Source organism: Antedon bifida, chromosome 2, assembly GCF_963402885.1.
Source record: "Antedon bifida chromosome 2, ecAntBifi1.1, whole genome shotgun sequence".
Lineage (NCBI taxonomy): Eukaryota > Metazoa > Echinodermata > Crinoidea > Comatulida > Antedonidae > Antedon > Antedon bifida.
In genome coordinates, this window is record NC_136227.1 from 32,721,136 (window position 1) to 32,965,001 (window position 243,866).

At 32.5% G+C, this 243,866-nt stretch overlaps 6 protein-coding genes across 6 annotated transcripts; 4 read left to right on the top strand and 2 right to left on the bottom strand.

The window, feature by feature from the left end:
* The first annotated feature begins 1,090 nt into the window (after window positions 1-1,090).
* Window positions 1,091-157,910, top strand: LOC144835629 (lymphoid-specific helicase-like). Its single transcript, XM_078690709.1, has 11 exons — window positions 1,091-1,134; window positions 1,437-1,539; window positions 1,749-1,907; window positions 2,206-2,351; window positions 2,724-2,955; window positions 3,230-3,344; window positions 85,718-85,722; window positions 156,097-156,213; window positions 156,498-156,657; window positions 156,839-157,123; window positions 157,834-157,910. Exons 1-11 carry the CDS (start codon window positions 1,091-1,093, stop codon window positions 157,908-157,910), a joined length of 1,443 nt encoding a protein of 480 aa, XP_078546835.1.
* LOC144834582 (uncharacterized) lies at window positions 131,504-133,862 on the bottom strand. Its single transcript, XM_078689434.1, has 5 exons — window positions 133,840-133,862; window positions 133,295-133,346; window positions 132,465-132,718; window positions 131,977-132,090; window positions 131,504-131,726 (listed from the first exon to the last, which is right to left on the bottom strand). The coding sequence occupies exons 1-5, from the start codon at window positions 133,860-133,862 to the stop codon at window positions 131,591-131,593; spliced, it is 579 nt and encodes a 192-aa protein (XP_078545560.1). The 3' UTR covers window positions 131,504-131,590.
* Window positions 145,349-147,763, bottom strand: LOC144834588 (uncharacterized). Its single transcript, XM_078689441.1, has 4 exons — window positions 147,681-147,763; window positions 146,358-146,390; window positions 145,681-146,181; window positions 145,349-145,416 (listed from the first exon to the last, which is right to left on the bottom strand). The coding sequence occupies exons 2-4, from the start codon at window positions 146,365-146,367 to the stop codon at window positions 145,349-145,351; spliced, it is 579 nt and encodes a 192-aa protein (XP_078545567.1). The 5' UTR covers window positions 146,368-146,390; window positions 147,681-147,763.
* Window positions 157,911-171,334: 13,424 nt separating the features above from the next.
* LOC144835631 (lymphoid-specific helicase-like) lies at window positions 171,335-172,559 on the top strand. The gene is made up of 4 exons (XM_078690710.1): window positions 171,335-171,370; window positions 171,621-171,737; window positions 172,032-172,191; window positions 172,381-172,559. The coding sequence occupies exons 1-4, from the start codon at window positions 171,335-171,337 to the stop codon at window positions 172,557-172,559; spliced, it is 492 nt and encodes a 163-aa protein (XP_078546836.1).
* A 17,719-nt stretch (window positions 172,560-190,278) lies between these two features.
* On the top strand, window positions 190,279-203,272 carry LOC144834710 (myb-binding protein 1A-like protein). The gene is made up of 32 exons (XM_078689606.1): window positions 190,279-190,298; window positions 192,311-192,394; window positions 192,614-192,685; window positions 192,775-192,885; window positions 193,572-193,694; window positions 193,974-194,066; window positions 194,550-194,661; window positions 195,005-195,183; window positions 195,466-195,545; window positions 196,030-196,093; window positions 196,217-196,290; window positions 196,398-196,449; window positions 196,560-196,788; window positions 196,920-197,068; window positions 197,194-197,355; window positions 197,474-197,537; window positions 197,694-197,836; window positions 198,031-198,091; window positions 198,287-198,324; window positions 198,584-198,793; window positions 199,001-199,210; window positions 199,413-199,529; window positions 199,682-199,757; window positions 199,936-200,072; window positions 200,368-200,438; window positions 200,643-200,694; window positions 201,022-201,090; window positions 201,194-201,244; window positions 201,354-201,407; window positions 201,531-201,638; window positions 201,734-201,852; window positions 201,989-203,272. The coding sequence occupies exons 3-32, from the start codon at window positions 192,629-192,631 to the stop codon at window positions 202,056-202,058; spliced, it is 3,135 nt and encodes a 1,044-aa protein (XP_078545732.1). The 5' UTR covers window positions 190,279-190,298; window positions 192,311-192,394; window positions 192,614-192,628; the 3' UTR covers window positions 202,059-203,272.
* Window positions 203,273-206,482: 3,210 nt separating this feature from the next.
* On the top strand, window positions 206,483-235,007 carry LOC144835632 (myb-binding protein 1A-like protein). The gene is made up of 32 exons (XM_078690711.1): window positions 206,483-206,566; window positions 225,077-225,160; window positions 225,531-225,602; window positions 225,690-225,800; window positions 226,139-226,261; window positions 226,538-226,630; window positions 227,251-227,362; window positions 227,710-227,888; window positions 228,163-228,242; window positions 228,749-228,812; window positions 228,935-229,008; window positions 229,116-229,167; window positions 229,277-229,505; window positions 229,637-229,785; window positions 229,911-230,072; window positions 230,191-230,254; window positions 230,411-230,553; window positions 230,755-230,815; window positions 231,012-231,049; window positions 231,259-231,447; window positions 231,887-232,096; window positions 232,311-232,427; window positions 232,584-232,659; window positions 232,803-232,939; window positions 233,235-233,305; window positions 233,510-233,561; window positions 233,889-233,957; window positions 234,070-234,120; window positions 234,230-234,283; window positions 234,410-234,517; window positions 234,613-234,731; window positions 234,868-235,007. The coding sequence occupies exons 1-32, from the start codon at window positions 206,483-206,485 to the stop codon at window positions 234,935-234,937; spliced, it is 3,297 nt and encodes a 1,098-aa protein (XP_078546837.1). The 3' UTR covers window positions 234,938-235,007.
* Window positions 235,008-243,866: the final 8,859 nt, after the last annotated feature.

The window sequence follows — 243,866 nt, forward strand, 5'->3', positions numbered from 1 at the left end:
GTCGTCTAGATGGCTGTTGACAGGTAAGCACTCATGGATACAGAGTAAAGAAACAACTATGTTTTTGCCAATTTGTAAATGTAAATTATAGTGAATGTACAATTAAGAATGGCCAGTTGATATAGACATTTCACATCCTGATTAGGCAACTAGGCCTACTGCTGTATTATTATGTTTTTTTTTTTTTTTTTAAGAATGAGTGCAAGAATGTTCTTACTGATAGACAACATGTAAGTATTCAAGAATACGACAGATTAAAGGTAAAGAGAAAACTTAATTCAGTTGGCAAATGTGTTAATTTTTACACGTCCAAGTAATAATAATTATCTTTAATAGAATATATCAGTTGGACTTGTAACAGGCCACAGACCATGTTTTGTTTTTTGTTTTTTTTTCATAATTAAATAGCAGCCACGAATCATGTTAATTTGTTTTTCAATGATTAAAAATTAGTGGAAGAAAGTTGCGTTATTATCTTTGTCAGATTAGTAATTTCAGCAATGATCCTGATTATTTCATCTTTCTGATTTCAACAAGAGCTGGTGAGTTAGGCATCAACTTGACAACAGCTGACACAGTCATTATATATGACAGTGATTGGGTAGGCATCAACTTGACAACAGCTGACACAGTCATTATATATGACAGTGATTGGGTAAGTTAAATAAATAATTACTACATTTTATTACAGCATGATCAATAATCTGCCATACGATTTACACACAGAGTGTCATATGTAAAGAAGTATTTGTGCTGAGTGAAGTTGAGCCTAACCTAAATTGATTCTACCCAGCTTATATTTCACATACCAACTTAAGTCTGTTCATAACCTAGTCTTACCTACCACTTTCACTGTTTGGAACACACCACCATGTTTATAGAAATATCCCAACATGTTTGTAATGAATTTATAGCAGTGCAACTTTGCCTCCAACTTTATACAAGCTATTAAAATAATAAGGTGGTAAGATAAATTGTTTGATTTGTATTCAACTATGTTTATTTTAGAGAACTGAAGACGTTTCAATCTGCCAACAGACTTCTACTTACTGGTACCCCACTTCAAAACAACCTGTCTGAGTTGTGGTCTATGCTGAACTTCTTGCTACCAGAAGTGTTTGATGATCTACAAACGTAAGTATTAATTGTTATCAATTTGGATCCGGTCCAGCTCCAGTTGAGGTTCGCAACAGATTGTGCGTCGTACAGCATTAGTGACTTTTTGTTTTCATGACGTGTCATGCAGCTACACGCATATCGAGGAAAAAGAACATGGCACATGGTGCGTCGTGAAAACAAAACAAAATGCGACATGATTTTTGTTTTCCGGAGCAGGTGTGAAAGGCAAACATGTCAATCACTGCCCACCAAACAATTTCCCTCTGTATAAGAACAAAACTGATGTGTATGTAAATTTTCTTTATTTTATTTTTCAGGTTTGAATCCTGGTTTGATTTTAATTCATTTTCAAGTCACGAAGATGAAGAAGCCATTGTAGCTAAGGAGAGACAACAACATGTTATATCCATGATGCACCAGGTACTGCCAACAAATCAGTTAACAGTTTCTTAGATCAAAAACGAAGGGAACGGTAATTGCTCCATCTATCAGACCGAACGTTAAATCGACCAATTATAGTCCCGATGAGAATGGAACAGATTATACTGGCCTTAAATGCATGCACAGATTAATGTTGATATTTTCTGTTTGTAATTTTATTCTGTATTAAAACTGTTTGTATCTTATAGATCTTGACGCCATTTTTATTACGACGCTTAAAGACAGATGTTGACCTGACAATACTTCCAAAGAAAGAGATCATTGTAAATGCACCAATGATGAGTATTCAACAAGAATTCTACGCATCAACTCTAGACAGGTCAATTATTGATAAGGTCAAACCCAAGGTAAGAACAGTGCATCACTTGCCATGGCTCTGTTATAATCAACCTAGCTGCCTACAAGCCAGAGTGTTAGTTAACATGAAATTAGAAACACATGCTAAAATAAATGAGGCGAGATTCTGCAGCTGAGAAATTGCAGTAAGAATTAGCCAATGATTGGTTGATAACTAAAAGTTAAAAAATCAAGTGCCACACTTTCTATAGTTTGTTTAGGTGCCTTATGTTATTAAGTTCCAAAATATTGAAGTGTATATAAAAAGAATGTTGTTGTCACTCATCTTGGCGTCCTTTTGTTCCACAGAAAAAAGAAGAGGTAACATTGACCCCAAAAGGTCGACCCAAGAGAGGATGCTCTAAAACGGTCGACTGCTCCATTGTATTTAATGAAACTGAGGAATCTGATGATGTTGAAGATTGGTACAAAAAGATTAGAGACACATTTGCCAAGTGAGTTTACAATAGTTGTAGTAGAGAAGTCTAGGCGTGAGTACCATAAAGTTAAGATTGAATGGGAAAAATATTTCGTTGTATTCAGGTGGCATGGGGTGGGTGCTGTGTTGAAATTATTCTTTGTAGTATGGTGTTGGTTAGTGCTATATCTATAATGTCCTGTAGTCGGAACAGATGCTTAGCACCTGGTGAGAGGGTGTCCCTGTCCACTTCCACCACTACAACATCCATGAGTACATTACTTTATACCCCTTTTATTATTTATTTCAGAGAACCAACTGCACCTGGTGAGAGGGTGTCCCTGTCCACCTCCACCACTACAACATCCATGAGTACATTACTTTATGCCCCTTTTATTATTTATTTCAGAGAACCAACTGCACCTGGTGTGACGCCATCAAATACAGAATCAGTAGTTAATATTAAGCTTCAAAACATTGTAATGCAACTAAGAAAATGCTGTAACCATCCTTACCTACTGGAATATCCACTTGACCCGGTCACGCAACAGTTCAAAGTTGACGAGGATCTTGTCAAGTCATGCGGAAAGCTTTTAGTGTTGGAGAGGATGTTACCTGAACTAAAGAAGCGTGGACACAAGGTATCAATCTTAAATATTCATGTTAGTTTAAAAGAATGCAATAAGTTAATGAAATTGGCAATTGGTACCAGCTTATTTTATAAAAACATCTGAATTATATGTCTGTTTGTCTGTAGGTCCTGATCTTATCCCAGATGACCTCAATGTCTGATATGTTTGTCTGTAGGTCCTCATCTTTTCCCAGATGACCTCAATGTCTGATATGTTTGTCTGTTTGTCTGTAGGTCCTGATCTTATCCCAGATGACCTCAATGTCTGATATGTTTGTCTGTAGGTCCTCATCTTTTCCCAGATGACCTCAATGCTTGACATACTTGAAGATTACTGCCACTTAAGAAACCACAACTACTGTCGTCTAGATGGCAGCATGGCTTTTGCTGAGAGACAGGGTAAGCACCTGCATGGTGAAGATGAAGAAATTTAGAATTATTTGGAAGAACTTGTAAATATAAATGATACTGAATTAAGTTGATACACACATTCTGATTTTAGCAACTACTGCTGTATTATGTTAATTAGTATTATGTGTTAGTATTTGTGTTATTATCTTTCTCAGACTAGTAATTTTAGCAATGATCCTGATTATTTCATCTTTCTGCTTTCATCAACTTGACAACAGCTGACACAGTCATTATATATGACAGTGATTGGGTAAGTTAAATAAATAATTACTACATTTTATTACAGCGTGATCAATAATCTGACATACGATTTACACACAGAGTGCAATATACTTTTTTGCTGCGCACTTTTTGCACTCAAGTGCATGATAGTGAAAAAATAAAGAGCGCACACGTGACTCATTTCAGCGCGTCTGATTGGCTACATCCTTGAACCCATGTTATAACAATTAGTCACAAGCTTGTGGTGTAATGTTTGTTTTAGTGTAGTGACTTTCAATACATTGTAAAGTAGCATTTATAGTTATATTATAGAATCCACAGTCAGATCTACAAGCCCAAGATAAGATAGATGCCACAGAATTGGTCAAGAAAAGCCAGTGATTGTGTACAGGTTAGTGACCATTAACACCATTGACCAGAAGATAGTGGAGAGAGCAGCTGCAAAGAGGAAGCTGGAGAAGATGGTCATTCATCAAGGTCAGTTTTGTCTTTCACACCTCCCTAAAAACCCTCCTGAACAATAAACGCCCGGGGCATTTATTCAAATGAATACGTTAAATTAATCATATTGTTTTATAGACTTCTACAGTAGTATGCAAACTTCTAGGCATTGATTGTTCTCATTCATTTCAAAAATTCATTATCTTGTTTTTTTTAGGTAAATTCAAAGGCAGTAAAACTATGGTGAGAGACTCAAAAGCTGTGATGGATCCCATGGAACCACTAAAAGTGTTACGCTCCACTGATCACTCTGGCATTATCAAAAACTGTGAAGAACAAGTCATCAGCGACGCAGATCTTGATCTCCTATTGGATCGCAGCGACCTTGTTGGAATTGAAACCAGTAAAGGAAAATGAAGTGTTTAAGGTTCTGGAATCCTGCGATGAGAATGTCATGGAGTTAAAGATCTCAGTACTGGGTTCACATACTGTATACCCAATATTGCACAAATTGAAATCTGGGATTGTTAATGGTATTTATGATATTTATTTCTATGCAAGTAGTTACTGTTGTTTTCTGCACAGCACAGTGTTCAGGTTTAAACTATTGTTAACACCAAGTGTTATTACAAGTCAGCACAGTGTTCAGGTTTAAACTATTGTTAACACCAAGTGTTATTACAAGTCAGCACAGTGTTCAGGTTTAAACTATTATTAACACCAAGTGTTATTACAAGTCAGCACAGTGTTCAGGTTTAAACTATTGTTAACACCAAGTGTTATTACAAGTCAGCACAGTGTTCAGGTTTAAACTATCGTTAACACCAAGTGTTATTACAAGTCAGCACAGTGTTCAGGTTTAAACTATTGTTAACACCAAGTGTTCACAGTGTTCAGGTTTAAACTATTTTTAACACCAAGTGTTATTACTCTTACAACATAAAGAAAATCAAAGACTATACACAAATATATTTTATGTAGAACTTTTAATATAATACAAATAGTGATAACAAAAATGGTAATCCATAACTTATCAACTTTAAATTTATTTTATACAGGATTATATTTCACTATTTCTACATCCTAACATAAAAAATAAGTCTACATTAAAAAATATATTTAAAAACACACCAATGAAACTAATCATTGATATCAAACTATATTATATAATGTCTTCATTGTTTGATTTTTGACATTTTTAGTTTTACAAATTCTACTACAACTTTGTTCTGTTGTTGTTACTGTGCCAAAGACATCTCATAATGTGTTTATTTGTTAATTTAATTTCTAATTACGTTTTCATTTAATAAAACTGCTTTTGATAACTAATTACGTTTCATCATTATGTTCATGTTATGTTTTGTAGTTTCAAGTTGTACCACTTTACTTTTAGTATTGGATGGTTAAAACCATCCAACCTAATTATAAAAAGTGAAATTACATTTATGATTTAATATTATTTTATCACATAATATTATCACATAATTACTTTAAAACACGCACAACCAATTCTATACAATATATCATGTAAAAAAACATTGCATTATTATAAAAGAATCATTTTCATTAAACATGACAGCACAGCTTATAAAGATTATAATGAATAAGAAACAAACATTCTTGTTTATCTGCATGCTACAGCTGTTAATAATTATTACTTCCGTTGCTAGTGTGCCGCGTGCGGAAATACGCGCGCGCGCTCCGTCGATGAAGGTAAGTATGTCAAAATAAAATGTTTAAAAACATTTTATGTTTTAGATTATCATATTGATTTAATCTACTATACGATTTATATATAAAAGGTCGTTTTTATATTGTATACAAATTTAATGTTAGAAATGCAAATATTTGCGATATCAAAAATTGACACCTGCTTGCTGCGAGATTTAAAAATGTGTTTGTTATATAGTAGAAGTAACATACGTTATCAGTGAAAACTAGGATGAAAAAATGCAATATTTCTTATTGCACACATTTCAGACACGTGACGAATGTCGTCAGCTGATAGATTGCAATGCCACATGTAAAGCCCCACCAGCTTAGGACACATAATGAGAAATGAAGAAAATGTATTAACATCAATGTTGTGAAGTTTACCAGAGATACCGAGATCACGTAATGCTAATTGAACTTGTTTGAGAGAACATTCTGATACAAAGTCATTAAATACATCACGTGATAGATTCCCAATCCCAATACCGCCACATTTATCGTCAATGCCTAAAATGTGTGCAATAACTCTTCCCTTTCGCTCCAATGCCATCTTATGACAAAAGTTATGGACACTATACTCATCATATTGCATACAATACAATTGCATAATTAGACGTATGAAATGCCCGTCACATTGTACACCTGGACTAATGTAATCAATAAACATTCTTATGGAGGTAGATATATCATCCAAATGATTATTAATTTCTAAATCTTTGCTTGTCATGTAATTAATTAATTCATTTACCACATCATCTTTATGTTCTTTTTTAACAATGTTTAAATATCTCAACAGATAGCGATATGTTGACAAACTATTTGTAACCCAGTGCTTGAGGAAACCGCCAGCTTTATCACCAAGGAAACCAATTGCAAACTCTCTCGCTCTGTATAAATGCCAACTCTCTCGTATCACCTTCCACTCATTATCATCCAATGGTGTAAGTAATGTTCGTACATCTGAGCACTCATTCTCAATACCTTTACTTTCACATAATTTGCACAAGTAAAATCCTACCAATGACTCTACTATCAATTTGTGAGGAGGCATATAAATGTTATCAAAATTCGATTTTAAAATCGGTGCTTCTTCGTAAACAAATCCAAGTTTCACGGAAATATCAACCAAATCTTTATTCGTATGTTTAGCATTCAAATCTTTCATGTTTATTGAGAGTTGATTTACTTTCAAGCTATCATACATACATTTTCCTAGCAATATTATAGCATTTACGTATTTTGCTGGTGTGTCTTCAAATTTAGAAAGCTTTGCGAATTGTTTTTGTTTGTTGAACTGATTTAAAATATTACGAAATATTTCTTTAAAAAGTTCAGCTTTATCTGTAGGAAGGATTTGACTGTCTTGCCATAGCAAACAGATTGAAAAAAGCAGCATGGGATTTTTGCACATTGAATATACGTCTTCATGTTTACGTGTTCGCGAAGACCCATCGTCTTTGAAAATATCTAATTCCTTTCTAAGGGAATTTCCCAATTGTGGTTTTCCAAAAAACTCAAAATGTTTGTCAATATACTTTCCTATGCTCTGTTTATTAAATCCCTTAACCCTTACATGTACGTTACTCTCTCTTACGAATTCATCTATGTTTTCAGATCGTGAAGTAAGTATCACGGTACTTTCTTCTAGGTTGTTCTTGTTGAACAGACTAATTGCGCTTCGATTATTAAATCTCAATTCGTCTAACCCATCTAGTAGCAGTACAACTTTGTCGTCATGTTTGTTTATGAATTTCTTAATTAACCGTGGATCATCTGGGAGATCTGTTTTTAAATTAAAATCTTCCATATCCAGTTGCTTTACAATGAGATCGGAAATGTTATCATCTTTGTCTAAATCCCGTACACTTAAAAGAAATACAATTTTACCTTCAAACGGTTTAATTGATTGAGTAGCCGTAGCCCGGGCCGTAGCCCAGTTGTATGATAAATGCCTTAATAAGGTAGTTTTACCTATCCCACCCTCTCCATCAATAAGAGCTCTACATCCAGGTTTGGAGCTGATAACATCTACCACTTCTTTTAATGTTGTTGGTTTGCAGCCTTCATTCTTGTCACCTTCTTTCAGTAGTTCCAAATCAGTAAACATCTGTGAAATGTCAACATTGTATCTATCACGCATTGTTGCTGGTGTAAATCTACTGGCCTGTCTACACAATTTCTCTTGTCTTTGAAGCAGATATTCTTCAATCTTGTCTAGATGCGAAGAAAAATGACAAAAACAATATTTAGTAAAATAAATTTATTTTATTTAATAATGGCATTGTAATTTCTAGTACTGTAATACAATAAGTAGTGCTGTGGCCGCGCCGAAGTAGTAAACCAAATAAATAATATAGAGGGCGACAAACATAATTTATTATCAATCAGAAAGAAAACTCTGTTAAACGACTGGTGGTCGCCAGCAAATCGTAACAACCGATAAATGTAGAGCAATCCACCGCTTAAACCTCCAGCTGTCCATAGCAACTACATTAGCTATGAGGCAATTTTGTTACTCCAATAACTACAGTAGATGGTGTTTTGTTTTTGTTTTTTTATTTACTACATAAGATGTTGATGTTTCAATATTAGTAGCTAGCTGGAGGTTTTTAAAGCTGATTTTTCCGACGACATTAGCGTTGTAACACGATAGGTAGGTGAAATAAAAAATGTGTTGTACAGTAGTATAACAAATTAAAGATTTGTCAGGCATCTCAAAGTGATAGTTTTGACATTTCATTTAATAGGGAAGTTAAGTTAAAATTTTAAATAAATTTGCTTTATTCAGAAATACGCGTGTACGAATTAATTTAATTTAAAACCTTGCCATTTATCCTAAATTAAAATTAACTGGTTTGCAATATTAAATTTAATTGATTTTGCGCATTTTATTCTTTGTTATTTCGTGAACAGAGTTAAATGATACACGACCCAGGGTATGACATGTTTTTTTTAAAATACCATATGCATGTATCTTATTAAGTTTAAAGGCTATTTGTTACGTAAGATGTTTATGATTTATTTACATTTATTTATGATTATCCACAATGTCATGCAAAATGGTATATATACAATTGTGCATTTAAAGTCTTTTATTTCAAATTAATTATGATTAAATGAGCAAAATTAAAGTAAGACGATGTGATTTGATTATTCATTCAATTTTTAATTTAAAGCTAGGTATTTCTGTGTAAAGGTATAATGTGTGTAATATGAGTCTTTATACTTATTATGATGTTAACAACATTTCATTTTTAAAATGAGAAGCTTCCTATAATTGTTTATCGTTGTTCAAAATGATTTTGTTTAAATATTATTCTGAAAGCAATTCTAACCTGTTTCTGATTTAACCTCTTTTCGAATTCCTTGTTCATTATGCCTACTACTGGTCGCCACTTGCCCTGTTTTAATAATCACATAATAAAAAAAAATGAAATAATTATACCTGTACTACCAAAAAAATTGAGAGAAAAATTATACGGTACATTATTAGTAACTCACCTGTTTCTGATTTAACCTCTTTTCGAATTCCTTGTTCATTGTGCCTACTACTGGTCGCCACTTGCCCTGTTTTAATAATCACATAATAAAAAAAAAATTAAATAATTATACCTGTTCTACCAAAAAAATTGAGAGAAAAATTATACGGTACATTATTAGTAACTCACCTGACATTTTATTTTCAAATAATTATGATTAAATGAGCAAAATTGAGATGTGATTTTATTTAATAAACTTTATTTAAAAATAAATTATATATCTATCTAAATCCATCAAACAATTACTTTTTACTTAGTGTACTTTCTAAATAGGAAATCTTGTGTGTACAATTATTGCATTTAAATACCATATTATTATGTTAATGCATAACTGAAGTAACTCACTTGAATCTGATTTTTTCAAGCCCAATCTTTCGAGAACGATAACAAACCAAGATTTTCTGTTTCGTCGTGAGGCGGAGTCATATTCTCTTCGCTTTCCTTGTTCAAGTTCTTTAAGAGACGTCGACACTTCCTCATCTGTTAAGGAAATATAACTAGTTCTATCTTTTCTGAATATATTTTATTTGGGAAAACATTATTGATTAAAAATATAACTTAATTCATTCAGCAGTATTTTTTACCAACCATGAATTTAATCATGTTAACCATTTGTTTGATATTTTTTTTGCAGAGCTAGATAATCTCATGTTGTTAATGCATTAAGACTTTTCTTTATTGTTACAGATAATGTAGTATTATATATATATATTTTGTCGTTTTTGGGCCCGTCCCACTTTTATTGCCATATAATATATTTTAACTTACTTAGATGACGTAATGTCGGTCTATCTCTTACTCTTTGTAGTAGAATAGTTAATGAAATTTTGCCTTTTTTCCATTGAATTATAGTATAATCGGAATTATAGAGGGCGGCAAATTTAATCCATCGGAAGGACCGTGTCGAAAATATGCTCAACAGTGGGCAGCAAACAGATAAATAAACTTATCATTAAAAAGGATTTTATTTTCAATATATTCTGACAGTTTTTGTAACTGAAGCCACTAACCTGTTTCTGATTTAACTTCTTTTCGCACTCCTTTTTCTTCATTACTACTGGTCGCCCCTTGATCTGAATCTAAATTACAATGATATTCTACCTCTTAAAAAATATCAATTATTTTGAACATTCATTAAATTTAACATGTTTCATTGTGTAGGCCTATACAAAATATAATAATAAAACTATTTATGTTTTAAGAAACTACTTGAATTTCATTATAAATATCGCCAGGGAAAGAAATACCATGTTCAAATTGTTAATAAAATGGAATACTAGTAATGTCATGCAGATAAAGATTGTGTAGTGTAGGGAAATGTGAACATCAAACAATTAATTTAGTGTACTTTCTAAATAGGAAATCTTGTGTGTACAATTATTGCATTTAAATACCATATTATTATGTTAATGCATAATAACTGAAGTAACTCACTTGAATCTGATTTTATCAAACCCAATCTTTTGAAAAAAGTAACAAAGCAAGATTTTCTTGATAATATCATGATTGTTGTAATGCATAAGAATGTTTTATTGTTACAGAAACTTCGTTTTTCCATTGATTGTAGTATACGCGGAATTATAGAGGGCGGCAAACACAATTTTTAATCCATCAGGGGTTGTCTAAATATGCTCAACAGAGGGCAGCAAACAGAAAAATAAACATTTTCAGAGAGCCGTACACCGTTCAATTCAATTTCAATTTTAGAAGTTTTAGTGTATTAAAATACTAATAAAACATAAATATTTACTCTGAAAATCTAACTTTTTAGTAGACCTAATTTTATTTGTATTTAGTAAACAAACTTTGCAATACGGATTAGAATTAAGCTTATTGGATCTCAAAGAATAATAATATGTGTAATATGAGTCTTACTTATTATGATGTTAACAACATTTCGTTTTTAAAACAATGAACCTTCCTAATTATTATAGCGTTCTACATGTGGTCAGGATTGGAGTTAAACATCAAAAAGAATTTTGTTTAAATATTATTATTATGAAGCAACTAACCTGTTTCTGATTTACCCTCTTTTTGCATTCCTTGTTCTTCATTACTACTGGTTGCCACTTGCCCTGTTTTAATAATAGAATAATAATAATAAGAACAAAAAAAAATAGAAATATTTATTTTACTTAAAAAACTACCGATTGAGAGCAAAATTATACTTATTAGTAACTAACCTGTTTCTGATTTAACTCCTTTTCGCATTCCTTGTTCTTCATTACTACTGGTTGCCACTTGACCTGTTTTAGTAATCAAATAATAAGAAAAAAATTAAAAAAAAAATTATTATTATTCTACCTAAAAACTACCGATTGAGAGCAAAATTATACGGTACATTATTAGTAACTAACCTGTTTCTGATTTAACTCCTTTTCGCATTCCTTGTTCTTCATTACTACTGGTTGCCACTTGACCTGTTTTAGTAATCAAATAATAAGAAAAAAATAAAAAAAAAAAAATATTATTATTCTACCTAAAAACTACCGATTGAGAGCAAAATTATACGGTACATTATTAGTAACTAACCTGTTTCTGATTTAACTTCTTTTGACATTCCTTGTTCTTCATTACTACTGGTCGCCACTTGCCCTGTTTTAATAAATGACAAAAATCTAAATGATATTCTATATTTCTTTAAAAAAATTTCAATTGGGAGCATTAATTCAACATGAATATGTTTCATTATGTATAAGAAACTAACATAACAAAACAGAGATATATCATGTTCATTAAAGGACAATAGACAGATATTGTCATCCCGTATGTTTAAAACACCATATATACATAGAATACATTCATTCTTGGCATTATTTATAATTCGTTTTTGGGGAATAAGAACAAGGCCATATACATGGCTGCAGTCGCGTGCTCAAGTTACTGTGTTTACCGACCGACCAACCGACCGACATAGTGAGCTGTAGAGTCGCGATGAACGCGACTAAAAATGTACATTCTTATCTTTTCGATCGGTTGAACTCTACTTCCGGTTCATATACTGACATCATATTACTAATTAATTAGCTACGTCACGAAAGCGACACTCGCTAGCGCTCTACCACCACGATGTGCGGTCATAGTTGTTATTTCTGGCATTATTATGCTTTTTGGCATTTTGAAGGCCCACGGCATCTGGCATAATGCCGCGGCATTATTTAGCCGTTTTTAGCATAGTCTGGCATAATTTTGTGTTTTGTGCCCTATTTTTCAAAATGTTCTTACCTCAGCCCCAGTGACCATGGTGAGGCTGAGGTCTTGAAGACATTAACATATTTTTATGCTGTTTTCGTACATATATAGCTCAAAAATTCTAAATTTCCATGGCTGTAACAGGTTTTTTTTTTGGAGGGAAATTTAGACATTCAACCATTTGTGGCGCTGTTTAGGGCCACATTTTTGGGATTAGGCATTATTTTTCCCAATCTGGCATTATTTGAGACAGGCGCGGCTACGGTATGGCATAATTTAAATTTTATCGCGGGCAACGCTGGCCCTACAGGAGCAATATACATTACACAGTATACATTCAATGTTTTTGCAGAGGGCATAAAAAACAGAAAAAAGTGTAGACTGTAATGACAAAACAAAATTATTATACTAAAGAAATTATTTGTAATATTAAAATTAGCAAATTAATTGGTAATTGTTTTTTTACACTCTCTCTAATAGAATACGTTTTTAATTGGTTTGAATTAAAATAATACAGGATACATTCTGAATTTTAAAATGATAAACTATGCCGAAAGGAAACAGTGTTAATTATGTTATACTAAAATATCATACAGTACCTGTTTTTGACTCAACAGATGCATCTGATTCTTCTTCAATAAATGTATCTGATTGAGCTAAAATTAAATATAAAACAGACATGTATGAATGTGTTAAACAATTTTAGTTTGTGTAGAAATGTTATGCAAATGAATCAAACTACCATCATTTTCATAAATGTATACTTTAAGGTTTTTAAAAGTATAAAACAGAAAGTAATCTAGCAAAATACAATTTGTTGCAAGATCAAAAAATATTTGTATTCACATTTATAAAATCAGCAAGTCAATTTTCATGAATATTTTAAAAATACAATTACAACAAAATGAAAATTACAAATGTGTCATATAAATTATATAATACAATACCACAATAGTTCTTGTTTTCAACAACACACTAATAGAGATAGTGATACAATATTATACAAATTTTGTTTACCGTTTTCTTTTAGCACACAGAGCGCCTTGTGATATTCAATTTCATCAATGTGTGTGATCCATTCCTCTTGAAACAATTTCTGCTGATTTTCCTCTGCCACTAATATTTCAGCTAAGTCTTTCAAAAGTTGTCCACTATCATGGATTTCATGTAAATTTATCAGCGCATATTTATCAATGGTAGATAAGTGGAAGACTATACATCCGTCTGTTATGAGGGTTAATGTTATACCAATCTGATTGTAGTAGTTAACAAGCTTTTGTAGTTTACCCTTAAATACCGATGCATCATTACACTTCAGCTTGCCTCTATGTTTGTAAAGAAGATCTAAAATCTCAACAGGATTTTTACTTTGGTGGCCTCGTTTGCGTTTCAGAGTTAAGCGTAATTGAGCCTCTTTAATAATAATAGAAAAATGCATTAATGGCTGAAAAAGACATATTTAGAACATTTACAATTTATCACAGTTCAATCATTATTTAGCAATGACTATAAATTCAAGAGTTGAATTTCGTTGAAAACCTTTGGCCTAAAATCTTAATTAATTCAGTAAATATTTTGTAAATATTATGTCTTGTTGTAGCAAATATTTAAAATTTGTATGCTACACAAAAGAGCAAAATTATAGGCCTGCGGTAAATTATTAGTAACTAACTTTTTTCTGATTTAACTTCTTTTGGCATTCCTTGTTCTTCATTACTACTGGTCGCCACTTGCCCTGTTTTAATAAATGACGACAAAATCTAATGATATTCTATACCTCTTTTTAAAAATGTGAATTGGGAGCATTAATTCAACACGAAATATGTTTCATTATGTTAAGAAACTAACATAACAAAACAGATATATTTATGTTATAACATAACTCTATGGATGTAATTTTGTTATATAATGTTTGTGGTACAATTTGTTATAACGCTTCGCACTAACTTACCTTCAGTCGGAGTTTTCACTCTTGATTCCAGTCCAATCTTTCTTAGATCGTTAATAAACTCTTCTTTTCTTTCTTTACAAAGTATGTTTCTGTTCTCCAAATCCCAAATCATACTCCAAGCATCTTCATAATTCTTTAACGCACTGCCATTGTACAGAGCATCAATTTTGTCAATTTCTTCTTTGGTCAGTGCATTTCCTAAATTGACAATCCAGTGTCGATATGGGGTGAAATGTGTAATCTTGATTTCTTGAACATCGAGAACAGATTGTTGGAGAACTTTGATGACACCAAACGTTTGAGTTATTTTGATTGTTTCGTAAAGTAAGGATAGCCCGCTCGAACTCAAATATCCTGATTTAATTAATTGATGCAGTAAGTTTATCGTTTTACGTGCTTTATCTATGTCCGCTACTACAATTAAATCTCGGTATAAAACTTTCAGCTGTCGAAAGAGGTTGTGGTCATCATACCAAGTCGAAACGTTCACTAAATCCACATTAAAATCTACAAAACAGTGAAAAAAAACAATTTGTAAACTAGATATTTTAAACTTACCGTTACTCAATTGAACAAAAGCAATCTGTAATTGTTCGTTACCTGTTGCCATGTTGTCAATTTTCTGTCTTCATTTCTGAAAAATATAAATGTTATATTTAGGATAAATGACGTCACGTTCGGAATGGACAATCCTGCTTGTTTTTCAAAGTATGACTTTTCGTTTCAATAACTTAGGCTCTATTACAATCAAGCGTTATAAAATGTATTGCTAATCGGAATGTCATCGGGTGACGTCATACTGTACCTAAGCCTATTTAAAAGATATGAAAGAGCGAGAGAACTGGGAGGGTACACTCTTTATTTATGAATACAATATAAAAATATGCTATTGGGATAATCAAATCATTTAAGTTAAATTTTTTCATTTATTTATTTTATTAATATTTTGTTGGTAGAATTTTAAAGGACCCTGAACATGAACTGCTGCCGGCTAGATGGGCTACTAGATAACAACATTTCACAATCAGGTAAAATATACCTGTTTTACATTGTGCTCCTGCAGTCTACGCCTTAATCGCATCTATCCATCAACGAATGCGCTGTAACTATAAGAACCAATGCAAGTAATACACTAATGGTACTATTATTATTTGAATTTTTATATGCTACTCACAGTTTTTAACGGTGACGTCTGTTAAAGCTTCATCCGCTATCTGGTAGGGACGGTGACGTCATCTGATAGAGTGAACATTTTTCCTTAACTCAATCGTCTATATTCCCAGTTTTGCTTTATTCTTTACAGTTTCTACTGATTGGACAATGATAATGCAGTGTACCACTCATGCGGCGATGATGTTCACTTTCGGTGTTGAGTCCCACTATTTAGTCAAAGCAAAACTATGTTTCGTCTGTAGTTAAATGATGAGCAACAGCAGGTATTGTCATGAAAGCTGAGGAACGAATGAGCTAAATCACGAGGTATATCCAGGTATATAGATACACAAGGCGTTGTGCTGGTTACGAGCAAAATATGACCAAAGGTTACATTTATACCTGACGTGATATTGTTTGAATAAAATAGATAATCACTGAATAAATAACATGTTATCTTTTAGTAGGCCAAATGCACCATTGTATGACTGGGGCTTGCACGTAGTCAGTTCTATTGATCCCCCACTTCTGTCCCATCACACAATCACAACTACAGTATATTCCTGGTGTTAGACTCAATTTGTTAAAGTTTTACTTATTTTGAAGTTTCTGTTAAAAATATCCAAATTTGTATTAATTTTGTCTGCAAAACATTGTAACAAAAGTAATAATGTAGATTGTTGTACAATAGATATATATTACTCGTACAGAACGATGCATTTAATTTACTCTACTTCGAGAAAAGAAGACTTTTAATTAACAAACTAGAATTTAATTCGTCACTTTGACGAATTATAGGTGATCATTTTTATCATTTTACCGAAATAATTTTTTTGCACGTACGTTAACATACGATCAGAAAATGTTGATTTATGCCATCCTATTATACGCTTTAGTGCTGAGTTGTGCCTATTATATGCCATATACAATATGTACAGTATATAATGTATCTATATACAGTGTAGCATAGGTGAAATTACGGGACACACATCATGTTCTAATTTTTTGGTATGATGGAATTATCAAAATAAACTCGAAGATGACAATTTCGAAAGATAATGAATTGAGCAAATAAATATAAGAATTTGAAGAGAATTTGGCACGTAGAAGCGCTGTGCGCGCTCTTTGAAATTTGTATAACTTTGAAGAAAAAGATGAAAAAACTACTTTTTAACTTCAACTGGCCATATGTTAACGTCACAACATTCCGATATGAATTCATATCTACATTTCATCAGCTTTCATAATAAATTATAATTATCAAGATAACCTTTAATTCTGAAGAGCTGTAAGATATTCAAATTTACGGCGAAGGTGAAATTACACGACCTACGTTATTCAAGTTTTTACGCGTGATGACGTCATCAAAATAAAAATAGTGGCAGGTCATGAGAAAGTCAATTAATTGAGAAATCACATACTAAAATTTGAGCGAAAATCAGGCACAAATTATTAGAGACGCGTTCTATTGAATGTGATAAAATATGACAAAAGAGAAAAAAAACTTAATTTTAAATTCAAGTGGCCATTTGATGACGTCACAACATTTTGTACGTCAAATGTGTACATGAATTCATATCTACAACTCAATGGCTTCCCGAATAAGTTAAAAAAAATGGGGGTCATCTTGCATTCTGAAGAGTTATTTTCATTTTAAAAATGCCTTATTTTTCACCATTTTCAGCACTTTGATGCAATTAATTTGCGCATTTTGTCATGTTTAACGTGCTCGTATAGCGTTATCTTAAGTCAGAATGGACTCAAAATTGGTGAATGTACTAAGAATTGTGAGTAGATTGTGATTTATACATCAAATTTTATTTTTTACGCTTTCTAAGAATCACGTGCGCAAAAACGTGTTTTTGCGCAGTAATTTTTTGAAACGCGCAAATGGCCTAATTCATGCTCTAAATTGATCAAAACTTAATTTTGAGCGTTCTAAATTTTTAACGCGCGATTTCACGTGCATGACCTTGAAACGCGCAACTTTTTATTTGCTAATATTTTTACCCTTGACATGAAGTTTACGTGTAGTGAATTTCATTAATATGTGATAATGAATTATGGAGATATGATTGATAATGTGATTTCACAAAATGGCGTATAAATGACGTCACGGATGAGTGATCACGCTGGAAAGCTTATTAGGATTAAGTTATATCATTTGAAAGATATTCTGAAATTTTGGTAATCATTGACATTAAACTTTTTGAGATATCTGTTACACAAAATAGTGTACAGAAACAATAAAAAGAAAAAAAATAAAACTAGACATGAAACTCGTCACTTTGACGAGTTTGGTTATCCGCTGCGCAAGTGGTGAAACATGGTCGTTTAACGATGTACCTTTTAACATTAAGGGGATAGGTTGAGGCCAAAAGGAAGCGTTCACGTTGGCATTATGACCTACAGGCCGGACAAGCAACTGACAAACAAAACCAGAAAATGTAATAGAAATCACATATCTCCTAACAACGATGAACGGCTCTGATATGAGAAAAATATTGTTTGCCTCTCTCTATCCTGTAAAAATAACGTCTTATTTGGCCTGCTACATTATAGAAATAGGTAGGAAATAAACGATTTGAGCTATTCCATTACAGTCGGTATAAACAGTAAAATCTGTTTACATATTACATACAGTGTAGATTAGGTGAAATTACGGGAGCCGCCATTTATTCCAAATTTTAACATGGCGGCGGCATCAAAATGAAATACAAAGATAGCAATTTCGGAAGGATATTATCTCAGCAACAACATATTAACGTGCAGAAGAAATTTGAATACGTGAAATATTGATGCGCGCTCTTTTAAATGTAATGAACTATTACGCAAAAAATGAAAATACGACTTTTTTTAGTTAAGTGGCCATATGATGACGTCACATCATCAGATTGGCAAAATTTTCACATGATTTCGTATCTACAATCCAATAGCTTCCAGAAAACGTTTTAATCGTGATTATCACATTTTATTCTTACGAGCTATAACAGATTAAAATTTACTGTACAGATGAAATTAATGCCACACGTAATTTAAATTTTTAGGCATGATGACGTCAAAAAAATTAAAATATTTTTAACTCATGCGAAAGATAGTTGATTGACCTAGACAATATCAAAATCGGGGTGAAAATGGAAAACGGATAAGTGGAGATGCGCTCTATTAAATGTGATGAGCTATGACGAAAGATACAAAAATCCTAAATTTTATATTCGCGTGGCCATACGATGACGTCACAATGTCCGGTTAGCCATATTGATACATGATCCTATATCTACAACTCATCAACTTCCAGAATATGTCATCCACAAAAAGTTGACCGTGCAGTTTAGAAACTACGACTGTTTAAAAAAAGGCATAATTTTGACGAATTTCTGAACTTTTTCATCAAAAACGCGCGCAAATTGACCAATTCGACGTGCTCGTATGACGTAACCTTAAGCCCAAATTGTTTAAAAGTTGGTAAAATTACTAGAAGAGGCTGGAAAAACATAAATCACGCGGAAAATACATGTTTTCAATGCTACGTGCGCACCGCACACGTAAATATTTGCGCACGCGTGGGAATTTTTGACATGCTTAAAATGACATGAAACGCGTAGAAAATTGATTAGAAAATAATTTTGCGCATTTTGAAATTTTAAATGCGCGTGCGAGCGTAACTTTGTGTAAAACACACAATTTTTGTTCAACAGAAAGTTAGCGCATGATATAAATTAAATTTGTGCAAAGTTTCAATTTAAAATGTTATTTGGTTTTTGACCTATGTTAAATACGAGAAAATCGTTAAATCGCGCGTACGTCACGTTGCGCAATTGTAAACATCATGAAAAGCTTCGCTTGACGACGTTACATAAATGTCAAAATGTTAACCTAGTTCACAAAATGTTATGTTTGCAAGTTTCAGAGAAAAGCGTTACACAAAAATCATACAGAAAGAAAGAAGAGAAATAAAAAGATGATGTTGATGTTGATGATTTCGTACAATCACAAGAGGTTATCAGCAACTTCGTTGCGGATAACCAAAAAATAAAAAAAACTAGAATTTAATTCGTCACTTTGACGAATTATAGGTGATCATTTTTATCATTTTACTGAAATTAATTTTTTTTAAACATGCACGTACGTTAACATACGATCGGAAAATGTTGATGTATGCCATCCTATTATATGCTTATAGTGCTGAGTTGCGCCTATATGCCATATACAATATGTACAGTATATACTGTATATCTATATACAGTGTAGCATAGGTGAAATTACGGGACACACATGTTCTAATTTTTTGGCATGATGACGTTATCAAACTAAACTTTAAGATGACAATTTCGAAAGATAATTAATTGAGCAAAAAAATATAAGATTTGGAAAAAAATTTGGCACGTAGAAGCGCTGTGCGCGCTCTTTGAATTGTGTATAACTTTGACGAAAAATATGAAAAAACTACTTTTTCACTTCAACTGGCCATATGTTAACGTCACAACATCCGATAGGCTTAATTTTTATATGAATTAATATCTACATTTCATCAGCTTTCATAATAAATTATAATCATCAAGGTAACCTTCAATTCTGAAGAGCTGTAAGATATTCAAATTTACTGCGAATGTGAAATTACACGGCCTACGTTATTCAAGTTTTTACGCGTGATGACGTCATTAAAATGAAGATAGTGTCAACTCATGATAAAGATAATTAATTAAGCAAGCACATACTGAAAGTTGTGCGAAATTCGAGCACACATAACCAAGATGCGCTCTGTTGAATGTGATAATCTACACAAAAAGATAACAAATCCTAATTTTTAAATTCAAGTGGCCATTTGATGACGTCAAAACATTTTGTACGTCAAATGTGTACATGAATTCATATCTACAACTCAATGGCTTCCAGAATAAGTTAAAAAAATCGGGGGTCATCTTGCATTCTGAAGAATTATTTTCATTTTAAAAAAGACCTATTTTTCACCATTTTCAGAACTTTTGTAAAATTAATGTGCGCATTTTGTCATTTTTAACGTGCTCGTATAGCGTTATTTTAAGTCGGAACTGACTCAAATTTGGTGAATGTACTAAGGATGGTGAGTAGAATGAGATTTGTAAAAAAAATTCATGTTTTTTACGCTTTTTAAGTATCGCGCGCGCAAAAACGCATTTTTGCGCAGTAATTTTTTGAAACACGCAAATGGCCTAATTCATGCTCTAAATTGATCAAAACTTAATTTTGAGCGTTTTAAATTTTTAACGCGCGATATCACGCGCATGAACCTACGTGCGCGTGCGTTTTTATTTGCTAATATTTTTACCCTTGATCTGAAGTTTACGTGTAGTGAATTTCATTAATATGTGATAATGAATTATGGAGATATGATTGATAATGTGATTTCGCAAAATGGCGTATAAATGTCGTCACGGATGAGTGATCACGCTGGAAAGCTTATTAGGATTAAGTTATATTATTTGAAAGATATTCTGAAATTTTTGTAATCATTGACATTAAACTTTTTGAGATAATTGTTACACAAAATAGTGTACAGAAACAATAAAAACTAGATCTTAAACTCGTCACTTGAGGACGAGTTTGGTTATCCGCCCGCAACAAACGTATCTTGCGCATTCAAGTACTTTTCAATCATGACTTTTCCAAAAAGTAGCCTATTCGAAAATGAAACTCCCTTTCAGTGTAAAAAGCAAATAAATCCTTTTATTTAATTATTTTCCCGTGACGGGATTCGATCCCGGTACCTCTGATACCAAAGTCGGTTGCACTACACATCGAGCCATATGAGCACCTGCTGAAGAAAATCCGAAGAACAATTACTCGTTCATTCGGTATGTCGTGAACCCCTCGATGCAAGTTGATTATTACCTATCAAACTAAATCATAATTTTTACTATGATGAAATCTTCACACATTTTAAACAGTAACATATTATGAAAGTTCATACTTTCAAGTTTTATATATTAAAATGTGAAGTAAAAAGATAAACGTTATGTTTATTGTTTTGCTCTTTGAAAATGTTAGTGTTTGTTTGATGATCAAAATTTCAAAAATTATATTTAATATGCACATAATGTAGCCATCAAACACGTTTTAGCATTCAAGACTATAATAAATCAGACCTATGATTCATACACTGCAAGAAAATAAAATAAAAAATGGGGGTAACCTTGCATTCTGATGAACTGTATCGTTTTTAAAAGTAGACATATTTTGCAACATTTTCACAATTATTAGACATTTTACGTGCGCAGCCAGCCATGTTTAACGTGCTCGTGGAACGCCATTTCCAGTTGAATAGTGAATAAAATAACGCAAAATTGTTAACTGAAGTTTGAAAAACACAGTCTATGCAAAATAAAGGCTCATATGCGTTCCCTGCGCCGTGCGCGCGTGAAAATGTGCGCATCTGGTGGGAATTTTTTAAACGCTTAAAATGACCTGAAACGTGCGCTAATTTAATCAGAAAATGATTTGAAGTATTTTAAAATTTCAAACGCCGTTTACGCGCGCACTTTCTAATGTTACAAAATTCGGTAGCGATAAAACAGTTTACAATTGATGTGAAGCAACCGTGGCTGAAAATTTCGTTAAAAAATATTTATTTGTTTCCAAGTTATGATCAATTTAAGAATTTCAGAAATTCGCGCGTAACTTACGCTACGTGGCTCTGACAGCGTCCAAAAGCTTCGCAGTACAACTTCAGTTAAATGTCTAAATGTTTACAAAGTTACAACATGTTATGTTAACACGTTGCAGAGAAAAGCTGAACACAACAAGTGGCGGAAATATGGAAGAATAATAAAAAAAAGAAACACTACAATTCCAAGGGCTTATCCGCTTGAGGCGGATAACCAACTAGACATGTAACTCGTCACTTTGACGAGTTTGGTTTTCCGCCGCGCAAGTGGTGCAACATGAACGTGTAACGACGTACCTTTTAACATTAAGGGATGGTCGCAAATTCGCCACCTCGACTTCTCTTTTTGAGGAATGTATTAAGATAGGCACATTTCTTGTCATGTCACGGATATCTGTAAAAGAGCTAATAAGAAACTAGGAATGATTTATAGATCTTTTAAATTCTTGAATAAAGATGTATTTTTAAATGTCATTAATTATTAAAATTCGACTTTTTCCATTTAACTGGCCATTTGATGACGTCAAAACATTCGATTGACAACATCTTCACATGATTTCGTATCTAAAATCCAATAGCTTCCAGAAAACGTTTTAATCGTGATTATACAATGTTATTCTTACGAGCTACAACAGATTAAACTTTACTGTAAAGGTGAAATTAATGAAACCAGCATTATGATTGCCAAATTCGACCCTTTCACGCCCTCTATCCTGTAAAAATAACGTCTTATTTGGCCTGCTACATTATACAAATAGGTAGGAAATAAACAATTTGGGCTATTCCATTGCTGAATTTTATTATTTAAATTCATATATAGTATACACAGTATAATCTGTATCCATATCACATACAGTGTAGAATAGATGAAATTACGGGACCCGATATTTATTGCAATTTTTAACATGTTGACGGTTTTAAAATGAAACGCGAAGGTAGCATTTCCGAAAGGAAATTATCTCAGCAACAACGTATTAGCGTGTAGAAGAAATTTGAATACGTGAAATATTGATGCGCGCTCTTTTAAATGTAATGAATTATGACGCAAAAGATGAAAATACGACCTTTTTTGTTTAACTGGCCATATGATGACGTCACAACATCCGATTGGCAACATTTTTACATAGTTTCGTATCTACAATCCAATAGCTTCCAGAAAAAGTTTTAATCGTGATTATCACATTTTATTCTTACGAGCTATAACAGATTAAAATTTACTGTAAAGAGTAAATTAATGCCACACGTGATTTAAATTTTTAGGCATGATGACGTCAAAAAAATTAAAAAATTTTTAACTCCTGCGAAAGAAAGTTGATTGACCTAGACAATATCAAAATTTGGGTGAAAATGGAAAACGGATAAGTGGAGATGCGCTCTATTAAATGTGATGAGCTATGACGAAAGATACAAAAATCCTAAATTTTATATTAGCGTGGCCATACGATGACGTCACAATGTCCGGTTAGCCATATTAATACATGATCCGATATCTACAACTCATTAACTTCCAGAAAATGTCATCCACAAAAAGTTGACCATGCAGTTTAGAAATTACGACTGTTTAAAAAAAGGCATATTTTTAACGAATTTTTTAACCTTTTCATAAAAAACGCGCGCAAATTGTCCAATTCGACGTGCTCGTATGACGTATCTTTAAGTCGAAATTGTTTAAAATTTGGTAAAATTACTAGAAAAGGCTGGAAAAACATAAATCACGCGAAAAAAATACGTTTTCAATGCTACGTGCGCACCGCACACGTAAAAATGTGCGCACGCGTGGGAATGTTTGACATGCTTAAAACGACATGAAACGCGTAGAAAGTTGATTATAAATTAAATTTGCGCATTTTGAAATTTTAAATGCGCGTGCGCGCGTAACTTTGTGTAAAACACGCAATTTTTTTCCCACAGAAAGTTAGCGCATAATATAAATTAAACTTTTGCAAAGTTTCAAGTTGAAATGTTATTTGGTTGTCGAGCTATGTTAAATACGAGAAAATCGTTAAATCGCGCGTACGTCACGTTGCGCAATTGTAAGCATCATGAAAAGCTTCGCTTGACGACGTTACATAAATGTCAAAATGTCAACATAGTTAAAAAAATGTTATGTTTGCAAGTTTTAGAGAAAAGCGTTACACAAAAATCATACAGAAAGAAAGAAGATGAAAAAAAAGATGATGATGATGATTTCGTACAATCACAAGAGGTTTTCCTGCAACTTCGTTGCGGAAAACCAATAAAAAAAAAAATAAAAAAAATAATAATAAAGATTTTATACAATAACAATAGGTGATCATTTTATTCTAAATGATCACCTAACTAGAATTTAATTCGTCACTTTGACGAATTATAGGTGATCATTTTTATCATTTTAATGAAATTAAAACTTTTTAAACATGCACGTATGTTAACATACGATCGTTAAAAGGTTGATGTATGCCATTCTATGACATGATGCATACGCTTATAGTACTGAGTTGTGCATGCCATATACAATATGTACAGTATATACTGTATATCTATATACAGTGTAGCATAGGTGAAATTACGGGACACACATCATGTTCTAATTTTTTGGTATGATGGAATTATCAAAATAAACTCAAAGATGACAATTTCGAAAGATAATGAATTGAGCAAATAAATATAAGAATTGCAAGAGAATCTGGCATGTAGAAGCGCTGTGCGCGCTGTTTGAAATTTGTATAACTTTGACGAAAAAGATGAAAAAACTACTTTTTAACTTCATCTGGCCATATGTTAACGTCACAACATCCGATAGGCTTAGTTTTTATATGAATTCATATCTACATTTCATCAGCTTTCATAATAAATTATAATCATCAAGGTAACCTTCAATTCTGAAGAGCTGTAAGATATTCAAATTTACGGCAAAGGTGAAATTACACGACCTACGTTATTCAAGTTTTTACGCGTGATGACGTCATCAAAATGAAAACACTGACAACTTATGATAAAGATAAATAATTAAGCAAGCACACACTGAAATTTGTGCGAAAATCGAGCTCAAATAGCGGAGATGCGCTCTATTGAATGTGATAACCTACACAAAACGGAAAAAAATCCTAATTTTTTAATTCAAGTGGCCATTTGATGACGTAATACCATTTTGTACGTCTAATGTGTATATACATTTATATCTACAACTCAATGGCTTCCCGAATAAGTTAAAAAACTTAGGGGTCATCGTGCATTCTGAAGAATTATTTTCATTTTAAAAATGCCTTATTTTTCATCATTTTCAGCACTTTAATGCAATTAATGTGCGCATTTTGTCATTTTTAACATGCTCGTATAGCGTTATTTTAAGTCGGAACGGACTCAAATTTGGTGAATGTACTAAGGATGGTGAGTAGAATGCGATTTCTACAAAAAATTCGTATTTTTACGCTTTTTAAGAATTGCGCGCGCAAAAACGCATTTTTGCGCAGTAATTTTTTGAAACACGCAAATAGCCTAATTCATGCTCTAAATTGATCAAAACTTAATTTTGAGCTTTTTAAATTTTTTACGCGCGATTTCACGCGTATGACCCTACGTGCGCGTGCCTTTTATTGGTTAATATATTTACCTTTTACCTGAAGTTTACGTATTGTGAATTTTATTGATATGTGATAAAGAGTTATGGCGATATGATTGATAATGTGATTTAACAAAATGGCGTATAAATGACGTCACGGTTGAGTGATCACGCTGAAAAGCTTATTAGGATTAAGTTACAGTATTTGAAAGATATTGTGAAAATTTTGTCATCTTCAACATTCAACTTTTTGAGATAATTGTTACACAAAATCTGTACAGAGAGAAATAAAGAACTAGACATGTAACTCGTCACTTTGACGAGTTTGGTTTTCCGCCGCGCAAGTGGTGCAACATGAACGTGTAACGACGTACCTTTTAACATTAAGGGATGGTCGCAAATTCGCCACCTCGACTTCTCTTTTTGAGGAATGTATTAAGATAGGCACATTTCTTGTCATGTCACGGATATCTGTAAAAGAGCTAATAAGAAACTAGGAATGATTTATAGATCTTTTAAATTCTTGAATAAAGATGTATTTTTAAATGTCATTAATTATTAAAATTCGACTTTTTCCATTTAACTGGCCATTTGATGACGTCAAAACATTCGATTGACAACATCTTCACATGATTTCGTATCTAAAATCCAATAGCTTCCAGAAAACGTTTTAATCGTGATTATACAATGTTATTCTTACGAGCTACAACAGATTAAACTTTACTGTAAAGGTGAAATTAATGAAACCAGCATTATGATTGCCAAATTCGACCCTTTCACGCCCTCTATCCTGTAAAAATAACGTCTTATTTGGCCTGCTACATTATACAAATAGGTAGGAAATAAACAATTTGGGCTATTCCATTGCTGAATTTTATTATTTAAATTCATATATAGTATACACAGTATAATCTGTATCCATATCACATACAGTGTAGAATAGATGAAATTACGGGACCCGATATTTATTGCAATTTTTAACATGTTGACGGTTTTAAAATGAAACGCGAAGGTAGCATTTCCGAAAGGAAATTATCTCAGCAACAACGTATTAGCGTGTAGAAGAAATTTGAATACGTGAAATATTGATGCGCGCTCTTTTAAATGTAATGAATTATGACGCAAAAGATGAAAATACGACCTTTTTTGTTTAACTGGCCATATGATGACGTCACAACATCCGATTGGCAACATTTTTACATAGTTTCGTATCTACAATCCAATAGCTTCCAGAAAAAGTTTTAATCGTGATTATCACATTTTATTCTTACGAGCTATAACAGATTAAAATTTACTGTAAAGAGTAAATTAATGCCACACGTGATTTAAATTTTTAGGCATGATGACGTCAAAAAAATTAAAAAATTTTTAACTCCTGCGAAAGAAAGTTGATTGACCTAGACAATATCAAAATTTGGGTGAAAATGGAAAACGGATAAGTGGAGATGCGCTCTATTAAATGTGATGAGCTATGACGAAAGATACAAAAATCCTAAATTTTATATTAGCGTGGCCATACGATGACGTCACAATGTCCGGTTAGCCATATTAATACATGATCCGATATCTACAACTCATTAACTTCCAGAAAATGTCATCCACAAAAAGTTGACCATGCAGTTTAGAAATTACGACTGTTTAAAAAAAGGCATATTTTTAACGAATTTTTTAACCTTTTCATAAAAAACGCGCGCAAATTGTCCAATTCGACGTGCTCGTATGACGTATCTTTAAGTCGAAATTGTTTAAAATTTGGTAAAATTACTAGAAAAGGCTGGAAAAACATAAATCACGCGAAAAAAATACGTTTTCAATGCTACGTGCGCACCGCACACGTAAAAATGTGCGCACGCGTGGGAATGTTTGACATGCTTAAAACGACATGAAACGCGTAGAAAGTTGATTATAAATTAAATTTGCGCATTTTGAAATTTTAAATGCGCGTGCGCGCGTAACTTTGTGTAAAACACGCAATTTTTTTCCCACAGAAAGTTAGCGCATAATATAAATTAAACTTTTGCAAAGTTTCAAGTTGAAATGTTATTTGGTTGTCGAGCTATGTTAAATACGAGAAAATCGTTAAATCGCGCGTACGTCACGTTGCGCAATTGTAAGCATCATGAAAAGCTTCGCTTGACGACGTTACATAAATGTCAAAATGTCAACATAGTTAAAAAAATGTTATGTTTGCAAGTTTTAGAGAAAAGCGTTACACAAAAATCATACAGAAAGAAAGAAGATGAAAAACTAGACATGTAACTCGTCACTTTGACGAGTTTGGTTATCCGCCGCGCAAGTGGTGCAACATTAACATTAAGGGGATAGGTTGAGGACAAAAGGAAGTGTTCACGTATGACCTGAACTGAAGAATATGATATGTTGTTATTGCTGAATTTTATTATTTAGATTCATATATAGTATACACAGTATAATCTGTATCCATATCACATACAGTGTAGAATAGGTGAAATTACGGGACCCGCTATTTATTGCAATTTTTAACATGTTGACGGTTTTAAAATGAAACGCGAAGGTAGCAATTTCGGAAGAAAATTATCTCAGCAACAACATATTAACGTGTAGAAGAAATTTGAATACGTGAAATATTGATGCGCGCTCTTTTAAATGTAATGAATTATGACGCAAAAGATAAAAATACGACCTTTTTTATTTAACTGGCCATATGATGACGTCACAACATCGATTGGCAAAATTTTTACATGATTTCGTATCTACAATCAAATAGCTTCCAGAAAACGTTTTAATCGTGATTATCACATTTTATTCTTACGAGCTATAACAGATTAAAATTTACTGTAAAGATGAAATTAATGCCACACGTAATTTAAATTTTTAGGAATGATGACGTCATAGAAATTAAAATATTTTTAACTCATGCAAAAGATAGTTGATTGACCTAGACAATATCAAAATCGGGGTGAAAATGGAAAACGAATAAGTGGAGATGCGCTCTATTCAATGTGATGAGCTATGACGAAAGATACAAAAATCCTAAATTTTATATTCGTGTGGCCATACGATGACGTCACAATGTCCGGTTAGCCATATTATTACCTGATCCGATATCTACAACTCATCAACTTCCAGAATATGTCATCCACAAAAAGTTGACCGTGTAGTTTAGAAATTACGACTGTTTAAAAAAAGGCATATTTTTAACGGATTTTTGAACTTTTTCATCAAAAACGCGCGCAAATTGTCCAATTTGACGTGCTTGTATGACGTAACTTTAAGTCGAAATTGTTTAAAATTTGGTAAAATTACTAGAAGAGGTTGGAAAAACATAAATCACGCGAAAAAAATATGTTTTCAATGCTACGTGCACACCGCACACGTAAAAATTTGCGCACGCGTGGGAATTTTTTACATGCTTAAAACGACATGAAACGCGTAGAAAGTTGATTAGAAATGAATTTTGCGCATTTTGAAATTTTAAATGCGCGTGCGCGCGTAACTTTGTGTAAAACACGTAATTTTTTTTCAACAGAAAGTTAGCGCATGATATAAATTAAACTTTTGGAAAGTTTCAATTTGAAATGTTATTTGGTTTTCGACCTATGTTAAATACGAGGAAATCGTTAAATCACGCGTAAGTCACGTTGCGCAATTGTAAACGTCATGAAAAGCTTCGCAGCACATCTTCATGTGCATGACGATATGTTGAGAAAGTTACAAAATGTTATGTTTGCAAGTTTTAGAGAAAAGCGTTCCACAAAAATCATACAGAAAGAAAGAAGCCAAATAAAAAGTTGATGATTTCGTACAATCACAAGAGGTTATCCTGCAACTTCGTTGCGGATGACCAAAAAGATGATGATGATGATTTCGTACAATCACAAGAGGTTTTCCTGCAACTTCGTTGCGGAAAACCAATAAAGATTTCATACAATAACAATAGGTGATCATTTTATTCTAAATGATCACCTAACTAGAATTTAATTCGTCACTTTGACGAATTATAGGTGATCATTTTTATCATTTTACTGAAATAAATTTTTTTTAAACATGCACGTACGTTAACATACGATCGGAAAATGTTGATGTATGCCATCCTATTATATGCTTATAGTGCTGAGTTGTGCCTATATGCCATATACAATATGTACAGTATATACTGTATATCTATATACAGTGTAGCATAGGTGAAATTACGGGACACACATGTTCTAATTTTTTGGCATGATGACGTTATCAAACTAAACTTTAAGATGACAATTTCGAAAGATAATTAATTGAGCAAAAAAATATAAGATTTGGAAAAAAATTTGGCACGTAGAAGCGCTGTGCGCGCTCTTTGAATTGTGTATAACTTTGACGAAAAATATGAAAAAACTACTTTTTCACTTCAACTGGCCATATGTTAACGTCACAACATCCGATAGGCTTAATTTTTATATGAATTAATATCTACATTTCATCAGCTTTCATAATAAATTATAATCATCAAGGTAACCTTCAATTCTGAAGAGCTGTAAGATATTCAAATTTACTGCGAAGGTGAAATTACACGGCCTACGTTATTCAAGTTTTTACGCGTGATGACGTCATTAAAATGAAGATAGTGTCAACTCATGATAAAGATAATTAATTAAGCAAGCACATACTGAAAGTTGTGCGAAATTCGAGCACACATAACCAAGATGCGCTCTGTTGAATGTGATAATCTACACAAAAAGATAACAAATCCTAATTTTTAAATTCAAGTGGCCATTTGATGACGTCAAAACATTTTGTACGTAAAATGTGTACATGAATTCATATCTACAACTCAATGGCTTCCAGAATAAGTTAAAAAAATCGGGGGTCATCTTGCATTCTGAAGAATTATTTTCATTTTAAAAAAGACCTATTTTTCACCATTTTCAGAACTTTTGTAAAATTAATGTGCGCACTTTGTCATTTTTAACGTGCTCGTATAGCGTTATTTTAAGTCGGAACTGACTCAAATTTGGTGAATGTACTAAGGAAGATGAGTATAATGCAATTTGTACAAAAAATTGGTGTTTTTTACGCTTTCTATGTACGCACGCGCAAAAACGTGTTTTTGCGCAGTAATTTTTTAAAACATGCAAATGGCCTAATTCATGCTCTAAATTGATCAAAACATAATTTTGAGCTTTTCAAATTTTAAACGCGCGATTTCACGCGCATGACCCTACGTGTGTGTGCGTTTTTATTTGCTAATATTTTTACCCATGACCTGAAGGTTACGTGTAGTGAATTTCATTATTATGTGATGATTAATTATGGAGATATGATTGATAATGTGATTTCACAAAATGGCGTATAAATGACGTCACGGATGAGTGATCACACTGGAAAGCTTATTAGGACCAAGTTAAAGGATTTGAAAGACATTGTGAAATTTTGGTAATCATTGGCATTAAACTTTTTGAGATATTTGTTACACAAAATCTGTACAGAAAGAAATTGGGAAGTAAAATTGTTTTTGTATAAAAACAATTTTACACTAGAATTTAATTCGTCACTTTGACGAATTATAGGTGATCATTTTTATCATTTTAATGAAATTAATTTTTTTTTTTACATGCACGTACGTTAACATATGATCAGAAAATGTTGATGTATGCCATCCTATTATACGCTTATAGCGTTGAGTTGAGCCTATTATATGCCATATACAATATGTACAGTATATAATGTATATCTATATACAGTGTAGCATAGGTGAAATTAGGGGACACACATCATGTTCTAATTTTTTGGTATGATGGAATTATCAAAATAAACTTGAAGATGACAATTTCGAAAGATAATGAATTGAGCAAATAAATATAAGAATTGGAAGAGAATTTGGCACGTAGAAGCGCTGTGCGCGCTCTTTGAAATTTGTATAACTTTGACGAAAAAGATGAAAAAACTACTTTTAAACTTCAACTGGCCATATGTTAACGTCACAACATCCGATAGGCTTGATTTTTATATGAATTCATATCTACATTTCATCAGCTTCCATAATAAATTATAATCATCAAGGTAACCTTCAATTATGAAGAGCTGTAAGATATTCAAATTTACGGCGAAGGTAAAATTACACGACCTACGTTATTCAAGTTTTTACGCGTGATGACGTCATAAAAATAAAAATAGTGGGAATTCATGAGAAAGTCAATTAATTGTGCAATCACATACTAAAATTTGAGCGAAAATCGGGCACAAAATAACAGAGATGCGTTCTATTGAATGTGATAAAATATGACGAAAGAGAAAAAAAACTTAATTTTAAATTCAAGTGGCCATTTGATGACGTCACAACATTTTGTACGGAAAATGTGTACATGAATTCATATCTACAACTCAATGGCTTCCAGAATAAGTTAAAAAAATTGGGGGTCATCGTGCATTCTGAAGAATTATTTTCATTTTAAAAATGACTTATTTTTCACCATTTTCAGCACTTTTATGCAATTAATGTGCGCATTTTGTCATTTTTAACCTCCTCGTATAGCGTTATTTTAAGTCGGAACGGACTCAAATTTAGTAAATGTACTAAGGATGGTGAGTAGAATGCGATTTGTACAAAAAATTCGTATTTTTTACGCTTTTTAAGTACAGCGCGCGCAAAAACGTGTTTTTGCGCAGTAATTTTTTAAAACGTGCAAATGGCCTAATTCATGCTCTAAATTAATCAAAACTTAATTTCAAGCTTTTTAAATTTTTAACGCGTGATTTCACGCGCATGACCTTGAAACGCGCAAGTTTTTATTGTCTAATATTTTTACCCTTGACCCGAAGTTTACGTGTAGTGAATTTCATTATTATGTGATGATTAATTATGGAGATATAATTGATAATGTGATTTCACAAAATGGCGTATAAATGACGTCACGGTTGAGTGATCACGCTGAAAAGCTTATTAGGATTAAGTTACAGTATTTGAAAGATATTGTGAAATTTTTGTGATCATTGACATTTAACTTTTTGAGATATTTGTTACACAAAATAGTGTACAGAAAGAAGAATAAAGATTTCATACAATAACAATAGGTGATCATTTTATTCTAAATGATCACCTAACTAGAATTTAATTCGTCACTTTGACGAATTATAGGTGATCATTTTTATAAATTTATTGACATTAATATTTTTTAAACATGCACGTACGTTAACATACAATCGGAAAATGTTGATGTATGCCATCCTATTATACGCTTATAGTGCTGAGTTGTGCCTATTATATGCCATATACATTATGTACAGTATATACTGTATATCTATATACAGTGTAGCATTGGTGAAATTACGGACACACATCATGTTCTAATTTGTTGGCACTGATGACATTATCAAAATAAACTTGTGAATAACAATATCGAAAGATAATGAATTGAGCAATAAAATATAACAATTGGAAGAAAATTTGGCATGTAGAAGCGCGGTGCGCGCTCTTTCAAATTTGTATAACTTTGACGAAAGAGATAAAAAAACTACTCTTTAACTTCAACGGCCATATGATAACGTCACAACATTCAATAGGCTTAATTTTTATATGAATTCATATCTACATTTCACCAGCTCTCACAATAAGTTATAAACATCAAGGTCAACTTTAATTCAGAAGAGCTGTAAGGTATTCAAATATACGTTGTAGGTGAAATTACGTAACCACCGTTATTCAAATTTTAAGACATGATGACACCATCAAAATGAAAATATTGGCAACTCATAAGTAACATAATTGGTTGAGGTAGAATATATTAAAAATTAAAAAAAAATCGATCACAGATAAGCGAGTTGCGCTCTGTTGAATATGGTGGTATATGACAAAAGGGGAAAAAACCCTATTTTAAAAATTCATGTGGCCAAATGATGACGTCATACCATTTTGTACGTCTAATGTGTATATGCATTTATATCTACAACTCATTGGCTTCCATAATAAGTTAAAAAAATTGGGGGTCATCTTCCATTCTGAAGAGTTCTATTCATTTTAAAGAGGCCTTATTTTTTACCATTTTTAGCACTTTTGTACAATTAATGTGCGCATTTTGTCATTTTTAACGTTCTCGTATAGCACTATTTGAAGTCGAAATGGACTCAAATTTAGTGAATGTACTAAGGAAGATGAGTAGAATGGAATTTGTACAAAAAATTGTTATTTTTTACGCTTTCTATATACGCACGCACAAAAACGTGTTTTTGCGCAGTAATTTTTTGAAACACGCAAATGGCCTAATTCATGCTCTAAATTGATCAAAACTTAATTTCGAGCTTTTTAAATTTTTAATGCGCGATTTCATGCGCATAACCCTACGTGTGCGTGCGTTTTTATTTGCTATTATTTTTTCCCTTAACCTGAAGTTTACGTGTAGTGAATTTCATTAATATGTGATAATTAATTATGGAGATATGATTGATAATGTGATTTTACAAAATGGCGTATAAATGACGTTACGGATGAGTGATCACGCTGAAAAGCTTATTAGGATTAAGTTATATCATTTGAAAGATATTCTGAAATTTTGGTAATCATTGACATTAAACTTTTTGAGATATCTGTTACACAAAATAGTGTACAGAAACAATAAAAAGAAAAATAAAGATTTGATACAATAACAATAGGTGATCATTTTATTCTAAATGATCACCTAACTAGAATTTAATTCGTCACTTTGACGAATTATAGGTGATCATTTTTATCATTTTACTGAAATTAATTTTTTTAAACATGCACGTACGTTAACATACGATCGGAAAATGTTGATGTATGCCATCCTATTATATGCTTATAGTGCTGAGTTGTGCCTATATGCCATATACAATATGTACACTATATACAGTGTAGCATAGGTGAAATTACGGGACACACATGTTCTAATTTTTTGGCATGATGACGTTATCAAACTAAACTTTAAGATGACAATTTCGAAAGATAATTAATTGAGCAAAAAAATATAAGATTTTGAAAAAAATTTGGCACGTAGAAGCGCTGTGCGCGCTCTTTGAATTGTGTATAACTTTGACGAAAAATTTGAAAAAACTACTTTTTCAATTCAACTGGCCATATGTTAACGTCACAACATCCGATAGGCTTAATTTTTATATGAATTAATATCTACATTTCATCAGCTTTCATAATAAATTATAATCATCAAGGTAACCTTCAATTCTGAAGAGCTGTAAGATATTCAAATTTACTGCGAAGGTGAAATTACACGGCCTACGTTATTCAAGTTTTTACGCGTGATGACGTCATTAAAATGAAGATAGTGTCAACTCATGATAAAGATAATTAATTAAGCAAGCACATACTGAAAGTTGTGCGAAATTCGAGCACACATAACCAAGATGCGCTCTGTTGAATGTGATAATCTACACAAAAAGATAACAAATCCTAATTTTTAAATTCAAGTGGCCATTTGATGACGTCAAAACATTTTGTACGTAAAGTGTGTACATGAATTCATATCTACAACTCAATGGCTTCCAGAATAAGTAAAAAAAATCGGGGGTCATCTTGCATTCTGAAGAATTATTTTCATTTTAAAAAAGACCTATTTTTCACCATTTTCAGAACTTTTGTAAAATTAATATGCGCATTTTGTCATTTTTAACGTGCTCGTATAGCGTTATTTTAAGTCGGAACTGACTCAAATTTGGTGAATGTACTAAGGATGGTGAGTAGAATGAGATTTGTAAAAAAAATTCATATTTTTTACGCTTTTTAAGTATCGCGCGCGCAAAAACGCATTTGTGCGCAGTAATTTTTTGAAACACGCAAATGGCCTAATTCATGCTCTAAATTGATCAAAACTTAATTTTGAGCGTTTTAAATTTTTAACGCGCGATATCACGCGCATGAACCTACGTGCGCGTGCGTTTTTATTTGCTAATATTTTTACCCTTGACCTGAAGTTTACGTGTAGTGAATTTCATTAATATGTGATAATGAATTATGGAGATATGATTGATAATGTGATTTCGCAAAATGGCGTATAAATGTCGTCACGGATGAGTGATCATGCTGGAAAGCTTATTAGGATTAAGTTATATTATTTGAAAGATATTCTGAAATTTTGGTAATCATTGACATTAAACTTTTTGAGATAATTGTTACACAAAATAGTGTACAGAAACAATAAAAAGAAAAAAAATAAAGATTTCATACAATAACAATAGGTGATCATTTAGCATTCTAAATGATCACCTAACTAGAATTTAATTCGTCACTTTGACGAATTATAGGTGATCATTTTTATCATTTTACTGAAATTAATATTTTTTAAACATGCACGTACGTTAACATACGATCGGAAAATGTTGATGTATGCCATCCTATTATATGCTTATAGTGCTGAGTTGTGCCTATATGCCATATACAATATGTACAGTATATACTGTATATCTATATACAGTGTAGCATAGGTGAAATTACGGGACACACATGTTCTAATTTTTTGCCATGATGACGTTATCAAACTAAACTTTAAGATGACAATTTCGAAAGATAATTAATTGAGCACAAAAATATAAGATTTGGAAAAAAATTTGGCACGTAGAAGCGCTGTGCGCGCTCTTTGAATTGTGTATAACTTTGACGAAAAATATGAAAAAACTACTTTTTCACTTCAACTGGCCATATGTTAACGTCACAACATCCGATAGGCTTAATTTTTATATGAATTAATATCTACATTTCATCAGCTTTCATAATAAATTATAATCATCAAGGTAACCTTCAATTCTGAAGAGCTGTAAGATATTCAAATTTACTGCGAAGGTGAAATTACACAGCCTACGTTATTCAAGTTTTTACGCGTGATGACGTCATTAAAATGAAGATAGTGTCAACTCATGATAAAGATAATTAATTAAGCAAGCACATACTGAAAGTTGTGCGAAATTCGAGCACACATAACCAAGATGCGCTCTGTTGAATGTGATAATCTACACAAAAAGATAACAAATCCTAATTTTTAAATTCAAGTGGCCATTTGATGACGTCAAAACATTTTGTACGTAAAATGTGTACATGAATTCATATCTACAACTCAATGGCTTCCAGAATAAGTTAAAAAAATCGGGGGTCATCTTGCATTCTGAAGAATTATTTTCATTTTAAAAAAGACCTATTTTTCACCATTTTCAGAACTTTTGTAAAATTAATGTGCGCATTTTGTCATTTTTAACGTGCTCGTATAGCGTTATTTTAAGTCGGAACTGACTCAAATTTGGTGAATGTACTAAGGATGGTGAGTAGAATGAGATTTGTAAAAAAAATTCATATTTTTTACGCTTTTTAAGTATCGCGCGCGCAAAAACGCATTTTTGCGCAGTAATTTTTTGAAACACGCAAATGGCCTAATTCATGCTCTAAATTGATCAAAACTTAATTTTGAGCGTTTTAAATTTTTAACGCGCGATATCACGCGCATGAACCTACGTGCGCGTGCGTTTTTATTTGCTAATATTTTTACCCTTGATCTGAAGTTTACGTGTAATGAATTTCATTAATATGTGATAATGAATTATGGAGATATGATTGATAATGTGATTTCACAAAATGGCGTATAAATGACGTCACGGATGAGTGATCACACTGGAAAGCTTATTAGGATTAAGTTATATTATTTGAAAGATATTCTAAAATTTTGGTAATCATTGACATTAAACTTTTTGAGATAATTGTTACACAAAATAGTGTACAGAAACAATAAAAAGACTAGACATGTAACTCGTCACTTTGACGAGTTTGGTTTTCCGCCGCGCAAGTGGTGCAACATGAACGTGTAACGACGTACCTTTTAACATTAAGGGATGGTCGCAAATTCGCCACCTCGACTTCTCTTTTTGAGGAATGTATTAAGATAGGCACATTTCTTGTCATGTCACGGATATCTGTAAAAGAGCTAATAAGAAACTAGGAATGATTTATAGATCTTTTAAATTCTTGAATAAAGATGTATTTTTAAATGTCATTAATTATTAAAATTCGACTTTTTCCATTTAACTGGCCATTTGATGACGTCAAAACATTCGATTGACAACATCTTCACATGATTTCGTATCTAAAATCCAATAGCTTCCAGAAAACGTTTTAATCGTGATTATACAATGTTATTCTTACGAGCTACAACAGATTAAACTTTACTGTAAAGGTGAAATTAATGAAACCAGCATTATGATTGCCAAATTCGACCCTTTCACGCCCTCTATCCTGTAAAAATAACGTCTTATTTGGCCTGCTACATTATACAAATAGGTAGGAAATAAACAATTTGGGCTATTCCATTGCTGAATTTTATTATTTAAATTCATATATAGTATACACAGTATAATCTGTATCCATATCACATACAGTGTAGAATAGATGAAATTACGGGACCCGATATTTATTGCAATTTTTAACATGTTGACGGTTTTAAAATGAAACGCGAAGGTAGCATTTCCGAAAGGAAATTATCTCAGCAACAACGTATTAGCGTGTAGAAGAAATTTGAATACGTGAAATATTGATGCGCGCTCTTTTAAATGTAATGAATTATGACGCAAAAGATGAAAATACGACCTTTTTTGTTTAACTGGCCATATGATGACGTCACAACATCCGATTGGCAACATTTTTACATAGTTTCGTATCTACAATCCAATAGCTTCCAGAAAAAGTTTTAATCGTGATTATCACATTTTATTCTTACGAGCTATAACAGATTAAAATTTACTGTAAAGAGTAAATTAATGCCACACGTGATTTAAATTTTTAGGCATGATGACGTCAAAAAAATTAAAAAATTTTTAACTCCTGCGAAAGAAAGTTGATTGACCTAGACAATATCAAAATTTGGGTGAAAATGGAAAACGGATAAGTGGAGATGCGCTCTATTAAATGTGATGAGCTATGACGAAAGATACAAAAATCCTAAATTTTATATTAGCGTGGCCATACGATGACGTCACAATGTCCGGTTAGCCATATTAATACATGATCCGATATCTACAACTCATTAACTTCCAGAAAATGTCATCCACAAAAAGTTGACCATGCAGTTTAGAAATTACGACTGTTTAAAAAAAGGCATATTTTTAACGAATTTTTTAACCTTTTCATAAAAAACGCGCGCAAATTGTCCAATTCGACGTGCTCGTATGACGTATCTTTAAGTCGAAATTGTTTAAAATTTGGTAAAATTACTAGAAAAGGCTGGAAAAACATAAATCACGCGAAAAAAATACGTTTTCAATGCTACGTGCGCACCGCACACGTAAAAATGTGCGCACGCGTGGGAATGTTTGACATGCTTAAAACGACATGAAACGCGTAGAAAGTTGATTATAAATTAAATTTGCGCATTTTGAAATTTTAAATGCGCGTGCGCGCGTAACTTTGTGTAAAACACGCAATTTTTTTCCCACAGAAAGTTAGCGCATAATATAAATTAAACTTTTGCAAAGTTTCAAGTTGAAATGTTATTTGGTTGTCGAGCTATGTTAAATACGAGAAAATCGTTAAATCGCGCGTACGTCACGTTGCGCAATTGTAAGCATCATGAAAAGCTTCGCTTGACGACGTTACATAAATGTCAAAATGTCAACATAGTTAAAAAAATGTTATGTTTGCAAGTTTTAGAGAAAAGCGTTACACAAAAATCATACAGAAAGAAAGAAGATGAAAAAAAAGATGATGATGATGATTTCGTACAATCACAAGAGGTTTTCCTGCAACTTCGTTGCGGAAAACCAAAAAACTAGAATTTAATTCGTCACTTTGACGAATTATAGGTGATCATTTTTATCATTTTAATGAAATTAACATTTTTTAAACATGCACGTACTTTAACATACGATCGTAAAAAGCTGATGTACGCCATCCTATGACATGATGCATATACACTTATAGTGCTGAGTTGTACCTATTATGTGTCATATACAATATATACAGTATATACTGTATATCTATATACAGTGTAGCATAGGTAAAATTATGGGACCCACCATCATGTTCAAATTTGTTGGTATGATGGAATTATCAAAATAAACTCGAAGATGACAATTTCGAAAGATAATGAATTGAGCAAATAAATATAAGGATTGGAAGAGAATTTGATATGTAGAAGCGCAATGCGCGCTCATTGAAATTTGTATAACTTCGACTAAAGAAATCTAAAAACTACGTTTTAACTTCAACTGGCCATATGATAACATCATAACATCCGATAGGCTTAATTTTTATATGAATTCATATCTACATTTCAACAGCTTTCATAATAAGTTATAATCTTCAAGGTCACCTTTAATTCTGAAGAGCTATTAGATATTCAAATGTATGGTGTAGCTAAAATTACACGACCTAGGTTATTCAAGTTTTTACGCGTGATGACGTCATCAAAATACAAATGTTTACAACCCATGAGAAAGATAATCAATTCAGCAAGCACATTCTAAAATTTTTGCGAAAATCGGGCTCAAATAACGGAGATGCGCTCTATTGAATGTGATAACCCACAGAAAAAGATAAAAATTACTAATTTTTAAATTCAAGTGGCCATTTGATGACGTCATACCATTTTGTACGTCTAATGTGTACATGAATATGTATCTACAACCCAATGGCTTCCCGAATAAGTTAAAAAAATTAGGGGTCACCTGCCATTCTGAAGATTTATATTCATTTTAAAAAGGCCTTATTTTTCACAATTTTCAGCACTTTGATGCAATTAATTTGCGCATTTTGTCATTTTTAACCTGCTCGTATAGCGTTATTTTAAGTTGGAACTGACTCAAATTTGGTGAATGTACTAAGGCTGGTGAGTAGAATGCGATTTGTATAAAAAAATTGCATTTTTTACGCTTTGTAAGTATCGCGCGCGCAAAATATTTTTTTGCGCAGTAATTTTTTGAAACACGCAAATGGCCTAATTCATGCTCTAAATTGATCAAAACTTAATTTTGAGCTACAATTTCGAAAGATAATGAATTGAGCAAATAAATATAAGAATTGCAAGAGAATCTGGCATGTAGAAGCGCTGTGCGCGCTGTTTGAAATTTGTATAACTTTGACGAAAAAGATGAAAAAACTACTTTTTAACTTCATCTGGCCATATGTTAACGTCACAACATCCGATAGGCTTAGTTTTTATATGAATTCATATCTACATTTCATCAGCTTTCATAATAAATTATAATCATCAAGGTAACCTTCAATTCTGAAGAGCTGTAAGATATTCAAATTTACGGCAAAGGTGAAATTACACGACCTACGTTATTCAAGTTTTTACGCGTGATGACGTCATCAAAATGAAAACACTGACAACTTATGATAAAGATAAATAATTAAGCAAGCACACACTGAAATTTGTGCGAAAATCGAGCTCAAATAGCGGAGATGCGCTCTATTGAATGTGATAACCTACACAAAACGGAAAAAAATCCTAATTTTTTAATTCAAGTGGCCATTTGATGACGTAATACCATTTTGTACGTCTAATGTGTATATACATTTATATCTACAACTCAATGGCTTCCCGAATAAGTTAAAAAACTTAGGGGTCATCGTGCATTCTGAAGAATTATTTTCATTTTAAAAATGCCTTATTTTTCATCATTTTCAGCACTTTAATGCAATTAATGTGCGCATTTTGTCATTTTTAACATGCTCGTATAGCGTTATTTTAAGTCGGAACGGACTCAAATTTGGTGAATGTACTAAGGATGGTGAGTAGAATGCGATTTCTACAAAAAATTCGTATTTTTACGCTTTTTAAGAATTGCGCGCGCAAAAACGCATTTTTGCGCAGTAATTTTTTGAAACACGCAAATAGCCTAATTCATGCTCTAAATTGATCAAAACTTAATTTTGAGCTTTTTAAATTTTTTACGCGCGATTTCACGCGTATGACCCTACGTGCGCGTGCCTTTTATTGGTTAATATATTTACCTTTTACCTGAAGTTTACGTATTGTGAATTTTATTGATATGTGATAAAGAGTTATGGCGATATGATTGATAATGTGATTTAACAAAATGGCGTATAAATGACGTCACGGTTGAGTGATCACGCTGAAAAGCTTATTAGGATTAAGTTACAGTATTTGAAAGATATTGTGAAAATTTTGTCATCTTCAACATTCAACTTTTTGAGATAATTGTTACACAAAATCTGTACAGAGAGAAATAAAGAATAAAGATTTCATACAATAACAATAGGTGATCATTTTATTCTAAATGATCACCTAACTAGAATTTAATTCGTCACTTTGACGAATTATAGGTGATCATTTTTATCATTTTACTGAAATAAATTTTTTTTAAACATGCACGTACGTTAACATACGATCGGAAAATGTTGATGTATGCCATCCTATTATATGCTTATAGTGCTGAGTTGTGCCTATATGCCATATACAATATGTACAGTATATACTGTATATCTATATACAGTGTAGCATAGGTGAAATTACGGGACACACATGTTCTAATTTTTTGGCATGATGACGTTATCAAACTAAACTTTAAGATGACAATTTCGAAAGATAATTAATTGAGCAAAAAAATATAAGATTTGGAAAAAAATTTGGCACGTAGAAGCGCTGTGCGCGCTCTTTGAATTGTGTATAACTTTGACGAAAAATATGAAAAAACTACTTTTTCACTTCAACTGGCCATATGTTAACGTCACAACATCCGATAGGCTTAATTTTTATATGAATTAATATCTACATTTCATCAGCTTTCATAATAAATTATAATCATCAAGGTAACCTTCAATTCTGAAGAGCTGTAAGATATTCAAATTTACTGCGAAGGTGAAATTACACGGCCTACGTTATTCAAGTTTTTACGCGTGATGACGTCATTAAAATGAAGATAGTGTCAACTCATGATAAAGATAATTAATTAAGCAAGCACATACTGAAAGTTGTGCGAAATTCGAGCACACATAACCAAGATGCGCTCTGTTGAATGTGATAATCTACACAAAAAGATAACAAATCCTAATTTTTAAATTCAAGTGGCCATTTGATGACGTCAAAACATTTTGTACGTAAAATGTGTACATGAATTCATATCTACAACTCAATGGCTTCCAGAATAAGTTAAAAAAATCGGGGGTCATCTTGCATTCTGAAGAATTATTTTCATTTTAAAAAAGACCTATTTTTCACCATTTTCAGAACTTTTGTAAAATTAATGTGCGCACTTTGTCATTTTTAACGTGCTCGTATAGCGTTATTTTAAGTCGGAACTGACTCAAATTTGGTGAATGTACTAAGGAAGATGAGTATAATGCAATTTGTACAAAAAATTGGTGTTTTTTACGCTTTCTATGTACGCACGCGCAAAAACGTGTTTTTGCGCAGTAATTTTTTAAAACATGCAAATGGCCTAATTCATGCTCTAAATTGATCAAAACATAATTTTGAGCTTTTCAAATTTTAAACGCGCGATTTCACGCGCATGACCCTACGTGTGTGTGCGTTTTTATTTGCTAATATTTTTACCCATGACCTGAAGGTTACGTGTAGTGAATTTCATTATTATGTGATGATTAATTATGGAGATATGATTGATAATGTGATTTCACAAAATGGCGTATAAATGACGTCACGGATGAGTGATCACACTGGAAAGCTTATTAGGACCAAGTTAAAGGATTTGAAAGACATTGTGAAATTTTGGTAATCATTGGCATTAAACTTTTTGAGATATTTGTTACACAAAATCTGTACAGAAAGAAATTGGGAAGTAAAATTGTTTTTGTATAAAAACAATTTTACACTAGAATTTAATTCGTCACTTTGACGAATTATAGGTGATCATTTTTATCATTTTAATGAAATTAATTTTTTTTTTTACATGCACGTACGTTAACATATGATCAGAAAATGTTGATGTATGCCATCCTATTATACGCTTATAGCGTTGAGTTGAGCCTATTATATGCCATATACAATATGTACAGTATATAATGTATATCTATATACAGTGTAGCATAGGTGAAATTAGGGGACACACATCATGTTCTAATTTTTTGGTATGATGGAATTATCAAAATAAACTTGAAGATGACAATTTCGAAAGATAATGAATTGAGCAAATAAATATAAGAATTGGAAGAGAATTTGGCACGTAGAAGCGCTGTGCGCGCTCTTTGAAATTTGTATAACTTTGACGAAAAAGATGAAAAAACTACTTTTAAACTTCAACTGGCCATATGTTAACGTCACAACATCCGATAGGCTTGATTTTTATATGAATTCATATCTACATTTCATCAGCTTCCATAATAAATTATAATCATCAAGGTAACCTTCAATTATGAAGAGCTGTAAGATATTCAAATTTACGGCGAAGGTAAAATTACACGACCTACGTTATTCAAGTTTTTACGCGTGATGACGTCATAAAAATAAAAATAGTGGGAATTCATGAGAAAGTCAATTAATTGTGCAATCACATACTAAAATTTGAGCGAAAATCGGGCACAAAATAACAGAGATGCGTTCTATTGAATGTGATAAAATATGACGAAAGAGAAAAAAAACTTAATTTTAAATTCAAGTGGCCATTTGATGACGTCACAACATTTTGTACGGAAAATGTGTACATGAATTCATATCTACAACTCAATGGCTTCCAGAATAAGTTAAAAAAATTGGGGGTCATCGTGCATTCTGAAGAATTATTTTCATTTTAAAAATGACTTATTTTTCACCATTTTCAGCACTTTTATGCAATTAATGTGCGCATTTTGTCATTTTTAACCTCCTCGTATAGCGTTATTTTAAGTCGGAACGGACTCAAATTTAGTAAATGTACTAAGGATGGTGAGTAGAATGCGATTTGTACAAAAAATTCGTATTTTTTACGCTTTTTAAGTACAGCGCGCGCAAAAACGTGTTTTTGCGCAGTAATTTTTTAAAACGTGCAAATGGCCTAATTCATGCTCTAAATTAATCAAAACTTAATTTCAAGCTTTTTAAATTTTTAACGCGTGATTTCACGCGCATGACCTTGAAACGCGCAAGTTTTTATTGTCTAATATTTTTACCCTTGACCCGAAGTTTACGTGTAGTGAATTTCATTATTATGTGATGATTAATTATGGAGATATAATTGATAATGTGATTTCACAAAATGGCGTATAAATGACGTCACGGTTGAGTGATCACGCTGAAAAGCTTATTAGGATTAAGTTACAGTATTTGAAAGATATTGTGAAATTTTTGTGATCATTGACATTTAACTTTTTGAGATATTTGTTACACAAAATAGTGTACAGAAAGAAGAATAAAGATTTCATACAATAACAATAGGTGATCATTTTATTCTAAATGATCACCTAACTAGAATTTAATTCGTCACTTTGACGAATTATAGGTGATCATTTTTATAAATTTATTGACATTAATATTTTTTAAACATGCACGTACGTTAACATACAATCGGAAAATGTTGATGTATGCCATCCTATTATACGCTTATAGTGCTGAGTTGTGCCTATTATATGCCATATACATTATGTACAGTATATACTGTATATCTATATACAGTGTAGCATTGGTGAAATTACGGACACACATCATGTTCTAATTTGTTGGCACTGATGACATTATCAAAATAAACTTGTGAATAACAATATCGAAAGATAATGAATTGAGCAATAAAATATAACAATTGGAAGAAAATTTGGCATGTAGAAGCGCGGTGCGCGCTCTTTCAAATTTGTATAACTTTGACGAAAGAGATAAAAAAACTACTCTTTAACTTCAACGGCCATATGATAACGTCACAACATTCAATAGGCTTAATTTTTATATGAATTCATATCTACATTTCACCAGCTCTCACAATAAGTTATAAACATCAAGGTCAACTTTAATTCAGAAGAGCTGTAAGGTATTCAAATATACGTTGTAGGTGAAATTACGTAACCACCGTTATTCAAATTTTAAGACATGATGACACCATCAAAATGAAAATATTGGCAACTCATAAGTAACATAATTGGTTGAGGTAGAATATATTAAAAATTAAAAAAAAATCGATCACAGATAAGCGAGTTGCGCTCTGTTGAATATGGTGGTATATGACAAAAGGGGAAAAAACCCTATTTTAAAAATTCATGTGGCCAAATGATGACGTCATACCATTTTGTACGTCTAATGTGTATATGCATTTATATCTACAACTCATTGGCTTCCATAATAAGTTAAAAAAATTGGGGGTCATCTTCCATTCTGAAGAGTTCTATTCATTTTAAAGAGGCCTTATTTTTTACCATTTTTAGCACTTTTGTACAATTAATGTGCGCATTTTGTCATTTTTAACGTTCTCGTATAGCACTATTTGAAGTCGAAATGGACTCAAATTTAGTGAATGTACTAAGGAAGATGAGTAGAATGGAATTTGTACAAAAAATTGTTATTTTTTACGCTTTCTATATACGCACGCACAAAAACGTGTTTTTGCGCAGTAATTTTTTGAAACACGCAAATGGCCTAATTCATGCTCTAAATTGATCAAAACTTAATTTCGAGCTTTTTAAATTTTTAATGCGCGATTTCATGCGCATAACCCTACGTGTGCGTGCGTTTTTATTTGCTATTATTTTTTCCCTTAACCTGAAGTTTACGTGTAGTGAATTTCATTAATATGTGATAATTAATTATGGAGATATGATTGATAATGTGATTTTACAAAATGGCGTATAAATGACGTTACGGATGAGTGATCACGCTGAAAAGCTTATTAGGATTAAGTTATATCATTTGAAAGATATTCTGAAATTTTGGTAATCATTGACATTAAACTTTTTGAGATATCTGTTACACAAAATAGTGTACAGAAACAATAAAAAGAACTAGATCTGAAACTCGTCACTTGAGGACGAGTTTGGTTATCCGCCCGCAACAAACGTATCTTGCGCATTCAAGTACTTTTCAATCATGACTTTTCCAAAAAAGTAGCCTATTCAAAATTAAAACTGCCCTTTCAGTGTAATAACCTAATAAATCCTGTTAATTGATTGTTTTTCCGTGATGGGATTCGAACCCGGTACCTCTGATACCAAAGCCGGTTGCACTACACATCGAGCCATATGAGCACCTGGTGAAGAAAATCCGAAGAAAGAATCCTCGTTCATTCGGTATGTCGTGAACCCCCTCGATGCAAGTTGATTATTACATATCGAACTTAAATCATAATTTTTACTATGATGAAATCTTCACAAATTTTAAACAGTCACATATTATGAAAGTGCATACTTTCAAGTTTTATATATTAACATGTAAAGAAAAAAGATAAACGTTATGTTTATTGTTTTACTCTTTGAATATGTTTATGTTTGTTTGATGATAATTATTTCAAAAATTACATTTAATATGCAAATAATGTTGCCATCAAACACTTTTTAACATTCAAGACTATTATAAATTAGACCTATGATTCATACACTGCAAGAAAATAAAATAAAAAATGGGGGTAACCTTGCATTCTGGTGAACTGTTTCATTTTTAAAAGTAGACATATTTTGCAACATTTTCACAATTTGTTGACGTTTTCGTGCGCAACCTGTTATGTTTAACGTGCTCGTAGAACGCCATTTCAAGTTGAAAAGTGAATAAAATAACGTAAAATTGTTAACCGAAGATTTAAAAACACAAATCGTGTAAAAGAAATGCTCATACGTGTTCCCTGCGCCGTGCGCGCGTAAAAATGTGCGCACCAGTGGCAATTTTTTTAACGCTTAAAATGACCTGAATCGTGCTCTAATTTATTCAGAAATTGATTTGAAGCATTTTAAAATTTCAAACGCCGTTTACGCGCGCACTTTCTAATGTTACAAATTGCGGTAGCGTTAAAAAAGTTAACTATTGATGTGAAGCAAACGTGGCTGAAAATGACGTTAAAAAATATTCGTTTGTTTCGAAGTTATAACCAATTTAAGATTTTCAGAAAATCACGCGTAACTTACGCTACGCGGCTCTGACTTCGTCAAAAAGCTTGGCTGGACAACTTCAGTAAAATGTCTAAATGCTGAACAAGTTACAACATATTATGTTTACACGTTGAAGAGAAACAGCGTGCACAAAATAAGAAGAGTAAAATATTTCAAACGCAATTTACGCGAAAACTTTCTAGTCTACAAAAATTTGTTAAACATTCCAAAAGTTAGCCATTGATGTGAAGAAAACGTGGCTGAAAATTTCGTTAAAAAATATTTATTGGTTTCGAAGTTATGACCGATTTAAGATTTTCAGAAAATCGCGCGTGACTTACGCTACGCGGATCTGACAGCGTCCAAAAGCTTGGCTGAACATCTTCAGTTAAATGTCTAAATGTTGACCAAGTTACAACATGTTATGTTAACACGTTGAAGAGAAAACGCGTGCACAAAATCTGAGAAAGAAAGAAGAATAATAAAAAAAAAAAAAAAAAGTAACACTACAATTCCAAGGGCTTATCCGCTTGAGGCGGATAACCAAAAATAAAGATTTGATACAATAACAATAGGTGATCATTTTATTCTAAATGATCACCTAACTAGAATTTAATTCGTCACTTTGACGAATTATAGGTGATCATTTTTATCATTTTACTGAAATTAATTTTTTTAAACATGCACGTACGTTAACATACGATCGGAAAATGTTGATGTATGCCATCCTATTATATGCTTATAGTGCTGAGTTGTGCCTATATGCCATATACAATATGTACACTATATACAGTGTAGCATAGGTGAAATTACGGGACACACATGTTCTAATTTTTTGGCATGATGACGTTATCAAACTAAACTTTAAGATGACAATTTCGAAAGATAATTAATTGAGCAAAAAAATATAAGATTTTGAAAAAAATTTGGCACGTAGAAGCGCTGTGCGCGCTCTTTGAATTGTGTATAACTTTGACGAAAAATTTGAAAAAACTACTTTTTCAATTCAACTGGCCATATGTTAACGTCACAACATCCGATAGGCTTAATTTTTATATGAATTAATATCTACATTTCATCAGCTTTCATAATAAATTATAATCATCAAGGTAACCTTCAATTCTGAAGAGCTGTAAGATATTCAAATTTACTGCGAAGGTGAAATTACACGGCCTACGTTATTCAAGTTTTTACGCGTGATGACGTCATTAAAATGAAGATAGTGTCAACTCATGATAAAGATAATTAATTAAGCAAGCACATACTGAAAGTTGTGCGAAATTCGAGCACACATAACCAAGATGCGCTCTGTTGAATGTGATAATCTACACAAAAAGATAACAAATCCTAATTTTTAAATTCAAGTGGCCATTTGATGACGTCAAAACATTTTGTACGTAAAGTGTGTACATGAATTCATATCTACAACTCAATGGCTTCCAGAATAAGTAAAAAAAATCGGGGGTCATCTTGCATTCTGAAGAATTATTTTCATTTTAAAAAAGACCTATTTTTCACCATTTTCAGAACTTTTGTAAAATTAATATGCGCATTTTGTCATTTTTAACGTGCTCGTATAGCGTTATTTTAAGTCGGAACTGACTCAAATTTGGTGAATGTACTAAGGATGGTGAGTAGAATGAGATTTGTAAAAAAAATTCATATTTTTTACGCTTTTTAAGTATCGCGCGCGCAAAAACGCATTTGTGCGCAGTAATTTTTTGAAACACGCAAATGGCCTAATTCATGCTCTAAATTGATCAAAACTTAATTTTGAGCGTTTTAAATTTTTAACGCGCGATATCACGCGCATGAACCTACGTGCGCGTGCGTTTTTATTTGCTAATATTTTTACCCTTGACCTGAAGTTTACGTGTAGTGAATTTCATTAATATGTGATAATGAATTATGGAGATATGATTGATAATGTGATTTCGCAAAATGGCGTATAAATGTCGTCACGGATGAGTGATCATGCTGGAAAGCTTATTAGGATTAAGTTATATTATTTGAAAGATATTCTGAAATTTTGGTAATCATTGACATTAAACTTTTTGAGATAATTGTTACACAAAATAGTGTACAGAAACAATAAAAAGAAAAAAAATAAAGATTTCATACAATAACAATAGGTGATCATTTAGCATTCTAAATGATCACCTAACTAGAATTTAATTCGTCACTTTGACGAATTATAGGTGATCATTTTTATCATTTTACTGAAATTAATATTTTTTAAACATGCACGTACGTTAACATACGATCGGAAAATGTTGATGTATGCCATCCTATTATATGCTTATAGTGCTGAGTTGTGCCTATATGCCATATACAATATGTACAGTATATACTGTATATCTATATACAGTGTAGCATAGGTGAAATTACGGGACACACATGTTCTAATTTTTTGCCATGATGACGTTATCAAACTAAACTTTAAGATGACAATTTCGAAAGATAATTAATTGAGCACAAAAATATAAGATTTGGAAAAAAATTTGGCACGTAGAAGCGCTGTGCGCGCTCTTTGAATTGTGTATAACTTTGACGAAAAATATGAAAAAACTACTTTTTCACTTCAACTGGCCATATGTTAACGTCACAACATCCGATAGGCTTAATTTTTATATGAATTAATATCTACATTTCATCAGCTTTCATAATAAATTATAATCATCAAGGTAACCTTCAATTCTGAAGAGCTGTAAGATATTCAAATTTACTGCGAAGGTGAAATTACACAGCCTACGTTATTCAAGTTTTTACGCGTGATGACGTCATTAAAATGAAGATAGTGTCAACTCATGATAAAGATAATTAATTAAGCAAGCACATACTGAAAGTTGTGCGAAATTCGAGCACACATAACCAAGATGCGCTCTGTTGAATGTGATAATCTACACAAAAAGATAACAAATCCTAATTTTTAAATTCAAGTGGCCATTTGATGACGTCAAAACATTTTGTACGTAAAATGTGTACATGAATTCATATCTACAACTCAATGGCTTCCAGAATAAGTTAAAAAAATCGGGGGTCATCTTGCATTCTGAAGAATTATTTTCATTTTAAAAAAGACCTATTTTTCACCATTTTCAGAACTTTTGTAAAATTAATGTGCGCATTTTGTCATTTTTAACGTGCTCGTATAGCGTTATTTTAAGTCGGAACTGACTCAAATTTGGTGAATGTACTAAGGATGGTGAGTAGAATGAGATTTGTAAAAAAAATTCATATTTTTTACGCTTTTTAAGTATCGCGCGCGCAAAAACGCATTTTTGCGCAGTAATTTTTTGAAACACGCAAATGGCCTAATTCATGCTCTAAATTGATCAAAACTTAATTTTGAGCGTTTTAAATTTTTAACGCGCGATATCACGCGCATGAACCTACGTGCGCGTGCGTTTTTATTTGCTAATATTTTTACCCTTGATCTGAAGTTTACGTGTAATGAATTTCATTAATATGTGATAATGAATTATGGAGATATGATTGATAATGTGATTTCACAAAATGGCGTATAAATGACGTCACGGATGAGTGATCACACTGGAAAGCTTATTAGGATTAAGTTATATTATTTGAAAGATATTCTAAAATTTTGGTAATCATTGACATTAAACTTTTTGAGATAATTGTTACACAAAATAGTGTACAGAAACAATAAAAAGAAAAACTAGAATTTAATTCGTCACTTTGACGAATTATAGGTGATCATTTTTATCATTTTAATGAAATTAACATTTTTTAAACATGCACGTACTTTAACATACGATCGTAAAAAGCTGATGTACGCCATCCTATGACATGATGCATATACACTTATAGTGCTGAGTTGTACCTATTATGTGTCATATACAATATATACAGTATATACTGTATATCTATATACAGTGTAGCATAGGTAAAATTATGGGACCCACCATCATGTTCAAATTTGTTGGTATGATGGAATTATCAAAATAAACTCGAAGATGACAATTTCGAAAGATAATGAATTGAGCAAATAAATATAAGGATTGGAAGAGAATTTGATATGTAGAAGCGCAATGCGCGCTCATTGAAATTTGTATAACTTCGACTAAAGAAATCTAAAAACTACGTTTTAACTTCAACTGGCCATATGATAACATCATAACATCCGATAGGCTTAATTTTTATATGAATTCATATCTACATTTCAACAGCTTTCATAATAAGTTATAATCTTCAAGGTCACCTTTAATTCTGAAGAGCTATTAGATATTCAAATGTATGGTGTAGCTAAAATTACACGACCTAGGTTATTCAAGTTTTTACGCGTGATGACGTCATCAAAATACAAATGTTTACAACCCATGAGAAAGATAATCAATTCAGCAAGCACATTCTAAAATTTTTGCGAAAATCGGGCTCAAATAACGGAGATGCGCTCTATTGAATGTGATAACCCACAGAAAAAGATAAAAATTACTAATTTTTAAATTCAAGTGGCCATTTGATGACGTCATACCATTTTGTACGTCTAATGTGTACATGAATATGTATCTACAACCCAATGGCTTCCCGAATAAGTTAAAAAAATTAGGGGTCACCTGCCATTCTGAAGATTTATATTCATTTTAAAAAGGCCTTATTTTTCACAATTTTCAGCACTTTGATGCAATTAATTTGCGCATTTTGTCATTTTTAACCTGCTCGTATAGCGTTATTTTAAGTTGGAACTGACTCAAATTTGGTGAATGTACTAAGGCTGGTGAGTAGAATGCGATTTGTATAAAAAAATTGCATTTTTTACGCTTTGTAAGTATCGCGCGCGCAAAATATTTTTTTGCGCAGTAATTTTTTGAAACACGCAAATGGCCTAATTCATGCTCTAAATTGATCAAAACTTAATTTTGAGCTTTTTAAATTTTTAACGCGCGATTTCACGTGCATGACCCTACGTGTGCGCGCGTTTTTATTTGTTAATATTTTTACCCTTGACCTAAAGTTTATGTGTAGTGAATTTCATTAATATGTGATAATGAATTATGGAGATATGATTGATAATGTGATTTCACAAAATGGCGTCTAAATGACGTCACGGATGAGTGATCACGCTGAAAAGCTTATTAGGACTAAGTTAAAGTATTTGAAAGACATTCAGACATTTTGGTAATCATTGACATTAAACTTTTTGAGATATTTGTTACACAAAATCTGTACAGAAAGAAATTGCGAAGAAACATTTTTTGTTTTACAAAAACAATTTCTCACTAGAATTTAATTCGTCACTTTGACGAATTATAGGTGATCATTTTTATCATTTTAATGAAATTAACATTTTTTAAACATGCACGTACGTTAACATACGATCGTAAAAAGCTGATGTACGCCATCCTATGACATGATGCATAAACACTTATAGTGCTGAGTTGTACCTATTATGTGTCATATACAATATATACAGTATATACTGTATATCTATATACAGTGTAGCATAGGTAAAATTACGGGACCCACATCATGTTCAAATTTGTTGGTATGATGGAATTATCAAAATAAACTCAAAGATGACAATTTCGAAAGATAATGAATTGAGCAAATAAATATAAGGATTGGAAGAGAATTTGATACGTAGAAGCGCAATGCGCGCTCATTGAAATTTGTATAACTTCGACTAAAGAAATCTAAAAACTACGTTTTAACTTCAACTGGCCATATGATAACATCACAACATCCGATAGGCTTAATTTTTATATGAATTCATATCTACATTTCAACAGCTTTCATAATAAGTTATAATCTTCAAGGTCACCTTTAATTCTGAAGAGCTATTAGATATTCAAATGTATGGTGTAGCTAAAATTACACGACCTAGGTTATTCAAGTTTTTACGCGTGATGACGTCATCAAAATAAAAATGTTTACAACCCATGAGAAAGATAATCAATTGAGCAAGCACATTCTAAAATTTTTGCGAAAATCGGGCTCAAATAACGGAGATGCGCTCTATTGAATGTGATAACCCACACAAAAAGATAAAAATTACTAATTTTTAAATTCAAGTGGCCATTTGATGACGTCATACCATTTTGTACGTCTAATGTGTACATGAATATGTATCTACAACCCAATGGCTTCCCGAATAAGTTAAAAAAATTAGGGGTCACCTGCCATTCTGAAGATTTATATTCATTTTAAAAAGGCCTTATTTTTCACCATTTTCAGCACTTTGATGCAATTAATTTGCGCATTTTGTCATTTTTAACCTGCTCGTATATCGTTATTTTAAGTTGGAACTGACTCAAATTTGGTGAATGTACTAAGGCTGGTGAGTAGAATGCGATTTGTATAAAAAAATTGCATTTTTTACGCTTTGTAAGTATCGCGCGCGCAAAATATTTTTTTGCGCAGTAATTTTTTGAAACACGCAAATGGCCTAATTCATGCTCTAAATTGATCAAAACTTAATTTTGAGCTTTTTAAATTTTTAACGCGCGATTTAACGCGCATGACCCTACGTGTGCGCACGTTTTTATTTGTTAATATTTTTACCCTTGACCTAAAGTTTACGTGTAGTGAATTTCATTATTATGTGATGATTAATTATGGAGATATGATTGATAATGTGATTTCACAAAATGGCGTATAAATGACGTCACGGATGAGTGATCACGCTGGAAAGCTTATTAGGATTAAGTTGTATTATTTGAAAGATATTCTGAAATTTTGGTAATCATTGACATTAAACTTTTTGAGATAATTGTTACACAAAATAGTGTACAGAAACAATAAAGATTTCATACAATAACAATAGGTGATCATTTAGCATTCTAAATGATCACCTAACTAGAATTTAATTCGTCACTTTGACGAATTATAGGTGATCATTTTTATCATTTTACTGAAATTAATTTTTTTTAAACATGCACGTACGTTAACATACGATCGGAAAATGTTGATGTATGCCATCCTATTATATGCTTATAGTGCTGAGTTGTGCCTATATGCCATATACAATATGTACAGTATATACTGTATATCTATATACAGTGTAGCATAGGTAAAATTACGGGACACACATGTTCTAATTTTTTGGCATGATGACGTTATCAAACTAAACTTTAAGATGACAATTTCGAAAGATAATTAATTGAGCAAAAAAATATAAGATTTGGAAAAAAATTTGGCACGTAGAAGCGCTGTGCGCGCTCTTTGAATTGTGTATAACTTTGACGAAAAATATGAAAAAACTACTTTTTCACTTCAACTGGCCATATGTTAACGTCACAACATCCGATAGGCTTAATTTTTATATGAATTAATATCTACATTTCATCAGCTTTCATAATAAATTATAATCATCAAGGTAACCTTCAATTCTGAAGAGCTGTAAGATATTCAAATTTACTGCGAAGGTGAAATTACACGGCCTACGTTATTCAAGTTTTTACGCGTGATGACGTCATTAAAATGAAGATAGTATCAACTCATGATAAAGATAATTAATTAAGCAAGCACATACTGAAAGTTGTGCGAAATTCGAGCACACATAACCAAGATGCGCTCTGTTGAATGTGATAATCTACACAAAAAGATAACAAATCCTAATTTTTAAATTCAAGTGGCCATTTGATGACGTCAAAACATTTTGTACGTAAAATGTGTACATGAATTCATATCTACAACTCAATGGCTTCCAGAATAAGTTAAAAAAATCGGGGGTCATCTTGCATTCTGAAGAATTATTTTCATTTTAAAAAATACCTATTTTTCACCATTTTCAGAACTTTTGTAAAATTAATGTGCGCATTTTGTCATTTTTAACGTGCTCGTATAGCGTTATTTTAAGTCGGAACTGACTCAAATTTGGTGAATGTACTAAGGATGGTGAGTAGAATGAGATTTGTAAAAAAAATTCATATTTTTTACGCTTTTTAAGTATCGCGCGCGCAAAAACGCATTTTTGCGCAGTAATTTTTTGAAACACGCAAATGGCCTAATTCATGCTCTAAATTGATCAAAACTTAATTTTGAGCGTTTTAAATTTTTAACGCGCGATATCACCACATGAACCTACGTGCGCGTGCGTTTTTATTTGCTAATATTTTTACCCTTGATCTGAAGTTTACGTATAGTGAATTTCATTAATATGTGATAATGAATTATGGAGATATGATTGATGATGTGATTTCGCAAAATGGCGTATAAATGTCGTCACGGATGAGTGATCACGCTGGAAAGCTTATTAGGATTAAGTTATATTATTTGAAAGATATTCTGAAATTTTTGTAATCATTGACATTAAACTTTTTGAGATAATTGTTACACAAAATAGTGTACAGAAACAATAAAAAGAAAAAAAATAAAAAAAATAATAATAAAGATTTTATACAATAACAATAGGTGATCATTTTATTCTAAATGATCACCTAACTAGAATTTAATTCGTCACTTTGACGAATTATAGGTGATCATTTTCATCATTTTAATGAAATTAACATTTTTAAAACATGCATGTACGTTAACATGCGATCGTAAATGTACGCCATCCTATGACATGATGCATATACACTTATAGTGCTGAGTTGTACCTATTATGTGTTATATACAATACAGTATATACTGTATATCTATATACAGTGTAGCATAGGTGAAATTACGGGACCCACATCATGTTCTAATTTGTTGGTATGATGGAATTATCATAATAAACTCGAAGATGACAATTTCGAAAGATAATGAATTGAGCAAATAAATATACGGATTGGAAGAGAATTTGACACGTAGAAGCGCAATGCGCGCTCTTTGAAATTTGTATACATTTGACGAAAGAGAGAAAAAAACTACTTTTTAACTTCAACTGACCATTTCATAATGTCACAACATCCGATAGGCCTAATTTTTATATGAATTCATATCTACATTTCATCAGCTTTTATAATAAATTATAATCTTCAAGGTCACCTTTAATTCTGAAGAGCTGTAAGATATTCAAATGTATGGTGTAGCTGAAAATACACGACCTTGGTTTTTTAAGTTTTTACGCGTGATGACGTCATCAAAATAAAAATGTTGACAACTCATGAGAAAGATAATTAATTGAGCAAGCACATACTAAAATTTGTGCAAAAATTTGGTTCAAATAACGGAGATGCGCTCTATTGAATGTGATAACCCACACAAAAAGATAAAAATTACTAATTTTTTAATTCAAGTGGCCATTTGATGACGTCATACCATTTTGTACGTCTAATATGTATATATATTTATATCTACAACTTATTGGCTTCCATAATAAGTTAAAAAAATTGGGGGTCACCTGCCATTCTGAAGAGTTATATTCATTTTAAAAAGGCCTTATTTTTTACCATTTTTAGCACTTTTGTACAATTAATTTGCGCATTTTGTCATTTTTAACGTTCTCGTATAGCACTATTTGAAGTCGAAATGGACTCAAATTTAGTGAATGTACTAAGGAAGATGAGTAGAATGGAATTTGTACAAAAAATTGTTATTTTTTACGCTTTCTATATACGCACGCGCAAAAACATGTTTTTGCGCAGTAATTTTTTGAAACACGCAAATGGCCTAATTCATGCTCTAATTTGATCAAAACTCAATTTTGAGCTTTTTAAATTTTTAACGCGTGATTTCACGCGCATGACCTTGAAACACGCAAGTTTTTATTTGCTTATATTTTTACCCTTGGCATGAATTTTACGTGTAGTGAATTTCATTGATATGTGATAATGAATTATGGAGATATGGTTGATAGTGTGATTTCACAAAATCGCGTATTATTGACGTCATGGTTGAGTGATCACACTGAAAAGCTTATTATGGTTAAGTTAAAGTATTTGAAAGACATTGTGTAATTTTTGTGATCATTGCTATTCAACTTTTTGAGATAATTGTTACACAAAAGTGTACAGAAAGAATAATAACACTAGACATGTAACTCGTCACTTTGACGAGTTTGGTTTTCCGCCGCGCAAGTGGTGCAACATGAACGTGTAACGACGTACCTTACCGTACCGAACATTAAGGGGATAGGTTGAGGACAAAAGGAAGTGTCCACGTTGGCATTATGACCTGAACTGAAGAATATGATATGTTTTTATTGCTGAATTCTATTATTTTGATTCATATATAGTATATACACAGTATAATCTGTATCCATATCACATACAGTGTAGAATAGGTGAAATTACGGGACCCGCTATTTATTGCAATTTTTAACATGTTGACGGTTTTAAAATGAAACGCGAAGGTAGCATTTCCGAAAAGAAATTATCTCAGCAACAACGTATTAGCGTGTAGAAGAAATTTGAATACGTGAAATATTGATGCGTGCTCTTTTAAATGCAATGAATTATGACGCAAAAGATGAAAATACGACTTTTTTCATTTAACTGGCCATATGATGACGTCACAACATCCGATTGGCAAAATTTTCACATGATTTCGTATCTAAAATCCAATAGCTTCCAGAAAACGTTTTAATCGTGATTATCAAATTTTATTCTTACGAGCTATAACAGATTAAAATTTACTGTAAAGATGAAATTAATGCCACACGTAATTTAAATTTTTAGGAATGATGACGTCAAAAAAATTAAAATATTTATAATTCATGCGAAAGACAGTTGATTGACCTAGACAATATCAAAATTTGGGTGAAAATGGAAAACGGATAAGTGGAGATGCGCTCTATTAAATGTGATGAGCTATGACGAAAGATACAAAAATCCTAAATTTTATATTAGCGTGGCAATACGATGACGTCACAATGTCCGGTTAGCCATATTAATATATGATCCGATATCTACAACTCATTAACTTCCAGAAAATGTCATCCACAAAAAGTTGACCGTCTAGTTTAGAAATTACGACTGTTTAAAAAAAGGCATATTTTAAACGAATTTTTTAACCTTTTCATAAAAAACGCGCGCAAATTGTCCAATTCGACGTGCTCGTATGACGTATCTTTAAGTCGAAATTGTTTAAAATTTGGTAAAATTACTAGAAAAGGCTGGAAAAACATAAATCACGCGAAAAAAATACGTTTTCAATGCTACGTGCGCACCGCACACGTAAAAATGTGCGCACGCGTGGGAATTTTTGACATGCTTAAAATGACATGAAACGCGTAGAAAGTTGATTATAAATTAATTTTGCGCATTTTGAAATTTTAAATGCGCGTGCGCGCGTAACTTTGTGTAAAACACGCAATTTTTTTTCCACAGAAAGTTAGCGCATAATATAAATTAAACTTTTGCAAAGTTTCAAGTTGAAATGTTATTTGGTTGTCGAGCTATGTTAAATACGAGAAAATCGTTAAATCGCGCGTACGTCACGTTGCGCAATTGTAAGCATCATGAAAAGCTTCGCTTGACGACGTTACATAAATGTCAAAATGTCAACATAGTTAAAAAAATGTTATGTTTGCAAGTTTTAGAGAAAAGCGTTACACAAAAATCATACAGAAAGAAAGAAGATGAAAAAAAAGACTAGACATGTAACTCGTCACTTTGACGAGTTTGGTTTTCCGCCGCGCAAGTGGTGCAACATTAACATTAAGGGGATAGGTTGAGGACAAAAGGAAGTGTTCACGTTGGCATTATGACCTGAACTGAAGAATATGATATGTTGTTATTGCTGAATTTTATTATTTAAATTCATATATAGTATACACAGCATAATCTGTATCCATATCACATACAGTGTAGAATAGGTGAAATTACGGGACCCGATATTTATTGCAATTTTTAACATGTCGACGGTTTTAAAATGAAACGCGAAGGTAGCATTTCCGAAAGGAAATTATCTCAGCAACAACGTATCAGCGTGTAGAAGAAATTTGAATACGTGAAATATTGATGCGCGCTCTTTTAAATGTAATGAATTATGACGCAAAAGATGAAAATACGACCTTTTTTATTTAACTGGCCATTTGATGACGTCACAACATCCGATTGGCAACATTTTTACATATTTCCGTATCTACAATCCAATAGCTTCCAGAAAAAGTTTTAATCGTGATTATCACATTTTATTCTTACGAGCTATAACAGATTAAAATTTACTGTAAAGATGAAATTAATGCCACACGTGATTTACATTTTTAGGCATGATGACGTCAAAAAAATTAAAATATTTTTAACTCCTGCGAAAGATAGTTGATTGACCTAGACAATATCAAAATCGGGGTGAAAATGGAAAACGGATAAGTGGAGATGCGCTCTATTCAATGTGGTAAGCTATGACGAAAGATACAAAAATCCTAAATTTTATATTCGCGTGGCCATACGATGACGTCACAATGTCCGGTTAGCCATAATAATACCTGATACGATATCTACAACTCATCTACTTCCAGAATATGCCATCCACAAAAAGTTGACCGTCTAGTTTAGAAATTACGACTGTTTAAAAAAAGGCATATTTTAAACGAATTTGTTAACCTTTTCATAAAAAACGCGCGCAAATTGTCCAATTCGACGTGCTCGTATGACGTATCTTTAAGTCGAAATTGTTTAAAATTTGGTAAAATTACTAGAAAAGGCTGGAAAAACATAAATCACGCGAAAAAAATACGTTTTCAATGCTACGTGCGCACCGCACACGTAAAAATGTGCGCACGCGTGGGAATTTTTGACATGCTTAAAACGACATGAAACGCGTAGAAAGTTGATTATAAATTAATTTTGCGCATTTTGAAATTTTAAATGCGCGTGCGCGCGTAACTTTGTGTAAAACACGCAATTTTTTTTCCACAGAAAGTTAGCGCATAATATAAATTAAACTTTTGCAAAGTTTCAAGTTGAAATGTTATTTGGTTGTCGAGCTATGTTAAATACGAGAAAATCGTTAAATCGCGCGTACGTCACGTTGCGCAATTGTAAGCATCATAAAAAGCTTCGCTTGACGACGTTACATAAATGTCAAAATGTCAACATAGTTAAAAAAATGTTATGTTTGCAAGTTTTAGAGAAAAGCGTTACACAAAAATCATACAGAAAGAAAGAAGATGACAAAAAAGATGATGATTTCGTACAATCACAAGAGGTTTTCCTGCAACTTCGTTGCGGAAAACCAATGATGATGATGATTTCGTACAATCACAAGAGGTTTTCCTGCAACTTCGTTGCGGAAAACCAAAAAACAACACTAGACATGTAACTCGTCACTTTGACGAGTTAGTTATCCGCACGACAAACGCTACGTGCACGTCATACGTTGGAATATTGCACACAGAAAAAGATTATGGCATTATGACCTGAACTGAAGAATATGATATGTTGTTAGTGCTGATTTCTGTCAATTTTGTGTCGTATAGTATATATAGTATAATATGTATACATATTACATAAGTGTAGAATAAGTGAAATTATGGGACCTGCCATTTATTGCAATTTTTAACATGTTGACGGTTTTAAAATGAAACGCGAAGGTAGCAATTTCAGAAGGAAATTATCTCAGCAACAACATATTAACGTGTAGAAGAAATTTGAATACGTGAAATATTGATGCGCGCTCATTTAAATGTAATGAATTATGACGCAAAAGATGAAAATACGACATTTTTTATTTAACTGGCCATATGATGACGTCACAACATCCGATTGGCAAAATGTTCACATGATTTCGTATCTACAATCCAATAGCTTCCAGAAAACGTTTTAATCGTGATTATCACATTTTATTCTTACGAGCTATAACAGATTAAAATTTACTATAAAGATGAAATTAATGCCAGACGTAATTTTAATTTTTAGGCATGATGACGTCATAAAAATTAAAATATTTTTAAATCATGCGAAAGATAGTTGATTGACCTAGACAATATCAAAATCGGGGTGAAAATGGAAAATGGATAAGTGGAGATGCGCTCTATTAAATGTGATGAGCTATGACGAAAGATACAAAAATCATAAATTTTATATTCGCGTGGCCATACGATGACGTCACAATGTCCGGTTAGCCATATTAATACATGATCTGATATCTACAACTCATCAACTTCCATAATATGTCATCCACAAAAAGTTGACCGTGCAGTTTAGAAATTACGACTGTTTAAAAAAAGGCATAATTTTGACGAATTTTTGAACTTTTTCATCAAAAACGCGCGCAAATTGTCCAATTTGACGTGCTCGTATGACGTAACTTTAAGTCGAAAGTGTTTAAAAGTTGGTAAAATTACTAAAAAAGGCTGGAAAAACATAAATCACGCGAAAAAAATATGTTTTTAATGCTACGTGCGCACCGAACACGTAAACATTTGCGCACGCGTGGGAATTTTTGACATGCTTAAAACGACATGAAACGCGTAGAAAGTTGATTAGAAATTAATTTTGCGCATTTTGAAATTTTAAATAAGCGTGCGCGCGTAACTTTTTGTAAAACACGCAATTTTTTTTCAACAGAAAGTTAGCGCATGATATAAATTAAACTTTTGCAAAGTTTCAATTTAAAATGTTATTTGGTTTTTGACCTATGTTAAATACGAGAAAATCGTTAAATCGCGCGTAAGTCACGTTGCGCAATTGTAAACATCCTGAAAAGGTTCGCTGCACAACTTCATATGAATGAAGATATGTTGGGAAAGTTACGAAATGTTATGTTTGCAAGTTTTACAGATACGCGTGACACAAAAATTACAGAAAGAAAGAAGATAAAGAAAAAAAAGATGATGATTTCGTACAATCACAAGGAGTTATCCTGCAACTTCGTTGCGGATAACTAACTAGACATGTAACTCGTCACTTTGACGAGTTTGGTTTTCCGCCGCGCAAGTGGTGCAACATGAACGTGTAACGACGTACCTTACCGTACCGAACATTAAGGGGATAGGTTGAGGACAAAAGGAAGTGTCCACGTTGGCATTATGACCTGAACTGAAGAATATGATATGTTTTTATTGCTGAATTCTATTATTTTGATTCATATATAGTATACACAGTATAATCTGTATCCATATCACATACAGTGTAGAATAGGTGAAATTACGGGACCCGCTATTTATTGCAATTTTTAACATGTTGACGGTTTTAAAATGAAACGCGAAGGTAGCATTTCCGAAAAGAAATTATCTCAGCAACAACGTATTAGCGTGTAGAAGAAATTTGAATACGTGAAATATTGATGCGCGCTCTTTTAAATGCAATGAATTATGACGCAAAAGATGAAAATACGACTTTTTTCATTTAACTGGCCATATGATGACGTCACAACATCCGATTGGCAAAATTTTCACATGATTTCGTATCTAAAATCCAATAGCTTCCAGAAAACGTTTTAATCGTGATTATCAAATTTTATTCTTACGAGCTATAACAGATTAAAATTTACTGTAAAGATGAAATTAATGCCACACGTAATTTAAATTTTTAGGAATGATGACGTCAAAAAAATTAAAATATTTCTAATTCATGCGAAAGACAGTTGATTGACCTAGACAATATCAAAATTTTGGTGAAAATGGAAAACGGATAAGTGGAGATGCGCTCTATTAAATGTGATGAGCTATGACGAAAGATACAAAAATCCTAAATTTTATATTAGCGTGGCAATACGATGACGTCACAATGTCCGGTTAGCCATATTAATATATGATCCGATATCTACAACTCATTAACTTCCAGAAAATGTCATCCACAAAAAGTTGACCGTCTAGTTTAGAAATTACGACTGTTTAAAAAAAGGCATATTTTAAACGAATTTTTTAACCTTTTCATAAAAAACGCGCGCAAATTGTCCAATTCGACGTGCTCGTATGACGTATCTTTAAGTCGAAATTGTTTAAAATTTGGTAAAATTACTAGAAAAGGCTGGAAAAACATAAATCACGCGAAAAAAATACGTTTTCAATGCTACGTGCGCACCGCACACGTAAAAATGTGCGCACGCGTGGGAATTTTTGACATGCTTAAAACGACATGAAACGCGTAGAAAGTTGATTATAAATTAATTTTGCGCATTTTGAAATTTTAAATGCGCGTGCGCGCGTAACTTTGTGTAAAACACGCAATTTTTTTTCCACAGAAAGTTAGCGCATAATATAAATTAAACTTTTGCAAAGTTTCAAGTTGAAATGTTATTTGGTTGTCGAGCTATGTTAAATACGAGAAAATCGTTAAATCGCGCGTACGTCACGTTGCGCAATTGTAAGCATCATGAAAAGCTTCGCTTGACGACGTTACATAAATGTCAAAATGTCAACATAGTTAAAAAAATGTTATGTTTGCAAGTTTTAGAGAAAAGCGTTACACAAAAATCATACAGAAAGAAAGAAGAAAAGAAAGAAGATGAAAAAAAAGATGATGATGATGATGATGATTTCGTACAATCACAAGAGGTTTTCCTGCAACTTCGTTGCGGAAAACCAAATAAAGATTTTGTACAATAACAATAGGTGATCATTTTATTCTAAATGATCACCTAACTAGAATTTAATTCGTCACTTTGACGAATTATAGGTGATCATTTTTATCATTTTACTGAAATTAATTTTTTTTTAAACATGCACGTACGTTAACATACGATCGGAAAATGTTGATGTATGCCATCCTATTATATGCTTATAGTGCTGAGTTGTGCCTATATGCCATATACAATATGTACAGTATATACTGTATATCTATATACAGTGTAGCATAGGTGAAATTACGGGACACACATGTTCTAATTTTTTGGCATGATGACGTTATCAAACTAAACTTTAAGATGACAATTTCGAAAGATAATTAATTGAGCAAAAAAATATAAGATTTGGAAAAAAATTTGGCACGTAGAAGCGCTGTGCGCGCTCTTTGAATTGTGTATAACTTTGACGAAAAATATGAAAAAACTACTTTTTCACTTCAACTGGCCATATGTTAACGTCACAACATCCGATAGGCTTAATTTTTATATGAATTAATATCTACATTTCATCAGCTTTCATAATAAATTATAATCATCAAGGTAACCTTCAATTCTGAAGAGCTGTAAGATATTCAAATTTACTGCGAAGGTGAAATTACACGGCCTACGTTATTCAAGTTTTTACGCGTGATGACGTCATTAAAATGAAGATAGTGTCAACTCATGATAAAGATAATTAATTAAGCAAGCACATACTGAAAGTTGTGCGAAATTCGAGCACACATAACCAAGATGCGCTCTGTTGAATGTGATAATCTACACAAAAAGATAACAAATCCTAATTTTTAAATTCAAGTGGCCATTTGATGACGTCAAAACATTTTGTACGTAAAATGTGTACATGAATTCATATCTACAACTCAATGGCTTCCAGAATAAGTTAAAAAAATCGGGGGTCATCTTGCATTCTGAAGAATTATTTTCATTTTAAAAAAGACCTATTTTTCACCATTTTCAGAACTTTTGTAAAATAAATGTGCGCATTTTGTCATTTTTAACGTGCTCGTATAGCGTTATTTTAAGTCGGAACTGACTCAAATTTGGTGAATGTACTAAGGATGGTGAGTAGAATGAGATTTGTAAAAAAAATTCATATTTTTTACGCTTTTTAAGTATCGCGCGCGCAAAAACGCATTTTTGCGCAGTAATTTTTTGAAACACGCAAATGGCCTAATTCATGCTCTAAATTGATCAAAACTTAATTTTGAGCGTTTTAAATTTTTAACGCGCGATATCACGCGCATGAACCTACGTGCGCGTGCGTTTTTATTTGCTAATATTTTTACCCTTGATCTGAAGTTTACGTGTAGTGAATTTCATTAATATGTGATAATGAATTATGGAGATATGATTGATAATGTGATTTCGCAAAATGGCGTATAAATGTCGTCACGGATGAGTGATCACGCTGGAAAGCTTATTAGGATTAAGTTGTATTATTTGAAAGATATTCTGAAATTTTTGTAATCATTGACATTAAACTTTTTTAGATAATTGTTACACAAAATAGTGTACAGAAACAATAAAAAGACTAGACATGTAACTCGTCACTTTGACGAGTTTGGTTTTCCGCCGCGCAAGTGGTGCAACATGAACGTGTAACGACGTACCTTTTAACATTAAGGGATGGGTTGAGGACAAAAGGAAGTGTTCACGTTGGCATTATGACCTGAACTGAAGAATATGATATGTTGTTATTGCTAAATTCTATTATTTCGATTCATATATAGTATACACAGTATAATCTGTATCCATATCACACAGTGTAGAATAGGTGAAATTACGGGACCCGCTATTTATTGCAAATTTTAAGATGTTGACGGTTTTAAAATGAAATGCAAAGGTAGCAATTTCGGAAGGAAATTATCTCAGCAACAACATATTAACGTCTAGAAGAAATTTGAATACGTGAAATATTGATGCGCGCTCTTTTAAATGTAATGAATTATGACGCAAAAGATGAAAATACGACTTTTTTCATTTAACTGGCCATATGATGACGTCACAACATCCGATTGGCAAAATGTTCACATGATTTCGTATCTACAATCCAATAGCTTCCATAAAACGTTTTAATCGTGATTATCAAATTTTATTCTTACGAGCTATAACAGATTAAAATTTACTGTAAAGATGAAATTAATGCCACACGTAATTTAAATTTTTAGGAATGATGACGTCATAAAAATTAAAATATTTCTAATTCATGCGAAAGACAGTTGATTGACATAGACAATATCAAAATTTGGGTGAAAATGGAAAACGGATAAGTGGAGATGCGCTCTATTAAATGTGATGAGCTATGACGAAAGATACAAAAATCCTAAATTTTATATTAGCGTGGCCATACGATGACGTCACAATATCCGGTTAGCCATATTAATACATGATCCGATATCTACAACTCATTAACTTCCAGAAAATGTCATCCACAAAAAGTTGACCGTCTAGTTTAGAAATTACGATTGTTTAAAAAAATGCATATTTTAAACGAATTTTTTAACCTTTTCATAAAAAACGCGCGCAAATTGTTCAATTCGACGTGCTCGTATGACGTATCTTTAAGTCGAAATTGTTTAAAATTTGGTAAAATTACTAGAAAAGGCTGGAAAAACATAAATCACGCGAAAAAAATACGTTTTCAATGCTACGTGCGCACCGCACACGTAAAAATGTGCGCACGCGTGGGAATTTTTGACATGCTTAAAACGACATGAAACGCGTAGAAAATTGATTATAAATTAATTTTGCGCATTTTGAAATTTTAAATGCGCGTGCGCGCGTAACTTTGTGTAAAACACGCAATTTTTTTTCCACAGAAAGTTAGCGCATGATATAAATTAAACTTTTGCAAAGTTTCAAGTTGAAATGTTATTTGGTTGTCGAGCTATGTTAAATACGAGAAAATCGTTAAATCGCGCGTACGTCACGTTGCGCAATTGTAAGCATCATGAAAAGCTTCGCTTGACGACGTTACATAAATGTCAAAATGTCAACATAGTTAAAAAAATGTTATGTTTGCAAGTTTTAGAGAAAAGCGTTACACAAAAATCATACAGAAAGAAAGAAGATGAAAAAAAAGATGATGATGATGATTTCGTACAATCACAAGAGGTTTTCCTGCAACTTCGTTGCGGAAAACCAAAAAAAAACTAGAATTTAATTCGTCACTTTGACGAATTATAGGTGATCATTTTTATCATTTTAATGAAATTAATTTTTTTTTTTACATGCACGTACGTTAACATACGATCGTAAAAAGTTGATGTACGCCATCCTATGACATGATGCATATACGCTTATAGCGTTGAGTTGAGCCTATTATATGCCATATACATTATGTACAGTATATAATGTATATCTATATACAGTGTAGCATAGGTGAAATTACGGGACACACATCATGTTTTAATTTTTTGGCATGATGGAATTATCAAAATAAACTCGAAGATGACAATTTCGAAAGATAATGAATTGAGCAAATAAATAAAAGAATTGGAAGAGAATTTGGCACGTAGAATATTTTAAAAATTACAAGAAAATCGATCACAGATAAGCGAGTTGCGCTCTGTTTAATATGGTGGTCTATGACAAAAGGGGAAAAAAACCCTATTTTAAAAATTCATGTGGCCAAATGACTACTTCATACCATTTTGTACTTCTAATGTGTATATACCTTTATATCTACAACTCATTGGCTTCCATAATAAGTTAAAAAAATGGGGGGTCACCTTCCATTCTGAAGAGTTATATTCATTTTAAAAAGGCCTTATTTTTCCCCATTTTCAGCACTTTTGTACAATTAAGGTGCGCATTTTGTCATTTTTAACGTGCTCGTATAGCAATATTTTAAGTCGAAATGTTCTCAAATTTGGTGAATGTACTATGGAAGATGAGTAGAATGCAATTTGTGCAAAAAATTGTTATTTTTTACGCTTTGTATGTACGCACGCGCAAAAACGTGTTTTTGCGCAGTAATTTTTTGAAACACGCAAATGGCCTAATTCATGCTCTAAATTGATCAAAACTTAATTTTGAGCTTTTAAAATTTTAAACGCTCGATTTCACGCGCTTGACCCTACGTGTGCGTGCGTTTTTATTTGCTAATATTTTTACCCTTGACCTGAAGTTTACGTGTAGCGAATTTCATTATTATGTGATGATTAATTATGGAGATATGATTGATATATTGATTTCACAAAATGGCGTATAAATGACGTCACGGATGAGTGATCACGCTGAAAAGCTTATTAGGACTAAGTAAAAGTATTTGAAAGAAATTGTGAAATTTTGGTAATCATTGACATTAAACTTTTTGAGATATTTGTTACACAAAATCTGTACAGAAAGAAATTGGGAAGTAAAATTGTTTTTGTATAAAAACAATTTTACACTAGAATTTAATTCGTCACTTTGACGAATTATAGGTGATCATTTTTATCATTTTACTGAAATTAATTTTTTTAAACATGCACGTACGTTAACATACGATCGGAAAATGTTGATGTATGCCATCCTATTATATGCTTATAGTGCTGAGTTGTGCCTATATGCCATATACAATATGTACACTATATACAGTGTAGCATAGGTGAAATTACGGGACACACATGTTCTAATTTTTTGGCATGATGACGTTATCAAACTAAACTTTAAGATGACAATTTCGAAAGATAATTAATTGAGCAAAAAAATATAAGATTTTGAAAAAAATTTGGCACGTAGAAGCGCTGTGCGCGCTCTTTGAATTGTGTATAACTTTGACGAAAAATTTGAAAAAACTACTTTTTCAATTCAACTGGCCATATGTTAACGTCACAACATCCGATAGGCTTAATTTTTATATGAATTAATATCTACATTTCATCAGCTTTCATAATAAATTATAATCATCAAGGTAACCTTCAATTCTGAAGAGCTGTAAGATATTCAAATTTACTGCGAAGGTGAAATTACACGGCCTACGTTATTCAAGTTTTTACGCGTGATGACGTCATTAAAATGAAGATAGTGTCAACTCATGATAAAGATAATTAATTAAGCAAGCACATACTGAAAGTTGTGCGAAATTCGAGCACACATAACCAAGATGCGCTCTGTTGAATGTGATAATCTACACAAAAAGATAACAAATCCTAATTTTTAAATTCAAGTGGCCATTTGATGACGTCAAAACATTTTGTACGTAAAGTGTGTACATGAATTCATATCTACAACTCAATGGCTTCCAGAATAAGTTAAAAAAATCGGGGGTCATCTTGCATTCTGAAGAATTATTTTCATTTTAAAAAAGACCTATTTTTCACCATTTTCAGAACTTTTGTAAAATTAATATGCGCATTTTGTCATTTTTAACGTGCTCGTATAGCGTTATTTTAAGTCGGAACTGACTCAAATTTGGTGAATGTACTAAGGATGGTGAGTAGAATGAGATTTGTAAAAAAAATTCATATTTTTTACGCTTTTTAAGTATCGCGCGCGCAAAAACGCATTTTTGCGCAGTAATTTTTTGAAACACGCAAATGGCCTAATTCATGCTCTAAATTGATCAAAACTTAATTTTGAGCGTTTTAAATTTTTAACGCGCGATATCACGCGCATGAACCTATGTGCGCGTGCGTTTTTATTTGCTAATATTTTTACCCTTGACCTGAAGTTTACGTGTAGTGAATTTCATTAATATGTGATAATGAATTATGGAGATATGATTGATAATGTGATTTCGCAAAATGGCGTATAAATGTCGTCACGGATGAGTGATCATGCTGGAAAGCTTATTAGGATTAAGTTATATTATTTGAAAGATATTCTGAAATTTTGGTAATCATTGACATTAAACTTTTTGAGATAATTGTTACACAAAATAGTGTACAGAAACAATAAAAAGAAAAAAAATAAAGATTTCATACAATAACAATAGGTGATCATTTAGCATTCTAAATGATCACCTAACTAGAATTTAATTCGTCACTTTGACGAATTATAGGTGATCATTTTTATCATTTTAATGAAATTAACATTTTTTAAACAAGCATGTACGTTAACATACGATCGTAAAAAGTTGATGTACACCATCCTATGACATGATGCATATACACTTATAGTGCTGAGTTGTACCTATTATGTGTCATATACAATATGTACAGTATATCTATATACAGTGTAGCATAGGTGAAATTACGGGACCCACATCGTGTTCTAAATTTTTGGTATGATGGAATTATCAAAATGAACTCGAAGATGACAATTTCGAAAGATAATGAATTGAGCAAATAAATATAAGGATTGGAAGAGAATTTGACACGTAGAAGCGCAATGCGCGCTCTTTGAAATTTGTATAACTTCGACTAAAGAAATTTAAAAACTACTTTTTAACTTCAACTGGCCATATGATAACATCACAACATCCAATAGGCTTAATTTTTATATGAATTCATATCTACATTTCATCAGCTTTCATAATAAGTTATAATCTTCAAGGTCACCTTTAATTCTGAAGAGCTATAAGATATTCAAATGTATGGTGTAGCTGAAATTACACGACCTAGGTTATTCAAGTTTTTACGCGTGATGACGTCATCAAAATAAAAATGTTGACAACTCCTAAGATAGATAATTAATTGAGCAAGTACATACTAAAATTTGTGCGAAAATCGGGCTCAAATAACGGAGATGCGCTCTATTGAATGTGATAATCCACACAAAAAGATAAAAAATACTAATTTTTAAATTCAAGTGGCCATTTGATGACGTCATACCATTTTGTACGTCTAATATGTATATATATTTATATCTACAACTTATTGGCTTCCATAATAAGTTAAAAAAATTGGGGGTCACCTGCCATTCTGAAGAGTAATATTCATTTTAAAAAGGCCATATTTTTTACCATTTTTAGCACTTTTGTACAATTAATGTGCACATTTTGTCATTTTTAACGTGCTCGTATAGCGTTATTTTAAGTCGGAATGGACTCAAAGTCGGAGAATGTACTAAGGATTGTGAGTAGAATGTGATGTATACATCAAATTTTTTTTTTTACGCTTTTTAAAAATCGCGGGCGCAAAAATGTGTTTTTGCGCAGTAATTTTTTGAAACACGCAAATGGCCTATTTCATGCTCTAAATTGATCAAAACTTAATTTTGAGCTTTTTAAAATTTCAACGCGCGATTTCACGTGCATGACCTTGAAACGCGCGAGTTTTTATTTGCCAATATATTTTAGCTTGACCTGAAGTTTACGTGTAGTGAATTTCATTAATATGTGATAATGAAATATGGAGATATGATTGATAATGTGATTTCACAAAATGGCGTATACGTGACGTCACGGATGAGTGATCACGCTGAAAAGCTTATTATGGCTAAGTTAAAGTATTTGAAAGACATGGTGAAATTTTTGTGATCGTTGCCATTCAACTTTTTGAGATATTTGTTACACAAAAAGTGTACAGAAAGAAGAATAACAACAACTAGATCTTAAACTCGTCACTTGAGGACGAGTTTGGTTATCCGCCCGCAACAAAACGTATCTTGCGTATTAAAGTACTTCTCAATTATGACTTTTCCAAAAAAGTAGCCTATTCAAAATTAAAACTGCCCTTTAAGTGTAATAACCAAATAAATCCTTTTTTGATTGTTTTCCCGTGATGGGATTCGAACCCGGTACCTGTGATACCAAAGTCGGTTGCACTACACATCGAGCCATATCAGCACCTGGTGAAGAAAATCCGAAGAAAGAATCCTCGTTCATTCGGTATGTCGTGAACCCCCTCGATGCAAGTTGATTATTACATATCGAACTTAAATCATAATGTTTACTATGATGAAATCTTCACACATTTTAAACAGTGACATATTATGAAAGTGCATACTTTCAAGTTTAATATATTAACATGTAAAGAAAAAAGATAAACGTTATGTTAATTGTTTTACTCTTTGAATATGTTTATGTTTGTTTGATGATAAATATTTCAAAAATTACATTTAATATGCAAATAATGTAGCCATCAAACACTTTTTAACATTCAAGACTATTATAAATTAGACCTGTGATTCATACTCTGCAAGAAAATAAAATAAAAAAATGGGGTAACCTTGCATTCTGATGAACTGTTTCATTTTTAAAAGTAGACATATTTTGGAACATTTTCACAATTTGTTGACGTTTTCGTGCGCAACCTGTCATGTTTAACGTGCTCGTAGAACGCCATTTCAAGTTGAAAAGTGAATAAAATAACGTAAAATTGTTAACCGAAGATTTAAAAACACAAATCGTGTAAAAGAAATGCTCATACGTGTTCCCTGCGCCGTGCGCGCGTAAAAATGTGCGCAACAGTGGCAATTTTTTAAACGCTTAAAATGACCTGAATCGTGCTCTAATTTAATCAGAAATTGATTTGGAGCATTTTAAAATTTCAAACGCCATTTACGCGCGCACTTTCTAACGTTACAAATTGCGGTAGCGTTAAAAAAGTTAACTTTTGATGTGAAGCAAACGTGGCTGAAAATGACGTTAAAAAATATTCGTTTGTTTCGAAGTTATAACCGATTTAAGATTTTCAGAAAATCACGCGTAACTTACGCTACGCGGCTCTGACATCGTCAAAAAGCTTGGCTGGACAACTTCAGTAAAATGTCTAAATGCTGAACAAGTTACAACATATTATGTTTACACGTTGAAGAGAAACAGCGTGCACAAAATAAGAAGAGTAAAATATTTCAAACGCAATTTACGCGAAAACTTTCTAGTCTCCAAAAATGTGTTAAACATTCCAAAAGTTAGCCATTGATGTGAAGAAAACGTGGCTGAAAATTTCGTTAAAAAATATTTATCGGTTTCGAAGTTATGACCGATTTAAGATTTTCAGAAAATCGCGCGTGACTTACGCTACGCGGATCTGACAGCGTCCAAAAGCTTGGCTGAACATCTTCAGTTAAATGTCTAAATGTTGACCAAGTTACAACATGTTATGTTAACACGTTGAAGAGAAAACGCGTGCACAAAATCTGAGAAAGAAAGAAGAATAACTAGAACTTAAACTCGTCACTTGAGGACGAGTTTGGTTATCCGCCCGCAACAAAACGTATCTTGCGCATTCAAGTACTTTTCAATCATGACTTTTCCAAAAATTAGCTCATTCAAAATTTAAACTGCTCTTTCAGTTTAATTACCAAATAAATCTTTTTATTTAAATGTTTTCCCGTGACGGGATTCGATCCCGGTACCTCTGATACCAAAGTCGGTTGCACTACACATCGAGCCATATGAGCACCTGTCGAATAAAATCCAAAGAAAGATTACTCGTTTATTCGGTATGTCGTGAACCCCCTCGATGCAAGTTGATTATTACATATCAAACTAAATCATAATTTTAACTATAATGAAATCTTCACAAATTTTAAACAGTGACATATTACGAAAGTGCATACTTTCAAGTTTTATATATTAACATGTGAAGAAAAAAGATAAACGTTATGTTTATTGTTTTGCTCTTTGAAAATGTTAGTGTTTGTTTGATGATCAAAATTTCAAAAATTATATTTAATATGCAAATAATGTAGCCATCAAACACGTTTTAGCATTCAACACTATAATAAATTAGACATACGATTCATACACTGCAAGAAGATAAAATAAAAAATGGGGGTAACCGTTAATTCTGATAAACTGTTTCATTTTTAAAAGTAGACATATTTTGCAACATTTTCACAATTTTGTAACGTTTTACGTGCGCAACCAGTCATGTTTAACGTGCTCGTGGAACGCCATTTCAAGTTGAATAGTGAATAAAATAACGCAAAATTGTTAACTGAAGTTTGAAAAACACAATCTATGCAAAATAAAGGCTCATACGCGTTCCCTGTGCCGTGCGCGCGTGAAAATGTGCGCATCTGGTGGGAATTTTTTAAACGCTTAAAATGACCTGAAACGTGCGCTAATTTAATCAGAAAATGATTTTAAGCATTTTAAAATTTCAAACGCCGTTTACGCGCGCACTTTCTAATGTTACAAAATTCGGTAGCGATAAAACAGTTTACAATTGATGTGAAGCAACCGTGGCTGAAAATTTCGTTAAAAAATATTTATTTGTTTCAAAGTTATGATCAATTTAAGAATTTCAGAAATTCGCGCGTAACTTACGCTACGTGGCTCTGACAGCGTCCAAAAGCTTCGCAGTACAACTTCAGTTAAATGTCTAAATGTTTAGAAAGTTACAACATGTTATGTTAACACGTTGCAGAGAAACAGCGTGCACAAAATCTGAGAAAGAAAGAAGAATAACTAGATCTGAACTCGTCACTTGAGGACGAGTTTGGTTATCCGCCCGCAACAAAACGTATCTTGCGCATTCAAGTACTTTTCAGTTATGGCTTTTCCAAAAAGTAGCCTATTCGAAATTAAAACTGCCTTTTCAGTGTAACAACCAAATAAATCCTTTTATTAAATTGTTTTCCCGTGACGGGACTCGATCCCGGTACCTCTGATACCAAAGTCGGTGGCACTACACATCGAGCCATTTGAGCACCTGTCGAATAAAATCCGAAGAAAGCTTCCTCGTTCATTCGGTATGTCGTGAACCACTCGATGCAAATAGATTATTACTTATCAAACTAAATCATAATTTTTACTATGATGAAATCTTCACAAATTTTAAACAGTAACATATTATGAAAGTGCATACTTTTAAGTTTTATATATTAACATGTGAAGAAAAAAGATAAACGTTATGTTTATTGTTTTGCTCTTTGAAAATGTTTATGTTTGTTTGATGATAAAAATTTCAAAAATTATTTTTAATATGCAAATAATGTAGCCTTCAAACACGTTTTAACATTCAACACTATAATAAATCACACCTACGATTCATACACTGCAAGAAAATAAAATAAAAAATAGGGGTAACCTTACATTCTGATGAACTGTATCATTTTTAAAAGTAGACATATTTTGCAACATTTTCACAATTTTTTAACGTTTTATGTGCGCAACCAGTCATGTTTAACGTGCTCGTAGAACGCCATTTCAAGTTGAATAGTGAATAAAATAACGTAAAATTGTTAACCGAAGATTGAAAAACACAAATCGTGCAAAAGAAATGCTCATACGTGATTCCTGCGGCGTGCGCGCGTAAAAATGTGCGCACCTGGTGGCAATTTTTCAAACGCTTAAAATGACCTGAATCGTGCTCTAATTTAATCAGAAATTGATTTGGAGCATTTTAAAATTTCAAACGCCGTTTACGCGCGCACTTTCCAATGTTACAAATTTCGGTAGCGATAAAAAAGTTAGCAATTGATGTGAAGTAAACGTGGCTGAACATTACGTTGAAAAATATTCATCTGTTTCGAAGTTATGATCAACTTAGGATTTTCAGAAAATCGCGCGTGACTTACGCTACGCGGCTCTGACATCGTCAAAAAGCTTGGCTGCACATCTTCAGTTAAATGTCTAAATGTTTACCAAGTTACAACATGTAATGTTAACACGTTGCAGAGAAAAGTTGAACACAAAAAGTGGCGGAAATCGAGAAGAATAATAAAAAAAAAGTAACACTACAATTCCAAGGGCTTATCCGCTTGAGGCGGATAACCAATAAAAAAAAAAAGAAACACGTACAATAACAAAGGTTATCCGCTTGTGGCGGATAACCAATAAAGATTTTGTACAATAACAATAGGTGATCATTTTATTCTAAATGATCACCTAACTAGAATTTAATTCGTCACTTTGACGAATTATAGGTGATCATTTTTATCATTTTACTGAAATTAATTTTTTTTAAACATGCACGTACGTTAACATACGATCGGAAAATGTTGATGTATGCCATCCTATTATATGCTTATAGTGCTGAGTTGTGCCTATATGCCATATACAATATGTACAGTATATACTGTATATCTATATACAGTGTAGCATAGGTGAAATTACGGGACACACATGTTCTAATTTTTTGGCATGATGACGTTATCAAACTAAACTTTAAGATGACAATTTCGAAAGATAATTAATTGAGCAAAAAAATTTAAGATTTGGAAAAAAATTTGGCACGTAGAAGCGCTGTGCGCGCTCTTTGAATTGTGTATAACTTTGACGAAAAATATGAAAAAACTACTTTTTCACTTCAACTGGCCATATGTTAACGTCACAACATCCTATAGGCTTAATTTTTATATGAATTAATATCTACATTTCATCAGCTTTCATAATAAATTATAATCATCAAGGTAACCTTCAATTCTGAAGAGCTGTAAGATATTCAAATTTACTGCGAAGGTGAAATTACACGGCCTACGTTATTCAAGTTTTTACGCGTGATGACGTCATTAAAATGAAGATAGTGTCAACTCATGATAAAGATAATTAATTAAGCAAGCACATACTGAAAGTTGTGCGAAATTCGAGCACACATAACCAAGATGCGCTCTGTTGAATGTGATGATCTACACAAAAAGATAACAAATCCTAATTTTTAAATTCAAGTGGCCATTTGATGACGTCAAAACATTTTGTACGTAAAATGTCTACATGAATTCATATCTACAACTCAATGGCTTCCAGAATAAGTTAAAAAAATCGGGGGTCATCTTGCATTCTGAGGAATTATTTTCATTTTAAAAAAGACCTATTTTTCACCATTTTCAGAACTTTTGTAAAATTAATGTGCGCATTTTGTCATTTTTAACGTGCTCGTATAGCGTTATTTTAAGTCGGAACTGACTCAAATTTGGTGAATGTACTAAGGATGGTGAGTAGAATGAGATTTGTAAAAAAAAATCATATTTTTTACGCTTTTTAAGTATCGCGCGCGCAAAAACGCATTTTTGCGTAGTATTTTTTTGAAACACGCAAATGGCCTAATTCATGCTCTAAATTGATCAAAACTTAATTTTGAGCGTTTTAAATTTTTAACGCGCGATATCACGCGCATGAACCTACGTGCGCGTGCGTTTTTATTTGCTAATATTTTTACCCTTGATTTGAAGTTTACGTGTAGTGAATTTCATTAATATGTGATAATGAATTATGGAGATATGATTGATAATGTGATTTCGCAAAATGGCGTATAAATGTCGTCACGGATGAGTGATCACGCTGGAAAGCTTATTAGGATTAAGTTATATTATTTGAAAGATATTCTGAAATTTTTGTAATCATTGACATTAAACTTTTTGAGATAATTGTTACACAAAATAGTGTACAGAAACAATAAAAAGAAAAAAAATAATAAAGATTTTATACAATAACAATAGGTGATCATTTTATTCTAAATGATCACCTAATAATAAAAAAACTAGAATTTAATTCGTCACTTTGACGAATTATAGGTGATCATTTTTATCATTTTACTGAAATTAATTTTTTTTAAACATGCACGTACGTTAACATACGATCGGAAAATGTTGATGTATGCCATCCTATTATATGCTTATAGTGCTGAGTTGTGCCTATATGCCATATACAATATGTACAGTATATACTGTATATCTATATACAGTGTAGCATAGGTGAAATTACGGGACACACATGTTCTAATTTTTTGGCATGATGACGTTATCAAACTAAACTTTAAGATGACAATTTCGAAAGATAATTAATTGAGCAAAAAAATATAAGATTTGGAAAAATATTTGGCACGTAGAAGCGCTGTGCGCGCTCTTTGAATTGTGTATAACTTTGACGAAAAATATGAAAAAACTACTTTTTCACTTCAACTGGCCATATGTTAACGTCACAACATCCGATAGGCTTAATTTTTATATGAATTAATATCTACATTTCATCAGCTTTCATAATAAATTATAATCATCAAGGTAACCTTCAATTCTGAAGAGCTGTAAGATATTCAAATTTACTGCGAAGGTGAAATTACACGGCCTACGTTATTCAAGTTTTTACGCGTGATGACGTCATTAAAATGAAGATAGTGTCAACTCATGATAAAGATAATTAATTAAGCAAGCACATACTGAAAGTTGTGCGAAATTCGAGCACACATAACCAAGATGCGCTCTGTTGAATGTGATAATCTACACAAAAAGATAACAAATCCTAATTTTTAAATTCAAGTGGCCATTTGATGACGTCAAAACATTTTGTACGTAAAATGTGTACATGAATTCATATCTACAACTCAATGGCTTCCAGAATAAGTTAAAAAAATCGGGGGTCATCTTGCATTCTGAAGAATTATTTTCATTTTAAAAAAGACCTATTTTTCACCATTTTCAGAACTTTTGTAAAATTAATGTGCGCATTTTGTCATTTTTAACGTGCTCGTATAGCGTTATTTTAAGTCGGAACTGACTCAAATTTGGTGAATGTACTAAGGATGGTGAGTAGAATGAGATTTGTAAAAAAAATTCATGTTTTTTACGCTTTTTAAGTATCGCGCGCGCAAAAACGCATTTTTGCGCAGTAATTTTTTGAAACACGCAAATGGCCTAATTCATGCTCTAAATTGATCAAAACTTAGTTTTGAGCGTTTTAAATTTTTAACGCGCGATATCACGCGCATGAACCTACGTGCGCGTGCGTTTTTATTTGCTAATATTTTTACCCTTGATCTGAAGTTTACGTGTAGTGAATTTCATTAATATGTGATAATGAATTATGGAGATATGATTGATAATGTGATTTCGCAAAATGGCGTATAAATGTCGTCACGGATGAGTGATCACGCTGGAAAGCTTATTAGGATTAAGTTATATTATTTGAAAGATATTCTGAAATTTTTGTAATCATTGACATTAAACTTTTTGAGATAATTGTTACACAAAATAGTGTACAGAAACAATAAAAAGAAAAAAAAAAAAAATAATAATAAAGATTTTATACAATAACAATAGGTGATCATTTTATTCTAAATGATCACCTAAAAAATAATAATAAAGATTTTATACAATAACAATAGGTGATCATTTTATTCTAAATGATCACCTAACTAGAATTTAATTCGTCACTTTGACGAATTATAGGTGATCATTTTTATCATTTTACTGAAATTAATTTTTTTTTAAACATGCACGTACGTTAACATACGATCGGAAAATGTTGATGTATGCCATCCTATTATATGCTTATAGTGCTGAGTTGTGCCTATATGCCATATACAATATGTACAGTATATACTGTATATCTATATACAGTGTAGCATAGGTGAAATTGCGGGACACATGTTCTAATTTTTTGGCATGATGACGTTATCAAACTAAACTTTAAGATGACAATTTCGAAAGATAATTAATTGAGCAAATAAATATAAGAATTGGAAAAAAATTTGGCACGTAGAAGCGCTGTGCGCGCTCTTTGAATTGTGTATAACTTTGACGAAAAATATGAAAAAACTACTTTTTCACTTCAACTGGCCATATGTTAACGTCACAACATCCGATAGGCTTAATTTTTATATGAATTAATATCTACATTTCATCAGCTTTCATAATAAATTATAATCATCAAGGTAACCTTCAATTCTGAAGAGCTGTAAGATATTCAAATTTACTGCGAAGGTGAAATTACACGGCCTACGTTATTCAAGTTTTTACGCGTGATGACGTCATTAAAATGAAGATAGTGTCAACTCATGATAAAGATAATTAATTAAGCAAGCACATACTGAAAGTTGTGCGAAATTCGAGCACACATAACCAAGATGCGCTCTGTTGAATGTGATAATCTACACAAAAAGATAACAAATCCTAATTTTTAAATTCAAGTGGCCATTTGATGACGTCAAAACATTTTGTACGTAAAATGTGTACATGAATTCATATCTACAACTCAATGGCTTCCAGAATAAGTTAAAAAAATCGGGGGTCATCTTGCATTCTGAAGAATTATTTTCATTTTAAAAAAGACCTATTTTTCACCATTTTCAGAACTTTTGTAAAATAAATGTGCGCATTTTGTCATTTTTAACGTGCTCGTATAGCGTTATTTTAAGTCGGAACTGACTCAAATTTGGTGAATGTACTAAGGATGGTGAGTAGAATGAGATTTGTAAAAAAAATTCATATTTTTTACGCTTTTTAAGTATCGCGCGCGCAAAAACGCATTTTTGCGCAGTAATTTTTTGAAACACGCAAATGGCCTAATTCATGCTCTAAATTGATCAAAACTTAATTTTGAGCGTTTTAAATTTTTAACGCGCGATATCACGCGCATGAACCTACGTGCGCGTGCGTTTTTATTTGCTAATATTTTTACCCTTGATCTGAAGTTTACGTGTAGTGAATTTCATTAATATGTGATAATGAATTATGGAGATATGATTGATAATGTGATTTCGCAAAATGGCGTATAAATGTCGTCACGGATGAGTGATCACGCTGGAAAGCTTATTAGGATTAAGTTGTATTATTTGAAAGATATTCTGAAATTTTTGTAATCATTGACATTAAACTTTTTGAGATAATTGTTACACAAAATAGTGTACAGAAACAATAAAAAGAAAAAAAATAACTAGATCTTAAACTCGTCACTTGAGGACGAGTTTGGTTATCCGCCCGCAACAAACGTATCTTGCGCATTCAAGTACTTTTCAATCATGACTTTTCCAAAAAGTAGCCTATTCGATAATAAAACTCCCTTTCAGTGTAATAAGCAAACAAATCTTTTTATTTAATTATTTTCCCGTGACGGGATTCGATCCCGGTACCTCTGATACCAAAGTCGGTTGCACTACACATCGAGCCATATGAGCACCTGCTGAAGAAAATCCGAAGAACAATTACTCGTTCATTCGGTATGTCGTGAACCCCTCGATGCAAGTTGATTATTACCTATCAAACTAAATCATAATTTTTACTAGGATGAAATCTTCACACATTTGAAACAGTAACATATTATAAAAGTGCATACTTTCAAGTTTTATATATTAACATGTAAAGAAAAAAGATAAACGTTATGTTTATTGTTTTGCTCTTTGAATATGTTTATGTTTGTTTGATGATAATTATTTCAAAAATTACATTTAATATGCAAATAATGCAGCCATCAAACACTTTTTAACATTCAAGACTATAATAAATCAGACCTATGATTCATACACTGCAAGAAAATAAAATAAAAAATGGGGGTAACCTTGCATTCTGATGAACTGTTTCATTTTTAAAATTAGACATATTTTGCAACAATTTCACAATTTGTTGACGTTTTCGTGCGCAACCTGTCATGTTTAACGTGCTCGTAGAACGCCAATTTAAGTTTTCAGAATGAATAAAACAACGTAAAATTGTTAACCGAAGTTTGAAAAACACAATTTATGTAAAAGAAAAGCTTATACGCGTTCCCTGCGCCATGCGCGCGTAAAAATGTGCGCACCAGTGGCAATTTTTTAAACGCTTAAAATGACCTGAAACGTGCTCTAATTTAATCAGAAATTGATTTGAAGCATTTTAAAATTTCAAACGCCGTTTACGCGTGCACTTTCTAATGTTATAAAATTCGGTAGGGATAAAAAAGTTAACAATTGATGTGAAGCAAACGTGGCTGAAAATTACGTTAAAAAATATTTATCTGTTTCAAAGTTATGATCAATTTAAGATTTTCAGAAAATCGCGCGTAACTTACGATACGCGCCTCTGACAGCGTCCAAAAGCTTGGCTGCACAATTTCAGTTAAATGTCTATATGTTGACCAAGTAACAACATGTTATGTTAACGCGTTGCAGAGAAACAGCGTGAACAAATTTGGAGCATTTTAAAATTTCAAACGCAATTTACGCGAAAATTTTCTAGTCTCCAAAAATGTTCTAAAGATCGAAAAAGTTAGCCATTGATTTGAAGAAAACGTGGCTGAAAGTTACGTTAAAAAATATTTATCGGTTTCGAAGTTATGATCAATTTAAGATTTTCAGAAAATCGCGCGTAACTTACGCTACGCGGCTCTGCCAGCGTCCAAAAGCTTGGCTGCACATCTTCAGTTAAATGTCTAAAGGTTTACCAAGTTACAACATGTTATGTTAACACGTTGCAGAGAAACATCGCGAACAAAAGTGGCGGAAAGAAAGAAGAATAACTAGATCTGAACTCGTCACTTGAGGACGAGTTTGGTTATCCGCCCGCAACAAAACGTATCTTGCGCATTCAAGTACTTTTCAGTTATGGCTTTTCCAAAAAGTAGCCTATTCGAAATTAAAACTGCCTTTTCAGTGTAACAACCAAATAAATCCTTTTATTAAATTGTTTTCCCGTGACGGGACTCGATCCCGGTACCTCTGATACCAAAGTTGGTGGCACTACACATCGAGCCATATGAGCACCTGCTGATAAAATCCGAAGAAAGTTTACTCGTTCATTCGGTATGTCGTGAACCACTCGATGCAAATAGATTATTACTTATTAAACTAAATCATAATTTTTACTATGATGAAATCTTCACAAATTTTAAACAGTGACACATTATGAAAGTGCATACTTTTAAGTTTTATATATTAACATGTGAAGAAAAAAGATAAACATTATGTTTATTGTTTTGCTCTTTGAAAATGTTTATGTTTGTTTGATGATAAAAATTTCTAAAATTATATTTAATATGCAAATAATGTAGCCTTCAAACACGTTTTAACATTCAACACTATAATAAATCACACCTACGATTCATACACTGCAAGAAAATAAAATAAAAAATAGGGGTAACCTTACATTCTGATGAACTGTATCATTTTTAAAAGTAGACATATTTTGCAACATTTTCACAATTTTTTAACGTTTTATGTGCGCAACCAGTCATGTTTAACGTGCTCGTAGAACGCCATTTCAAGTTGAATAGTGAATAAAATAACGTAAAATTGTTAACCGAAGATTGAAAAACACAAATCCTGCAAAAGAAATGCTCATACGTGTTTCCTGCGCCGTGCGCGCGTAAAAATGTGCGCACCTGGTGGCAATTTTTCAAACGATTAAAATGACCTGAATCGTGTTCTAATTTAATCAGAAATTGATTTGGAGCATTTTAAAATTTCAAACGCCGTTTACGCGCGCACTTTCCAATGTTACAAATTTCGGTAGCGATAAAAAAGTTAGCAATTGATGTGAAGCAAACGTGGCTGAACATTACGTTAAAAAATATTCATCTGTTTCGAAGTTATGATCAACTTAGGATTTTCAGAAAATCGCGCGTGACTTACGCTACGCGGCTCTGACATCGTCAAAAAGCTTGGCTGCACATCTTCAGTTAAATGTCTAAATGTTTACCAAGTTACAACATGTAATGTTAACACGTTGCAGAGAAAAGTTGAACACAAAAAGTGGCGGAAATCGAGAAGAATAATAAAAACTAGATCTTAACTCGTCACTTGAGGACGAGTTTGGTTATCCGCCCGCAACAAACGTATCTTGCGCATTCAAGTACTTTTCAATCATGACTTTTCCAAAAAGTAGCCTATTCGAAAATAAAACTTCCCTTTCAGTGTAATAAGCAAATAAATCCTTTTATTTAATTATTTTCCCGTGACGGGATTCGATCCCGGTACCTCTGATACCAAAGTCGGTTGCACTACACATCGAGCCATATGAGCACCTGCTGAAGAAAATCCGAAGAACAATTACTCGTTCATTCGGTATGTCGTGAACCCCTCGATGCAAGTTGATTATTACCTATCAAACTAAATCATAATTTTTACTATGATGAAATCTTCACACATTTTAAACAGTAACATATTATGAAAGTTCATACTTTCAAGTTTTATATATTAAAATGTGAAGTAAAAAGATAAACGTTATGTTTATTGTTTTGCTCTTTGAAAATGTTAGTGTTTGTTTGATGATCAAAATTTCAAAAATTATATTTAATATGCACATAATGTAGCCATCAAACACGTTTTAGCATTCAAGACTATAATAAATCAGACCTATGATTCATACACTGCAAGAAAATAAAATAAAAAATGGGGGTAACCTTGCATTCTGATGAACTGTATCGTTTTTAAAAGTAGACATATTTTGCAACATTTTCACAATTATTAGACATTTTACGTGCGCAACCAGTCATGTTTAACGTGCTCGTGTAACGCCATTTCCAGTTGAATAGTGAATAAAATAACGCAAAATTGTTAACTGAAGTTTGAAAAACACAGTCTATGCAAAATAAAGGCTCATACGCGTTCCCTGCGCCGTGCGCGCGTGAAAATGTGCGCATCTGGTGGGAATTTTTTAAACGCTTAAAATGACCTGAAACGTGCGCTAATTTAATCAGAAAATTATTTGAAGCATTTTAAAATTTCAAACGCCGTTTACGCGCGCACTTTCTAATGTTACAAAATTCGGTAGCGATAAAACAGTTTACAATTGATGTGAAGCAACCGTGGCTGAAAATTTCGTTAAAAAATATTTATTTGTTTCCAAGTTATGATCAATTTAAGAATTTCATAAATTCGCGCGTAACTTACGCTACGTGGCTCTGACAGCGTCCAAAAGCTTCGCAGTACAACTTCAGTTAAATGTCTAAATGTTTAGAACGTTACAACATGTTATGTTAACACGTTGCAGAGAAACAGCGTGCACAAAATCTGAGAAAGAAAGAAGAATAACTAGATTTAATTCGTCACTATGACGAATTATAGGTTATATGCATTTGATTAAAATAAAGATAATTGATTTGTAAAAGATATATTGATTGATTGATTTTCTCAGAATCTTTAATTATTTATAATATATGCTAAGATCTTGCTAAGGCAAATACAATAGCCGGTATCGCAATCCGATCAAAGATCCCTCTGCGTATAATGTCATAAACCATATTTGTTACATAATAATAAAGACATAAGTTTCTTTTTATCTAAATTTCATTATAAATCATGTGTATAATCTATACACTAAGAAATAAAATTGAACAAACAATACAAATAATAAAAAAAAATCTTATTTCGTTTCGTTACCCAAGGTGAGGCTCGATCTCGGTACCTTGAATGCTATAGACACGAGCACAGACCACCGAGCCATATACAACTTACTAAAACATGTAGAAAGATTCCTCCGTGTATTTACTATTCAGTAGCCACTTTGGTGCAGATAGATTATTACATACCGCAATGAATTATAATTTATTACTATGATGACATCTTTAAAAATTTAAAAAAATGGTGCACTGTCAAACTATATACTTTTAACTTTAATATATGAACTTCTTAAGAAAGAAAGTTAATGTTAAGTTTGTTATTTCGGCCTAAGAAAATGTCAAAATTTGTTTGATTGTCGAAATTAATTTTTTTTAATTCAATATGCAATTAATGATGACTTAATCAACTTTTGTTCTCTTAATTTGATAATAAATCATACATATGATACATACACTTCAAGAAAATGAAATAAAAAATAGGTGTTCCCCAGCATTCTGACGATATATATTAATTTAAAAATTTAGCATATTTTCACTATTTTGTTAACTTATACGTGCGTAGCCTGTCACTTTTGACGTGCTTGTATAACGCAATTTCGAGTTGAAAAGTGAATCAAATATGATGATATTATTAAAGAAAGGTTGTAAAACAGAAATCGGGAAAAAATAGTGCGCATTAACGTTTAACGCGCAGTGCGCGTGCAAAATTCTGCGCACTCGTGGCAATTTTTTAAACGCTTGAAATTGCCTGAAACGTACTCTAATTTCATCGAAAATAAATTTTGACAATTTTAAAACTTTTAAGCGCGCGTACGCATGCGTTATATGCGCTACGCACGTAATTATATTGCCATATGATGAAATATGACCTGAAATTTATGAGTACCAAATTTTGTTTAAAAGTGATTCATGCTTGTGAAGATATGATTACAAACGTGATTTCATTAAATCGCGCGTAGACCGCGTAATTTATGATTGCGCACCGTGAAAACATGACCACATCGATTCCTGGCCATAAGGAATATACTCTGAAAAATTGACTTAGCTAGATGAAACTGATGCCAAGATAATTCACGGACAAAATAGTGCTAAGGAAAGAATAAATAAATAAATAAATAAATAAATAAATAAAGATCCTGACAGAATCAAGAGGTTATATGCATATCATGCATATAACCTAATAAACTAGATCTTAACTCGTCACTTGAGGACGAGTTTGGTTATCCGCCCGCAACAAACGTATCTTGCGCATTCAAGTACTTTTCAATCATGACTTTTCCAAAAATGTAGCCTATTCGAAAATAAAACTCCCTTTCAGTGTAATAAGCAAATAAATCCTTTTATTTAATTATTTTCCCGTGACGGGATTCGATCCCGGTACCTCTGATACCAAAGTCGGTTGCACTACACATCGAGCCATATGAGCACCTGCTGAAGAAAATCCGAAGAACAATTACTCGTTCATTCGGTATGTCGTGAACCCCTCGATGCAAGTTGATTATTACCTATCAAACTAAATCATAATTTTAACTTTGATGAAATCTTCACACATTTTAAACAGTAACATATTATGAAAGTTCATACTTTCAAGTTTTATATATTAAAATATGAAGTAAAAAGATAAACGTTCTGTTTAATGTTTTGCTCTTTGAAAATGTTAGTGTTTGTTTGATGATCAAAATTTCAAAAATTATATTTAATATGCACATAATGTAGCCATCAAACACGTTTTAGCATTCAAGACTATAATAAATCAGACCTATGATTCATACACTGCAAGAAAATAAAATAAAAAATGGGGGTAACCTTGCATTCTGATGAACTGTATCGTTTTTAAAAGTAGACATATTTTGCAACATTTTCACAATTATTAGACATTTTACGTGCGCAACCAGTCATGTTTAACGTGCTCGTGTAACGCCATTTCCAGTTGAATAGTGAATAAAATAACGCAAAATTGTTAACTGAAGTTTGAAAAACACAGTCTATGCAAAATAAAGGCTCATACGCGTTCCCTGCGCCGTGCGCGCGTGAAAATGTGCGCATCTGGTGGGACATTTTTAAACGCTTAAAATGACCTGAAACGTGCGCTAATTTAATCAGAAAATGATTTGAAGCATTTTAAAATTTCAAACGCCGTTTACGCGCGCACTTTCTAATGTTACAAAATTCGGTAGCGATAAAACAGTTTACAATTGATGTGAAGCAACCGTGGCTGAAAATTTCGTTAAAAAATATTTATTTTTTTCAAAGTTATGATCAATTTAAGAATTTCAGAAATTCGCGCGTAACTTACGCTACGTGGCTCTGACAGCGTCCAAAAGCTTCGCAGTACAACTTCAGTTAAATGTCTAAATGTTTAGAAAGTTACAAAATGTTATGTTAACACGTTGCAGAGAAACAGCGTGCACAAAATCTGAGAAAGAAAGAAGAATAACTAGATCTTAACTCGTCACTTGAGGACGAGTTTGGTTATCCGCCCGCAACAAACGTATCTTGCGCATTCAACTACTTTTCAATCATGACTTTTCCAAAAAGTAGCCTATTCGAAAATAAAACTCCCTTTCAGTGTAATAAGCAAATAAATCCTTTTATTTAATTATTTTCCCGTGACGGGATTCGATCCCGGTACCTCTGATACCAAAGTCGGTTGCACTACACATCGAGCCATGTGAGCACCTGCTGAAGAAAATCCGAAGAACAATTACTCGTTCATTCGGTATGTCGTGAACCCCTCGATGCAAGTTGATTATTACCTATCAAACTAAATCATAATTTTTACTATAATGAAATCTTCACACATTTTAAACAGTAACATATTATGAAAGTTCATACTTTCAAGTTTTATATATTAAAATGTGAAGTAAAAAGATAAACGTTATGTTTATTGTTTTGCTCTTTGAAAATGTTAGTGTTTGTTTGATGATCAAAATTTCAAAAATTATATTTAATATGCACATAATGTAGCCATCAAACACGTTTTAGCATTCAAGACTATAATAAATCAGACCTATGATTCATACACTGCAAGAAAATAAAATAAAAAATGGGGGTAACCTTGCATTCTGATGAACTGTATCGTTTTTAAAAGTAGACATATTTTGCAACATTTTCACAATTATTAGACATTTTACGTGCGCAACCAGTCATGTTTAACGTGCTCGTGTAACGCCATTTCCAGTTGAATAGTGAATAAAATAACGCAAAATTGTTAACTGAAGTTTGAAAAACACAGTCTATGCAAAATAAAGGCTCATACGCGTTCCCTGCGCCGTGCGCGCGTGAAAATGTGCGCATCTGGTGGGAATTTTTTAAACGCTTAAAATGACCTGAAACGTGCGCTAATTTAATCAGAAAATGATTTGAAGCATTTTAAAATTTCAAACGCCGTTTACGCGCGCACTTTCTAATGTTACAAAATTCGGTAGCGATAAAACAGTTTACAATTGATGTGAATCAACCGTGGCTGAAAATTTCGTTAAAAAATATTTATTTGTTTCAAAGTTATGATCAATTTAAGAATTTCAGAAATTTGCGCGTAACTTACGCTACGTGGCTCTGACAGCATCCAAAAGCTTCGCAGTACAACTTCAGTTAAATGTCTAAATGTTTAGAAAGTTACAAAATGTTATGTTAACACGTTGCAGAGAAACAGCGTGCACAAAATCTGAGAAAGAAAGAAGAATAACTAGATCTAAACTCGTCACTTGAGGACGAGTTTGGTTATCCGCCAGCAACAAAACGTATCTTGCGTATTCAAGTACTTCTAAGTTATGACTTTTCCAAAAAAAGTAGGCTATTCAAAATTTAAACTGCCCTTTAAGTGTAATAACCAAATAAACCTTTTTAATTAATTGTTTTCCCGTGACGGGATTCGAACCCGGTACCTCTGATACCAAAGGCGGTTGCACTACACATCGAGCCATATCAGCACCTGCTGAAGACAATCCGAAGAAAGAGTCCTCGTTCATTCGGTATGTCGTGAACCCCCTCGATGCAAGTTGATTATTACATAATGAACTTAAATCATAATTTTTACTATGATGAAATCTTCACAAATTTTAAACAGTTACATATTATGAAAGTGCATACTTTCAAGTTTTATATATTAACATATAAAGAAAAAAGATAAACATTATGTTTATTGTTTTACTTTTTGAATATGTTTATGTTTGTTTGATGATAATTATTTCAAAAATTACATTTAATATGCAAATAATGTAGCCATCAAACACTTTTTAACATTCAGGACTATAATAAATTAGACCTGTGATTAATACACTGCAAGAAAATAAAATAAAAAATGGGGGTAACCTTGCATTCTGATGAACTGTTTCATTTTTAAAAGTAGACATATTTTGGAACATTTTCACAATTTGTTGACGTTTTCGTGCGCAACCTGTCATGTTTAACGTGCTCGTAGAACGCCATTTCAAGTTGAAAAGTGAATAAAATAACGTAAAATTGTTAACCGAAGATTTAAAAACACAAATCGTGTAAAAGAAATGCTCATACGTGTTCCATGCGCCGTGCGCGCGTAAAAATGTGCGCACCAGTGGTAATTTTTTAAACGCTTAAAATGACCTGAATCGTGCTCTAATTTAATCAGAAATTGATTTGAAGCATTTTAAAATTTCAAACGCCATTTACGCGCGCACTTTCTAATGTTACAAATTGCGGTAGCGTTAAAAAAGTTAACTATTGATGTGAAGCAAATGTGGCTGAACATGACGTTAAACAATATTCATTTGCTTTGAAGTTATAACCGATTAAAGATTTTCAGAAAATCACGCGTAACTTACGCTACGCGGCTCTGACATCGTCAAAAAGCTTGGCTGGACAACTTCAGTAAAATGTCTAAATGCTGAACAAGTTACAACATATTATGTTTACACGTTGAAGAGAAACAGCGTGCACAAAATAAGAAGAGTAAAATATTTCAAACGCAATTTACGCGAAAACTTTCTAGTCTCCAAAAATTTGTTAAACATTCCAAAAGTTAGCCATTGATGTGAAGAAAACGTGGCTGAAAATTTCGTTAAAAAATATTTATCGGTTTCGAAGTTATGACCGATTTAAGATTTTCAGAAAATCGCGCGTGACTTACGCTACGCGGATCTGACAGCGTCCAAAAGCTTGGCAGAACATCTTCAGTTAAATGTCTAAATGTTGACCAAGTTACAACATGTTACGTTAACACGTTGAAGAGAAAATGCGTGCACAAAATCTGAGAAAGAAAGAAGAATAATAAAAAAAAAAAAAAAAAGTAACACTACAATTCCAAGGGCTTATCCGCTTGAGGCGGATAACCAATAAAAAAAAAGTAACACTACAATTCCAAGGGCTTATCCGCTTGAGGCGGATAACCAATAAAAAACTAGATCTGAACTCGTCACTTGAGGACGAGTTTGGTTATCCGCCCGCAACAAAACGTATCTTGCGCATTCAAGTACTTTTCAGTTATGGCTTTTCCAAAAAGTAGCCTATTCGAAATTAAAACTGCCTTTTCAGTGTAACAACCAAATAAATCCTTTTATTAAATTGTTTTCCCGTGACGGGACTCGATCCCGGTACCTCTAATACCAAAGTCGGTGGCACTACACATCGAGCCATATGAGCACCTGCTGATGAAATCCGAAGAAAGTTTATTCGTTCATTCGGTATGTCGTGAACCACTCGATGCAAATAGATTATTACTTATCAAACTAAATCATAATTTTTACTATGATGAAATCTTCACAAATTTTAAACAGTGACATATTATGAAAGTGCATACATTTAAGTTTTATATATTAACATGTGAAGAAAAAAGATAAACATTATGTTTATTGTTTTGCTCTTTGAAAATGTTTATGTTTGTTTGATGATAAAAATTTCAAAAATTATATTTAATATGCAAATAATGTAGCCTTCAAACACGTTTTAACATTCAACACTATAATAAATTACACCTACGATTCATACACTGCAAGAAAATAAAATAAAAAATAGGGGTAACCTTACATTCTGATGAACTGTATCATTTTTAAAAGTAGACATATTTTGCAACATTTTCACAATTTTGTAACGTTTTATGTGCGCAACCAGTCATGTTTAACGTGCTCGTAGAACGCCATTTCAAGTTGAATAGTGAATAAAATAACGTAAAATTGTTAACCGAAGATTAAAAAACACAAATCGTGCAAAAGAAATGCTCATACGCGTTCCCTGTGCCGTGCGCGCGTAAAAATGTGCGCACCAGTGGCAATTTTTGAAACGCTTAAAATGACCTGAAACGTGCTCTAATTTAATCAGAAATTGATTTGAAGCATTTTAAAATTTCAAACGCCGTTTACGCGCGCACTTTCTAATGTTACAAAATTCGGTAGGGTTAAAAAAGTTAACAATTGATGTGAAGCAAACGTGGCTGAAAATTTCGTTAAAAAATATTTATCTGTTTCAAAGTTATGATCAATTTAAGATTTTCAGAAAAACGCACGTAACTGACGATACGCGCCTCTGACAGCGTCCAAAAGCTTGGCTGCACAATTTCAGTTAAATGTCTATATGTTGACCAAGTTACAACAACATGTTATGTTAACGCGTTGCAGAGAAACAGCGTGAACAAATTTGGAGCATTTTAAAATTTCAAACGCAATTTACGCGCAAACTTTCTAGTCTCCAAAAATGTGCTAAAGATCGAAAAAGTTAGCCATTGATGTGAAGAAAACGTGGCTGAAAGTTACGTTAAAAAATATTTATCGGTTTCGAAGTTATGATCAATTTAAGATTTTCAGAAAATCGTGCGTAACTTACGCTACGCGCGTCTGACAGCGTCCAAAAGCTTGGCTGCACATCTTCAGTTAAATGTCTAAATGTTTACCAAGTTACAACATGTTATGTTAACACGTTGCAGAGAAACGGCGCGAACAAAAGTGGCGGAAAGAAAGAAGAATAACTAGATCTGAACTCGTCACTTGAGGACGAGTTTGGTTATCCGCCCGCAACAAAACGTATCTTGCGCATTCAAGTACTTTTCAGTTATGGCTTTTCCAAAAAGTAGCCTATTCGAAATTAAAACTGCCTTTTCAGTGTAACAACCAAATAAATCCTTTTATTAAATTGTTTTCCCGTGACGGGACTCGATCCCGGTACCTCTGATACCAAAGTTGGTGGCACTACAAATCGAGCCATATGAGCACCTGCTGATAAAATCCGAAGAAAGTTTACTCGTTCATTCGGTATGTCGTGAACCACTCGATGCAAATAGATTATTACTTATTAAACTAAATCATAATTTTTACTATAATGAAATCTTCACAAATTTTAAACAGTGACACATTATGAAAGTGCACTTTTAAGTTTTATATATTAACATGTGAAGAAAAAATATAAACATTATGTTTATTGTTTTGCTCTTTGAAAATGTTTATGTTTGTTTGATGATAAAAATTTCAAAAATTATATTTAATATGCAAATAATGTAGCCTTCAAACACGTTTTAACATTCAACACTATAATAAATCACACCTACGATTCATACACTGCAAGAAAATAAAATAAAAAATAGGGGTAACCTTACATTCTGATGAACTGTATCATTTTTAAAAGTAGACATATTTTGCAACATTTTCACAATTTTTTAACGTTTTATGTGCGCAACCAGTAATGTTTAACGTGCTCGTAGAACGCCATTTCAAGTTGAATAGTGAATAAAATAACGTAAAATTGTTAACCGAAGATTGAAAAACACAAATCCTGCAAAAGAAATGCTCATACGTGTTTCTTGCGCCGTGCGCGCGTAAAAATGTGCGCACCTGGTGGCAATTTTTCAAACGATTAAAATGACCTGAATCGTGTTCTAATTTAATCAGAAATTGATTTGGAGCATTTTAAAATTTCAAACGCCGTTTACGCGCGCACTTTCCAATGTTACAAATTTCGGTAGCGATAAAAAAGTTAGCAATTGATGTGAAGCAAACGTGGCTGAACATTACGTTAAAAAATATTCATCTGTTTCGAAGTTATGATCAACTTAGGATTTTCAGAAAATCGCGCGTGACTTACGCTACGCGGCTCTGACATCGTCAAAAAGCTTGGCTGCACATCTTCAGTTAAATGTCTAAATGTTTACCAAGTTACAACATGTAATGTTAACACGTTGCAGAGAAAAGTTGAACACAAAAAGTGGCGGAAATCGAGAAGAATAATAAAAAAAAAGTAACACTACAATTCCAAGGGCTTATCCGCTTGAGGCGGATAACCAATAAAAAAAAACTAGATCTGAACTCGTCACTTGAGGACGAGTTTGGTTATCCGCCCGCAACAAAACGTATCTTGCGTATTAAAGTACTTCTCAGTTATGACTTTTCCAAAAAAGTAGCCTATTCAAAATTAGAACTGCCCTTTCAGTGTAATAACCAAATAAATCCTTTTAATTAATTGTTTTCCCATGATGGGATTTGAACCCGGTACCTCTGATACCAAAGTCGGTTGCACAACACATCGAGTCATATGAGCACCTGCTGAAGAAAATCCGAAGAAAGAGTCTTCGTTCATTCGGTATGTCGTGAACCCCCTCGATGCAAGTTGATTATTACATATCGAACTTAAATCATAATTTTTACTATGATGAAATCTTCACAAATTTTAAACAGTTACATATTATGAAAGTGCATACTTTCAAGTTTTATATATTAACATGTAAAGAAAAAAGATAAACGTTATGTTTATTGTTTTGCTCTTTGAAAATGCCAGGAAATTAAATAAAAAATAAGGGTAACCTTGCATTCTGATGAACTGTATTATTTTTAAAAGTAGACATCTTTTGCAACGTTTTCACAATTTATGCAAAATAAAGGCTTATACGCGTTACCTGCGCCGTGCGCGCGTAAACATATGCGCACTAGTGGCAATTTTTTAAACGCTTAAAATGACCTGAATCTAATTTAATCAGAAATTGATTTGGAGCATTTTAAAATTTGACGCTTGCTTTTAAGTTGTATCGAGCACATGCGCATATCAGTATATCGACACCTGTATCTAAAAATCATCATGATTACTGACACATTTCCTACGTACGTTCAAAGCCGCTTTTGTTATTAAAATTGTTCATTGCCTGCACGACGTGTGGTGTTTATTATAGTATAGCTAGCTGGTTTGGAGAGAGACGAGACGCGAGTTAAACAATTCACATAAGAGTCTACGACATTTTGTATTTTAATTTAATACAAAGCCTAGAAGAAACGGGTAAGATGTTTTTGGATTGATTTGTATTTGTCATGGCTTGGGTGTGTTGGATTTCATGTGTAGGCTAGCTAGTTAGGCAAAGAAGGACAAAAAAAGGCGGCACTGTACGTATGTGTAGACCCCGCGTAGACCTTGTGAGGATCCGAGACGATTCGGCCCTGAGGCGATTCGGCCCTGAGGCGATTCGGCTCAAACTTTTTAATTTTTGGGCCGAAACGTCTCACTTTGGGGACTGAAACGTGTCATTTTGTCCAACCAATGATTAATATACATTTTTGTGTATGTATCAAGATTTCAAATGTGTTTGAACTTTTTTTTAATAACATATTTGGGATCAGGTGCCGTTTTTGCCACGTCGACCACCTGTATGGACTATATCATAATTATATATGTTGATGATAAGGCTGTGGTGTATTATGCTTTATGTAGAGAAGGGTGTCTATTAAATGGGAAAATACAAATGTGTTGTTTATGTAACCTACAATACGGAACAATACAGAAAAAATATTATTGTTAATTAATTATTAATTATTTTATTATGCCAGCCAGTCACCCATGCATTGTTAACAAAGGAAACTTCTTCAATAGCATACATTAAACCCAGTGTATTTAATAAATTTCTTAATCAAATGATCCGTCACATGATTTCAGATTACGCGATTGCCTGTTTAGGGAGGTAAAATGATACTTTGTTTATTTTTATTTTTTGTGTATAATTTACACACTATGTTGATGTTTGCTGATTGTGGTCGAAATAAATTATTTCAATTGAATAAGCTTAATTTATAATATTAAAATAACAAATAAAACCCTGTAATTTTCAATATTATGACTAATCATGACATTTTTTGAACGATATATACATTATGACTAATTTTGCGCACCATATATTGTAAGACCGGACCATATTTGGCTGCCAAAAACAGTCTTACTGCCCGGAACCGATTTTATCCATACAGGGTTTGGCAGCCATCGATTTTATATTCAAGGTATGACTTAATTAATCTTCATTTTTTATGTTTTAACCATTTGAAAAGGCAGTGCTCCAAATTTGACAGGTTGATCGAACTTGAGCAGTCAACAACAACGTAGCTGTGTGAGGTGCATGTGGTTGCTCTATGTGTAACAAAAATAAACGCACTGTACTAATTCAAATTACAATGCTCATATTATAAAGGAAAGTGACATTGAACTGTCAATTACGTAATTAAGAGTTTAATAGAATATTTATATATCATTTGACAACAATGGTTGAACCAATTATTAAATGACAAGAATCTACCTAGGTGTGTATAATAGTTGTGATGCTTAATATATATACATTTTTTTTATAATTACAGATGAACAAAGAAGTTCAAAAATTTAATTTAACTTAAGTAGTGTTTCTGGCAGTGGCAGTAACCTGTGGATCATTTACGTATTTTACGTTGTAAGTAAATTTGTATGTTAAGGAATTATGATAGAAGTGAAATTTAAAAAATGGAGAAAATTAGTGACATGGTTTACTGTTTAGAAGTCTATTCATGGTTTTATTAGTTAGCAATCATATTTAGTTTCAATATGATGTGCCTATCTTTGAAAAGTTGATGAATGTGTACTTAGAGAAAAGGGCTTAACTACATTTTTTTTTCGAAATTGAGATTTTTGTCTTATTTGACTCTTGGGGTATACTCTGTCACTTGAATTGACCAGTTATCCCAAAATATGTTTATAAATATAAAATTTAAAATAATTATTATTATTATTAGGGCTTATCTACAAACACCTATAGAAATAATTTGACAAAAGGTCTCAACTACAGTAATTGACCAATCAGATAACAGTATGATGAATATATAATGAGGCAGAATAATGCTCTTAGGGGAAAAGCCTTTTTCATATATTTAGTAATATTTTTACAAATTACCTTATCTAAATTACAGTTATAATTTTTTTTAAACTAAGGTTACTAAATGTTTTGGTAAATTTTATCAAAGTACACCAGTCTACGGTTGATGAATATGTGTTCTGTCTGATGATGTATTGCTATTTCACAATTAAATCTGACCAATTACTGACCAAAATTTTAATTAAATAGTATTAAAATCATGCCAAACCAAACCAATCAAATGACAAGAATCTACTTAGGTGTGTTATAATAGTTGTGATGCTTAAAGTATATATATATTTTTTTTATAATTACAGGTTTACAAAGAAGTTCTGAAATATAATTTAACTTAATACCAGTAGTGTTTCTGGCAGTGACAGCGACCTGTAGAAGTTCTAACATTTAATTTAACTTAATACCTGTAGTGTTTCTGGCAGTGACAGTAACCTGTGGATCATTTTAGTATTTTACGTTGTAAGTAATTTTGTATTTTAAGGAATTATGATAGAAGTGAAATACAAAAAAAGAGAAAAATAGTGACATGGTTTATTGTTTAGAAGTCTATTTATTCATGGGTTTATTAGTTGACAAAAACTATTATGTGACATTAAAAATCTTTGAAAAGTTAATGAATGTGTATGAATATGTGTTCTGTCTGGAAAAATGATGATGGTATTGCTATTTCACAAATAAATCAGACCAATTAAATTTTCAATAAAATATTATTAAACTCGTGATAACGATAACAAATTGAGGAATAATTTTATTATTTTTATTTTTCAGATTGAATGCAATTAGTGTGTTGTCAGAAATCAGCACTCAACAAAAGTAAACAAGTAAAGAAAGTAACCATACCGTAAACAATTTTCTTGAAAACCAAACCGTAAACAATTTTCTTGATAACCATACCGTAAACGATTTTCTTGAAAACCATACCGTAAATGAATTTCAGAAGCAATACTAAGCTGAGCATATAAATATATATATATAAATATATATCTTACACTATATAGACCATTAAGGACCAATTGTTTTTTTACTTCATAAAAAGAAAAAAAAATTGTCCCCAAAGACTTTTATTACCTTACATTTTAGTATATGCTTTCCTCATAATTGTATAATCAATATTGAGCTGAACCTTGATAATCAGAGCAACTTTAAACATCAAAGAAGTAATTTACAGAAGCTTGAAAAAAGTATAGCAATATTGATTAGAAGCTTGAAACCAGAAAATATAATTATAATCAAAAGAACTTTACATATATTTAAACAACCAGATAATTTAAATAATTACAGAAGCTTAAAAACAGAATATAATAACAATTATTTTTTGCATTTTTATTGCAATAGAATTGTTACATTATTGCATATAAATAAAAAATAATTTTTTTTTTAAGATTTGGAGTGGATAATACCAAACTTGAAAACCAAACTTGAAAACCGAACTTGAAACCGAATTTGTAAACCAAACTTGTAAACCAAACTTGGAAACCAAACTTGGAAACCAAACTTGGAAACCGAACTTGAAAACCGAACTTGAAAACCGAACTTGAAAACCGAACTTGGAAACCGAACTTGAAAACCAAACTTGAAAACCAAACTTGAAAACCAAACTTGAAAACCAAACTTGAAAACCAAACTTGAAAACCAAACTTGAAAACCAAACTTGAAAACCAAACTTGAAAACCAAACTTGAAAACCAAACTTGAAACAAAACTTGAAAACCAAACTTGAAAACCAAACTTGAAAACCAAACTTGGAAACCAAACTTGAAAACAAAATTTGTGAACATAGCTAAACAAATAAATTAATCAAAAAATAAAATTATAAATATAGATTAAAACAGAATATAATCTTAGAATTGTATTTATAATATAAGAATACTTTAAAGAAAGTATTTCCTCAACGTTTGAATAAAGAGAAGAAGAACTTAATTATTATATTAAATATTATTATTGAAATTTTAGAATACATAGATCAATTGTCATAGGAATTTAAAAAAACAAGGCAAGGCATAATGGATATGTATGAATTCATAACAGTAGTTAATGATATACTAAACATACTTTATGAATGCTGTTTATGTGACAACGTGATTAAAGAAGATGCAATTAATATTAAAAAGCAAAAAATTGTCAATACATGTGATGTTAATACTTGTAATGCCAAATCAATTGAAGATAAAGTAAATAAGACATTTAGAAGCAGTTTTGTGAATTGTATAACAAGAAACGAAATACAACAACTCTCTGGTGGTGGTGGCTCACAACGTTTAAGAAACAAGAAGGGTCGTTTTGTCAAAACCAAAAAGCATAATAATAAAGAATCACGATCAGACCACGATAAATCAGAAAAGGTTGGTGAAAATATCATTCCTGAGAAAAGTGACCGTTTAAAACTGAATACCTATGAGGAAATGAAATATATTGAAGGAAACAGTAAAGCAACTGGTTATATGATAGCACCAAGTGAAAGACTTGACCGTAGTAATGTTGCAGATCATGAATTAGAGAAAAATGAATTGATAATTAAGGGACAGAAAAACGCATCCAATGGAAAGACTAGGCAGAATACTGAAGCTAAAAATGAATGTGAACAAAATAATAGTGATCAAAATATGGATATTAAAGTTTCAACACATCTATGCAATGTATCTGATGATACAATTAAAGAAAGTACTCTGTGTTTGAATGTTAAAAGTAATACAAATAAAAGTTTTATAAAACCATGTAGCAGTTCTAATAATGTAACTGTAGCACAGAGTTTAAAGAACAAGAGTTGTCGTTTTGTCAAAAGTAAAACTCTTAATAAGAAACAATCACATGATTGTTTGAAACTGAATTCAAAATTTGACGATAAAATGGAACAGCTTAGTAGAAATATTGTTCCAGACAACAATGACATTTCAGAAATGAAAACTGACGAAAATTGTAAAATGAAATGTAATGAATATTACGGTAACACAGAAGCTGGTGATGTACCAAATAGTAATAGTGAAATGAATGAAACTAGTATAAGACCATATAACGATTTTGATGTTACAGATCATGAAAATAATACATGTGCAAATTATGAATTTTCAGACGTAGGCCTATTAATAATTGATAATGGACAACAAAAAACATCCTATGGAAAAATTAAAGCTAAAAATGAAAGTAAACAATTGAATAACACTGATCAAAATCTGGATATCAACGTTTCAACAAATGTAGTAGATGAGCATATTAAAAAAGTAGAGAAGCTTCCACCGTCAAATGATAAAGCTAACATTAATAAAAGTGTGTTCAACAATTGTAAGAGCATTACTAATAATGTGTTAGCACAGGGTAGTTTTAATCAAGGAGATTCTCGATTTGGCTTTTCACGTGGTAAGCAGTGTGTTGCAAATAGTCTTGTCGCTATTCTTTATTCAACAATGAGAAATGGAAATGATTTTTTCTCTACTGATCTTGACAAAATATTGACTCTTGGAAATGAGTTGTACTATTACATTCAGAAAGATTCCACTATGCATGAGGACCTTTTGATGATTTCTGAACTGCCGAACGAATTAGATATTTTGAATAACACATTTGTAATCCTTTCCAGTGAATCAGTGTTTGGCATTATAGATGGGGATTTCGAATTGATGGCTGAGTGTGGCGCTTTGTCATTAAATCAAGCTCTTGAACAAGAATTACACCAACATGATGCATGTTTCATGAATTTCAATAGAAGTACATTCTCCATAATTAAACGTTTAAATGGTTTCCTTATATTTGATCCACATGCAAGAGATAGATTTGGTTGTGTTAGTGGACATGGAAAGAGCATTTTAATTTACAGTACATCTTGGCAAGGTGTATACAGTTATTGTATAAAATTAGCGAGGTCAATGAACTGTAATTTACATGAAACCGAGTTTGAACTGACTGGAGTAAATGTTGAAAATAAGTCTATGGATTCTTCTATCATGTTAAATGATAATTGTGAACAAAAAATATCGAAACAAATCGATGTTGATGCACCTAGTACTTGCCCGTATAAATTACCTGATCAGAATATTGATTCCAAAGTTAAGGGTCAAACACATAATAATAAAGAAGGTGATGGCGACATTGAAATCGTTAACGTTGAGTATGGAGAAAAACCTGACAAGAATTTAAAATTTTCAACAAATGTATTATCAGATGAGGATATTAAAATATTAGAGAAACAGCAGTCATCAGATGATAAAGGTAACAATAATACAAGTGTGCCCAACATATGTAAAAGCATTACTAATAATGTGTTAACACAGGGTAGTTTTAATCAAGGAGATTCTCGATTTGGCTTTTCACGTGGTAAGCAGTGTGTTGCAAATAGTCTTGTCGCTATTCTTTATTCAACAATGAGAAATGGAAATGATTTTTTCTCTACTGATCTTGACAAAATATTGACTCTTGGAAATGAGTTGTACTATTACATTCAGAAAGATTCCACTATGCATGAGGACCTTCTGATGATTTCTGAACTGCCGAACGAATTAGATATTTTGAATAACACATTTGTAATCCTTCCCAGTGAATCAGTGTTTGGCATTATAGATGGGGATTTCGAATTGATGGCCGAGTGTGGCGCTTTGTCATTAAATCAAGCTCTTGAACAAGAATTACACCAACATGATGCATGTTTCATGAATTTCAATAGAAGTACATTCTCCATAATTAAACGTTTAAATGGTTTCCTTATATTTGATCCACATGCAAGAGATATATTTGGTTGTGTTAGTGGACATGGAAAGAGCATTTTAATTTACAGTACATCTTGGCAAGGTGTATACAGTTATTGTATAAAATTAGCGAGGTCAATGAACTGTAATTTACATGAAACCGAGTTTGAACTGACTGGAGTAAATGTTGAAAATAAGTCTATGGATTCTTCTATCATGTTAAATGATAATTGTGAAAAAAAAATATCGAAAAAAATCGATGTTGATGCACCTAGTACTTGCCCGTATAAATTACCTGATCAGAATATTGATTCCAAAGTTAAGGGTCAAACACATAATAATAAAGGAGGTGATGGCGACATTGAAATCGTTAATGTTGAGTATGGAGAAAAACCTGACAAGAATTTTAAATTTATTCCGCTCTTAGAAGCACAAAAGAAAAGCATGTGTAATAAATTAGACATTAATTTTGAACATATATGTAGTGTTATTAACGGAGACAGTCATATTGGGCATCCTCTACAGATTAAGCATATTACTGGTGATGGTAATTGTTTTTATCGTGCGATTTCATACATTATATCTGGGACGGAAAATAATCATTTGATTTTAAGAAGAGCAATTGTTAATCATTTATTGGGCACTGGTGAAATATTTAACGATACATTTAGTCATGAATTTAGAACCGTTAAAGAATATGTATTTAGAAAGAGAGTTATGGATAATGGAACATGGGCTTCTAACACCGAAATAAGTGCGATGGCAAACTTTCTTAAAACAGATATTTATTCGTTCAATGATCAATTTTTGACATGGCAAATGTTTTCTGCCAAAAAGCCAGGAATAATAAATGATGTTACAACTGACAACGGTATGTATATTCTGTACACCAGAAATGTGCATTTTGATGTAGTGGAATCTGTCGATATCAATTCCAATTGTGTTCAAGAAACAAGAAAACTTGATGTGAATACGTTCTCGGAAAAAACGTTTTCTATAAATAAACGAAAACGAACAAAAGCCGAGAGTCATGACACACTGGAAGACGTTATAGAACCCAAACAAAAAAGGAGTATAAATGTTGCAGGACCTTGTTCTAATAACGGAGTAAAGAATTTAAGAAGAAAGAGAAAAACATCTAAAAGAATAAAACGACAAAATGACAAAATTCGAATGAGAAAGAAACGTTCAAAAGAAAATACAATGGATGTCAAAAACAACAGGCAGAAAGTAGAAAATGGTAATTCAAGTAAAGTAGATGCCAAAAGAAACAAATACCGAACTGATTCTGTATACAGAGAAGGAAAGAAACGTAAAATGAAAGAGGCACAACAAATAAAGTATGATGATCATTATTATAAAATACAAAAAAGAATGAAAAACCGAGAAAAGCAGCAAAAACGGTATAGATGTGAACCTGTATATAACCTTAAGATACGAAGCAAGATGAGGCAAAAATACAAAACTAATTTCGATTATCGAATCACTAAAAAAGTAAAAAGTGTGCTGAATTATAAATTAAATGACAAATTTAGGCAAAATTTACAACAAAAAAGAAAAATTAAGTATGACAATGATTTACAATTTAGACACAACTTGAGGCAAAAATTAGCAGAAAAGTATCACAATAATTCAAGATTCCGTCAAAATTGTAAAAAAAGTTGTAAGCAAAGGTTTACAGAAAAGTATCATGATGACTCAGTGTTTCGAAAAAATGTTGTAAAGAAAAACACGAGGCACCGTAAAATAAGAAAAGCAAAAATGTGTAATTTTGAATTCGTTTTGACAAACTTTAGGGAAACAATTTCACAGGGTCCTGAATATGTTTGTTGTGTATGTTTTAAGCTATTATTTAAAAATCAAGTTATGAAGTGCATCAAAGCTAAGTACGAAAATAGGACTTGTATAAATGAAAAGTATTTGCATATTTGCAACGATAAATGTAATAAATCACCAAGATGTTTATTATGGATTTGTTTCACATGCCACAAGAAATTGTTACATGGAAAAGTCCCAGCAGAAGCCAATTCAAACAATTTACAATTACATGATATTCCTCCTGAACTAAAGTGTTTAAATAATTTAGAGCAACATTTGATAGGATTAAATATTTCTTTTATGAAATTAATGAATTTACCAAAAGGCGGACAGAATGGGATACATGGACCAGTTGTATGTGTACCGTCAAATACAATTGAAACTGTAAAACTACTGCCTAGACCAAAGGCCGATGATCAGTTAATATCAGTAAAATTGAAGCGAAAGTTGTCTTACAAAGGTTATTACAAATACAAATTTGTTAACACAGCCAATGTTATTCAAGCTCTAGAATATTTACAAGATCACAATAAATGGTATTATGACGTAGCTATTGATGAAAAATGGCACAATTACTTATCGAAAGAAAACATTGAAAGTGAAATTGATAATGTAGAAAATCAACAAACCTGTGTAGAAAACAATGACGAAGATGAAGTAGAAGACCGATTATGTGGTGTTGCTTTTGACACAAGTCTCCAACCTGTTGACAGACGACAAAATGTGGTTGATGAATATTTTCGTGATATAATTTGTTGTGCACCGTGTGAAAATAATAGCCCTATTGCATTGTTAAGTAATGAAAGCAATGAAGCAAAATCATTCCCAGTGTTATTTCCAACAGGTCAACCAACATTCCACGATGTTAGAGATGTTAAAATAACACTTGGACGATACTTACACAATAGATTAATGCATGTATATGTAACCTTTACTATTACACGACGTGCAAAACACAAAAGACTCAAATACAGGTACAAAATATAGTGTGAGAAATTGCTTTATTGATGTTGCTCACTTAAGGCTCTGACTGCGAATGCTCTTCCAAACCATTTGCATTAAGTTTAATCATTATCAGAACAAAGAAAATACACTTAATTACTAAAACAGGAATTAAAGCTAATTGATTAATGGCCGAAACAGATATCAATGACCAAAAGATTATATAATGGTTAATCCTATAAACAAATAGTGGACCACAGGCATTTCCAGATTACCCTATGGGGAGTAAATGTGGTGTCTATTCACATTTTAAGTCAAAAACAAATCAACAAAATACTTAATAGCATTCCAAAATGCTGTAAATCAATTAAAAGTAAAATAATTAAAAAGCTAAAAGTAATGTATGCCACATTCACCCCTCCTTTCAGGAAATGGCACCTGACATTTCTTTACAAAATTTAACAGCACATTTAACATAACACTATGTTATTAAAAAAATCAAATAGAATAAAAGATAAACTTTAAATATATTACTTCTTAAAATCATAGTTGAAACGGCGATATAGCATAATGAAATACAGTTATAATGAAATATTGTTTACGGTAATCTAATAACATACTGTATTGTTTCAATTTCAAAAATACGGAAAATAATACTTAGGTTAAAACTATTGATAAAAGATATACAGTGAAATAAAAATAAATGATATTATTATAAAACACACACTATAAAACGATATACAATTTGTCACAGATAATTAAAACTCAAACAGAGATAATGACATTGACTGTGGTTGATGGGTTATAGGTGTAGTTAGACTTTCACTTAAAATGTGTTGATTTGATGTAAAGCCATATCTGTCAATATTTTTACGGGTTCGAATTGGTCTTAGTGGTGTATTTGTTGTATTAGATAAAGTTTCTGTGTCACTAAGATTTGAACTAGGGATGTTATTGCTAGGTATTATATTTTCTGTATCTGGTGTTTCTTTCTCAATTTCAGTTGGTACCCCTTTCCCCTCGGCTTCTGAATTGTCGTCAACCGGTGGAGGGTCGACAATAAGATCATCATCAACATTTATAGGAAGGAACATACATTTTGTTAACAGATTGCGGTGAACAGTTCTAAGCTTGTCATTTTCTGTATTTGAAACGGTATAAACTGGAACATCTGGGTGTTTAGAAATTACTATATAAGGAGCTGATTCCCATTTATTTGCTAGTTTCTGTGTACCTACAATATGTTTACGTTGAACTAATACACGGTCACCAGGTTCTAAGACAGCATCAATTGTTCCTTTATCATAATTTTGCTTTTGTTTATGTCGAGCTTTTTTAAGGCAATCTGTTGCAGTAGTATAAGATAATTCGAGGCGATTTCGCAACTGGTTTACATATTCTTCATAGGAAGCTGGGTCGGAATCGGATTTAAGGCCGAGAATGACGTCGATTGGTAATTTTGGGTGACGGCCAAACATTAAATAAAAGGGAGCATACCCTGTTGAATCATGACGAGTTGCATTGTATGCATGAACCATAGGGCTCACAAATTCTTTCCAGTTCAATTTTTCTTTGGAATCTAAAGTACCTAACATGTTCAACAAGGTGCGGTTGAATCGTTCAGTTTGTCCATTACACTGAGGATGGTAGGGTGTGGTTCGGGATTTTTTAATGTTACATAATTTGCAAAGTTCCTTAATTAAATTGCTTTCAAAGTTTCGACCTTGGTCTGTGTGAATTTTGGTGGGAATACCATAATGCAAAATAAAATTTTCCCATAATAATTTTGCTACGGTTTCGGCTTTTTGATCGCGAGTAGGGTAAGCTTGAGAATATTTAGTGAAGTGATCCGTTATTACCAGTATATTTTCATACCCGCCTTTGGACCTTTCTAATTTTAGGAAGTCCATACCAATTATCTCCATAGGCTCTGAACTAGTTATATTAACCATAGGGACTCTAGTGCTAATTGGCGTCTTTCTAAGAGAACAATTCTTACAACTTTCAACCCAACCTTTGACAAATTCAGTCATTTGGGGCCAGAAAAATCTACGTCGGACAAGATCGAGAGTACGTTCTATGCCTAAATGACCACCATTATTGTGCAGGCTTTCCAGGGAGAGTTTGCGCAACTCACATGGTAACACTAATTGATAGGTTATGTTCCCATCTACACATCTAGACCTATAAAGTAAATCATCACGCAAATGTAACTTATTCCATTGTCTCAAATATAATTGAATTTCATATGGGTACTTATTTCTCTTATTTAGTTGATTGTGATGTTCAAGTAAGTATATTACTTGAGCGATATTAGGATCATCCCTTTGAGCATTAATGAGCTCCTGTTTAGACAAATGGGGTAGCCTAAAGGAACCTGTTGCAAGGGGAGTGTTATTGTTGGGATCGAGTGTTGAATAGGAACAGTTTACATCTACGGGTGGAAGAAACGGGGTAGGGTCAGTTAAATGTCCATCGCAAACAGCTTGTACTACTTGAGGGGAGAGAATTTTGCAGGGGTAAGATGAGTTGGGTAATTTTAACGGAGTAGAATCAGAATCAGTTCTAGATAAAGCATCAGCTGCATCGTTATTTTTTCCAGGCACATATTTAATGGCAAACTCAAACTGCGATAAAGCAGCAACCCATCGTTGACCGGTGGCATCTAATTTGGCTGTTGTCATTACATATAAGAGGGGGTTATTATCTGTATAGACTGTAAATATGTTGCCTAACAGGTAATCTCGGAATTTGTCGGTTACTGCCCATTTCAATGCAAGAAACTCTAACTTATGGGCTGGGTAGCGAGATTCGGAAGGGGTTAAACTTCGGCTTGCATAGGCGATAACACGTTCATTACCATTTTGTTCCTGACTGAGAACTGCACCTAAACCTACTCCTGAAGCATCGGTACGAACTGTAAATGGTAGAGCATAATCAGCATAACTAAGAATGGGAGCTGATGTTAAAATAGAAATTAAATTATTAAAGGCCTCCTGACAATCGCTAGTCCAGATAAAAGGTTGGGTTGGATAATGGATTTTTCCTCTTTTCTTTCGTTTAGGGTCGCCCGAAGTCAATCTATATAGTGGGGCAGCAATTTTAGAATAATCCTTAATGAACCGACGGTAATAACCAGAAAAACCTAAGAAACGTTGTACATCACGTCGATTAGTGGGAGTTGGCCATGTTTGAACTTGACTAATTTTGTCTGGGTCAGTGGCAACACCATGAGCTGAAATTATATGACCTAAATAACGAACTTCTTTTTGAAGTAGATGACATTTGGATGGTTTAAGTTTAAGACCATGCTTTCTTAAGCGTTGAAGCACTAGTTCAATACGGGCAAGGTGTTCTTCAAATGTTGAAGAAAAAACGAGGATATCATCTAAATATAAAAGTAAAGAAGAGTAGTTCAAATCGCCTAAACATGTTTGCATTAGTCGCTGGAAAGTAGCAGGGGCATTTTTTAAACCAAAAGGCATCCTATTACATTCAAAAAGACCCATTGGCGTAGTAAACGCTGTTTTAGGCTTGTCACGTTCCTCAACCTCTACTTGCCAATACCCAGAAGTAAGATCAAAAGCGGAAAAATATTTGGATTTACCTAGTGCGTCTAATGCATCTTCTATACGAGGTAAAGGAAAAGCATCGCGTACAGTCTGTTGATTCAATTGCCTATAATCAATACAAACTCGGATCGACCCGTCGCGTTTTCTAATTATAACAATTGGTGAGGCATACGGACTAGCACTTCGTTTTATCGCACCTGACTCTAACATTTCATTTAAAACTTGTTTCACATCTTGGTACTGTGATGGAGGTATACGTCGGTATGGGAGACGAAATGGTGGGCTATTACTGTCTATTAAGGGGATGGAGTGTTTAATTGTTGATGTACAACCGAAATCTAAAGAATCTTTTGAAAATACATCAGAGTAATTGTGTAACAAATTTGTGAGTTGAGATTTTTGATGTGGATTGTCAAAATCTGATTTGGATAAGTCAAGTTGTGATAGAGTTTCATTATCTGTGACCCTTAAATTACTCATATTACAATTCACTGCTAGCCCTGGACTTAAGTTATTGGTTTCATTTATGCTGAAATCATTATTATCAAAGTCATGCAAATTATGTACGAAAGATACCTGTGCAATTTTACTGTGCGGCGCAATAGTTATTGGCCGTGAAAATCTATTACATAATCTAATTGGTATCTTTCTGTCGGCGGTGACACAAGTTATGTGGGGTACAATATGAATTGATAAATGTGAAGAACTTAAATTGTCTACTACACATGTATAATTATAACCTGCTCTGTAAACTGGTGGACCTTGGCACACCAAACTAACTTCTTGGCCAGGCTGTAAAACATACGGTGAACGACCAATATATTTAGCATAACCAACCGTTTTATTTTGGTCACCTATACTACTATTGCATATTATAGATTCAACAAATGCAGTGTGCCATGAACTGTTTTCATTCTTAATCCTATCCATAAATTCATTCCCATACTTTTGCTCTTGGTCTTTTTTAGATGCTCGAATAACATTTGTGCCCAAGAGTACAGGTACTCTGGACCTATAGGTATCATCGGGGACTACAAAAGCAGGCACATCTTTGTAAATCATATTTAAAATTTTAACTGTTATAGGAATAGTACCAAGATAATTTACATTTTGCCCATTAGCAGCTTTGATATTTACATTAACATGATTTAAATTTAGTTTGCATAATTGTGGATGAGCTTTCCACAGAGTTTCAGTAATTGATGTTACCTGGGACCCGGAGTCTATTAATGACCTATAGGTGATGCCATTAATTTCTACAATATCCTCATTAGCCTCTCCTATGAGAGAACTACGAATAGAGGAAACATTATTAGAAGTAATTACATTGTTAAGGCTTACTTGTGGTGTTGGTCCCACGGTGCACCTCTCCACCGTGGAACATTGTAGTTTAACGGCGGCATTCTGCATCCAACAGCAATATGACCTTCTTGTCCGCACTTTCTGCACCTTATAAGTTCTTGATTTTCATATTGTTGTTGTTGTGCGCTCATGAAATCAGGTCTTGCTTGGGCTTGTTGTATAGACAGCAGTTGTGTAAACTGTTCTTTTAAATCGTTCATTGATTTTGTCAAATTGTCTAATTTCGTTTTTTCTGGACGGTCAGCTTGATTTGACTGTTGTTGTACATTTTTTGTAGTCTTGTTCTCTCGTTCCATAAGACGAAGCTCTGCTTTTACATCTTTGAATGTCATAGATCTTGGTCTCATGGGAGCAAGTCTCTGCGTTACATGCGCATCTCTTACTCCCCTCATAAACTGTTGCGTCAGCATATGGTCACCATCAACCATTGGATGTTGCACTCTTTCTTCCACCTCTCTCAGGACTGCTTCTAGCTCTACGGCATATATTGAAGGAGTCTCTGCTGGATATCGGACTCTTTCATAGAATTCAGCGAGCGGATCCCCGGCAAAAAACGACTCACCAAATTGCGCTTTCAATTCCTCAAAGGCGTTCTGTGGGGTCTGTTCCGTTTGCGGAAGATTTAACACAAGTTTTCTTGCCGCTCCCCCTAAATACCGCACTATGGTATTGAATTGTGCCTCTATTGGCATCTGAGTAACATTCACCAAATAGTTAATGTCTCTTACCCAGTCATCAATGTCGATTCCGCTTCCTGCTCTTCCGGTAAACACTGGAACATTCTTTACTTGGTGGTACAACGAATGACCAGTACCTGTGTTTTGTGTAGGCCTAGATGGCGAGTTCAAATCAGGGTGCTGCATTGTCACCTCCTCCATCTCATTTTCAAGTGTTTGCCTTCTTGCACGTCGTCTTGCCATTCGATTTTACAGTAAACAGACAATTTTGCAGCCAACAAATTAATAAAATAAATATATTGCGCTCAAATTTGATTTTACTGGTCCTGGCAGGATCGCCAAATATGTAACCTTTACTATTACACGACGTGCAAAACACAAAAGACTCAAATACAGGTACAAAATATAGTGTGAGAAATTGCTTTATTGATGTTGCTCACTTAAGGCTCTGACTGCGAATGCTCTTCCAAACCATTTGCATTAAGTTTAATCATTATCAGAACAAAGAAAATACACTTAATTACTAAAACAGGAATTAAAGCTAATTGATTAATGGCCGAAACAGATATCAATGACCAAAAGATTATATAATGGTTAATCCTATAAACAAATAGTGGACCACAGGCATTTCCAGATTACCCTATGGGGAGTAAATGTGGTGTCTATTCACATTTTAAGTCAAAAACAAATCAACAAAATACTTAATAGCATTCCAAAATGCTGTAAATCAATTAAAAGTAAAATAATTAAAAAGCTAAAAGTAATGTATGCCACATAGATAACAGATTTGCCAAAAATACAGAATTCATATTTTATGCTCAATCTATATATGAACTTCAACAAATTCTATCGAGTATTTCCATTGCCTTGCGAAAAGGGTCGAGTAAAAAGGATGATTTTAGTAAACTAACTATATCTGATTTAAAAAATGCCAAAAAAATTGAGGAAATTTTGAAATCTGATAAGGGTTATAAATTTTTAAAACAAATACGTGGAACTCCGCCTTACTGGCAAGCAACACAGAAAGATGTAATAGCAATGGTTAGACAGATTGGAAAGCCAGCATTCTTTCTTTCATTTTCAAGTGCTGATTTCCGTTGGAAAGAAATAATGACGACGTTATTAATTCAAACAGGAGACCAAAGAAATATCGATGAATTGGAATGGACAGACAAATGTAATTTGCTAAAATCGAATCCAGTGACTGTTGCCAGAATGTTCGACAAACGCTTTCATACTTTTTTAAAAAGAGTAATTTTGTCTGAAGCACATCCTATTGGTAAAGTTATAGATTATTTTTACAGAATTGAATTTCAAATGAGAGGAAGTCCACATGTTCATATGTTAGTGTGGGTCGAAGATGCTCCTGTTTTCGGTTTAGATGAAGATAAGAAAGTTGTTGATTTTGTTGATAAGTATATTTCTTGTGCCGTACCATGCACAATTTTAGATCCTGAAATGAATGAAATTGTTACCAGTGTGCAGATTCACAGTAAAAAGCATTCGAAATCGTGTAAGAAAAAGGGAACAAATTGTAGATTTAATTTTCCCAGACAACCTTCTGAAAAAACATTTGTTATGAGGCCTATTGTGGACAAAAACAATGATGATAAGGATGGCACTAAACAGGCAAAAGAGTTATTAACAAAAGTAAAAGATGCTGTGTCCAATGAAGAAACGTATCAAAAAGCAAAAGAACTCTTTCAAAGTTTAGGCATTACACAGAATGCATTTGAGGATGCAAATAATTGTATAGCTACTGAAGAAAAGATTGTTATAAAAAGAAACCCTCAAGATGTGTGGGTAAATCAGTATAATCCTTCCTTACTAAAAGCATGGAATGCTAACATGGATATTCAGTATATTACAAATGTATATGCATGTATTATTTACCTTGTGTCATACATGTCAAAATCTGAGCGGGAAATGGGCTTACTGTTATCTCATGCAGCATCAGAAATGAAAGAAGGAAATGAAGATGTTGGAAAAAGTTTACGAAAACTTGGTCATGTGTATATGAATAATCGAGAAGTGTCTGCACAAGAAAGTGTTTATCGTGTCTGTGGTTTGAGGTTAAAAGAATGTTCAAGGAAAGTTGAATTTATCCCTGTAGGACCTAATCCTGTTAGAATGAGTTTGCCACTAAACGTAATTAAAAATAAACCAGATGATGATAGAAGCCCATGGTTGCCAAATAAAATTGACAAATATAAAGCTCGCCCTCATAGTTCTGAATTTAATAAAACGTGTCTTGCAACATTTTGCTCTAACTATAGAATTATTAGTTCATCCGAAACGAAAGGAAACAAACAAAAGAAGAATGTATTTCATTTACAAAACAACTTAGGATTCATCCAGAAAAGAACAAGAACCGGAAATGCTATTGTACGATATCCTCGGTTTCCTGTAAATTCAGCATCTGAAAAATATTTTCTGAGTATATTGCAATTATTTCTGCCATTTCGAACAGAAAAACAATTAAAACCACCGAAATTTCAAACTTTTGAACAATTCTACGAGGAAGGATCTGTCAAATTATGTGGAAGTCAATTGCAAAGAGTAAAGATCATAGTTCAAGGAAACATGAAACAGTATGAAAAAAGCGCTGATGATGTAGAGGACGCACAAGAGTTCTTAGCAAAATTTGGACTACAAGAAGATGCATGGGGTCTATTATGTCCAGAAACTGAAAAAGAAAGATTAGATCATCCAAAACCAAATGTAGACATTGATGATAGAGAAAATGAATTTTTTATTCCAGATTTTGGACTAAAAAATCAATCATCTACTAAAGAGTGTAATTCATCTTATATTTCAAGACCAGAATTGAATAAAATGATTCGATCTTTAAATAAAAAACAACAACAGATATTTTATAAGACAAGACAATGGTGCTTAGACAAAGTCAATGGTAAAACACCTGAATCGTTTTACACTTTTATTACTGGAGGCGCAGGAACTGGTAAAAGTCATTTAGTAAATTGTATTTATAATGAAGCAACCCGTATTCTTGGTAAAATTATGGAGAATCCAGACGATTTGTCAATACTAAAGTTAGCTCCTACGGGGATTGCAGCATATAATATTCAGGGTAAAACAATACATAGTGCGTTGTCTATTCCGATTAGTATCTCACTTCCATATCAACCACTCGGAGAAGAAAAAATAAGTGCACTTCGTAATCAGTTGGGTCAGTTGCAAATTGTTATTATAGATGAAATATCAATGGTAAATCAAACGTTACTTTGGTATATCCACGGAAGATTGAGGCAAATAAAACAAATACGCAACGATAGTCCATTTGGTAACATTTCGGTAATTGCAGTAGGTGATTTTTATCAGTTACCGCCTGTGATGGGAAGTTCTTTGTATAAAGACACACTGGAAGGCTTATTGTGGATTGATAACTTTAGACAAATACAATTAGATCAAATCATGAGACAAAAGGAAGATAGCGAATTCGCTTTGTTGTTAAACAAATTGCGTACAAAAGAAAAACATGACTGTTTATCTGATAAAGATTTATTAACTTTGAAATCTCGTGAAACTGGTGAACCCTGTGAGGATGCTGTTCATATATATCCATGTAATAAGCAAGTTAATGAATGGAATAAGAAAATGTTGCATAAAACCTGTACGAATATTATATGCATTCAAGCAGAAGATATTGTAGTTAACAGCAAGAAAGAACACGGAAAGTGCGATACACCTCGGAAATCACGTAAAACTAATTTATTAAATTATTTGTGGATTGCACCTAAAGCAAGAGTGATGTTGATTAAAAATGTAGATGTTAAAAAAGGCTTAACAAATGGATGTATGGGATATGTTGAAGAAATAACCAAGCATTATCAAAACAAAAAACCAATATCTATTAAAGTGAATTTTGACAACAATGAAATTGGTATTCAGTTAATTGAAATGTTTCAAGAATCTATTGGCAAAAAATACAGCCGAAAGCAATTTCCTCTCAAATTAGCTTATGCATGTACAGTTCATAAAGTGCAGGGAATGACAATGAATAAGGCATCAGTTAGCTTTAAAAATACTTTTGTGCCTGGACAAGCATACGTAGGCCTCAGTCGTGTTACCTCAATATCTGGACTTACCATTGAACATTTTAATCCTAACCTGATTTACTGTGATCCAAACATAAAGACATGTTTAAATAAAATGAATTCATGTGTAGACATACATTGTGATAAAGAAGTTGATAATTACGATTTTAATTTTTCCATAATGTTACATAACATTCAAGGGTTAAAACAACATTTTGTTGATCTTCAGTCTAATCAGTTGTTTATGAATTCTAGTATCATATGTCTAACTGAAACATGGTTAAGTAAGGATGAAGATGTTTTTGACTTCAGTATAGACCCATATAAATTATACCGACAAGCAAGATATAACTCGTATTCTAATAAAAATCGTCTGACTTCAAAATTAAAAAATCAGGATCATGGTGGCATTGCAGTATATACCAAAAATACATTTTCCAGTAGATTAGAATTATGTAATATTGATATTGAAGTAATTTCATTTTTAATTACGTGTCCAACTTCAGTTGTTGTGTCAGTGATTTATCGACCTCCGAGCTACGACATAAATGAATTCTGCCAAAATTTAAGGAAACTGTTAGAAAAATTACACCAAGTAAATATAAAATCTATCATAATGGGTGACTTTAATGAAAATCTTTTAAAACAAATTTCCAGAGTCAATAATTTAATGTTAGAGAATGGGTACCAACAGCATGTTACATGTTCAACTACGGAAAACAATACAATAATCGATCATGTTTATAGCAAAGGTCTAGACTCATTACAAGTTAAAGTGATTCCAATTTATTATAGCTATCATGAGGCAATTCAAATTAATTTTTGATTAGAATATTCCGAATGACCTTAATGTTTATATCACATGTTATGATCGAAAATAATAGTTAGGTTACATTAATTTCAAATTTTGCGGATAACCTTTTAAACTAACTATCCACCTAGTGTGGAAAACATAATAAATAGTATCTATTGTATTGATTTACATAAATTAGCACAGAAACAACTTTGTACAAAAAAAAGTGTAATAACCAAAAAATACTTGTTTTATTTGGTTTCGCAAGGCGGGATTCGATCCCGGTATCGCCGATGGTAAAGCCGATTATACTACACGTCGGGCTATATACACAATTGAATAGAACACAAAAAAAGATTCCTAGTGTATTTGCCATGTCGAAAACATTCCATCCCACTTACCTAATACAGACAGATTATTACATAATTTATACATTTTACTGTGAAAAATCTTTAAAAAAAAAGAAAAAAATTGACACATTAAAGTACATTTTATTTCATAAAATAAAAAAAATATATACTATCTGTCCAGTGCGATAGCCAAATAAACAAATCCTGTTATAAATGTAATGTCCCGTGATGGGATTCGTCACTTGAGGACGAGTTTGGTTATCCGCCCGCAACAAAACGTATCTTGCGTGTTAAAGTACTTCTCAGTTATGACTTTTCCAAAAAAGTAGCCTATTCAAAATTAAAACTGCCCTTTCAGTGTAATAACCAAATAAATACTGTTATTCAATTACTTTCCCGTGATGGGATTTGAACCCGGTACCGCTGATACCAAAGTCGGTTGCACTACACATCGAGCCATATGAGCACCTGCTGAAAAGTATCCGAAGAAAGAGTCCTCGTTCATTCGGTATGTCGTGAACCCCCTCGATGCAAGTTGATTATTACATATCGAACTTAAATCATAATTTTTACTATGATGAAATCTTCACAAATTTTAAACAGTTACATATTATGAAAGTGCATACTTTTAAGTTTTATATATTAACATGTAAAGAAAAAAGATAAACGTTATGTTTATTGTTTTGCTCTTTGAATATGTTTATGTTTGTTTGATGATAATTATTTCAAAAATTACATTTAATATGCAAATAATGTAGCCATCAAACACTTTTTAACATTCAAGACTATAATAAATCAGCCCTATGATTCATACACTGCAAGAAAATAAAATAAAAAATGGGGGTAACCTTGCATTCTGATGAACTGTTTCATTTTTAAAATTAGACATATTTTGCAACAATTTCACAATTTGTTGACGTTTTCGTGCGCAACCTGTCATGTTTAACGTGCTCGTAGAACGCCAATTTAAGTTTTCAAAATGAATAAAACAACGTAAAATTGTTAACCGAAGTTTGAAAAACACAATTTATGTAAAAGAAAAGCTTATATGCGTTCCCTGCGCCATGCGCGCGTAAAAATGTGCGCACCGGTGGCAATTTTTTAAACGCTTAAAATGACCTGAAACGTGCTCTAATTTAATCAGAAATTGATTTGAAGCATTTTAAAATTTCAAACGCCGTTTACGCGTGCACTTTCTAATGTAATAAAATTCGGTAGGGATAAAAAAGTTAACAATTGATGTGAAGCAAACGTGGCTGAAAATTACGTTAAAAAATATTTATCTGTTTCAAAGTTATGACCAATTTAAGATTTTCAGAAAATCGCGCGTAACTTACGATACGCGCCTCTGACGGCGTCCAAAAGCTTGGCTGCACAATTTCAGTTAAATGTCTATATGTTGACCAAGTAACAACATGTTATGTTAACGCGTTGCAGAGAAACAGCGTGAACAAATTTGGAGCATTTTAAAATTTCAAACGCAATTTACGCGCAAATTTTCTAGTCTCCAAAAATGTTTTAAAGATCGAAAAAGTTAGCCATTGATGTGAAGAAAACGTGGCTGAAAGTTACGTTAAAAAATATTTATCGATTTCGAAGTTATGATCAATTTAAGATTTTCAGAAAATCGCGCGTAACTTACGCTACGCGGTTCTGCCAGCGTCCAAAAGCTTGGCTGCACATCTTCAGTTAAATGTCTAAAGGTTTACCAAGTTACAACATGTTATGTTAACACGTTGCAGAGAAACGGCGCGAACAAAAGTGGCGGAAAGAAAGAAGAATAATAAAAAAGAAACACTACAATTCCAAGGGCTTATCCGCTTGAGGCGGATAACCAAAAAAAAGAAACGCTACAATTCCAAGGGCTTATCCGCTTGAGGCGGATAACCAAAAAGTAACACTACAATTCCAAGGGCTTATCCGCTTGAGGCGGATAACCAAAAAAAAGTAACACTACAATTCCAAGGGCTTATCCGCTTGAGGCGGATAACCAAAAAAGTAACACTACAATTCCAAGGGCTTATCCGCTTGAGGCGGATAACCAATAATAAAAAAAAAAAAAAAAAAAACTAGAATTTAATTCGTCACTTTGACGAATTATAGGTGATCATTTTTATCATTTTACTGAAATTAATTTTTTTTAAACATGCACGTACGTTAACATACGATCGGAAAATGTTGATGTATGCCATCCTATTATATGCTTATAGTGCTGAGTTGTGCCTATATGCCATATACAATATGTACAGTATATACTGTATATCTATATACAGTGTAGCATAGGTGAAATTACGGGACACACATGTTCTAATTTTTTGGCATGATGACGTTATCAAACTAAACTTTAAGATGACAATTTCGAAAGATAATTAATTGAGCAAAAAAAATTTAAGATTTGGAAAAAAATTTGGCACGTAGAAGCGCTGTGCGCGCTCTTTGAATTGTGTATAACTTTGACGAAAAATATGAAAAAACTACTTTTTCACTTCAACTGGCCATATGTTAACGTCACAACATCCGATAGGCTTAATTTTTATATGAATTAATATCTACATTTCATCAGCTGTCATAATAAATTATAATCATCAAGGTAACCTTCAATTCTGAAGAGCTGTAAGATATTCAAATTTACTGCGAAGGTGAAATTACACGGCCTACATTATTCAAGTTTTTACGCGTGATGACGTCATTAAAATGAAGATAGTGTCAACTCATGATAAAGATAATTAATTAAGCAAGCACATACTGAAAGTTGTGCGAAATTCGAGCACACATAACCAAGATGCGCTCTGTTGAATGTGATAATCTACACAAAAAGATAACAAATCCTAATTTTTAAATTCAAGTGGCCATTTGATGACGTCAAAACATTTTGTACGTAAAATGTGTACATGAATTCATATCTACAACTCAATGGCTTCCAGAATAAGTTAAAAAAATCGGGGGTCATCTTGCATTCTGAAGAATTATTTTCATTTTAAAAAAGACCTATTTTTCACCATTTTCAGAACTTTTGTAAAATTAATGTGCGCATTTTGTCATTTTTAACGTGCTCGTATAGCGTTATTTTAAGTCGGAACTGACTCAAATTTGGTGAATGTACTAAGGATGGTGAGTAGAATGAGATTTGTAAAAAAAAATCATGTTTTTTACGCTTTTTAAGTATCGCGCGCGCAAAAACGCATTTTTGCGCAGTAATTTTTTGAAACACGCAAATGGCCTAATTCATGCTCTAAATTGATCAAAACTTAATTTTGAGCGTTTTAAATTTTTAACGCGCGATATCACGCGCATGAACCTACGTGCGCGTGCGTTTTTATTTGCTAATATTTTTACCCTTGATCTGAAGTTTACGTGTAGTGAATTTCATTAATATGTGATAATGAATTATGGAGATATGATTGATAATGTGATTTCGCAAAATGGCGTATAAATGTCGTCACGGATGAGTGATCACGCTGGAAAGCTTATTAGGATTAAGTTATATTATTTGAAAGATATTCTGAAATTTTTGTAATCATTGACATTAAACTTTTTGAGATAATTGTTACACAAAATAGTGTACAGAAACAATAAAAAGAAAAAAAAAAAAAACTAGATCTTAAACTCGTCACTTGAGGACGAGTTTGGTTATCCGCCCGCAACAAAACGTATCTTGCGCATTCAAGTACTTTTTAATCATGACTTTTCCAAAAATTAGCTCATTCAAAATTCAAACTGCTCTTTCAGTTTAATTACCAAATAAATCTTTTTATTTAAATGTTTTCCCGTGACGGGATTCGATCCCGGTACCTCTGATACCAAAGTCGGTTGCACTACACATCGAGCCATATGAGCACCTGTCGAATAAAATCCGAAGAACAATTACTCGTTCATTCGGTATGTCGTGAACCCCTCGATGCAAGTTGATTATTACCTATCAAACTAAATCATAATTTTTACTATAATGAAATCTTCACACATTTTAAACAGTAACATATTATGAAACTTCATACTTTCAAGTTTTATATATTAAAATGTGAAGTAAAAAGATAAACGTTATGTTTATTGTTTTGCTCTTTGAAAATGTTAGTGTTTGTTTGATGATCAACATTTCAAAAATTATATTTAATATGCACATAATGTAGCCATCAAACACGTTTTAGCATTCAAGACTATAATAAATCAGACCTATGATTCATACACTGCAAGAAAATAAAATAAAAAATGGGGGTAACCTTGCATTCTGATGAACTGTATCGTTTTTAAAAGTAGACATATTTTGCAACATTTTCACAATTATTAGACATTTTACGTGCGCAACCAGTCATGTTTAACGTGCTCGTGTAACGCCATTTCCAGTTGAATAGTGAATAAAATAACGCAAAATTGTTAACTGAAGTTTGAAAAACACAGTCTATGCAAAATAAAGGCTCATACGCGTTCCCTGCGCCGTGCGCGCGTGAAAATGTGCGCATCTGGTGGGAATTTTTTAAACGCTTAAAATGACCTGAAACGTGTGCTAATTTAATCAGAAAATGATTTGAAGCATTTTAAAATTTCAAACGCCGTTTACGCGCGCACTTTCTAATGTTACAAAATTCGGTAGCGATAAAACAGTTTACAATTGATGTGAAGCAACCGTGGCTGAAAATTTCGTTAAAAAATATTTATTTGTTTCAAAGTTATGATCAATTTAAGAATTTCAGAAATTCGCGCGTAACTTACGCTACGTGGCTCTGACAGCGTCCAAAAGCTTCGCAGTACAACTTCAGTTAAATGTCTAAATGTTTAGAAAGTTACAAAATGTTATGTTAATACGTTGCAGAGAAACAGCGTGCACAAAATCTGAGAAAGAAAGAAGAATAACTAGATTTGAACTCGTCACTACGGACGAGTTAGGTTATCCGCAGCGCAAAAGCCACGTGCACGTCATACGTTAGAATATTGCGCGCAGAAAAACGATTATGCCATTGTAAAAATGTTAGTGCGCTCTCTATTTTGCGTCACGTCAAAGTATATACGGTATACACTATATTCTGTATACGTACTACATACAGTGCAGAATAGGTGAAAATAAGGGACCCAAGTTATTGACGCTTTTGGACATGATGACGTCATCACAATTTAAAAAATGGTAGATTATGCGAAAGATAATTGATTGGCCTAGACAATATAACAAAATGGGAGGAAATGGAATACGGATAAGTGGAGATGCGCTCTATTAAATGTGATGAGCTATGCGAAAGAGACAAAAATCCTATATTTCATATTCGAGTGGCCATACGATGACGTCACAATGTCCGGTTAGCAATATCGATGCATGATTCGATATCTACAACTCATCAACTTCCAGAATATGCAATTTTAAAAAAGTTCACCATGTAGTTTACAATCTATGACTGTTTTAAAAAAGGCAAAATTTTGACAAATTTTTTAACTTTTTCATTAAAAACGCGCGCAAATTGTTTAATTCTACGTGCTCGTATGACGTGATTTTAAGTCGAAATTGATTGAAAATTGGTAAATTTACTAGAAAAGGCTGAAAAAACAAAAATCAAGCAAAAAAAAGATGTTTTTGCGCTACGTGCGCACGTGCGCGTAAAAATATTGCGCACGCGTGGGAATTTTTGAAATGCTCAAAATGACCTGAAACGCGTAGAAAGTTGATTAGAAATTGATTTTACGCATTCTGAAATTTTAAACGCGCGTGCGCGCGTAACTTTCTGTGAAACATGCCATTTTTAATCCATAGAAAGTTTGCACTTGATATGACTTAAATGTTCACCAAGTGTCATTACAAAATGACTTTTGGTTTTTAGTCTATGTTAAATACGCAAAATTCATAAAATCGCGCGTAGCTTACGCTGCGCGACTCTAAAGTAAAAAAACGAACTGTCCTGCACTTCTACAGATAGAGGTAAATCTTCTGACAAAGTTATACGATGTAATGTTGATCAGAATTTGAGATACACGTGACACAAAATTCTGGGAAAGAAAGAAGAATAAACTCGTCACTTGAGGACGAGTTTGGTTATCCGCCCGCAACAAAACGTATCTTGCGCATTCAAGTACTTTTCAATCATGACTTTTCCAAAAATTAGCTCATTCAAAATTTAAACTGCTCTTTCAGTTTAATTACTAAATAAATCTTTTTATTTAAATGTTTTCCCGTGACGGGATTCGATCCCGGTACCTCTGATACCAAAGTCGGTTGCACTACACATCGAGCCATATGAGCACCTGTCGAATAAAATCCGAAGAACAATTACTCGTTCATTCGGTATGTCGTGAACCCCTCGATGCAAGTTGATTATTACCTATCAAACTAAATCATAATTTTTACTATAATGAAATCTTCACACATTTTGAACAGTAACATATTATGAAAGTTCATACTTTCAAGTTTTATATATTAAAATGTGAAGTAAAAAGATAAACGTTATGTTTATTGTTTTGCTCTTTGAAAATGTTAGTGTTTGTTTGATGATCAAAATTTCAAAAATTATATTGAATATGCACATAATGTAGCCATCAAACACGTTTTAGCATTCTAGACTATAATAAATCAGACCTATGATTCATACACTGCAAGAAAATAAAATAAAAAATGGGGGTAACCTTGCATTCTGATGAACTGTATCGTTTTTAAAAGTAGACATATTTTGCAACATTTTCACAATTATTAGACATTTTACGTGCGCAACCAGTCATGTTTAACGTGCTCGTGTAACGCCATTTCCAGTTGAATAGTGAATAAAATAACGCAAAATTGTTAACTGAAGTTTGAAAAACACAGTCTATGCAAAATAAAGGCTCATACGCGTTCCCTGCGCCGTGCGCGCGTGAAAATGTGCGCATCTGGTGGGAATTTTTTAAACGCTTAAAATGACCTTAAACGTGCGCTAATTTAATCAGAAAATGATTTGAAGCATTTTAAAATTTCAAACGCCGTTTACGCGCGCACTTTCTAATGTTACAAAATTCGGTAGCGATAAAACAGTTTACAATTGATGTGAAGCAACCGTGGCTGAAAATTTCGTTAAAAAATATTTATTTGTTTCAAAGTTATGATCATATTAAGAATTTCAGAAATTCGCGCGTAACTTACGCTACGTGGCTCTGACAGCGTCCAAAAGCTTCGCAGTACAACTTCAGTTAAATGTCTAAATGTTTAGAAAGTTACAAAATGTTATGTTAACACGTTGCAGAGAAACAGCGTGCACAAAATCTGAGAAAGAAAGAAGAATAACTAGATCTTAAACTCGTCACTTGAGGACGAGTTTGGTTATCCGCCCGCAACAAAACGTATCTTGCGCATTCAAGTACTTTTCAGTTGTGACTTTTTCAAAAAGTAGCCTATTCAAAATTAAAACTGCCCTTTCAGTGTAATAACCAAACAAATCCTTTTATTTAATTGTTTTCCCGTGATGGGATTCGAACCCGGTACCTCTGATACCAAAGTCGGTTGCATTACACATCGAGCCATATGAGCACCTGCTGTAAGAATCCGAAGAAAGAGTCCTCGTTCATTCGGTATGTTGTGAACCCCCTCGATGCAAGTTGATTATTACATATCGAACTTAAATCATAATTTTTACTATGATGAAATCTTCACAAATTTTAAACAGTGACATATTATGAAAGTGCATACTTTCAAGTTGTATATATTAACATGTAAAGAAAAAAGATAAACGTTATGTTTATTGTTTTACTCTTTGAATATGTTTATGTTTGTTTGATGATAATTATTTCAAAAATTACATTTAATATGCAAATAATGCAGCCATCAAACACTTTTTAACATTCAAGACTATAATAAATTAGACCTATGATTAATACACTGCAAGAAAATAAAATAAAAAATGGGGGTAACCTTGCATTCTGATGAACTGTTTCATTTTTAAAAGTAGACATATTTTGGAACATTTTCACAATTTGTTGACGTTTTCGTGCGCAACCTGTCATGTTTAACGTACTCGTAGAACGCCATTTCAAGTCGAAAAGTTAATAAAATAACGTAAAATTGTTAACCGAAGATTTAAAAACACAAATCGTGTAAAAGAAATGCTCATACGTGTTCCCTGCGCCGTGCGCGCGTAAAAATGTGCGCACCAGTGGCAATTTTTTAAACGCTTAAAATGACCTGAATCGTGCTCTAATTTAATCAGAAATTGATTTGAAGCATTTTAAAATTTCAAACGCCATTTACGCGCGCACTTTCTAATGTTACAAATTGCGGTAGCGTTAAAAAAGTTAACAATTGATGTGAAGCAAACGTGGCTGAAAATGACGTTAAAAAATATTCATTTGTTTCGAAGTGATAACCAATTTAAGATTTTCAGAAAATCACGCGTAACTTACGCTACGCGGCTCTGACATCTTCAAAAAGCTTGGCTGGACAACTTCTGTAAAATGTCTAAATGCTGAACGAGTTACAACATATTATGTTTACACGTTGAAGAGAAACAGCGTGCACAAAATAAGAAGAGTAAAATATTTCAAACGCAATTTACGCGAAAACTTTCTAGTCTCCAAAAATTTGTTAAACATTCCAAAAGTTAGCCATTGATGTGAAGAAAACGTGGTTGAAAATTTCGTTAAAAAATATTTATCGGTTTCGAAGTTATGACCGATTTAAGATTTTCAGAAAATCGCGCGTGACTTACGCTACGCGGATCTGACAGCGTCCAAAAGCTTGGCTGAACATCTTCAGTTAAATGTCTAAATGTTGACCAAGTTACAACATGTTACGTTAACACGTTGAAGAGAAAACGCGTGCACAAAATCTGAGAAAGAAAGAAGAATAATAAAAAAAAAAAAGTAACACTACAATAACAAAGGTTATCCGCTTGAGGCGGATAACCAATAAAAAAAAAGTAACACTACAATTCCAAGGGCTTATCCGCTTGAGGCGGATAACCAATAATAATAAAGATTTTATACAATAACAATAGGTGATCATTTTATTCTAAATGATCACCTAATAATAATAAAGATTTTATACAATAACAATAGGTGATCATTTTATTCTAAATGATCACCTAATAAAGATTTGATACAATAACAATAGGTGATCATTTTATTCTAAATGATCACCTAACTAGAATTTAATTCGTCACTTTGACGAATTATAGGTGATCATTTTTATCATTTTAATGAAATTAACATTTTTTAAACATGCACGTACGTTAACATACCATCGTAAAAAGTTGATGTACGCCATCCTATGACATGATGCATATACACTTATAGCGCTGAGTTGTACCTATTATGTGTCATACAATATGTACAGTATATACTGTATATCTATATACAGTGTAGCATAGGTGAAATTATGGGACCCACATCGTGTTCTAATTTTTTGGTATGATGGAATTATCAAAATAAACTCGAAGATGACAATTTCGAAAGATAATGAATTGAGCAAATAAATATAAGGATTGGAAAAGAATTTGACACGTAGAAGCGCAATGCGCGCTCTTTGAAATTTGATTAACTACGACTAACAAAATTTAAAAACTACTTTTTAACTTCAACTGGCCATATGATAACATCAAAACATCCGATAGGCTTAATTTTTATATGAATTCATATCTACATTTCATCAGCTTTCATAATAAGTTATAATCTTCAAGGTTACCTTTAATTCTGAAGAGCTGTAAGATATTCAAATGTATGGTGTAGCTGAAATTACACGACCTAGTTTATTCAAGTTTTTACGCGTGATAACGTCATCAAAATAAAAATGTTGACAACTCATAAGAAAGATAATTAATTGAGCAAGCACATACTAAATTTTGTGCGAAAATCGGGCTCAAATAACGGAGATGTGCTCTATTGAATGTGATAACCCACACAAAAAGATAAAAATTACTAATTTTTAAATTCAAGTGGCCATTTGATGACGTCATATCATTTTGTACGTCTAATATGTATATATATTTATATCTACAACTTATTGGCTTCCATAATAAGTTAAAAAAATTGGGGGTCACCTGCCATTCTGAAGAGTTATATTCTTTTTAAAAAGGCCTTAATTTTTACCATTTTTAGCACTTCTGTACAATTAATGTGCACATTTTGTCATTTTTAACGTGCTCGTATAGCGTTATTTGAAGTCGGAATGGACTCAAAGTCGGAGAATGTACTAAGGATTGTGAGTAGAATGTGATGTATACATCAAATTTTATTTTTTACCCTTTTTTGAAATCGCGTGCGCAAAAATGTGTTTTTGCGCAGTAATTTTTTGAAACACGCAAATGGCCTATTTCATGCTCTAAATTGATCAAAACTTAATTTTGAGCTTTTTAAAATTTGAACGCGCGATTTCAAGCGCATGACCTTGAAACGCGCAAGTTTTTATTTGCTTATATTTTTTACCTTGACCTGAAGTTTACGTGTAGTGAATTTCATTAATATGTGATAATGAATTATGGAGATATGATTGATAATGTGATTTCACAAAATGGCGTATACGTGACGTCACGGATGAGTGATCACGCTGAAAAGCTTATTATGGCTAAGTTAAAGTACTTAAAATACAATGTGAAATTTTGGTAATCATTGACATTAAACTTTTTGAGATATTTGTTACACAAATTTGTACAGAGAGAAATAAATAATAGGAACTAGATCTAAACTCGTCACTTGAGGACGAGTTTGGTTATCCGCCCGCAACAAAACGTATCTTGCGTATTAAAGTACTTCTCAGTTATGACTTTTCCAAAAAAGTAGCCTATTCAAAATTAAAACTTCCCTTTCAGTGTAATAACCTAATAAATACTTTTAATTAATTGCTTTCCCGTGATGGGATTCGATCCCGGTACCTCTAATACCAAAGTCGGTTGCACTACACATCGAGCCATATGAGCACCTGGTGAAGAAAATCCGAAGAAAGAGTCCTCGTTCATTCGGTATGTCGTGAACCCCCTCGATGCAAGTTGATTATTACATATCGAACTTAAATCATAATTTTTACTATGATGAAATCTTCACAAATTTTAAACACTGACATATTATGAAAGTGCATACTTTCAAGTTTTATGTATTAACATGTAAAGAAAAAAGATAAACGTTATGTTTATTGTTTTACTCTTTGAATATGTTTATGTTTGTTTGTTGATAATTATTTCAAAAATTACATTTAATATGCAAACAATGTAGCTATCAAACACTTTTTAACATTCAAGACTATAATAAATTAGACCTATGATTAATACACTGCAAGAAAATAAAATAAAAAATGGGGGTAACCTTGCATTCTGATGAACTGTTTCATTTTTAAAAGTAGACATATTTTGCAACATTTTCACAATTTGTTGACGTTTTCGTGCGCAACCTGTCATGTTTAACGTGCTCGTAGAATGCCATTTCAAGTTGAAAAGTGAATAAAATAACGTAAAATTGTTAACCGAAGATTTAAAAACACAAATCGTGTAAAAGAAATGTTCATATGTGTTCCCTGCGCCGTGCGCGCGTAAAAATGTGCGCACCAGTGGCAATTTTTTAAACGCTTAAAATGACCTGAATCGTGCTCTAATTTAATCAGAAATTGATTTGAAGCATTTTAAAATTTCAAACGCCATTTACGCGCGCACTTTCTAATGTTACAAATTGCGGTAGCGTTAAAAAAGTTAACTATTTATGTGAAGCAAACGTGACTGAAAATGAAGTTAAAAAATATTCATTTGTTTCGAAGTTATAACCAATTTAAGATTTTCAGAAAATCACGCGTAACTTACGCTACGCGGCTCTGACATCGTCAAAAAGCTTGGCTGGACAACTTCAGTAAAATGCCTAAATGCTGAAAAAGTTACAACATATTATGTTTACACGTTGAAGAGAAACAGCGTGCACAAAATAAGAAGAGTAAAATATTTCAAACGCAATTTACGCGAAAACTTTCTAATCTCCAAAAATTTGTTAAACATTCCAAAAGTTAGCCATTGATGTGAAGAAAACGTGGCAGAAAATGTCGTTAAAAAATATTTATCGGTTTCGAAGTTATGACCGATTTAAGATTTTCAGAAAATCGCGCGTGACTTACGCTACGCGGATCTGACAGCGTCCAAAAGCTTGGCAGAACATCTTCAGTTAAATGTCTAAATGTTGACCAAGTTACAACATGTTATGTTAACACGTTGAAGAGAAAAAGCGTGCACAAAATCTGAGAAAGAAAGAATAATAATAAAAAAAAAAAAGTAACACTACAATAACAAAGGTTATCCGCTTGAGGCGGATAACCAATAAAGATTTCATACAATAACAATAGGTGATCATTTTATTCTAAATGATCACCTAACTAGAATTTAATTCGTCACTTTGACGAATTATAGGTGATCATTTTTATCATTTTAATGAAATTAACATTTTTTAAACATGCACGTACGTTAACATACGATCGTAAAAAGCTGATGTACGCCATCCTATGACATGATGCATAAACACTTATAGTGCTGAGTTGTACCTATTATGTGTCATATACAATATATACAGTATATACTGTATATCTATATACAGTGTAGCATAGGTAAAATTACGGGACCCACATCATGTTCAAATTTGTTGGTATGATGGAATTATCAAAATAAACTCAAAGATGACAATTTCGAAAGATAATGAATTGAGCAAATAAATATAAGGATTGGAAGAGAATTTGATACGTAGAAGCGCAATGCGCGCTCATTGAAATTTGTATAACTTCGACTAAAGAAATCTAAAAACTACGTTTTAACTTCAACTGGCCATATGATAACATCACAACATCCGATAGGCTTAATTTTTATATGAATTCATATCTACATTTCAACAGCTTTCATAATAAGTTATAATCTTCAAGGTCACCTTTAATTCTGAAGAGCTATTAGATATTCAAATGTATGGTGTAGCTAAAATTACACGACCTAGGTTATTCAAGTTTTTACGCGTGATGACGTCATCAAAATAAAAATGTTTACAACCCATGAGAAAGATAATCAATTCAGCAAGCACATTCTAAAATTTTTGCGAAAATAGGGCTCAAATAACGGAGATGCGCTCTATTGAATGTGATAACCCACACAAAAAGATAAAAATTACTAATTTTTAAATTCAAGTGGCCATTTGATGACGTCATACCATTTTGTACGTCTAATGTGTACATGAATATGTATCTACAACCCAATGGCTTCCCGAATAAGTTAAAAAAATTAGGGGTCACCTGCCATTCTGAAGATTTATATTCATTTTAAAAAGGCCTTATTTTTCACCATTTTCAGCACTTTGATGCAATTAATTTGCGCATTTTGTCATTTTTAACCTGCTCGTATATCGTTATTTTAAGTTGGAACTGACTCAAATTTGGTGAATGTACTAAGGCTGGTGAGTAGAATGCGATTTGTATAAAAAAATTGCATTTTTTACGCTTTGTAAGTATCGCGCGCGCAAAATATTTTTTTGCGCAGTAATTTTTTGAAACACGCAAATGGCCTAATTCATGCTCTAAATTGATCAAAACTTAATTTTGAGCTTTTTAAATTTTTAACGCGCGATTTAACGCGCATGACCCTACGTGTGCGCGCGTTTTTATTTGTTAATATTTTTACCCTTGACCTAAAGTTTACGTGTAGTGAATTTCATTATTATGTGATGATTAATTATGGAGATATGATTGATAATGTGATTTCACAAAATGGCGTATAAATGACGTCACGGATGAGTGATCACGCTGGAAAGCTTATTAGGATTAAGTTGTATTATTTGAAAGATATTCTGAAATTTTGGTAATCATTGACATTAAACTTTTTGAGATAATTGTTACACAAAATAGTGTACAGAAACAATAAAGATTTCATACAATAACAATAGGTGATCATTTAGCATTCTAAATGATCACCTAATAAAAAAAATAATAATAAAGATTTTATACAATAACAATAGGTGATCATTTTATTCTAAATGATGATCACCTAAAAAACATGTATCAAGCTTAACGTGTTGTAAAAGTGGGCATAGCTATACTATACGTTTGAGAAATAAACGGCGGTCGAATGAGCTCAATATCCAGGTATATCCGATACACAGAGGGCGCTGTGCTGGTCACAAGCAAAGTATGACATTCATAGTTCATACCTGACGTGATATTGTTTGAATAAAATAGATAATCACTGAATAAATAACATGTTATCTTTTAGTAGGCCAAATGCACCAATTTGTCTGTAAGACTGCACGTAGTCAGTTCTATTGTTCCCCCACTTCTGTCCCACCACACAAATCACAACTGGGCCTGAACGATCGCATATAACTGACTTCTACTATCGCACTCAATTAATTTGTTACGGTTACGTTTTTTATTTTGACATTATCCAACTTTTGTATTAGTTTTTTCAGCAAACATTGTAACAAAAGTAGTTTGTTACAAAGATTAAAAGTAATTGTACAAAACGATGCAATTAATTTACTTTAGGCCTACTTCATAAGAAAAGAAAGCAAAAAATTAAAAATGTTGAAAGTGTGAGGAAAGCGCTAAACGGCACGAAATCGATGGAGAACAGCCATTTTACGGTAGTTTTTTTAGTGTATTTCAAAAAATATTAGACCGATTCTTATGGCTGTTTTTGCAACGATCTTCTTAATTAATTAATAACCTACAACCTCATGTTATTTTGTAATTTCTTAAAACGTCGTCGGAGGGATTTTTAAAGTAACACCATTTAAAATCGTCCTATGGTTTAAGTATAGGCCTGTTTATAAACTCTTTAGATAGGGTTACAGAATCGTCTCTAACTCCTGATATTGTCCGATTACGATGGCTGTTTCACTATGCAATAATTGACCAATCAAGCTTTCTAATAACCTAAAAGTAATTTGATTGGTTCAGAGTGCTCATTGGAACACCCCTTTCAATGAGACAGTGACTTGGCTTGACCGAAATCAGCTAGTGCTAAAGAATAGGAGAACATTTCAAAAGTCATCGAATCATTGGTGAGTTCGTCTAATTTAGATTCTAAACAAATATTGTATTTACTCCAGAACTACCAGTCCAAAACATTTCATTTTTGTACGAGAGATAAGAGTTATGATTACTTATTTATAATTTGTAAATATATTTTAGAATAAGGTTTGTGTTTTTATATATGAGTAGTTTAAAAACACTTGTTTGTTTCAAAACAACCAGCGTGAGTTTTGCGGTGTTTATTGACTCTTCCATTATAAAAGTAGGGAGGCAATGCTGGGCTAGTATACCTGATGTAAAACGTTGACTAATACCATAAATCATGGATATAAAGGTTTTTAAAAAAGTACTGTAATATTATTTATTCATATTTGTATATATTATCCAAAGACAATTTACTATGCTACGAGTAACAGTGGCTGGATCTCAATTGAGATATATAAAAATAGCTATTTATCAAAACGTAAAAGAAAACAGCCAGATAGAAATACCAAGCTTTGTCAGGGCTGTAATGTATTTGTTAAACAGTATTTTATTGCATTTAAATGGTGTTAAATTGTTAATCCACATTAGTTATACAATAATAATAAATAGATTATAATATTTTCTCCATCATGGTAACACCTGTACTTATTACTTTATTGCGTTCTATTTATTTGCATATTATGGTCAGTTTCAGTTGTTAAATAATTTGTTTTTAACACTCCCCGCATTGTTCAACCATGGAGGTATACCTCCATGGTTCTACCTATTGTTTTCTGTTCTTTTGTTTGTCACTTAGGTACCAGCATAAGTATTGTAAATGTTTCTTTTGTTACATTTTAAGTATTACAAGTATTATAAAAATGTATTTAAAAATGTAGATAATTTAACAGAATATACAATTTTATCTACTGTATCTGCAATTTTTAACAATGTATTTAAAAGTATAAAAATCATTTAAACTGTAGATGATAAAGCATTGAGACAATAAACATCCGTATGAACAACTTATTTTTAAGTATCTTTATTTCAGAAAGAAAGAAGTAGATATGTATAAAAATTATCTATAAAAACAGAATTGTAAATGAGCAAAAATGTACATATCGGTGGTACACTGTGATCCGGTTAAGAGTTTTTTTACACATCATTTGTCTGTTTATTTCCATAGAGATAAATGCATTTTATAACAATTTAGTTGCTATAGATACAGACATGTATAGGTTCTCAACTTATGAGACCATAAAAAAACAAACATAATAATATACTATATACAGAATCAACTCTCTCAAAATGGTATTCCCAGATTTCTATTAGACCATTTTATGTAAACTCCCATCAATTCTAAAAACCAGACAGATAATAATTAGAATTTAGTATAGCTGCTGTTTATCAAATTCATGTTACATATATCATGCAACATCCCGATAAAACATTTTGAATGCCTTTCAAGGTATTTTATATTAAAATGTTTGGTCCATAACAATTACATTCAAATATCCAAAAATTCCATCGACTTCTTTTTTATTAAACATAAACATTAGTACAGCAAGTTTTGCATCATCTTGAAATTTCAATTTTAGAATTACCTCCATATATTACGCTATATTTTTGTAATTATCATGAATTTTTAGAATATAATTATGCATTCTAAATTGTAAAATAAAATCAACATTTCTTAATGATTTATAATATATCAATATTCGTTCTAGATATGTATATACTGTATATCTATATATGTCTATTGCACTATGCAAATTATAATAGCATGAACTATATTTTAAAGCAAAATACCGCACGGCTATATTGAAGATTACGGACAATAAAGAAAGCCGGCGTAGATCAAAAAACCTATTTATATTGTCAATCTAAAAGCACCGTACATTTAAATAGTATGAAAAGAAAGTATATCTAAAAACCTTTACCAATTGTGCTGTACAAACAGTTATAAACATACATCCAATTAAGCCCAGTCAGACTATCAAACTTTATGTGACAAAAAAATGTGATGTGCCCATATATTGACATGATGATGTCATATCACTACCATATTTAAGCATATCAATACCATATGTGTGCACTTTTTTTTGTCAAACTTGTTTGATAGTGTAGACAGAGAGAGAGACCACATTTGGGATCAGAAAATTGATACAATCAATTCATCATGTAATTTATTTATAATCATTTTTTTTTTATAATAATTAATTCATTTTTTAATCAGAAAGTTGGTACAATGTTAATCAATACCGTAGGTAGAACCATATAGGTATAAAATAATTATACCTCCATGGTAGAACCTTAGACGAATTTGTTTTTATTCCCATTTTCATTTACAAAAACATACATCTGGAAGCACTGAATACTGTAGTTTATTCCTCTTATCTATACAATTTGGTATTCATAAAAGTAATATACAACATTGTGTATTCTAAAGGTTATAAACATTGGGTAGGTTTGGCAAAGGAGAAGAATTGTGTTGCATTGTATTTGATGGGCTAAGTCCCTGCTTTTGGTTAGGCTTCATACATGCTTCTTTCACCCCAGTCAGACTGTTTTTCACTTCCCTGAAAACAAACAAAGCATGTGTATTAGAATAAGTTGTTTGCCCTAAGTATGGGGACAACTTTTCTGTTACAGTATGTCTACAATGCCTGATCATTACATCTGTATTTTGTGTTAATTCTATGAATTGTTTTTAATTTGAAGAAAATATGTATGTAAAAGGTTTGTCAACCAATTAACAGTATAAAGAGGCCAGCTGGATCCCCGGCTAAATGACCATTCCAGAGGGCAAAGTAATTTGCTTTATCTTACTTCCATGTTTGCTGTGATGAATTTACAGCAACTGTATGGTCATCCATTTGATGTTGTAATTGACCCATTTGATCTTTAAGATTCTGAAGACATCCCTGTAATGCCTGCAATGGTCTAAAACAAAAATTATTAAACAAACAATATTAACAAATATATTATTTTACACTTTTTTTCTATTTGTTAAAGTCTTTAGAAGGTCAACTCTTTTTGGTTTTGGAGATTTTATGGTTTTTAGAGAATCTGATATTTGGAGCGTTCACTGTACTTTAAAAAAGTAATACATTCACATGGCTTATGTTGCACATGGAATTACAGCTTCATCTGTTTCAGTTCATCTGAAAGATGTTCTGCTATCTCAACAATCATCTAGAATTGGTTTCCTTAGAACCAAGGTTCGAAGGAAACCATTGGATTGTCATAGATCAGTAGACATTTTGGTAAATACAATACTACCATCCAATTGCCTCAAATACATAATAACCTCTCACCTGCTCTTTTCAGCCGTGGGAGCGTCTACGTCCTCACTACTAATCAAAGCATCAACATCATAACTTATTTCTGGTATTATTATATCATCGAATGCAGACGAGAGAATCGGCTCAAGTTGCTTCTGTACTAGGGGTTGTTTCTCTTGGTTTGGATTTTGTTGTAGCTGCTCTTTCTGTTTCTGTTTCTCAGCTTCTGCCTCTGCTTTCGCTCTCTTCTCTAGGTTCTTTTTGGCTAATAACTTAGCTTTCAGTAGCTAAAAAAGGTTTAATTAATATAAACAATATTTATTTCATTTATATGTAATTTTTACTTTCTATGGACCAGAGATTCCAAAATAAAAGATTTAATGAATGAATAACAATCATTATTTTTTATTTATTTTTCAAAAATTTCAAAATAATATTTTATAATTTATCGTGCTTATAAAGTCTTATTTGACGCTTAGGGAGTGGAGTTGAATGGGTCATGAGTTACAACCCTAGCACTAGGTCAGGATTGAACCATTGTTGTTTGTGTGATTTGACACTTTGTTGAATAGAATTAGTGAAATACATAACATTTTTCTACATTGAAAGTTGAGGCCGCAACTTTCATTTTCAACCATTTTTTCAACGTTATTTCAACGTTACTTATTTTAACGTTGTTTCAACGTTGATAATTTCTATGTTGATTCAACGTTGACATTTACGTTGAGGCAAACTTTCATTTTCAACCACTTTTTCAACGTTATTTCAACGTTTGCAGATAACGTTGAATTAACGTTAATTCAACCAATTTTTGCCCACTGGGTTGTAATATTAAAAGGGCAATTTGTGATTGCAGATAATACTACATTTTCTGATATGCATTGTACCCACACACACTTATACAACTGGGTCTTTCTGTAGAAGCACAATAGGGTTACTACTAAGTCTATACTTATTCACTCAAAATTCTACAGAAACTATTTTAGAAAAATACTTACAATTTCCTTCTGAAATGGTATAATACAAATCATGATTAGGATACAATTAAAATCAGTGAGAAGTTTTAGTACCACCAGGGAGATGTAAAATAAATTTTACATCTCCTGGTACCAATGTGCGCTAATACCCATGTTGGTTTAATACTAGCGAACAGTGATAATGAATATGTCTGAATCCACCCCTTTCTTTACACTATCTAGAACAATTGATTTTGTATCGATGGAGTAGATTCCACACGAAAAATAACGCAAAATAATAACACGCGAAAACAAATAATGTTACCACGCGAAAAAATTAATAATTATTATAGCAATTTTGTTTCTTCTCATGCCTATTGATTTTGAATATCACAATACATTTTATTTGGCATCTGATTTGACTCTCGATCCTCCCTAAACAAAATACTTACCTTTTAGTTCGAGTGTCAATCATTTTATATTTTATTATGTTGCCGCATACAAAATGTTGTATTTTTGTTTAAATTAATTGATTTTTCAAGAGCATTTATTTTTACAAGATTGACAATATAACAATACTGAACATTGTGATTATGATTAAAACATTTAAAAAATAATTGATTAGGTTTAATTAAATTGTTTATTAATGGTAACATGATTGCATCAACATGAGTATAACATATTACTGTGCGTCACTCTTGGGTCATCATCAATATAGTTAAATTGTTTATTAATGGTAACATGATTGCATCAACATGAGTATAACATATTACTGTGCGTCACTCTTGGGTCATCATCATCATAGTTAAATTGTTTATTAATGGTAACATGATTGCATCAACATGAGTATAACATATTACTGTGCGTCACTCTCGGGTCATCATCAACATGAGTATAGCATATTACTGTACGTCACTCTTGGGTCATCATCAACATGAGTATAGCATATTACTGTACGTCACTCTTGGGTCATCATCAACATGAGTATAGCATATTACTGTGAGTCACTCTTGGGTTATCATCAATATACTGTAGTACCGACATATTACTGTGCGTCACTCTTGGGTCATCATCAATATAGTACCGTACTGCATAATAATTTAATGATGAAAATATCGAAATTTGAACATTTGAAAATAAAATGTGGTTCTTTTTAAATTCTGTTCGATGTTACCATAAAAACTCGTGCATGTAGTGAATATAACGAAAACACACATGATCCTCGATTTAAATGTATAATATCAATATATATTTGACAAGAATGACATTTGTACATCAGTTAAACTCAGGAATTACAGTACCGTAATAATTAAAAAAATAAAAATCTCTCAATTAATGAGAGATAGGCCTAGGCTACTGTACTATAAATTGATAGTAGAAAATAACGATGACCAGGTTGATCGACATTGCAGTAACAATATCAAAGAGAAGACAATAATTCAATGTTTATTAAAAAAATAATGAAAAACTTTCAATTAAAATGAGACATTTTCCGATTATTATATGATGATATACTACTAATATACTACTAATCTTTTGTCTGAATGCGGGACGATTCGGCCGTATTGATTTAGTTTGCAACTTGCATATAAAAATCAAGATAATTTTGGCTATTTTCATTTTTAAGCTATGAACATATTGTTATTTGAGAGACATATTTTAAACTACTTATTATTTCTACATAATGCTATGACTGAATTTAATTTAACAAGTTATATCCACTTATATGTATGATTTATATACTGTAGATGATAAAGATGAGATAATAAACATCCATATGAACAACTTATTTTGAAGTATCTTTATTTCAGAAAGAAAGAAGTAGATATGTATAAAAATGAACTATAAAAACAACAAAATTTTAAATGAGCAAAAATGTACATATCGGCGGTACACTGTGATCCGGTTAAGAGTTTTTTTACACATCATTTGAATTGTTTATTTCCATAGAGATAATGCATTTTTAGTTGCTATAGATACAGACATGTATAGGTTCTCAACTTATGAGACCATACAAAAACCAAACATAATAATATACTATATATGAAATCAACTCTCTCAAAATGGCATTCCCATCGATTTTAAAAACCAGACATAGACAGTTATTCATTAGAATCGTGTATAGCTGCTGTTTATCAAAATTCATGTTACATATATCATGCAACAACCCAATAAAACATTTTGAATGTCTTTCAAGGTATTTTATATTAAAATGTTTGGTCCGTAACTAATACATTATACAAATATCCAAAAATCAACAAAATTGTGTCTATTTTTTTGTTAAACATCTGGAGTTGATAAATCGATTATTTACATATTGTTTGATAAACATTAGTACAGCAAGTTTTGCATCATCTTGAAATCTCAAATTTACTGTTTTAATATCTTTCTTCAAATGGTTGCTTTACTGCCTCCATATATTATGCTATATGTTTGTAATTATCATGATTTTTTTAAATATAATTATGCATTTTAAATTGTAAAATAAAATCAACATTTCCTAATGATTTATAATATATCAATATTTGTTCTAGATTATATATGTCTATTGCACTATGCAAATTATAATAGCGTGAATGTTCTTTCATTTTTTAGCTGTTTAGCATTTTATGGGAGGTTTAGGTGAGGGGAATATAAACAAAACCATGAAATGTAAAAAAAAAAAAAAAAACACACACAAAACGAATCCAAATGAGTGTCGTGTTTCCACTAAATATCAAATATCAACGAAAAATACACCCAAAATGTTTGTGACTACTTTTGGTGTTGAGTCCGTAATCATTGTTATTATTCCAATACTTCACATCTATCATTAAAATGAACCTAACCCTAAAAAAACTCTATCTTTTACTATAAAGTAAAAAGAACTTGCTCATCGGATTCGAACCCCATACATCGACAAGTCCGACAGAAAACCTTTGTATTAGCGAATTGTTAGCTCATTTCTAACGTAGCTTAGGAAAAACAATTAATGAATATTCATGTTTATTTTGTGACGTCTCATGAGGGGTCCCCAAATTATGTAAGAAAAGAAATATCGTGGCCGGGAAAAGTACGCTTTTATTATACTTAATAATCATGCCATGCGAATTATTATTAAGGTAGACAAACCGTACGAAGCACAGGTTTCTGGTAGACCACACTTTAATTACAAAAGTAGCAAGTACGTAACAAATCTACCATACAAAAAAATTGCAAAATATCAAAGCCAGTGAAATAAAAATAAAAATGTTTATGAATAAACTTAATTCGTGTTTCCGCATCAATGTGTTTTTCATTCGATTTTTGTCCACTTTCTTTTTATCTCTACGTGTCAAATTAATACACCACAAAAAACACCCAAAATAATATATCATCTAAATTACACAGCACAATTTTTCTTTAGCGTCTTTTATTTTCCAGTCAAAAGTAAAGTCAAAGTTTTATTTTTGAGCCTACATATTGAAGTGAAGGAATAGTGTATAACAAACCAATAGCCGTAAATACAGTAGTTCCGAATTTTATTCGTGATACAATTTGTTTTTATATAAAAAAAAAAATAATTTGTCAAAGTACTTTTATCAAAGTGCGCTGTTATTATTACTTGCCCATGCAAAATATATAACAAGATATTAAGGCAGGTTTCTGGTAAGGTTACTGCTAGTTGAGTTTATTAAAACACGCACATACACATACAACATTTCATAAACAGCAACACAATAGCGATAAGACGGAAGTTGCCATAAGATACCGGAATTACTTGTATGCAATTGACACGAGTAATTTGAAGACAATTCCGTTTAAATCGTGTTTGTAGTTTGTTGACGCGCGCGTTGTTGATCAATGTATTTGGACCTTCCCATAATGCATTGGTGCGTGTGGATTAAGGTAGTCAGGATGATGTCAGGAATTGTTTTTTTGATGATTTGTGAATTCTCATAATTATATAAAGTACAAGTAGGCCTACAAGTACATGTTCTGAAAAGAACTGACGTGAGTTTCTTAGCGTTTCGATCAATATTATGCTTTGATTGTCCCATCAATAGATATCATGATCGTCTTTATGAGTGAGGAGTAGTGTTCTGATTCTCCTGAGGACGTTCAAATTATTTATTTGATTGAAATGTCGAGAAACTTAACAATTCATTCATTTCAGAACTTTATATACGCGTGGTGTACTGCAAACTTTATATAATCTTTGATTTCGTCATGAAAACCTTCAAACAATTCTCAAATTCTTCCATTTTCTTTCCTTGTCAAGTCGGCATTCATCATTTTATACCTTTTATATATTTTGCTATATTGTTTTTATGCTTAAAACCGGCATCTTTGCACCGTCCTCATGATGACTCAGCATTATCGCATCGTCACTGCGCCGACAATATTACAAAACAATTGTTGTTGTATTGTATTTAAATTCTGGGTAGAAAAAAAACCCGAATTTGGTTATATTTTGACATCGACATAGTGATAAAAATTAAATTGATAAAATAAATTATTTTTCAAAAACTGGTAACGGTCTCATTGTCCGCTGAAGGCGCTCTTTGTTTTTTTTATTTAAAAAACGACTAGAGAGCAGGCGGTTTATGGTTTGGTATCAATTCACACACACAGCGCGGCCTTTATGAATAATATAAAAGGTGTAGGCCTAGCCTGTTCTTCTAAGAGCCACAAAACTTAGGTAAGCTGGGTGTTTATAGTTTTTTTCTGTTTTGGTATTACGATAGGCCTACTGGTGCCTGCCTGGCACCTAACTATTATCACACACAGCCAGCCAGCAGGGTGTACCACTCTTTTCTCCACTAGAGGCCTAGCTCACAAACAACTCTGGAGAGTCGGAGGGAAGTGTGAATTCTACTTTTAACTAGCCTAGTTTAGTAGTCTACTACTAGGACTAATTAACGTAGGTGACCTCAATGTCTGATCAGAATTGTCTTCATCTTCTCACAGCAGGATGACAGTGCGTGAAGATTACAGCTGCTATACAGACCATGGAGTTATTAAATATTAACCTCCACCACGACCATGTAGGCCTACAGCTACATATACCTCCTGTTGGCTGTTGACAGGTAAGCACTCATGGATACAGAGTAAAGAAACAACTATGTTTTTGCCAATTTGTAAATGTAAATTATAGTTAATGCACAATTAATGGCCAGTAGACATTTCATTCATTCTGATTTTAGCAGCAACTAGGCCTACTGCTGTATTATTACGTTTCTGTGTTTTTTTTAAGAATGAGTGCAAGAATGTTTTTACTGATAGATAGACATGTAAGTATTTCAGAATACGTCAGAGTAAAGAGAAAAGTTAATTCAGTTGGCAAATGTGTTTGTCTTCATTTTTACACGTCCAATTAATGATAATACCTTTTAATACAATAATATCAGTTGGACTTGTAGCAGGCCACAGACCATGTTTTGTTTTGTTTTGTTTTTTTCATAATAATAGCAGCCATGAATCACGTTAATTTGTTTTTCAATGATTAAAAAATAGTGGAAGATTGTTTTCTTATCTTTCTCAGACTAGTAATTTTAGCAATGATCCTGATTATTTCATCTTTCTGCTTTCAACAAGAGCTGGTGGGTTAGGCATCAACTTGACAACAGCTGACACAGTCACTATATACGACAGTGATTGGGTAAGTTAAATAAATAATTACTACATTTTATTACAGCCTGATCAATAATCTGCCATACGATTTACACACAGAGTGCAATATATGCTTTTTTGCTGCGCACTTTTTGCACTCAAGTGCATGATAGTGAAAAAATAAAGAGCGCACACGTGACTCATTTCAGCGCGTCTGATTGGCTACATCCTTGAACCCATGTTATAATAATTAGTCACAAGCTTGTGGTGTAATGTTTGATTTAGTGTAGTGACTTTCAATACATTGTAAAGTAGCATTTATATAGTTGTAGAATCCAGTCAGATCTACAAGCCCAAGATAGATGCCACAGAATTGGTCAAGAAAAGCCAGTGATTGTGTACAGGTTAGTGACCATTAACACCATTGACCAGAAGATAGTGGAGAGAGCAGCTGCAAAGAGGAAGCTGGAGAAGATGGTTATTCATCAAGGTCAGTTTTGTCTTTCACACCTCCCTAAAAACCCTCCTGAATAATTCGAATAAATATGTTAAATTAATCATATTGTTTTATAGACTTCTACAGTAAAAAGCTGTGATGGATCCCATGGAACTACTAAAAGTGTTACGCTCCACTGATCACTCTGGCATTATCAAAAACTGTGAAGAACAAGTCATCAGCGACGCAGATCTTGAGCTCCTATTGGATCGCAGCGACCTTGTTGGGAATAACGCGGGAAAAAAATTGAAACCAGTAAAGGAAAATGAAGTGTTTAAGGTTCTGGAATCCTGCGATGAGAATGTCATGGAGTTAAAGATCTCAGTACTGGGTTCACATACTGTATACCCAATATTGCACAAATTGAAATCTGGGATTGTTAATGGTATTTATGACATTTATTTCTATGCAAGTAGTTACTGTTGTTTTCTGCACAGCACAGTGTTCAGGTTTAAACTATTGTTAACACCAATTGTTATTACAAGTCAGCACAGTGTTCAGGTTTAAACTTATTAACACCAAGTGTTATTTACAAGTCAGCACAGTGTTCAGGTTTAAACTATTGTTAACACCAAGTGTTATTACAAGTCAGCACAGTGTTCAGGTTTAAACTATTGTTAACACCAAGTGTTATTACAAGTCAGCACAGTGTTCAGGTTTAAACTATTGTTAACACCAAGTGTTATTACAAGTCAGCACAGTGTTCAGGTTTAAACTATTGTTAATACCAAGTGTTATTACAAGTAAGCACAGTGTTCAGGTTTAAACTATTGTTAACACCAAGTGTTATTACTCTTACAACATAAAGAAAATCGAAGACTGTACACAAATATATCTGAACATTAAGGAGAACTTTTAATTATTCCAATCTATATATTTTCACCCTTAAATTTATTTTATACAGAATTATATTTCACTATTTCTACATCATAACATAAAAAATAAGTCTACATCCAAAAATATATTTAAAAACACACTAATGAAACTAATCATTGATATCAAACTATATTATATAATGTCTTCATTGTTTGATTTTTGTCATTTTTAGTTTTACAAATTCTACTACAACTTTTTTCTGTTGTTGTTACTGTACCAAAGACATCTCATAATGTGTTTATTTGTTAATTTAATTTCTAATTACGTTTTCATTTAATAAAACTGCTTTTGATAACAAATTACGTTTCATCGTTATGTTCATGTTATGTTTTGTAGTTTCAAGTTGTACCACTTTAATTTTAGTATTGGATGGTTAAAACCATCCAATACTAAAAGTAAAGGGTGAAATTACATTTACGATTTAATATTATTTTATCACATAATATTATCACATAATTACTTTAAAACACGCACAACCAATTCTATACAATATATCAAGTAAAAAACATTGCATTATTATAAAAGAATCATTTTCATTTAATATGGCAGCTCAGTTTATAAAGATTATAATGAATAAGAAACAAACATTCTTGTTTATCTGCATGCTACAGCTGTTAATAATTATTACTTTCGTTGATAGTGTGCCGCGGGCGGAAGTACGCGCGCGCGCTCCATCGATGAAGGTAAGTATGTCCAAATAAAATGTTTAAAAACATTTTATAAAAGCTAATGTTTTAGATTATCATATTGATTTAATCTACTATACGATTTATATTATAAAAGTTCGTTTTTTTATTGAATACAAATTTAATGTTAGAAATGCAATTATTTGCGATATTAAAAATTGACACCTGCTTGCTGCGAGATATAAAAATGTGTCTGTTATATAGTAGAAGTAACATACGTTATCAGTGAAAACTAATAATGACGAAATGTAATATTTCTTATTGCACACTTTTCAGACACGTGACGAACGTCGTCAGCTGATAGATTGCAACGCCTCATGCCAAGCTCCCTCAGCTTAGGACACATAATGAGTAATGAAGACATTGTATTAACATCAATGTTGTGAAGTTTACTATCAGAGATAGCGAGACCACGTAATGCTAATTGAACTTGTTTGAGAGAACATTCTGATACAAAGTCATTAAATACATCACGTGATAGATTCCGAATCAAAACAATGTCACATTTATCTTCAATGCCTAAAATGTGTGCAATAACTCTTCCCTTTCGCTCCAATGCCATCTTACTACAAAAGTCACCAACACTACGATTATCATATCGCATACAATACAATTGCATAATTAGACGTATGAAATGCCCATCACATTGTACACCTGGACTAATGTAATCAATAAACATTCTTATGGAGGTAGATATATCATCCAAATGATTATTTATTTCTAAATCTTTGCTTGTCATGTAATTAATTAATTCATTTACCACATCATCTTTATGTTGTTTTTTAACAAAGTTTAAATATCTCGGCAGATAGCGATATGTTGACAAACGATTTGTAACCCAGTGCTTGAGGAAACCGCCAGCTTTATCACCAAGGAAACCAATTGCAAACTCTCTCGCTCTGTATAAATTCTTACTCTCTCGTATCACCTCCCACTCATCATCATCCAATGGTGTAAGTAATGTTCGTACATCTGAGCACTCATTCTCCATACCTTCACTTTCACATAATTTGCACAAGTAAAATCCCACCAATGACTCTACTATCAATTTGTGAGGAGGCACAAAAATGATTTCAAAATTCGATTTTAAAATCGGTGCTTCTTCGTAAACAAATCCAAGTTTCACGGACATATCAACCAAATCTTTAGTCGTATGTTTATCATTCAAATCTTTCATGTTTATTGAAAGTTGATTTACTTTCAAGCTATCATACATACATTTTCCTAGCAATATCATAGCATTTACGTATTTTGCTGGTGTGTTTTCAAATTTAGAAAGCTTTGCGAATTGTTCCTGTTTGTTGAACTGATTTAAAATGTTACGAAATATTTCTTTAAAAAGTTCAGCTTTATCTGTAGGAAGGCTTTGACTGTCTTGCCATAGCAAACAGATTGAAAAAAGCAGCATGGGATTTTTGCACATTGAATATACGTCTTCATGCTTACGTGTTCGCCTATACCTATCGCCTATGAACATATATAATTCCTTTATAAGGGATTTTCCCAATTCTGGTTTTTCAAAAAACTCAAAATGTTTGTCAATATACTCTCCTATGCTCTCGTCATTAAATCCCTTAACCCTTACATGTACGTCACTCTTTTTTACGAATTCATCTATGTTTTCTGATCGTGAAGTAAGAATTACGGTACTGTTTTTTAAGTTGTTCTTGTTGAACAGACTAATTACGCTTGGATTATTAAATCTTAATTCATCTAACCCATCTAGTAGCAGTACAACTTTATCGTCATTTTTCTTTATGAATTTCTTAATTAAACGTGGGTCCTCTGGGATATCTGTATCTAAATTAAAATCTGTCATATCAATTTGCTTAACAATTTGATCGAAAATGTTGTCATCCTTTTCTAAATCCCTTACACTTAAAAGAAATACAATTTTACCTTCAAATAATTTAATTGATTGAGTAGCCGTAGCCCAGTTGTATGATAAATGCCTTAATAAGGTAGTTTTGCCTATCCCACCCTCCCCATCTATAAGAGCTCTACATCCAGGTGTGGAGCTGATAACATCTACCACTTCTGTTAATGTTGTTGGTTTGCTTCCTTTATTATTTTTAGCTTCTTTGCGTAGTTCCAAATCAGTGAACATCTGCGAAATGTCAACTGTGTATCTACCACGCATTGTTGCTGGTGTAAAATTACTGGCCTGACTACACAATTCCCTTTGTCTTTGAAGCAGATATTCTTCTATCTTGTCTAGATGCGAAGAAAAATGGCGAAAATAATATTTAGTAAAATAAATTTATTTTATTTAATAAGGATCTTGCAATTTCTAGTACTGTAATTACTAATAATAAGTAGTGCTCTGGAGCCGCGCAGAGTAGTAAACCAAGTAAATAATATAGAGGGCGACAAACACAATTTATTATCAATCAGAAATAAAACTCGGTTGAAACGACTGGTGGTCACCAGCAAATCTGGTAAACCCTCCAGCTAATGATCATTGATGATGGCCGCTTATAAGAAGAAAGCAAGGCGGTCGTTTTTTTTAAACAAAGGTCCAATTTTGTAAAAAATATAAAAATTATAATTATGCTGTCGATAGTAAAATTACATTAGCGTGAGTAAATTTCGGTACTCCATTAACTGTTGACTGTTCTACATAAGCTGTGTGTGTTTCTACTAGCTGGAAGTTTTACTAAAGCTGCTTTTTCTAGATTCACTGTTTACGACATTAGCGTTGTAACACGCATATTATATTCATTTTTTTTGTAGGTGAAATAATAAATGAGTTGTACAGTAGTAGCCTATAACAAATTAAAGATTTTTCATTCATCTCATACTAACAACTTTTGTTCTTAATACGAAAGCAATAACAAATAACAGATATAAAAGAAAATGCGTTCAAAGTGATAGTTTTGACATTTAATTTTATAGGAAAAGTTAAAATTGGAATTAAATTTGCTTTTATTCAAAATTGAAATATTGCAGGCGTGTACGAATAATAATTTAATTAAAAACCTTACCATTTATCCTAAATTAAAATTAACTAGTAATTGTCGTGGAGCTGCTGTTTGAAACACACGTTTGCAATATTAAATATAATTGATTTTACATATTCTATTCTTTGGTCTTTCGTGAAAAGAGTTAAATGATACACGACCCAGGGTGTGACATGTTGTTTTTTTTTTATTTTTAAATACCATGCATGTATGTTATTAGGTTAAAAGGCTATTTGTTGCGTAAGATATTTATGATTGAAACTGAATTCACAATTCTCTACGTCATAATCACATTTATTTATGATTATCCTTAATTTGATGCCAAATGGCATGATACAATTGTTCATTTATAGGCCTTAATTAATGCTGTATCCATGAAAATCAAAGGGATTATAGAGGGCGGCATACATAATATATCATTATTCATAACGAAATTTTAAACAATGTTATATAATTTGAACTAAGATGATTGTAACTGCAGTACATGAAATATTACGTTGAATTACTATTTTTTAATTTGATTACAAAATCTCATTAATTGTTTTATGAAGACATTTTATTTTCAAATTAATTATTTTATAATGAGCAAGACGATGTGATTTTATTATTCATTCAATCTTTTATCTCGGAATCTCTGGTCCATAGAAATTAAAATTACATATAAATGAATTAAAAATAAAAATTACTACTACTCATCTTATGTTTTTTAATGCTTTAAGAATGTTTGATTGTTACAGAAATGTAGTATGAGGCCAAGTATTCACTTTAAAATTTTCCCATGTATTGTTTACTTTTTTGCCAGATCAGAAACTTTAATCACACACTTTATGGACTGAAGTAATTATTGTTGCAACTTTCGGTTTTTCATTGAATTGTAGTATAGGCGGAATTATAGAGGGCGGCAAACACAATTTTCAATCTATCGGAACTAAAAAACGTCCTCTGAAAATCTAACCTTTTAGTAGACCTATTTGTATTCAGTAAACTACAAACTTTGTAATGCGGATTAGAATTAAGCTTATTGGATCTCAAAGAATAATAATATGTATAATATGAGTCTTACTTATTATGATGTTAACAACATTTTGTTTTTAAAACAATGAAGCTTCCTAATTATTATAATATCGTTCTACATGTGGTCTATAATTTGAATTAAACATCAAAAAGGATTTTGTTTAAATATTATTATTCTGAAAGCAACTAACCTGTTTCTGAGTTAACCTCTTTTGACATTCTTTTTCCTTCATTACTGGTCGCCACTTGCCCTGTTTTAATAATAAAATAATAAGAACAAAAATTAAAAGACAATTACGGTATTAATATTTAAAAAACTAACGATTGAGAGCAAAATTATACGGTACATTATTAGTAACTAAGCTGTTTCTGATTTACCTTTTTTTCGCATTCCTTGTTCTTCATTACTACTGGTTGCCACTTGCCCTGTTTAATAAATGACAGGACAAAACCTGAATTTAGGCTACAATGATATTCTATACCGGTATACTTCTTTAAAATATCATTTATTAAATTAATTCAACACAAATATTTTTCATTGTATATACAAAATAATAATTAACATAACAAAACAACAGCAATGTATTAACATGCACCTTCAGTCGGCGGACATGGATTTAATGTTGTCAGACTGTTTTTTTATTTCTTTTTACCAAATTAATGTTTTTTACGCTTTTCGCACTAACATACCTTCAGTCAGAGGTGTTACTCTTGATTCCAGTCCAACTTGTCTTAAATTGTTAATAAATTCTTCAATTTTTTCTTCACAGATTATTTTTCTCTGTTCCAAATCCAGAATCATACTCCAAGCATCTTTATAATTCTTTAACGCACTACCATTGTACAATGCATCGATTCTGTCCACATCAGCCTGTCTAAGTCCATTTCCGAAAGCTACAATTTGTAGTCGATATCGAGTGAACTTTGTAATTTCTTGAACTTCAAGAAAAGAATGTTTGAGACGATCGATGACACCAAACTGTTCAGTTACTTTTATTGTATCGTATAGCAATAAACGATTGTCTGAACTTAAACGTCCATTTGCCCTTAATTCCTGTAGTAAGTGTATTGTGTTGGTGGCGCTGTCTATTTTAGATGCTGCAATCAAAACTTGGTACAAAACTTTCAGCTTTGTGACGAGATTACGTTCATCATACCAAGTTGAAACCTTTACTAAATCTAGATCAAAATCTATAAAATGGTGAAAATAGAACAATATTAAAAAAGTGTATTATTATTTAATGCAACACTGATTACTGTATATAATCATATATGTAAAGCGGACCGATCTTTTTTATGTCGGTACTTATTATACTAATATGTTTATAATATTGTAGTCTTTAAAAGTGAATACATTATCAGTGTACCTGTTGCCATTTTTCAAATTTCTGTCTTCATTCCTGAAAAATAAGTGTTTAAATCGGACCATAATTCACAAATATATCTACTTCCGATAGGCTATGGTATATATACTTATGAAGTGATGATTGTTTCATACTAAGTAATAATCAATGTAACGATAAGATCAATGATTGAACTGTCTGCAGTTTGTTTATAGTCAATAAGTGTGGAGCATCCCAGCAATAATGTTCTTTATGTCTTGCTACCCGTGCGTAGGATTGGCCAGGACAGGTTGGGCATCAGTGACAAACTGAACTCAAAGTAACTTCACAGTAATGGAATATCAGTCAAAATTAAACGAATTTACTGTATTACACTAGCATAGTTAAAATATAAAAACAGAAAAATAAGTATGCATCTGATTTGTTTATTGTGATGGCCACATTCTGGATTGAGAGATGAGAAAAATGTTTGCTTGTTCTTTATAGGGTGTACGTTTAATTAACAGGAACATGTCATTTTCGATCCACAACCACATACTCGCTCCCTCCCATTAAACGTAAAAATAACTATAGTAAGTCTATAAATGGGGTCCGAGTAAATTTAATATTATTGTAGTTGGCGGTGTTAGTATTGCGCAGAACGCAAGAGGAGTGAACAAACATTTATGATTATTATCAGGTTCAGTATTCACCCGAGGATTATGATCAGGTTCGGTAATCACCCGAGGATTATCATCAGCTTCGGTAATTACCCGAGGATTATGATCGGGTTCGGTAATCACCCGAGGATTATGATCAGGTTCGGTAATCACCCGAGGATTATGATCGGGTTCGGTAATCACCCGAGGATTATGATCAGGTTCGGTAATCACCCGAGGATTATGATCAGGTTCGGCAATCACCCGAGGATTATGATCAGGTTCGGCAATAACCCGAGGATTATGATCAGGTTCGGCAATAACCCGAGGATTATGATCAGGTTCGGCAATCACCCGAGGATTATGATCAGGTTCGGCAATAACCCGAGGATTATGATCAGGTTCGGCAATCACTGGCAAAATGAGATTGAATGTTAGCCTTGTATAGAACCGTACTTAAATATAAAAAACATACATAAGTATTAAAATTATCTTATAATATGATATATTGTTTGCTGTGATGGAATTCTTTGCAAACTCGCTGTTTGTTGACGATTATGTGTGGCACAAGAATAGTACGTTCAGTGATATTAACAAGACATATACCACAACCCACACATGGAAGCATATTATCAGAATTATGCCTATATTCTCATATCATTGTTTTGCAAATAAATTAAACTATATTAATGAAATGTTGTAAACTTACAATTGGCTTAACTGGATCTTTGTATATGGACTATCAATACAGTAAAATGTGACGATTTGTAGCAGCAACTGTGCCACTCCCTTTCACGTCAACTACTGTGTAATTATGATTCATCACTCCACGTATTATGTATGCTATATTGACTTTGGCTGTGACGCCACCAACTGTCTTTCTGTTGAAACACAATGTACACGATTATAATTATATCGTCGTCGTACGACGTCTATTATTCCATTCAAAAATCCCTAGAAAGTATTTTTAGAAAATTACCTAGATTATTTTAGTATATATTATATTCATGGTATTTTTTATTTGCAAAAACATTAAAATACAGTGGCAGCCAAAAGCTGAGATAAAGTATCTTTTACAAATTACAATTGAAGATTAGTAAATGAACAGCAATACAATTACATGGTACTTACTAAAACTAAAATTTGTAATATTAAAAGGGCAATTTGTGATTGCAGATAATATTTACGATTAAAGATTAGTAAATAAACAGCAATACATTATATGGTACAGGTAGCCTACTTACTAAAACTAAAACTTGTAATATCAAACAGGGCAATTTGTGATTGCAGATAATAATTACGATTAAAGATTAGTAAATTAACAACAGCAATACAATGGTACTTACTAAGGCTAAAACTTGTAATATTAAAAAGGGCAATTTGTGATTGCAGATAATAATTGTTCTGATATGCATTGTACCAACACACATTTATACAAATGTGTAAATTGCAAAAGAACTATCAATATTCATTTCAATATTCCAATATTCATTTCGTAGCAACAATTAATGCGCGCCACTCTCTTTGAGGTCAACATCACGATCACATGTTGCTATTGACTTTGGCCGTGACGTCACAAAAGCTGTTCCACAGTCTAGTGCAGGTCTTTCTGTCTTATTCACTCAAAATTCTACAGAAACTATTTTAGAAAAATACTTACAATTTCCTTCTGAAATGATATGGTTTTATCGAATATCGATTTAAATAATATCAATACCTATAATAATAGACTTTTTGAAAAAAGTTGGTGCCTATCGTTGAGTTTATTAAAACACACACTTAAAATTATTGTTATAGTCTTTTTTTGTTATCACATACTAAAACTGGGTTGGTTACTGAGTTTGGGGTTGGTTCTTCCATGTTCGGCTTTGTTTTCGCCGCCGAGTTAAATATACTTATAAGGATTTTGTGTGAGTTCAATGATGAGCGACATGAAATGAACAGAACAACAACGGTTTTCAAGTCCTATTTCATGAGTAGGCCGTAGAAGCTGATGCCACAATAAAATAAGAATTATAGGTTCTTGAGTTTAATATTTTATCAAAAAGTACCGACTTCCTTTGTGCATTCATGCGTGATGTTTCAATAATCACTAAAAACAAACACATGATTTGTTAGTTCAAACTTCGTATTAAACCATATTTAATGATTTATGTTTTTTTTTTTGTACACATGTACGGAACAAATTTTATTTATTTGACCTATTATAAAGTGCTATAACTTAAACAGACACACTCTGTGTAGGCGCGGATGCTGAAACCTCTGAACATTCCGTCATGTCAAAGGTCAAATGAACTACAATGAACGGTTTTGATTGCATACAACAACTTATTGTACACTATCAACATAAATATGTATATCTTTAGAATGAGTGACTAACAGACAGATTACTGTAGGTAGTCGTCGAGTGTAGCTTGTTGAAGTACGTCAATATCCTTGCATTTCGACTGTTACAACATTCTACGCAGATTTTAAAGCAGGAAACATTGATCAAAGATGTACTCATTCTTGCTGAAAACATCTATCCATATTTTCGGTAAAAATGATGACTTTCGATTTTCTAACATTTCGATTTAAAAACTACATTGTAAAATGATGATGACGATGATGATGATGATGATGATGATGATGATGATAATGACGATGATAATGATGATGATGATGCACATGTATCAACAATGCATAATTTGTGTTTCACCGAATAAGGAGTGACGACGAGATTGCGAAGTAAAGAGTGGCTGCACTGACGTCGTCACATTAGGTTTTTTAGAAACTTCAGTAAATGAAGGACCTTTAAACACATGATTTGTAGCAGTTGTACAGTGTATTATTTTGATATTAACGTTTTTATTGAAGTCAAATATGATCTATGATTGCAATCTGTATCATAGTCTACATTGTATTCGCTGTGTAATCGTATTGAGTTGTTTTTCTTCTCGTTATACGTCACAATGGGTTCTTGTTACTAGCACGCTATAAGGAAGTTATCAAAACGATCTCTTTTCCGACCTCTTTCCTTATAAATCTAAACTGGCAGAATGTTGTCTTTTTGGTGAAGGAAATAAAACTAATATTTAAAAGAAAAATGAAACAAATTCCAAGATCAGATCTTCAGATTATTATTACATCACGCATAGAGGCCTATCATAACATAAGGAAGTTAAGCACAATATTATCTTATAGCCATCTTGTTTATAATAGATTAACATTTCTCAACTTAATTGTTTCTGATGTACTTGTTTACAACAGTGTTTATAAGAATAAATGTGCAATAAAATATTCTATTTATCAATATTTTCCTAAAGCTCTGTCCACACTATCAAACTAGTTTGACAAAAAAATGGTGATGTGCCCAAATATGGTAGTGATATGACATCATCGTGTCCATATATGGGCACATCACATTTGTTGTCACATACAATTTGATAGTGTAGACAGAGCTTAAGAAGCAGAGCATTACAAACTACTGAGGATCAATGATCATGTTTCATGTCTGAATCCACCTCTTTGTTTACCTCACAATTGTTTTTGCAAATAACGTTACACAGTATCGATGGAATAGAAAAAAGAACCAAACATCTATCCCATTAGTTTACAATGTCTTATTCTGACGTCATTACTATTCCCGTAAGCGGTATTGACGTAACGTTTTGCTTCCCCACAGTGTTGTCTGCCTCTAAGCGAGGTACAAATTGTTTCCTATACATTAGAAAGGCATTCTGTAACTGACTTAGTATTTTGCGGCATAGGCCTACATACCTTGACCCTTTAAGAAGAACATTTATTTTGCAGTCGCTTCATTTTTCAAACTTGGGGCAATTCATTCAGCATTCGAAGAATGGGAAACAATGAAAATAAAGACATATATAATAATATTACTCATGCATCATAAAGGCCAATTTACACAGACGGTAACGATATTGAAATATAGAATCTATGTTATTCCGTATGACCGTTTACACACAACGCGGAGCGGACGGACGGTTTCCGCTCATGATAGATACAGATTCTACGTGGGACAAGCTACGCGGTATTCCGCTCAGGATAGATACAGATTCTACGTGGGACAAGCTACGCGGTATTCCGCTCATGATAGATACAGATTCTACGTGGGACAAGCTACGCGGTATTCCGCTCAGGATAGATACTGACTCTACATGGGACAAGCTACGCGGTATTCCGCTTAGGATAGATACTGACTACGTGGGACAAGCTACGCGGTATTCCGCTCAGGATAAATACAAATTCTACGTGGGACAAGCTTACCGTCTGTGTTGGCCTTTATTGTTTTGTCAATACACATTACTCTTGTCGGGTTGGCGTGCCATACATTACCCATGTACAGAATGCATGTTGAAGAAATAGTAATCCAAGTTCTCAAGTTCAGTTTTATGTCCTTAATTGAATATATACTATGTATGTATGAACATTAATGTTTCTCGTTTTGAGTAGGGATTTAGACAACATTTATGGGAAAACGTTGATATTATAGTAAAGTGTATTTTCGGTAAAATGGTGAATTTAATCTAATATTTCGATTAAACACTATTACATGATGACGCACGCGCACACATGTATCAATAATAGCAAAATTTGTGTTTCCACGAAAAAAGAATGTTTAAATAGAGGGCGTCGATCTTGAATAAGGCAGGTCACAGCTTGCGTATACGTCCGTTTCCAGTGTAAACATGCAAAGCATTAAGATGAAACATCCACGCCTTAATAACTTAGATTTGAACATTAGTAGGCCTACAGAGCTTGATGATTTAGATTTTGACGAGATTGCGAAAGTATTAAAAGAGTGAGCACTGACGTCACATTAGGTTTTAAAAACTTCAATAATGGAGGACCTTTTAAACACATGCATTTGTGGAAGTTGTATAAACATTGTTTTAATTGTGTTAATTATAATAATATTAACGTTTTATTAAAGTCAAAATATGATATGAGATTTCAATCTGTATCATATTGTATTATTTCGCTGTGTAACCGTAATTGAGTTGTTTTTCTTCTCGTTATACGTCACAATGGGTTCTTGTTACCATCGCGATATGAGGAAGTTATCAAAACCATCTCTTTTCCGATCTCTTTCCTTATAAACCAAAACCGGCAGAATGTTGTCTTTCTGGTGAAGGAAATAGATCTAATATTACCTATATTTGTCTATAAGAATCAATGTGCAATAATCATTACGGCATTCTATTTATCAATATTTTCTAAGAAGCAAAACATACCGGGCCTGTAACTATGTTGAGGATCATGCGATGGTCATTGCATTTTGGTTGTACTCGCGCACAGTGATAATGAATAGGATACGATTAAAATCAGTGAGAAGCTTACCACGGTGCGCTATTATACCCATGTTGGTTGTACTCGCGCACAGTGATAATGAATAGGATACGATTAAAATCAGTGAGAAGCTTTACCACAGTGCGCTGCAATACCCATGTTGGTTGTACTCGCGCACAGTGATAATGAATAGGATACGATTAAAATCAGTGAGAAGCTTACCACTGTGCGCTACTATACCCATGTTGGTTGTACTCGCGCACAGTGATAATGAATAGGATACGATTAAAATCAGTGAAAAGCTTACCACTGTGTGCTACTATACCCATTTTGGTTGGACTCGCGCACACGGATTAATGAATAGGATACGAATAAAATCAGTGAGAAGTTTAGCACTGTGCGCTAATTAATACCCATTTTGGTTTAATACTATAGCGAACAGTAAAATGAATATGTCTGAATCCACCCCTTTCTTTACTCTACCTAGAACAATTGATCGATGGAGTATAGATTCCACACGAAAAATAACGCGAAATAATAACACGCGAAAACAAGTAAAGTTACTACGCGAAAAAATTAATAATTATTATAGCAATTTTGTTTCTTCTCATGCCTATTGCTTTTGAATATCACAATACGTTTTATTTGGCATCTGATTTGACTCTCAATCCTCCCTAAACAAAATATTTACCTTTTAGTTCGTGTGTCATTTTTATTTTATTATGTTGCCGCATACAAAATGTTGTATTTTCGTTTAAATTAATTGAAGCTGAAGTTTTTCAAGATTTTTCAAGAGCATTTGTTTTTACAATATTGACAATATAACAATACTGAACATTATGACTATGATTAAAACATTTAAAAAATAATTTATTAGGTTTAATTAAATTGTTTATTAATCAACTGAACGTCTTGTTCATGCTTTTGTTTCATCTCGTCTTGACTGTCATAACTCGCTTCTGTACGGCCTACCAACTTCTTATCTGTCTCCTCTTCAAAGAATCCAAAATTCCGCCGCAAGACTTATCACTGGCACTAAACGACATGAACATATTTCTCCCGTTTTTCGTGACTTACACTGGTTGCCTGTAGTTCAGCGCATTCGTTTTAAAATCCTGTTGCTGACATATAAGGCCATCAACGGATGTGCTCCAGCCTACATATGTGACATCATTACTCCGTCAACCAACTCTTCGCTTCGTTCATCCTGCAGACTTCTTCTAAAACCTGGACCCCGTTCCAGAACTCGGTTTTACGGTGATCGTGCTTTCGCTGTCGCAGCCTCAAAACTCTGGAACACTCTACCCCTCGAAATACGCTCATCAAAATCTGTAATCACATTTAAAACTAAACTCAAAACTCATCTCTTCAGAGAAGCATAATCACACGCTACTACTTGCACAGATCTTGGAAAACACAGCGCTTTGAAACCTTTGTCTCTTGCGCTTTATAAATGTTATTTATTATTATTATTATTATTAATGGTAACATGTTGCATCAACATGAGTATAACATATTACTGTACGTCACTCTTGGGTCATCATCAATATAGTTAAATTGTTTATTAATGGTAACATGATTGTATCAACATGAGTATAACATATTACTGTACGTCACTCTTGGGTCATCATCAATATAGTTAAATTGTTTATTAATGGTAACATCATTGCATCAACATGAGTATAACATATTACTTTGCGTCACTCTTGGGTCATCATCATCATAGTTAAATTGTTTATTAATGGTAACATCATTGCATCAACATGAGTATAACATATTACTGTGCGTCACTCTTGGGTCATCATCAATATAGTACCGTACTGCAAAATAATTTCATGATAAAAATATCGAAATTTGAACATTTGAAATTGAAATTTGGTCGTTCGATTTTACCATAACAACTCGCGCATAGTGAATATAACTATACGAAAACACACATGATCCTCGATTTAAATATTGTATAATATCAATAATAGACTTTTTAAATAAAATGTATTTGGTGACAAAATTACAAAACACCTATAAAACATTTCATAAACAGCAACACAATACCGGAATTACTTGTAATTTGTATGCAATTGACACGAGTAATTTGAAGGCAATTCCGGTTGAATCGTGTTTGTAGTTTGTTGATGCGCGCGTTGATCAATGAATTTGGACCTTCCCATAATGCATTGGTGCGTGTGGAATATAAGGTAGTCAGGGATGATGTCAGGAATTGTTTATTGATGATTTGTGAATTCTCATATTATAAAGTTTGCGGCCACGTGCACGTAGGCCTATATTTAGTTCTGAAAAAAACTGACGTGAGTTTCTTAACGTTTCGATCAGTATTATGCTTTGATCGTCCCATCCATAAGATAAATATGATCGTCCTTAGGAGCGAGGAGTAGTATTTTCTGATTCTCCTGAGGTTGATCAAAGTATAATGTTATTTGATTGAAACGTCGAGAAACTTAACAATCATTCATTTCAGAACTACGGTGGTATATATACGCGTGGTTTACAGTTACTGCAAACTTTATAAAACCATTTGATTTCTTCATGCAAACCTTAAAAAAATATCATATTCTTCCATTGTCTTTCTTTGTCCAGTCGGCATTCATCATCTTATACCTTTTACATATTTTCTATAGTGTTTTTATGCTAAAACTGGCATCTTTACTGTCATCATGATGATGACTCAGCATTATCACATCGTCACTGCGCCGACAATATTACAAAACAATTGTTGTTGTATTGTATTTAAATTCTGGGTTAAAAAAAAACGAATTTGGTTATATTTTAATATCGACATAGTGATAAAAATGAAATTGATAAAATAAATTATTTTTCAAAAACTGGTACGGTCTCATTGTCCGTTGAAGGCGCTCTTTGGTTTTTTTTTTATTTAAAACGAGTAGAGAGAGCAGGTGGAATGGTTTGGTGGTATCAATTCACACAGCGCGGCCTTTATGAATAATAAAAAGGTGTAGGCCTAGCCTGTTCTTCTAAGAGCCACAAAACTTAGGTAAGCTGGGTGTTTATAGTTTTTTTCTGTTTTGGTATTACGCTAGGCCTACTGGTGCCTGCCTGGCACCTAACTAACGTGACAATTATCACACACAGCCAGCCAGCCAGCGTACAATTTAATTGTACCACTCTTTTCTCCCCTAGCCCACAAACAACTCTGGAGAGTCGGAGGAGGGAAGTGTGACCTCAATGTCTGATCAGAATTGTCTTCATCTTCTCACAGCAGGATGACAGTGCGTGACATACGTGAAGATTACAGCTGCTACACACAAAAAATGGAGTTATTAAATACCTCCACCACGACCATGTAGACCTACATATACCTCCATATACAGAGACAGAACTACTGTCGTCTACATGGCTGTTGACAGGTAAGCACTCATGGATACAGAGTAAAGAAACAACTATGTTTTTGCCAATTTGTAAATGTAAATTATAGTTAATGCACAATTAATGGCTAGTTGACATTTCATTCATTCAGATTTTAGCAGCCACTAGGCCTACTGCATGCTGTATTATTACGTTTCTGTGGTTTTTTTTAAGAATGAGTGCAAGAATGTTTTTACTGATAGACAATATGTAAATATTTCAGAATACGTCAGAGTAACGAGAAAACTTAATTCAGTTGGAAAATGTGTTTGTCTTAATTTTTACACGTCCAAGTAATGACTATCTTTTTTAATACAATAATATCAGTTGGACTTGTAGCAGGCCACAGACCATGTTTTGTTTTGTTTTGTTTTTTCATAATAATAGCAGCCATGCATCATGTTAATTTGTTTTTCAATGATTACAAAATATTGTAAGATTGTTTTCTTTCCCAGATTAGTAATTTTAGCAATGATCCTGATTATTTCATCTTTCTGCTTTCAACAAGAGCTGGTGGGTTAGGCATCAACTTGACAACAGCTGACACAGTCATTATATATGACAGTGATTGGGTAAGTTAAATAAATAATTACTACATTTTATTACAGCGTGATCAATAATCTGACATACGATTTACACACAGAGTGCAATATACTTTTTAGCTGCGCACTTTTTGCACTCAAGTGCATGATAGTGAAAAAATAAAGAGCGCACTAGTGACTCATTTCAGCGCGTCTGATTGGCTACATCCTTGAACCCATGTTATAATAATTAGTCACAAGCTTGTGGTGTAATCTTTGTTTTAGTGTAGTGACTTTCAATACATTGTAAAGTAGCATTTATAGTTATATTATAGAATCCACAGTCAGATCTACAAGCCCAAGATAGATGCCACAGAATTGGTCAAGAAAAGCCAGTGATTGTGTACAGGTTAGTGACCATTAACACCATTGACCAGAAGATAGTGGAGAGAGCAGCTGCAAAGAGGAAGCTGGAGAAGATGGTCATTCATCAAGGTCAATTTTGTCTTTCACACCTCCCTAAAAACCCTCCTGAACAATAAACGCCTGGGGCGTTTATTCAAATGAATGCGTTAAATTAATCATATTGTTTTAGAGACTTCTACAGTAGTATGCAAACTTCTAGGCATTAATGGTTTTCATTCATTTCAAAAATTCATTATCTTGTTTTTTTTAGGTAAATTCAAAGGCAGTAAAACTATGGTGAGAGACTCAAAAGCTGTGATGGATCCCATGGAACTACTAAAAGTGTTACGCTCCACTGATCACTCTGGCATTATCAAAAACTGTGAAGAACAAGTCATCAGCGACGCAGATCTTGAGCTCCTATTGGATCGCAACGACCTTTTGTTTAAGGTTCTGGAATCCTGCGATGAGAATGTCATGGAGTTAAAGATCTCAGTACTGGGTTCACATACTGTATACCCAATATTGCACAAATTGAAATCTGGGATTGTTAATGGTATTTATGACATTTATTTCTATGCAAGTAGTTACTGTTGTTTTCGGCACAGCACAGTGTTCAGGTTTAAACTATTGTTAACACCAAGTGTTATTACAAGTCAGCACAGTGTTCATGTTTAAACTATTGTTAACACCAAATGTTATTACAAGTCAGCACAGTGTTCAGGTTTAAACTATTGTTAACACCAAGTGTTATTACAAGTCAGCACAGTGTTCAGGTTTAAACTATTGTTAACACCAAGTGTTATTACAAGTCAGCACAGTGTTCAGGTTTAAGCTATTGTTAACACCAAGTGTTATTACAAGTCAGCACAGTGTTCAGGTTTAAACTATTGTTAACACCAAGTGTTATTACAAGTCAGCACAGTGTTCAGGTTTAAACTATTGTTAACACCAAGTGTTATTACAAGTCAGCACAGTGTTCAGGTTTAAACTATTGTTAACACCAAGTGTTATTACAACATAAAGAAAATCAAAGACTGTACACAAATATATCTGAACATTAAGTAGAACTTTTAATTATTCCAATCTATATATTTTCACCCTTAAATTTATTTTATACATAATTATATTTCACTATTTCTACATCATAACATAAAAAATAAGTCTACATCAAAAAATATATTTAAAAACATGAACATGAAACTAATCATTGATATCAAACTATATTATATAATGTCTTCATTCTTTGATTTTTGTCATTTTTAGTTTTACAAATTCTACTACAACTTTGTTCTGTTGTTGTTACTGTGCCAAAGACATCTCATAATGTGTTTATTTGTTAATTTAATTTCTAATTACGTTTTCATTTAATAAAACTGCTTTTGATAACTAATTACGTTTCATCATTATGTTCATGTTATGTTTTGTAGTTTCAAGTTGTACCACTTTACTTTTAGTATTGGATGGTTAAAACCATCCAACCTAATTATAAAGAGTGAAATTACATTTATGATTTAATATTATTTTATCACATAATATTATCACATAATTACTTTAAAACACGCACAACCAATTCTATAGAATATATCAAGTAAAAAACATTGCATTATTATAAAAGAATCATTTTTATTAAATATGGCAGCACAGCTTATAAAGATTATAATGAATAAGAAACAAACATTCTTGTTTATCTCCATGCTACAGCTGTTAATAATTATTACTTCCGTTGCTAGTGTGCCGCGTGCGGAAGTACGCGCGCGCGCTCCGTTGATGAAGGTAAAGTATGTCAAAATAAAATGTTTAAAAACATTTTATGTTTTAGATTATCATATTGATTTATTCTACTATACGATTTATATATAAAAGGTCGTTTTTATATTGTATACAAATTTAATGTTAGAAATGCAATTATTTGCGATATTAAAAATTGACACCTGCTTGCTGCGAGGTTTAAAAATGTGTTTGTTATATAGTAAAAGTAACATACGTTATCAGTGAAAACTAACTAATGCCAAAATGTAATATTTCTTATTGAACACTTTTCAGACACGTGACGAATGACGTCAGAAGATAGATTGCAATCCCTCATGGTAAGCACCTCCAGCTCAGGACACATAATGAGAAATGAAGAAAATGTATTAACATCAATGTTGCGAAGTTTACTATCATAGATATGGAGAGCACGTAATGCTAATTGAACTTGTTACGTTTGAGAGAACATTCTGATACAATGTCATGAAATACATCACGTGATAGATTCTGAATCACAACAACGTTACATTTACCTTCAATGCCTAAAATGTGTGCAATAACTCTTCCCTTTCGCTCCAATGCCATCTTACGACAAAAGGCACTGACACTATCACGATCATATTGCATACAATACAATTGCATAATTAGACGTATGAAATGCCCGTCACATTGTACACCTGGACTAATGTCATCAATAAACATTCTTATGGAGGTAGATATATCATCCAAATGATTATTTATTTCTAAATCTTTGCTTGTCATGTAATTAATTAATTCATTTACCACAGCATCTTTATGTTGTTTTTTAACAAAGTTTAAATATCTCAACAGATAGCGATATGTTGACAAACTATTTGTAACCCAGTGCTTGAGGAAACCGCCAGCTTTATCACCAAGGAAACCAGTTGCAAACTCTGTCGCTCTGTATAAATGCTTACTCTCTCGTATCACCTCCCACTCATCATCATCCAATGGTGTAAGTAATGTTTGTACATCTGAGCACTCATTCTCCATACCTTCACTTTCACATAATTTGCACAGGTAAAATCCCACCAATGACTCTACTATCAATTTGTGAGGAGGCATAAAAATAATTTCAAAATTCGATTTTAAAATCGGTGCTTCTTCATAAACAAATTCAAGTTTCACGGACATATCAACCAAATCTTTAGTCGTATGTTTATCATTCAAATCTTTCATGTTTATTGAAAGTTGATTTACTTTCAAGCTATCATACATACATTTTCCCAACAAAATCATAACATTTACGTATTTTGCTGGTGTGTCTTCAAATTTAGAAAGCTTTGCGAATTGTTTTTGTTTGTTGAACTGATTTAAAATATTACGAAATATTTCTTTAAAAAGTTCAGCTTTATCTGTAGGAAGGCTTTGTCTGTCTTGCCATAGCAAACAGATTGAAAAAAGCAGCATGGGATTTTTGCACATTGAATATACGTCTTCATGTTTACGTTTTCGCGAATACCCATCGCGTATGAAAATATCTAATTCCTTTCTAAGGGACTTTCCCAATTCTGGTTTTTCAAAATACTCAAAATGTTTGTCAATGTACTTTCCTATGCTCTTGTTATTAAATCCCTTAACCCTTACATGTACGTTACTCTCTTTTACGAATTCATCTTTGCTTTCTGATCGTGAAGTAAGTATCACGGTACTTTCTTCTAGGTTGTTCTTTTTGAACAGACTAATTACGCTTGGATTATTAAATCTCAATTCGTCTAACCCATCTAGTAGCAGTACAACTTTATCGTCATGTTTGTTTATGAATTTCTTAATTAACCGTGGATCATCTGGGAGATCTGTTTTTAAATTAAAATCTTCCATATCCAGTTGCTTTACAATGAGATCGGAAATGTTATCATCTTTGTCTAAATCCCGTACACTTAAAAGAAATACAATTTTACCTTCAAATGATTTAATTGATTGAGTAGCCGTAGCCCAGTTGTATGATAAATGCCTTAATAAGGTAGTTTTACCTATCCCACCCTCTCCATCAATAAGAGCTCTACATCCAGGTTTGGAACTGATGACATCTACCACTTCTGTTAATGTTGTTGGTTTGCAGCCTTCATTCTTGTCACCTTCTTTCAGTAGTTCCAAATCAGTAAACATCTGTGAAATGTCAACATTGTATCTATCACGCATTGTTGCTGGTGTAAATCTACTGGCCTGTCTACACAATTTCTCTTGTCTTTGAAGCAGATATTCTTCAATCTTGTCTAGATGCGAAGAAAAATGACAAAAACAATATTTAGTAAAATAAATTTATTTTATTTAATAATGGCATTGTAATTTCTAGTACTGTAATACAATAAGTAGTGCTGTGGCCGCGCCGAAGTAGTAAACCAAATAAATAATATAGAGACAAACATAATTTATTATCAATCAGAAAGAAAACTCTGTTAAACGACTGGTGGTCGCCAGCAAATTAATCGTAACAACCGTTTAATGTAGAGCAATCCACTGCTTATGGTAAAACCATATCAATCATTGATGCTGATGGCCGCTTTTAGGAAGAAAGCAAGGCGGTCGCTTTTTTTTAAACGAAGGTTCAATTTTGTAAAAAATATAATAATTCTATGCTGATCGTTGATAGTAAAACTACATTAGCGTGAGGCAATTTCGTTACTCCATTAACTTTTGACTGTTCTACATAAGCTGTGTGTGTTTCTACTAGCTGGAAGTTTTACTAAAGCTGATTTTTCTAGATTCACTGTTTACGAAATTAGCGTTGTAACACGCATATATTCATTTTTTGGTAGGTGAAATAAAAAAGGAGTTTTACAGTAGTATAACAAAATAAAGATTTTTCAGGCATCTCAGTACAACTTTTGTTCTTAATACGAAAGCAATAACAAATAATAAAAAAATAATATAAATTGCGTTCAAAGTGATAGTTTTGACATTTACTTTAATAGGAAAAGTTACAAATCTAATTAAATTTGCTTTTATTCAAAATTGAAATATTGCACGCGTGTACGAATTAATTGAATTAAAAACCTTGTCATTTATCCTAAATTAAAATTAGCTGGTAATTATCGTGGAGCTGCTGTTGTATAAACACACGTTTGCAATATTAAATATAATTTATTTTACATATTCTATTCGTTGGTCTTTCGTGAAAAGAGTTATGATACACGACCCAGGTTGTGACGTGTTGTTTTTTTATAATACCATGCATGTATGTTACTAGGTTAAAAGGCTATTTGTTACGTAAGATGTTTATGATTGAAATTGAATTCACAATTCTCTACGTCATAATCACATTTATTTATGATTATCCTCAATTTTATGCCAAATGGCATGATACAATGTGCATTTATAGGCCTTAATTAACGCTGTATCCATGAAAATCAAAGGGATTATAGAGGGCGGCATACATAATATATCATTAATCAGAACGAAACAATGTTATATATTTGAACTAAGATGATTGTAACTACAGTACAGTACATCTCATGTTTTTAATGCATAAAGAATTTTTGATTGTTATAGAAATGTAGTATGAGGCCATTATTCACTTTTAGATTTTCCCTTGTATATTATTGTTGTTTATTTTTTCGCCAGATCAGAAACTTTAATCACACTTTATGGTTAATGAAGTTATTGTTGCAACATTCGTTTTTTCATTGAATTGTAGTATAGGCGGAATTATAGAGGGCGGCAAACACAATGTTTAATCCATCGGAAATAATAAAACGTCCTCTGAAAATCTTAAAAACTTTTAAGTAGACCTATTTTTATTTTAATTCAGTAAACAAGCTTTGCAATGCGGATTAGAATTAAGCTTATTGGATCCCAAAGAATAATGATATGTGTAATATGAGTCTTACTTTTTATGATGTTAACAACATTTCGTTTTTAAACCAATGAATCTTCCTAATTATTATATCGTTCTACAGGTGGTTAGGATTGGAATTAAACATCAAAAAGGATTTTGTTTAATTATTATTATTCTGAAAGCAACTAAACTGTTTTTTGATTTAACCTCTTTTCGAATTCCTTGTTTTAAATTATACAGTACATTAGTACCTCACCTGTTTCTGATTTACCTTCTTTTCGCATTCCTTGTTCTTCATTACTACTGGTTGCCACTTGCCCTGTTTTAATAATAGAATAATAATAATAAGAAAAAAAAAATGAAATACTTATTCTACCTAAAAAACTACCGATTGAGAGCAAAATTATACGGTACATTATTAGTAACTAATCTGTTTCTGATTTAAATCTTTTTCGCATTCCTTGTTCTTCATTACTACTGGTTGCCACTTGCCCTATTTAATAAATGACAGGACAAAACCTGAATTTAGGCTACAATGATATTCTATACCGGTATGCTTCTTTAAAAATATCATTTATTACATTAATTCACCACAAATATTTTTCATTGTATATACAAAATAATAATAATTAACATAACAAAACAACTGCAATGTATTAACATGCACCTTCAGTCGGCGGACATGGATTTAATGTTGCCAGACTGTTTTATATTTCTTTTTACCAAATTAATGTTTTTTTAGCTTTTCTCACTAACATACCTTCAGTCAGATGTGTTACTCTTGATTCCAGTCCAACTTGTCTTAAATTGTTAATAAATTCTTCAATTTTTTCATCACAGATTTTTTTTCTCTGTTCCAAATCCAGAATCATACTCCAAGCATCTTTATAATTCTTTAACACACTACCATTGTACAATGCATCTATTCTGTCCACATCAGCCTGTCTAAGTCCATTTCCGAAAGCTACAATTTGGAGTCGATATCGAGTGAACATAGTAATTTCTTGAACATCGAGAAAAGAATGTTTGATACGATCTATGACACCAAACTGTTCAGTTACTTTTATTGTCTCGTATAACAATATACGATTGTCTGAACTTAAACGTCCATTTGCCCTTAATTCCTGTAGTAAGTGTATTGTGTTGGTGGCGCTGTCTATGTTCGATGCTGCAATCAAATCTTTGTACAAAACTTTCAGCTTTGTGACGAGATTACGTTCATCATACCAAGTTGAAACATTTACTAAATCTAGATCAAAATCTATAAAATGGTGAAAACAGAACAATATTAAAAATGTGTATTATTATTAAATGCAACACTAGGATTACTGTATGTAATCATGTAAAGCGGACCGATCTTTTTTTATGTCGGTACTTATTATACTAATATATGTTTATAATTTATGAGTAAATACATTATCAGTGTACCTGTTGCCATTTTTCAAATTTCTGTCTTCATTCCTGAAAAATAAGTGTTAATTCGGATCATAATTCACAAATATATCTACTTGCGATAGGCTATAATGTATACTTATGACGTGATGATCTTTTTATACTAAGTTCAATGTAACGATAAGATCAATGATTGAACTGTCTGCAGTTTGTTTAGGCCTATAGTCAATAAGTGTGGAGCATCCCAGCAATTTATATAATGTTCTTTATGTCTTACCCGTGCGTACTTTAGGATTGGCCAGGACAGGTTGGGCATCAGTGACAAACTGAACACAAAGTAACTTCACATTAATGGAATATTAGTCAAAATTTAACGAATTTACTGTATTACACTATAGCATAGTTAAAATATAAAAACTGAAAGATGTATGTATCTGATTTGATTATTGTGATGGCCACATTCTGAATTGAGAGATGAGAAAAATGTGTGCTTGTTCTTTATAGGGTGTACGTTCAATTAACAGGAGGAACATGTCATTTTCGATCCACAACCACATACTCGCTCCCTCCCATTAAACGTAAAAATAACTATATATGTAAGCCTATAAATGGGGTCCGAGTAAATTTAATATTATTGTAGTTGGCGGTGTTAGTATTGCGCAGAACGCAAGAGGAGTGAACACCCGCTACATTTATGATTATGATCAGGTTCGACAATCACCCGAGGATTATGATCAGGTTCGGCAATCACCCGAGGATTATGATCAGGTTCGGCAATCACCCGAAGATTATGATCAGGTTCGGCAATCACTGGAAAAATGAGATTGAATGTTAGCCGTATAGAACCGTACTTAAATATAAAAAACATACATAAGTATTATAATTATCTTATAATATGATATATCGTTTGTTGTGACGGAATTCTTCAGAGAAACTCGCTGTTTGTTGACGATTAGTGTGTGGCACACACTAATAGTACGTTCAGTGATATTAACAAGACATTTACCACAATCCACACTCTATTCCAAATAACAATGGAAGCATATTATCGGAATTATGCCTATATTCTCATATTATTGTTTTGCAAATAAATTAGACTATATTAATGAAATATTGTAAACTTACAAATTGGCTTAAGACTGGACTGTAACTGGATCTCGTATCTGGACTATCAATATACCGATACAGTAAAATGTGACGATTTGTAGCATCAACTGCACCACTCCCTTTGACGTCAACTACTGTGAAATTATTATTCATAATCCACGTATATGTATGCTATATTGACTTTGGTCGTGACGTCACAAAAGCTATTCCACGGTCCAACGGTCTTTCTGTTGAAACACAATGTACACGATTATATCGTCGTCGTACGTATAATTATTCCATTCAAAAATCACTAGAAAGTATTTTTAGAAAATTACCTAGACTCTTTTTGAATAATATTTAAAAACTGCAGATTATTTTAGTATGTATTATATTCATGGTATCTTTTATTTGCAAAAACATTAAAATACAGTGGCAGCCAAAAGCTGAAATAAAGTATCTTACAAATTACAATTAATTTAGTAAATAAACATCAATACAATTACATGGTACTTACTAAAACTAAAACTTGTAATATTAAAAGGGCAATTTGTGATTGCAGATAATACTACTTTGTCTGATATGCATTGTACCCACACACACTTATACAAACGTGTACATATTCATTTCAATATTCCAATATTTATTTCGTAGCAACAACTGCGCGCCACTCTCTTTGTCAACTTTAATATCACGATCACATGCCGCTATTGACTTTGGCCGTGACGTCACAAATGCTGTTCCACAGTCTAGTGTAGGTCTTTCTGTAGAAGCACAATAGGGTTACTACTAAGTCTATACTTATTCACTCAAAATTCTACAGAAACTATTTTAGAAAAATACTTACAATTTCCTTCTGAAATGGTATAATACAAATCACAAATAGGATACAATTAAAATCAGTGAGAAGTTTTAGTACCACAGGGTACCATCTCCTGGTACCAATGTGCGCTAATACTTATGTTGATTTAATACTAGCGAACAGTGATAATGAATATGTCTGAATCCACCCCTTTCTTTACACTACCTAGAACAATTGATTTTGTATCGATGGAGTAGATTCCACACGAAAAATAACGCGAAATAATAACACGCGAAAACAAATAAAGTTACCACGCGAAAAAAATTAATAATTATTATAGCAATTTTGTTTCTTCTCATGCCTTTTGATTTTGAATATCACAATACGTTTTATTTGGCATCTGATTTGACTCTCGATCCTCCCTAAACAAAATACTTACCTTTTAGTTCGTGTGTCAATCATTTTATATTTTATTATGTTGCCGCATACAAAATGTTGTATTTTTGTTTAAATTAATTGAAACTGAAGTTTTCAAGATTTTTCAAGAGCAATTATTTTTACAAGATTGACAATATAACAATACTGAACATTATGATTATGATTAAAACATTTTAAAAATAATTTATTAGGTTTAATTAAATTGTTTATTAATGATAACATGATTGCATCAACATGAGTATAACATATTACTGTGCGTCACTCTTGGGTCATCATCAATATAGTACCGTGCTACTGCATAATAATTTAATGATGAAAATATCGAAATTTGAACATTTGAAATTGAAATTTGGTCCTTTTTAAATTCTGTTCGATTTTACCATAAAAACTCGTGCATGTAGTGAATATAACGAAAACACACATGATCCTCGATTTAAATGTATAATATCAATATATATTTGACAAGAATGACATTTGTACATCAGTTAATGTTACAGTACCTAACAATTAAAAAAATAAAAATCTCTCAATTAATGAGAGATAGGCCTAGGCTACTGTACTATAAATTTATAGTAGAAAATAACGATGACCAGGTTGATCGACATTGCAGTAACAATATCAAAGAGAAGATAATAATTCAATGTCTATTAAAAAAATAATTAAAAACTTTCAATTAAAATGAGAAATTTGGACAGTCAAAAGAAGACATTTTCCGATTATTATATGATGATATACTACTAATATACTACTAATCTTTTGTCTGAATGTGGGACGATTCGGCCGTATTGATTTATTTTGCAACTTGCATATAAAAATCAAGATAATTTTGGCTATTTTCATTTTTAAACTATGAACATATTGTTATTTGAGAGACATATTTTAAACTACTTATTATTTCTACATAATTTTATAATCATCTCAGGGCCGAATCGTCCTGGACAGGATGCAGACAGCAGATAAGAGCTCAACGCACTAATATTTAAAGCTGTAAAATGTCTCATTAGCAAGTTAGTATAAACAAAATTAAATTTGTTTTGTTCTTAACCCGGACTTATTGAGTGAGTGAGTGACCGAGCGGTTAAGACAGTTGAACCGTAATTACGTAGCCATAACATCAGCAAAGCTTCGAGGCTCCCAAGCTTGCTCTTTAGTTCTGGTGGTCCGAGTCTTCTCGGATAAGGACTATAAACCGGAATAATAGAAGTGAACAAAAGTATCACATAAAGCATTGTGATTTACATTTTAAGTATTACAATTTTTTTTATAAATGTATTTAAAAATGTAGATACTTTACCAGAATATACTAGTCAATTTATCTACTGTATCTGCATTTGTTTGCACAGACAAAACAATTAAAAAAAATGTGTAAATGTCTAGATGCCACTAAGTGTATACCATTAAATAATAATACATCAATTCAATTAATAATGTTTTCATTTTCAAACTACGAAAAAATGACTATTTTAAGGTTATATTTGAAAGTACTTGTTGTTTCAACATAATGTATATAAATTTTAATATCAAAACTTTCATTTTTAAACTATGAAAATATTGTTATTTGAGAGACATTTTAAACTACTTATTATTTCTACATAATGTTATGAATGAATTTAATTTAACAAGTTATATCCACTTATATGTATAAACATCATGTGTGATTTATATACTGTAGATGATAAAGCATTGAGATAATAAACATCCATATGAACAACAAGTATCTTTATTTCAGAAAGAAAGAAGTAGATATGTATAAAAATGAACTATAAAAACAGAATTGTAAATGAGCAAAAATATACATATCGGCGGTACACTGTGATCCGGTTAAGAGTTTTTTAAACATCATTTGTTTATTTCCATAGAGATAATGCATTTTTAGTTGCTATAGATACAGACGTATAGGTTCTCAACTTATGAGACCATACAAAAACCAAACATAATAATATACTATATACGGAATCAACTCTCTTAAAATGGCATTCCCAGAATTCTATTCCATCGATTCTAAAAACCAGACATAGACTGCATGTATTCATTAGAATCTAGTATAGCTGCTGTTTATCAAAATTCATGTTACATAATATCATGCAACATCCCGATAAAACATTTTAAATGTCTATCAAGGTATTTTATATTAAAATGTTTTTCCGTAACTAATACATACAAATATCCAAAAATCAACAAAATTCTGTCTATTTTTGTATTAAACATCTGGAGTTGATAAATCGAATATTTACATATTGTTTGATAAACATTGTACAGCAAGTTTTGCATCATCTTGAAATTTCAAATTTACTGTTCCAATATCTTTCTTCCCACACATCTTTGCTTTACTACCTCCATATATTACGCTATATTTTTGTAATTATCATGAATTTTTAGAATATAATTATGCATTTTAAATTGTAAAATAAAATCAAAATTTCTTAATGATTTATGGTATATCAATATTTGTTCTAGATATGTATATATGTATATATGTCTATTGCACTATGCGAATTATAATAGCATGAATGTTGTTTCATTTTTTAGCTGTTTAGCATTTTATGGGAGGTTTAGGTGAGGGAATATAAAAAACCATGAAATGTAAAAAAAAAAACACACAAAACGAATCCAAATGAGTGTCGTGTTTCCACTAAATATCAAATATCAACGAAAAATACACCCAAAATGTTTGTGTCCGAGCGCATCATCTAATTTCGACTACTTTTGGTGTTGACTCCGTAATCATTGTTATTATTCCAATACTTCACATCTTAATGTCTTCTTCATCATTAAAATGTTTTAATCTCTGCCGACTGATTGACAGAAGTCTGTCCCGCTCATGCACGTTGTCACTTTCTGAGGCGCACCCCAAATCCAGTATTGCTTTCATTTTGTAGCTTACATATTTCAAAGTAAAGGAATACTCCGTGTGTAACAAAATCAATGGCCGTAAATAGTTCCGAATTGTATAGTTGACAATTAAAAAAAAAAACAATTTGTCAGAGGCCGGGAAGCGATTTTTTATTTCGTACAGAAGTTGGGGCCCTTGTGTGAAAGATAGCCGAACTACTTAAGTTCATAAATATAACTAAACCTAACCCTCTAAATAATCTCTCTCTTACTAAAAAGTAAAAAGAACTTGCTCATCGGATTCGAACCCCATACATCGACAAATCCGACAGAAAACCTTTGTATTAGCGAATTGTTAGCTCATTTCTAACGTAGCTTAGGAAAAACAATTAATGAATATTCATGTTTATTTTGTGACGTCTCATGAGGGGTCCCCAAATTATGTAAGAAAAGAAATATCGTGGCCGGGAAAAGTACGCTTTTATTATACTTAATAATCATGCCATGCGAATTATTATTAAGGTAGACAAACCGTACGAAGCACAGGTTTCTGGTAGACCACACTTTAATTACAAAAGTAGCAAGTACGGTACGTAACAAATCTACCATACAAAAAAATTGCAAAATATCAAAGCCAGTGAAATAAAAATAAAAATGTTTATGAATAAACTTAATTCGTGTTTCCGCATCAATGTGTTTTTCATTCGATTTTTGTCCACTTTTTTTTTATCTCTACGTATCAAATTAATACACCACAAAAAACACCCAAAATAATAATATATCATCTAAATTACACAGCACAATTTTTCTTTAGCGTCTTTTATTTTCCAGTCAAAAGTAAAGTCAAAGTTTTATTTTTGAGCCTACATATTGAAGTGAAGGAATAGTGTATAACAAACCCGGCAATAGCCGTAAATACAGTAGTTCCGAATTTTATTCGTGATACAATTTGTTTTTATATAAAAAAAAAAATAATTTGTCAAAGTACTTTTATCAAAGTGCGCTGTTATTATTACTTGCCCATGCAAAATATATAACAAGATATTAAGGCAGGTTTCTGGTAAGGTTACTGCTAGTTGAGTTTATTAAAACACGCACATACACATACAACATTTCATAAACAGCAACACAATAGCGATAAGACGGAAGTTGCCATAAGATACCGGAATTACTTGTATGCAATTGACACGAGTAATTTGAAGACAATTCCGTTTAAATCGTGTTTGTAGTTTGTTGACGCGCGCGTTGTTGATCATCAATGTATTTGGACCTTCCCATAATGCATTGGTGCGTGTGGATTAAGGTAGTCAGGATGATGTCAGGAATTGTTTTTTGATGATTTGTGAATTCTCATAATTATATAAAGTACAAGTAGGCCTACAAGTACATGTTCTGAAAAGAACTGACGTGAGTTTCTTACCGTTTCGATCAATATTATGCTTTGATTGTCCCATCAATAGATATCATGATCGTCTTTATGAGTGAGGAGTAGTGTTCTGATTCTCCTGAGGACGATCAAATTATTTATTTGATTGAAATGTCGAGAAACTTAACAATTCATTCATTTCAGAACTTTATATACGCGTGGTGTACTGCAAACTTTATATAATCTTTGATTTCGTCATGAAAACCTTCAAACAATTCTCAAATTCTTCCATTTTCTTTCTTTGTCAAGTCGGCATTCATCATTTTATACCTTTTACATATTTGCTATATTGTTTTTATGCTTAAAACCGGCATCTTTGCACCGTCCTCATGATGACTCAGCATTATCGCATCGTCACTGCATGCGCCGACAATATTACAAAACAATCGTTGTTGTATTGTATTTAAATTCTGGGTAGAAAAAAAACCCGAATTTGGTTATATTTTGACATCGACATAGTGATAAAAATTAAATTGATAAAATAAATTATTTTTCAAAAACTGGTACGGTCCCATTGTCCGCTGAAGGCGCTCTTTGTTTTTTTTATTTAAAAAACGACTAGTAGAGAGCAGGCGGTTTATGGTTTGGTATCAATTCACACACACAGCGCGGCCTTTATGAATAATATAAAAGGTGTAGGCCTAGCCTGTTCTTCTAAGAGCCACAAAACTTAGGTAAGCTGGGTGTTTATAGTTTTTTTCTGTTTTGGTATTACGATAGACCTACTGGTGCCTGCCTGGCACCTAACTATTATCACACACAGCCAGCCAGCAGGGTGTACCACTCTTTTCTCAGAGGCCTAGCTCACAAACAACTCTGGAGAGTCGGAGGGAAGTGTGAATTCTACTTTTAACTAGCCTAGTTTAGTAGTCTACTACTAGGCCTAGGCCTAATTAACGTAGGTGACCTCAATGTCTGATCAGAATTGTCTTCATCTTCTCACAGCAGGATGACAGTGCGTGAAGATTACAGCTGCTATACAGACCATGGAGTTATTAAATATTAATTATATTACCTCCACCACGACCATGTAGGCCTACAGCTACATATACCTCCTGTTGGCTGTTGACAGGTAAGCACTCTTGGATACAGAGTAAAGAAACAACTATGTTTTTGCCAATTTGTAAATGTAAATTATAGTTAATGCACAATTAATGGCCAGTAGACATTTCATTCATTCTGATTTTAGCAGCAACTAGGCCTACTGCTGTATTATTACGTTTCTGTGTTTTTTTTAAGAATGAGTGCAAGAATGTTTTTACTGATAGATAGACAAGTAATTATTTCAGAATACGTCAGAGTAAAGAGAAAACTTAATTCAGTTGGCAAATATGTGTTTGTCTTCATTTTTACACGTCCAAGTAATGATAACTATCTTTAATACAATAATATCAGTTGGACTTGTAGCAGGCCACAGACCATGTTTTGTTTTGTTTTTTTTTCATAATAATAGCAGCCATGAATCACGTTAATTTGTTTTTCAATGATTAAAAAATAGTGGAAGATTGTTTTCTTATCTTTCTCAGACTAGTAATTTCAGCAATGATCCTGATTATTTCATCTTTCTGCTTTTAACAAGAGCTGGTGGGTTAGGTATCAACTTGACAACAGCTGACCCAGTCATTATATATGACAGTGATTGGGTAAGTTAAATAAATAATTACTGTACTACATTTTATTACAGCCTGATCAATAATCTGCCATACGATTTACACACAGAGTGCAATATATGCTTTTTTGCTGCGCACTTTTTGCATTTAAGTGCATGATAGTGAAAAAATAAAGAGTGCACACGTGACTCATTTCAGCGCGTCTGATTGGCTACATCGTTGAACCCATGTTTTATTAATTAGTTACAAGCTTGTGGTGTAACGTTTGTTTTAGTGTAGTAGTGACTTTCAATACATTGTAAAGTAGCATTTATAGTTATATTATAGAATCCACAGTCAGATCTACAAGCCCAAGACAGATGCCACAGAATTGGTCAAGAAAAGCCAGTGATTGTGTACAGGTTAGTGACCATTAACACCATTGACCAGAAGATAGTGGAGAGAGCAGCTGCAAAGAGGAAGCTGGAGAAGATGGTCATTCATCAAGGTCAGTTTTGTCTTTCACACCTCCCTAAAAACCCTCCTGAACAATAAACGCCCGGGGCGTTTATTCAAATGAATACGTTAAATTAATATTGTTTTATAGACTTCTACAGTAGTATGCAAACTTCTAGGCATTGATTGTTCTCATTCATTTAAAAAATTCATTATCTTGTTTTTTTTAGGTAAATCAAAGGCAGTAAAACTATGGTGAGAGACTCAAAAGCTGTGATGGATCCCATGGAACTACTAAAAGTGTTACGCTCCACTGATCACTCTGGCATTATCAAAAACTGTGAAGAACAAGTCATCAGCGACGCCGATCTTGAGCTCCTATTGGCGACCTTGTTGGGAATAAGGCGGGAAAGAAATTGAAACCAGTAAAGGAGAATCAAGATATCCACATCAAATCCATGGCTCCTGGCTTTAAATTTACTACAGTACTGGGTTCACATACTGTATACCCAATATTGCACAAATTAAAATCTGGGATCGTTAATGGTATTTATGACATTTATTTCTATGCAAGTAGTTACTGTTGTTTTCTGCACAGCACAGTGTTCAGGTTTAAACTATTGTTAACACCAAGTGTTAGTACAAGTCAGCACAGTGTTCAGGTTTAAACTATTGTTAACACCAAGTGTTATTACAAGTCAGCACAGTGTTCAGGTTTAAACTATTGTTAACACCAAGTGTTATTACAAGTCAGCACAGTGTTCAGGTTTAAACTATTGTTAACACCAAGTGTTATTACAAGTCAGCACAGTGTTCAGGTTTAAACTATTGTTATCACCAAGTGTTATTACAAGTCAGCACAGTGTTCAGGTTTAAACTATTGTTAACACCAAGTGTTATTACAAGTCAGCACAGTGTTCAGGTTTAAACTATTATTAACACCAAGTGTTATTACAAGTCTGCACAGTGTTCAGGTTTAAACTATTGTTAACACCAAGTGTTATTACAAGTCAACACAGTGTTCAGGTTTAAACTATTGTTAACACCAAGTGTTATTACAAGTCAGCACAGTGTTCAGGTTTAAACTATTGTTAACACCAAGTGTTATTACAAGTCAGCACAGTGTTCAGGTTTACAACATAAAGAAAATCAAGGACTGTACACAAATATATCTTCTGTAGAACTTTTAATATAATACAAATAGTGATAACAAAAATGGTAATCCATAACTTATCAACTTTAAATTTATTTTATACAAAATTATATTTCACTATTTCTACATAAAAAAATATATTTAAAAACACACCAATGAAACTAAATGCAAAATCAAACTATATTATATAATGTCTTCATTGTTTGATTTTTGTAATTTTTAGTTTTACAAATTCTACAACTTTGTTCTGTTGTTGTTACTGTGCCAAAGACATCTCATAATGTGTTTATTTGTTAATATAATTTCTAATTACGTTTTCATTTAATAAAACTGCTTTTGATAACTAATTACGTTTCATCATTATGTTAATGTTATGTTTTGTAGTTTCAAGTTGTACCACTTTACTTTTAGTATTGTTGGATGGTTAAAACTATAAAAAGTGAAATTACATTTATGATTTAATATTATTTTATCACATAATATTATCACATAATTACTTTAAAACACGCACAACCAATTCTATACAATATATCAAGTAAAAAACATTGCATTATTATAAAAGAATGATTTTCATTAAACATGGCAGCACAGCTTATAAATAATGAATAAGAAACAAACATTCTTGTTTATCTCCATGCTACAGCTGTTAATAATTATTACTTCCGTTGCTAGTGTGCCGCGTGCGGAAGTACGCGCGCGCGCTCCGTAGATGAAGGTAAGTATGTCAAAATAAAATGTTTAAAAACATTTTATGTTTTAGATTATCATATTGATTTAATCTACTATACGATTTATATATAAAAGGTCGTTTTTATATTGTATACAAATTTAATGTTAGAAATGCAATTATTTGCGATATCAAAAATTGACACCTGCTTGCTGCGAGATTTAAAAATGTGTCTGTTATATAGTAGAAGTAACATACGTTATCAGTGAAAACTAACAATATGATCAAATGAAATATTTCTTATTGAACACTTTTCAGACACGTGACGAATGTCGTCAGCTGATAGATTGCAATCCCACATGTCAAACCACATCAGCTTAGGACACATAATGAGAAATGAAGAAAATGTATTAACATCAATGTTGTGAAGTTTACTATCATGGATACCGAGACCACGTAATGCTAATTGAACTTGTTTGTGAGAACATTCTGATACAAAGTCATTAAATACATCACGTGATAGATTCTCAATCACAACCCAGTCACACATATCTAGAATGCCTAAAATGTGTGCAATAACTCTTCCCTTTCGCTCCAATGCCATCTTACTACAAAAGGCATGGACACTAACACTATCATATCGCATACAATACAATTGCATAATTAGACGTATGAAATGCCCATCACATTGTACACCTGGACTTTTGTAATCAATAAACATTCTTATGGAGGTAGATATATCATCCAAATGTTTATTTATTTCTAAATCTTTGCTTGTCATGTAATTAATTAATTCATTAACCACAGCATCTTCGTGTTCTGTTTTAACAAAGTTTAAATTTCTCAACAGATAGCGATATGTTGACAAACTATTTGTAACCCAGTGCTTGAGGAAACCGCCAGCTTTATCACCAAGGAAACCAATTGCAAACTCTCTCGCTCTGTATAAATGCTTACTCTCTCGTATCACCTCCCACTCATCATCATCCAATGGTGTAAGTAATGTTCGTACATCTGAGCACTCATTCTCCGTACCTTCACTTTCACATAATTTGCACAAGTAAAATCCCACCAATGACTCTACTATCAATTTGTGAGGAGGCATAAAAACGTTATCAAAATTCGATTTTAAAATCGGTGTTTCTTCGTAAACAAATCCAAGTTTCACGGACATGTCAACTAAATCTTTAGTCGTATGTTTATCATTCAAATCTTTCATGTTTATTGAAAGTTGATTTACTTTCAAGCTATCATACATACATTTTCCCAACAAAATCATAGCATTTACGTATTTTGCTGGTGTGTCTTCAAATTTAGAAAGCTTTGCGAATTGTTTTTGTTTGTTGAACTGATTTAAAATATTACGAAATATTTCTTTAAAGAGTTCAGCTTTATCTGTAGGAAGGCTTTGACTGTCTTGCCACAGCAAACAGATTGAAAAAAGCAGCATTGGATTTTTGCACATTGAATATACGTCTTCATGCTTACGTGTTCCCCAATACCCATCGCGTATGAAAATATCCAATTCGTTTTTAAGGGATTTTCCCAATTCTGGTTTTTCAAAATACTCAAAATGTTTGTCAATATACTTTCCTATGCTCTCGTCATTAAATCCCTTAGCCCTTACATGTACGTCACTCTCTTTTACGAATTCGTCTATGTTTTCTGATCGTGAAGTAAGTATCACGGTACTTTTTGCTAGGTTGTTCTTTTTGAACAGACTAATTACGCTTGGATTATTAAATCGCAATTCATCTAATCCGTCTAAGAAAAACACAAATTTATCGTCATTGGTTATTAGAAAATCTTGAATTAACTCTGAATTTCGTGGAAGTTTTGTGTGTCTGCTAAAGTCTTTCATATCAATTTGCTTTAAAATTAGATCAATGATGTCGTCATCTTTATCTAAATCCCGTACACTTAAAAGAAATACAATTTTACCTTTAAATGATTTAATTGATTGAGTAGCCGTAGCCCAGTTGTATGATAAATGCCTTAATATGGTAGTTTTACCTATCCCACCCTCTCCATCAATAAGAGCTCTACATCCAGGTGTGGAACTGATAACATCTACCACTTCTGTCAATGTTGTTGGTTTGCTTCCTTTATTCTTTTTAGCTTCTTTGCGTAGTTCCAAATCAGTGAACATCTGTGAAATGTCAACATTGTATCTATCACGCATTGTTGCTGGTGTAAATCTACTGGCCTGGCCGCACAATTTCTTTTGTCTTTGAAGCAGATATTCTTCAATCTTGTCTAGATGCGAAGAAAAATGGCAAAAACAATATTTAGTAAAATAAATTTATTTTATTTAATAAGGGCCTTGCAATTTCTAGTAATACAATAAGTAGTGCTGGTGCCGCGCCGAAATAGTAAACCAAAGATCTTATAATCTAAAGATGTGACACTACCCGCGTTTACGCGTAACACTTTAGAAGCGTCAAATTATAGTGCGCCCCCTCGCTTAAACAAGTAACGAACTTTTGCGTGACGATCGCAATATTCTTTATAAAATGGGATTGAGAAGTCGCGCCAAAGTTTGTATGGTTAAGAAACACTGAATGAAAAGAGAAAAAGTGGAGGGATGTACTGTGCTGCAATTAATTGTAAAAGCAATTGAAAGGCCAACCCAGAACTTAAGTTTTACAATTTTTCCAAAGACAAGATCAGGTAAATTTATGTAATTAAATAGGCCTAAGTAGCCTAGTACATCTTAACATATGCTATGACTATGTAGGCATAGGGACTAGCCTAATCTTACTTTACTTTTTTTTACTATTCAATTTATACATAGGCTAGGCCTAGGCCTAGGCTATATTAATAAACTAGGCTAGTTAGGCCTATTATTAATAATTAAACGTATGAAATGATTATTATTATCATTATTAGGCTACTAGGCCTAGGCTAGGCCTACTAGGCTAGTACATTAGTTATATAACAGTGAAATTACACTAATTTCACTGTTCCCTGGTTATATTACTTATCCTCTAACATTTAGGCTAGGCCTAGTACCCTTAACAAACAATTTTTAAAACTTTCAATTCAAGAAACATTTATTGACCAAATATATATCATTACAATTGTTGGCATATAAGTAAAAATTTGGTCGAAAGACTACAAGAAGCCCAATTGGCATGTCGCTGTAGGCCTAGTCCCTCTTTTTACATTATACAAAAAATAATAATAATAATACTTAATATAAACAAATTGTGATCTTGATTATTTCATGCTTTCCGTCTCATGGTTAATATTTGCTTTCTGTCTCATGGTTATTTTATTTCGTTTAATTTAACTAGCCGTTTACATTACAGTATATTAACGCATGAAATAATTCATTATTAGGCTAGGACATTATGATTAGTTATAATATCAGTGAAATTACACTATTTTTATTGTTCCCTGGTTATATTACTTATCCGTTGAGTAGCCCTAACAAACAATTTTTAATTGAATCTTATACTTAATATTTATGAAATTCAACCGTTAGTTAGTTAGTGGTTTTAGGTTAGGCTTAAGTATTTGATTTTAAGCCCTAACCAATTTGAAAATCAATTAGCATGCACGTAGACGTCCTATAATTACGTAAACGTTAATTATGATAAAGCAAAAACTCACTAGACAATTATTAATTTACAGGTGCGCAAAATGGGCCCAAAACACACGACGCGCGGATTTGAGAAGGAAACCAAGTTCCTATTTACACGTAATTGCCACTTGTGCAATATTCATTTCGAAGAATCTCAAATACTGATTAATCAACAATCACGCCTTTAAGTTTATACTCACAGGCAGACTAAATCAAGATTGCCTTGAGAACTTATTTTCTATTGTCAGAGGGAGAGGGGGTCATCGCTATTACCCGATGGCAGATGAATTTAGAGCCTCCCTGAAGGAAGTTATGTGCAACAGGATGTTAATTCCGTCAGGGAATTCGAATTGCCTAGAAGACACTGATCGACAGCTAAATGGAATTGATGCAATAATGATGGCCCAATCATCATCATCATCATCATCGCATCATGTTGACAACGATGCTCTGACGACGACTGCTGCTTAGAAGACTTTGAGATGACTCAGCTAAATACTTTAGTATATGTAGCCGGTTACGTCGTCAAGAAAGCAAGTGTAATGCACAATTGCGATATCTGTAAACAGTGCGATGCGAGAAACCAATCGAAAACTGGAAGACCCAAAGCAGCTAGTTCCTATATGAAGTTGAATGTTTGTTCACCAGCAATTGAAACATTGCTAATTGAAACGTACGTAAACCTACGCATATTCTATGCTGTTAAATTCTTCAACAGAGACATAATCAATGATAAGAAGAAGAGTGAAAAATTAATTAAAGTATCACATTTATGAGGTATGCCATAAAGTTGTAGGAGGTCTGTACGCGCCTCAGTCTGTGCATTATCGGCTAGAAATGATGATCATTACGACGGTCTGGTATGATGATTGAATAATTATAAATATGATGATTTTATTTCAATGTTTCTACATTTTTTATATTTCCTCTGGGTGGCCCGTGCATCATTTTGCAATAGCTTTTGAGTTAATTTTAAACTGAGACTACTATAACATAACTAATTGCTATCTCAGGTTTTAAATAAATTATAATAACAAATAAATGTCATGGCGAATGATGGGTACATAATACAGTAGTCCTAGTATGAATTGTCTCAGAATTGACTATCATAATCTGTTTCATGTCATGACTGTAGGCTTAAGCCTATGATTGTTTATAAATATATTCCTACAAATTACTGCAATAAAATAGTCGAAGTAGTGATTTTCAAAAAGTGACTTCTTGTTCTTTTTTAATTGTTTATAACACACTATTTGACTACTATATTTTCCTAATCTATACTGTTTTGCTGCTGGATGAAAAGGAAGAACATATCAAGAACAAAAACGGAATACGATGCGCTTAGTGTTGTTAATACCAGAGGGACCGACTCGCATAAATAAGTAGTAGTGATGTGAGTGATGATTACTCCTAAATGATGATTTTGAGGATGATGATAAACATTCAATAATAACAACAATATTCAGTAATTAAAACAAATAGAGATATACAAAGTACAGGAAATAATTTATTATAATTTAATCGCACATTACCGCAATTATTGTGATGAAAAAAATTGAGTATTCAGTTACAATACAGTAGACATATCTGATCCATAAATCTACTTGTTTGAGCGAGAGGGCGCCCTATAAAATGAGCTCCATGTGTGTTACATAAATTGCACGTAAAATTCCGAGAGTGTCCTATCTTTAGTATATAAGATCTTTGTAGTAAACCAAGTAAATAATATAGAGGGCGACAAACACAATTTATTATCAATCAGAAAGAAAACTGTGTTAAACGACTGGTGGTCGCCAGCAAATCGTAACAACCGATAAATGTAGAGCAATCCACCGCTTAAACCTCCAGCTGTCCATAGCAACTACATTAGCTATGAGACAATTTTGTTACTCTAATAACTACAGTAGATGGTGTTTTGTTTGTGTTTTTTTTATTTACTACATAAGATGTTGATGTTTCAATATTAGTAGCTAACTGGAGGTTTTTAAAGCTGATTTTTCCGACGACATTAGCGTTGTAACACGCATATAGGTAGGTGAAATAAAAAATGTGTTGTACAGTAGTATACCAAATTAAAGATTTGTCAGGCATCTCAAAGTGATAGTTTTGACATTTCATTTAATAGGGAAGTTAAGTTAAAATTTTAAATAAATTTGCTTTATTCAGAAATATTGCACGCGTGTACGAATTAATTTAATTTAAAACCTTGCCATTTATCCTAAATTAAAATTAACTGGTTTGCAATATTAAATTTAATTGATTTTGCGCATTTTATTCTTTGTTATTTCGTGAACAGAGTTAAATGATACACGACCCAGGGTATGACATGTTGGTTTTTTTAAATACTATATGCATGTATTTTATTAAGTTTAAAGGCTATTTGTTACGTAAGATGTTTATGATTTATTTACATTTATTTATGATTATCCACAATGTCATGCAAAATGGTATATATACAATTGTGCATTTAAAGTCTTTTATTTCAAATTAATTATGATTAAATGAGCAAAATTAAAGTAAGACGTGATTTGATTATTCATTCAATTTTTAATTTAAAGCTAGGTATTTCTGTGTAAAGGTATAATGTGTGTAATATGAGTCTTACTTATTATGATGTTAACAACATTTCATTTTTAAAATGAGAAGCTTCCTATAATTGTTTATCGTTGTTCAAAATGATTTTGTTTAAATATTATTCTGAAAGCAATTCTAACCTGTTTCTGATTTAACCTCTTTTCGAATTCCTTGTTCATTATGCCTACTACTGGTCGCCACTTGCCCTGTTTTAATAATCACATAAAAAAAAATGAAATAATTATACCTGTACTACCAAAAATATTGAGAGAAAAATTATACGGTACATTATTAGTAACTCACCTGTTTCTGGTTTAACCTCTTTTCGCATTCCTTGTTCTTTATTAGGCCTAATATAACTGGCTGCCACTTGCTCTGTTTTAATAATAGAATAATAATAAGAAAAAAAATGAAATAATAATACTACCTAAAAAATTCCGATTGAGAGCAAAATTATACGGTACATTATTAGTAACTCACCTGTTTCTGATTTAACATCTTTTGGCATTCCTTGTTTTTCATTACTACTGGTTGCCACTTGCCCTGTTTTAATAAATGTTATTATTAGGTAGGCTATTTGTTGCATGGACGTTTATGACTGAAACTAAACTCACAATCTGCGTCATAATCACATTTATTTATGATCATCCACAATTGTATGCCAAAAATGGCATGTACAATTGTGCATATAATTAATAATACAGTAGGCTGTGAGTGTGACGTGTATCCATGAAAATTAAAGGGATTATAGAGGGCGGCAAACAAAATATATCATTAATCAGAACGAAACTTTAAACGGTGTTTGAGATGATTGGAACTACAGCACATCAACATGAAATAGTACGGTCAATTACTATTATTGAATTTGATTACAAAATCTCATGAATTGTTTTAGACATTTTATTTTCAAATAATTATGATTAAATGAGCAAAATTGAGATGTGATTTTATTTAATAAACGTTATTTAAAAATAAATTATATATCTATCTAAACCCATCAAACAATTAATTTAGTGTACTTTCTAAATAGGAAATCTTGTGTGTACAATTATTGAATTTAAATACCATATTATTATGTTAATGCATAATAACTGAAGTAACTCACTTGAATCTGATTTTATCAAGCCCAATCTTTTGAAAAAAGTAACAAAGCAAGATTTTCTTGATAATATCATGATTGTTGTTAATGCATAAGAATGTTTTATTGTTACAAAAACTTCGTTTTTCCATTGATTGTAGTATAGGCGGAATTGTAGAGGGCGGCAAACACAATTTTTAATCCATCAGGGGTTGTCTAAATATGCTCAACAGAGGGCAGCAAACAGAAAAATAACAATTTTCAGAGCCGTACACCGTGCGGAGTGTTAGTGTATTAAAATACTAATAAAACATAAATATTTACTCTGAAAATCTAACTTTTTAGTAGACCTAATTTTATTTGTATTTAGTAAACAAACTTTGCAATACGGATTAGAATTAAGCTTATTGGATCTCAAAGAATAATAATATGTGTAATATGAGTCTTACTTATTATGATGTTAACAACATTTCGTTTTCAAAACAATGAACCTTCCTAATTATTATATCGTTCTACATGTGGTCAGGATTGGAAATAAACATCAAAAAGGATTTTGTTTAAATATTATTCTGAAAGCAACAAACCTGTTTCTGATGTACCCTCTTTTCGAATTCCTTGTTTTTCATTACTACTGGTTGCCACTTGCCCTGTTTTAATAATAGAATAATAATAATAATAAGAACAAAAAAAATTAGAAATATTTATTCTACTTAAAAAACTATCGATTGAGAGCAAAATTATACTTATTAGTAACTAACCTGTTTCTGATTTCTGAACTCCTTTTCGCTTTCCCTGTTCATACAATTATTTTACCTAAAAATCTACCGATTGGGAGCAAAATTATACGGTACACTTTTAGTAAACTAACCTGTTTCTGATTTAACCTCTTAATATTGTGTACTGTATATGTAAATCAAATATCTAAAGACCCGTTTTATAATAATATTATAACTAATAAACTTTGTTTTATAGTTAAATACACATTTCAAAATTACGTATTTAATTAGGTTCTATTGAAATCAAATGATCTCAAGTAAGTGTATTATGCATAATAATGTGACGATCTACCTTTTAGAAAACTTTGTGCACGTTGGTTTATAAGCTTTGCAAAAGTGTCACGGTCGTTTTGTGAATTCAAGCGTTCGGCTTTCTCAATGTGATATACAACATCCCATATATTGTTATATTTGTAGGCACTCAGTTTGTAGAAACCAATAACCGTCATCAAATCGTCTTCGTCAGTGTTAGTTAGAACATTAAACATTGCTCTGCGATATGCTGTTAATCCTACACCTGCTGTGTCGCTACTTTGGATAGTGTTCTTATATTTGTCTATGCGTTTTGTTGCTAAGGCCATCATGGTTACTTCAGCAATGTCCGACAACAGCTTCACATCAGTTTTGGAAATAAATCCACGGTTAGTAAGTTGATTAAATAAATCAAGGGCTGATTTTTCACTAAGAGATCCAATGGGTATATTATCAAATAGAAGCATTCTCAGCCATCGCAGCTTTACACCAGCATAGTATTCACTAAGTTCTCTCAGAAATGTTTGGAATTCTACATCTTTTTCATCCATTTTGAATCTGTAAAACAATAACAAAAAAAAATCTTTTTTTTCAATCTGAATGAAATTTAATTTTATCGAATTTTCCTTCTTATCTTCTTACTGATTTATCAACTTCGATAGCATGCTAGTTTTTAAACAAGTTTAAAATATGAAAATATGCCTTCGAGAAGCCATTTTCGACTAACCCACTCAAGATTTTAGATTATACCAGGAAGAGTGAATGAGTTCCTTAATAACTTACTAAATTGTAATGTCACTATTATTGAATTGTACACAATGTCAGAATATTATTAATAAGCCTAATATGACCATTATTTGATTAAAAAATGTTTTATTCGGTTCGACCAAAAATGTACAATATCTCCATACCCAGCTTCGTCTTGACCTGCTCTAAATATGAAAATAAAACGAATGATTTATTATGATAAAATGATTGCTTTTTAATTTAGTAGTAACAAAGTAGTGGCACAAACAACAAATATAAAACCTGTTTTCCTGTCGACGTAACGTTTTTTGTACACTTTTGAGGTCTGATATTACAAAATAACAAGTGTAAGTCAAACTAAATTATAATGTTAAAAGAATTTAATTTAATGTTAGTGTAAAGACAGCGCGAACATTTGATTTCTAGCGTTGAATTAGAGTTGACAATCCTGTCTTCTACCAAAATTGAAAACATTAAGTAGGTCAAGTGTTATAACGTTTGTAAAGCTAGTTACTTATTCGCCGTAGAGGGCGTAGATGCAAAAAAGTTCTCGGAACTAGGATAACAAACGGTAGAGTAGGTCAAGGGTCATCAATCCATTCCAAAATATTTTGAAAAAATTAAGTAGGTCAAGTGTTATAACGTTCGTAAAGCTAGTTACTTATTCGCGGTAGAGGGCGTATATGCAAAAAAATGTTCGCGGAACTACGGTGGCAAATGGTAGAGTAGGTCAAGGGTCATCGATCCATACCAAAATATTTTGATAAAAATAAGTAGGTCAAGTGTTATAACGTTCGTAAAGCTAGTTACTTATTCGCCGCAGAAGGCGTAGATTCAAACAAGTTCGCGGAACTAGAGTGGAAAATGGTAGAGTAGGTCAAGGATCATCGATCCATACCAAAATGTTTTGATAAAATTAAGTAGGTCAAGTGTTATAACGTTCGTAAAAGCTAGTTACTTATAATTCGCCGTAGAGGGCATAAATGCATAACATGTTATTGAAATTTGACCAGAAGAAGTCACGCTATGAAGTACGTTGTTAAATTAATTAATACTGATCTTGTTCCAATAATAAACGATTAAAATTATTATTATATTTATTATTATAGTTGATGTTTAAAAAGTTTAGTTGTAACAAAATAGACTATAAAAGCTCGACTTCATTAAGTCGAACTGCAAACTTCGACTACTTCTATGAATCTAATTTGAAGTAATAGCATTTTGTTTTACATACAATTATACAATGAATACAAAAAAAAAGAATGTAACCAACAGTGGAACTAGCACTTTTTGAAGTCGAAGTTTAAACTACGACTAAAGTTCGGTTTAAGAATACGAGCGTTAGACCTATCTACAACGCCTACTTTCCAGAACATCATTTTATAGTCATTTTAGTAAGGCAAGGCCTAGCTTTGACCGCGCCGCAATGCAACAAAAATAAATGTAGTAAGTCAATTATGTGACGTCATGTACTGTATCGCCAAGATGATTTTTATATGTAATATTTTGAATAGAATTTTAAAGGACCCTGAAATAAACTGCTGACATTCGTTTGTCCAGCTAGCTGGATGGTCTACTAGATATCTTGTTAACAACATAATATAATAATGCAGGATTTAACAATCAGGTAAAATATACCTGTTTTACATTCTGCAGTCTACGCCTTAATCGCATCTATCAACGAATACGCCTCAATCGCATCTATCGACGAATACGCCTTAATCGCATCTATCGACGAATACGCCTTAATCGCATCTATCGACGAATACGCCTTAATCGCATCTATCAACGAATACGCCTTAATCGCATCTATCAACGAATACGCCTTAATCGCATCTATCAACGAATACGCCTTAATCGCATCTCTATCAACGAATACGCCTTAATCGCATCTATCAACGAATACGCCTTAATCGCATCTATCAACGAATACGCCTTAATCTATTAACCAATGCAAGTAATATACTAATGGTAATATTATTATTTCAATTCATATATGCAACTCACGGTTTTTAACGGTGACGTCTTCTGCTATCTGGTAGAGACGGTGACGTCATCTGGTAGAGTGAACAGTTTCTTTAACTCAGTTCCCAGCTTTGCTTTACAATTCTTTACAGTTTCTTCTGATTGGACAATGATAATGCAGTGTATCACTCATGCGGCGATGATATTACACTTTCGGTGTTGTGTCCCACTCTTTAGGCAAAGCAAAACTATGTTTCGTCTGTAGTTAAGTGATGCCGAGCTTCAGCAGTTATTGCCATGAAAGCTGAGGAACGAATGAGCTAAATCACGAGGTATATCCAGGTATATAGATATACAGGGCGTTGTGCTGGTTACGAGCAAAATATGACCAAAGGTTACATTTATTACCTGACGTGATATTGTTTGAATAAAATAGATAATCACTGAATAAATAACATGTTATCTTTAATAGACCAAATGCACCATTGTATGACTGAGGACTGCACGTAGTCAGTTCTATTATCCCCCACTTCTGTCTGTCCCACCACACAAATAACATCTAGGCCTGAACGATCGCATATAATTGACTTACTACTTTGAATAACATCTAGGCCTGAACGATCGCATATAATTGACTTACTACTTCAATCACAACTAGAGGCCTGGTGTCGCACTCAATTTACGTTTTTATTTTATTATTATCCGACTTTTGTATTCGTTTTTTTCAGCAAACATTGTAACAAAAGTAGTTTGTTACAAAGATTAAAATAAATCGTACAAGACGATGCAATTAATTTACTTTAATTAGGCCTACTTCATAAGAAAAGAAAACAACAAATAAAACATGTTAAAAATGTGAGGAAAGCGCTAAACGGCACGAAATCGATGGAAAACAACCATTTTATGGTAGTTTTTTTAGTGTATTTTAAAAAATATTTTACCGATTCTTATGGCTGTTTTTGCAACGCTCTCCTTAATAACCTACAACCTCATGTTATTTTTAATTTTTAATTTCATAAAACATCGTCGGAGGGATTTTTTAAATTAATCATTAATTTAAAGTCGTCTCTAACTTCTGACGTCATTGTCCGATTACGATGGCTGTTTCACTATGCAATAACTGACCAATCAAGCTTCTAATAACCTAAAAGTAATTTGATTGGTTGAGAGTGCTCGTCACAACACCCCTTTCAACGAGACATTGACTTGGCTTGACCGAAATCAGCTAGTGCTAAAGAATAGGAGAACATTTCAAAAGTCATTCGCGAGTTCGTCTAATTTAGATTCTAAACAAAAATTGTATTTACTCCAGAACTACCAATCCAAAACATTTTATTTTTGTACGAGAGATAAGAGTTATGATTACTTATTTGTAATTTGTAAATATATTTTAGAATGAGGTTTGTGTTTTTATATATGAGTAGTTTAAAAACACTTGTTTGTTTCAAAACCACCAGCGTGAGTTTTGCGGTGTTTATGGACTCTTCCATTATAAAAGTAGGGAGGCAATGCTGGGCTAGTAGTATACCTGATGTAAAACGTTGACTAATACCATAAATAAAGGTTTTTTAAAAAAAGTACTGTAATATTATTTATTCATATTTTTATATATTATCCAAAGACAATTTACTATGCTACGAGTAACAGTGGCTGGATCTCAATTGAGATATATACAAATAGCTATTAATCAAAACGTAAAAGAAAACTGCCAGATAGAAATACTGTACCAAGCTTTGTCAGGGCTAAATTGTATTTGTTATACAGTATTTTATTGCATTTAAATGGTGTTAAATTGTTAATCCACATTAGTTATACAATAATGATAAATAGATTATAATTATTTTCTCCAACATGGTAATACCTGTACTTATTACTCTGTGTATTGCATTCTATTTATTTGCATATTATGGTCAGTTTCAGTTGTTAAATAATTTGTTTTTAACACTCCCCGCATTGTTCAACCATGGAGGTATACCTCCATGGTTCAACCTATTGTTTTCTGTTCTTTTGTTTGTCACTTAGGTACCAGCATAAGTATTGTAAATGTTTCTTTTGTTACATTTTAAATATTACAAGTATTTTTAAAATGTATTTAAAAATGTAAAACTTTAACAGAATATACTAGTCATTTTATCTAATTAATGATCTATAAAAACAGAATTGTAAATGAGCAAAAATGTACATATCGGTGGTACACGTGATCCGGTTAAGAGATTTTTTACACATTATTGTTTGTTTCCATAGAGATAATGCATTTCATAACAATTTAGTTGCTATAGATACAGACATGTATAGGTTCTCAACATATGAGACCATACAAAAACCAAACATAATAATATACTATATACAGAATCAACTCTCTCAAAATTGTATTCCCAGAATTCTATTCTTTTTATGTAAACAACTCCCATCTATTCTAAAAACCAGACATAGACAGGTATTATCTAGAATCTAGTATAGCTGCTGTTTATCAAAATTCACGTTACATATAATTATCATGCAACTTCTCGGTAAAACATTTTGAATGTCTTTCAAGGTTTTTTTATATTAAAATGTTTGGTCCGTAACTAATACATACAAATATCCAAAAATCAAACAAATTCTGTCTATTTTTTTATTAAACATCTGGAGTTGATAAATCGATTATTTACATATTGTTTGATAAACCTTAGTACAGCAAGTTTTGCATCATCTTGAAATTTCAAATTGACTTTCAATATCTTTCTTCAAATGGTTGCTTTACTTCCTCCATATATTATGCTATATTTTTGTAATTATCATGAATTTTTAGAATATAATTATGCATTTTAAATTGTAAAATAAAATCAAAATTTCTTAATGATTTATGGTATATCAATATTTGTTCTAGATATGTATATATCTATATATGTCTATTGCACTATGCAAATTATAATAGCATGAATGTTGTTTCATTTTTTAGCTGTTTAGCATTTTATGGGAGGTTTAGGTGAGGGAATATAAAAAAACCATGAAATGTAAAAAAAAAAACACACAAAACGAATCCAAATGAGTGTCGTGTTTCCGCTAAATATCAAATATCAACGAAAAATACACCCAAAATGTTTGTGTCCGAGCGCATCATCTAATTTCGACTACTTTTGGTGTTGACTCCGTAATCATTGTTATTATTCCAATACTTCACATCTTAATGTCTTCTTCATCATTAAAATGTTTTAATCTCTGCCGACTGATTGACAGAAGTCTGTCCCGCTCATGCACGTTGTCACTTTCTGAGGCGCACCCCAAATCCAGTATTGCTTTCATTTTGTAGCTTACATATTTCAAAGTAAAGGAATACTCCGTGTGTAACAAAATCAATGGCCGTAAATAGTTCCGAATTGTATAGTTGACAAGTAAAAAAAAAAACAATTTGTCAGAGGCCGGGAAGCGATTTTTTATTTCGTACAGAAGTTGGGGCCCTTATGTGAAAGATAGCCGAACTACTTAAGTTCATAAATATAACTAAACCTAACCCTCTAAATAATCTCTCTCTTACTAAAAAGTAAAAAGAACTTGCTCATCGGATTCGAACCCCATACATCGACAAATCCGACAGAAAACCTTTGTATTAGCGAATTGTTAGCTCATTTCTAACGTAGCTTAGGAAAAACAATTAATGAATATTCATGTTTATTTTGTGACGTCTCATGAGGGGTCCCCAAATATGTACGAAAAGAAATATCGTGGCCGGGAAAAGTACGCTTTTATTATACTTAATAATCATGCCATGCGAATTATTATTAAAGTAGACAAACCGTACGGAGCACAGGTTTCTGGTAGACCACACTTTAATTACAAAAGTAGCAAGTACGTAACAAATCTCCCATACAAAAAAAATTGCAAAATATCAAAACCAGTTAAATTTAAAAAAAATGTAAATTAATAAACTTAATTCGTGTTTCCGCATCAATGTGTTTTTCATTCGATTTTTCCACTTTTTTATCTCTACGTATCAAATAATTAATACACCACGAAAAACACCCAAAATAATATAGTTTGTCATTTTTATACTTTCGTTATGTGTTTGCGCGCATCATCTAAATTACACAGCACAATTTTTCTTTAGCGTCTTTTATTTTCCAGTCAAAAGTAACGTCAAAGTTCCATATCCACTGTACTATTGCTTTAATGTTTTAGCCTACATATATTGAAGTGAAGGAATAGTGTATATAACAAACCAATAGCCGTAAATACAGTAGTTCCGAATTTTATTCGTGATACAATTTGTTTTTATTTTAATAATTTATCAAAGTGCGCTGATTCTTTGATTTCATCATGAAAACCTTCAAACAATTCTCATATTCTTCCATTGTCTTTCTTTGTCAAGTCGGCATTCATCATTTTATACCTTTTACATATTTGCTATTATTGTTCATTTATGCTAAAACTGGCATCTTTGCACCGTCCTCATGATGACTCAGCATTATCACATAGTCACTGCGCCGACAATATTACAAAACAATTGTTGTTGTATTGTATCTATATTCTGGGTAGAAAGAAAAAAAACGAATTTGGTTATATTTTGACATATCGACATAGTGATAAAAATTAAATTGATAAATAAATTATTTTTCAAAAACTGGTACGGTCTCATTGTCCGTTGAAGGCGCTCTTTGGTTTTTTATTTAAAAATGTATGAATAATATAAAAGGCGTAGGCGCGGCCTAGGCTAGCCTGTTCTTCTAAGAGCCACACAACTTAGGTATAAAGCTGGGTGTTTTTTTCTGTTTTGGTATTACGGTAGGCCTACTGGTGCATGCCTGGCACCTAACTAACGTGACAATTATCACACACAGCCAGCCTAGCCTAGGCCTACCACTCTTTTCTCCCCTCCCTATACTAGCCCACAAACAACTCCGGAGAGTCGGAGGAGAGGTAATTCTACTTTTAGCTAGCCTAGTTTAGTAGTCTACTATATACTAGGCCTAATTAACGTAGGTGACCTCAATGTCTGATCAGAATTGTCTTCATCTTTTCACAGCAGGATGACAGTGCCATACGTGAAGATTACAGATGCTATACAGACCATGGAGTTATTATAATACCTCCACCACGACCATGTAGACCTACATATACCTCCATGTACAGAGACAGAACTACTGTCGTCTAGATGGCTGTTGACAGGTAAGCACTCATGGATACAGAGTAAAGAAACAACTATGTTTTTGCCAATTTGTAAATGTAAATTATAGTTAATGCGCAATAATAATAATGGCCAGTTGATATAGACATTTCATTCATTCTGATTTTAGCAGCAACTAGGCCTACTGCATGCTGTATTATTACGTTTCTGTGTTTTTTTAAGAATGAGTGCAGAATGTTCTTACTGATAGACAACATGTAAGTATTTCAGAATACGACGGAGTCAGTAAAGAGAAAACTTAATTCAGTTGGCAAATGTGTTTGTCTTAATTTTTACACGTCCAAGTAATGATATACATAATATAAAAATAACGCTTAAAAAAGAACGACGTTTCGACTCCATCATGGGGTCATTATCCAGTACAATGAATAAAATATAAAACAACAACTAATTAAATAGCACAAGCCAAGGGTCAAAGTTTAAATAACAAAAGACCTATTGTCTAACATCCTGTCAAATGAAAAGCTTAGCTTTTACAGAGTCACTTTGTTTATTCAGACTAGGTTTTAATTGTCTGATATACAACATTTCATAGATAAGACAGTCAAATTTGTTTTTGCATTTCCTAAGTATACAGAAACATGAATTAATTTTACTTGGATTAACAATCGCGTTATGATCCTTTAAATGCTGTCCTATTAAAGCCCCCTTCCCTACGTTTTTTAGATCTAATTTAAGATGACTAACTATATTTAATGTAAAAATAATACTATATGGTCCTATTGCAATAACTTTTTTCGTCTTTAAACGGTTAAAAATGGGAAAAATAAGTCGATTCTAATAATTATAGCGGCCCGCTATAAATCCCAAAATGCATTGCGCGCGGATTGATATTTTTGTTTTTCACCTGTAATTCGCCCACTTTTCGATCGATCGTGAGGCCAAAACAAATGGAAGACTCCTAACTTTTCAGCGAAAATACCGGGTTTTCCCCAATTTGTATCAACGGAGTCTGGCAAAAATAGAAAGACAATTAATGCAGCAACTATACAACGTCAGGCTAGGTATATAGCTAGCGTACGATGTTCGTACGTTACCGATGTTTACCAGCTAGGCCTACAAAACTAAGCCTAGCTAGGCTAGGCCTAAGACCGTCCACGAGAGGTCGATCGCCGCGAGCTACTTAGGTAGTGCATTGTTTCTCACTTTTTATCATAATTTACCATAAAACGTACATTTAAGACAAGGAATGACATGGTTTAATGTTTTTAAAGTGATATATATGTATTATTTTCCAAAAAACGTCCAAAATTGCAGGGAAGGGGTCTTTAAGCATCTACTATGTTCAACAATGCGTTGGTAGAGGTGTCGGCATGTATATCCAACATAACTTGCATCGCACAAGTCACATTTAAATTTATACACAACACATTGTTGACTAGACTTGCCCCAAGTCGGTATTGTTTTTTATTTTTATTTATTTGTTTTTATTTCGACTGCGATTTTTGTCTGAAAATACAGTATCCAAACTCAAGTAATACACGTATGAAACGCCATATGTGCAAAAATATTTATATTTTTACTAATATTAAGAAAAAACTCCGTCTGGAGCCCAGACTAATTGTTGACTTATAATAGTTGGTTTCTTTTCGACTTTCCTAATGTCATGTTATCTCTAACTTTCTTACTTATGAATACAGGGACAATGTTTTTGTTTATCTTGTGACTTAGTTGGCATAGTTGTCGCTTGACGGAGTTCGCAGATTTCTGGTCTTTGAATGGCAGGATGATTCGCACTGGTATTTCGGATAAATCTGTTTCACCTTCTGCAGTGTTGTTATTGCTCTCTGCTGGTTTAAAATTCTGTATGGTTGTTGTTATTAGTTCATCTGGAAATTTCAGACACTTAAAAATCTTCCTTAGAATTTCACATTCATCATTAAAAAGCTGGTGGGTCGACGATAGTTTGTAAGCCCGATTTAACATAGTTATAATAAGTGACCTTTTATACTTTTTCCAAATCTTTGGTTATCAGCATTCCTAGGAAAGGGATTGAATTGTTCACGGCAGTTTCCATTGTGAACGCTATCGCAGGATGGGTTGTGTTAAGTAAAGCTAAAAATTCATTGGCTGCTTCTAGATTTGGCCCCAATGATCAGCTTCGGCTGGATGGACCACCCTCGTAAAATATTGTTGAAATAAATAAGTAAAATAAAAATAAATAAATCATTAATAATATTGTTGTTTATATTTGTTGCTGTTTATTTAGCTTTTGACATTGTTACCCATAATCAGCTTAAAAGAAGTGTTTTCTTTGATTAAGAAACATCTGCATTCCAACTCCAGTAAACAGGTAGATAACAACAACTACTCCTATTTTGTAATTGTCAATAAAAAATGATAATAATCATAATAATAACTTGCTTTTCTTTTACTTATTCTGTTTTGGGCTTATTCAAGTTTCTCTCATTTTCTGTTATATTATGATGTATCTATCTTATGAAAATAAATTTAATTGAATTAAACTAGTCATTCATTGTTTTAACCAATAAAAAAAAATTTCTTTTTTTAGGAAGAGAGGGAGCATATGTTTGGTCAAGTGTTTGCATATATTGCAGTTGTTCAATCAGGCAGATTGCAAGCAGTAAATACCTAATTCTGTTTTATTGTATTGTTTTATTTAAGTTATTTTGTGGGCAATTTATTAAAGTTGTCTTTTTTTTCAATAAACAGGAAGATGGAAAATATACTGTTAATGTTCTAACAAAATTGAAAGGATTTTCTGAAAAGAAAAGTTATCTCCAAGATCTTTGTACTCAAGCATCTACGGACCTGATTAGTATGGTAAGGCTCTGTCTACACTATCAAACTAGTTTGACAAAAAAAAAGTGTCATGTGCCCAAATATGATATGACATCATCATGTCTATATATAGGCACATCACATTTTTTTGTCACATAAAATTGTATAGTGTAGACAGAGCTTAAAACAACAGCCCAACAGTGGGTGGGTGGGTGAGTGGTCAAGCGGTTAAGACAGTGGAACCGTAATCACGTAGCCATAACATCGGCAGGGGTTCGAGGCTCACTCACTCCATGGTTCTGGTGGTAGAACGAGTCTTCTCGGATAAGGACTATAAACCGTAGGTCCAGTGTACACAACTTGCTCGTGTGCACTTTAAAGAACCTAGTACATCTTTCGAGACGAGTAGGGGGTTACCCCGGTGTATTAGTACATCACAGCCACTGATCACCAACTGGGCCCTCTGGGAGACCAGTCTTTGACTGAAGAGGTTACCCAGTATAAATATATATTTCAATCAAGCCTACATATCACATGTTAAATGTTTAAAAAATAAGCATTATTATACTGTAATTTTAAATGAAAATAAATAATCAAGATGACACAAGGGGCAAGGAAATAAGATGTCTCTTACAGTAATTTTGCTATCGAGAATGATACAAAAGTTCATATTTTATCATTTACTAAAACAGTTTTTTTTTTCTTAAATTTTTCTTTTGTTCATGAAGAGTTCCAAAGAAACATTTAGTGAGCACATCTGGCCGTCGATCAAGTCTGATCTGAGTTGTGGCTGGGAAGGGTGCTCTCCTCACACCCTGCAGACGTTGCTAACTTGCCATCGTTGTTTTCCTGTAAGTACCTAGCAAAAATGAGAAAAGGCATAACAATTTATAATGCTCTGTCTACACTATCAAACTAGTTTGACAAAAAAAGTGTGATGTGCCCATATATAGTAGTGATATGCTTAAATATGGTAGCGATATGACATCATCATGTCCATATATAGGCACATCACATAAAGTTTGATAGTGTAGACAGAGCTTAACGGTACTGCAGGTTCATTTTTCTTGTAAAAGATTGCTATTGTCTATAAATATTGAAATTGTATCTATTTCTTTTGCATTTTATAGGATGTTGTCAAAGGCAAGTTTTTGAAGACGCATTGGGGACATAAAGACATATTGCACCCCGACAATCTAAATCATGTTGTGAAAATCTTCACAGTAAGTACAGCGATATCAACGAGTGAGTGGCCGAGCGGTTAAGGCAGTGAAACTGTAATTGCTTAGCCATAACATTGGCAAGGGTTCAAGGCTCACTCGCTCCAAGGTTCTAGTGGTAAAACTAGTCTTCTCAGATAAAAACTATAAACCGCAGGTTCAGTGTACACATCCACCTCATGTGCTCTTTAAATAACTTAGTACATCTTTCGAGACGAGTAGGGGGTTACCCCGGTGTACTAGTACACACACAGCCACTGTCACTCATAGCCACTGATCATAACTGTGCCCTCTGAGAGACCAGTCCTTGACTTGAAGAGGTCACCCATAATAAATAAATAGTTTCAAATATATTGTTCCTAAATTGAAAACTTTTATGAGAAATTAATTAGGTCAATGTGGTGTAACTTTTTGAAATTTATTTTCTTTAGTATTTTCCGCTTGTTTTTCCTTTTTTAATTAAATAATTATAATGTTTTTCCTCAGGAATCTACTATCATATCTCACCCTAATGTCAACAGTGTTTGTGATGAGGTGTTGAAACTTGTTCTTCAAGATCAGGAAAAGGTTACTGTGTTTTGTCAACAAGTTATTGATAGTAAGCTTTTATTCTTGAATACGTCAAGTCACTGCATAATTGTTCTACTCCGCGGCCAATGTCATATAGAGCAGTCAATATTTTAACTAACGAAATATTCTCCCCATTCAATTTCACATGAACATACAAATATTGATATAAAGTTTGCGGTACACTATGTAGATAGTTCAGAAAAGAACTGTTGAGTTTCTTGACGTTTTGATCAATATGCTTTGATCGTCCTCAGGAGTCAGAATGCAGAAAGTCCAGGAAACTGGGAATAAAAATAGAATGAGACTGGTGTGAAAGGTAAAAACAATAGCAAAACATACACATAAATGAACTCTGTACTGTGTACTTATAGGTGGCCTGCTTCATGCTCGTCAAGAATGCCGCTACCTGGCATTGCAACTCGTTGAGCGCCTCCTACGTGAATGTAGCGCAGAAGAAGTTGATCATGTGTTAAGCCCAGCAGTAGTCAAGATACTGATTAATAGCCTGGCAAACAAACAACATTTTTTGCATGAGTCTAGTAAAAAGTTTGTAAGTGAAATGTGTTTGCCCGAAAGAAGGATAACTAACCCATGATTTATAATTACTTTATAATACACCTAATATTCGTTTCATCTTTTTTTTCGGAAAAAAGAATAGAGTAGATAGAATATAGTACAAAATTCTCCATAGCTCAAGAACAAAATTACAAGTGTCTACATTATTATAAATATAAAGAAAAAAAAAATATAAATCTCTTATTTTATAATTTTTACAACATAGATTTAGAACAATTAACAATTAAAATGTTTTTTTTTGTGTGATTTTTTAAAGAGTGCAACATTACCATTGGTTGTCAAGGAGATTCAAGATGGTGCCACGCAACTTGAGATTGTAAAATGTCTCATAAGCAAGTTAGTATAAACAGAATAAAATGTGTTTTGTTCTTAACCCCGAATTATTCAAACATATTCTGTACTGTTTTTCTCTGAGTGAGTGAGTGACCTAGCGGTTATGACAGTGGAACCGTAATTATGTAGCTATAACATCAGCAAAGCCTCGAGGCTCGTCTCACTCCATGGTTCAGGTGGTAGAACGAGTCTTCTTGAATAAGGACTATAAACCGTAGGTCCAGTGTATACATTTAGCAATATAAAAAACCTAGTAGATCTTTTGAGACAAGTAGGGGTTACCAGCCAATGATCATAACTGGGCCCTCTGAGAGACCAGTCTTTGACTGGAGAGGTCACCCAGTATAAATAATAATTTTTTTGACTACAAGTGTAGTAGTCAAAGAGTCCAAAATTAACTAATGTTTATGCTAACCCAGTCAGAATTTACATGTGCTATTTTGTTTATTTTATCATAACCCTATATGTCATTACTTGATCTTCTTAGGTCAGGAAATATACACTTTGATCAAATTACAAAGACGAGATCCGTACATAATTTAATAAACAATGTGAGTATACCAGTCATATAAATTAATGTTTTTTCTATGTACAGTATATATGTATCTATGTCTGAAGTAGTGATCCATTTTTTCAGTATTTTTAAAATTCTTTGATTTTCCCTTTGTTTTTAGTTGAATCTTAAAGGAGTAAAGTTGTATGTAAAGTTTCTAAAGAAGTTATTCATCAATGGTCCAACCCAAGACAGGTAATGTTGTTAGACTTTATCAATAGTAAAGCATATAATAATCTAGTAAGACAAATTACGTTTCCAATTAAAATTTTATATTGTATATTTTAATTTTTTTTCTACAGTTTTGAGAAAGTACCAGATCTCGACTCTACTCGCAGATGGGTGTGTCATGAGGTTTGATAGAATATTATTTACATTTTGTATAAATATTTTTAAATTGGATCTTTACTAATTATTATTTTTATTATTAAATTGATGTATTTTGATTTGTTTTTACTTGGTAGATGTTGTCGTTAATACGAAGTCCAGGAATTCCTAAGCAGGAACAATGGGTTTTAGATGTTACTCAGTTTCTGTTTGTTCATGCATATTTTAATATTGAATCAAATGATACAAGTATCCCACAATGCAAACATCTTTTAGCTCATAAGATTGGGAAAGAATTACAGGAGCTCCTGGCCAGCCTGTTTCAAAGTTGCTTGACATCGCTTAGCAACATGCCTGCCTCACAAGGTATTATATTTATATTGGTTTATTTTATATATATTGTAATCTACCCACAATTCATTTTGTTATTGCCAAGAAAGTGTGAAATAAAGACCAAAATTCTTATATCATACTATTTATTTATTTTATGGTTTCAGTGTTGGTTGAAGAAAATGAGCCAGGTCAGAATCAAAGGACATTGGGAATGACATCTGGAGGTGACCTCTGGGTCAAGTTGATAGTGCAATACGCCCAACAGTTAGTGACCTCACCACATGTCACCTTTCGCATTGAATTCACTTCTGAAGTAAGACTTTGATGTCAATACAAACACCTTTTTATTTCATCCTACAACATTTCTACAGTCATTTTAAACAAACTATTAAATATATAAATGCACAATTTTTAACATGCAGTGATTTCTGTTCATAGATGAAATCAGCATGGGAGAAGATGCTTTCTTCAGTGGCAGATGTAGAATCCAAGATGGAAAGTAAAAGGAACATAACGGCAGGATCGGCCTTCCAGCTCCTCTTTCTTCATGTCGGACTTCAGATATTTATGGAACCAAGCAATGCAGTTGACCTTGTTGAGGTCAGAATTAATTAATAATGAGTGTCTAGTTATTGAAAATATATAATATTATTTATACATAAAATATATTCATGAATTTAATTTTTATATTTCACCTTTGTTTGTTTTGTTTTTATAGGAATTGAGCAATTGTTACAAGAAGGCATTCACCAAACGCCGGTCTGTTGCTAAACAAGTTGATGGTAAAAATAATATACTAATTATCTCTATTTTAAGATCATAATATTTATAAAGCTAATTCCACAGAAAAGTGTACAGATTACTCATAGAAAAACAAATGTAGAGGTACTGTAAACAATAGATGTGTTTATAATTATACTGTCATTTTATTTTTTCAGAACCAGAGTGGGTAGAAGTAGTTGTTGATATTCTGATTGGCCTTCTCTCTAAATCATCTCATCTATTGAGGGCAGTTGTCGACAATACCTTCAAGATGATCTGTTCGCATATGACAAAGAAGGCATTGTCTCTTTTAGTAGATGTAAGTGTTAGTGGACGGAGCTTGTTATGTGCTGCCTATGTTTGGATACCTTAGTTTAAGCCTAACTGAAAAGCCTGCTATAAGAGGAGTATAAATTATAACTGACCAAAAGTGTCATGTTAATTTGTTTTTTTTTTGTATTGAAAACAAGTTTTTTTCCTCTCCGAATTCACATTTTATTTTCAATTTTGTAGGTTTTAGATCCATCAAAGAACAAAGAAGAAGATAGTAATGTGGAATTGGTTAATGATTCAGGTAAAAATAATCTCAATTATGAACTATGACCTATTATGATTTTTATGACCTATAACCTATTGACATGAAACTTATGAAATAAAGTATCTCACTACAGTCTCTTTCCTTTATTATATTATATGTTCTTTTAAAAAATTGTTTAACTTCTTCTTTGCTTACATTCCTCATTTTGTATTTCCTTTTTTTTTAATATAGAAGAAGAAGATATCGATGAGGATAAGGAAAATTCACCAGTAAGTTGTACTTTGCTTTTGTCCTTAAGCTCAGTCTACACTATCAAACCAGTTTGACAAAAAAGTGTGATGTGCCCAAATATGGTAGTGATATGCCCAAATGTGGAAGTGATATGATGTCATTGTGTCCATATATGGGCACATTAAATTTTTTTTCATAAAGTTTGATAGACAGAACTTTAGTTACCAAAGTGAAAATTTGATTGTAGTTATATCTTTTGATAGTATTGTACTGATAAACAATCTTATTATTTTTCAGAGTAATGGTAACATTAACGAAGAAGATGAGATTGAAGAAGACGGTTCCAAACACGATGATGAAAGTGATGAGGATGATGAAAGTGATGAGGATGATGAGGAGGATGATGTTGAGGAAGATGATGAAGATGATATTGAGATGGTCGATGATGAGTTCAGAGCTCAAATCCGAGATGCTTTAGGAGACGCCGCTGTTCAACCAAGTGATGAGGTACAACTCAATATACTTGTCAGATTTAGATGTTTACAAGAGGAATATTTTACTATTTAAATAAATATTTTATAGTTGTAATACACATATATGTAGATTAGACTAATCTCCTCCAGTCTGATACATATGTACAGTACACATTATGTTTGTGTAAAACAGCTTTTTATCTTAACATAAAGAGTAACTCCGCTATTTATTCGTTTTTAGGAAGATGAGCAGGAGGATGAGGAAGATGATGACATGGATGACGAGACAATGATGAGATTCGATTCAGTCTTAGCAGCGGCATTCAAAGAAAAACTGCAAAAGAAGAAATCCAAAATGGAAGCTGTAACGCTCGTGCTACATTTTAAGTTGCGTGTTCTCGATCTTGTAACGATTTTTATCAAACAGCAACCGGAGAACATCCTAGTCGCTGTAAGTAAACCATTCAAATGGAATGCAAACACCAATATAGACTTGGCCCAAGTCTGTAGTCTTTTTTATGTTAGCCAGTCAGCTTTTTGATTTTTGTCTGAAACAGCTCTGAAACACCATTTGTGCCAAAATATTTAAACGCCAATATAATTTTGCATGTTTGTAATACTCCTCCTATCATTTTTCGTTAAATTGGATTTAGGATCTTTTGTTACCGCTAGTCTACATGATACAGGCAGCTTCTAGTGATAAAGATCAGGATTTATTAAGAGATAAAGCTGCAAACATATATAAGACAAAACTCTGTCGACCAAAAAAGGTAAGAACACCAATTTTGTTTACAGTAAACATCTATTTTGGAGACATGGGGTTCTCCTATATAATATATTATTTTGATAAACACTGCGACTTATTCACAGTAAATTACTAAACAGATGATCAAATATTTGAATATTTATTTGTTATTTTTAGTATCCGAAAGTATCAGGCGATGAAAAAGAAGAGTTGCATAAATGCTTAGAAGAAATGATGAAAGCCCTAAGGAAAGGTAAACAAATACTATACTACTACATAATCACAATGTTTTAGTCGACTCTATGAGATATACTGTATAATTGACTCTGAAGATATAGTTAAGATATACTGTATAGTTGACTCTGAAGATATAGTTGAGATACACTGTATAACCCTTTGAATGATATATCTGTTATACTTACTCTTTACAGCTTCATCAGTGTTCATAGTATCACTGATTTCTAGTGGTTGTCTATTCCTTGTGCGTATATTGACCTCATCTACCGACCCATCGCCCCTTAAAACTCGGAGACAACGTAAAGATGCCACACAAGAGAAAAATACTGAGGTAAAGTACATCCTTTTAAATAAAGGCCAATTTACACAGACCAACGGTAAGCGGAAAAACGACGTAGCTTGTCCCACATAGAATTTGTATCTATCTTTACTGGAAACCATCTGTCTGCTCCGCGTTGTGTGTAAATGGTCATAAGGAATAACAAAGATTCTATATTTTTATTATCGTTGCCGCTTGTCTGTGTAAATTGGCCTTAATGTTTTTCAGAACTCTAATCTAATAGTGCTTTAAGTGGGTTACAATACTATTGTAAAAATATTCATGTCTGGTTTTTTTTGTGATGCAGAATGATTCTTCAGATAAAGAAAGAATTTCAGCTTTGTACAATAAATCACTTTTGGATTTTATGACATACAGGTAAGATATAAGCATTTAGATTTTAACTCATCACCAAGATAAGTTAGGTAATTATCTGTGTAATGTATCATGCACATTGAAATAAGTGTTTGGAAATTGTGTGTATGTTCTGTGTTATTTTTCCGAATAAGGGATATCTTGAATTACAAAGTTCATTGTTTTGTTGAAGGTTAATAATATTTTTGACTATTGTTATTTTCTCAGAGCAACTTGTCTACACCCTGTGCTGTTTACAGATCTTATAGAACGATTTCCAGTAAGTTAATCAGCTATTATTGAATCATAGAGCATCCTTTCATGTGTTTTTGTTGTACAACAATGGACCTATAAATTCTAATTTAACAACTATACTAAAGAATATGATTTTGAAGGGTACCAGAGAGTTGTTAATTAACAACTCACTGGTATATACCTTTATATTATGTGTCATGTGTTCTATCATACCATAATGATAAATAATAATAAAATCTTTGTGCTTACTAATTAATGTAGTTACAATATTATGTACATATATATTACATACTATAGTATAGTCTGAAAACAAAACAATCCGTTTATAATGTATTTATTTATTTGTTGATAGAATCTTGGATGGTTCGTAGCCCCTCAACTTATTCAGTACACAACTGAAAATATTCAGATATATCGTAAGGTAAGACCACAGTTCTATAAGATTTTTTTGTTGTAATTTTTAAAATTAATTTTGATCTAAAGCAGATTTTTCTTCATTTGAAATCTTTTTTTTTTAATTTCAGAAACAAGCTTGTTTGATGTTGACAAATTTAATCAGTAAACGACCATATTTGGTATGTAGACTTTTTTTGTAGTTTTTGCACTGAAGTAGGAAAGATAATTATTAGTGAATGGTTTAATTATAATGAATAATTTTGATTATTACATTTTATTTATTTATAGGGAAATGAGGATCCAAAGAAAATCTGTAAACAATTATCTTCAATGATTTCAAAGGTATACAATGAAATTACATATTCTATTTTAACCAGGTGTATGTGTTTTATATCGATAGTGTTTATCAATATTTCAATATAGATATTTTGTATTGATCGGTTTTATGATATTCTTTGCATTCAGGTTGTCGCAAACACACTGGATTCGGAGTCTACATTCAGGCCAAAGTTCATCCTGCAGTTTTTAATGTTGATGAAAGAGTTTGCTGCCCTCAAACAGAGCCTTAATGACGTAATAATTCTCAATTATCTTATGGTATTTAAGTAATAAAAGAAACGCTTGTGCAAGTGTCAAATAAATATTCACAATTTGTTTTTCACCAACAGAAAGAAGGATTTGATGTGATTAGGAGTTTGTTGCAGAAATTAAAGGACAAAACAGAAATCAAAAGATCGGGTGAACTTTCATCGGCTATTGGTGCTGCCCTCAATGGAGTAAATAACAGGTAAGATTGTCTCATATTGCTAGAGTGTTTTTCTATCATTGCGCAACCTAAGCCTCATACAAGACGTTAATACCTTATGTTTGTATGTGCAGTATTAGATTCTAAATAAACATTTATTTATTGTTTTATTTTGTAGGTCATCCAGCAAACGTAAGAGGAGGAAAACAAAACACAGAAAAAGAAGATCTGAAACTGAACAAGTGTGAAATGTACAGTATTAAACATAGAATTGAACGCAACCATAGACACTACAGTATTGAACACAGAATTGAACGCAACCATAGACACTACAATGTTGAACACAGAATTGAACGCAACCATAGACACTACAGTGTTGAACACAGAATTGAACGCAACCATAGACACTACAGTATTGAACACAGAATTGAACGCAACCATAGACACTACAGTGTTGAACACAGAATTGAACACAACCATAGACACTACAGTATTAAACACAGAATTGAACACAACCATAGACACTACAGTATTTGAACACAGAATTGAACGCAACCATAGACACTACAGTATTGAACACAGAATTAAACACAACCATAGACACTACAGTATTGAACACAGAATTGAACGCAACCATAGACGCTACAGTATTGAACACAGAATTGAATGCTACCATAGACACTACAGTATTGAACACAGAATTGAATGAAACCATAGACACTACAGTATTGAACACAGAATTGAACACAACCATAGACACTACAGTATTTGAACACAAAATTGAACGCAACCATAGACACTACATTATTGAACACAGAATTGAACGCAACCATAGACGCTACAGTATTGAACACAGAATTGAATGCTACCATAGACACTACAGTATTGAACACAGAATTGAACACAACCATAGTAGTTAAAAATAAAATTTGAAACTGAACATGTGTGAACTATACATATTTGAACACAACCATAGACACAAACCACTCCCTGAAATAGAAGTGAACACAAGCATTACATAGAGCATTGTGATTGATTTACATTTTAAGAGTTACAAGTTTTAAAAAATGTATTTAAAAATGTAGATACTTTAACAGAATATACAATTTTATCTACTGTATCTGCATTTGCTTGCACAGACAAACAATTTTTAACAATGTATTTCAATTGCTATTTTAAGGTCATATTTGTTAGTACTTGTAATTGTTTTCAACATTATGTATATTTAATTTTGCAACTTACAGGTGTATAAAATCAAGATTGATAATTTTGGCTATTTTCATTTTTAAACTATGAAAGTATTGTTATTTGAGAGACATTTTAAACTACTTATTTCTACATAATGTTATGAGTGAATTTAATTTACGAGGTTATATCCACTTATATGTATAAAAATCAAGTGTGATTTATTTACTGTAGATGATAAAGCATTGAGACAATAAACATCCATATGAACAACTTATTTTTAAGTATCTTTATTTCAGAAAGAAAGAAGTAGATGTTTGTAAAAATGAACTATAAAAACAGAAATTGTAAATGAGCAAAAATGTACATATCGGCGGTACACTGTGATCCGGTTAAGAGTTTTTTTACATTTATTTATTTTTTTTAAAATGCATTTTTAGTTGCTATAGATACAGACATGTATAGGTTCTCAACTTATGAGACCATACAAAAACCAAACATAATATACTATATATGGAATCAACTCTCTCAAAATGGCATTCCCATCGATTTTAAAAACCAGACATAGACAGGTATTATCTAGAATCTAGTACAGCTGCTGTTTATCAAAATTCATGTTATATATATCATGCAACGTCCCAATAAAACATTTTGAATGTCTTTCAAGGTATTTTATATTAAAATGTTTGGTCCGTAACTAATACATACAAATATCCAAAAATCAAAACAATTCTGTCTATTTTTTTTGTTAAACATCTGGAGTTGATAAATCGATTATTTACATATTGTTTGATAAACATTAGTACAGCAAGTTTTGCATCATCTTGAAATTTCAAATTGACTGTTTCAATATCTTACCGCAAATGGTTGCTTTACTTCCTCCATATATTATGCTATATTTTTGTAATTATGATGAATTTTTAGAATATAATTATGCATTTTAAATTGTAAAATAAAATCAAAATTTCTTAATGATTTATGGTATATCAATATTTGTTCTAGATATGTATATATCTATATATGTCTATTGCACTATGCAAATTATAATAGCATGAATGTTGTTTCATTTTTTAGCTGTTTAGCATTTTATGGGAGGTTTAGGTGAGGGAATATAAAAAAACCATGAAATGTAAAAAAAAAAACACACAAAACGAATCCAAATGAGTTTCGTGTTTCTGCTAAATATCAAATATCAACGAAAAATACACCCAAAATGTTTGTGTCCGAGCGCATCATCTAATTTCGACTACTTTTGGTGTTGACTCCGTAATCATTGTTATTATTCCAATACTTCACATCTTAATGTCTTCTTCATCATTAAAATGTTTTAATCTCTGCCGACTGATTGACAGAAGTCTGTCCCGCTCATGCACGTTGTCACTTTCTGAGGCGCACCCCAAATCCAGTATTGCTTTCATTTTGTAGCTTTCTTACATATACTTCAAAGTAAAAGAATACTCCATGTATAACAAAATCAATGGCCGTAAATAGTTCCGAATTTTATAGTTGACAATAAAAAAAAACCAACTTGTCAGGGGCCGGGAAGCGATTTTTTTATTTCGTACAGAAGTTGGGGCCCTTATGTGAAAGATAGCCGAACTACTTAAGTTCCTAAATATAACTAAACCTAACCCTCTAAATAATCTCTCTCTCACTATAAAGTAAAAAAGAACTTGCTCATCGGATTCGAACCCCATACATCGACAAGTCCGACACAAAACCTTTGTATTAGAGAATTGTTAGCTCATTTCTAACGTAGCTTAGGAAAAACAATTAATGAATATTCATGTTTATTTTGTGACGTCTCATGAGGGGTCCCCAAATTATGTAAGAAAAGAAATATCGTGGCCGGGAAAAGTAGGCTTTTATTATACTTAATAATCATGCCATGTGAATTATTATTAAGGTAGACAAACCGTGCGGAGCACAGGTTTCTGGTAGACCACACTTTAATTACAAAAGTAGCAAGTACGTAGCAAATCTACCATACAAAAAAATTGCAAAATATCAAAGCCAGTGAAATAAAAATAAAAATGTTTATGAATAAACTTAATTCGTGTTTCCGCATCAATGTGTTTTTCATTCGATTTTTGTCCACTTTTTTTTTATCTCTACGTATCAAATTAATACACCACAAAAAACACCCAAAATAATATATCATCTAAATTACACAGCACAATTTTTCTTTAGCGTCTTTTATTTTCCAGTCAAAAGTAACGTCAAAGTTCTATATCCACTGTACTATTGCTTTAATTTTTTAGCCTACATTATTATATTGAAGTGAAGGAATAGTGTATATAACAAACCAATAGCCGTAAATCCAGTAGTTCCGAATTTTGTATTCGTGATACAATTTGTTTTATTTTAATAATTTATCAAAGTGTGCTGATTCTTTGATTTCATCATGAAAACCTTCAAACAATTCTCATATTCTTCCATTGTCTTTCTTTGTCAAGTCGGCATTCATCATTTTATACCTTTTACATATTTGCTATATTGTTCATTTATGCTAAAACTGGCATCTTTGCACCGTCCTCATGATGACTCAGCATTATCGCATCGTCACTGCGCCGACAATATTACAAAACAATTGTTGTTGTATTGTATCTAAATTCTGGTTAGAAAAAAAAAAACGAATTTGGTTATATTTTGACATATCGACATAGTGATAAAAATTAAATTGATAAATAAATTATTTTTCAAAAACTGGTACGGTCTCATTGTCCGTTGAAGGCGCTCTTTTGTTTTTTTTGTAGTAGAGTAGAGAGGATGGTTAATGGTTTGGTAGGCTATCAATTCACACAGCGCGGCCTTTATGAATAATATAAAAGGTGTAGGTTTCACGGACACAAATCAAACAGCTTAGAAATGCTCCGTTAAGTATAACCGTTTTAAACTAATATTTCTTACCTAGACAAAACTTAGGTAAGCTGGGTGTTTTTTTCTGTTTTGGTATTACGCTAGGCCTACTGGTGCCTGCCTGGCACCTAACTAACGTGACAATTATCACACACAGCCAGCCTAGGCTTACCACTCTTTTCTCCCCTAGGCCTAGCCCACAAACAACTCTGGAGAGTCGGAGGAGGGAAGTGTGAATTCTATTTTTAACTAGCCTAGTTTAGTATTCTACTACTAGGCCTAGGCCTAATTAACGTAGGTGACCTCAATGTCTGATCAGAATTGTCTTCATCTTTTCACAGCAGGATGACAGTGCGTGACATACGTGAAGATACAGCTGCTATACAGACCATCCATTGAGTTATTATAATACCTCCAACACGACCATGTAGACCTACATATACCTCCATGTACAGAGACAGAACTACTGTCGTCGTCTAGATGGCTGTTGACAGGTAAGCACTCATGGATACAGAGTAAAGAAACAACTATGTTTTTTTACCAATTTGTAAATGTAAATTATAGTGAATGCACAATTAAGAATGGCCAGTTGATATAGACATTTCACATTCTGATTTTAGCAGCAACTATGCCTACTGCATGCTGTATTATTACGTTTCTGCGTGTTTTTTTTAAGAATAAGTGCAAGAATGTTTTTACTGATAGACAACATGTAAGTATTTCAGAATACGTCAGAGTAAAGAGAAAACTTAATTCAGTTGAAAAATGTGTTTGTCTTAATTTTTACACGTCCAAGTAATCATAATTATCTTTAATACAATAATATCAGTTGGACTTGTAGCAGGCCAGAGACCATGTTTTGTTTTTTCATAATAATAGCAGCCAGGAATCACGTTAATTTGTTTTTCAATGATTAAAAAATAGTGGAAGATTATTTTCTTATCTTCTCAGACTAGTAATTTTAGCAATTGATCCTGATTACAGTATTTCATCTTTCTGCTTTCAACAAGAGCTGGTGGGTTAGGCATTAACTTGACAACAGCTGACACAGTCACTATATATGACAGTGATTGGGTAGGTATCAACTTGACAACAGCTGACACAGTCACTATATATGACAGTGATTGGGTAGGCATCAACTTGACAACAGCTGACACAGTCACTATATATGACAGTGATTGGGTAAGTTAAATAAATAATTACTACATTTTATTACAGCGTGATCAATAATCTGCCATACGATTTACACACAGAGTTCAATATGCTTTTTTGCTGCGCACTTTTTGCACTCAAGTGCATGATAGTGAAAAAATAAAGAGCGCACACGTGACTCATTTCAGCGGGTCTGATTGGCTACATCCTTGAACCCATGTTATAATAATTAGTCACAAGCTTGTGGTGTAATGTTTGATTTAGTGTAGTGACTTTCAATACATTTATATAGTTGTAGAATCCACAGTCAGATCTACAAGCACAAGATAGATGCCACAGAATTGGTCAAGAAAAGCCAGTGATTGTGTACAGGTTAGTGACCATTAACACCATTGACCAGAAGATAGTGGAGAGAGCAGCTGCAAAGAGGAAGCTGGAGAAGATTGTCATTCATCAAGGTCAGTTTTGTCTTTCACACCTCCCTAAAAACCCTCCTAAACAATTCGAATAAATATGTTAAATTAATCATATTGTTTTATAGACTTCTACAGTAAAAAGCTGTGATGGATCCCATGGAACTACTAAAAGTGTTACGCTCCACTGATCACTCTGGCATTATCAAAAACTGTGAAGAACAAGTCATCAGCGACGCAGATCTTGAGCTCCTATTGGATCGCAGCGACCTTGTTGAGAATAATGCGGGAAAAAAATTGAAACCAGTAAAGATGAATGAAGTGTTTAAGGTTCTAGAATCCTGCGATGAAAATGTCATGGCGTTAAGGATCTCAGTACTGGGTTCACATACTGAATACCCAATATTGCACAAATTGAAATCTGGGATTGTTAATGGTATTTATGACATTTATTTTTATGCAAGTAGTTACTGTGGTTTTCTGCACAGCACAGTGTTCAGGTTTAAACTATTGTTAACACCAAGTGTTATTACAAGTCAGCACAGTGTTCAGGTTTAAACTATTATTAACACCAAGTGTTATTTACAAGTCAGCACAGTGTTCAGGTTTAAACTATTGTTAACACCAAGTGTTATTACAAGTCAGCACAGTGTTCAGGTTTAAACTATTGTTAACACCAAGTGTTATTACAAGTCAGCACAGTGTTCAGGTTTAAACTATTGTTAACACCAAGTGTTATTACAAGTCAGCACAGTGTTCAGATTTAAACTATTGTTAACACCAAGTGTTATTACAACATAAAGAAAATCAAAGACTGTACACAAATATACCTGAACATTAAGTAGAACTTTTAATTATTCCAATCTATATATTTTCACCCTTAAATTTATTTTATACAGAATTATATTTCACTATTTCTACATCATAACATAAAAAATAAGTCTACATCAAAAAATATATTTAAAAACACACCAATGAAACTAATCATTGATATCAAACTATATTATATAATGTCTTCATTGTTTGATTTTTGTCATTTTTAGTTTTACAAATTCTACTACAACTTTGTTCTGTTGTTGTTACTGTGCCAAAGACATCTTATAATGTGTTTATTTGTTAATTTAATTTCTAATTACGTTTTCATTTAATAAAACTGCTTTTGATAACAAATTACGTTTCATCATTAATGTTAATGTTATGTTTTATAGTTTCAAGTTGTACCACTTTACTTTTAGTATTTAACCATCCAACCTAATTATAAAGAGTTGTATTAATTACATTTAATATAATATTATCACATAATTACTTTAAAACACGCACAACCAATTCTATACAATATATAAAGTAAAAAACATTGCATTATTATAAAAGAATCATTTTCATTTAATATGTCAGCACAGCTTATAAAGATTATAATGAATAAGAAACAAACATTCTTGTTTATCTGCATGCTACAGCTGTTAATAATTATTACTTCCGTTGCTAGTGTGCCGCGTGCGGAAGTACGCGCGCGCGCTCCGTCGATGAAGGTAAGTATGTCAAAATAAAATGTTTAAAAACATTTTATGTTTTAGATTATCATATTGATTTAATCTACTATACGATTTATATATAAAAGGTCGTTTTTATATTGAATACAAATTTAATGTTAGAAATGCAATTATATGCGATATCAAAAATTGACACCTGCTTGCTGCGAGATTTAAAAATGTGTCTGTTATATAGTAGAAGTAACATACGTTATCAGTGAAAACTAACGATGAAGAAATGTAATATTTCTTATTGAACACTTTTCAGACACGTGACGAATGACGTCATCTGATAGATTGCAATCAATCATGATAAGCAACTCCAGCTCAGGACACATAATGAGAAATGAAGAAAATGTATTAACATCAATGTTGTGAAGTTTACTATAATAGATATGGAAATGACGTAATGCTAATTGAACTTGTTTGAGAGAACATTCTGATACAAAGTCATTAAATACATCACGTGATAGATTCCCAATCACAACAAAGGAACATTTATCTTCAATGCCTAAAATGTGTGCAATAACTCTTCCCTTTCGCTCCAATGCCATCTTACTACAAAAGACACTGACACTATAACCACCATATCGCATACAATACAATTGCATAATTAGACGTATGAAATGCACGTCACATTGTACACCTGGACTAATGTGATCAATAAACATTCTTATGGAGGTAGATATATCATCCAAATGATTATTTATTTCGAAATCCTCGCTTGTCATGTAATTAATTATTTCATTAACCACAGCATCTTTATGTTGTTTTTTAACCAAGTTTAAATTTTTCAGCAGATAGCGATATTTTGACAAACTATTTGTAACCCAGTGCTTGAGGAAACCGCCAGCTTTATCACCAAGGAAACCAATTGCAAACTCTCTCGCTCTGTATAAATGCTTACTCTCTCGTATCACCTCCCACTCATCATCATCCAATGGTGTAAGTAATGTTCGTACATCTGAGCACTCATTCTCCGTACCTTCACTTTCACATAATTTGCACAAGTAAAATCCCACCAATGACTCTACTATCAATTTGTGAGGAGGCATAAAAACGATATCAAAATTCGATTTTAAAATCGGTGTGTCTTCGTAAACAAATCCAAGTTTCACGGACATATCAACCAAATCTTTAGTCGTATGTTTAGCATTCAAATCTTTCATGTTTATTGAAAGTTGATTTACTTTCAAGCTATCATACATACATTTTCCTAGCAATATCATAGCATTTACGTATTTTGGTGGTGTGTCTTCAAATTTAGAAAGCTTTGCGAATTGTTTTTGTTTGTTGAACTGATTTAAAATATTACGAAATATTTCTTTAAAGAGTTCAGCTTTATCTTTAGGAATGCTTTGACTGTCTTGCCATAGCAAACAGATTGAAAAAAGCAGCATTGGATTTTTGCACATTTCATACGCTTCAGGATGTTTTCTCCCAACCCGGTAAGTGTCAATATTCAATTCGTTTCGAAGGGATTTTCCCAATTGTGGTTCTTTAAAAAACTCAAAATGTTTGTTAATGTATTTTCCTATGCTCTCTTTATTAAATCCCTTAACCCTTACATGTACGTTACTCTCTTTTACGAATTCATCTATGCTTTCTGATCGTGAAGTAAGTATCACGGTACTTTCTTCTAGGTTGTTGTTTTTGAACAGATTAATTACGCTTCGATTATTAAATTTCAATTCGTCTAACCCATCTAGTAGCAGTACAACTTTATCGTCATGTTTGTTTATGAATTTCTTAATCAACCGTGGATCATCTGGGAGATCTGTTTTTAAATTAAAATCTTCCATATCCAGTTGCTTTACAATGAGATCGGAAATGTTATCATCTTTGTCTAAATCCCGTACACTTAAAAGAAATACAATTTTACCTTTAAATGTTTTAATCGATTGGGTAGCCGTAGCCCAGTTGTATGATAAATACCTTAATAAGGTAGTTTTACCTATCCCACCCTCTCCGTCTATAAGAGCTCTACATCCAGGTTTGGAGCTGATAACATCTACAACTTCTTTTAATGTTGTTGGTTTGCAGTCTTCATTCTTGTCACCTTCTTTCAGTAGTTCCAAATCAGTAAACATCTGTGAAATGTCAACATTGTATCTATCACGCATTGTTGCTGGTGTAAATCTACTGGCCTGTCTACACAATTTCTTTTGTCTTTGAAGCAGATATTCTTCAATCTTGTCTAGATGCGAAGAAAAATGACAAAAACAATATTATTAGTAAAATAAATTTATTTTATTTAATAATGGCATTGTAATTTCTAGTACTGTAATACAATAAGTAGTGCTGTGGCCGCGCCGAAGTAGTAAACCAAATAAATAATATAGAGGGCGACAAACATAATTTATTATCAATCAGAAAGAAAACTCTGTTAAACGACTGGTAGTCGCCAGCAAATCGTAACAACCGATAAATGTAGAGCAATCCACCGCTTAAACCTCCAGCTGTCCATAGCAACTACATTAGCTATGAGGCAATTTTGTTACTCCAAAAACTACAGTAGATGGTGTTTTGTTTTTGTTTTTTTATTTACTACATAAGATGTTGATGTTTCAATATTAGTAGCTATACTGGAGGTTTTTAAAGCTGATTTTTCCGACGACATTAGCGTTGTAACACGCATATATTCATTTTTTTGTAGGTGAAATAAAAAATGTGTTGTACAGTAGTATAACAAATTAAAGATTTGTCAGGCATCTCAAAGTGATAGTTTTGACATTTCATTTAATAGGGAAGTTAAGTTAAAATTTTAAATAAATTTGCTTTATTCAGAAATATTGCACGCGTGTACGAATTAATTTAATTTAAAACCTTGCCATTTATCCTAAATTAAAATTAACTGGTTTGCAATATTAAATTTAATTGATTTTGCGCATTTTATTCTTTGTTATTTCGTGAACAGAGTTAAATGATACACGACCCAGGGTATGACATGTTGTTTTTTTTAAATACCATATGCATGTATTTTATTAAGTTTAAAGGCTATTTGTTACGTAAGATGTTTATGATTTATTTACATTTATTTATGATTATCCACAATGTCATGCAAAATGGTATATATACAATTGTGCATTTAAAGTCTTTTATTTCAAATTAATTATGATTAAATGAGCAAAATTAAAGTAAGACGATGTGATTTGATTATTCATTCAATTTTTAATTTAAAGCTAGGTATTTCTGTGTAAAGGTATAATGTGTGTAATATGAGTCTTACTTATTATGATGTTAACAACATTTCATTTTTAAAATGAGAAGCTTCCTATAATTGTTTATCGTTGTTCAAAATGATTTTGTTTAAATATTATTCTGAAAGCAATTCTAACCTGTTTCTGATTTAACCTCTTTTCGAATTCCTTGTTCATTATGCCTACTACTGGTCGCCACTTGCCCTGTTTTAATAATCACATAATAAAAAAAAATGAAATAATTATACCTGTACTACCAAAAAAATTGAGAGAAAAATTATACGGTACATTATTAGTAACTCACCTGTTTCTGATTTAACCTCTTTTCGAATTCCTTGTTCATTGTGCCTACTACTGGTCGCCACTTGCCCTGTTTTAATAATCACATAATAAAAAAAAAATTAAATAATTATACCTGTACTACCAAAAAAATTGAGAGAAAAATTATACGGTACATTATTAGTAACTCACCTGTTTCTGGTTTAACCTCTTTTCGCATTCCTTGTTCTTTATTAGGCCTAATATAACTGGTTGCCACTTGCCCTGTTTTAATAATAGAATAATAATAAGAAAAAAAATGAAATAATAATACTACCTAAAAAAATACCGATTGAGAACAAAATTACACGGTACATTATTAGTAACTAACCTGTTTCTGATTTAACAACTTTTGGCATTCCTTGTTTTTCATTACTACTGGTTGCCACTTGCCCTGTTTTAATAAATGTTATTATTAGGTAGGCTATTTGTTGCATGGACGTTTATGAGTGAAACTAAACTCACAATCTGCGTCATAATCACATTCATTTATGATCATCCACAATTGTATGCCAAAAATGGCATGTACAATTGTGCATATAATTAATAATACAGTAGGCTGTGAGTGTGACGTGTATCCTTGAAAATTAAAGGGATTATAGAGGGCGGCAAACAAAATATATCATTAATCAGAACGAAACTTTAAACGGTGTTTGAGATGATTGGAACTACAGCACATCAGCATGAAATAGTACGGTCAATTACTATTATTGAATTTGATTACAAAATCTCATGAATTGTTTTAGACATTTTATTTTCAAATAATTATGATTAAATGAGCAAAATTGAGATGTGATTTTATTTAATAAACGTTATTTAAAAATAAATTATATATCTATCTAAACCCATCAAACAATTAATTTAGTGTACTTTCTAAATAGGAAATCTTGTGTGTACAATTATTGAATTTAAATACCATATTATTATGTTAATGCATAATAACTGAAGTAACTCACTTGAATCTGATTTTATCAAGCCCAATCTTTTGAAAAAAGTAACAAAGCCAGATTTTCTTGATAATATCATGATTGTTGTTAATGCATAAGAATGTTTTATTGTTACAAAAACTTCGTTTTTCCATTGATTGTAGTATAGGCGGAATTGTAGAGGGCGGCAAACACAATTTTTAATCCATCAGGGGTTGTCTAAATATGCTCAACAGAGGGCAGCAAACAGAAAAATAACAATTTTCAGAGCCGTACACCGTGCGGAGTGTTAGTGTATTAAAATACTAATAAAACATAAATATTTACTCTGAAAATCTAACTTTTTAGTAGACCTAATTTTATTTGTATTTAGTAAACAAACTTTGCAATACGGATTAGAATTAAGCTTATTGGATCTCAAAGAATAATAATATGTGTAATATGAGTCTTACTTATTATGATGTTAACAACATTTCGTTTTCAAAACAATGAACCTTCCTAATTATTATATCGTTCTACATGTGGTCAGGATTGGAAATAAACATCAAAAAGGATTTTGTTTAAATATTATTCTGAAAGCAACAAACCTGTTTCTGATGTACCCTCTTTTCGAATTCCTTGTTTTTCATTACTACTGGTTGCCACTTGCCCTGTTTTAATTATAGAATAATAATAATAATAAGAACAAAAAAAATTAGAAATATTTATTCTACTTAAAAAACTATCGATTGAGAGCAAAATTATACTTATTAGTAACTAACCTGTTTCTGATTTCTGAACTCCTTTTCGCTTTCCCTGTTCATACAATTATTTTACCTAAAAATCTACCGATTGGGAGCAAAATTATACGGTACACTTTTAGTAAACTAACCTGTTTCTGATTTAACCTCTTAATATTGTGTACTGTATATGTAAATCAAATATCTAAAAACCCGTTTTATAATAATATTATAACTAATAACTTCGTTATATAGTTAAATACACTGAATTTCAAAATTACGTAATTAATTAGGTTCTATTATTGAAATCAAATGGTGTCAAGTAAGTGTATTATGTATAATAATGTGGCGATCTACCTTTTAGAAAACTTTGTGCATGTTGGTTTATAAGCTTTGCAAAAGTGTCACAGTCGTCTTGTGATTTCAAGCGTCCGGCTTTCTCAATGTGATATACAACATCCCATATATTGTTATAGTTGTAGGCACGCAGTTTGTAGAAACCAATAACCGACATCAAATCGTCGTTGTCAATGTTAGTTAGCACATTAAACATTGCTCTGCGATATGCTGTTAATCCTACACCTGCTGTATCGCTACTTTGGATAGTGTTCTTATATTTGTCTATGCGTTCTGTTGCTGAGGCCATCATGCTTACTTCGGCAATGTCCGACAACAGCTTCACATCAGTTTTGGAAATCAATCTACGTTCAGTCAGATGATTAAATAAATATAGGGCTGATTTTTCATCAAGAGTTCCAATGGGTATAATACCAAATAGAAGCATTCTCAGCCATCGCATCTTTACACCAGAATAGTGTTCACTTAGTTCTCTCAGAAATGTTTGGAATTCTACATCGTTTTCATCCATTTTGAATCTGTTAAACAATAAAACAAAATTCTTATTTTTCAATCTGAATAAATTTAATTTTATCGAATTTCCTTCTTATCTTCTTAATGATTTAGCAACTTCGATAGCATGCTAGAAAAGCTTTAGATTATACCAGGAAGAGTGAATTACTTCCATAATAACTTATTCTCTATTTATATATTGAATTGTACACAATGCCAGAATGTTATTAATAAGCCTAATAGACCATTATTCGATTAAAAAATGTCTTATAGAAAATGCTCACATTTTATGTTTTATTCGGTTCGACCAAAAATGTACAATATCTCCACACTCAGCTTCGTCTTGACCTGCTGTAAATATGAAAATAAAACAAATGATTCATATAATATAACATAATGTTTGCTTTTTTAATTTAGTGGATATCGACAATCAACAAATTAGTGGCACATACAACAAATATAAAACTTGTTTTCCTCTTGACGTAACGTTACAGCGAGTTGAGACAGGTTCAACGATTTTACAGGAAAATGGGGTAAAAATCAATGTTAAAAATCGTTGAAATCTGCAATCGTTGAAGTTGAACTCGGATCGTTAAAACTGACGAACCAAAATGGTTCACAAATTACGTCATTGAAGTTTGTGAAAAAGTATGTACGCGCTGACAATTCTTGAATTTTTACAACGCGGTGATGTTTTTCACCTTTTTTGTACACTTTTGAGGTCTGATATTACAAAATAACTAGTGTAAGTCAAACTAAATTATAATGTTAAAAGAATTTAATTGAATGTTTGTCTTTAATGTTAAGCCTGTTTTGTTTTATTCGACGCTATCATCGTTGAGTTCAACGAACATTTGATTTCTAGCGTTGAACGTTGAAAGTAGGTCAAGTGTAATAACTTTTGTAAAGCTTATAGTTACTTAGTCGCCGTAGAAGGCGTAGACGCAAAAAAAGTTTGCGGAACTAGGGTGGAAAATGGTAAAGTAGGTCAAGGGTCATCGATTCATACCAAAATATTTTGAAAATATTAAGTAGGTCAAGTGTTATAACGTTCGTAAAAGCTAGTTAGTTAGTCGCCGTAGAGGGCGTAGATGCAAAAAAGTTCGCGGAACTTGGGTGGCAAATGATAAAATAGATCAAGGGTCATCGATCTATACCAAAATATTTTGAAAATATTAAGTAGGTCAATTGTAATAACGTTCGTAATGCCAGTTACTTATTCGCCGTAGAGGGCGTAGACGCCAACAAGTTTGCAGAACTAGGGTGGCAAATGGTAGAGTAGGTCAAGGGTCATCGATGCATACCAAAATATTTTGAAAAAATAAATAGGTCAATTGTTATAACGTTCGTAAAGCTAGTTACTTATTCGCCGTAGAGGGTGTAGATGTAAAACAGTTCGCGGAAATAGGGTGGCAAATGGTAAAGTAGGTCAAGAGTCATCGATCCATACCAAAATATATTGAAAGTAGGTCAATTGTTAAAACATTTGTAAAGCTAGTTACTTATTCACCGAAGAGGGCGTAGACGCAAAAAAGTTCGCGGAAATAGGGTGGCAAATGGTAAAATAGGTCAAGAGTCATCGATCCAAAACAAAACATTTTGAAAACATTAAGTAGGTCAAGTGTTATAACGTTTGTAAAGTTAGTTACTTATTCACCGTAGACGCAAACAAGTTTGCAATGACAATGACAATGATTCTTTATTTCTTTATCGACCCTTTTTCAGGGTATGAAAGAACATTCTTTCAATCTTATACAGAAACAAACTAAACACTTCCAGACATAAATATTTGGTCTTAATAAATAATGCAGAACTATTGTGGAAAATGGTAACGTAGGTCAAGGGTCATCAATCCATTCTAAAATACTTTGAAAACATTAGGTAGGTCAAGTGTTATAACGTTTATAAAGTTAGCTACTTATTCGCCGTAGAGGGCGTAGACGCAAAAAAGTTCGCGGAACTATGGTGGCAAATGGTAGCGTATGTCAAGGGTCATCGGTCCATATCAAAATATTTTGAAAAAATTAAGTAGGTCAAGTGTTATAACGTTCGTAAAAATAGTTACTTATTCGCCGTAAAGGGCGTAGACGCAAACAATTTTCGCGGAACTAGGGTGGCAAATAGTAGAGTAGGTCAAGGGTCATCGATCCATACCAAAATATTTTGAAACAAGGCCAACAGCCATTAAGTCGCGTGCTATGCATAGTGATACCGACCGACAGACAGACCGACCGACCGACCGACATAGTGAACTATAGAGTCGCGTCCACGCAACTAAAAATTAAGTAGGTCAAGTGTTATAAAAGCTAGTTATTTATTCGCCGTAGAGGGCATAAATATCATGGCTAAAGGAGCTTTCACACCTGCTCCGGCATAGTTCCGGTCCGGCGATGGCAAATCCAATCGAACGTCAATGTTTTGTTTGTACGTGGCTACGCGCATATCGATCAGTGCATAGCCGCGTGGAGAGTCGTGAAAACAAACATTGGCGTTCGATTCGCCGGACCGGAACCGTGCCGTAACAGGAGTGAAAGGCCCTTAAAACATGTTGAAGCAAGTCCGACTTGGACTACGTCACGTCATAGCGACAATGGAAAATGCGGAAATTCACCACGTTACTAGATATCTTGTTAACAACATTTCACAATCAGGTAAAATATACCTGTTTTACATTCTGCCTACGCCTTAATCGCACTTATCAACGAATGCGCTGTAACTAAAAACCAATGCAAGTAATATACATATATATATACATATATATACATATATATATATGGTACTATTATTTTTTCAATTTTTATATGCAACTCACGGTTTTTAACGGTGACGTCACCTGCTATCTGGTAGAGTGAACAGTTTTCTTAACTCAGTTCCCAGCTTTGCTTTACAATTATTTACAGTTTCTTCTGATTGGACAATGATAATGCAGTGTATCACTCATGCGGCGATGATATTACACTTTCGGTGTTGAGTCCCACTCTTTAGGCAAAAGCAAAACTATGTTTCGTCTGTAGTTAAGTGATGCCGAGCTACAGCAGCTATTGCCATGAAAGCTGAGGAACGAATGAGCTAAATCACGAGGTATATCCAGGTATATAGATAATACAGGGCGTTGTGCTGGTTACGAGCAAAATATGACCAAAGGTTACATTTATACGTGATATATTGTTTGAATAAAATAGATAATCACTGCTGAATAAATAACATGTTATCTTTTAGTAGGCCAAATGCACATTGTATGACTGAGGCCTGCATGTAGTCAGTTCTATTGATCCCCCACTTCTGTCCCATCACACAATCACAACTACTGAGTATATTCCTGGTGTTAGACTCAATTTGTTAAAGTTTTACTTATTTTGAAGTTTCTGTTAAAAACATCCAAATTTGTATTCATTTTGTCTGCAAAACATTGTAACAAAACTAATAATGTAGATTGTTGTACAATAAATATATATTACTCGTACAGAACGATGCATTTAATTTACTGTACTTCGAGAAAAGAAGATTTTTAATTAACAAAAAAACATGTATCAGGCTTAACGTGTTGTAAAAGTGGGCAAAGCTATACGTTTAGAAATAAACGGTGGTCGAATGAGCTCAATCATATCCAGGTATATCCAATACACAGAGGGCGCTGTGCTGGTCACAAGCAAAGTATGACATTCATACCTGACGTGATATTGTTTGAATAAAATAGATAATCACTGAATAAATAACATGTTATCTTTTAGTAGGCCAAATGCACCAATCTGTCTGTAAGCTGCACGTAGTCAGTTCTATTGTTCCCCCACTTCTGTCCCATCACACAAATCACAACTGGGCCTGAACGATCGCATATAATTGACTTCTACTATCGCACTCAATTAATTCGTTACGGTTACATTTTTTATTTTGACATTATCCAACTTTTGTATTCGTTTTTTCAGCAACCATTGTAACAAAGGTAGGCCTAGTTTGTTACAAAGATTAAAAGTAAAATTAATTGTACAAAACGATGCAATTAATTTACTTTAGGCCTACTTCATAAGAAAAAAGCAAAAAATAAAAACATGTTGAAAGTGTGAGGAAAGCGCTAAACGGCACGAAATCGATGGAGAACAGCCATTTTACGGTAGTTTTTTTAGTGTATTTCAAAAAATATTAGACCGATTCTTATGGCTGTTTTTGCAACGATCTTCTTAATTAATTAATAACCTACAACCTCATGTTATTTTTAATTTGTAATTTTTTAAAACGTCGTCGGAGAGATTTTTAAAGTAACACCATTTAAAATCGTCCTATGGTTTAAGTATAGGCCTGTTTATAAAATCTTTAGATAGGGTTACAAAATCGTCTCTAACTTCTGATATCATTGTCCGATTACGATGGTTGTTTCACTATGCAATAACTGACCAATCAAGCTTTCTAATAACCTAAAAGTAATTTGATTGGTTCACAGTGCTCGTTGGAACACCCCTTTCAATGAGACAGTGACTTGGCTTGACCGAATAGGAGAACATTTCAAAAGTCATCGAATCATTCGCGAGTTCGTCTAATTTAGATTCTAAACAAAAATTGTATTTACTCCAGAACTACCAGTCCAAAACATTTCATTTTTGTACGAGAGATAAGAGTTATGGTTACTTATTTATAATTTGTAAATATATTTTAGAATAAGGTTTGTGTTTTTATATATGAGTAGTTTAAAAACACTTGTTTGTTTCAAAACCACCAGCGTGAGTTTTTCGGTGTTTATTGACTCTTCCATTATAAAAGTAGGGATGTAAAACGTTGACTAATACCAAAAATAAAGGTTTTTAAAAAAAGTACTGTAATATTATTTTTTCATATTTTTATATATTATCCAAAGACAATTTACTATGCTACGAGTAACAGTGATTGGATCTCAATTGAGATATATACAAATAGCTGTTAATCAAAACGTAAAAGAAAACAGCCAGATAGAAATACTGTACCAAGCTTTGTCAGGGCTGTAATGTATTTGTTATACAGTATTTTATTGCATTTAAATGGTGTTAAATTTTTAATCCACATTAGTTATACAATAATGATAAATAGATTATAATTATTTTCTCCAACATGGTAATACCTGTACTTATTACTCTGTGTATTGCGTTCTATTTATTTGCATATTATGGTCAGTTATTCAGTTGTTAAATAATGTGTTTTTAACACTTCTCGCATTGTTCAACCATGGAGGTATACCTCCATGGTTCAACCTATTGTTTTCTGTTCTTTTGTTTGTCACTTAGGTACCAGCATAAGTATTGTAAATGTTTCTTTTGTTACATTTTAAATATTACAAGTATTTTTAAAATGTATTTAAAAATGTAGAAACTTTAACAGAATATACTAGTCATTTTATCTACTGTATCTGCAATTTTTAACAATGTATTTAAAAGTATAAAAATCATGTGTGATATATACTGATGTAGATGATAAAGCATTGAGACAATAAACATCCATATGAACAACTTATTTTTAAGTATCTTTATTTCAGAAAGAAAGAAGTAGATATGTATAAAAATGATCTATAAAAACAGAATTGTAAATGAGCAAAAATGTACATATCGGTGGTACACGTGATCCGGTTAAGAGATTTTTTTCACATCATTGTTTGTTTCCATAGAGATAATGCATTTCATAACAATTTAGTTGCTATAGATACAGACATGTATAGGTTCTCAACATATGAGACCATACAAAAACCAAACATAATAATATACTATATACAGAATCAACTCTCTCAAAATTGTATTCCCAGAATTCTATTCTTTTTATGTAAACAACTCCCATCTATTCTAAAAACCAGACATAGACAGGTATTATCTAGAATCTAGTATAGCTGCTGTTTATCAAAATTCACGTTACATATAATTATCATGCAACTTCTCGGTAAAACATTTTGAATGTCTTTCAAGGTTTTTTTATATTAAAATGTTTGGTCCGTAACTAATACATACAAATATCCAAAAATCAAACAAATTCTGTCTATTTTTTTATTAAACATCTGGAGTTGATAAATCGATTATTTACATATTGTTTGATAAACCTTAGTACAGCAAGTTTTGCATCATCTTGAAATTTCAAAATTGACTTTCAATATCTTTCTTCAAATGGTTGCTTTACTTCCTCCATATATTATGCTATATTTTTGTAATTATCATGAATTTTTAGAATATAATTATGCATTTTAAATTGTAAAATAAAATCAAAATTTCTTAATGATTTATGGTATATCAAAATTTGTTCTAGATATGTATATATCTATATATGTCTATTGCACTATGCAAATTATAATAGCATGAATGTTGTTTCATTTTTTAGCTGTTTAGCATTTTATGGGAGGTTTAGGTGAGGGAATATAAAAATATCAACGAAAAATACACCCAAAATGTTTGTGTCCGAGCGCATCATCTAATTTCGACTACTTTTGGTGTTGACTCCGTAATCATTGTTATTATTCCAATACTTCACATCTTAATGTCTTCTTCATCATTAAAATGTTTTAATCTCTGCCGACTGATTGACAGAAGTCTGTCCCGCTCATGCACGTTGTCACTTTCTGAGGCGCACCCCAAATCCAGTATTGCTTTCATTTTGTAGCTTACATATTTCAAAGTAAAGGAATACTCCGTGTGTAACAAAATCAATGGCCGTAAATAGTTCCGAATTGTATAGTTGACAATTGAAAAAAAAAACAATTTGTCAGAGGCCGGGAAGCGATTTTTTATTTCGTACAGAAGTTGGGGCCCTTATGTGAAAGATAGCCGAACTACTTAAGTTCATAAATATAACTAAACCTAACCCTCTAAATAATCTCTCTCTTACTAAAAAGTAAAAAGAACTTGCTCATCGGATTCGAACCCCATACATCGACAAATCCGACAGAAAACCTTTGTATTAGCGAATTGTTAGCTCATTTCTAACGTAGCTTAGGAAAAACAATTAATGAATATTCATGTTTATTTTGTGACGTCTCATGAGGGGTCCCCAAATATGTACGAAAAGAAATATCGTGGCCGGGAAAAGTACGCTTTTATTATACTTAATAATCATGCCATGTGAATTATTATTAAGGTAGACAAACCGTACCGGAGCACAGGTTTCTGGTAGACCACACTTTAATTACAAAAGTAGCAAGTACGTAACAAATCTCCCATACAAAAAAAATTGCAAAATATCAAAACCAGTTAAATTTAAAAAAAATGTAAATTAATAAACTTAATTCGTGTTTCCGCATCAATGTGTTTTTCATTCGATTTTTTCCACTTTTTTATCTCTACGTATCAAATAATTAATACACCACGAAAAACACCCAAAATAATATAGTTTGTCATTTTTATACTTTCGTTATGTGTTTGCGCGCATCATCTAAATTACACAGCACAATTTTTCTTTAGCGTCTTTTATTTTCCAGTCAAAAGTAACGTCAAAGTTCCATATCCACTGTACTATTGCTTTAATGTTTTAGCCTACATATATTGAAGTGAAGGAATAGTGTATATAACAAACCAATAGCCGTAAATACAGTAGTTCCGAATTTTATTCGTGATACAATTTGTTTTTATTTTAATAATTTATCAAAGTGCGCTGATTCTTTGATTTCATCATGAAAACCTTCAAACAATTCTCATATTCTTCCATTGTCTTTCTTTGTCAAGTCGGCATTCATCATTTTATACCTTTTAACATATTTGCTATTATTGTTCATTTATGCTAAAACTGGCATCTTTGCACCGTCCTCATGATGACTCAGCATTATCACATAGTCACTGCGCCGACAATATTACAAAACAATTGTTGTTGTATTGTATCTATATTCTGGGTAGAAAGAAAAAAAACCGAATTTGGTTATATTTTGACATATCGACATAGTGATAAAAATTAAATTGATAAATAAATTATTTTTCAAAAACTGGTACGGTCTCATTGTCCGTTGAAGGCGCTCTTTGGTTTTTTATTTAAAAAACGAGTAGAGAGCAGGTGGTTAATGGTTTGGTAGGCTATCAATTCACACAGCGCGGCCTTTATGAATAATATAAAAGGCGTAGGCCTAGGCTAGCCTGTTCTTCTAAGAGCCACACAACTTAGGTATAAAGCTGGGTGTTTTTTTCTGTTTTGGTATTACGGTAGGCCTACTGGTGCATGCCTGGCATCTAACTAACGTGACAATTATCACACACAGCCAGCCTAGCCTATAGGCCTACCACTCTTTTCTCCCCTCCCTATACTAGGCCTAACTAGCCCACAAACAACTCCGGAGAGTCGGAGGAGAGGGAATTCTACTTTTAGCTAGCCTAGTTTAGTAGTCTACTATATACTAGGCCTAATTAACGTAGGTGACCTCAATGTCTGATCAGAATTGTCTTCATCTTTTCACAGCAGGATGACAGTGCCATACGTGAAGATTACAGATGCTATACAGACCATGGAGTTATTATAATACCTCCACCACGACCATGTAGACCTACATATACCTCCATGTACAGAGACATAACTACTGTCGTCTAGATGGCTGTTGACAGGTAAGCACTCATGGATACAGAGTAAAGAAACAACTATGTTTTTGCCAATTTGTAAATGTAAATTATAGTTAATGCGCAATAATAATAATGGCCAGTTGATATAGACATTTCATTCATTCTGATTTTAGCAGCAACTAGGCCTACTGCATGCTGTATTATTACGTTTCTGTGTTTTTTTAAGAATGAGTGCAGAATGTTCTTACTGATAGACAACATGTAAGTATTTCAGAATACGATGGAGTCAGTAAAGAGAAAACTTAATTCAGTTGGCAAATGTGTTTGTCTTAATTTTTACACGTCCAAGTAATGATATACATAATATAAAAATAACGCTTAAAAAAGAACGACGTTTCGACTCCATCATGGGGTCATTATCCAGTACAATGAATAAAATATAAAACAACAACTAATTAAATAGCACAAGCCAAGGGTCAAAGTTTAAATAACAAAAGACCTATTGTCTAACATCCTGTCAAATGAAAAGCTTAGCTTTTACAGAGTCACTTTGTTTATTCAGACTAGGTTTTAATTGTCTGATATACAACATTTCATAGATAAGACAGTCAAATTTGTTTTTGCATTTCCTAAGTATACAGAAACATGAATTAATTTTACTTGGATTAACAATCGCGTTATGATCCTTTAAATGCTGTCCTATTAAGCATCTACTATGTTCAACAATGCGTTGGTAGAGGTGTCGGCATGTATATCCAACATAACTTGCATCGCACAAGTCACATTTAAATTTATACACATTGTTGACTAGACTTGCCCCAAGTCTGTATTGTGTTTTATTTTTATTTATTTGTTTTTATTTCGACTGCGATTTTTGTCTGAAAATACAGTATCCAAACTCAAGTAATACACGTATGAAACGCCATATGTGCAAAAATATTTATATTTTTACTAATATTAAGAAAAAACTCCGTCTGGAGCCCAGACTAATTGTTGACTTATAATAGTTGGTTTCTTTTCGACTTTCCTAATGTTATCTTTAACTTTCTTACTTATGAATACAGGGACAATGTTTTTGTTTATCTTGTGACTTAGTTGGCATAGTTGTCGCTTGACGGAGTTCGCAGATTTCTGGTCTTTGAATGGCAGGATGATTCGCACTGGTATTTCGGATAAATCTGTTTCACCTTCTGCTGTGTTGTTATTGCTCTCTGCTGGTTTAAAATTCTGTATGGTTGTTGTTATTAGTTCATCTGGAAATTTCAGACACTTAAAAATCTTCCTTAGAATTTCACATTCATCATTAAAAAGCTGGTGGGTCGACGATAGTTTGTAAGCCCGATTTAACATAGTTATAATAAGTGACCTTTTATACTTTTTTCAAATCTTTGGTTATCAGCATTCCTAGGAAAGGGATTGAATTGTTCACGGCAGTTTCCATTGTGAACGCTATCGCAGGATGGGTTGTGTTAAGTAAAGCTAAAAATTCATTGGCTGCTTCTAGATTGGGCCCCAATGATCAGCTTCGGCTGGATGGACCACCCTCGTAAAATATTGTTGAAATAAATAAGTAAAATAAAAATAAATAAATCATTAATAATATTGTTGTTTATATTTGTTGCTGTTTATTTAGCTTCTGACATTGTTACCCATAATCAGCTTAAAAGAAGTGTTTTCTTTGATTAAGAAACATCTGCATTCCAACTCCAGTAAACAGGTAGATAACAACAACTACTCTTATTTTGTAATTGTCAATCAAAAATGATAATAATCATAACAATAATAATATAATAATTTATAATAATGATAATAGTAACTTTCTCTTCTTTTACTTATTGTGTTTTTTTAACCTTTATTTATTTATTTCATTATTTAGTTTATTATTTAATTATTGTTTTGCCTACTCTTGAAATGGTAATATTTACATATTTTACTTTAATAGTTCTGGTGTCCCCTGAGCTTATTCAAGTTTCTCTCATTTTCTGTTATATTATGATGTATCTTATGAAAATAAATTGAATTGAATTAAACTAGTCATTCATTGTTTAAAACAATAACAATTATGGGATTTTTTTTTCTTTTTTAAGGAAGAGAGGGAGCATATGTTTGGTCAAGTGTTTGCATATATTGCAGTTGTTCAATCAGGCAGATTACAAGCAGTAAATACCTAATTCTGTTTTATTGTATTGTTTTATTAAGTTATTTTGTGGCAATTTATTAAAATGGTTCTTTTTTTCAATAAACAGGAAGATGGAAAATATACTGTTAATGTTCTAACAAAATTGAAAGGATTTTCTGAAAAGAAAAGTTATCTACAAGATCTTTGTACTCAAGCATCAATGGACCTGATTAGTATGGTAAGGCTCTGTCTACACTATCAAACGAGTTTGACAAAAAAAGTGTGATGTGCCCAAATATGGTAGTGATATGATATCATGTCTATATATGGGCACATTTTTGTCACATCAAATTTGATAGTGTAGACAGAGCTTAAAACAATAGCCTACAAATCACATGTTAAATGTTTAAAAAACCAGCACTATTATACTGTAATTTTAAATGAAAATGAATAATCAAGATGACACAAGGGGCAAGGAAATAAGATGTCTCTTACTATTTTGCTATCGAGGATAAAGTTCATATTTTATCATTTACTAAACTAGTTTTTTCATACATTTTTCCTTTGTTCATGAAGAGTTCCAAAGAAACATTTAGTGAACACATCTGGCCGTCGATCAAGTCTGATCTCAGTTGTGGCTGGGAAGGGTGCTCTCCTCACACCCTGCAGACGTTGCTAACTTGCCATCATTGTTTTCCTGTAAGTACCTAGCAAAAATGAGAAAAGGCATAACAATTTATTATGCTCTGTCTACACTATCAAACTAGTTTGACAAAAAAAGTGTGATGTGCCCATATATAGTAGTGATATGCTTAAATATGGTAGCGATATGACATCATCATGTCCATAGGCACATCACATAAAGTTTGATAGTGTAGACAGAGCTTAACGGTACTGTAGGTTAATTGTTCTTGTAAAAAGATTGCTATTGTCTATCGGTATTGAAATTGTATCTATTTCTTTTGTATTTTATAGGATGTTGTCAAAGGCAAGTTTTTGAAGACTCATTGGGGACATAAAGACATATTGCACCCCGACAATCTAAATCATGTTGTGAAAATCTTCACTGTAAGTACAGCGATATCAACGAGTGAGTCACCGAGCGGTTAAGGCAGTGAAATTGTAATTACTTAGCCATAACATTGGCAAGGGTTCAAGGCTCACTCGCTCCATGGTTCTGGTGGTAAAGCGAGTCTTCTTGGATAAGGACTATAAACCGTAGATCTAGTGTACACATCTAGTTCATGTGCACTTTAAATAACTTAGTACATCTTTCGAGACGAGTAGGGGTTACCCCGGCGTACTAGTACACACTCAGCCACTGTCACTCACAGCCACTGATCATAACTGGGCCCTCTGAGAGACCAGTCCTTGACTGAAGAGGTCACCCATAATAAATAATAAGCATATAAATACTTTTTAATCTAGTAGGGGGTTACCCCGGCGTACTAGTACACTCACAGCCACTGATCATAACTGGGCCCTCTGAGAGACCAGTCCTTGACTGAAGAGGTCACCCATAATAAATAATAAGCATATACATATTTTTAAATGTATTGTTCCTGTTGTATTCCAAAATTGAAAACTTTTATGAGAAATTAATTAGGTCAATGTGGTGTAACTTTTTGAAATTTATTTTTCGCTTGTTTTTCATTTTTTAATTAAATAATGATAATGTTTTTCCTCAGGAATCTACTATCATATCTCACCCTAATGTCAACAGTGTTTGTGATGAGGTGTTGAAACTTGTTCTTCAAGATCAGGAAAAGGTTACTGTGTTTTGTCAACAAGTTATTGATAGTAAGCTTCCTTTTATTCTTGAATACGTCAAGTCACTGCATAATTGTTCTACTCTGCGGCCAATGTCATATAGAGCAGTCAATATTTTAACTAACGAAATATTCTCCCCATTCAATTTCACATGAACATACAAATATTGATATAAAGTTTGCGGTACGCTATGTAGATAGTTCAGAAAAGAACTGTTGAGTTTCTTGACGTTTTGATCAATATGCTTTGATCGTCCTCAGGAGTCAGAATGCAGAAAGTCCAGGAAACTGGGAATAAAAATAGAATGGGACTGGTGTGAAAGCTAAAAACAATAGCAAAACATACACATAAATGAACTCTGTACTGTGTACTTATAGGTGGCCTGCTTCATGCTCGTCAAGAATGCCGCTACCTGGCATTGCAACTCGTTGAGCGCCTCCTACGTGAATGTAGCGCAGAAGAAGTTGATCATGTGTTAAGCCCAGCAGTAGTCAAGATACTGATTAATAGCCTGGCAAACAAACAACATTTTTTGCATGAGGCTAGTAAAAAGTTTGTAAGTGAAATGTGTTTGCCCGAAAGAAGGATAACTAACCCATGATTTATAATTACTTTATAATACACCTAATATTCGTTTCATCTTTTATTTCGGAAAAAAGAATAGAGTAGATAGAATATAGTACAAAATTCTCCATAGCTCAAGAACAAAATTACAAGTGTCTACATTATTATAAATATAAAGAAATATATAAATCTCTTATTTTATAATTTTTACAACATAGATTTAGAACAATTAACAATTCAAATGTTTTTTTTGTGTGATTTTTTAGAGTGCAACATTACCATTGGTTGTCAAGGAGATTCAAGATGGTGCCACGCAACTTGAGATTGTAAAATGTCTCATAAGCAAGTTAGTATAAACAGAATAAAATGTGTTTTGTTCTTAACCCAGACTTATTCAAACATATTCTGTACTGTTTTTCTCTGAGTGAGTGAGTGACCTAGCGGTTATGACAGTGGAACTGTAATTATGTAGCCATAACATCAGCAAAGCTTCGAGGCTCATCTCGCTCTATGGTTCTGGTGGTAGAACGAGTCTTCTCGAAAAAGGACTATAAACCGTAGGTCCAGTGTACACATTTAGCACTATAAAAAACCTAGTACATCTTTTGAGACGAGTATGGAGTTACCCCGGTGTACTAGTACATCACAGCCACTGATCATAACTGGGCCCTCTGGGAGACCAGTCTTTGACTGGAGAGGTCACCCAGTATAAATAATATTTTTTTTTACTACAAGTGTAGTAGTCAAAGAGTCCAACATTAACTAATGTTTAATGCTAATCCAGTCAGAATGTTCATGTTCTATTTTGTTTATTTTATCATAACCCTATATGTCATTACTTGATCTTCTTAGGTCAGGAAATATACACTTTGATCAAATTACAAAGACGAGATCCGTACATAATTTAATAAACAATGTGAGTATACCAGTCATATAAAATAATGTTTTTTCTATGTACAGTATATATGTATCTATGTCTGAAGTAGTGATCCATTTTTTCAGTATTTTTAAAATTCTTTGATTTCCCTTTGTTTTTAGTTAAATCTTAAAGGAGTAAAGTTGTATGTAAAGTTTCTAAAGAACCTATTCATCAATGGTCCAACCCAAGACAGGTAATGTTGTTAGACTTTATCAATAGTAAAGCATATAACAATCTAGTAAGACAAATTGCGTTTCCAATTAAAATTTTATATTGTATATTTTAATTTTTTTTCTACAGTTTTGAGAAAGTACCAGATCTCGACTCTACTCGCAGATGGGTGTGTCATGAGGTTAGATTGAATATTATTTAAATTGTTGTATATTTACATTTTTTATTTTAACAAATAAGGTTTTTACTTTGTTTAAATCGGTGTATTTTGATTTGTTTTTACTTGGTAGATGCTGTCGTTAATAAGAAGTCCTGGGATTCCTAAGCAGGAACAATGGGTTTTAGATGTTACTCAGTTCCTGTTTGTTCATGCATATTTTAATATTGAATCAAATGATACAAGTATCCCCCAGTGCAAACATCTTTTAGCTCATAAGATTGGGAAAGATTTACAGGAGCTCCTGGCCAGCCTGTTTCAAAGTTGCTTGACGTCGCTTAGCAACATGCCTGCCTCACAAGGTATTATATTTATATTGGTTTATTTTATATATATTGTAATCTACCCACAATTCATTTTGTTATTGCCAAGAGAGTGTGAAATAAAGACCGAAATTATTATATCATACTATTTATTTATTTTTTGGTTTCAGTGTTGGTTGAAGAAAATGAGCCAGGTCAGAATCAAAGGACATTGGGAATGACATCTGGAGGTGACCTCTGGGTCAAGTTGATAGTGCAATACGCCCAACAGTTAGTGACCTCACCACATGTCACCTTTCGCATTGAATTCACTTCTGAAGTAAGACTTTGATGTCAATACAAACACCTTTTTATTTCATCCTACAACATTTCTACAGTCATTTTATACAAACTATTGAATATATAAATGCACAATTTTTAACATGCAGTGATTTCTGTTCATAGATGAAATCAGCATGGGAGAAGATGCTTTCTTCAGTGGCAGATGTAGAATCCAAGATGGAAAGTAAAAGGAACATAACGGCAGGATCGGCCTTCCAGCTCCTCTTTCTTCATGTCGGACTTCAGATATTTATGGAACCAAGCAATGCAGTTGACCTTGTTGAGGTCAGAATTAATTCATAATCGGTGTCTAGTTATTGAAAATATATAATATTATTTATACATAAAATATATTCATGAATTTAATTTTTATATTTCACCTTTGTTTGTTTTGTTTTTATAGGAATTAAGCAATTGTTACAAGAAGGCATTCACCAAACGCCGGTCTGTTGCTAAACAAGTTGATGGTAAAAATAATATACTAATTATCTCTATTTTAAGATCATAATATTTATAAAGTTAATTCCACAGAAAAGTGTACAGATTACTCATAGAAAAACAAATGTAGAGGTACTGTAAACAATAGATGTGTTTATAATTTTACTGTCATTTTATTTTTTCAGAACCAGAGTGGGTAGAAGTAGTTGTTGATATTCTGATTGGCCTTCTCTCTAAATCATCTCATCTATTGAGGGCAGTTGTCGACAATACCTTCAAGATGATCTGTTCGCATATGACAAAGAAGGCATTGTCTCTTTTAGTAGATGTAGGTGTTTGTGGAGGGAGCTGCCTATATTTGGATACCTTAGTTTAAGCCTAACTGGAAAGCCTGCTATGATAGGAGTATAAATTGAAACTGTTGTTTAAAAATTGTTGTTAATGTTAATTTATTTTATATTTTATTTATGAATGTATTGATAACCAGTTTTGTCCTCTCCAAATTCACATTTTATTTTTGATTTTGTAGGTTTTAGATCCATCAAAGAACAAAGAAGAAGATAGTAATGTGGAATTGGTTAATGATTCAGGTAAAAATAATCTCAATTATGACCTATGACCTATTATGATTTTTATGACCTATAACCTATTGACATGAAACTTATGAAATAAAGTATCTCACTACAATCTCTTTCCGTTAGTATATTATATGTTCTTTTAAAAAATTGTTTAACTTCTTCTTTGCTTACATTCCTCATTTTGTATTTCCTTTTTTTTTTAATATAGAAGAAGAAGATATCGATGAGGATAAGGAAAATTCACCAGTAAGTTGTACTTTGCTTTTGTCCTTAAGCTCAGTCTACACTATCAAACCAGTTTGACAAAAAAGTGTGATGTGCCCAAATATGGTAGTGATATGCCCAAATGTGGAAGTGATATGATGTCATTGTGTCCATATATGGGCACAAAAAATTTGATTGTAGTTATATCTTTTGATAGTATTGTACTGGTAAACAATCTTATTATTTTTCAGAGTAATGGTAACATTAACGAAGAAGATGAGATTGAAGAAGACGGTTCCAAACAGGATGATGAAAGTGATGAGGAAGATGATGAGGAAGATGATGAGGAGGATGAAGATGATATCGAGATGGTCGATGATGAGTTCAGAGCTCAAATCCGAGATGCTTTAGGAGACGCCGCTGTTCAACTAAGTGATGAGGTACGACTCAATATACTTGGAGGAGGAATATTTTACTATTTAAATAAATATTTTATAGTTGTAATACACAAACAATTTTTTCGTAATATGTTTGATAATAAAATAAAGAAATGTGGCTTGTGCATCACTAATAGATGCAATAAAGGAGAGAGATATGCTTTGCAGTAAAAATATCTAGTTCTAGTTTTCCTGTGACCTAGAAGATCGTAGGGGCGTAGTAGATGCGATACAGTTCACCAAGTCCTTCCATCTTTGTATGTAAATGCATACTGTTGCTATATATGTTATATAATCTCTATATGTAGATTAGACTAATCTCTATATGTAGATTAGACTAATCTCCTCCAGTCTGATACATATGTACAGTACACATTATGTTTGTGTAAAACAGCTTTTTATCTTAACATAAAGAGTAATTCCGCTATTTATTCGTTTTTAGGAAGATGAGCAGGAGGATGAGGAAGATGATGACATGGATGACGAGACAATGATGAGATTCGATTCAGTCTTAGCAGCGGCATTCAAAGAAAAACTGCAAAAGAAGAAATCCAAAATGGAAGCTGTAACGCTCGTGTTACATTTTAAGTTGCGTGTTCTTGATCTTGTAACGATTTTCATCAAACAGCAACCGGAGAACATCCTAGTCGCTGTAAGTTTTATGACAGTAAAAGCCATTCAAATGGAATGCAAACACCAATATAGACTTGGCCCAAGTCTGTAGTTTTTTTGTGTTAGCCAGTCAGTTTTTTGATTTTTGTCTGAAACAGCTCTGAAACGCCATTTGTGCCAAAATATTTAAACGCCAATATTATTTTGCATGTTTGTAATACTCATCCTATCATTTTTCGTTAAATTGGATTTAGGATCTTTTGTTACCGCTGGTCTACATGATACAGGCAGCTTCTAGTGATAAAGATCAGGATTTATTAAAAGATAAAGCTGCAAACATATATAAGACTAAACTCTGTCGACCAAAAAAGGTAAGAACACCAATTTTGTTTACAGTAAACCTCTATTTTCGAGACATGGGGTTCTCCTATAATTATAATATATTATTTTGATAAACACTGCAACTTATTCACAGTAAATTACTAAACAGATGATCAAATATTTGAATATTTATTTGTTATTTTTAGTATCCGAAAGTATCAGGCGATGAAAAAGAAGAGTTGCATAAATGCTTAGAAGAAATGATGAAAGCCCTAAGGAAAGGTAGACAAATACTATACTACTACATAATCACAATGTTTTAGTTGACTCTATGAAGATATACTGTATAGTTGACTCTGAAGATATAGTTGAGATACACTGTATAACCCTTTGAATGATATATCTGTTTTTTTTATTTTTTACAGCTTCATCAGTGTTCATAGTATCACTGATTTCTAGTGGTTGTCTATTCCTTGTGCGTATATTGACATCATCTACCGACCAATCGCCCCTTAAAACTAGGAGACAACGTAAAGATGCCACACAAGAGAAACATGCTGAGGTAAAGTACATCCTTTTAAATAAAGGCCAATTTACACAGACCAACGGTAAGCGGCAAAACGACGTAGCTTGTCCCACATAGAATTTGTATCTATCCTTACTGGAAACCATCTGTCAGCTCCGTGTTGTGTGTAAATGGTCATAAGGAATAACAAAGATTCTATATTTTTATTAACGTTGCCGCTTCTCTGTGTAAATTGGCCTTAATGTTTTTCAGAACTCTAATCTAATAGTGCTTTTAGTGGGTTACAATACTATTGTAAAAATATTCATGTCTGGTTTTTTTTGTGATGCAGAATGATTCTTCAGATAAAGAAAGAATTTCAGCTTTGTACAATAAATCACTTTTGGATTTTATGACATACAGGTAAGATATAAGCATTTAGATTTTAACTCATCACCAAGATAAGTTAGGTAATTATCTGTGTAATGTATCATGCACATTGAAATAAGTGTTTGGAAATTGTGTGTATGTTCTGTGTTATTTTTCCGAATAAGGGATATCTTGAATTACAAAGTTCATTGTTTTGTTGAAGGTTAATACTATTTTTGACTATTGTTATTTTCTCAGAGCAACTTGTCTACACCCTGTGCTGTTTACAGATCTTATAGAACGATTTCCAGTAAGTTAATCAGCTATTATTGAATCATAGAGCATCCTTTCATGTGTTTTTGTTGTACAACAATGGACCTATAAATTCTAATTTAACAACTATACTAAAGAATATGATTTTGAAGGGTACCAGAGAGTTGTTAATTAACAACTCACTGGTATATACCTTTATATTATGTGTCATGTGTTCTATCATACCATAATGATAAATAATAATAAAATCTTTGTGCTTACTAATTAATGTAGTTACAATATTATGTACATATATATTACATACTATAGTATAGTCTGAAAACAAAACAATCCGTTTATAATGTATTTATTTATTTGTTGATAGAATCTTGGATGGTTCGTAGCCCCTCAACTTATTCAGTACACAACTGAAAATATTCAGATATATCGTAAGGTAAGACCACAGTTCTGTAAGATTTTTTTGTGTAAATTTTAAATAATAATTTTGATCTATGTTAAAGCAGATTTTTCGTCATTTGAAATCTTTTGTTTTTTTTTAATTTCAGAAACAAGCTTGTTTGATGTTGACAAATTTAATCAGTAAACGACCATATTTGGTATGTAGACTTTTTTTGTAGTTTTTGCACTGAAGTAGGAAAGATAATTATTAGTGAATGGTTTAATTATAATGAATAATTTTGATTATTACATTTTATTTATTTATAGGGAAATGAGGATCCAAAGAAAATCTGTAAACAATTATCTTCAATGATTTCAAAGGTATACAATGAAATTACATATTCTATTTTAATCAGGTGTATGTGTTTTATATCGATAGTGTTTATCAATATTTCAATATAGATATTTTGTATTGATCGGTTTTATGATATTCTTTGCATTAAACAGGTTGTCGCAAACACACTGGATTCGGAGTCTACATTCAGGCCAAAGTTCATCTTGCAGTTTTTAATGTTGATAAAAGAGTTTGCTGCCCTCAAACAGAGTCTTAATGACGTAATAATTCACAATTATCTTATGGTATTTAAGTAATAAAAGAAACGCTTGTGCAAGTGTCAAATAAATATTCACAATTTGTTTTTCACCAACAGAAAGAAGGATTTGATGTGATTAGAAGTTTGTTGCAGAAATTAAAGGACAAAACAGAAATCAAAAGATCGGGTGAACTTTCATCGGCTATTGGTGCTGCCCTCAATGGAGTAAATAACAGGTAAGATTGTCTCATATTGCTAGAGTGTTTTTCTATCATTGCGCAACCTAAGCCTCATACAAGACGTTAATACCTTATGTTTGTGTGTGCAGTATTAGATTCTAAATAAACATTTATTTATTGTTTTATTTTGTAGGTCATCCAGCAAACGTAAGAGGAGGAAAACAAAACACAGAAAAAGAAGATCTGAAACTGAACAAGTGTGAAATGTACAGTATTAAACACAGAATTGAACGCAACCATAGACACTACATTATTGAACACAGAATTGAACGTAACCATAGACACTACAGTATTGAACACAGAATTGAACGTAAGCATAGACACTACAGTATTGAACACAGACTTGAACGCAACCATAGACACTACAGTATTGAACACAGACTTGAACGTAACCATAGACACTACAGTATTGAACACAGAATTGAACGTAACCATAGACACTACAGTATTTAACACAGAATTGAACGTAACCATAGACACTACATTATTGAACACAGAATTGAACGTAACCATAGACACTACAGTATTGAACACAGAATTGAACGTAACCATAGACACTACAGTATTGAACACAGACTTGAACGCAACCATAGACACTACAGTATTGAACACAGACTTGAACGTAACCATAGACACTACAGTATTGAACACAGAATTGAACGTAACCATAGACACTACAGTATTGAACACAGAATTGAACGTAACCATAGACACTACAGTATTGAACACAGAATTGAACGTAACCATAGACACTACAGTATTGAACACAGAATTGAATGCAACCATAGACACTACAGTATTGAACACAGACTTGAACGTAACCATAGACACTACAGTATTGAACACAGAATTGAACGCAACCATAGACACTACAGTATTAAACACAGAATTGAACACAACAATAGACACTACAGTATTTAACACAGAATTGAATGCAACCATAGACACTACAGTGTTGAACACAGAATTGAACGCAACAATAGACACTACAGTATTTAACACAGAATTGAATGCAACCATAGACACTACAGTATTGAACACAGAATTGAACGTAACCATAGACACTACAGTATTGAACACAGAATTGAACGCAACCATAGACGCTACAGTATTTAACACAGAATTGAATGCAACCATAGACACTACAGTATTGAACACAGAATTGAACGTAACCATAGACACTACAGTGTTGAACACAGAATTGAACACAACAATAGACACTACAGTATTTAACACAGAATTAAACGCAACCATAGACACTACAGTGTTGAACACAGAATTGAATGCTACCATAGACACTACAGTGTTGAACACAGAATTGAACGCAACCATAGACACTACAGTGTTGAACACAAAATTGAACGCAACCATAGACACTACAGTGTTGAACACAGAATTGAACGCAACCATAGACACTACAGTGTTGAACACAGAATTGAACGCAACCATAGACACTACAGTGTTGAACACAGAATTGAACGCAACCATAGACACTACAGTGTTGAACACAAAATTGAACGCAACCATAGACACTACAGAATTTAAAAAAGAATTGACAGTACATTATTGAACACATAATTGAACGCAACCATAGACACAAACCACTCACTGGAATGGAAGTGAACACAAGCATTACATAGAGCATTACATAGAGCATGTGATTGATTTACATTTTAGGAGTTAAAAGTTTTAAAAATGTATTTAAAAATGTAGATACTTTAACAGAATATACAACTGTATCTACTGTATCTGCATTTGTTTGCACAGAAAAACAATTTTTAAATGTATTTAAAATTTGTAAATGTCAACATGCCATTAAATAATAATACATCAATTCAATTAATAATTGTTTTTCAAACTACGAAAAAAACTGTCATATTTTAAAGTACTTATATGTTTCAACATAACGTATATCAATTTTATTTTGCAACTTGCGTATAAAAATCAAGATAATTTTGGCTATTTTCATTTTTTACAGTATTATTATTTCTACATAATTTTATATCCACTTATATGTATAAAAATCATGTGTGATTTATATACGGTACTGTAGATGATATAAAGAGATAATAAAAATCCAAATGAACAACTTATTTTTAAGTATTTTTATTTCCGAAATAAAGAAGTAAATATGTATAAAAATGAACTATAAAAACAAAAAAATGTACATATCGGTGGTACACTGTGATCCGGTTAAGAGTTTTTTTTTTTACATTTGTTCATTTCCATAGAGATAATGCATTTCATAACAATTTAGTTGCTATAGATACAGACATAGGTTTTCAAATCAGCAACAAACCAAACATAATATACTATATACAGAATCAACTCGCTTAAAATGGTATTCCCAGATTTCTATTAGACTATTTTATGTAAACTCCCATCAATTTTAAAAACCAGATATAGACAGATAATAATTAGAATCTAGTATAGCTGCTGTTTATCAAATTTCATGTTACATATATCATGCAACATCCCGATAAAACATTTTAAATGTCTTTCAAGGTATTTTATATTAAAATGTTTGGTCCGTAACTAATACATACAAATATCCAAAAATCAACAAAATTCTGTCTATTTTTTTTATTAAACATCTGGAGTTGATAAATCGATTATTTACATATTGTTTGATAAACATTAGTACAGCAAGTTTTGCATCATCTTGAAATTTCAAATTTATTGTTCCAATATCTTTCTTCCCGCAAATGGTTGCTTTACTGCCTCCATATATTACGCTATATTTTTGTAATTATCATGAATTTTTAGAATATAATTATGCATTCTAAATTGTAAAATAAAATCAACATTTCTTAATGATTTATGGTATATCAATATTTGTTCTAGATATGTATATATGTATATATGTCTATTGCACTATGCAAATTATAATAGCATGAATGTTGCTTCATTTTTTAGCTGTTTAGCATTTTATGTTTAGGTGAGGGAATATAAAAACCATGAAATGTAAAAAAAAAAAAACACACAAAACGAATCCAAATGAGTGTCATGTTTCCGCTAAATATCAAATATCAACGAAAAATACACCCAAAATGTTTGTGTCCGAGCGCATCATCTAATTTCGACTACTTTTGGTGTTGAGTCCGTAATCATTGTTACTATAAAGAAGAGGATTGTTGCAGCGCCCATGTGGCGGCTCTATATTGCTCTGTGCATAACAACTTCGTATCTGTTTGCAGATGGTTTTTTCATCAAATAAGTTTTACTGGATGCTGGAATAACAAATTGAGCACCATATATTCACAAATTTCTTATGTGGAAATAATCGTATCTTGGAGTAAATCGCAGTTGTTTTTCTTGTTGTTTCCTGAAGTTCAGCTAGGCCCTGCTTGTGCCTTTATTGTTTTAATTCAAACTCATCACTGCCCAAGAACAATGGTCTACTAGCATCAGTGGGAAGCTAGCCCTGTACTTTCAATCTGACTGTGCATATTGTTATGTAAATGACCTTGTACACCTCATGCTTGAAGACCTGCTGTTGTCATGCTAATTAGCTATAGCTCTGAGTTTCTTCATGGTTTACAGGGCTGTGTAACCAACAACAATAACAGTTGTGAACTTCTTGAAGAATCTTGCTTAATTATACAATCTTTTAAGTTGAACTCCAGTAGCTGTAGTATCCACCTATTACCAAGGAGGCCAAAAAGAAAAACCAGGCGTGGTACAAGAGCTGGGCGTGACAAACACACTAAAAACAATCTATCATTTCCGGACTTATCATCAAACTCTCTCTTATCTAAAAACAATATTAAATTTTGCAGTATTAATACAAGATCCGTTCGGAACAAAACAACAGAATTTGTGGATTTCGTTATCGAACATAATCTGGATGTTGTTGCCCTTTCGGAAACGTGGCTTAAACCAGAAGACACATCAGTTATAGGAAATATTACACCCAACGGATACTCTCTCAAACATGCTCCCCGTGCTGGTACTAAAAGAGGTGGTGGAGTTGCACTTCTTTACAAGGAAAGCATAGCGGTTAAATGTTATGACACGGGATTATTACCAAAATCATTTGAACTGCTAAATGTGGAAATAGTCAGCAATGCATCCTCAGTTTTCCTCGTAGCAGTATATCGACCTCAAAGTAAATCAACGGGTTGCAGTCTAAATGTTTTCACTGAAGAATTCTCAACTTTGGTTGATCACTATGTATTGAAGCCGGCTCCCATACTATTCGTTGGAGACTTTAACATCCATGTGGATATGCCAAATGATGCAGATGCAATTCATTTTCGGAATCTACTTGTAGCAAGCAGTCTTCAACAGCATGTGTCTACACCTACACACCGACATGGTCATACATTAGACTTGCTGATCACACGTTCATCTGATCCTCCTGTTTTCTCAAACCTTAATGTCATTGATGGTATATCAGATCACTATGCAATCACATGTAATCTCCTTATCAAGAAGCCACCCGTAATCACTAAATCCATCGAAACTCGTCATTGGAATGCTATAAATTTTGAGACATTATGTAAAGATATCACACAGTCTGATCTCGGAACTTCGCTCTCAAATCTTGATTTATCAAGTAAAGTACGACTATATGTCACCACTTTGAGTGAACTTCTTGACAAACATGCACCACCGAAAAAGAGAACAGTAAAGGTCCGACCAAACACTAGTTGGTATAACAGTGACATCTATGCTGAGAAAAGAACAAAGCGTAAGCTTGAAAAGAAATGGAGAATCTCTCATCTGGAAATAGATCGTCAAGCTTACATTGCACAGAAGAGGAATGTAAATTCCATGGTAAGAAAGGCAAAGGCCAACTACTACATTGGCTTGTGTGAAGAACATGCAGCAGATCAGAAAGGACTTTTTAAAATTGTTAACCAACTCCTTCATCATCGCCAGGTATCACCTCTCCCAGATAGTCTTTCTGACTTTGATCTTGCGAACAGGTTCTGTCAGTTTTTCACAGACAAGATCAAGATCATCAGAGACGACTTCAAGATTGATGACATGTCATTTAATGAGCCTGTGACAGCTGTCCATCAGCATCTCACAACATTTACACCAGCATCTCAAGATGAGATCCGCAACATTCTGATGAAATCACCAACAAAATCATGCAGGTTAGATCCAGTTCCTACTTCTATACTGAAGAAGTGTATAGACGCAGTCGTTCCAATAATAACGGAAATCATTAACCATTCTCTTAATACCGGCATAGTGCCAGATGAACTGAAAATTGCTCACGTTCGTCCTTTAATAAAAAAGCAAAACTTGGATCATAACACGCTGAAAAATTACCGCCCGGTGTCGAATCTTTCTTTTCTTGGAAAGACTCTGGAGCGTGTAGTGACATCACGCATTACTCCATATCTTCAAAAGCATAATTTAAATGAGAATTACCAGTCGGCATATCGTGCATGTCATAGCACGGAGAGTTCCCTTTTAAAGGTACAGAATGATTTGTTACAAGGAATGAATGATGGGAAAATAACGCTATTGGTGTTGTTGGATTTGTCAGCAGCGTTTGATACAGTTGATCACCAAAGACTGATAACCCGTCTGAAAAATCGCATTGGCATAAATGGTGTTGCTCTTAACTGGTTCCAGTCATATCTTACAGGAAGACGTCAGCTAGTCTGTATCAATGATGCATTCTCAGATGAAGCTTGCCTGGAATATGGTGTACCACAGGGGTCAGTAATTGGGCCTGGCCAGTTTTCCATTTATACGCTTCCCCTTGGTGACATTATTCGCAAACACAGTCTACATTTCCATTTCTATGCAGATGATACACAGATTTATGTGTCAGTAAAACCAGTGCAAAGGGATGTTGCTGCAGCAATCAGTAAGATGGAAGCCTGTATAGAAGATGTTCGCAATTGGATGACAACAAATTACCTAAAGTTGAATGATGGAAAGACAGAGTTTATTATCGTCGGGTCTAAATGTAACATCTCCAAAATCAACATCACACATATCAGAATCGGAAACTCTAACATCGCTCCCTCATCGGTGGTCCGGAATCTGGGAATCATGCTGGATAGTAATCTCACTATGGAAGCACAAATAACAACTGTATCCAAAGCAGCATGCATATCGATTAGGAACCTTGGTCGTATTCGCGGTAATCTTAACAAGAAAACAGCTGAATTGATTGTACACTCATTTGTCACTTCTAAAATTGACATTGGTAATGCCTTGTTGTTTGGCATACCAAAATCTCAAATACAACGTTTGCAGCGCTTGCAAAATATGGCAGCTAGAATTGTAACTTATACAAAATCAAACGCTCACATAACTCCTGTCCTGATGGATTTGCATTGGTTGCCTGTTCAACAACGTATTAAGTACAAACTTGCGTTGTTTGTATTCAAGATTCTAAATGACAGTGCTCCTGCTTATTTATCTGACCTTGTGGATCGTTACGAATCATCCCGCAGAGGCCTACGATCATTGTCACAAAACCTTCTTCAAGAGCGTAGAGCGAAAAATCAGTGGGGTCAGAGATCTTTTTACGTTGCGGCCGCAAGTGTATGGAACAGCTTACCAGCAACAGTTAAATGCTCGACTAGTCTAAACAGTTTCAAGACCAACCTAAAGACGTCGCTATTCGCTGATGTTCTCGCACGTTGTTAATGCACAAAGCGCCATGAGCGCCACATGGGTGGAGGATACCGGCGCTATATAAATTTTCATTTATTATTATTACTATTCCAATACTTCACATCTTAATGTCTTCTTCATCATTAACATGTTTTAATCTCTGCCGACTGATTGACAGAAGTCTGTCCCGCTCAGCATGCACGTTGTCACTTTCTGGAGGCGCACCCCAAATCCAGTATTGCTTTCATTTTGTAGTTTACATATACTTCAAAGTAAAGGAATACTCCGTGTATAACAAAATCAATGGCCGTAAATAGTTCCGAATTGTATAGTTGACAATTTAAAATAAAAAACAAAAACAATTTGTCAGGGACCGGGAAGCGATTTTTTTATTTCGTAACGAAGTTGGGGCACTTATGTGAAAGATAGCCGAACTACTTAAGTTCATAAAAATAACTAAACCTAACCCTCTAAATAATCTCTCTCTCTCACTATAAAGTAAAAAGAACTTGCTCATCGGATTCGAACCCCATACATCGACAAGTCCGACAGAAAACCTTTGTATTAGCGAATTGTTAGCTCATTTCTAACGTAGCTTAGGAAAAATGATTAATGAATATTCATGTTAATTTTGTGACGTCTCATGAGGGGGTCCCCAAATTATGTAAGAAAAGAAATATCGTGGCCGGGAAAAGTACGCTTTTATTTATTTATTATTTTATTTTATGTCTTTAGGCAATGTGGCCAAGGATTACCAATAGTGAATTAATCACTGTCCTATCAGATAGGTGGTAATCCCCCTGATACAGGGGCTATTTTGTGAACCAGTTCACCGGGGTAACCCCTACTCTTTTCGAATAATGAACTGGGTTCTTTAAAGTGCACACAGGTTATAACTGTGTACACTGGACCTACGGTTTATAGTCCTTATCCGAGAAGACTTGTTCCACCACCAGAACTAAGAGCGAGTCGGCCTCGAACCCTTGCCGATGTTGTTGGCTCTTTAGGTACGGTAAACGGCGCCCCTGCCTTAACCGCTCGGCCATTTGACTCACTCTTTTATTATTCTTAATAATCATGCCATGCGAATTATTATTAAGGTAGACAAACCGTGCGGAGCACAGGTTTCTGGTAGACCACACTTTAATTACAAAAGTAGCAAGTACGTAACAAATCTCCCATACAAAAACATTGCAAAATATCAAAGCCAGTGAAATAAAAATAAAAATGCAGTGAATAAACTTAATTCGTGTTTCCGCATCAATGTGTTTTTCATTCGATTTTTGTCCACTTTTTTTTTATCTCTACGTATCAAATTAATACACCACAAAAAACACCCAAAATAATATATCATCTAAATTACACAGCACAATTTTTCTTTAGCGTCTTTTATTTTCCAGTCAAAAGTAAAGTCAAAGTTCCATATCCACTGTACTATTGCTTTAATTTTTTAGCCTACATATTGAAGTGAAGGAATAGTGTATAACAAACCAATAGCCGTAAATACAGTAGTTCCGAATTTTATTCGTGATACAATTTGTTTTTATATAAAAAAAATAATTTGTCAAAGTACTTTTATCAAAGTGCGCTGTTATTATTTTGCCCATGCAAAATATATAACAAGATATTAAGGCAGGTTTCTGGTAAGGTTAGTTGAGTTTATTAAAACACGCACATACACATACAACATTTCATAAACAGCAACACAATAGCGATAAGACGGAAGTTGCCATAAGATACCGGAATTACTTGTATGCAATACACGAGTAATTTGAAGACAATTCCGTTTAAATCGTGTTTGTAGTTTGTTGACGCGCGCGTTGTTGATCAATGTATTTGGACCTTCCCATAATGCATTGGTGCGTGTGGATTAAGGTAGTCAGGATGATGTCAGGAATTGTTTTTTGATGATTTGTGAATTCTCATAATTATATAAAGTACAAGTAGGCCTACAAGTACATGTTCTGAAAAGAACTGACGTGAGTTTCTTAGCGTTTCGATCAATATTATGCTTTGATTGTCCCATCAATAGATATCATGATCGTCAATATGAGTGAGGAGTAGTGTTCTGATTCTCCTGAGGACGATCAAATTATTTATTTGATTGAAATGTCGAGAAACTTAACAATTCATTCATTTCAGAACTTTATATACGCGTGGTGTACTGCAAACTTTATATAATCTTTGATTTCGTCATGAAAACCTTCAAACAATTCTCAAATTCTTCCATTTTCTTTCTTTGTCAAGTCGGCATTCATCATTTTATACCTTTTATATATTTTGCTATATTGTTTTTATGCTTAAAACCGGCATCTTTGCACCGTCCTCATGATGACTCAGCATTATCGCATCGTCACTGCGCCGACAATATTACAAAACAATTGTTGTTGTATTGTATTTAAATTCTGGGTAGAAAAAAAACACGAATTTGGTTATATTTTGACATCGACATAGTGATAAAAATTAAATTGATAAAATAAATTATTTTTCAAAAACTGGTACGGTCTCATTGTCCGCTGAAGGCGCTCTTTGTTTTTTTTATTT

Excerpts from the sequence above, each read along its gene's own strand:
- LOC144835631 (XM_078690710.1), top strand. The coding sequence starts at position 171,335 with ATGAGTGCAAGAATGTTTTTACTGATAGATAGACAA. Across the intron at positions 171,371-171,620 it reads TTTTACTGATAGATAGACAA|ACTAGTAATTTCAGCAATGA; the intron begins GTAATTATTTCA and ends TATCTTTCTCAG. Across the intron at positions 171,738-172,031 it reads TTATATATGACAGTGATTGG|AATCCACAGTCAGATCTACA; the intron begins GTAAGTTAAATA and ends GTTATATTATAG.
- LOC144835629 (XM_078690709.1), top strand. The coding sequence starts at position 1,091 with ATGCTGAACTTCTTGCTACCAGAAGTGTTTGATGATCTACAAAC. Across the intron at positions 1,540-1,748 it reads TTATATCCATGATGCACCAG|ATCTTGACGCCATTTTTATT; the intron begins GTACTGCCAACA and ends TGTATCTTATAG. Across the intron at positions 2,352-2,723 it reads ATTAGAGACACATTTGCCAA|AGAACCAACTGCACCTGGTG; the intron begins GTGAGTTTACAA and ends TATTTATTTCAG.
- LOC144835632 (XM_078690711.1), top strand. The coding sequence starts at position 206,483 with ATGCCTACTGCATGCTGTATTATTACGTTTCTGCGTGTTTTTTTTAAG. Across the intron at positions 230,255-230,410 it reads TGTTGCTAAACAAGTTGATG|AACCAGAGTGGGTAGAAGTA; the intron begins GTAAAAATAATA and ends TTATTTTTTCAG. Across the intron at positions 232,428-232,583 it reads AACTCTGTCGACCAAAAAAG|TATCCGAAAGTATCAGGCGA; the intron begins GTAAGAACACCA and ends TGTTATTTTTAG.
- LOC144834588 (XM_078689441.1), bottom strand. Across the intron at positions 145,417-145,680 it reads AGTAACACCTCTGACTGAAG|GGCAAGTGGCAACCAGTAGT; the intron begins GTATGTTAGTGC and ends TTTATTAAACAG.
- LOC144834710 (XM_078689606.1), top strand. The coding sequence starts at position 192,629 with ATGTTTGGTCAAGTGTTTGCATATATTGCAGTTGTTCAATCAGGCAGA. Across the intron at positions 192,686-192,774 it reads AATCAGGCAGATTGCAAGCA|GAAGATGGAAAATATACTGT; the intron begins GTAAATACCTAA and ends TTCAATAAACAG. Across the intron at positions 201,245-201,353 it reads TCAGTAAACGACCATATTTG|GGAAATGAGGATCCAAAGAA; the intron begins GTATGTAGACTT and ends ATTTATTTATAG.
- LOC144834582 (XM_078689434.1), bottom strand. The coding sequence starts at position 133,862 with ATGATTGACACTCGAACTAAAAG. Across the intron at positions 133,347-133,839 it reads ATTGACACTCGAACTAAAAG|AAAGACCCAGTTGTATAAGT; the intron begins GTAAGTATTTTG and ends GTGCTTCTACAG. Across the intron at positions 131,727-131,976 it reads TCATCACAGCAAACATGGAA|GGAAGTGAAAAACAGTCTGA; the intron begins GTAAGATAAAGC and ends GTTTGTTTTCAG.